Here is a 288,358-nt window from a genome sequence, read left to right on the forward strand (position 1 = left end):
TACACACTGCTGAAGTTACATGGGAACTATGTGATCCCAGATGGCTGTGATAAGTATGGTAAGGGTTTTAAGCTGGTCCTTCTTACACTGAACTGGACTGTCCCACCTAATTAGTTCACCCACATCATTCTGATATGTGCAAGTAATCTTTATGATTACTCAGAAGTAGGTTCCAATGATTTCCCATCGGTAGTACATGCCCTGGTCTCCTCTCGTTTAGACTACTGTAATGCGCTCTACGTGGGTTACCCTTGAAGACGGTTTGGAAACTGCAGCTGGTACAGAACGCGGCAGCTCGCCTGATTAAAGACAGCCGCCGGCGAGATCACATCACTCCAGTGCTGAAGGAGTTGCACTGGTTACCAGTTGTTTTCTGGGCCAAATTCAAGGTGTTGGTTTTGACCTTTAAAACCCTATACGGTTCCGGCCCAGCCTATCTTAAGGAGTGCCTCCAGCAACACCAGACAGGCCGCTTAACAAGATCAGCCTCGGATGGCCTTCTCTCTGTCCCATCAGCCAGGACAGCTAGACTGGTGGGGATGAGGGAGAGGGCCTTCCCTGTGGTGGCCCCCACTCTGTGGAACTCCCTCCCTAGGGAACTCTGTCATGCCCCCTCTTTAATGAGCTTCCGTCGTGCATTAAAAACGTGGTTGTTCAGGCAGGCATTTGGGGTGGGTTAGGGTATTTTAAAAAAAAATATGGTAAAATTTTATTGTTTTAAATTGTTTTATGGTGGGTTGTACATCGCCCAGAGTGGCTGGGTGACCAGTCAGATGGGCGATTAATAAATTTAATAAATAAATAAATAAAATTTCAATAGGACTTACTCCTAGGTAAAGCTATGCACAGTTCCTGGAAGTAAGCTCCATTGAGCTTAATAGGCACAGACATGCATAAGACATGCATAAGATTGCACTGGACATATCAGAACAATGTGAGTGAACTAAACAAGAATGAACTGAGAACTTAAAATCACTAGTTAATAAAGGAAGAATAAAAAGAGTGACATAAAGAAAAGACTCAGATGGGAAAAATAATTAGGAAGTGACTTAGTGACAACAGCATCAGAAAGCAAGAGGGACCAAAAAAAGAAAAGAATATTTAGACATGGGTAATGTAATATACTTGTAGACTTTCTGATTGAGTCACTCTTAATTGTAACCAATGACTCCTGAAACAGAGTTCAGCAAGTAATATTATATTTGGCATCTCCTTTCGGTACAGTTTATTTACTCACATATATTTGGACCTCAGCAACCACCAGATTCCATTTCACCCTTACTTGATACAATTTACTGTGTCAACAATCAATATAAAATAATGACTTCAGCAGCAGGTTGTTGCCTTTGATTTGAATTCTTTCTGCCTTGCGCCACCTTCTAATTTATAGTACTGTCTTAGGAAGAAATACTATATTATTTGCATTAATATTTCTGTCTGTTTATACAATATGCATCCAGAAACTCTTGACATCTGAACCCCAATTTATTTTGTGTACATGGAAAAGATTTGATGAGATTTGAAATGGCTGTAAAACATTTATAAAGGATTAAATTGATGTGTTTCCAACATATCATTTCATTACTGGGAGATGCCATGCCTACCGGTGTTGTATGATGTTGCTGTTGATCACAGAAAAAGCATTTTGTATTTCAGACAATAATTGAAGTAGGGGAAAAAGAAATGCATAGAAAAGTGAAACTAGACTTCATAGCAATGTAATCCTGCTAAATGTTCAGCCTGATCATGTTCAGCATGTTTACTCAGAAGTCAGTCCAACAAGATTCAATGGAGTTTATGAATGTTCAGGTAAGTGTGCATTACACTGCAACCTAAGGAACATTACTCATTAGGGAGTTTGTACTACAAGGCAGCAGGAGATGACGGTATCCCAGCTGAACTGTTTAAAATCTTGCAAGTTGATGCTGTCAAGGTGATGCCTGCCATATGCCAGCAAATTTGGAAAACACAAGAATGGCCAACAGATTGGAAAAAATCAACCTATATCCCCATACCAAAAAAGGGAAGCACCAAAGAATGTTCAAACTATCGAACAGTGGCACTTATTTCACATGCCAGTAAGGTAATGCTCAAGATCTTGCAAGGTAGGCTCCAGCAATTCATGGAACGAGAATTGCCAGATGTACAGGCTGCGTTTAGAAAAGGCAGAGGAACTAGAGACCAAATTGCCAATATCCGCTGGATAATGGAGAAAGCCAGGGAGTTTCAGAAAAACATCTATGTCTGTTTTATTGACTATTCTAAAGCCTTTGACTGTGTGGATCATCACAAATTGTGGCAAGTTCTTGGTGGGATGGGGATACCAAGTCATCTTGTCTGCCTCCTGAGGAATCTGTATAATGACCAAGTAGCAACGGTAAGAACAGACGATGGAACAATGGACTGGTTTAAGATTGGGAAAGGAGTACGGCAGGGTTGTATACTCTCACCCTACCTATTCAACCTGTACACAGAACACATCATGCAACATGCTGGGCTTGATGAAGCCAAGGCTGGAGTTAAAATCGCTGGAAGAAACATTAACAATCTCAGATATGCAGATGATACCACTTTGATGGCTGAAAGCGAGGAGGAGCTGAGGAACCTCATGATGAAGGTGAAAGAAGAAAGGGCAAAAGCTGGGTTGCAGTTAAACCTAAAAAAAAACAAGATTATGGCAAACAGCTTGATTGATAACTGGCAAATAGAGGGAGAAAACGTGGAGGCAGTGACAGACTTTGTCTTTCTAGGCGCAAAGATCACTGCAGACGCTGACTGCAGCCAGGAAATCAGAAGACGTTTACTTCTTGGGAGGACAGCAATGACAAATCTTGATAAAATAGTGAAGAGCAGAGACATCACACTGACAACAATGGTCCGCATAGTTAAAGCAATGGTATTCCCCGTAGTAACCTATGGCTGCGAGAGCTGGACCATAAGGAAGGATGAGCGAAGGAAAATAGATGCTTTTGAACTGTGGTGCTGGAGGAAAATTCTGAGAGTGCCTTGGACTGCAAGAAGATCAAACCAGTCCATACTCCAGGAAATAAAGCCAGACTGTTCACTTGAGGGAATGATATTAAAGGCAAAACTGAAGTACTTTGGCCACATAATACCCTGGAGAAGATGCTGATGCTAGGGAAAGTGGAAGGGAAAAGGAAGAGGGGCCGACCAAGGGCAAGGTGGATGGATGATATTCTGGAGGTGACGGGCTCGACCTTGGGAGAGCTGGGGGTGGCGACGGCTGACAGGAAGCTCTGGCATGGGCTGGTCCATGAAGTCACGAAGAGTTGAAAGCGACTGACCGAATAAACAACAACAACAAAACAAACACCCAAGCTCAAAATATGTATCGCATTGCTTATTAAGAGTATATTGAACGATTAAAAAAAACCTTGCTGGTTTAAGAGATACTTCATGACATGTTGACTCAAGCACCAGAAGCCAGGCAGTTTGCAGCTAGGGCTGATGCCTTAACAACTAAAATGGACAGGCATGGGCGAATTTAATTCAGGTGACCATCATATCTACTACTGTGGGCAAGAATCCCTTAGAAGAAATAGAGTAGCACTCATAGTCAACAAAAGGGTGGGAAAAGCAGTACTGGGGTACAATCTCAAAAACGATAGAATGCTCTCAGTACGAATCCAAGGCAAACCATTCAACATCACTGTAATCCAAGTCTATGCCTCAACCACTGATGCCGAAGAAGCTGAGGGTGATTGGTTCTATGAAGACCTACAACACCTTCTAGAACTAACACCAAAAAAAGATGTCCTCTTCATCATAGGGGATTGGAATGCTAAAGTAGGAAGTTAAGAAATCACTGGGATAACAGGCAGGCATGGCCTTGGTGTACAAAATGAAGCAGGGCAAAGACTAATAGAGTTTTGCTAAGAGAACACGCTGATCATAGCAAACACTCTTTTCCAACAGCACAAGAGACGACTCTACACATGGACATCACCAGATGGTCAATAGTGAAATCAGATTGATTATGTCCTTTGCAGCCAAAGATGGAGAAGCTCTATCTATCAGATGTGCCCTGTGATCAGTGATGATGTCATGCAATGACAAAAATTTTGCTTGCTTACAATTTATCCTCCAGGCACTCACACTTTCCTGGGTCTTTCAGCCCCAAATCCAGATGCAGAGCATGGAATGCCAGGGACCAGCAAAGATGCTCCACATTGTCTTGGGATGTGTTTCCACAACAACAGAAGGAGAAGCGAATGGAGGAGTACTGGATTTTTCTTTTAAAGGAATCAGCTTTGCTGCTCTTTGGTCCATAGCAATCTCCCCAAATTGCAGTAAAATGACTCCTTGGAACTCCACTTTTTCCCAGCAAAAACCATGGATGGCTGCAAAGTCGCGACTGTGTCATGAGGGACCTCGACTTGCACCCACCCCAGAGTAAAAGATGGGGCCCAAGATGACAACTCAGTGGCATGTAACCAAACAGATCTGATTACATTCAGACTGAGGGCAATGATCCTTGAATAGGTGAGCAGCTTTGGTCACTTTTGAATAGTCCCTCCAGCCGCGAATCCTTCTGGCCGGCCGGGATGCAAATGGCGGCGGCCGTAGCCACCGCCATTTGCGTCCCTGCAGTCAGCCGTGATAGGCTACGTAAATCCTTACGTAGCCTAGCACGGCTGACTTTGGGGGGGGGGAAATCACGTACGCAAATGGCAGGGCCCATGGGCGCCACCATTTGCGTTCCTTATTTGGGCACGTGTAGTCTACGTAAACATTTACGTAGACTACGGCAAAAATAAGGGCAAAGCTATTTCCGTTGCCCTTATTTTCGCCGTAGTCTACGTAAGTGTTTACATAGACTACACGTGCCCAAATAAGGAACACAAATGGCGGCGCCCATGGGCCCCGCCATTTGCGTACTCTTTTTTTTTCCCCCAAAGTCAGCCGTGATAGGCTACGTAAGATATTTACGTAGCCTATCATGGTGTTTTTTGAAAATCTAGCCGTGATAGGCTACGTAAATCTTTACGTAGCCTATCACGTTTGCTTGTGTTTGGGGGGTTTTTTACTTGGAAATGGCGACGGCAGCGGCCGGTCGGAAGACCGGCCGCTGCCGCTGCCGAACCACTGCTGGGAGCCGCCAGCACCAGGGACATTCGCCAAAGGTAAGTCCCATTCCGGGGGGTGGCGGGGGGGTGGCGGACCGTTTCTCCACCAATTTCAATTGAACCCGAAGATTCGTGGAGAAATTCTCCGACATCCCTACTTTTGAAGCAATCACTAAAATCATGCCCAAACTGGATGCCTTTGAATATTGCTGAAAATGTTATTGAAAAGCAATGACTATTTTCAACATCCCTCTCATCCTGTTGTGTAATACCAGACCATTGTTAGAGCTTCTTTTAGGGATGGACGAAAGGGACTTACCTCGTCCCGCAGCTTGCTTCGCGGTGGGGGGGAGGCGCTTCACTTTTCCCCCTGAAGTTCAGGCGAGGGGGGAGAGGCACCCCGCCTCGTCCGGCCGAAATTCAGGCCGGGGGGGAGGCGCCCCATCCCTCGCTGGTGAAATTCAGGCCGGGTAGGAGCACCCCATCTACCAGGCTGCGAAAAAAAAAGTAAAACACACACACACACACACACACCCATGATAGGCTACGTAACGATTTACGTAGCCTATCACAGCTAGATTTCCAAAGTCAGCCGTGATAGGCTATGTATATCATCATGTAGCCTATCACGGGTGACTTTGAAAAAAAAAAGCGCATACACAAATGGCGGCTCCCATGGGGACCGCCATTTGCATTCCTTATTTTGGTATGTCTAGTCTACGTAAAGATTTACGTAGACTATGGCGAAAATAAGGGCAACGCAAATAGCGTTCCCTTATTTTCGCCGTAAATCTTTACGTAGACTAGATGTGCCAAACTAAGGAACGCAAATGGCGGTGCCCCATGGGCGCCGCCATTTGCGTACGCACTTTTTTTTTTCAAAGTCACCCGTGATAGGCTACATGACAATTTACGTAGCCTATCATGGCTGACTTTGGAAATCTAGCCGTGATAGGCTACGTAAATCGTTACGTAGCCTATCACGGGTGTGTGTGGGGTTTTTTTACTTTACTTTTTTTTTTTTTGCAATGGCGGCGGCAGCAGCCGGTCGGGAGACCGGCCGCCGCCCCCACCCCCCACGAAACGCTGCCAAACCGCCGCCAGGACCCGCTGCCGAGAGGGACATTCGCCGAAGGTAAGTCCCATCCCAGGGGGGGCGGGGGGCCGGCGGAGAATTTCCTCAACACTTTTGAGGGGCCGAATGTGTCAGCATTTGGCCTCCTGAAGATTCGTGGAGAAATTCTCCGCCAACCCTAGCTTCTTTGCACATTACCAGGAAACAGTGATAGAGGCTGCAGAAGTGACTACTGCATCTTCTTCCCATGCTTCCCAGTATTGTGAGAAGGGCTAGTTCAGCCTTCTGCAATCTGGTGCCCTCCAGATGTTTTAGACTTCAACTCCCATCAGCCCCAGCCAGCATGGCCGATGGACAGGAATGCTGGGAGTTGTAGTCTAAAGCATCTGGAGGGCAGCAGGTTGGGGAAGGCTGGGGTAGTTGCTCAAGCTGTACCCCAGGAGCTGAGCTGTACCCCAGTACATGAGTCTTCCCATTGAGGAGGTAAGTTCCCCCTTTGATAAGTACAAATATTTGCACAACTTCTATAGCCACTTCCAGGAAATGTTTAAAGCGGCTATTCTGCTATATAAACTAAATCCTGGATTCCCCATTTTAAAAAGAAAAAGAAAAATCATGGACCAAAAGGACATGAAGTTGTGCTATATTTGATCTGATGACCCCCACTCCCATATTCACATTTGTTCCTTTTGGCTAAATATCCAGTTTGTAATGAATCTCCACATCCTGTGACCAAACTCCAGCGTTAATATGTTCTGCATGTGTGCACAATCCAAAGAGTCAGACATGAGGATAAAAATCCTTAGCCCGGGTGCAATGATCTGCTGAAGATGGCTCTCTAACGGTCAGGGCTGAGGAGCAGTGAACAAGATGATCGTCATCATGTAGAAAGAGTTCATAAAAGCAAGAGTGCAGTGGCATTTCAAGCCTGATTTGACAATAACTGTCTCTATTCATGAATGCTCAACTCTAATGAGACAACCTAAAATATCCATGAAATCAAAAAGTATAGAAAATCAGATGGGAATGGAGAGCAGAAATTCTGTTACAATTGATGTCAAAAAGACTGCTTATTTATGCATTTATTGATATTTTAACTTCCATTTATTTCAAAGGAAGAGTTAAGCATGTGATTACCTTCTCCGACAGAAATTAATGGGACTTCAAATAACTTTGGCTGGACTGTGTCCATAATTAAAAGATTTCTACTCCACCTTCAAAAAGAAGCACAAGACGATGCACATGTTGATAAACATTCAAATACTTCTGCTAAGAAAATATATCAGCATATAATATTAACATGCACAGAAAAGAAAATTAATGTCATAATTATCAAATAATTGTATCAAGTTTCAGGGTTGGATCCAGAATCTGCCTTCTGCAGGAGGAGAAGCTCTGCTCACAGATGGTCTGTCCAGCCCAGGGTCTCCTGACTGTTTGGGTAGCATTTTCAGTGGGCTGGAGGGACTGCCATAGGCAAAAGAGGTTGGGGAGCAGGGCAGAAAAGAAAGTTGATTTCGCAAGACCTGTCATTGTATTAAGTTTCAGTGTTGGATCCAGAATCTGCCTTTCACAAGAGGAAGGGCACTTCCACAACAGGAATGGCTCTGCTCATGTATGGTCCTTATGCCTGATTTTAGGGGATCCCCTTCCCTCCTGCCTCACAGGTCACTCTATCCATCAGGGTCTCCTGACTCTCTGGGTAGCATTTTCTCACTCTCTGATTTTTTTTTCTCATCCCTTGTCAAAAGCCAGTGCTTCCTCCATCACTTTAGTATCCCAATTATAGGTTACCCACAAAACATGCAGAGAACTGAGAGCAAGATGCAAGGGAAGATGCTTGAGGTGGGAATTAGGACCCAGCTTCATGTTAAGCATGCCATGAAGATGCTGCAAGAACGTCATCCCCATGGCAGGTTTTTCACCTTTTAGGAACACTTACTCTATAATCTGATATTGTCACATGGACAAATCATTGGCTGCCTCTCATGGGAACAAGGAAACTCACAACACGATGACATCTCATCTAGTAAGTGTTCTTTAACAGAAGGAAAAGGAGGCAGCTTGCCATGGGAATGATGTTTTTCACAGCCTTTCCATGTGAGAGAGGAGATGTGTGGTGTGGTCTGACCCTGAGAGGGAACATTTGGAACTCCGCAGCTCTTTGTAACATGAGAGGTAGATCATGCTCAATTGGTGCTGGAAGATGTCAGATGAAATACTGGAAGAGAGTGAAAGAGGTGGGTCAGATGAGAAATGGATCTTTATGCACTTCCCTCCACTGGTTCAAGAGAGAGATGTGGAAAAATGTGCAACCTTTGTTTCAAAAAGTATATGGTCATAGTAGGGATGTTGGAGAAATCCACAACACATCAAAATGACATTGGACTTCTATGAATCTGACCCACCGAATCAGTAGCAGACCATCTTTTCCGAGTCACGCAGATAGATTCCATGGACTTGTGGGCCATTTTTTAAAACTTTCTGGAATTATATGCAAATATGGTTGCACAAAATTATGAAAGTTGTTGTAAAATACACTAATGTATATGCCATTTTTAAAAATAAAAACACAATGTTTTATACATTTCTGATCTATCTTCAGCCTCTGCTGTGTAGCAATCTTTTTTGGTGTGGTTTGCTAATTGATTTTACAGTGTGCTAAGAAATATATGCAAAATGTTACATACCAGCGAAAGTTCTGTAAATCGTGATTTTTTTTTCCTTAAGGGGGGGGGGAATCTGAGTGGATGATGGAGCAGACAGCATCTGACAATCCACAAAACACACGGACTGGATTAAACACACTCTGCATATCCCTAGGTCACAGTCACACCACCTTTGCAAGATAAAATACCAGTAGCATTCAATCAGCGTTATAGTTTCATGAAGCTACTCACTGCTGTGCAACTTAACATTTATAAAGTCATCATTTTCTATATAAGTAACATTTATATTTCAAGAAAATATATGTTAAAATGCTTAGCATACAAGATGTATGGGATTAAAACGTTTATCATTATTTTAGTGAACTTTGTCACTATGACCTGAAGATAAAAAAAAGCCAGGCTGTAATCAAGACCATTAATGCAGTTTTGTTTTGCTTTAGGCCCTCACGCGTTTGCTTCTTCTGCTGTTTGAGTGACATTTATTTTGTTAGATTAAAGGACAGGGAAGAAAGTTGAGCATTGACCTGAAGAAATGTAGGGTGTCATCAGAAGCATAAGAAACATTAACCAAAAAAAAAAATTCAGTTCTGGCATGGAAGGAATCAGAATAGATAATGGATGCTGGAAGAAGAATGTGTCATAGAATCCAGTGACATGTTGAACAAAAGGAGGAAAAGAAATGAAAGACAAGAGACTGAATTTATTGTCATTGGGTGTTCACATTTTTAGTTTCTAACAAAGGAAAGGTCATTCTTCAGGGATCCAGCTATCTACTCAGATCTTTTATCTCTTCTTCTCTTTCCTATAATTGAGGGAAAAAAATAGATTCTTTCAAGTTAGAGATGTTGCAAATGACCAGAAAGTGGATGGGAAATACACAGAACATCCCTCGGCATAATTCACCAAATGGGGACAACTTTCAGCGGGTGATTAGTCCCAAAGTTCTATGACATACCAAAAAAACTCTGAGTTCAGATATATTATCACAAATGAGTACCCAATGGAGAAAAGGTGAGTAATAATGTTATGCCACTAAACATGGGAAGATATTTAGGATACAATCCTATACACACTTACCTGGGAGTAAGCCTCAAGGAACTTAATGGGATTTACTTCTGAGTAGACAAGTAGAGGATGTGGCACTGTTAGTGGAGATGATGCGATGTGTATAGGGTGATTCATTCAACTGAAATGCATTTATTTTATGATAATTATAAACACTGTAATTGGCAATCTTGTGATATGTATGTGGTACTTCTGGCCAATTCAGATATAATAGTTTCTTATTGTTCATCATAGTGCAAGACAAGGAACCGGTCATTGGACTGCACACTTTCCAGAATAAAAATAAATCTCACCTTCCTTTCACCTTTATAGTATTTAAGGAACATGTCAAGACTGATGTTAGCTGACGTTAAAGCTAACCACATTTTCCTGCTTAACCCAGTATTTGAAGCTAGTTGGCAACTCACAATTCAGGGCCAAGATGGATATTCTAAGCTAGCCTATCATGGGTTCATAAGAGCTCAAACAATATAAAGGAAGCAATGTATTCACAAATTTCATTTCATTTCATTACATTACATTTCTATATCGCCCAATATCCAAAGCTCTCTGGGTGGTATACGAAGATTAAAAACCTTAAAAAGGCAATTTTGTTCATAATATAAAAACAGTTTAGCTACAAACATATAAATAAACAGAAGATACATATCCAAACAATATCCCATGACCAGATTAAATGCTGCCAAATGACTGGGAGTAGAGGGAGGTCTTTACCTAGCACCAAAAAAGATAACAACGTTGGTGCCAGGTTGGCCTCACTGGAGAGTTCATTCCGTAATGAAGGAGGCAGCTGGAGGAGGGCCTTAGATTTATGAGTCTAGTGTATGGGTAGGTTCAAATGAAAACAGGTGCAGTAATCATAAGCAAAGCAAAACCAACTCTGTGTCCAAATCATGGAGGGCAATGGGGATGGCAACAAACAGGGTGGGGCTAACATTCTTGCCCCCACTCTTCCTCATTGTGTGAGTCATTTGAACACCTGAAGAGGACTTGTAACTAAGGATAATCAGAAATAAAGAAAGAGGAACACAGAAGCAGGAGACCCTTTGTAGCACAGAAAGTAAGGAAGATAACCAGAGTACACAAAACATTGGTATATTACCATCTGTGAACTATGGGTTAGCTGCAACAAGGAATTATTGTTGTCAATGTTGCCATGTTTCAGGAACTAAAACCCTTAAATAATCACATTTCAGGTAATACATTATCCTAATGATAATGTTCTTTCAGGTTTGAAACTCTTTCTATGTTCATGAAGCTGCATGATTAATCATACATATAAACAAGAAATAACAATTGCATTTTCTATTTCAAATGGGAACAGGGTTTTTTTTTAAGGGGCTGTCCCAGGAAATTAAGGAAAGAGATTGTGTGGTATACAGAACTGAACAGAGCTTTTCACTTGGATTGCAAAGATCTGACTTTAAATGGTCACATGGCCATCAACCACAGCAAGCTATTGTCTTCCAAGCTAACAGTTCTTGGGAAGATTAAATGAGACAATCCCATGAATGCTGCCCAGCATTCCTTGGGGAAATAATAATAAATAAGGTGTTAAATAATAAGAGATGAGGCAAGGATGTAGCATGGTAGCAGGCAATTGCTGTTTGCAGGGGTGGGGAGAGGGAAAGTAGAAAATTGCATTTTCCAGGATAGAGCTCAGTAATCTAGTTCCATTCTAACTTTTCCCAGAATTCCTTAACCTAAGCCACAACAGAAGTGGCCACGTAATATCCATTGAAATAAGAAAGGAAACAATATATTCCCAGAAAGTTTTAAGAGGTGTAGGGTTAGACTTCACCATTTTAACAGTACTGGGAATCATTATTGTTGCTGAGCATTTAAATTTCAAATGCACTATGCTACAGAATTAGGTTATAAGCCCTGCTTTTGGGTGCTTTCTCTTAACTTGGGGTGAGTTCACACATTCATGTTCTACACTCAGGGGTTCATCCACTTCCACAATAGGACTTTCTACCTCACTCCTCTCCCCTGTAGCCCCCCGCACAACCTAAAAGTCTGGTCCAGATGATTCCCCAGTTTCTCACCAGTTCTGCTGACAGGAGCAGCTCCATCGGAATTACACCATTGGATCCAACCCAATGATTGCAGCATAGTGCTGACTTGCATGTGGGAAACAGCCATCTCAGATCAGCTGCTAGAGACAGAGCTTTTGTATATTCTCACATTCTCTCAAATACAAATAATACATTTCATATTGAAAGTTCTTGTGTTTACCTACAAAATCACTGAATGATGGGCTATCAAATGATCCATGTGCATGTGTGAATCAGTCCCATGAGTGTCATGGAAATTTGCCACAGGAAAGCCAGGATACACTAACATCTTTTCAGACAAAACACTAAGGGTGTAATCCTACGGAGATAGGCAGCCACTTCTGAACTCAGAGGCGGCCACCTATCCTGATAGGATTGTGCCCTAAACTTAGGGATGGTGGAGAATTTCGCCATGGATTTCAATAAGGCCGAATGCCGAATAGCTGCCGCCATTTGCGTACGCTGGGGTTTCCCCCCCCCCCGCCATGATAGGCTACATAAATACTTACATAGCCTATCACGGCCTCTGCAGGGACACAAATGGTGTCCCTGCATTAGCCGTGATAGGCTACATAGGTATTTACATAGTCTATCATGGCTTGAAGAGGAGGAAGAGAATGGCGGCAGCAGGACGGCTGCCATTCGCAAAGCAGCGTGGGCGGGAGCAGGTAAGTGCTCCGTTTCATGCACCTTTTGTGGGGTGGGGGCGGTGGGGACTTCATCCCCCATGCCTTTCATGAACCCAACCTATTCACTGTAGCCCAACACCAGTTAGCATACTGTTCCATATGAATATCACAGAATTTTCTTCCCTGCCTAGACCTCTCACAGGGCATCCAACATTGGCATAGAAACTTGCACAATGCAGAGAGGTGAAACACGGTCATCAATGTAAAGTATTGCAATAGATGAATTGAAAGTTACCACAAAAACTGTCTAGTTGTTAAAGTAGGTTGTAGATTGGCATACCTTCCCTGAAATGTAAAAAAAAAAAAAAGAGAAACAAACAGCCCAATATTTTTCTCCTTATGTATGAGTCCTAAAACACCACAAATATCTGTGGTTTTGAGTGATTTATAGTGCAATCCTAAGCATGCTTACTCAAAAGTAATTCCCCTTGATTTCAGTGTGACTTAGGTGGCAATCCGATACACACTTCCCTGGGAGAAAGTCCCAATGAACTGAATGGGGCTTGTGTCTGAGTAGACATATATAAGATTGCACCGTTATTCCATATTAAGTAGGAACATTTGAGGAATTCATTCTATGTGAATTCCTATATGAACTGTCTTGATCCACACCCTCTGGACTAATGTGTAGATTGGAATGTAGCTATCCATCAGATTTCACACTTCTCTCTGAAGGTTGCAATGCAGCTGTCAGCTCAAAATGCTTCTAAAATATGCATTTTTGAGAGGAAAGTATGTTTAAAACTGCATAATCTGAGATAAAATAATGTTTTAAAAAATAAATGCCTATTAAAGTGAGAATTTTTATGTGGATTTTAAAAAATGGCAGATTAATACAGAAAGAAGACAGAATGGATTTATAAATGAACACATGCAAAAGTGACACAGACCCAAAATAGCTGGATTTGTCCATCCCTCCTCTGACTGCAGCCTTATGCTGCAATAGTAAGTGGTTCAAGCACTACTGAAAGCAGTAGACGATAGTAAGTCTGCCTACTCCCTCCCCAGTACTGCTCTTTTTAAATATAAAGAGATGGAAATGTGGACATAATGCCTTTCCACATTTTTCATGAAAGGCTATCTCTGCGAGATTTGTATTAGCATGGGAGACTTGCATTACTTTGCCTGGAAAATTGGACCCCCACTTCTTACATTCATGTGAGAGAACAAAAAGCTACTATATATATATACCTAAGTTGAATAATATTGAGGAATCAAGACTCCAACAGAAGTCCCTGGATTTAAATAAATCATACCACCAATATAAAATTTCCTCAGTTTGTGGGGTAAAATATGCTAAAAAAGTAGGAATATTTAAGGACAGCAGGTTCAAAGAGGCACAGTAACAGCCAATATTGCTTTTAATAAAATGAAATGTTAAGCCCACAAAATCTAACATGGCATAATACCAATAATGCGCTTTATTAAATTTGACTCTTAATTGAAGATGAGACTAAGACAGACCTGAAAATATCAACTGAGCAAGATTCCCAATCTGTTTTTTATCATCTCTTACTTTATAGGCAGACAGCAGGCTCCTGTTCTACTACCATTTCTTCCTTTAAAAAAATAAATAAAAAGGTAAAGGAGTTTTGTTTTGACTGTGTTAACCAAACTGTAATTCCATACTTCTGTCATGTGGAAAAAGGCTTGCATATAATCCCACTTCAGAAGAAAATATTATCAAGCTATCTGTACATTTTGACCATGCGGCAGGAAAGACAAGAGTACTATCAAGCAGTGACTTGAGAAGAATACATTAAGAAATGTTTATCGTCCCCTGGCCTTCTTAGTACATGGAAACAGCTTAACCTGGCACTGTTTTTTCTTAAATAAATTTTCTTACTGCCGGTTTCTTCTTAAAGCTTTGGTGTCTAGGGAACCCCACAAAGCCATTATATCATTTAGTTTGACTCTGCTGTGCTTCATTTTATGCTTCTAAAGGGTGTACATAAACACAGTTGTTGAACAACTGACAAAGGGCTTGTGAGTTTACAAATACTCATTTTAAGTCTTCCTTATCCTAAGTAACAGAATGCACTGAAATATCAGTGTCTTCCATGAAAACAGAATTTAGTGGAACAGTTCATTCATTCATTCCTTACATTTCTATACTGCCCAATAGCTGAAGCCTTCTGGGTGGTTTACAAAGGTGGATCCTTAAAAATACGTAGTATAAAAAACGTTTGGATACAAACATATAAACAGACAGCACACAGAGAGAGACATATACTGAAACAATTTTAAACAATAATAAGATTGACAATTAACACTTGGGGAGACTGACAGGGCCTTGGATATCTATTCCACATAAGCCATAGACCACAGGTAATCTTGGTAGTAATATAAGTTACAAGTACCTTCCAGGGGCCTGCCAGATAGCTGTCTGTGGAACTGACAATAACTGGCAGAAATGAATCTTCTATTTGCAGTTAACTATTGTATTAATACTATCTCTGATTTAACTATTTTAGATGCTACTGGGTTCATTAGGTGATGATTCTGACCATGTCCCCAAACTTTAGAGTGCAAATACGTCAAACTAACCAGGTCAATAAGAAGCCTTTTTCATGCACTCAGGCATTCAATAAACACAGGCAGGATCTGCTCACTGCTGTATGAATGTTTAGGAAGAACCATCTCAACATATGAAGAAGGTTTTAGCGAAGAATTTCCAAATCAATTTAAACTTCTTACGATGTTAAAGATTGCTTCTAGTGGGTAGGCAGGGTATTGCAGATGCTGGGCAGTTCCCAGTCCTGGCAATCCAGCAGCGTCCATTAAGCTGCAATGGCAGGAACAACCACCAGCATAACAGGAGGATTGTGCTTCCTAGAACAACCCCAGAAACCAACAGAAACTAGCATTTCCAGACTGAAAATTGGTGGAGGTCTCTTCTCTTCCACCGACTTGTTCCATTCTGAAAATGTAGTCTCAGCTAGTTTCTGGTCACTGTAGGAAGCACTAGCTTCCCATTGTGGTAGCAGTCATTCCCACCAGTGCAAGAACTGGCCATGGTAATCAATAGGGATGTACGAAAGTCACTTACCTTTCCGCAGATGTGATTCGCGGTGGGAGGGGAGGCGCTCCGGCCCTCCCCCCCGGAATCCTCCTTCTCCAGCTCCGCTCTGTGGCGGCTTCACAGAGCCGCCAGCCAGGGCCATGTGCAGCCGGCGTTCCGGCCGCGGACGGGGTGCTGCGGAAGCAAATGGCAGCCACTGTAGCGGCTGCCATTTGCGTCCTACGACGCTGCCGTGATAGGCTACTTAAGTATTTACGTAGCCTATCACGGCAAAGAGCAGGGACGCAAACGGCAGCCACTACACTGTTTGCACCGCTGCTCTTTCCATGACAGGCTACGTAAGTATTTATGTAGCCTATCATGGTAAAGGCAGCTACGCAAATGGCGGCCACTACGCCATTTGCGTGGCTGCCTTTACCATGATAGGCTATGTAAATACTTACGTAGCCTATCACAGCAGCCTCGCAGGATGCAAATGGCGGCCGCGGCAGCTGGTTGAAAGACCAGCCGCCTCCACCACCGCCGCCGCTGCCACCACCGCTGCAGCCCCAGGTAAGTTTCATTCCGGAGCTATTCCGCAAGGTGGCGGAGGGTGGGAGGCCATTCCGCCACGGGTTTCGGGGGGCCGAATGCCAGTGCATTCGGCCTCACTGAAATCCATGGCGGAATTCTCCACCTTCCCTAGAAATCAACTTTCTCAGCTCAAAATGTAATGTAAAATGTAATACTCAAATAGCTGACACATAGTTTTTCCCACAGCCAAATCCATGTTCAGAATTCCACAGGAGAAGCATATGTCAACCCATCTGCAATCCTATACACATTTACATAGAACTGATTCCCATTAATAAGACTTACTTCTGAGCACACATACATAGGACTGTGTGTCTCATACTACATTTTAGTGGATTTGTAGTGACATAAGGAATTTGCCTGTATAAAGTGCTAAAAACAATAATGTCTAAACTGACCCTTGGCCTCATTGATGAACCCCCTCTTAGGTGATGAGTTGTTGGCCAAATGTGTGTGGTTGTATTGTGTGTTTCATCTTCAGTATATGCACTGCCAAGAATGTGCTACACTGTAATGAAGACTTTCCCTGTAATTGGTGTATCCATGTGGAGAGCCATTTTCAAGTTTTATATCCCCACATGGAGTGCCATGGAAGCATTTTTCATCAGCCCCCATGTGGGGGCACTATAGTGTTTGAATTCGCTTTGGGCTAATGATTTCCAGTCCAATTAGCATATTGGTACAGAACATAACTTGGCATCTCATAGGGATGGGCGAACTCACCGCCATCTGGGTTCTCCAGTAGGGTTGGCGGAGAATTTCTCCCTGAAACTTCGGGGGGCCGAGCGCCAACGTGTTCGGCCCCCCGAACAAGTTTCGGGGAGAAATCCTCCGAACACCCCGCCCCCCACACCCCCCCCCCAGGACGGGACTTACCTTCACCGAATGTCCCTCCCGGTGGCGGGTCCGGCCGGCGGTTCGGCGGGTGTTCAAGCGGGGCGGGAGCGGCAGCCAGTCTTTCGACCGGCTGCCGCTGCCGCCATTGCAATCAAAGAAAAAAAAAGCGCCCCCTGATAGGCTACGTGACGATTCACGTAGCCTATCACGGCTAGATTTGCAAAGTCAGCCGTGATAGGCTACGTCAATCGTCACGTAGCCTATCATGGGTGACTTAAAAAAAAAAGCGCGTACGGATAATGGCGGCCCCCATAGGGAGCCGCCATTCCCGTTCCTTATTTGGTCACTGTAGTCTACATAAATGTTTACGTAGACTACGGCAAAAATAAGGGCAATGCTATTTGCATTGCCCTTATTTTCGCCGTAGTCTACGTAAACATTTATGTAGACTACAGCGACTAAATAAGGAACGCGAATGGCGGCTCCCTATGGGGGCCGCCATTAGCGTACGTGCTTTTTTTTTTTTTAAACTCTCGCGTGATAGGCTACGTGACGATTGACGTAGCCTATCACGGCTGACTTTGCAGATCTAGCTGTGATAGGCTACGTGAATTGTCACGTAGCCTATCAGGGGGCGTTTTTTTTTTTTTTTAACTTTCACGTTCGCGGCCGGACGAGGCGGGAAGCCTCCTCCCCGGCCTGAATTTCGGCCAGGGCGAGGCGGGAATCCTCCCCCCCGGCCTGAATTTCAGCCGGGGCGAGGCGGGAAGCCTCCCCCCCGGCCTGAACTTCGCGGGGGGAGCAGCGAAGCGCCTCCCCCCCACCGCGAACGTCCTTCGACGACAGGTAAGGGACTTTCGTCCACCCCTATTCTCCAGATGCCTGGCCAGCCCCTGCCCCTGCTCACTAGGGGTGTATGAACCCCACTCACCTGAGTCTGCTAGGGGGTCTGCGGGGGGGAGGTGCTCCATCTGCTGCCGGACTTCCATCTGCTGCCAGTCTGTGGATGCAAATGGCATCCGGTGTAGTGGACGCCATTTGCATCCCTGCTCTTTGCTGTGATAGGCTACATAAAGATTTATGTAGCCTATCACAGCAAAGAGCAGGGATGCAAATGGCATAGCAGATGCTATTTGCATCCCTGCTCTTTGCCGTGATAGGCTACATAAAGATTTACATAGCCTATCACAGCAAAGAGCAGAGATGCAAATGGCGTCCGCTACACCAGACGCCATTGGCGTCCGCAGACCAGCAGCAGATAGCAGCACGGTTAACGGACGGACCCGGATGGCGGCAGGTAGGATCTGGCTGGTGTAATCTTTAAAGGGTGGCAGAGGTGAGTGGTCCGTTCCACCAAGGACTCTGCGGGGGGGGATTCTAAGAATCCGGCCTCATTGGAGTCCGTGTAGGGATGTACGAAAGTGACTTACCTTTTTGCAGATTCTGTTCATGGTGGGGTGGAAGCGTTCCGTCCCTCACCCCGGAATCCTCGACGGGGGGGAGGCAATCTGGTCCTCCCCCCCCCCGGAATCCTCAACGGCCGGCTGTGCTGATTTCCGGCCGCGGAGGGCTCTGGGTAACAAAAAAAAAATGCATACGAAGAAAAGAAAGGGGAACGCAAATAGCATAGTGGGCGCTATTTGTGTTCCCCTTTCTTTTCTTCATCTTAGTCTACGTAAATATTGACGTAGACTAAGACGGCAAAAAATAAGGAACGCAAATGGTGGCGGCCATAGCCGCCGCCATTTGCGTATGCGTTTGTTTGTATTTTAAACCCAGATGTGATAGGCTACATAAGTCTTTACGTAGCCTATCATGTCTATGAAAAAAAAAGAAAAAAATGACACAGACTGCAAATGGCGGCGGTGTCAGCCGGTCAGAAGACCAGCCTCCACCGCCGCCATCGCCGAAACTGCTGCTGGACCCACCGCCATCCGGAACAACCGCCCCAGTAAGTCTCGTCCCAGGGGGGATCCGTGGGGGGCGGGAGGGTGGCAAGCCGTTCCGCGATGGATTTCGGGGAGCCGAATGCACTGGCATTCAGCCTCACTGAGATCCGTCGCAGAATTCTCTGACATCCCTAAGTCTGTGGCGAAATTCTCCTCCATCCCTACTGCTCGCTGTTCCCTGGACCACACTCGAGCTCCTCCCACACTCGGTGAGCAGTCTGCGCTCACCCCAGCAGCCTCGTCGAACTCCGTGGTCGCCATTTTTTTCAAAAAATAAAATGGTGATCGCAAAAATGCATGTGTTTTATATGTGCAGAAATGCACATTTTTGTGAATGTGCATATTCTCATGTGTGAAATGTGCATTTTTGTGATGGGGCATATTTGTGTGTGTGCAAAAATGTGCATTTTTACATCAGAGTGAATGAATGACAAAGAAACATCCAACCCGTTTCTTTCTACTCATATTGTACTGAGTTTGGAAACTTCCCAAATCTCCAACATTTTGAAGGCAGACATTACATAAGCATTTGGTCCAGGAAAAAAAGCCCTGAATATGGCAACTGCCCTTAATTTGGCATTTGCTTTGAATATCTGACTCAGAGCTAGTGGGAAAGATTGGATTTCAGTTACTGATATCCCAGCATTGTTCTGCTTTTTAAAGTGCTGAGGTGAAACTATTATAGGGTAAGTGCTTATGTTATCCGACCCAATATGTTTCAGTTCTTAGGGCAATTGGCACAGGGCACTCAGACTGTTATTTGTGATTCACAGCTGGAAAAGCAACGGGTTTATTTGTAATATATCCACGACTTTCACCACAGGCCTTTCTAGAAAAGCTGAAGCATCTGTGAATCAAACTGTTCCCCAGCTGTTCATTCACTACCTGCAGATCCTTCTAGCATAAAGTTCCTATTAATACTGATGGCTACAGTGGACCCCTGTTGAGCTCGTACCACATTCTTCCTGTCCCACTGTAGTTAAATGCATTAATTCAACACTAGAACAAAAGTGTTGATTCTTCCAGTCAAATGTTCTTGCCAGCTTTTGATGGTGTACTGGTGGCAGCTCTCCATATTTCAGCTGAAGTCTTTTTATTTTGTATATGTATTTTCCCTCCACAAAGTATAACCACCCTTCCAGACAGAAACACCCACGGTGATTTTCTACACAAAAGGGGAGAAAAGATTCCTGAGCTATAAAGAATTAATATAAGTGCCAGACTAATTTTTTTTAGTGCTTATCTTCAAAAGCACCATTGCTTCAGGAGCCTTTAACAAATAGCCTTATTAATAAAACCATAAAATTGTTTGTTTTTTTACCACTGGTATACATATTTTAGCTTTTAATTAAAAGCTTCTAGTGATACTAATTTGAATCATTACGTTAATATTTTTTCCAAAGCAATAAACTGCATTTATAAATTATTTGATAAAAATTATTTGAGGGTTTAGCTCGGAGTGATGAAAAGAGAGAAAAGAAATTATAGGCTTTTGAAATAGAATAATACTTGAATACAGTGTCTATATACCATGCACACCTCTGCAAACCTTCCCTACATCTCCCCAAAGCAAATCCTCCACAACTGCCTTCTCAATGCTTCACCAGTTCACAGACTGGTTCAGGGTTAACTAGAGTTTTATTTAAACCAGGATCTCAAACTGTGATGGAGTTGAATGTCCCTTTAAACATGTGAAACACCTCTCTCTGTGAGTAGTCCCTTGGAGCTGGAGGAACAGGCTGGTGGGTGTCAATCATGTTGGTCCCAACCACACCATCAACACTGCAGGGCCCAAGTTGTAGTCATTTCAATGGGGATTGACCAATTGGCTTGTGTAAAAAGCTAATTCTGGTGACATTAGGTTATGTCTAGACTTATATAGAAATCCTACAAGTGGGGATGGGAAGATCTAAAGGTGGAGTAATCCAGGGCAGAAGGGAGGGAGAGCATGTTTGTGTGTGTGGGGGGGGTTCCCCTTCCTCCCCTGTTCCCCTTTGGGGGGGGGGGTTCTTTGATGGTTCCAATGAGGGGGAAATGATGTATGCAAGCTCCTGTGGACCCAAAGTCTACCCCAATCCAGCCACGATAAGCTAGTAATCTGCCCTGTTTTGCCTCTACAGATGTCAGACAGGCAAGGGCCTCAGAGGTTTCTGAGGGGGCATCTGAGATTGGATCTCCCCCTCCAATGGCAGACCTCTCCCTCCACCCTGAGAGTGAGAAAATTGATCTATCCTATGGAGTCTGGGATGACCTCTTGGGAACCATAGGATTACAGCCTTAGTCATAATGGCTAACTTAAGTTTCATTCATTCTCTAAGTATGACTAAGTCTGAATTCAAACCATTTTTAGAGAGGGAAGGATAAATCCTAGGCATTGAGACACTGTAAGTTTGGGCCTGCCAAAAATGTGATTAGCCATTCTTGTTTTTGCTTTTTGTTTTTTGCCTCGTTATAAGATTAAAATCAATGGCCTTCTACTTTTTAATATTTCTTTTATTTCTTTTATTAACATTTATTTATTTATTATTTAACATATTCTTTGGCCGCCTTTCAGGGCAGAAGCCCCCCCTTTCCCAAGGTGGCTTACAACAATAAAATACATAAAACAATTAAAATATTAAACATGATAAAAATATAAAAACAAGAAAAACAATAATAAAAGCCAACAATAAAACCAACAACAATGTTTAAAGAAGCAACAGTGATGTTAACAGCAACAGCAACAATAGCAGTCATATCAAGAGAAGGCCAAGGTAAAGTAATATGTTTTCAAGGGCTTCTTAAAAGTCTGCAATGTAGGGATGGTGGAGAATTCCGCCACGGATTTCAGTGAGGCCGAATGCACTGGCATTTGGCCCCTCGAAATCCGTGGCAGAACGGCCTGCCCCCCCGCTCCCCCCCCCCCGCAGATTCCCCCCAGAACGAGGCTTACCTGGGGTGAATGTTCTGGATGGCACCGGGTGCGGCGGTGGCGCCAGGTCTTTCGACTGACTGCCACAGCCGCCATTGTCGTGCTGGTCTTTGCTGTGATAGGCTACATAAGTATTTATGTAGCTTATCACGGCAAGCCAATAAAAAGAAAGAAAAAACGGCGTACGCAAATGGCAGCGGCTACAGCAGCCGCCATTTGCATTCCCTATTTTTCGCCATTCTAGCCTACGTAAATATTTACGTAGGCTATTACGGTGGGGGGGAAAAGGGGAATGCAAATAGCGTAGTGGGCACTATTTGCGTTCCTTTATTTTTCGCCGTTCTAGCCTACATAAATATTTACGTAAGTAAATCGGTGAAAAATAGGGAATGCAAATGGCGGCCGCCGTAGCCGCCGCCATTTAAGTACAACTTTTTTTTTTCCCTTCGGGAAGGAAGTTGCCCAGCGGCCGGATTTCCAGCTGCGGGCGGCCCCGGCCACCGGCTCCGCGGAATCTCCACAGAGCGGAGCCGGCCAGAGAAGGATTTCGGGAGGAGGTGCGGAGCGCCTCCCCCCCACCGCAAATTGCCTTGTCGAAAAGGTAAGTGACTTTCGTACATCCCTACTGCCATGACAGAGTATGGCGGACTTCCGATAGCAGTTTGTTCCAAAGGGATGGGGCCACTGCAGAGAAGGCCCTCTCACGTATGGTCACCCACCTGACTGCCCTCATGGATGCGTATCCATTGGTACCAAGAAGCTGTAGGGAGAGGAAGAGTTTTTCCAAGGGCTCCAACAGTTATCGCTTCAGAAAGACAAAAGAAACAAAAACATAAGGAATCAACTGAAAGGAAGATTACCAGGTGAACAAAAGGGAAAGGTCAATATCTACCATTCTTGACAAAGGGGGATGCTTGACTATGTGGGTGTTTCTCAGTACTTCTTGGATGATTACACAAGAGTCAGGGCTCTCAGAAGCCAACTGATAAGTGATACAGTCTTGATTGGATTAGGAAGCAGAGAAGATTCAGCTTAGCACTTTCAAGAGTTCATAGGCCAGCATATGGGACCCACTCTTTTAACTGTCAATAGTGTTGACTGGAGCTGTGTCCTGTCCTAGATTGTAAGCCCTTGCCAGCTAACATTTTCAGACAAAATTGAGACTTTGAGCCATGGTGATAGAAGAGAGCAAGATAGGTGGAGGTGTGTGTGTGTGTGTGTGTGTGTGTGTGCTGGTGGTCTCTAGTTACATGGTCCATGAACTTTATGAAGATTGACTGATGACACCTACTCTCCCCTTTTTCTCTTAAAATATTCAAACTCTTCAGGTAATATTGTCAAATATAGCCCAATTCACATGGACTATAATTCTTGGGGGTGGCTGAGCATAGTGCTGGCAAAGACAGCATTCCTCTCAGCCTTTCTGTCTCCTCCCTTATACACTATGGCTAAGTGGAATGCAAGGGAAGTGAGTATTCCAGCTTCTGCTCAATGTAACCACTTCCTCCACATGTCATATTCTTCCTGCTGATAGACCTCAACTACCATTGCTCATTTTCAGAATTCACCAACTGTGCATGCAATGTTTCTTCCTGTTCTCAGCTATTACTAATGATTCAACTTGTAACTTCCATGATTTTGCTATATGCCTCCAGGATACCTCTCTTAGCAATGACTCACTCCTTTTCTCACCTTAAGCATATCTGTATCTGGAGTACCCACTTTGCTAACAGGGGAAGTCATGTGTATGTTTCCCAAGTGAGGGGTATTTATTTATTTATTTATTTATTTATTTATTTATTTATTTTCCTTATTGCATTTCTATACCACCCAATAGCTGAAAGTTATAATTTCAGGTCATTATATTTGGTATGTTACCCCCCACTTCCTTTTCCCCCCAATCACCTTTAAAAACATGAACACCCCAAGAATAATGTATCTTGAACAACAAAACTGTTTGAAATATTCATAATGGAGAGTGCAGTTGGTAATGCTCATAAACAAAGTTGTTTGGAGACCCCTTTATTAATTTTTAATTTATTTTTTTCAGTCAATTTCTTATTGCTTCCAAATTTCTGTAGGGGATTGCGTTAATTAGTCATGTGTAAAATATTCATTAAAATAGCTTCGTAATTTTTTTCTTTTATTGCAAATTTACATTTCTAATCTCATAACTGAAATAAATGCCACTGGGTAGAGGGACTATATTAATGTTGATCAACTCCTTGAAAAAGAAACCTGCACAATAAAGGATAAGGTAATGAAATGTTTGGGTGCTACATAGACAGTGACGGGAATACAAGTAGCACACTGTTTTATTGTCAAGAAAATGAAAAAGGATAAAGATCAATTAGTATTATGGAAAACACATTAGGAAGGCAGATCTGTGATCTTTCCTCCTACTGAGAAGCACCAGAAAAACTTATAAAACAGCAAATTAAACAACAATACATATTAAAAGGTTCTGAAAATGTGAAAGAGGTAACTAGAGATAAACTAAACTGCCAATTTAAAGCAATAGTATAACAGGTTTTTTTAAATGGATGTGTATGGGTGTGTGGGGGGGTGTATTACAAACTAGGTCTGGTCTCATGACTGATACACAGATCATATGATCCTAACATAACCCTGATTATGATTATGAGTATTATTTTATTTCACATCATTTATATCCCATCTATCCTGCCTAAGGAAATCAGGGTGGAATGTTTGAAAAACCATAAAACAATATAACATACAATAAGGAACAATAAAACTCAAGGCAGGCAAAAATCTAGAAGGCCTTAAACTCCTGATTAAAAAGAAAAGCTAAACCTGCCATCCTTGATACAAGCAATGAAGAAGCCATATGGATCTCTGGAAGGGTGTAGTTCCCACAGTACAGAGCCACCACCGAAAAGACCTTCTTGCATCTCCTTATGAATACCTGGGCCCCATCTACATTGCACCACTTTCGCCCCCCCCCCATTGCAACTGCACAGCAATGCGGCTTCGAGTAGGCAAGCCCTGCGATAACACTCACGATATACTGCGCACATCCCTAAGAGACTCACCATGCTCCCTTTTTTTTGCCATTATACTGAAATGTGCAGTTGTGCAGTCCCATGAGTGCGAAACTTCAGTGGCTGTTTTATATTTGGGGGCTCTGCTGTGTCTTTCTGACCCTGTTTTATGTAAAAATTGGGTATTTTGTGCTCCTTCATTTCTGTAGCATCACTTTGTCAGTTCTCCAGCCCGAGATTCTCTCAATGGTTCGCTCTCACAAGCGTGAGCACTACGTGTAAAGCCATCACTCCAAAATGGTGTCTGAAGCAATGTTGTTCCTCCCCCAAGACCCCTCCCCCAGCAGCCCTTCGATACTGAGTCCAAAAGCAACTGCTGCAAAGATATGACGCTGCAAAAATGTGCGAAAGTGTGATTAAATAAATGAAAATGCCTCTCTGTGCCTCTGTAACTGCATAGCTGCAAAGGGATGGGGGAGCAAATGGGTGTCACAGAGTGATGCAGGCACTATGCATGCCTACAACATGCCCACTCTAAGATGCAAAGTCAGTTCAAGGAAGGAACAGACAGCCCACAACCATGAGAGAACCCGCAGCAAACTTCAAAAGTCACCTTAAAATGACTCCTTGGAACTCTGCTTTTTCCTGGCAAAAACCAGGCTGCAAAGTCGTGGCTGTGTCATCTAACATGAGGGACCTCAACTCGTACCACACCCCGGGGTTAAAGCCCAGTGTAGATGGGAGCCCTGGAGGGATGACTAGAAGGGCTTCTGTGGATCCATTTCAGTCTGGATTCAGGCCTGGTTATGGGACAGAGACTGCTTTGGTCACCTTGGTGGAAATTGGAGGCACGAGTGATCTGGATCAGGACTGTAACAACAGGCAAAAGGTTAAAGACCCTCTACCCACCATGCAGAGGTCATGAACCAGGTCAGGTCCCCCTCACTTCTTTGACCCTTAGCTGCTGAAACAGGAAGGTTCACACGAACCCACTCATAAGCTGAAAGGGTCAGTTTCACTCCAGCTCACCCCACCCCATGCTGCTGATGTATGATCAGTTAGGATCATGCCATGTGTGGGTGAGCCATACATGTGCACCTTTGCATTTGCACAAAGCCCATGACCACAACTGCCAGGCATGTGGCTTGCAGGGTGCATGGCTGTCACACATGTCCATTGAGCAATCCCCATGACCCCCTTCACATGTCCATTGCCTGTGATACAGGCAAAGAGCTCATTAAGCCCCTTTCCAATCCCACATAAACAGCTTTGTTATGCAGTACAGCAGGTTCTACTTCATGCAGCTCAGCTGAGCCCTGCACAGAAGCCAAGACATGGGGAAATGGGAAATGACCAGCTGAAATGGGGGAAACTTTGGTAAAGCCTCTGTTGCTGTTCCCACTTGGGAGGGAGGAGTTAAAGAGTCCTTTACCATCCTGGCTTTCAGGAACATGAGTCAATAGGTGGAGCTAATGGTGCTGGATTGTCTGCAAAAATTGTCTGTTAAAATTACTTGTTGTCCAAGGTTGTACGCACACATCACTCCCTTCATTACTTGAGAACTAGTTCTTTCACTCCATTGCATCAACAATAAAATAATATACAATTAAATAAGGACATCTCCATACTCCTTGACCTTAGAGTTTATTTCCAATATGTTTAAATGATGCTAAGTCTCTGTTAGATTGTGACCCTTCTTTCAGAAGAGATCCCTAGAGTCCTGCTGACTTATAACAATGTAACCAAATGTTTCTGCAGCCTACCATGGGTAATATAGTTCTATTATTATTATTATTATTATTATTATTAACATTTCTATACTGCCCAATAGCCAAAGCTCTCTGGGTGGTTTACAAAGATTAAAAACATTAAAAATGCAGTATACACAGGTTAAAAGCATTTACGTTTTTAAGAAAAACATGAGCAGACAATATACACAAGACAACATATATTTAAAACAACTTCAAGCAAGCAACCATAACCATAAGACAAATCCAAGATCAATTAAAACTCATCATATGCTGCCGAATGCCTGGGTGCCAGGCGGGCCTCATCAGGGAGATCATTCCATAACTGGGGGACCACCACCAAGAAGGCCCTCTCCCTTGTTGCTGTCTTCTGAGCTTCCATCAGACTACACAGCCAGAGGAGGAGCTTAGATGTTGAGCGTGGTGTACTGGTGGGTTCATGTTCAGAGAGACACTCCATCAGGTATTGTTATTAATGTGCAAAGTACAGGACAGCATAAAGGGTGATGATTACATAGCATACCTAGCTGACTGCAGTGGAAATGGATGTATGGCATTGTTTTAGCAAAAGCCCCCAGTCCAGAGATGCTCTTCCACGTGAGGAAGGGATGTTAGGCATGAAGAATAGCTACTCTGCTGCATGAATCACCCCCTTCGAAAAGGTAAGTGACTTTCGCACATCCCTAGTTTCTGAATATAGTACATGTGGAAATAGCCCCAGTATGATAGCAATGCAGAAGAGCTAGCCAGCCACCAGTCTTTTGAAACTGGTTGTCTGTACCTTAATTTAGGAGTGCCTCCCTAAAAACATCTCAAATCAAAATATGAATGGATATTCACATCAAAGTACTTCATGCAGTACTAGACATGTTCAACACCTTTTTGCACATATCAAGGCCAAAGCCTTTTTTAATTGGATCTTACAGAGATAATTGTGCATTAATAAAAGGCTGAATAGGATTGTGGTTTATTTTAAACAAGGACAGGGTAGTAAGTGCTAAAATACATAATCTAGGGGTGGGAAATATCCTCCAAAAGCCATTAGCAGTTTGAGAAACTGACCAGGTTATCTGTCATATTCTCATTCTCCTGCACTCGTTCTTTTAGAAAATGGAACCCATCGTGTATTTTTCATCTTCCAGGCTCTTGGGCACAGCACCCTGGCTTCCAAAATGTGTCAAATATTATTGCTAATGGTTCTGATAGTTCATCAAGCAGTTCCTTCACCTCCCTAGGCTGTATACCTTCTGAACTTGGAGTCTTTTTTGTTAACTTCTTTTTAAAATGTACTGACATTTTCTTTACAACAAATTAGTTCTACATTTCTCCCCTTTGTTTTTTTTGAACTTTCCTCCTGTTGTGTGTCTACTCCCAATTCCTTTCAATTAAAGATATACAGGAAGTGTTTATCTGGATTTTCTGTGTTGGTATCCTTGTTATTTGTTCCACCTTTATTATGTGGTGACTGCATTTTATCCTTTGGGTTTTCTTTTTTCCTGTGTCATTTGCTATATTTGAAAACTTTCCTTTCTACACAACAACCAACATGAATTGATTACATTTTCTTTTCTTTTGCCTTTCACCGCTTGACCGCTATCATATAATTCATTTTTTCTTTGTTTCCCTTGAAAAATATTTTATGCAAATCCCCCTTGTGCTTTTTAAACTACTTATTTTTTCCCCTCAGTAGGAAACATTTAATGTTTGAGTTGAAATTATTCTGACACAGAAACTAGAGAAAGTAATATGGTATATAATGAAAGTAGCAGCTTAACTATAAATCAGAGCTGGAGATTCAGGAGAAGACTCCTTAGATCTCAAAGGGGTAAGAAAAAAGAGGAGTGAAATAACTTGAGCTATTGTAGTAGTTTTATTTAAAATGTATAGTATTGTGATGAATTACTATAAGATACGAACGCAGAGTGACTGTAGAGATGCTAGGCTGACACTGGACCAAAATGTACAGAAATATGCTTTAGTCAATGGGTGCATACATCCAAAAATGTGTATTGAGAGCCAGTGTGATGTAGTGGGAGAGCCAGTGTGGTGTAGTGGCGAGAGTGCTGGACTGGGAGTTGGGAGATCCGGGTTCCAATCCCCACTCAGCCATGGAAGCTCACTGGGTGACTCTGGGCCAGTCACAGACTCTCAGCCCAACCCACCTCACAGAGTTGTTGTGAGGATAAAATGGAGGAGGAGGAGGAGGATATATGCTGCCTTGGGTTCCTTAAGGAAGAAAAAAGGCAGGATATAAATGGAATGAATGAATGAATGAATGAATGAATGTTTTAAAATGCACACAACAATGCACACGTCAATGTGTAGTTTACCAAAAAATGCAAATGAATTCTGATACAGATTTTTTTTTTTTTGTCTTCACCATTGAGATTTCACTTTTTTGATATATGGAATGACTGCTTACAACCTCAAATAACCAGCCTCATAGAAAGTTAGGAACATAGGAGCTTACCAAATTAGTAATGTGTGGGTGGTAGGGAGACTACAGCTATCTGCCCTCTGAATAATGTTTTACCCCATCTTCTCACAGCCAAGTTCCCAGACTTTCATAAGAACCTAGGAAGCAGCCTTATACCGAGTCAGACCATGGGTTTATCTAGCCAAGTATTGCCAACACCGACTGGCAGCGGCTCTCCAGGATTTCAGGCATGAGTTTTTCCTACCCTACCTGGACATGATGGGGATCAAACCTGGGACCTTCTGCATGCAAAGCTCTACTACTGACCTACTAAAGCCCCTCATGAGTTGCTCATTAATGTTGCCAGTATGCATGTCAGGCTTGCAGAATGTGTGATCCACCAAGCCAAATATAGGTAGTCACCCATCCATTGTATTGTGACTAGGGATGTGTGAAAAATGGTTTTTTAATGGATAGACCAAGTTTGCACCTCTGTACATTTCTGAGTTTGTGATGCATTCTGCCCCCCACCCCCACTGTCTGACATTCAATATCATAGAATCATAGAATAGTAGGGTTGGAAGGGGCCTACAAGGCCATCGAGTCCAACCCCCTGCTCAATGCAGGAATCCAAGTCAGAGGATCCCTGACAGATGGCTGTCCAGCCTCGTCTTGAAGGCCTCCAGTGTGGGAGAGCCCACCACCGCCCTAGGTAATTAGTTCCATTGTCGTATTGCTCTAACAGTCAGGAAGTTTTTCCTGATGTTCAGGCTTCCTGTAACTTCAGCCAATTATTCCATGTCCTGTATTCTGGGATGATTGAGAAGAAATCCTGGCCTTCCTCTCTGTGACAACCTTTCAAGTACTTGAAGAGCGCTATCGTATCTCCCCTCAGTCTTCTCTTCTCAAGGCTAAACATGCCCAGTTCTTTCAGTCTCTCTTCATACGGCTTTGTTTCCAGTCCCCTATTGTACTGAATATGTGTATTGAATGGCATGCATTACTGAATGTCATGTATTACTGGTGTGTATTACTGAGACTTGGGTGGGTGAGCTGGGTGGGGTTGACCTGACTCAGCTCTGCCCACCTGGGTACTCAGTGCAGCATCAACATATTGGAGGGTCAGGGGACGGGAGTCACTGTGATTTATAGAACCTCCATCCCCATCACCAGGAAACCACTCCACCTTGGAGCAGGCCTTGAGCAGTCCAGAAGCGGGAGCTAGCGCAGAATGCAGCAGATTGGCTGTTGTCGGGAGCTGCCCCTTTTCAGCATGAAACTCCTTTGCTGAGGGAACTGCACTGGCTGCCTATTTGCTTTGGGGCCAGGTTTAAGGTTTTAGTGCTAGTGTACAAAGCCCTAAACAACTTGGGAGCAGGTTACCTGAGAGAGTACCTTCTCCTTACCACCTGCCCGGTCACTGAGGTCATCGGAGGGCACACTCCTGGTGGTTCCCAAGGACCTATGGCCCAACTGGAGTCCACCAGGAGAAGAGTCTTCAGTGTGGCAACCCCCTTTCTTTGGCATTCCCTGCCCCTGGAGGTCAGGCAGGCACCAACATTGTGTTGCTTTCAGCAGCTCCTGAAGACATTGTTATTTCAAAAGGCCTTCCTTGAGTGACCAACCATGGTTTATTAAGTTCAGAATATGTTCTTTTAAAATGTTTGAATTGTTTTAGTTATAGGGTTTTATTCTTTTATCTTGTTGTTCAGTGCTCCAAAATCTTTGATGTCGAACAGTATATAAACTTTGCAAATAAATAAATAAATAAGCACACATTTGAAAAATTATGAAAGAAAACTGTGTACCTTTCCAAAATCTGCACGAATGCACCTTAGGGCACAATCCTATGCATGTTTTGACAGAAAAACATCATATAACTCACAGCATGCTGGGAGTTGTGGGACTTTTTAATGTCGAAACATGAATAGGATTGTGCCCTTAGTCAATGGGTGTATCCATCTAATAATGTGTACATTTACAAATGCACACAAAAATGCATACATTAATGTGTATGTTACAAAAAATACATTTCTGTACATTTTTTTTTTTTTAAAGTTGCAAGCTCATGTGGAAACAGAATAGGTCGAGCTTGACTTCAAAAAACTGGCAGTCTCAGCAAAACCAAGACTGACAGATCTGTCCCTCCATAATTGTAGACTTCCTAGCTTATGGCAAATGCTCATTTTTATTTTTGCCCATGGTAGCATGTGCGTGTGTGTGTGTGCACACACACACGCGCACACACACACACACACACCCCTCTGTTTTCATGGCAAACAGGTTGCCCAATTCCTTTGTGATGAGCAGAATCTACAATTTTGAATACCACCAGAAACCACTTTGGCAAACCAGACCTGTGCAGTTAGGCATACTTTTCCTGATTAATATGGTCAAGCTGTTAGAGAGCTAAAAGCTCCAAAAAGGAAAAAAAAGCAGAAGAAAAAAGCAGAAAGAAAAGCACTTTGGGGAATGAGTCAGAACCCTTTGCAGGTAGCCATCATATGTAAAACAAACAAATAAAACAGCTACCAAAGGCATGAAGAAGGGGCTATAAGAATTAACTATATACTCTGGGGATTACCATGGGATGGAATGCCCATACAAATGACCAATGAACCCCCAGTGAGCTCTCACACTCCCCCAAGAAGCTTGATCAACAGTATTAACCTACCAAGTGGTAAAGAGAATATTACCACAAATCAGGGGCAGATGTGTTTTCTAATTCTACATAATTGTGCTTAAAGTTGCAGCATGTATCTAGCTCAATCCTCACTCTCAACAGCCTTTTGACAAAGGTCATGGTAATTTCTAATCTATAGATGGGCAACGGATGGTCAGATAGTATGTCTAGTGCCTCTGTTCCTTTCCTCAAGTTCCTTAATATATGTAAATGAAGGCTTAAGAATTGTTGCATCCAACTTCTCTTACCCATCCATGTCAGGATAATATAAGACCACTAAGACACAAACACCCCCCTCTCCCAAGAAAGCCAACCACCCTGATTTTATACAGAATGCACACACCACATAATGCTCAACAAAGGAGACTCAATCCCAAGACTTCCAATTAGGTTGAATACCAAAGTCAGATGGCCATAACCTTTGTTCTGCTTGATGCAATTTCAGTTGTGGTCGCCAGGATTATATATGGTTTGTACGGCATGGTGTTTAATGTCTCACACATTAGCTCTTTAAATGCTGCCTTTCATCTAGAGCATATTGATTTCAGCAAGTACAAACACACAGTTTCTGAGTTGTCTGCCTGCCTACCATTCCTGATGAAAAGAGGGTGCTGGAATTCTCAACAAGGGGAGAGCCGCCATAGCTGAAAATAATGTCTCCAGCTTACCCTGTTTCATGTTTTGTCCCACTGCATTTCAGACTAGCCTTTCCCTTTCTTTTAGTATGCAAGGAGGCTACAACTGCCAAAGGGAATTCTTATTATAGAAACCTATACTTCAAAACTGATTAAAAATAAAATCTCCATGCCCTTCTGAAACTTATTCCACAGAGGGCCTTGTTCTATCAGTGGAGGTAAGAGGATCTGGTACCCAGTGGTTAACCTCAGACTTACCTCAGCAGAGTTAAAACAAACCATATCAGGTTTTCATTATACTTCATGTATTAGCCATTCTTACACATTACATTGGGGACAAATGCAATGAGCACGGCTTTAGCGAGTTCTCTGGGTTTTAATGTTTTGCTTGTTTGCTTCCTTGTTTGTTGTCTGTTCTTTTACCTTGCTAAGTAAAACAGAAATATATTGGAACAATAACAAAGAACCATAGATATTTTAACTGCTCTGTAATGTTCAGTGTTTGGGCTCATTCATTGTCCAATGGCAAAATGCTGAGGTGCAGTACAAATTTTGCAAACTCCAGCTGTCCATATGGAAATGGATCCTGGGTTTTCTAGGAACTTGGGGAGAAAATGAAACTTGGCAGAATTTCCATGTGGAAATTTATTTCATCTGGTTTCATTTTACAGTGTCTATCATGTTGTCTTATCAGTAAATGAAAAAGAACAGTGGAATTCTGCCGTATGCATTCTATAAATGTCAATTTAACTCTCAGGTGTCACACCTGCCATAACTCTGCTATTTGCTGCATTTCAGACAACAGACATCATCATTTCTTTGGGGTCCCGATATTGCTGCTTTGCAAAACTTCATTTCTGGTAGCATTTGCAATAAAACCCACAAGCTTCTTTAAATTCAGTATGCCTAGTGCTTGAAATACCGACAGTGGCATCAGCTTCTCTATGGAAAACCTATCACATCGAGTTAATTAATTGCCAAAATGTATAGCCTCGGCACTTCAACTGACATGTTTCGAGCCTTAAAACTTGACGGCTAAGTCATTTTGTAAGAACACCCATATTACAGTATATAAAGCTACATGCACAGTAATTTTCTTTTACACTGAAAAATATCATAACCATAACTAAGAAGGCTTTCTTATATGCTGCAAGCATAACATTTCTCTTTAGTTTGCTTTTCTTTAGAATGTCTGAAGGAAATAAACAGTGGTATCTCTAGTATATTTATTAAGAAAGCAGTCCTACAGTCTGTAAGAGGGATCCCAGATGCTGAGCATCTCTACACCAGCCTAAAACCCTGCATTTAAAATGGGGCTTTCCTCTTCCGTTTTAAATGCAGGATCACAACAGGCTCCCTTTACACATGCTTCCTTTTCCCCCTCCCCTTTCCCCCTCCTTCTGCCCCTTACTTGAGTCTTCCATATGTTTCATTGATCTCGTTCCTCTTCTTGTGGCTTTTCGTTTTTCACAGAGGGAATTCAAGCAGAACACATGTGAGGTAATTTAATACCTCATTATCTCCACTCTATTTAAAAATGGAATAAAGGTCATTTAGTGCAGGAGATGCCCTGGAGGTTCACGACATCATCTAAAGGGCCCGCAAACTTCCATGAGTGAGCAATCTCAATAGCAGGATAAAAGCTCCATGTGAAGAAGCCCGCTATAGGCTATGATGGAATCCCTCTACCCTGAGGCCATAGACAGAGCTACAACTGAGGGAGAGAAAACCCTTGCTCAGATTTACTACCATCTTCACCCCTCCTAAGTGTTGTGGAAAGCTCCATGGTGGCTTCATCACCTGAGGTTCCTGTGGTGACCTTGGTAGAGGATGGGGAAGGGGGAAGGAAGAAAGGGGGTATACTGGAGAATGGGGATGGGAGGGATGAGGAGAGGCCATGGATTTGCTGGATCCACAAGCCCCTCTGTTCCTGTTCCCACCCCCAGGAAGGTAAGGCCCATCTAGCTCAAAATAGCATAATGGAGGGACAAGAGGTGAAAACACCTCTGTTGTTCCTCCCGCCCTGGCTCTTACAAGCAGGATTTAGGTCAGACGGAGGGCTCTGAGATCACAGTCCTCCATCTACTGAACAACAAGAGGATCTGAAGACCTACCCACCTGCCTCTCCAGAGACACCAGCAGCCACAGTACTAGCAGCAAATAGCAGCAGCAGAGGGCAGCAGCTTAAAGACAAGGGGAAAGGGGCAAACGTGGACTTTATCTGCTCCTTCTTAGCTGCTGTTCTCTTTTATCTCTTTTATCTTTTATATTCTTTTAAACTGTTGTGCATTTTATATTCTAACATTTTAATATGTGCCTGGGAGGACTATTGGGCAACTCAGGGGGTGGGGGAGGTGCCACCATAACTGTGGTCACGGGCAGGGGGAGGTATGGCGTTGGGGGATTAACAGGCCAGCTGAGGAGAAAAGGGGCTAGACACCTTACAGCTGTCCCCTCTTCTGGTTCTTCCCCCAACCTGATAGTTCCTGGCAGCCTTACCAGTCTGCCCTCGGGTCAGGTGGTGCTGCTGCTGAATGCCAGGTTGGCCCAAAATAAAATCTCCCTCATCCATGATTTGACTGTGGATGAGGGGGCTGACCTGGCATGTATTACTGAGACCTGGGTGGGGGAACTGGGAGGGGTCATTCTCTCCCAGCTGTGCCCTCCTGGGTACTCGGTGCAGCACCAACACCGACTTGAGGGTCGGGGAGGGGGGGTTGCCGTGGTCTATAGGAATTCAATCTCCCTCTCCAGGCTTCCTGCTCATTCGAGTGCAGATCTTGAGTGTTTGTACCTTGTGTTGGGTACCCGGGACAGATTAGGGCTTCTGTTGGTGTACCGCCCACCCCGCTGCCCATCAGACTCCCTGCCTGAGCTGACGGAGGTGGTCTCGGACTTGATGTTGAGGACCCCCAGGATGATGGTCCTGGGGGATCTCAACTTCCATGCCGAGGCCGCTGTATCCGGGGCGGCTCAGGACTTCATGGCCGCCATGACAACCATGGGGCTGTCCCAACATGTCATCGGCCCAACGCATATAAAAGGACACACGCTTGATCTGGTTTTCTCGACTGGGCAGGAGGATGGTGATCTGAAAGTGGAGGAATTAACATCTGTCCCTTTGTCATGGTCAGATTACTTCCTGCTGAGGTTTAGACTTCTGGCGGCCTTTCCCCTCTGCAAGGGTGGGGGACCTATTAAAATGGTCCACCCCCGGAGATTAATGGATTCTGATGGATTCCAGAGGGCTCTGGGGGATTTTCCTGCTGGTATGGCTGGTGCTCCTGTCGAAGCCCAGGTCGCTCTGTGGAATGCAGAGATGACTTGGGCGGTTGACATGATTGCGCCCAAGCGCCCTCTCCCTCTGAGCAGAGCCCGGCCAGCTCCTTGGTATACACATGAGCTGAGGGCAATGAAGCAAGAGGGGAGACAGCTAGAACGCAGGTGGAGGAAAACTCGTGCTGAGTCTGACCGAACACAGGTAAGAGCCCACTATCGAGCCTACTCTGTGGCGGTGAGGGTGGCAAAGAGACAGTTCTTTTCCACCAGCATTGCATCTTCTCAGAGTCGTCCAGCAGAGCTTTTCCGAGTGGTTCGCGGCCTGTTACATTCTGGGCCAGGGAGAGAGATGGTGGAACCCTCGGTAGCATGCTGTGACAAGTTTGCACGGCACTTTGAGGATAAAGTCGCTCAGATTCGTCATGAATTGGACACCACCATTAATGCAGTTCCATTGGCAGAGGCGTTCAGAGCACCGTCTGGTCCAGTTTTATTGGATGAGTTTCAGTTACTGAGGCCTGAGGATGCGGACAAGGTGCTTGGCCAAGTCCGATCGACCACTTGTGTGCTTGACCCTTGCCCTTCATGGCTTATTAAATCAAACAAGGAGGGGTTGTCCGGCTGGGTCCAGGAGGTTGTAAATTCCTCCTTGAGAGAGGGAGTGGTGCCTGCCACTTAAAAGAGGCAGTAATTAGACCACTCCTGAAAAAGCCTAGCCTGGACCCAGAGGATGTTAACAATTATAGGCCAGTGGCCAACATCCCCTTCCTGGGCAAGGTGCTTGAGCGGGTGGTTGTAGGACAGCTCCAGGCACTCTTGAATGAAATGGATTATCTAGATCCATTTAAATCGGGCTTCAGGCCTGGTTTTGGAACGGAAACTGCCTTGGTCGCCCTGTGGGATGACCTCTGCGAGGAGAGGGACAGGGGGAGTGCGACCCTGTTGATTCTCCTGGACCTCTCAGCGGCTTTCGATACCATCGACCATGGTATCCTTCTGGATAGGTTGTCTGGGTTAGGAGTTGGAGGCACTGCACTACAGTGGTTCCGCTCCTACTTGAATGGCCGATTCCAGAAGGTGGTGCTGGGGGATTATTGCTCTGTGCCATGGCAATTGTGCCATGGGGTTCCACAGGGCTCTATTTTATCCCCCATGCTGTTTAACATCTACATGAAACCGCTGGTGGAGGTTATCCGGAGCTGTGGGCTGAGGTGCCATCAATATGCAGATGACACCAAGCTGTACCTCTCTTTCTCATCAAAACCAGGTGAGGCAGTGGCTGTTCTGAATCAGTGCCTGGGCACGGTAATGGACTGGATGAGGGCTAATAAACTGAAACTCAATCCAGACAAGACGGAGGTACTATTTGTGGGTGGGTCGTCTGCCCGGCTAGGTGATATTCAACCTGTTCTGGAGGGGGTTGCACTCCCCCTAAAGGATCAGGTTCGTAGTTTGGGGGTGCTCTTGGATCCAGAACTGTCACTTGAGGCACAGGTGAACTCAGTGGCACAGAGCACTTTTTATCAGCTTAGGCTGGTATACCAACTATGCCCTTATCTGGACAGAGATAGCCTAGCTACAGTTATCCATGCTCTGATAACTTCTCATCTGGATTACTGCAATGCGTTATATGTGGGGCTGCCTTTGAAAATGGTCCGGAAACTTCAGCTGGTCCAAAATAGGGCAGCAAGATTGTTAACAGGGACTGGCCTGCAAGCTCATATTACGCCAGTACTTTTCCAGCTGCACTGGCTGCCAGTCCATTTCCGGGCCCGATTCAAAGTGCTGGTGTTAACATTCAAAGCCCTTAACGGCTTGGGGCCAGGTTACCTGAAGGATCGCCTCCTCTCATATGTGCCTGCCCAGACCTTAAGATCATCATCAGCAGCCCTTCTCAGTGAGCCCCTGCCAAAGGAAGTGAGGCGGGTGGCTACTAGGAGGAGGGCTTTTTCTGTTGTGGCACCCCGGCTCTGGAATGAGCTCCCTAGTGAGGTTCGCCTGGCGCCTACATTGTATTCCTTTCGGCGCCAGGTGAAGACCTTTATATTTTCCCATGCATTTTAGCATTTTAGCTTTCTAAATTTTTATCTTTGCTGTTTTAAAACTGTATTTTAAACTCTCTTGCACTGCTGCTAGGTTTTATTGTGGTTGTATTGTTATATTGTAGTTTTAATGTTCTATATATTTTAAATTGTTTTATTGTGTGTTGTTTGGTTTTAATTTTTGTGAACCGCCCAGAGAGCTTCGGCTATTGGGCAGTATAGAAATGAAATAAATAAATAAATAAATAAATAATCCTTTAGGATTGTGCTCTGAGGACATGGGATTCTCAGAGTCTAATAGGGAGCAATCCTATCTCGATCAATGGTCGCCTGTGAGCCCGGAGGCAACCTCCTTTCCAGTGCAGAATGGGAGGAGTGGATCTCCTCCTCACTCCCCTGCCCGGCTTCTGCGGCTAGACAGCCAATTTCAGCTGTCTAGCCACAGGACCTTGGAGCATGGGAAGCGGCAGCCAGATGGCATGTAGGATGTGTCATACCGGATTTCCAACTGCCCCCCGCCGGGAACGCCTCATTTTCATCGCTCCACGCTGCTCTTATGACCGCAGAGCATGGGGCTGATCCAAACTGCCTACAAGGCAGTGCAGGAGAGGATGGGGTCGGTTATCCAGGAACCGACCTCGGAGCACAGGCTTCAAGGTCGTTTCCTGAGAACCACCCTATTCTAAAGCCATCTAGCCACTGACTAGCGGTCATAGGATTGCACCCTAACAAACTCTTTGCCTTTTACATGAGAAATCTTCCAAACAGTATGAACTCTGCTGCTCTGTGACAGAAAGTAGTAGTAAGCACAGAACTTCATATATAATGCCGCTATTTAGATTTTTTAGACTGGATGCATTAAGTGCGATCACACAATGTTCCATCTAGTTAGGCACTAACCCAAACAATTGTTTCTGAGAAAGGTGATGGGGAAGGATTAAAAAAAAAAAAAAAACACCATAGATTTGGATCCAGAATAAATTCATCATGCCTTACTCTGGTTGAAATCAGTAGGATTTACCTTAGTCATGAGTAACTTGTCTATGACTAATTTAATCTCAATCCAACCCATAGGAAAATTTTCAGTTGTGGTCTGCCATCATGCAATAGTTCCAGTTCTTTTTATCCATTGGAGCTAAAGTGGTGAAAATCTACTGGGAACCAAGGATGAATAAGACATTTACCAATTAGTAACCATGAGTGCATGTAAAAATGATTGCTCGGAGAGAAAGTTCCCCTTCATGGATCACTGCCTTGTAGTGGTGAAGGGGCTTGCATAACTCAGTGAAGCCATAAGCCATGACGTGCAGGGCCACCCAAGACGGACAGGTCATGGCAGAGAGTTCTGACAAAATGTGGTCCACTGGAGAAGGAAATGGCAACCCACTCCAGTATTCTTGCCAAGAAAACCCCATGGAACGTATCACAAGGCTAAAAGATATGAAGCCAGAAGATGAGCCCCTCAGGTCGGAAGGTGTCCAATATACTACTGGGGAAGAGCAGAAGGAATTTCCAAGTAGCGCCAGAAAGACTGAAGCAGCTGGGCCAAAGCCGAAAGGACACTCAGCTGTGGATGTGATGTATCTGGGTCTGGTGGGGAAAAGAAAGTCCAATGCTGTAAAGAACAATATTGTTTAGGAGCCTGGAATGGAAGATCAATGAATCAAGATAAGCTGGAGGAGGTCAAACATGAGATGGCAAGATTGAACATCGACATCTTGGGAATCAGCAAACTAAAATGGACAAGCATGGGCGAATTTAATTCAGGTGACCATTATATCTACTACTGTGGGCAAGAATCCCTTAGAAGAAATGGAGTAGCACTCATAGTCAATAAAAGGGTGGGAAAAGCAGTACTGGGGTACAATCTAAAAAATGATAGAATGATCAGTACGAATCCAAGGCAAACCATTCAACATCACAGTAATCCAAGTCTATGCCCCAACCACTGAGGCTGAAGAAGCTGAGGTTGATCGGTTCTATGAAGATCTACAACACCTTCTAGAACTAACACCAAAAAAAGATGTCCTCTTCATCATAGGGGATTGGAATGCTAAAGTAGGAAGTCGAGAAATCACCAGGATAACAGGTAAGCATGGCCTTGGTGTACAAAATGAAGCAGGACAAAGGCTAATAGAGTTTTGCCAAGAGATCACGCTGATCATAGCAAACACTCTTTTCCAACAGCACAAGAGGTGACTCTACACATGGACATCACCAGATGGTCAGTATCGAAATCAGATTGCTTATGTACTTTGCAGCCAAAGATGGAGAAGCTCTATACAGTCAGTAAAAACAAGACATGGAGCTGACTGTGGCTCAGATTATGAGCTGCTTCTTGCAAAATTTCGGCTTAAATTGAAGAACATAGGGAAAACCACTAAACCATTCAGGTGTGACCTAAATCATATCCCTTATGAATATACAGTGGAGGTGAGGAATAGATTTAAGAGATTAGACCTGATACACAGAATGCCTGAGGAACTATGGACAGAGGTCCGTAACATTGTTCAGGAGGCAGTAGCTAAATCCATACCAAAGAAAAAGAAATGCAAAAAAGCAAAGTGGCTGTCTGATGAGGCTTTACAAGTAGCTGAGGGAAGAAGGGAAGCGAAAAGCAAGGGAGAAAGGGGACGATATATCCAACTGAATGCAGAGTTCCAGAGAATAGCAAGGAGAGACAAGAAGGCCTTCTTAAATGAACAATGCAAAGAAATCAAGGAAAACAACAGAATGGGAAAGACTAGAGATCTCTTCAAGAAAATCAGAGATCTCAAGGGAACGTTTTGTGCAAAGACGGGCATGATAAAGGACAAAGGAGGCAGGGACCTAACAGAAGCAGATGAGATTAAGAAGAGGTGGAAAGAATACGCAGAAGAACTATACAGGAAAGATCTGAATGTCCCTGATAGCCATGATAGTGCGGTCACTGAACTTGAGCCAGACATCCTCGAGAGTGAAGTCAAGTGGGCCTTAGGAAGCGTTAGTAACAACAAAGCTAGCGGAGATGACAGTCTTCCAGCTGAGCGATTTAAAATCCTAAAAGATGATGCTGTTAAAGTGCTGCACTCAATATGCCAACAAATTTGGAACACTCAACACTGGCCACAAGACTGGAAAAGGTCAGTTGACATTCCAGTTCCAAAGAAGGGCAATGCCAAAGAGTGTTCAAACTACCGTACAATTGCACTCATTTCACATGCCAGCAAGGTTATGCTCAAAATCCTACAAGCTAGGCTTCAGCAGCATGTGAACCGAGAACTACCGGAAGTACAAGCTGGGTTTCAAAGAGGCAGAGAAACTAGAGATCAAATCGCCAACATTCGCTGGATCATGGAGAAAGCAAGAGAATTCCAGAAAAACATATATTTCTGCTTCATTGACTATGCTAAAGCCTTTGATTGTGTGGATCACAACAAACTGTGGCAAATTCTGAAAGAGATGGGAGTACCAGACCACCTTACCTGTGTCTCCTGAGAAACCTGTACGAGGGTCAAGAAGCAACAGTAAGAACCAGACATGGAACAACCGAGTGGTTCAAAATTGGGAAAGGAGTACGACAAGGCTGCATATTGTCACCCTGCTTATTTAACTTATATGCAGAGTACATCATGAGAAACACCGGGTTGGATGAATCACAGGTCGGAATTAAGATTGCTGGGAGAATTATCAATAACCTCAGATACACAGGTGATACCACCCTAATGGCAGAAAGTGAAGAGGATCTAAAGAGCCTCTTGTTGAGGGTGAAAGTGGAGAATGCAAAAGCTGGTTTGAAACTCAACATTAAGAAAACGAAGATCATGGCATCTGGCCCCATCACTTCCTGGCATATAGAAGGGGAAGAAATGGAAGCAGTGACAGATGTTATTTTCTTGGGCTCCAAGATCACCGCAGACGGTGACTGTAGCCATGAAATTAAAAGATACTATCTCCTTGGGAGGAAAGCTATGGCAAACCTAGACAGCATAGTAAGAAGCAGAGACATCACCTTGCCAACAAAATTCCGTCTAATCAAAGCTATGGTTTTCCCAGTAGTAATGTATGGCTGTGAGAGCTGGACTATAAGGAAGGCTGAGTGCCAAAGAATTGATGCTTTCGAACTGTGGTGCTGGAGAAGACTCTTACAAGTCCCCTGGACTGCAAGGAGGTCAAATCAGTCAATCCTAAAGGAAATCAACCCTGAGTGCTCATTGGAAGGACAGATACTGAAGCTGAAGCTCAAATATTTTGGCCACCTAATGAGAAGAGAAAAGTCACTGGAAAAGACCCTGATGATGCTGGGAAAGGTTGAAGGCAAAAGGAGAAGGGGACAGCAGAGGATGAGATGGCTAGATAGCATCACCGATGCAATGAATATGAACTTGAGCACACTCCGAGAGAGAGCGGAGGACAGGAAGGCCTGGTGTGCTATGGTCCATGGGGTCACAAAGAGTCGGACACGACTTAACAACTGAACAACAACAAGGAGAGAAAGTGTGCTATGGTCCATGGGGTCACAAAGAGTCGGACACGACTTAACAACTGAACAACAACAAGGAGAGAAAGTTATACTGTACCCAGGGTCTCTAAGAATGCTTTAGACAGAAGATACTCTACTCTTTCTGTTATTTTCAGATTATGAGAACAATATGATTAATGCTGCAATCTTATAGACCTGGGAGTAAATCCCCTTGAACTCAGTGAGATTTACTTCAGAGTAGACCATATGGTTGTGCTATAATGGTATTATTTATGAAAACTTTTCCTATGATCTTCAAGAGGAAGATATTTCAGAATCTATGACTCTGACAAGTTGCTTTCTATATTGTTGTGGTAGTAACTGTTTGAATCTGCTATTGTTAGTTTTGTATTTAGATGAATAGTTATCTAAATAAATATGTTATGTTTTGTTTTAGGTGAGCCACCTTAGAAGTGTGTTGCCCTGAAAGGGGGCATAGTAATATTGTTTAGATATAGATAGATTTCAGTCATGCCGGCCACATGACCACGGAAGCGTCTTCAGACAGCGCTGGCTCTTCGGCTTAGAAACGGGGATGAGCACCGAACCCTAGAGTCAGACACGACTGGTTGGGGACACCTTTACCTTTTACCTTTTTATAGATAGATTAGACAGACAGACAGATAGACGTTGGGAGAAAATCTCATGGAAGAATATCCTCAAAATATCCCCTTTGAAGAGATGAATATCTCCTTTTTGCAGAATGTTTGTGATGCAAAATGTAAGAACCGGGTATCCATCTCTCCATGAGATGTAGCCATTATCCCTTTTCACAGAAACCATTGGAAAGACACTTGCATGTATAGTGGGAAAAGGAATGAATATCTCTAGGTTCTTGTGTGAAATAACTATGTTGTATAGCACTCAAAGTATACACAAAATGAGTGTTGTGAGAAGACTGGAGCCCTTAGCCATGTTTATTTATTTTCATTTTCATTTTATTTTACTTTACTTCCTTCTCTGGCCCCGCATTTCTTATCCCATGCACTTGGTTACCTCATGTCTGACACAGATAATACCTTTTAAGGGAAAGGTTTGTTTGCTGTAATTCTTCATGAGATAGGACAGATAAGCACATTTGTTGTGCAATATAAATGTTAAATAGTAGTAATCTGAGCCAAAACAAATGAATAAATATAGGTACACATTTAAGCTGCAGTATCCTCTGTTTTTCATAGATAAAGGGCTCAGTCTGGAAATACTCTAGTATACAAGGGCACCACAAATGACTACTACTATGTGTGGTATTTTGATATGGATGCAAATTTGCATTAAGATGCAGATTCAGACTGACCAATGAAATAAGATACACAGACAGCTTGGGAGGACAGCTGGGCTACTGTGCCCATTTTGTCTACATGTGTGGAACTTGCACATGCAGCAGAAGGCTTGCAGATCTACTCTGCCAGTTTTGAATGGGATTCCTCTAATATAGGGGTGCAGAACTTCAGGTCCTGAGGCCAAATACAGCTTTCTAAAGTTCCTCAGATGGCTATGCCCCTTCCCCTAGTCCCACCTTCCTTCCCCTCCCCTCCCCTCCCCTTCTCCCCATCACACCACACACAGGCAAGCATTTGGTGGTTTCATGACTGTGCGGTTTGTTCCCTGTTCTAAGAGGCTGAAATTAGAGCTGTGCGCAAATGGCCTCTTGAAATTCTCCACCTTCTTTGTTGACAGAGAAATTTGGGAGACAATTTCACTGACTTTCTCCAGGGGGAGGAGAAATTCTCAACAGTTTCTCGCAGGTAGGGCTCCCCAATGGCAGGGGTCATAACACAGCTTCCTTCTTGCTTTGTGAGGGTATGGGGAGGTGTTGCAACAGCATCAACTGTGTTGGCAGGCTGGCCCCCATTTTGCATCCCCCACAATGCAGGTATGAGGGCAGCAGTATTGTGTCCCGCTCCAAGGGTGAGGTGAAGTGAGTACTCTGCCAAAATCTGTCCTCCAATTTCCTGACGTTTTCTTCCCCCATTCCATTGTTCTGCCCCATTCTTAGGGTGTTTTACATTTTATGTTTGTGGTGTTTTTGAGCTTACCTATCACAGCTAGCCTCCCAGGCTGCCTGCACATCCTGATCTGAAAAAGCCCTGTAGGAGGAATTACCTCAGAGTGCCTTAAACTGGGCATTAATTGAAGTGTAGGAAGCTGAGGATGCCACAGGCAGCCAGAGAGAGATTACTGTAAAATGAAAGATGGGACATTTGTGCTCATTCCTCGGCCACTTCCTAAGTAAGCTAAGCACCAAAACCCCAAACCCAACCCATGAGAATTTCTCTGAAATTTCTTCACCATTGAATTTCTTTTTGAAAGCCATTTCTCTACAACCATATTGAATGAGAATGGTCAAAAAAACGTGGGAGAATTTTTTTGCACAGCGCTAGCTGAAACGTTTCTCCTAAGCATTACTTTCCTAGTTACTAGCAGTAAAAGCCTTACACTCCAATATGCTGGCATCTTTCTATTTTGGCCCCACCCTTCTTCCTTTGGCTACACCCTCTTTAACTTTGGCCCTACCCACCACTGGAATGTACCCCTCCCCGAGAGCAGGAATTTCAAGAGTGGAATTTGGCCCATGGGCTGTAAGAGGTTCAATACCCCTCCTCTGTCGATTTCTGCACACAAAAGCTTTACCATTGGAGCTGCTCTTGCATTTTTTTTTTCATCCAATGGGATCTTGTACAAGGCCCTACCCCTTCATGGATCACTGCCTTGTTGTGGCGAAGGGGCTTGCGTAACTCAGTGAAGCCATAAGCTATGCCGTGCAGGGCCACCCAAGACGGACAGGTCATGGCAGAGAGTTCTGACAAAATGTGGTCCACTGGAGAAGGAAATGGCAACCCACTCCAGTATTCTTGCCAAGAAAACCCCATGGAACGTATCACAAGGCTAAAAGAGATGACGCCGGAAGATGAGCCCCTCAGGTCGGAAGGTGTCCAATATGCTACTGGGGAAGAGCAGAGGGTATTTCCAAGTAGCGCCAGAAAGAGTGAAGCGGCTGGGCCAAACCCGAAAGGACACTCAGCTGTGGATGTGTCTGGTGGTGAAAAGAAAATCCGATGCTGTAAAGAACAATATTGTTTAGGAACCTGGAATGTCATATCAATGAATCAAGGTAAGCTGGAGGTGGTCAAACATGAGATGGCAAGATTGAACATCGACATCTTGGGAATCAGCGAACTAAAATGGACAGGCATGGGCGAATTTAATTCAGGTGACCATCATATCTACTATTGTGGGCAAGAATCCCTTAGAAGAAATGGAGTAGCACTCATAGTCAACAAAAGGGTGGGAAAAGCAGTACTGGGGTACAATCTTAAAAATGATAGAATGATCTCAGTACGAATCCAAGGCAAACCATTCAACATCACAGTAATTCAAGTCTATGCCCCAACCACTGAGGCCGAAGAAGCTGAGGTTGATCGGTTCTATGAAGACCTACAACACCTTCTAGAACTAACACCAAAAAAAGATGCCCTCTTCATCATAGGGGATTGGAATGCTAAAGTAGGAAGTCAAGAAATCACCGGGATAACAGGCAGGCATGGCCTTGGTGTACAAAATGAAGCAGGACAAAAGCTAATAGAGTTTTGCCAAGAGAACATGCTGATCATAGCAAACACTCTTTTCCAACAGCACAAGAGGCGACTCTACACATGGACGTCACCAGATGGTCAATATCGAAATCAGATTGATTATGTCCTTTGCAGCCAAAGATGGAGAAGCTCCATACAGTCAGTAAAAACAAGACCTGGAGCTGACTGTGGCTCAGATCATGAGCTGCTTCTTGCAAAATTTCGGCTTAAATTGAAGAACGTAGGGAAAACCACTAAACCGTTCAGGTATGACCTAAATCATATCCCTGATGAATATACAGTGGAGGTGAGGAATAGATTTCAGGGATTAGACCTGATAGACAGAGTGCCTGAGGAACTATGGACGGAGGTCCGTAACATTGTTCAGGAGGCAGCAACGAAATCCATCCCAAAGAAAAAGAAATGCAAGAAAGCCAAGTGGCTGTCTGATGAGGCTTTACAAGTAGCTGAGGAAAGAAGAGAAGCGAAAAGCAAGGGAGAAAGGGGAAGATATACCCAACTGAATGCAGAGTTCCAGAGAATAGCAAGGAGAGACAAGAAGGCCTTCTTAAATGAACAATGCAAAGAAATCGAGGAAAACAACAGAATGGGAAAGACTAGAGATCTCTTCAAGAAAATTGGAGATCTCAAGGGAACATTTTGTGCAAAGACGGGCATGATAAAGGACAAAGAAGGCAGGGACCTCACAGAAGCCGATGAGATTAAGAAGAGGTGGCAAGAATACACAGAAGAACTATACAGGAAAGATCTGAATGTCCCTGATAGCCATGATAGTGCGGTCACTGAACTTGAGCCGGACATCCTGGAGAGTGAAGTCAAGTGGGCCTTAGGAAGCATTAGTAACAACAAAGCTAGCGGAGATGACAGTATTCCAGCTGAGCTATTTAAAATCCTAAAAGATGATGCTGTTAAAGTGCTGCATTCAATATGCCAACAAATCTGGAACACTCAACAGTGGCCGCAAGACTGGAAAAGGTCAGTTTACATTCCAATTCCAAAGAAGGGCAACGCCAAAGAGTGTTCAAACTACCGCACAATTGCACTCATTTCACATGCCAGCAAGGTGATGCTCAAAATCCTACAAGCTAGGCTTCAGCAGTATGCGAACCGAGAACTACCGGAAGTACAAGCTGGGTTTAGAAGAGGCAGAGGAACTAGAGATCAAATCGCCAACATTCGCTGCATCATGGAGAAAGCAAGAGAATTCCAGAAAAACGTTTATTTCTGCTTCATTGACTACGCTAAAGCCTTTGATTGTGTGGATCACAACAAACTGCGGCAAATTCTGAAAGTGATGGGAGTACCAGACCACCTTACCTGTCTCCTGAGAAAGTTGTACGAGGGTCAAGAAGCAACAGTAAGAACCAGACATGGAACAACCGATTGGTTCAAAATTGGGAAAGGAGTACGACAAGGCTGCATATTGTCACCCTGCTTATTTAACTTATATGCAGAGTACATCATGAGAAATGCCGGGTTGGATGAATCAGAGGTCGGAATTAAGATTGCTGGGAGAATTATCAACAACCTCCGATATGCAGACGATACCACCCTAATGGCAGAAAGCGAAGAGGATCTCAAGAGCCTCTTGTTGAGGGTGAAAGAGGAGAGTGCAAAAGCTGGTTTGAAACTCAACATTAAAAAAACGAAGATCATGGCATCTGGCCCCATCACTTCCTGGCATATAGAAGGGGAAGAAATGGAAGCAGTGACAGATTTTACTTTCTTGGGCTCCAAGATCACCGCAGACGGTGACTGTAGCCATGAAATTAAAAGACGCTTGCTCCTTGGGAGGAAAGCTATGGCCAACCTAGACAGCATAGTAAGAAGCAGAGACATCACCTTGCCAACAAAGGTCCGTCTAATCAAAGCTATGGTTTTCCCAGTAGTAATGTATGGCTGTGAGAGCTGGACTATAAGGAAGGCTGAGCGCCGAAGAATTGATGCTTTCGAACTGTGGTGCTGGAGAAGACTCTTACGAGTCCCCTGGACTGCAAGGAGGTCAAATCAGTCCATCCTAAAGGAAATCAACCCTGAGTGCTCATTGGAAGGACAGATAATGAAGCTGAAGCTCCAATATTTTGGCCACCTAATGCGAAGAGAAAACTCCTTGGAAAAGACCCTGATGCTGGGAAAGACTGAAGGCAAAAGGAGAAGGGGACGACAGAGGATGAGATGGCTAGATAGCATCACGGATGCAATGAATATGAACTTGAGCACGCTCCGGGAGAGAGCGCAGGACAGGAAGGCCTGGCGTGCTATGGTCCATGGGGTCACGAAGAGTCGGACACGACTGAACGACTGAACAACAACAACAACAAGGCCCTAGCTCACCAGTCAGATTTTCCTCATACAGCACTCTTCCAGGGTGTCTATGTATTATATGCCTGACAGCTCTGTATCAAAGGATTCCATCTCTACAGATAAGTACTTTTATTTAGAGGTAAGTCAAGCCACTTGCAGGGTGTAGTTGGGAAGCTGGTTTTCCAATAGCTTGCCAATACCTGCCCGCCCATGGCTTCCACTAGCCACTGCTACATGAAGCCAAGTGGTCAATGAATGCTGCTTAGCCTCCCCTCTCCTTTGCTGCCCCTCAGCCTCTACCTGATGGATGAGGCCACTCTTTTGCTCTTTCAGACTTCTAGAATTCTGAACTTTATGTAACACTTTTCCTAAAAATCTTCTACCTCCTATTTCATGGAGCTGTATAAAGTATATGGGGCTTCCAGGCAGCCAATGTGTAGCTGTTTTTTTGTTTTCCTTCAAAAAACAAACAAAATACTTTTGCTTCCCTGGTGTCAAGCTATCACAGCCTATTTTTTATTTACTGACAAGATGGTCTTCCATTTACACATAAAATTAAATACTGCATACTGTGCCATTTATGCTGTAAGTGTCATACTTCTATTAATAAAGTTGTCATGCCATCAAGTATTTCTTAAAGTATATCAGCTACATCCTTAGAAACCAATAAGCCTGGCCCATCAAACCTCTAAGCCCCATTCAAAGGCCAGCATTTGTTCTCAAAGACTGAACATCCATTATAGAAGAGATTTCCAGTCACGCTTTCAGAGAAGCCTGATTGGGAGTGTATTCTTTTCCCTTCTGAGTTTCTCTCTTACTTCTTTAGGCTGCTTTCATGTGTCAGTGTGAGCTTCATTACTTTCTGGAGTTCAGCAGACATCTTAACAGGCTTCTTTTGAAATCTTAAGGACTTTTGACATTTGGTCATTCTTCTTAAACTTGAGCAAACCTTGTCAACATGAGAGAGAGAGAGAGAGAGAGAGAGAGAGAGAGAGAGAGAGAGATATCCGGATGTTTTCCTTTCTCTGAAACAAAACCACAGTCTATTTCTGTGGTTTGGTTTCAGAGAATGACAATTAATTTCTGATGTTCTGATGTAAATGACTAAAGTGGTGAAATCCATAAGTGCCAAATGATCTCAGGATAAGCCTTCACTTGAACCAATCAGCATTAAGACCTCTAGCTAAGGCCGGATCTACATGACACCAGTTTAATTGTTTGCTTGGTAGGAGCTGCACAGTATTAGCACTGCAAATTAACAGCTGGGGCTGTAGGTGGGAGGATTAAAATGGGCTTCCTAAGCCTGGAAGAGCAGAGAGTGCAGAACTGGGGAGGAGGGTGTGTGACTACCACATAGGACTTGCTTATGAGTAGACATTCATAACAAACCCCACATACACATTTCTGAGGCAGGCAGGCAAGCAGTCAGTCGCTGCCCCCAGAGATTATGCTGGTGCTGAGAGCAGAGAGTGTGGAGCTGGGAGCACCAGGGCAAATGGCTCACGTAGATGGGGCCTAAGCAAGAATTCATGGACATGTTTGATGTTCCCAAATTCATGCAACACTTTTATTAGGACTAAGCAGATATGCACAACATTGTGGGCAAGCCTCTAAGATCTCCATATCTCTTCATCAAGCAAGATGTTACAAAAATCAGGAGTGGGAAGAAGGGAGGGGGGACTCAACGCTGAAGTCATGACATCTGCATGGTCAGAGTCTTAAGATGAAGTGGATGAAGAGTTGCAGACTTAAATGGATCAAGCTCTACTAGGTGTCATGTTACACCCAGGATTGTTGGGTTGAACCAACACATAATGGCTAATTTCCCCATTTCTTAAAAAAAAATAAAAAATTGTCATTTGGATTTGTCTCTGACTTTAAGCAAAACTCACAGGTTCCTTGATAGGTAGAGAATTAAAGCAAAGAGAAATTAGTAAAGCTGGAAAATTTTATGTGGTACTCTAGATTAACTAAGTCAATAGAAACCAAACTGGATGGTGTGACCTAGTGGCTGGAGAGAAGGAAGTCTTCAAAAGAAAAGAAAAAATCATCTTTGGGTGGGAGATACTCACCTTCCATTATAGATTGTCACTCATAACTGGCTAAATTGGGTATTTTCCAAGTTACACATTAAAAAAGTAAGCCATGCTAGTCAATAAGAAAGCATTCAAAATCCATGGTGAGGCCATAGATTTATTAGGACCAATCAAATATGCACAAAATTGTGGTCAAGCTTTTGAGAATTCCAGATCTTTTAATCAGGCAAGATGTCATAAAAAGTACACTGGGTTGGGAAAGGAGTGGAGAAGGCTGAATGGATGTAGAAGTGTTATTTTATGTTATTACTCTTACAACCACTGTAGATTGTCTGAGTATATTTACACAGAAGTAAGTCCACTCTGTTCAATAGCACTTAATTAGAAGTGTCACTAGGACTGCAGCCTTAATCACTGATAACATTTACAACCCAACCCTAAACTAATTATCTCAAAAGCATTCTCCACTGACATCAATAGCACTTCTCAGGAAATAAAGTGTGTTTAAGATTGCCCCCAAATCTGAAGATTCTTTACAATCCTTATATCATATAATCCCACAATAGCAGTGTAAGGTAGCAGTGCCCATTTTATTAAAGATACTCTGAGGCTCCCAGGTTTCTAAGGACTTACAGATGGTATATCTACTTGTCCATAAGATGTGTTGATATTTTTGTCTTAAGAATATCAGCTTGATGTTCAGTAATAATAGTTAAGAGTGTATATTGACTGGTGAAGCACCATATCTGTGTTACAACGAATGTTGTTAGAACATAATATAATAGGAAGTTCAATATCAAAAATTTGTTAATGCAAATCTCTGAAAAACTGGTAGGAGGGAAGCATCGTCTCAGATGCTTCAAGCTGCTCCCAAGTTGGGTGTGGTTGACTGTGGATTATCCTGTTAATCTTGAAGCAGTTGTTGAGTACCAAAGATCTTAAGAAAAACTGAGTGCTTATGCAGTCAATATATTTTCTGAATTGCTAAACATATAACTAGTAATAGGCAAGAATACCAGCTTGCATTGAGGTGGGTTTTTTTTTTATCTTGATTGATAAAATTGATGTCCTCCATTAAACTCCAATTTCTGTGTCCTCACTATCAATGTGGGTTTCAGAGACAATTCCATTGTCAGGATCCTTATTCAGAAAACATGAGAAAAATTTAATAACTTAGGTAAATTCTTCATGGCTGTTTGAAAGCATTTCAATTAAGATTTTGTTTTGTCTAATGAGAGATGTCCATAGCATAATAATATATTACAAATACATATTTTGAGCTTGTTTTCCTCGTAGTTTTAGAGCAGCATGTCCAAACACACCAAAGAATTAAATTATGATGGTACAGAACTTTTCATTCCCCATCCTTTACACAAAAGCGAGTTTCAAGGGAGTAAAGAGTGGAAGCATTCACTCTGATTTTTCCTCTTTTTCTGGATTTAAGTCCAGTAATTCCCATTATTTAAAGATTATTTTCTATGTTCATGGGGGGGGGGAATAATCGCCTGTATGGACTGCAAGTTGCACACAACAAATTGCTTGGGCAGCACTTATGTAAAATTAAGCAATAATTAGCATCTGGCCTATAACCTCTTAAATTATACAACTGGCATTATGAAAGCAATTTTCTCACTAACATTTATCATCAACATCATCAAACTTTTGGGGTTTCAGCAGGACCCATTCATATGTCCACTGGTTTGTACTGCCAGTTGCTTGTTTTCACCCCATCTAGATAGTTTCCAATAAACCATCATATGGAATGGATGTGTGTTACAGGACACACACACACCCCACCTCCAGATGGGACATCCAAGGTCCTACCACATTGTGTTTATGGTTAATAACCCAGACAACTATTCTCATAATGTAATACACCCAGGTGTGAAAAAGTGGTCAGCAAAGTACAGAGTGCTTATGCAAATGTATGTAATTGGGGGGGGGGGGAATCCATCTTCCATTAGAATCAATGGGAACATTTCCACTGATATTAATAGCACTGAAGTGTACCCATTGACTATACCAGTCATTGTAGTGAGTGAATAGTCACCTTAGAATGACATTTAGAGCTGAAGTTCCTAATATGATATTCCCAACACCCACCACAGTTCTTCCTCAATTATATGAGGTAATCAGGGAAGACCATGAAATTACAATTTAAATATTCTGATAAGAATGGATTAGTTATGTGCCATTTTTAGCTCTTATTACAATTTTTGTCACAGGACTAAGGCTACAGATTGTGTATAAAGTATATTAGGCTTTAAATTAAATGATAAGTCATTGTTAGGAGAAAGAATTTTGTGATAGCACAGTCACAAGATTAATCCACTCTGATGACAGCCTTACAAGTCTATCAGAAACAGAATAAGGTGTGAGATTTATCCATCCTATTGACAAGGACAGCGAAGAGAATGTGAGATGGAACAAAATTAGTCTATTTGCATGACAACCCAAGACTGTAATCATATGGTTCCACTCAAATCCTATAGTAACAGGCCATAAAGTAGCAGCATAAACAAGACACATCATTTAAAACTATGTTGAACCTATCAACCTTTCCAGACTTTCTGCAGAAATAAAAGCAGTGAATAAAAATTAATTGCAACCTTCCCAAATGCATGGTAAACACAGATGAATGTGCCCTACTACAGCAACATTTTATCTAGACTTGGCTTTACAATTTTGAGGCTATAGTCCTATACATAATGCACACACCTACCTGGGAGCAAGTTCCACTGACCTCAATAGGACTTACTTCTGAGTAGGCACACATAGAATTGTGCTCTAAATAAAGCCATATTCTTGCACAGTTGAGGAGAACAATATAGAGTCCTGTTTTTAATGGATATAAATCTTGACTGAGACAGGTTTGCCACTCTTAACCTGGTTCTGGATTTAGTCCCCAGCATCCAATAACAACAATGTTCTCATTTCTAGAAGAGAAGCTTGAGATACAGAGAACAAAAATAAAGAATTGGATTTATCAGGAGCATGGCAGAACCTTTTAAGTATGAACCTGACTGAACAGTTCACAGAAATACAAGCCAATTCATAAAGTGAATTATAAAGCTTTCCCTGCTAGCTGGCATTCAGGATACTTTGCCAGATATAACAATTTGACACTTGGTGCTCATTGGAGTTGCATGATATCACATAAAGAGCATTTAAATAGTTGAAAGAGAGAGAGAGAGAGAGAATGAGAATGAAAGGAAGAAAACATAATAATCTACCTCAAACCAAATCCTCCCAGTAAGATAGCTTCACATATATAAGCAGCTTCTTGCAGATGTTGCTGATGTCAGTGTGCATCTGGAGGATGCACTTGTCCAACTGCTTCACAATACTTATCCAAGCCAGTTGAAATGGCTGGATGCATCTTTTGATGGGGAGGAGGAGATTTCCCCATTTACTGTTCTTTGTTCTCAATTCCATTCCTCCTGAATTCTAGTTCAAGTAGGATAATTTCTAAAATTAATTCCAAGATTAGAGCATGCGCAGTTCCAGAATGACTGGTTATTTCAACATGTTACTGTCCACTTGTTGAGATCTTTGGAAAAGCTTTCAAAATCCAATCATTATCTGATATTCAGATTGGTAGGTATGTGAGACAGGACCTTCCCAAGAGTGGTGGCCAGGCTCTGGACTCCTTACCCAAGGAGACAAGTCTGGGTCCCTCCCTTTCCTGTTTTTGATGGATGATTAAGGGAGCAATTCTATATACATTCAACTGGGAGTAAGCCCCATTGGACACAGTGGTACTTACTTCTGAGTAAACATGCACAGAATTGTAGCTGTAGACTATTCTTTTACATTGGGCTTGTTATAATTATTGTTGTTCACTTTTAGTTGCTCCCTTCTTATTAATTTTTAAACTTAATGTTTATGCTTTGATATTTTCTCTTGTTTGTCTCTTGACTTCTCTGTAATTTGATTATGTAGTTTTTAATCATGTATTTTAATTTTCTTGCACACCAGTTTGGAAGGGTTTCATTGAAAAATGCATAAAAATAAATAGTAACATAATTGAAACAAAAAGTTTGTTGCAGCATTCAGTTCCTCCAGTTCTTTTACATATTTTCCCATTATATATTTTCCCATTGATAAAACACTGTAAAGGAGTGTGTGACCACACGCATGACTACATCAAGGTTTTGTGTGTGTTTTTCTGTGTTGTGCTTTGCTGATTGTCACAAGGTGTGTCCCTTCTAGTAAGGAGAACATGCCCCTTTGTCCTATTTTCATCCCAAATGATCATAGTGACCACGTAAATTCAGCAATTATAGACTTAATTAATCCTTGTTACAGTGCAGGAGAATTCAATTCAGTAGCTGCAGGATCAGGATCCCTTCTTGGGAACTGTAGTCAGTAGTTCCAGGATAAGGCAGAGTCTCTGGAGCAATAGCAGTAAGTTGCTGCAGGGCCCTAGATAAAAGGCCACAGAGTGAGGTAAGTATCTGTAGGATCAGGATGGGTGCTCACTGGGCAATATGGGTAAGTATGTGCAGGATCAAGTTGAAAGTCTACAGTGCAGGTTAGTAACTGTGGGGTCAGAGTGAATGACCATAGAGCAATAACAGGTAACTGGCAGTAGGATGGAGTGAATGCTACCATAATGATGCTTGATGTATATGTAGTTGTAGTAGAGTCAGGATAATCTGCTACTGCGCTTACTGTGGAATTAAGCAAGTCTTTTCTTGTCCACTTGTTCCGGTGGGCTTCTGACAGCACTAGTAGGTCTCTCCTGTGTTTCTTAGCAGCCATTCCTTTTCCTCAAGGCATTGGCCTTCTAAGGAGCCAGCTGCTCTTCCCCTTTTCCTCTCCCCCTTCTTCATCTTCCATTCTTTGTTTCTTCCAGCTGCTCTTTCCAGCCACTCCTCCTGAGCCTCTTTACTCCAGCTCTTTCTTCTCTCCATGAGCTTCTAGCATTTAGGCTTTAATGCTGTGCATCTGCCCTACCTCCTTCTTCTCCCTCAGAATCCTGGATCCATCTAAAGAGCCCCTGCTCTGATTCCATTCCGTTTAACCAGCCCTAACTGTGGCTGCCTACTGCTGCTAGGCAAGAAGGAATACCTGGGGAATTGTAGAGTGACTCCGATGGCACCTCACACTGATGTGCACATGCCATCCTGCACATTGGTAAAAAGTGCTGTGTCAAAATCTGTCCCCCAATTTTCTCAAAAATGGCTTCCTATATGGAAAAGCCTTCTGTTTTCCTCCCTCACTATCAGGGTGCTTTAGAATTGTTCTACAATTTCTTTTGATGGTGTTTTGAGGTTATCACTGTGAGGCAGCCAAGGATGCTGTGTGTTTTTCTCCCTTTCTATTACGTGTTTCTCCATTGCTCTGCAGCCTCCTTAGTTGCCATGCTTTCTATTCTGAGAAAGTCCCATGGGAGAGTTACATCAGCCTTCCCAAAATGGTTCCTGCAGATGTTTAGGACAATGAATCCCATCAGCCCCAGTCAATGTGGCCAATGGCCAGGGATGATTGGGATTGTAGTTTAAAGCATCTGGGGGCCACCATGTTCAGCAAGGATGAGTTACCTCATGACATCTTCCCCTGGGTTTTAATTGAAGTTCAGGAAGCCAAGGGGGTTGCAGACTGCCAGAGAGAGTATTGTACAATGAAAGATGGAACACTCTCACATATACCTCTCAGCCACCCTGTAACTAAGGTAAGTGCAAGAACCCAGCATTCCACCTAGGGATTGATGGACTCACCTCTGTCCATGCCACCAGGTACTCACTGAGCCGCTACCAGCCGTCCATCCCTGTTTGGCTCCCTGGACGAGCCACCATGTGGTCCCTGGGTGCCCAGCAGCCACCATTTACAGAGGCCTATAATGTTACAGAGGCCCCTTTATAGCTGCCATTTACACAACATTGCATTTACAGGAAAACCCAAGCTGCCATTTGTTAAGTAGTCAACTAATGGGCACTTGTGGACCATGCAGCGGCTTGGTGAGCGAGTCAGGTAAGCATGGTGGCTTGGTGAACAGGGTCCAGGAGGCCAAGCAGAGGGGAGCCCACCAGACTCCACCCCCTCTCAGACTCCCTCAACATCCCTAATTCCACCCACGAGAATTTGACCAAAATGTTCTTCTTTGGAAAACATTTCAAAAACAATTTCTTTTCTATCAATTGAATGAGAATGGTTGAGGAAATGTGGAAGAAAGTTTCTGCTCAGCACTAGAACTGCTCCAAAACCATATTGTTGCAACTGACCATATATTTGCAGAAAATGGCTTTTTTGCAGTGTTTTTTCTGAGTGCTCATCCAGTGCATGTGTGTTGGTAAACAATGCATAAAAAGAATATTGATGCAATTCACAACAAGATTGCTTTTTTGCAATGTCTTATTATAAGGCACTAGGGATGGACAAGTGCACCCTACCCGTGCAGGTCCTCCAGGTACCCAGCCTCTGCCCCCACTGGCACACTCCTGGATCCATGCTCAAGCTCTCTGCCACTTGCCGAGCACCTGCATTCACCCGGGACCCATCCTCTAGCGCCACAATAGCCATTTTGTGAAAAAAATGCTGATGGCAAATATATGCACATCTAGTTGTACGCAAAATGGCTCCATGAATCTCCCATATATGCAAGATCACAGGCATAAATGGGCCATTTATGCCTGTAATCTTGCACATATTTTATTTATTTTATTACATTTATATCCTGCCTTAAGGAACCCAAGACAGCTTGCATAATCTTCCTCCTTCTCCATTTTATCCTCACAACTACAACCCTGTGAGGTGGGTTGGGCTGAGAGTCTGTGACTCGCCCAAAGTCACCCAGTGATCTTCCATGGCCGTGTGGGGACTAGAACCCAGATCTCCTGACTCCCAGTCCAACACTCTAGCCACTACACCACCACATATGGGCAATTCATGGCACCATTTTGTGTACAGCTATATGTGTGCATATTCACAATGGCCATTTTTCACACAATGGCAATCATGTAGCTGGAGGATGGTCCCTGATGAGTGAAGAGTGCAGGGGGGCTCAGCGAGTGCAGGGAGGTTGAGAAGGGGCAGGGGCACAGCTCGGGATCATGTGCAGGGGGGAGTATGCCAGACTCCTAGACCCAATCAGATGCCCGTGTCAACTCTACAAGGCACACATGCACATGTAGACGGAAAAGGACATGAATCAATGGAATGACCAGAGAACTGTAGCATACTGAGCATGAACAGTATGCTTTGTACAAAATTCAGAAATAAAAAATTGAATGCCCCGAATCAGGTCAAAGCCAGATAAAGAGCACTTTGATATAATCCCTATTCTGGGTGCTAAGGGAGATGCACGACTCCATCTCAGGCCAGCAGTTTTTTTATGTAACCACCAGTCTCCTGTGACTACAGTTGGATAGGGGCCAAAGATTTCAGACACTTTTTTTAAAGCAAGGAGGAACAAATACAAATATCTGGAAAAGGCATACTCCACAGAATTGGCCCACAAGTTTAAAGTCTGATGGTTTGCATACTACAGAAATGCCAAGTGTTATTTCTGTTGATGACAATAGCAATAAGAAGAATAACAATCCAAATAGCATATAATATCTCAGGGCACATAGTTATCAGGAGAAGACTCAGAAACATAAAGAAGGATATTTTTCAGGATCTTTAAAAGCAGCAGTGCAAAGTTGAATTCAATGTATTAATAATAGTGCTGTGCCAAAAATTTCTCCCACATTTTTTCAACTATTTCATTCAGTTTGATAGAAATTTCTTTCAAAAAGATATCAAAGGCAAATAAAATTTCAGAGAAATTTGCATGAGTTTGGTTTGGGTTTCTTGTGCTTATCTTACTTAGGAGGTGGCCAAGGAGTATGCACAACTAGGTAAGCTCAAAAATACCATCAAATGAAATTCAAAAGAAGTTATAGAGCACCCTGAGAATAAGGCAGAAAAACTGAAGCCTATTTCATGTGGGCAAGAAAACTTTTGGGAAATTGGAGGATAGATTTTGGCACAGCACTAGCTCCATGTCTTCGCTGGAGCTAGACGCAACACTGCACCCTAGCACCTGTATTGTGGAGGATGCAAAATGGGGCCAGCCTGCCAACCCATTTGATGCTGTTGCCATTTGCAGTGGCAGCACAAGAAAACCCCAAACCTTTACCAAAAAAAGAGATGAAGCTGTGCTACAAGCCCTGCCAGTGGTGAGCCCTGCCTGTGAGAAATGGTTGAGACTTTCTCCTCCATCTGGGGAAATTTGGTGAAATCGTCCCCCCAATTTCTCTGCCCACAAATAGGGTGGAGTATTTTGAGAGTCCATTTGTACACAGCTCTAATTAATAAATTATCTCTGAAATTACTAAAGGTTTTAGGCTGCAGTGCTATGCCTGGTAGGATTAAGTTTGACTGAATACAATGAGACTTCCTTCTAAGTAAACAAACATAGGATTGTACTGCATTTTCTAAAGGTCTGTCTCTAGAGATGATATAATATTTAATCCATACAGTTTAATAGCTCTCTTTTTTTTAATAGCATCACACTATTTATACATGTTTCTTTAGGTCTGTTTGACAGTTCCTGTGTACTTGTGTTGTTGGGAACTATAGCAACCAGTATAAAAAGACATTATTAAAATGCAACTTTGTAAAAACATGGGCTGGAGACATGGCTCCTACTGAGGCTGGCTTCAGGCTGGCTCGCAGGCAGAGGACGACGGGGTGCTGTCGTAGCAGTATGGGCTGGGGTGATTGAGTATCTTCTGGTTCAACCAGTAATAGTTGGTGCAGGGTGGGGACTTGGCCATAAGCCTCTTCCTGTGCTCCCCAACTAACCCACCCACCAGCGTCTCCAGCAGCTCTGTCTGCCAGTTTATTGATGCCTGCAGTGCTTGTTGGCTCTGGTTCCAATTCTCCTCAGCCAGTGCTCCCCTACTGCTTTCCCTTCCCTCTCGAGGAAGTTGAGCATGCGGTCACTGTCTGAGGTGGACTGCTGGAGTAGTCGGTCCATCTGGAGAGTGTGGGAACATGCTGGCTGCCAATTCCTGGCCATAGGTAGTCTTGTCACTGGGGACAGTGTTGCTCTGTGGTTGGGAATGCCTGGGTCTAGATCATGAGCAGAAACATATAGTGTCACTCCCTTCCTATCCTTCAATTCCCCCAGGGTAGGGCAGGGCAGCAGATGTCCCTTGGGTCTCAGGGGGGCTTCTCCCAGAGTAGGGCAGGGTAGCAGGTATCCCTGCATATGAACGTTCCGCTCTCTGGAACTGTGGCTCCTCATAGAAAATATTGTTGTTTCAACCGCAGAATGCACATCTAGGGATGTCAGAGAAATCCACCGCGGATTCAAATGAGGCTGGATTCTTTGGAATTCGGCCTCAGGAATCCACAGCGGATTGGGACCACTTACCTCCGCTTCAGGAGGACTGGAGGGGGAACAGCACTAGGCTGCTTCTTGTCAGCCAGAGCCATTCGCCTCCTCCTTGTCAATCGCCATGTCTTTAAAAAAAAAAAAAAAAGTGATTGGCAGGGTGTGCCCATAGACTTATATGCAAAATAGAGCCATGAATCTTGCGTGGCTATGGACACATAGACTTAGACACAAGATTCATGGCTCTATTTGCACCTAAGTCTATGGATGCATCCTGCCGCTCCCCATTTTTTTTAAAAAAAGACATGGCGATCAGCAGGGAGGAGGCGAATGGATCTGGCCAGCAGGAGGGAAGCTTAGCGGCCCCCAAGCCAGTTCCCCGCCCCCGGAATCCTTGCGGAGCAGAGTTGCTTTGGAGGATTCGGGGGGGAGGAACAGATCGCCTCCCCCCCGGCCAGATTCCCCACTGGAACGGACGGTGGGGAATCCATACACCCCTATGCACATCTGCTTACCCGGGCCTCCATGTGGTCTTGGACTTACCATCCATGTGGACTTACCATCAGTATCCTGGGTGGTCTCACCATCCACCTCTCCCTGATCAGCTGAGGAGGAATCTGATGCTTCAGCCATAGGAGGAAAACCTGTAAATGGATGTCTTGGGGGGGCACATGGCAAACCGGTGTCATGTGTCACGCTGTGTGGGCCATAGCCCCAGCCTTTGCCATAGGTGGAGGGGTGTTGGTACTGCACTTACCCTGAGGCCTTTCCGGCGAGTTCTCACCATCTGCTGCGTCTGCCATTCCTGAATGTAATGCAACAGCACAGTGAGGTGTGGCAGGCTTAGAGAGTTGGCAGGGTGGCCAGCCGTATGCAAACCTAGCAAAACAAGTACTCACCCACATCTTCTACTGAGGCACAGTACTCCTCCACATTTGCCATCTGGAGGTCGTTGCTGAAGAGCTCCTCCGATCCTTCGGCCATTGCTGACACGGAAGCACTTGGAGCAGCTGGCTTGCGGCATATGGTGATGCTCCTGCAGACCTGCTTTGGCTGAATGGTGGCTTCTCCCCTAAGGATGCTGCGCAGCTCCTTCGAGATGGGGCAGGTTGCAGCATCATTCCCAGAATGGGAGTTGTGCGAAACCACCTTTCTATATTCAAGACGCATGGCTTTGGTCTTTGCACGGAACTCCTGAGCAGTGCGTCTGTGTCCCCGGCTGGACATTTGTTGTGCGATCTGCTCAAAGTAGTCTATATTGCAGTGGCTTGCACGAAGCTGTTCCTGGACCTTCTTCTCCCCCCAAATATCCAGTAAATAGAGATCCTCCTGATGCCTCCATGACGCACCATGACCCTTGCTCAAAGACTGTGGCATGGCCATGTTGTTGTTACAGCAATCCTGGCCAAGAAAGAAGTTTCATTGGCAGACTCGAGAACCAAGCTGGTAACTGTGGGTGTTTGGCTGCAGTTGCCAAATACTGAGAAGCTAGTGCTACATGAAAAAGCCTGCTAAAGCCTTGGGCTGAAACACTCCCCTCCCCTACTTGGGTGCACCAGAGCAGGAGTTAGGAAGCATCCACTTCCATGTTTAAATTAACATCGGAAGTAGTCCCTGTAGGGGCCTGTCAGGATCCCCTTTGCCCCTACTGAGAACTCCAAAAGCCAGATCAAACACAGACAAGAGGCTTCAATTCCACAGCTTTAATCCGCTTACTCTAATGGGTTATACAGGTGCAAATTGCTAGTGACTCACAGACTACAAAGGAAAAGCCTTCACGGAGATCAAAGGGAAGAGACGAAAGTTGGCCACCATTTGGGAAAAGGCAGCAAACTATCCTAACTTAAGGGGTGGGAAGGGAAGATCTCCCTTTCTCCTGTGACACCTCTAGAGGCAGCTGTTGATGCTGAGCCAATCGGGCAGACTGCCTAAGCTCTGCCCCTGCCATCTCCCTCTTATCCCTGCATCTGCGCCTGGCATTTCAGAGTTCAGGTTCTCCTGCCCTGCCTCCCCCTGTTTGCTGTCTATCACAGGGATGTGTGAAGGGGAGCCCTCTCCATCCAGCTGTGCCTCTGAAGCCGGGGAAAGTTCCTCCTCCATGTTTTGCAGCTCTTCCTCAGAATCGGAACTGCTCTGCCACTCTATGTGCTCAGAGGCAACTCTGACAGGGCCCACCCATGAAGGTGTGCTACTTATGGCCAGCTGACCCTCAGCACAAGTGTTCAGCACATTCTCAGGTGGAAGAAACATTGCTGGGGGAGGGGGGAGGGAGGTTTGGGGGCTGCACAAAGGCACCTTCACCACCGCCATGGGGTTGCGGTGGGACAAATTACAAAGTCCCGTGCATGAACTAAGACACAGGCCAGTGCTAAGTCACTAAAGAGGAAAGAAATCTAAGATCCAGTGTGGAGAACAATCACTGGCTTGTAGAACTGTGGATGAGCATTCCCGAATGTTCTACCAGCTACATATGCAGCTATGCAGTGCATCGGTCAACCACTTCAATACCTTCCTAGATTTCCTCTCCCTCCCTTTCTGCATGCGAAGCAATATCTTCTCTTGCTTTGCCCCTTTTCCCCTGATGCAGTAGCCCAACTACCTACTCCCCGTTGCCAATTTTATTTCCCTTGCGTTTCCACGTGGGCGCTATGGCACTATCATGCATTGCTGTAGGAGCACAGTAGTACACTACCACATTTGTCCAGGTATCCCTCTTGCCCTGCTCTCCACCACCACTTATTTCGCCCATGAACTAAATTTACCCAAGGAGGAGGGCCACCTTCAATGCTCCAGATGAGCAGGCTATGGAGGGAGTATTTGCTGGCTGTGGGACACCTAATAGTTATCCCTGCTCCAAAATGGAATTTCTGGAGAACACTGAGGTGAGGGGTAGGGTCAATGAGGTCACCAGCAGGTGAGCGACACTCCCACAAAGGCCAGGCTACATGCCCCATGAGCAGGGCTAAGACAGCGAACCCAGTGCGATTGTGGAAACAGGTCAGTAATGGAGCCGCCATAACCGGGAAAAGTCAGACTATAAGCAGTCTCAGAAGAAGCTGTTTTTCAGTGATAAAATGCAACACTGGGGCTGAATGGCCACGACGTCATGGAACCACAGAGACCCCACAGCTCAGGCAGGTTGGAGTAAATTGCTGGTGGAATCACAGCCTAGGAGATTTTACAACTTGAATTATAACCCTCTGAAACCTCAAGGTTCTTCTGGAAATACTGGCAGGTATGACAATCCAAAAATGTGGTTAATTGCTGCATTGTTTGAGAAGTCAGAACTATGAAGTTAATAGGAGCAAAGGTAAATATTACTGACATGTATTCACCTAACCAGCAAGGGGGGGGGGGATGAAGTAAATGATGCTTTTAAAAAGAAAAGGCAATGTTGTTGCTGTTATTGTTGTTAAATAGAGAAACACTTGATATGGGCAAAAAGCACAAAATGCTGAGGCCTTTTGAATAGTTCACTGGAAACATCAGCTCAATATGCTGTAGAGGTCAAGGAGGCAAATGGAATGTGACAGACTATTAGGGAAGAAAAATTACAGAAGCTACAGCAGAGCTGTACAAATTTGCAGCTGTGCAAATGGCAAATTCAGCACTGAGTGAGGTTCTGGTTGTTTAAATTTCCAAAAGCACTTATTAGAAAGAAAAGGCAACAAACAGGGCAGCAAAGAGAGCTGAGAATCCTTCCCATGTGGAAAGGTACATGAATCATTCCTGTGGAGGCTAGCCACACGCTAGCCACTTCATTTGGATCCAATTTCCCAAGCATCCTCAGCTTCAGAGAACTATTGTGTGAGAAAAAGGAGTGTATCACCTTCTTGGGCTTATGAAACCAAGCCATGGTTCTTTGGATCCGGGTCACAATTTAGGGCTGTCACTAAACAGTTTACTCATGAGCTGGCCTTACTCATGAATCAGTAACCCAAGAGAGCAATGAAGGCCACAATCCTATCCCAGTGCTCATATGCCTCTGAATTCAGAGGCTTGAGTGCATCCATCGCAAAGTGGGAGGGGTGGTAGAGGCTCCTCCCACTCTCCATTTTTGCTAGATGGGCTTTTTTCACCCTTCTAGCTGGGGATGTGTGGAGGCGGAGAGAAGGAGGCCAGAGAGGCCTGGGGATACTTCGTAAGCCAGTCCTCCCAGTCACATCCCCTCCCCTCCCTGCCCACAGAAACACCCACTTTACCTCCTCTCTGAGGTCACCTTTGCGGTTCTGGCTGCACTGGCTGCAAGGGAGAGGGGGTGGGGAGCACAGATTCCTGGAACCGCAGGATCTCTGACCTCAGATCCAGGAATCAAATATATCCTATGGCCCCTCAGACACTGTCTAGGAGCCATAGGATTGGCCCCTCAGTTTCTGTGCAGACCTACAAACCCATAAAGTATAACTAATATATCTAAGATAACTAAATAGAGGCTCAACCTCACAGAAATGACAGTATGAATTGATTAGAGAGTAACACTATAATAAATTATTTTTACTCATTTACTCGTTTTTTGTTATTTACAGAATTCACACTACTATCACTGGCAATACTGTCATCCTGCCATTTGTTAAAAATGGCATTAAAATGAAAGATCACAACTCTTGCCAATAACCCTATCCTGCCCCCCACCCCCACCCTCGTCTACATTTTATATATATACACAAGCCTATAAAGTTTTCAGATTTTGACTCATCAGGGATTTTTTCCACCCTATCAGTAGCTACGGAGATTTCAGCTGGCAAAATTGCAGATTTGGAAAGCATTTTCTCACATGGTCTATGGTTCCTTCTCATGTGTCACTCCACTCTTTATCCCTATATACTGGTAGATATTATCACTAAATCCAGGTGGTTTTATCTCCCAAATGTCTCTAAAATCTTCCATTTCCTCTTCATTCTCACCACAAAAATATAAAACTTGTCAAGTCCATCATCCTCTTCATCCTTGATTACTGCAACCTCATTTTCGTCGGTCTCCAGCTGATACCCTCAACATTCAGTTTGGCCACTAATCTGTTGTGAAAATAATCCTCCATTAAGATAGCACTCTGACATTCCTAAATTGTCATCTCTGCCAGCTCTCTGTTGCCTGCTACATCTGATGTAAGCTTCTCATATTATCCTTAATGGTTTTACGAGCTGACCCCTTTCCTACTCCTCTCTGCTTTTCACCTTTCATTCCTACCTTCTCAAGTCATCGAAGCTCCTCATCAAGATCTCCTCCCCAGCACATCCTTTTCACCTATGAGCTTCTTATGTAGTTTCCTGCTTTTTGTCAGGCCACAAAAAGTATTGAAATGCTGCTGAAAATACACAGGGAACCATTCGTGTGCAGGAGTAAATCTAACCGATATGGTATATTTCCATTGCAATAGAAATTTGCCTATCATAGGGATGGGTGGATTCCCTACCTGTCGTTCCATGGAGGAATCCGCCCCCGGGGGGAGGTGATCTGTCCCTCCCCCCGGGATCCATCCAGGCCAGCTCCGTGTCGATCCTGCGGAGCCAGCCACCAGCTCCGCATCACTGGCGAATGTCAATACAGCCGGCAGCCATTGCCGTGCCATATCGCTGTAAGTAAGTGTCTGGACGCAAATAGCATAGTGGGTGCCATTTGCAGCTGTAAAGCTGGTAGATTAGTCTAAATGCAGCCATTTACAGCTGCATTTAGGTTAATCTACCTGCTTTACGGCCGCAAATGGCATCCACTATGCCATTTGCGTCCCTATTTTTTGATGTGATAGGCTATGCAAATCTTTAGAATCTTTAGAAATTCTTTAGAATCCGGCCTCATTGGAGTCCATGGCGGAATTCTCTGCCATCCCTAGCCTATCATGTAACATGAGAATATCATGGGATTCCCTAGGTTGAAGTGGGGTGGGTTCACATTTTTAAAAACAATTTTATTGATTCAACTTACCTCTTATCCCATCCTAAAGACTCAGAATGAGTAAAATGATTAAAGTTGAATGCATTATAAGTCTATTAAAATCATACATCAGAACAGTGATCTATTCTAAATGTATGTAAATGAGATTGGGAAGTCAAGCCATTACCTAGCCTTGTTATCCAAATAGGATAAATCAATCAGATGGTGCTGTCAGACCAGAAGTAGACTCTATGGAGGTTTGGTGGCTACTGCTGAAAACAGCAGCTTCATGTCTTTGTGCTTGTTGTTCACATCTCCCTGGTAATGAGGAGTAATAGAAAACAAGTGACATTATGTCACTGCACTTCACATTTTTCTGTTTCAGCGAGTTGAATGAAATGGAACAGGGGCAGCGAAACCCAGAGGAGGAGGAATTGTGGGGTTGCATTGTTTCCTGCAGCAGCCATTTATCCTTCAGTTCTGCCTTTAGTTAATGTTCACACACACACACACACACACACAGATATCAGAAAGGAGATACGTTCATATTTCTGTTATGCCTCAGCCACTAGGAATATTGCAGATTGGAACTGGAAGATATTTCAAACAATTAGCAATCACTGTTGCCATAATAACTCCCAAGTAATACCATCTTTCCTGTTCATACAAATAAACACAGTTTCCTGGCCTATTGTTTGGGGATACCTTTGTGGCTGATGGAATTGGAGGGAAGAGGTTCACAAGACGAGAGCAGAGCAGCCGAAAAAGGGTGTGGCTGGGAGCATTCCGAGGCAGGGAGGGTGTAGCTGCATGTATGACACATCCAATGTGTCATACAGCAGCCTCCTCCCCTGCTCCATACGCCTGCGGCTAGACATCCGCAATCAGCTGTCTAGCCAAAAAAGCAGGGCAGGAGAAGCGCAGAGGGAATGATCCCCTCCGTGCTTCTCCTGCCTTGCTTAGGATAGGCAGTTGCCTCTGAGTTCAGAGGCAGCCACCTATCTCGATAGGATTGCACCCTAAGTTGCAATCTTCTACCGACTTACCTGGGAGTCAGCACCATTGAACTCACAGGCACTGATATCTGAGTAGCCATGTATAGGATTGCTCTGCTCAAAAAGCTTTACAGCAAACATTCAAGCAACACACACCAAATAGACTATAGTAAGAAATAAAGTCTATCTGAGAGAGAGAGAGAGAGAGAGAGAGAGGGCATTTGCATTATTTTTCTCCAGTTTCTGTTAGATGTAGGTAAATTCTTCAATCCCCGCCCCCCAAAAAATATTCTTTGCCACTCCTTTCATCCTCTAATTATTATTACATCACCCCTTTTAGGGTTTTGCCACGTACCTCCCTGCTTAAGCTTCCCTGCCCTGGCCCTGAAATTCCTTGTTGCACATTCAGTTTCCTGCCTCCTTCCTCCCACAGCTTTATATCTTTGTTTTCCACACAAAAGCAATCTTGGTGGATTTCCTGTGCCTCCTTCTTGTGCTGCTGCTCTTAAAGTGACAGAAATTCACAGAGCAACTAGAACATCCTGGATAACTGAGAGAAGCAGTCAACACACAGCACAGAAGCAAACACACATTTCACAACTCCTTTTGGGATGCTAGAGCTCTGATGTGCTCAACCACCTGCAGACAAGGGTGATGGGATGCTGGGGCAACAGCTTTGCCTCCATTTACCCATTTTTATTCCTAGTCTGTTCTCCACATCCTGCCAAGAACGAGGTGATCTCCATCCAGTGTGCTAATCTCAAACCTTTGCTCCACTGCTCTACAGTTCTTTCTCTGTGTTCTCTTTAAATCTGATCTTGGTCTTCAACACTGTATCCACTCATATTCTGTGCTCATGTGTGTCTCTTGCTCCACCCCTGTCCTTACTGACATTCCTTCATCTTCTTTATGAGGAATTACATAATTCCTTTCTTTTCCCTCCCGACTGATTTGTTCTTCATCATTTGCATCTACCTTGTCCTTCCCTTAAAGTATTTGGAGGCGCATAGCCAAAGGCAAATGACAGCATAAGAGCAGCATTTTTTTCTGGGATTTCACTCTTCTAATGGACATGCGTGGACGTTTTGCACATGATCATACATTCTCCAAAAGCACTGGTTTGTTTGTTACAAGGGGACTTAAGATTGAACATTTCAGAGAAGCACCACCCATGAAACTTCTCCTGCTACTAGGTATGTAATGTTATTTTTAGAATGAAGGTTAAGAGTAAGGTGGAGGTGGGAAAGAAAACTGGGGCAGACAGGCCTTGGAAAAGGGAGAGGGAGAGACAGTGTGGAGGTTATTATAATTAAAGCCCTTCAGATGTCCAGTTGCTGGATTTGACAACTCCCTTTCAGCAGAGAAACTCCAGTGGCTGAAGAAACTGAGTATTCAAACCACTTCTCACTGAAGTTGATGGCAAGAATCCCACTGGTTTAAGTAAATTCTGATTGTACCTTGAAAAGATAAAAATGCTAATGTAGTAAAACTTTGCAAAGTGAATGTTATCCAATTTGTCAAAGCAAAGCCACATCCTGCAAATCAATGGCCAGATTTTTTTTTTTTTAAACTTAAGAAGTTCTCTGTGGGAAAGAAATACATTAATAATGCATAATACAACAGAGGACGCGAACAAAACTGAATTATATATTTACCAAGTTGTTTAATCTTAACCTTTAAAATATTATTTTTGGTCATTATTATTCATAGAAAGCAGCTTCTATTTTTCCTGCAGTAATTAATCTTAGACTTGTAACATTAGGACTGAAGTGATATACAGGTCTATTAGTGAGTCATTCAGCTTTACTAACCTGTACAAATTGGTCCTAGCTGATCATTTTCTGAAATTTAGGTGCAGTCCTAAAACCACTTACTAGAGAATCCCACTGAACTCATAGGGTAAACATGTTTCAGATTACTTTGGATTGAGCTGATCTTCCTTTTTCTTTGTCTTAATTAAGAAAATATATTTGCCATTCTTTAGCAAAACAAAAACAATTCTCAGAGTGACTTGCATAAAATAGTAATATAGGTTGCTACTTTAGAAAAATGAATGTTCATAGAATCATAGAATAGTAGGGTTGGAAGGGGCCTACAAGGCCATCGAATCCAACCCCCTGCTCAATGCAGGAATCCAAGTCAAAGCATCCCTGACAGATGGCTGTCCAGCCTCATCTTGAATGCCTCCAGTGTGGGAGAGTCCACTACCTCCCTAGATAATTGGTTCCATTGTCATATAACAGTCAGGAAGTTTTTCCTGATGTTCAGCTGGAATCTGGCTGCCTGTAACTTGAACCCATTATTCCGTGTCCTGCATTCTGGGATGATGGAGAAGAGATCCTGGCCTTCCTCTCTGTGACAACCTTTCAAGTACTTGAACAGCGCTATCGTATCTCCCCTTAGTCTTCTCTTCTCAAGGCGAAACATGCCCAGTTCTTTCAGTCTCTCCTCCTCAAGGGCTTTGTTTCCAGTCCCCTGTGTTGGTGACACAGATCCTGATGACAATCACGAGATCTAAGGAGAATCTAAATAAATGTTTGTGGTCCATGACCCAACCCCAGAAGAAAGGCCCAAGTGCTTGATCTATTTGCTTCTCTAGATCATGCCATAGTCTGGTAAAACTGGTAAAGTGTTTCAAAAATGATATTGCCAGTTCATGAAGGTATGCTCTTCCATGTGGTTATATCATTACAGAAAAGAAGTACTTCTAATTAGTTATAGGAAAAAAGTAGTTTCAAAATCATTGAGTACTTTTCCCCCTTTGGTGTACACCATTTTTGTGTTTGCTGAATGCACCTTAAGGTGAGTCAGATGGATCCATAGGCATAAAAACTTAATTGTCATGTCCAAATAAGCTTAAATTATATGTAAATATTTTTAGACTAGAGTTGGGTTTCTGTTTTAGAGCATGTGCCTTATTCAGTAACTAGTTTGGGGGACTTTTCTCAAGATCATGCCAATAACATCACAACCAGGTTTGCAAGAACTAGTTTTAGAACTCAGTACACATCTACAAATGCAAAACTAATGTTTGTTTTTAATTCCATTTAGTGTTCATGTCCACCCTGTGGGACAGTAGCTACTCCTCCCAGAACTGCACCAACCCATGCCATGAGCATGCAAAATGTGAAGTTCGTAATGGAGTCCAAGGCTGTTATTGTAGCCCGGGATTCACTGGACCTGGAATAAGTGGACTTGGCAAAAGTGGCTGTTATGGTAGGCAAACTGCTCTTCACTTTGCTTCTTCCAAATCATTGCTATTTTGTATCTTTTCTTGAGTAATCATTAGCTATCTCTTCATTTGACAACCTTCTCCTTCAGGCATGATGCAGGAGAGACATGGGAAAATTGCATGGTTAATTTAATTCAGCCTTCCCCCAACCTGGTGCCTTCTAGATGTTTAGAACCACAACTCCCAGCATTCCTGACCATTGGTTACACTTGCTAGGCTTGATGGGAGTTCAAGTCCCAAACAACTGGAGGGCACCAGCTTGGGGAAGACTGAATGAATTTGTTTCTGAACTTGTGCATTTTGTATGTTTTGTGGAGATCTAGGGTTGCCAACAAAATTCCCTCTGCTAGTGAACTCAGGTGGAGAGTGCTGATAGGATTAGAGCCCAAATGGGGTTACTGAAAAACAAGAGGGAGACATCAGCATGCCTGTGGGAACCCCCAAGATTTTCAGAAGTACAACTCTTTTTTTAACCCTAAGGAGGCAGAATATCCTACCAAAGAACTACCCAATGAGGACCGAGCATGCTCAGTAGCCATGGAAGGTTGAGTGTCACTTGAAAAAGAAAAATGGAGAACTGGGGGCAGGGACATAAAATGAAATAGAGGATCCTGGAAGAGTGTATGGCTGTTTGGCAGGAACCCTGAATAGAAGTCAGTTCTATGTCATCTGTGTATTCAGAATGTCTACACACAGACATCTAAAACTATAGAAAAGGAAGATGTTTCAAAAGGAGAAATGCTGACTTCATCACTCTAATCTCTGTTCCCATGGAAAGGAAGAAGAAAAATAACAAAACTCTCACTACTTACAATGATTCATTTCACAATGACTGTATTCATCATGTGATAACTATAAGTACAAACTGATAGTTTGGCTGACTAGAATGGGTTTTACAGATCAGCTATCACACATGGAGTTTTCATATCATGTGGATACTATTCCTGTCAATTAGAAGTGACTATATCAAGTGGTATCTCTCATTTCAACTGATCACATGAATTGGTTGCTACTCCACTGGCAACGTATGAAAGGAAAGAGTTCTCCTATCACACAGCTAATGGATTAACAAAAGCTAAACTTGTGTTTAATTTGTCCCATTAAAGTCATTGGGACCAATTGTGGATCGACTGTGTGTATTCATTATGCTGGATATACTCAAAAAGCTAAATGGGTTCAAAACCAAAAATGATGTCAAATCCATTTTAAAAAGCAAAAACAAGGCAGGTTCTAGATAGGTTGTTAACTTTGCAATCCTGAGATCACAGCTCATTAGAACCAATGCAGTTAAGGACAATTTCAACTGGAGAAAAGAAACACACCGTTGACACATGCACCCATATTTTTCTGAACTGGAGCCTAAAGCTAGTCAAAGATTCCTCTTCCAAATTTCTCTTCAAACAGCTTCATGTTCATAAAACAGTGACTTTTTGCCCTGTGTTCATAATCGTCCTCATTACAAAAACGTAATAGTTATATTTACTGGGAGTTTTTTAAAAGAACACAATAACAAATGATCCTAATAAATATGCTGCTGTTTTGCAATTTAACCATTAGACCTTTGAACTTTGATGCCTCTTCCCCAATAAATCTCTTTTGTCCCCCATCACTGAATTCTGACATGATATGCCTGGGTGCACACCACGAAAAGTGAACTATTTATTCTCATAGATGCTAACTTAGGAACTATCTTCAGTCTAATGATTAAGCTAAATTAAATACCAAAAAGTGTCTTCAATTAAATCTTCTGTACCAAAGCATTTTCATGTTAGGAAAATGTTATAATAGTATCACAACAGTTTAAATATCCATGTTGTACAAAATTGTTTATATTTACCATCTTCTAATCTTTACCCATACAACATGACAGGACTCTTGAGTAAGCATTTTTAGGGTTGCCCAGAACTTTTACCTCTCTGTTTTACTGGTGGATCTACTATGATTTTGCTGTCTTGTATATGTTTGATTATAGTTTATGGTCAGCACCGCTAGCAAGGTGAGCTCCCTCCTATATCAGGTGGCCCCTGGATGGAATGTAACCTTTTCCACAATGCCCCGAAGTGGTGGTATGTAGGTGGGAGGCTCCCAGACCCAGCTCCCCACTGCGGGGTGCCCAAGACCAGCGTCCATGGTGGGTGCTTGGGCCAAGCAGCTACCTGAACATGTAAGGCATGTCTATGGGGTTATTGTTTTTATTATTTTATCATTGCGAGCGGAGATGGGTTAAAGAAGACGCAGACAACAAGCTTGGGTTGAAAATTGGGCCACATTTATTGAAATAGCTGCAAAGGGGTAACTAGGACGGGCATCTAACTGTGTCAGCGGCTAGCTGGCACTTCTTGGGCGAAAACATACCCAGCCTGAGGGGTGACGGTGATCTCACCATCCCTCTGGACTGCCCCTTCTGGGGGAGGTAGACTTTCTGGTGTCACCCCCAACCCGGTGCCGCGAAACACCTGGGTGAGTGAGTAGGGTTGGTCTCCCAGGCAACCCTTATCCCCCCGCTGAGCCGCACAACCCGTTCAGGGGGCCTCAGGCGTCACCTGTCACCATAAGGTGCCTCTGCATGCACACCATCCCTACTTTCCTGTTTTGCCCATCCTAGCCGCCAACTGGAATGTGACCGATGATAAAGACCATATTCCCTTACAGGACACACTCGACCCGCAAAACAGTGTGACGTAGGCAAAAAAGATGCACAGTAATAGGCTAATCAAACTGTGAGCCAAAAAATTCCTGCATGATTCCCAAAGGGCAACCGGTAATAAACCCACACTGCTTAGGGGAGGGTGGGAGGGAGCTGCGTTGAGCCAGAGAGCTGAGTTTGAGAAGGGGGCTGAGTTTAAGGCAACTCAGCCTGCCCCTCCTTGCATGGTGGTGCCACTGGGGTAGGGGTGGACGAAAGTCACTTACCTTTCGTCGAAGCTTGTTCGTGTTGGGGGGGAGGCGCTTCGCTGCTCCCCCCGCGAAGTTCAGGCCGGGGGGGGAGGCTTCCCGCCTCGCCCCGGCCGAAATTCAGGCCGGGGGGGAGGCTTCCCGCCTCGCCCGGCCGAAATTCAGGCTGGGGAGGAGGCTTCCCGCCTCGCACAGCCGCAAACTCGAAAGGTTATTTTTAAAAAAAAAACCGCCCCCGTGATAGGCTACGTGACGATTAACGTAGCCTATCACTGCTAGATCTGCAAAGTCAGTCATGATAGGCTACGTTAATCATCACGTAGCCTATCACGGGAGACTTTTAAAAAAAAAAGCGCGTACGCTAATGGCGGCCCCCATAGGGAGCCGCCATTCGCGTTCCTTATTTGGTCGCTGTAGTCTACGTAAATCTTTACGTAGACTACAGCGACCAAATAAGGAACGGGAATGGTGGCTCCCTATGGGGGCCGCCATTATCCGTACGCGCTTTTTTTTTTTTTTTAAAGTCACCCGTGATAGGCTACGTGATGATTTACGTAGCATATCACGGCTGACTTTGCAAATCTAGCCGTGATAGGCTACGTTAATCATCACGTAGCCTATCACGGGGGCGTTTTTTTTTTTTTCTTTGATTGGAATGGCGGCGGCGGCAGCCGGTCGAAAGACCGGCTGCCGCTCCCGCCCCGCACGAACACCCACCGAACCGCCGGCCGGACCCGCCGCCGGGAGGGACATTCGGCGAAGGTAAGTCCCATCCCGGGGGGGGCGGGGGGGGCGGAGGATTTCTCCCCGAAACTTGTTTGGGGGGCCGAACACGTTGGCGCTCGGCCCCCCAAAGTTTCGGGGAGAAATTCTCCGCCATCCCTAGGGTGCACCAATCAAAGGCCCCTGAGTCATGTCACCCCACCCGCCCGCAATGCCCCCCCCCTTTTAGCCAGACAAGCTGGCGCCGGGTGAGGGCATTTCTTCTTGTTGGCTTCCTTGAACATTTTGTATTGAAATGTAGGATAGAAGTGTTTTAACTAAATAAAGCTATAGCAAGGAAATGTCATACATAAGAACCGGGTAGCATAGTAGGCCGCATTCTTAGAAAGCAAAGATGTGTTTCTTGAAGGCAGCACATTCCACAATTCTTGGTTAATATTCACTGTCTTCTTCTAAGGACATATTTACCATCTGCTTTTAATTGGATCAGATCTTAAAAGATAGTCAGGATACTAATTAGCCTGAAGCTAAAAAAATGTGGAGCTTAATGATGTGATAGAACTTGGGGGGGGGGTGTTTTCTTCCTTTCTTCATAGAAAGGGCTTCTACTGTTCTGGAGATGAATGCTTGCTACTCTTTAATTTATAATCCTTGGTTTCACTTTCATGTGCGTATATAAGATGCAGTTCCCCAAATAGCACACACAGTGCAAGCATGTTAGTTAGATAGGTGGTAACATTCACTGTTGCTGTCATTAGCATCAATTTAACAATTTTGCACCTGTTCGGTAATAGCTAGCTTTTAATGATATCCTTAATGATGTTATTTAAATGCCTCCTTTCTTCATTCTTCACTCTGGAGCTTTGTGTTGTTATAATCAAAGAGGCAACAGTAGCTGTTGCTTTCAATAATGTCATTCAACCTTCTTTATTAAAAAAAAAATCTGTATGTTTATTTGAGGGGGGGAGCGGGGATAAGGAGATGGCATTTATCAATCTAATTCTTTGTAAGTGTGTCGTGCTATAAAACCAACCCTTTGCTATTTAATGAGGCAAGTGAGTTGGATCCAGAGTAGTGATTAGTGGAGTCCCACAAGTGCTGCAGGAACGGAGTGGGAAGGCAATCTTCACAATTCCTCTTTCCACCTGCAGTTTCCCATGCTTCCTGAAAAGCTATCCTGGAGAGCCGGGAGACCCTTTGGAGCAGCATGAGAGGTGACACAGGAGGCTGAAAAGAAATTAGCAAAGATGGCCAAGCCTTCCTCTTCCTCCAGGATGGAGCCTCTGCTGGATCCTGGTGCCTTCCATGAATGGAATGGCCCTTCTAGATACAACCCAGTGACTGAGTTCAGATGACACACCATGGCTTGTTGTGGGTTATTTAATCCATGATGAGCCATGGCATAATGTGCAGATCCCAGTTTGCATATGCAACTGCTATGTGAACTAGGGGTGGACTAAAGTCCCTTACCTGTCCTCGAAGGACGTTCGCGGTGGGGGGGAGGCGCTTCGCTGCTCCCCCCGCGAAGTTCAGGCCGGGGGGAGGAGGCTTCCCGCCTTGGCCCGGCTGAAATTCAGGCTGGGGGGAGGCTTCCCACCTCGCCCCGGCCGAAATTCAGGCCGGGGAGGAGGCTTCCCGCCTCGCCCGGCCACGAACGCGAAAGTTTAAAAAAAACTTAAAAAAAAAAAAACGCCCCCTGATAGGCTACGTGACGATTCACATAGCCTATCACGGCTAGATCTGCAAAGTCAGCCGTGATAGGCTACGTCAATCGTCACGTAGCCTATCACAGGTGACTTTAAAAAAAAAAAAAAGCGCGTACGCTAAGGTTGGCCCCCATAGGGAGCCGCCATTCGCGTTCCTTATTTAGTCGCTGTAGTCTACGTAAATGTTTACGTAGACTACGGTGAAAATAAGGGCAACGCAAATAGCGTTGCCCTTATTTTCGCCGTAGTCTACGTAAAGATTTACGTAGACTACAGCGACCAAATAAGGAACGGGAATGGCGGCTTCCTATGGGGGCCACCATTATCTGTACACACTTTTTTTTTTTTTAAGTCACCCGTGACGATTGACGTAGCCTATCACGGCTGACTTTGCAAATCTAGCCGTGATAGGCTACGTGAATCGTCACGTAGCCTATCAGGGGGCGTGTTTTTTTTTTCTTTTATTGCAATGGCGGCGGCGGCAGCCAGTCGAAAGACCGGCTGCCGCTCCCGCCCCGCTCGAACACCCGCCGAACTGCCGGCCGGACCCGCCGCCGGGAGGGACATTCGGCGAAGGTAAGTCCCATCCCGGGGAGGGGGTGCGGGGGGTGGGGGGGGTTGAAGGATTTCTCCCCGGAACTTGTTCGGGGGGCCGAACATGTTGGCGCTCGGCCCCCCAAAGTTTCGGGGAGAAATTCTCCGCCAACCCTAATGTGAACCCAGTGAGCATTGGTTAAGTGAGAGGAAAGCAACCCTCACATAACCTGAAAACAGTCCGTAGATTATGTGAGGGTTGTTTAACCCTCACATAACCCACACTCATGGGGTTCGCATGACACGACAGCCAGGAAGTGGGGGCTGCATATTCAAAATGGTGGATGCACATGCCCCACATGTGACATAACCCATGGCAAGGCTGCATTACCCACGATGGGCTGTCATGTCACACAGACAGCTCCAGAGACTGCAATACTCTGTGTTTTCCAGATTGCCAAAGACAGAAAGTGGATTGAGTAACAGAAGAGAATGTCCCCCTGAAACAGGGATGGGGAAGCTCAGGCCTGGGGGGAGAAGCAAATCTGACCCTCCTGGGGACCCAATCTGGCCCTCCTGGGGACCCAATCTGACCATCTATTGTTGCCCAGAGGGCCACACCTCCTTTCCCCTACCATTAATCATTTGGTGGTTTCCCAGCTTTTTTGAATGTCTCACCCATTCTAAAAGGTTGAAATGCCTCTCTTCAGGCTTAGTTACTGGCAGGAAGGACTTTAAGCTACAATATGCTGGCATTTTTTGTATGTTTAGCCCCTTGTCTTTTGCCTCTGGCCCTGCCCCTTTGCCTTTGGTCCTGCCCATGTGTCCCCCACCATCCGCCCCCAAGAGCTTCTCTGAAATTGAATTTAGACCACAGACTGAAAGAGGTACCCCACTCCTGACCAAGAAGATGTGATCTAAAGATTCATGAGTGGAACGTCTGTCCCTGTTAAGATCCCAGCCAGAATTTGGGGGGCAGGGGGCAGAGGGAGGGAATGTCTGGTGCTGAGTCAATGTATGCAGTAGGCTGCATGACTCTTAAGAAATAATGTAGCCATAGAAAGTGTTGGGACTAGAAGTTCGTATAGTAGAAAGAGATGCACCAAAACACCCTGTCTTGGTGTACGCTGGGATGTGTAAAGTAAGAGAGGGCCATATAGTGCTGTGTTCTTGTGCATTTTTTCTGCCATGTGAATTCCAGCACATCCTGTGACTACATTATTACTTAGGGCTCTCATGTCATCTACTGAATGTATTGAATCAGCAGACATCAGCAGTCAATTCATATCTCTGGCAAGAGTGATCCATCCAACTCCTGGCAACCCAATGCAGATGGGGAGAAAGAGAGAGTGAAGGAAGTGATAGAAAGAGAGGGAGAAATGGGTGTTTCAGAACAAGAGACAGAAAAAAGGATGGCAAAAAGGGGCCAGTGTGATGTAGCGGCAAGAGTGTTGGACTGGGAGCTGGGAGATCCAGGTTCTAGTCCTTACTCAGCCATGGAAGCTCACTGGGTGACTTTGGGCCAGTCACAGACTCACAGCCCAACCTACCTCACAAGGTTGTTGTGAGGATAAAATGGAGAGGAGGAGGATTATGTACGCTGCCTTGGGTTCCTTAAGGAGGGGAAAAGGCAGGATATAAATGTAATCAATCAAAAAGAGAGAGAAAATGGGGTGGCTCTGCCCACAGCTAAGTTCAGCCCTGCCAATTGCTGAGATGCGACTTTTTTAACCATTTATTGTGTGCTCATCATTCCCACTCATGGTTGTTTATGGGTTGTTTAGACAACGGCGTGACCCTCCAGCTTCACTTCTATGTCTAACCAGCACTTTCCGAGTTTCTTTAGAGCAGGGACAATGTGGCAATTGTGAAAGAAAGCTCAATTTCCTTGTGTATTTGCACTATTCCTCTATACCACAGTGCCATCTAGAGGTCATGTAGCAGAAAAGCAGGAAAGGAAACACTCCTCATGTAGTGCTCGGATCTCAATTCTGCGACAAATCTGAAAGTAGATACAGCAGATTAACAGCCTCATGTAGAAAAGCTCCTAGACAGAAAAAAGTTCACCACCCCAAACTAAAGGAACTGAATAATCCTGCAAATGGGGGAATGGCACATGTTCCAATTCCAGAATTAATTTAGGAATTCTCCTAAGCTTTTTGTGGATTTGACCAGAGACTAAATCACAAGGGGAACGGGATCTTCTCTTCAAACCTTTCCTCCTCTCATTGCATGGATCCCCCATCCATCACAGGGCCAGCAATGACATGACTTGGCCTTGGCCCACTGTCCCGTAGGAAATTGTATCACATGAGGGGAGAATGCCTCCAAAGGGTTCTTGTTATATGGAATTCAGGAGAAATGCAAGGCAGAGTGACCCCCCACCCCCAATAAAGGAATGGAAAATGAGGTATCTAGTTTAGGATTGAACTGCTTCTTTCCATAACTATTACAGTTTTAGATTTGAATATAAATCACATTGAAATTACAGAAAAATTGAACTTCAATGCTACATATCACCCCATATCCAACAAACAATTCAAATACTGTTGAATAACAGTGGGTGACAAAGAAGCCAATTGAAAAGCAATGTTGGGGAATTCCCACCCCCAGTCGGCCAATATTTGAGATAAAAATGGGCTGACATATTTGTAGTTTTCCCAGACTGTTCTGTAGCTTTAGTGCTGACTGTCTCATCACCGCCGACTGCCAATTTGCTGTTTTGCTGGCACAAGGCAAAATATTGAAGTAAACAGTGTTTGTTTTAGCTTTCTAAAATATGTCAGGACTACGAAGCTGAGCTTTTTTCTACGCAGGCCGGCAGGCAGGAAGAGTGGAGATACAATAGCCACAAGAATCTCTTGCAAATGTCGCTTGCAATTTACACTCTGAAAGATGAATCAACTGCCACTGGAAAACAGGGGCGGCTCTTCCCAGATATCATGAGAAGGGTATAGTGCCCATCAGGCCTACTTTACTCCAGATGGAGCCAAGACTCTGAAAAGCCATCATGCCTTTCCATTCCAAATGCAAAGCAATTATATTTGCTAGGGTTTTTTGTTTTTGTTTTTTTTTAAGGAATTGGATAGCCCACGTATTTGATATTACAGCTGCCTGGCGAGAGAACTGAATAATTTCACAAGACTCAGCAAATGCATTCTTGAAAATCACAGGAAGGTTACAATGCACGAGAAGATAGAACTTGCTTTTTTTCCTGTCAGAATACCAATCCAAGTCAGTTTATTTAACTTTTCTTAATGTTAACTGAATGTTTGAACTCACTGAACACATGGTGGCCTGGGTTGGATCCTGACTTAGTACTGCACCTTCTATGGAAGCCTCCAAATTTGGATGCTTCTGAGATTCCTATGCCCTGCCAGGATCCGGCAGGGCAGGAGGAACAGTGGAGTCGATCTTTGCTTCCCTGTCCTCTGATCTCCTATATTTTTGCTAGGTGGGCTTTTCAGCCCACCTAGCAAGGGTGCTTTGGAGGGGGAAGAAAGGAGGCTGGAGGAGGCTCAGGATAAATTGTATCCAGGCCCCTCCAGTCTCCTCCCCTGCCTGCCCACTGGAATGCCCCCTTTCCCCCCTCTCCACAGTCAATTTTCTGATCTCGGAGACACAGTCTGCATGGTTGTCTCCAAGCTGGCTGTCAGGGGGCAGGGTTCGGATCTCTGACTCCCACTTCCAAGGTCAGAGCACTATCTCCAGCCTCATAAGGGGGTTTCCAAGCCATCCTATGGTCCTTGAGATGTGTGCCCAGAGACCATAGGATTGCTCTCTCTGTCATACTTAGAGTAGACCCATTGCAATCAACAGCACTTTAGTCAGTCATGAGTAACTTAAGTCCTATATGACATATCTGACTAAGTCTGGAACCAGACCGATGTTTGCAGTGATATGAAAGTTCACCCTGTGTTCTTTGAACTGGGATGGCTCATTTACACATGCAAATCACACATTTATGCCACAGTCGTCAAATGATTTCACATGCAGATCTGAAATACCACTTAGGCTCAGTGGTCCTTTATGCCTCCTTAACTTTACACATGATGGTCATTTCAGGGCTGCATAGTTTGTGGGCTAACGCATACTAGTTCCGATTTTCTGGCTCCGAAAATAGCAGTGACCACCAGATCTCTGTTTAAGGCTAAGTAGGCTAGTTCTATGGCGCAAGGGCATTTTCACACATAATACAAACAGCAGCATTTCCTTAATGTGTTTTTTAAAAAAACTTATTTAACTTATAACCCTACTTACCAACTTATGCAATCTGAGTATCCAAAAAACATATCCCTGTCACCCTATGAGCGACTGAAATGTAGTTTCCTCTTCTAGTCCTGTGTTCTCTCCTAGAAGGTGGGTGAGGGATAAGTTGGGAATGCAGAATCTGGGTATATTCTGCATGTATATGCATATGAGAAAGACCCAGGACGTTCAAATAAATATTTCACGGTTGTGTTTGGTGACACAAACATATAGAAAACTGTAACAAATTTAGGTATCAGGGCCAAGGTCCAGGCTGCAGAATTCAGCCCGAGGTCCAAATCTGGTGTCTAGGGGCCCCAATCTGGCCCACCAGGTTCCCCAGGAGGCCATGCCCCACCCCCTTTCCCCCAACTACCTATCTTTCAGTGGTTTCCCAGCTTTTATATACTTTTCTGCCATTCTAAAAGGTTGAAATGCCTCTCCTAAGGCTTAGTTACTGTTAGCAAGAGTTTTGAACTAAAACTGGCTGGTATTCCTTGTTTTTGGCCCTACCCCTTTGGCCTTTGGCCTTTGGCCTTGCTTGCCTACCAGTGGGACACAGCCCCCAAGAGCGTCTCTGAAAAGGAATTTTGCCCGCAGGCTAAAAGAGGTTCTACATAGTGCTGTGCCGAAAATTTCTCCCACATTTTGTTGACCATTCTCATTCAATTTGATAGAAAAGAAATTGCTTTCAAAAAGAAATTCAAAGAAGGAGAAATTTGGGGGAAATTCTTATGGGCTGAGTTTGGGGTTCTTGTGCTTACCTTACTTATGAGGTGGCTGAGAAGTGGTCATGAATGTCCTGTCATTGTAAAGTCATCTCTGTGGCAGCTTGTAGCCTCCTCAGCTTCCCGACTTCAGTTAAAACCATCACGAGGAAGACATCATGACTCTATTCCTCCCGTGGGGCTTTTTCAGTTCAGAAAGTGCAGGTGGCCTGGGAGGCTACAGAACAATGGAAAGATGTGTAATTGAGAGAGAAAACACGCACAGCACCCGCGGCCACCTCACAGTGATTAGGTAAGCTCAAAAATACCACCAAAATAAATTCAAAATTCTGCCTCAAAAAAGTGGAAGCCTCAACACAGTTGATGCTGTTGCCACCTACAGAAGCAGTGCAGTAAACCAAAAGCTCTTAGGAAAAAAGAAAGGACCTGGGCAACAACCCCTGCCAATAGTGAGCCCTGTCTGTGATAAACTGTTGGAGAATTTCTCCTCCCCTAGGAGGAATTCTGTGAAATTGTCCCTCCCCCCACAATTTATCTGCCCACAAAGAGGCTGGAGAATTTTGAGAGGCCATTTGTGCACAGCTCTATTTCTGTACCCCTGACCTAAGTGAATGAATAAAGAACATACATATTTTAAGAGGTTGGCTGGCTATGATAAGAGGTGCAGGATTCAAATGTCTTTGTATTTGTAGTGTAGACAAAGGTCAGTGATACAGAGATAGCATGTGTTATAACAGGAAGACCTTAAAACAGCCTTCCCGAACCTGTTGTCGTCGTCGTCCCCCCGATGTTTTGGATTACATCGCCCATCATCCCTGACTTCCCATCATCCCTGACCTCCCATCAACCCTCGGCTAGGGTTGATGGGAGTAGTAGTCCAGAACATCTGGAAGACTTCAGGTTGGGTATGGTTCCTTAAAGGTTCTAAAAAAGGTAGCAAGGTGGAAAAGAATTCTTTGTGTCTGACTTGCTGCGTTGGGCCACTACCAATCAAAGAGGACAAAACTACAGGAGATGGACCAATCCTTGAATGGTCCATCCTAGCTAATACTTTGGAAGACAAAAACAAAATTCAAAGTGATCTTGATAGACTGGAGCACTGGGCAGAAAACAAGAGAATGAAATTTAATAGGGATAAATGCCAAGTTCTGCACCTAGGAAATAGAGACCAAATGCACAATTACAAGATGGGGGATACTTGGCTCAACAATACTACAAGCAAGAAGGATCTTGGAATTGTTGTCGATTACAAGCTGAATATGAGCCAACAATGTGATGTGGCTGCAAAAAAGGCCAATGCTATTTTGGGCTGCATTAATAGAACCATAGCTTCCAAATCCTAGGAAGTACTAATTCCCCTCTATTCAGCACTGTTTAGGCCTCATCTGGTGTACTGTGTCCAGTTCTGGGCACCACACTTTAAGAAGGAATACAAGCTGGAGATGGTTCCGAGGAGGGCAACAAAGATGATCAGGGGACTGGAAACAAAGCCCTATGAAGAGAGACTGAAAGAACTGGGCATGTTTAGCCTTGAGAAGAGAAGACTGAGGGGAGATATGATAGCACTCTTCAAGGACTTGAAAGGTTGTCTCAGAGAAGAAGGCCAGCATCTCTTCTCTATTATCCCAGAGTGCAGGACACGGAATAATGGGCTCAAGTTATAGGAAGCCAGATTCCGGCTGAACAGCAGGAAAAACTTCCTGACTGTTAGAGCAATACAACAATGGAACCTCCCCACTAGGGAGGTAGTGGGCTCTCCCAAACTGGAGGCATTTAAGATGAAGCTGGACAGCCATCTGTCAGGGATGCTTTGATTTGGATTCCTGCACTGAGCAGAGGGTTGGACTTGACAGTCTTATAGGCCCCTTCCAACCCTACTATTCTATGATTCTATGACCACACTGGTCTAGCTCAGCAAAAAGCTGCTCTTAATATCTTATTCTCTATGTTATTTCTGGTCTTTCTATCATGAGAAACCTGAGAGCTGAATGTCTACCCTAGTTCACTTCATCTTAGCCTGAGGTTACAAACTGGTTCAGGCAAAGTCTGGCCTGAGGCATAGCTCCACAGCATGGAGCTGTAGAGGCGTTCAGAAGGCCGGTGATTATGGAAGGTCTTTATTCGAATCCCCTCCCCAAGCTGAGTTCTGCCTGATTCTTGTAAGTGTTCTTCCACCCCAGGAATTTCATGAGCCTCTACAAAAAGAGCTGCCATTGAGAAGAAGACCCTCACAGGCCAATTAGAACACCTGCTTCAATCAATACAATTCCACACAAAAGGACTGCCTGTCTTGGTTTTATACCAGTCTTCCAATCTGACTCAATAACTGTTCCAGATGGAGCTTAGGGGTTAAGCCAGTACCTGGCAAAGTGTTTTGCTGGATATATGAGCCAATGAGCCCTGATAACCAAGCTAGTCTAAGGCTATATATATTTAAAACATATAAACAACATGAAAGCAGCATTTCTTTTAGAAAGCTTTAACATAAAAACAAGGTCCTGCACCACTCCCATGAATTCTTCCCTACACCAAAAGTCTCTTATGACTTTTATAATACTCAACACAGGTGTCCCGAATTGCCAAAGAGGATCAGCCTTCCCCACTCATTCAAACAGTTCACCTAAACCACAGTTCTTTCTTTAAGAACAGGCAACTCTGAAGGCAGCGTTTGGGGCAAGTTACTTCATCACAAGTTCCTGTAGTTCTTATAGCTGTTGACCCATGAATCATTTTCAAGCATGGCACAGCATAAACCTTCCACATTTGTTTGGGGAATTGGAAAAATATTGCACGGAGGTGACAGTATATCTGTCAATGCCATTATATTGACCCCAAAGGTAGACAAATCCAGTTTCTCTCCTACCGTTCTTTCAAGGGGATGGTTGCAGGACATTATAGCAGAAGCTTTCATAGATAGTGAAAGCTTGTTGATGAGACTTACAAGATCCAGGTTCCTACTTAATGAGGGGCTCCTCTTTGTGCCGGTTGTGTGTGAGAGGGGCAGTGGGAGCATGGCGACCAGGGCTTATCCCCAGGGCACAACCAGCAGCCCACTGTCTGACTTGTTGTCAGGCTGTGCCAAGGTGTGCTCTGCCCTGAGACCTAGTCAGCTTCACCTTGGAGTGATGCTTGGGACAAACCAGAAAAAGACACTTCTAGTGTCTGCTCTAAGGCCATAAATAGGTAGCCTCTTTCCTGGTCCCAGGCACTCCATCTTCCCATCTGAATTTGGGCCTTAAAGACCAAGGTAAAGTGTAGGTGCATGGAAGGGAAGTTGTAAGCAAGCACAGTTTGTGACCATTACTGATCATGGAGCTCATCTGTTAAAGCATCAGCCTTCGCTTCCAGTTTCCTAGATTTGTGGATCCTGATAGCCTTAACTCCAGTCTTGTATGCTTTTTCCCACTGAAGGGCATTCTTTTACCTAGAACAACAAGTGGCAGAATACTGTAATAACTGTATTGCTGCTATATTCAAGCTTCCTGATTAAGAAGCAGTGGAAGTAAGGGATTTTTGAATGGCAATTCACATTGAGTCCACCAGATTCCCTCTGCAACACAGAATCCTCCGGCAAACATCGGAGTACTGGCAGCATTCTAGTTTCAGAATGAAGCGGAGCATGCACAACATATAACCTTGCCAGCAATCACTGCCATAGGCTTCAATGGGTCAGGAAAACCTTAATATATGTTGAACATCTGCTCAGAATTTCACCAAACCAATGAAGGTCTGCCTTCTTCAACAAGCCTGAATAAAGTACATCCATAGTTTTTGCTAAAATCTGAAAGAAAGAAATGATATATCTGTCTGAAAATGGGAGTAAAAAAGCCAAATGTGTCAATTTTCAGAACTTTTTAACTTGCTCTATCTAGGGATGGGCAGAACACTTACCTGTCATTCCTCCCCCCCGGAATCCTCTTTGGCTGGCTCTGCTCCACGGCAATTCTGCAGAGCCACCGGCCGTTTCCGAAGTGCCAGCAATACAGCTGCCATGCCGTATCGCTAGCTGAAGGGGACTACTGCCTGAGGACGCAAATGGCGTCCTGGATGCCATTTGTGTCCTCAGTCAATCCGCGCAGCCAGCGATATGACAATGACAGCCGTATCGCTGGGTCTCCGGAGCTGGCCGGCAGGGAGGATCTGGCCGGTGAGGATTCCTCCTGGAGGCACAAGTAGGAGATCCGATCCTCTGTGGACTTCAGGGGGGGCGGATTCAGTAGAATCCGGCCTCACTGGTGTCCATGGAGGATTTCTCCAACATCCCTAGCTCTACCTTGACACTTTGATTGGATCAGTTTGACATTCGGCACATACGTAGACCTCATCAAGTAGATCATGACAGACAAGTTTTAAATTATTAGCTCAACAGTGTTGTTTTTATAAGCAATATAATGTTTTTAGGCTTATACTGGTGGAAACATTTTTGTTTTTGTTTGCTCATTTCCTCAACTGAAGGGACACTTCCATGCCCCTTTAATGAAATAAAATGAAGGAAGGAGAAAATGATTGAAAATATTGGAAAGGTAAAAAATTCACTGAGGAGAAGCAAAGCTACCATGGAGGGGGGAACATAATTGATTGAGGCACTTCTTAAATGTGAGGAGGGAAAAAGAGTGATGGCAATGTGGAAAGATCAAGTTCCACACCGAGGATTCTGCCACAAAACCTGATAACAGTGACAGATTCCCCAAACAGTAGGTGATATCTTAGTACAGATAGCAATTATAAGGAATTCAGAAAGAATAAATTTATTTAGAGAAAGAGATGCATTCATACAGGCTAAAGCAATATCATTGCCAGGTCCCTAGTTGGTAAACAATATCTTAGTTGTTCACATCTGCCATAAAGCTGAATCCCATTACTTCCATATGTGATAAAAGATTATTTTGATTGAAATAGCAATTTTTTCAACAACAACAACAACAACAACAACAACAAAACTGCTACAGGAGCAGTTGTATGGAAAAGACTACTAGCAGCTTAAAATCCCATCACGTGAAATGAGTAATATAATTTATTTCAACGCAGTTGACCTGCCTAGGTTATCAGGCGAGGTTTGTGTCTGTAACGTACACTGCTGATAACAGATCCATGATTATGGGCTTCACCTTATCTTTCTGAACATTTGGTAGGACTGATAACCATCTGAAAATGTTGAGGTATTGTCCTCATGTCCTGCCTGTGCAGGTTTTCCAGAGGCATTTGGTTGGCCACTATGGAAAAAGGATCCTCCATTATGGTACCATCTATATGAATAATGGTTTCATTTTTGGCAATTGTTCAATGGGGATCGTGACTTTTAATGTTGGGATTGCATTATTTACACATTTACTTCAGGGGAAAGTATCAGCTTCACATAACAACACCCCAAAGCCACCAATACCAGAGCCAATCTCAGAATTTCATTGGATGAAGGCATCATTCTGTTGCTGCAGCTGCAAATATGAAATTATACATGATACAAGCAGGAACGTTCTGCCATATCAATGCTTCCTTGCTGGCTCCTTTTTGGGTGTCAACAGGATACTGGAAATAATGGGAAAGTTGTGCTGTACCCAAACATTCTGTTTAATCTGAGTCTTAAAAGAACAGAGTTGGCAGAGAAGCAAAGGGACATTACAATGTGTGTATGAAGTGGTGGGATCCCAACAAAGAGCCTGATTGGATCTTAACCTTTGTTTAATGTGAGACTTTCATCACACCACAATAAAAAGTGCTGTTTGGGTAAGCCTTTTGGGTGGGATACCAGGAGAAAAACTATGTAAGCAAAATTATCCAGAGCAGAATGCCTTGAAATGCTTTGCTGCGCAAGCCACGACGATTTTATATAATTTATGTTTGGAAACGGATCAAGTCAGAAGTTAAACTGTATGTTAAAGATTAACCTTTTTTACACAGTAGAATGGGGATGGGAAACCTGTAGCCCTCTAGATGTTGTTGGACTCCAACGCCAGCACTCCTGACCATTAGCCACGCTGGTGGGGGCTGATGGGAGTTTGAGTCCAACAACATCTGGAGGACCACAGCTTATCCACCCCTGCTGTGGAACAGAGATTACTGTTGCCTCACCTCTTCTGGATGGTGCAAATTTTTCCATTACAAGATGGAGGCATGGCTTCATTTGAGTCATGCTTCATCAGGGGTTAGACCCAAGAATACTGGGATGTATGATCAGTGTCGGCTGTAAATGTAGGGTAACCCTTGAGCAAGATGCCTTTAGTATCCCCCTCCCTGAGTGAACCCAATTCCTTGCCACTGCCCCAACTGGCTGTTTTATTGCCCAAGAGGGAGAGGGCAAGATGAAGCAAGGGTGCTGCTCCTTTGCCTTGCTCTTGTCACTTCTTGACCACTGCAGGTAAATCAGAACCAAGGTAAGGAAGAGGAGGATCAGGGGGCTTTGAAAGAGCCCTTGAAAAAACAAAGTTTGTTTCATCTTTTGTTTCATTTCTCACCACCCATTCATTTTGTTTTCCATTTGTTATTGTTTCTTTTATTCTGTTTCTCTTTTGTTACTTTTTCATTCATTTTTTATTTCTCATTCTGCAGTCATGACATTATAGACCAGCCTTCCCCAACCTGGTGCCCTCCAGATGTGTGTGTTGGACCGCAGCACATGGCCAATGGCCATGCTGGCTGAGAATTAAGGAGTTCCAGTCCAACACATCTGGAACACACCAGTTTGGGGAAGGCTGATATAGATCCAGCCTGTCTTTTGATGTCTAAATCACAGGGGAAGCCTACATGTGTAGAGCAGGCCCCTCTTTTATAATTCCCCCTCCCATTTGTAGACAGGGGAGGTGGGAATTATAAAGAGATGTTCTAGTGGGATGGGATGTGGCAAATGGAATTGTGTTCAGATAATGCCCACTTGTCACTTCCTTGTCAGCACTTTGAGATCCCTCCCTCCCTATAGAATTTCCCTGGTTGTATCAGTTCGCTAAGCAAAGCAATGCAATGCAATATCTCTGGACAGTTTTAGAAAACTTCCTAATAGAAATGAATGGGAGAATTTACACAAAATAATTTTCATTCAGTCAGTCTGTTCACTTCTCCATTTTCATTTGTTTCTCATTAGAAGCAAATGTAAAACAAAATGAAGGTGCTTCGTTTCGTGTTTCATTCATTTCAGGAACAAATGGGCACCCCTAGTGGACCCCCTACATAGGCATGGGCCTCAGCATATGCCCAGTGATGCTCTTGATGCTGACCACCACCACCCATGCTAGCCCTGTGATGCAAGAATAAAGCATGCTTTTATGCATGTGCCTTTCCCTCAATATCGTATAACAAAAATACTGGGTAACCAAAGCAACTTCCACAAATCAGAGCTCAAGGCAAGGGAGTTCAAGTTAGAGTGACTGATCTTCACTTTAGAAATTAAGTCCTGTAAAGGTATGAACAGTCGATAAATTTTCAGAAGTTTTTTATTCTGCATCCTTAACTCTTTGATAAAAGTTATTAATATCTTTTTGTTACGTATCAGTTTAACTGTATAATAGTAACAACAAGGATTATGTATTGACAAGGCTGTGTGACGTTGTCAGTCTGGTATGATTAGAATCATAGAATAATAGGGTTGGAAGGGGCCTACTCTTTGAGTCCAATTCTGTAGCCAACTGTGGATCCACTGGATCATTGTTTTATCTAGCCCACTTTGAGCTAGTTTGCTCATCAGGATATCATGGGGCACTTTGTCGAAAGCTTTGCTGAAGTCGAGGTATATGATGTCTACAGCATTCCCACAGTCTACAAGGGAGGTTACTTGATCAAAAAATGAGATCAGATTTGTCTGGCAGGACTTGTTTTTGACAAATCCATGTTGGCTTCGAGTAATCACGGCAATGTTGTCAAGGTGCTTCCAGATGGATTCCTTTATCATCTGCTCCAGAATTTTCCCAGGGATTGATGTCAGACTGACTGGTCTGTAGTTCCCAGGTTCCTCCTTTTTACCTTTTTTGAAGATAGGGACAACGTTAGCCCTCCTCCAGTCATCTGGCACTTCCCCCGTCCTCCATGATTTCTCAAAGAGAATAGACAGCGGTTCTGAGAGTTCTTCTGCCAGTTCCTTTATGACTCTAGGATGCAGTTCATCTGGCCCTGGAGATTTGAACTCATTCAAAGTAATTAGGTGTTCCTTGACCATATGCCTATCGATCTCAAGCTGCAATCCTGCCCCTTCAGCCTGTACTTCACCTTTGCCAGGGGGGTCATAGACCCTCTTTTGGGAGAAGACTGAGCCAAAGTAGGAATTGAGCACCTCTGCCTTGTCTTTGTCATCCGTTATTGTTTTGCCATCCTTATTTAATAGCTGAACCACCATTTCTTTCCTCTGCCTTTTACTATGCATGTAGCTGAAGAAAGCCTTTTTGTTGTTTTTAGCATCCCTCACTAACCTCAGCTCATTCTCAGCTTTAGCCTTCCTGATGCCATCCCTGCAATTCTGTGCTATCTGCCTGTACTCTTCCTTTACTTGGCCTTCTTTCCACTTCCTATATGTGTCCTTTTTTGTTTTCAGGTCATCCCTAAGCTTTTTGTGAAGCCACATTGGCTTCTTCTGTTGTCTTCCACCTTTTCTTCTTGTTGGAATTGCTTGTGATTGTGCCTTGAGAATTTCCTTTTTTAAAAGCTCCCACCCATCTTGGACTCCTTGTCTCATTAGCGTCGCTTGCCATGGGACCTTACTGATCATTGTTCTGAGTTTATTAAAATCAGCTTTCCTAAAATCCAGGGTACGCGTTTGACTACACTCGGCTTTTGCTCTCCTTAGAACCAAGAACTCAAGTACAACATGGTCGCTTTCCCCCAGAGTTTCTGTAACTGCTACTTTATCCACTAAGTCATCTCTGTTGGTTAGGATCAAGTCAAGGATAGCCGTTCCTCTAGTTCCTTCCTCTACTTTCTGTAGGAGGAAGTTATCCGCCACACAAGTCAGGAATTTCCTGGAGGGGCCATGTTTTGCAGAATTTGTCTCCCAACAAATATCGGGGAAATTGAAGTCCCCCATTACTACTACATCATGCTTCCTTAAAACATTGGCTATTTGCTTTTCAAAAGTTTCATCCTTGTCTTCTCCTTGATTGGGTGGCCAGTAGTAGACTCCGACCACCAGGTTCCTGTTATTCTTTGCTCCATTTATTTCAACCCAGATGCTCTCGATGGGGCTACCAAGCTCCTCCTCCTGTATTTCTGTGCAGAGATATGTATTTTTCACATACAGTGCAACCCCACCTCCCTTTCTGTTCCTCCTGTTCTTTTTGAACAAGTTATATCCTTCAATTGCTGTATTCCAGTCATGAGAGTCATCCCACCAAGTCTCAGTTATACCTATCAGGTCATAATTTCCCTATTGTATTAAGAGTTCAAGTTGGTTCTGTTTGTTTCCCATACTCTGGGCATTAGTATATAGACATCGAAGACCATGTGCTTCATAGTCTGGCTTTCTTCCTACATGTGTCTGAAGACTATTATAGGGTGCTATCAGAGCTGTTCTCTCCGTTGCAGTGCATGCGCCTACATCCATTGTTACCCCCAACATTACATCTCCCTTCCCCGCAGGATTCAGTTTAAAGCCCTCCTGATGAAGTTCTTCATGCTGTGGCCAAACACATTCTTCCCATCCTTTGTGAGGTGCAACCCATCCCTAGCCAACAGCCCATCTTCCAGGAAGTATAGCCCGTGGTCCCAGAATCCAAATCTCTCTCGTCGGCACCACCTTCATAGCCAGTCATTCACCCGGAGTATTTTTTATTCCCTTTCTATCCCTCTTCTAACTACTGGAAGGATGGATGAGAAAACTATCTGGGCCCCAAAGTTCTTGAGTTTCCTTCCCAAAGCTTCAAAGTCTGACGTGATCTCTTTGTAGCTCCGCTTGGCGATATCATTTGTTCCCACATGGATGAGAAGAAAGGGATTCCTGTCAGTGGGCTTTATGAGTGCAGGCAACCTTTCAGTCATATCTGTAATATGTCCTCCTGGGAGACAACATACCTGGCGAGTCCACGGGTCTTCGCGACATACTTGGGTCTCGATCCCACGCAGCAAGGAGTCTCCCACTACTACCACTCTTCTCTTCTTCTTCTTGTAGGCCTGGGTTTCATCGCCTCTGTTTGACTGACCTTCAGCCTCTTGCTCACTCTCATGCAGGTTCCCCTGTGATTCTTCCTCTGCAGGCTGTCCTCCAGTCTCATCCGCAAGTACCTGGAATCGGTTCCACAGCTCCACTGCTTCCACTGGTGCAGAGTAGCATCTAGTTCTTCTTCTCCTGACACCCTTTTCCAAGGAGTATCCTCTACTCCATTTTTCTTCACCTCAGCATTTCCCACTGCCTCATCTTGCTGTTGCTCTTCAAGCTTCTGGTCTTCCCTTTGCTGCTGTAGTTCCCCCATTCTGTCCAAGAACTCTTCGTGTTCTCTTATTTCCCGGAGGGTCGACAGTCGCCACTCCACTCCACTTACTTTTACTTCCAGCAGCGTGATCAACTTGCACTTGTTGCAGGTGTAGGCCATGTTGTTCTCAGGCAAGAAAACAAACATTGCACACACCTTGCAGGTCACCACCACTGGAGAGTCTTGTCCTTCCATAGCCTCTTTTCCCTTTTTGTATCTACCTTTGTGATTGTTCTAGACTAGCCTGTGCCTGCTCCTCTACTCAGTAGAGGTTAAAAGCAGAGTCCCACTGGTGTGAAAGTGTGTGTTACAAGACAAATAAATGGAAAAAGTTAGTTTAAAAAATATAAAAAATGTTAGGGGCCTCCCCCTTGACCTCCCCTGCCGAACTCCCCTGGCCAACTCCTGTTTGCTCCCCCTGTTCGCTCGCTCTCTGGGAGCTTGCCTGCTTCTGTAGTCCCTGGACCAGCTGGAGCAGCTTGCTCTGCTCTGCTCTGCTCTGCTCAGCTGGGAGGTGGGAAACAGACTGATACAACTCATTAAACTACAGTAGATGTTAGTGCTGCAGGTGAAACATCCTTCACTTTACAATGTCATCAAGTTGGTGAACTTTTGGCTGCATACAACGATGGACAGGACAAATGTTATGACTATGGGCAGTATCCAATGCTGCCCATGGACTAGCAGAAACTACCACTAGTGAAATGGGATGCTAGTGGTTGATAGTACAACTGGAAACAAGACCAGACTAACACTTCCAGAAGGGCAGAAGTCAGTAGAGTTTATGGAAGGGATTTATGACCTGCTAGCAGTCATGCCCACTAGCATATTGTGATTGGTGCTGGTGGACTGCCAGCACTGGATACTGCTCACTGCTTTCTCACTCAGTCTACTGAGGATAGTTGCAAAAGAAGCTTCCCTAAACTTGCCCCATTAAGGCTGAAATCCTAAATAACACACTAACTAGGAAGTTAGCCCTATTGAACACAATGGGACCTACTTCCAAGTAAACATGCACTGGAACGCACTTCTCATTATTCTGCTGGAGTACAAACATTCCTAAATATAACAAGCTGGAAGAGCCCGTTCCTGTTTCTTTGAAAAGACCCCACAATTTTCTATTCCCATTCAGCTATTCATATAGACATAGAAACAGCTCTTTAATTTAAAACGTTTTAACTAGACCTGTGCACAAATGGCCTCTTGAAATTCTCCACCTTACTTGTGGGCAGAGAAATCTGGGAGACAATTTCACTGAATTTCTCCAAGGGAAAAAGAAATTCTCCACAGTTTCTCATAGGTAGGGCTCCCCACTGGCAGGGCTTGTAGCACAGCTTCTTTCTTTTTTGGTAAGGGTTTGGGGGGGGGGTTCATGCTCCAACAGCTTCAACTGTCTTGGCAGTCTGGCCCCCAGTTGCTTCCATCGCAGTGCAACTAGGGGCAGTGTTGTGTCTGTGTAGCTCCAGGGATGAGGTGGAGTTAGTGCTCTGCCAAAGGCTGTCCTCCAATTCCATGACAGTTTTCTCAGCCCATGAAAGAGGCTTCCATTGTTCTGCCTCATTCAGAATGTTTTATAATTTATTTTTGTGGTGTTTTTGAGCTTACCTCATCACAGCTAGCCTCCCAGGCTGCCTGCACGTCCTGATCTGAAAAAGCCCCATGGCAGGAATTACCTTATGGCCCCTTAAACTGGTCTTAGTTGAAGTGAAGGAAGTTGAGAAGGCTACAGGCTCCTAGAGAGATGATTATACAATGAAAAACAGGACACTTGTGCTCACTCCTTGGCCACCTTCTAAGTAAGGTAAGCCCAAGAAACCCAAACCCAACCCATGACAATTTCTCCAAAATTTCTTCACCATTGAATTTCTTTTCGAAAGCATATTCTCGTCTATCAAACTGAGAATGGGTGGGAAAAAAATGTGGGAGAAATTTTTGGCACAGCACTAGTTTTAACCTTTGCCAGTTGTTGTCCCATTTCCTTTTAAGGGGAAGGTTGTCTGTTTTGTAGTTATCAGGTCAATCAGATTATGTTTAAAGAGTTCATTCCTTTCACTTAAGGAAAGCTTATTCCTTTCACTTAAGGAATTAAAAATGTATTAACTGAAAGTCTGGTTTATTTTGTACCTACCTGAGATATAAAATTTCAATGACAACTGGCACTGAAATAAGGAACCTGAATAACACCACCAACAACAACAGGCAGAAGGTGTGTGTATATGAATTTAAGAATGTGGGTTCTTGGGTTAATGTGCAGCAAAATGGCTTTATATTATATTTATTAAGAGTGAGTCATCGTCTGAGTGTCTATCAGCTGTGTATACGAGGGAAGTATCAACATGCTCAAGGGGACCCCAAGTACAAAAAAATATTTAGGGAAAAAAACCCTAATGTGTGGAAAATGCACACACCCAAAACAGCCCACTGAGGCATGGCTGTTAATAACACATCTTTAGATCATAGAATCTGGCTGCGTGTTTCGCAAATATATGTTTCTAAGTTATCATAGCACCACTCCTCACCCCACAATCTCAAGGCATTTAACAAACCATGATGCACCTGATTCCTATGTGTGTGTTTTTAAAAAGAAAAATTACTCCTTTGCAGGGGGAAAAATACTTTAGGGCCAAACCGGTGCCCTCATTCAATAAAGAGTTTGTCCAAACCTCCCCAAACCAATCCACCAATGGCAGTCCCTTTCCTTGATTTGGGATGGGGTTTAATTTGTGCTGCTCTCTACAGCTACAGCTCTCTCTAGCTCTGATGCCCAAGTCCCAAGATCCTGCAGCTTCTCTTATCCACCAGCCTTCAGCCCATGTCCCACTGCAGCTTCAGGATCAAAGCCTACGGTTTGAAAATACAGTATCCAGCTTTGCCAACATGGTGCTCTCCAGATGTGTTGGACTGCAGTTCCCATAATTCCCAGCCACCATAGTCATGGTCACCACGTGGGTGTGTGTTCACTAAGACAAAACTGATTTTATGGCATTGGGCTCCTTTAAGTGAAACAACTGGGCACTGCATTTATAGGAAGGCTAGAGGAAGCCATAGATGTTTGGAACTATATCTTCTTTCACCTTGAACTCTAGAGTTAATAGCAACTGCAATCACAGGGTGGGAAGGAAACTGCTGGTTTTGTTTTGCTGGAGTTATGAGGAAACAACAATCTGTCTTCATTGTCTAAAGAGTAGGATCTTATGTGATTACTTCAGGCTCTATTTTAACTTGTAGAAATGTACAATAGCATGGAGTCTTCTAGTCAATTGTGACTATAAACACAATAGCAGAACGTCAGGTATGGTAAGTCTGTAACCCACAGAACTGTATCCTCCTCCCCGCCTCATAGATTCAGTAGATATTTCCTTATATTAATATTATTCATAAATACTAACACACTTCCATCTCCATTGTACTAGTGTATAGTTGTTAATGGATTGATTCATGCAATTATAGAATTAAAAGGATCCAAAATCTACCTAGGCCTTCCACTGCCAGAGACCAGGATGATCATCTATCCTCCATCTATCCCCCAATGCCTTAGATCAGTTTCATCTTGGTTTTGCTCCCCCATCTCATAAAGATTGACTGTCATCATGACTGTTTACCTTGGTTATGCTGCTTTCACTTTGGTCACATTGTTTTCCTAATGTGTATTAGTAGCAGCAGGGAAAAAAGATGTCTTCTTCTGTCAATGAGTCGCTTTCACTTGTGTGATCCTCCTCCCAGGCTTTGAGTAGTGGCTATTTTTGCCAGAGCATTCATAATCATAGGAGTCCTGCTAGCAATTGAGTTCTACCTTATCAGTGCTCTTTGGACTCACTTTGCTTAAAAGGATAAGACTGAGTGGGATTTTCTTGGTCGTGAGTATGGTGCTCACTCATCACCAAAGGGGTCCAGCACTGGCTCATCTCTACATATTAAAAAAAAAGTTTTAATTGACTCAGGCTTTTAATTGGTCGTATGGTTTTTTAACGTATTTGCCATCTCCATTATTTGTTATTTTACCACTGTGATGATTAAACAACACTTGGTTTTTACCCCACTTTGAGTATTTTTTTTGCTAGAAAGGTGGGGTACACATCAAATAAATAAATAAATAAATAAATAAATAAATAAATAAATAAATAAATATTAGTGGGGCAGCAGTCATCTCACACACACACACACACACACACACACACACTTTCATTGGTCCTTTCTTTCCAGTGAGGTAACCTGAGGGCTTCTTTATTTTTTCTTTGTTGTCCACTTTAAAAGCACTGCTACACCTTGAATGAGTGCCTGCCAGATTCACAGTTGCTGTGTGCTTTGGAAATGGGACTGCTAAATGTCCCCTGGGAAGGTGCCCATTGGGCCAGACAACTGTTTTTCTAAACAATGTTCCTGGCAACAACACAACATCATCATGTAGAAAAAAATAAAGAAGGATAAAAATAAAAGCTCTTGGACCAATTCATAATGAATTTGCAAGTAATACCATCAGCCACCTTAACTTCCATCCCACCCAAAAGTCCATTCATTCCTCCAACAATCTGCCACCTTTCTATGTTTCGAAGAGTTCCCCAGAATGACCCTGCAAAAGCCATAAAATTCAAGGAGGGACAGAACATTTTGTCCAGCTCTGTTTCTTTTCTTTTTCTTTGATATTTCTTTTAAAGTTGTTCACTATTATTTTGATTGTGGTTGTAGAATGCCAGTTGGTAGAGGGACATATACTGGGTTGAGGGATAGGATCTGGATGGGAAATAATCATCTTGCACTACCCCTTTATCTTTAGTAAAGATGACTAATATCTGGGTACGATCAATATTTGGAAGAGGTGGGACGATGCCTGCATATTCTTCAGAATATATAGATCACATGGACAGAATCTATACACATACCACTTGTACATGGCACTAGCAATTCAAGAAGACCAGGGATGAGGCCTACTGTCATGATCTCAACCCCACCTCTATGCATTGATTGTATCTAGATTTTAGTACTCTACATAGGGCTATAGTCTTCTTGTGTCTACAGAAAGAAATATGTGGTCAATCTTTGGACAGCCTGTTCAAAACAATGGAGATGAAGAGTTTAGGTCATCTGCAAATATAATGTACAAGCTCCATCCCAGTCCAATATATGTACACAACAGTTTTCTATAAGCTAAACAGAGTGAAAACTCAATTCTTTTTGTTATGATTTAATGTTGGGCATTTGTTACCTAGACAGAAAGATCTTGTTTTTGCAAGAAGGAAAATGAAACTTGCTGAAAATTCCCCACAATAAATGGCTATTTTCTCCCAAACAGTTGAATCCAATCTTTGTTTATTTTAGAGGCAGTCATGTAATGGGTGCCGCAATTTAGAAAAATAGCTTGGGTGGATATGAAAGGGGGGCTGATGCTTTATTCATAATGAAGGCTATTCACATGGGCAGCCATCTAAACAAGTTATTTTGAGACTGGGCATAAGCTCCAGGTGACTAGCATATTTCTTGATTTAATATATGTTCCTTGCAAAGAACCTCTAGATTTCTTGGGAAAGAAAATGTGAGTTATCTAAGCTTTGCTAGAAAAAAGGAAGAGTAATGACTCTGAGAGCAAGGTCACAATGCCTCTCCCCCTCCCCACAAAAAGCAAAGAGAGGGTGACTTCTAAGATCACATCTTAGACATTTGAACGAAAGAACAGATACTTGCCTTTCTCCTAGCAATGCACCATAACACCAGTACAAAAAGGACAATCATGCTGCTATTCAGGGAGGATGCACACGCACACCCTGCCTCTGCCCCAATGGAACGACTTAAGTCACATGGAATGCTCTTCAGTGCATTGACATCTCTCTACTCTGAGAGTAAACATGTGTGCAAAGTTTTTGCCCTTCTCCTGCATTAACAGCATTCTACAAAGGTGAGGGAGTAAAAACCTCTCCTTTTCAGCTAGCTTTGACCTATCAACTTGCTAATTTTAATTGAATGTTTTCTGCTGCTTATAGATACAATTAATGATATCATTGTTTTTAGCGTTGGAGGCTGTCTTCACAAGTGATTTAGTGTGAAGTTAGAGCAGCCTGAATTTCTTAGTGACAGATTACATCATCACCAATCTGCTGCCAACCAGCTGCTTCCCTCTTGAAAAGGAACATTTTCTGAAAGTCCTTTTACTCCGACTTTTTTTTACTGAAAGTGGCTCCTTGGAGGTTTTACCACCATGTGCCATGTCCCCCCCTCCCGCATTAAATCCTGGGCATGCCTCTGTGACCTTGCAGTGATGTGGTCAAGGCGGTGGGACACCCTATTCACTCTTGTTTCCCCAATGGAAGTAGTTTTTCCTAGTGAGAAAATCCCCAGGAGCACAGCAGCAACCCCTCATGTTACCCCAGTAGTGGGGACACTCATTCACCTTAGGTAGCCTGCTTTTAATCTTTAACAGATCCCCCCCTTCTGTGCATGTTTCCTCAGAAGTAAGAAATAAATCTTGCTCCCCTGCAGTAAAAGGGTTAAAGGCTAACGTTAGTAATTTGCCCTAAAGCGCTCTTTTGCTTCTCTGTTGCACTCTTAAATCGCCATTGCAATGTTGTGCTTCTTTGATGTTCTGAAGTTTCTCTGTTGTTATGTCAAGTCCCTTCTTTGCTTTACTGCTGAACCGCAGTAACAATATTTTGGGTTTATGGGAGCTTCTGATTGCAAGCAGGGAGAAGGATAAAGGGGGTTGGAAGCAATAGGCAAAAATGCACACATGGGGAGTAATAAATCCATAGCAGATTGCTGGGATGCAGTGAAATTGGGGTGGTGGGTGGGAGCTCTCAGGAAACTAGATGCTGCACTGGAGAACTGGAGATTTTGGTTTCCTCAGGGAAATCTGCACACACGGGGAAAATTAGTTGCTCTCCATTTATAATGTAGTAGCAGCAGGGAGCCTGGACAGGGGCAGGAAACAAGGCTCTCTCATTGGTTGAGCAGCCCCTGCTGATTTGATGATGTTCAGTTCTACTCCCCCCATCCCACCTGGAAGTATGTTCCTTTCAAGTGCTGAAAAATGGATTTTAAAGGTATGCTACACTTGGCTTATTTTGCTTCGTCCCTGACAGAGTCCCTGACAGAGCAAAGGCAATTCCATGAAAATCCAGGAATTCTCCAATGTGCTTTGCATTCTGTTGTCATGAAGATCCCCCTATGTTGTTTGTTTATTTCTTTGGTGGGTGACTTTATGGTGTATTTTTCATACATTTCAGTTTTTATTTTGATGAATGGTGTTTTTTATAGCTAACCCCTTTGAGCAATATTCTGTTTAATACATAAGAAACAGAGAGGTTGTCTCCATAGTCTATAGCCTTAGGTGGATACAGATACAGTGTTTGGTGCTCACATGATTACATACGGAAGTGATCCTTTGAGTATCTATATGAAAAAATGCTATATGTGAATGCACGTAATGTTCCCATAGGTAATTCAGGACCCTATTCATGGAGAACAATCCACATATGCTACATGTAATGGGTCTTGAATTCAAGCTGCTCTTCATTTATCCTTCATGGGGATAATTTGAGGGATCAGCACATGCTATGCATAGTTACCTTTTCATTGGTATTAGAAGAATAAAGTTATCTACCTTTCTAGGGGTATCTCCTTGTCCTCTTTGTCATACACTACAGAACCTGGGGCATAAAAAGCTACAATCTTGGGATGTCCCTGGCTCTGTTTCATTATTTTTTTCATGGGTTGATTCTTGAGACTCCACGTTCTGCTCTTTCTGCCTTCTTGTATAACTTGGACAATTTCTAAAATTAATTTCAGAATTGGCACATCAGCAGGTTTCCATAGCTTTCAGTTAACATCCTTTCCCCTTCACTTATTACCAATGTGCACAAGTACATATGCGTACACTGACTGCAGTGCTGCACAGGAGGAATCTTGATGCAACTGAATGATCACATCTGCATTCCTCTATGTACAATCTGTTAAGCACTAAGCAGTGCACAAATGTGCTCATGTGCATTGGTAACAAGTAAGGGGGGACATGAACTGAAAATTGCATGCACAACAGTCTATAATTAAATAATAGTAACAGCAACAACAACAACGGCAGCTTGCAAAAGGATTGGTAAAAATTTCCAAACAAGACCATATTATTCAAAAACCCAACATCTTGGGGAGAAATTTGAGTGGGGAGAATTTCATAAGGATCCCTACTACAGTCCAGATGTACTCTTCATTACGTTTTTGCTACAGTCATGCCCAGTTTATGATAAGATCAAGCTCTCTACACCTAGCAGACCATGAACCTAATATTTTAATGATTGAAATCCAGCTATTTATCCTCTCTCTGTAAGGGCCACATGGTGCAAGCATTTAACAGAAAGTTTGGTCAGTTACATAGAATCATAGAATAGAAGGGTTGGAAGGGGGCTACAAGACCATCGAGTCCAACCCCCTGCTCAATGCAGGAATCCAAGTCAAAGCATCCCTGACCCTGACAGATGACTGTCCAGCCTTATCTTGAAGGCCTCCAGTGTGGGAGAGCCCACCACCTCCCTAGGTAATTGGTTCCATTGTCGTATTGCTCTAACAGTCAGGAAGGTTTTCCTGATGTTCAGCCGGAATCTGGCTTCCTGTAACTTGAGCCCATTATTCCATGTCCTGCATTCTGGGATGATGGAGAAGAGATCCTGGCCTTCCTCTCTGTGACAATCTTTCAAGTACCTGAACAGCGCTATCCTATCACCCTTCTGTCTTCTCTTCTCAAGGCTAAACATGCCCAGTTCTTGCAGTCTCTCTTCATAGGGCTTTGTTTCCAGTCCCCTGATCATCTTTGTTGCCCTCCTCTGAACCCTCTCCAGCTTGTCTATATCCTTCTTAAAGTGTGGTGCCCAGAACTGAACACAGTACTCCAGATGAGGCCTAACCACTGCTGAGTAGAGAGGAACTAGTACTTCCCAAGATTTGGAAGCTATGGTTCTATTAATGCAGCCCAAAAGAGCATTTGCCTTTTTTGCAGCCACATCACATTGTTGGCTCATATTCAGCTTGTGATCTACAACAATCCCAAGATCCTTCTCGCTTATAGTGTTGTTGAGCCAAGTATCCCCCATCTTGTAATTGTGCATTTGGTCTCTTTTTCCTAGGTGCAGAACTTGGCATTTATCCCTATTAAGTTTCATTTTCTTGTTTTCTGCCCAGTGCTCCAGTCTATCAAGTTCACTTTAATTTTGTTTCTGACTTCCAAGGTATTAGCTATCATGCCCAATTTTGTGTCATCTGCACATTTGATCAGCATTCCCTGCACCTCCTCCTCCAAGTCATTAATAAAAATGTTGAAGAGCACTGGGCCCAGGACTGAGCCCTGAGGTACCCCACTCATTACCTCTCCCCAGTTTGAGAAGATCCCATTGATAAGCACTCTTTGAGTCTGATTCTGTAGCCAACTGTGGATCCACCGGATCGTTGTTTCATCTAGCCCACTTTGAGCTAGTTTGCTCATCAGGATATCATGGGGCACTTTGTCAAAAGCTTTGCTGAAGTCGAGGTACATTATGTCCACAACATTCCCACAGTCCACAAGGGAGGTTACTTGATCCAAAAATGAGATCAGATTCGTCTGGGAGGATTTGCTCTTGACAAATCCATGTTGGCTTCGAGTAATCACTGCATTGTTTCCAAGGTGCTTACAGATGGCTTGCTTTATAATTTGCTCCAGAATTTTCCCAGGGATTGATGTCAGACTGACTGGTCTGTAGTTCCCAGGTTCCTCCTTTTTACCCTTTTTGAAGATAGGGACAACATTAGCCCTTCTCCAGTCATCTGGTATTTCACCCATCCTCCATGATTTCTCAAAGATAATAGATAGTGGTTCTGAGAGTTCTTCTGCCAGTTCCTTTGATGGAACATGATATTACTTCTGCAGTCTTATTGTGTAAGTGATTCACAGTACAGAAAGAATCTTATTTCCGTTAACAACCACACTGAAAAGAGGAAAACAAAATAGCTTCAAATGCACATTGACTTGAAAGTATATTCAGAGAGAAACTTCTTAGAGTTAATGTGACTTTCCATCTAGCCTAATAACGGAGATGGTCTCCAGCAGCAGTTGTTAAGTGAAAAAGAAGCCCAGTTCTATATCAGTGGATTTTTTATCAGATTTTGTGAAACAGAAAGTTTTTAATTAAGGACACAATCCTATGTATGTTTAGACAGAAAAGGCCCTACATCTTCCAGCATTTCCCATGAAGAGAGAAGCTGATTCTCCTGTTATTAAGAACTCTCCCAGGACAATCTTCTGAAGAGTTGGTGAAGTTTTGTTTGCAGGATGACTCACCCTATATCACTGAAAAGGTTGCACCTTTTTTTTGTTCTTATTTCAGTGTGAAGTAGGGAATGCTGGCTGGAGAATGCTGGGAGAAGTAGAGCTTTTCCCTGTCTAAACATGCATAGGATTGCACCCTAACGTGACTTATTATGGTGATCAGCCTTGAGGGGGAAAGTGGCCTTTTAAAAGTGAACCCAACTTAATGATGATGATGATGATGATGATGATACTGCACAATCTTTGTACCAAGAGTTAGATCTTCAGAGTATGATATGAGAGATTATTATAGGGCTACCAAAGAGCTTCAAAAGCTATACATTGAGTTGGTGTCTCTGTGCCCCCAGTATCTGAAATGGATGTGAAAGGGGTGTGTAACTGACACTATTTACACAGCTGCGTGATGTAAAGGAAGGGCTCATTAGCTGAAAACTGAGGACATCCTTTTGTGTAAACAGGTAGTTGGCTCATGCTGCCTTTTGCTTGCAGTGTCCTGAAAGAGATCCACATGGTCATCATGCTTGTGCGGAAGAGATTATATACACTTTGAAATGTACAATGACCAGTCTTTGGGGTTAAAGTGTTGTTGTTCAGTCGTTCAGTCGTGTCTGACTCTTTGTGACCCCATGGACCATAGCACGCCAGGCCTTCCTGTCCTGCGCTCTCTCCCGGAGTGTGCTCAAGTTCATATTCATTGCATCGGTGATGCTATCTAGCCATCTCATCCTCTGCCGTCCCCTTCTCCTTTTGCCTTCCGTCTTTCCCAGCATCAGGGTCTTTTCCAGAGAGTTTTCTCTTCGCATTAGGTGGCCAAAATATTGGAGCTTCAGCTTCAGTATCGGTCCTTCCAATGAGCAGTCAGGGTTGATTTCCTCTAGGATGGACTGATTTGACCTCCTTGCAGTCCAGGGGACTCGTAAGAGTCTTCTCCAGCACCACAGTTCGAAAGCATCGATTCTTCGGCGCTCAGCCTTCCTTATAGTCCAGCTCTCACAGCCATACGTTGCTCCTGGGAAATGGGGTTAAAGTGACAGAAACATAAATTAATCTATAGATCAAACCTGCATAACTTGCAACTCACCAAGCCAAATGTAGCCTGCGCTGCCAACCATGTACAGTGACCTACTTCATCCATGGCATCCTGTCCCAGGATTTAATAGCCTCAGGCAGTCAGAAAAAAGCAGAACCAAACAGTGACAAGACAAGAGCAAGGAGAAGCAGTGAGGTCTGCCTACTGACGTGTTGTGATGTATCTCTAGGGATCCCCTACAAGGCATTACAAGACCCTGGCCTCTAGAGGTCACTGCATAAGTCACTCAGCAGGTCCACTTAGTGCAGACTGCAGACTTCTCTGATATCATCCAAGTTAGCCTGATGGCACCAACTATTGATTTTCATTTATATCCTACCTTTCCTCCAAGGAGTTCAAGGTGGTGTGCATAACTTTCCTCCTCTGCATTTTATCCTCAGAACAACCCTGTGAGGTAGGTTATTCTGAGAGTCAGTGTCTAGCCCCAAGTCACCCAGTGAGCTTCATGGTCAAGTGGGGACTCAAACTCAGGTCTCCTGAGTCCCAGCCCAACACTCTAACCACTATCCCACATTGGCTTTCTTATTACTTAATGTTCTATATTATTCTCTCTCTCTATCATCATCATCATCATCTCTATGTTATTCATTAAACATGCAATCCTATGACTTTAGACATTGTCTGAGGGGCCATGGGATACTGGGGATTCCCCCCTCCAAGGTCGGAGAGAGCATTCTGACCTCAGAAAGGAGAGTCAGGGATCTGCCTCCCCTCTCTGGACCCTCGCAGGTTGGAAAAGCAACCTTGCAGAGGGGAAAGGCGGGGTGTTTCAGTGAGTGGGGAGGGGAGGAGACTGGAGAGGTCAGGATATGAGTTATCCTGAGCCTCCTCCAGCCTCCTTCCCTCCCCCTCTGAAGAGCCACCACTAAACAGGCTAAAATGCCCATCTAGTGAACTATACAGCTTGAGAGAGCAGGGAGGCAAAGATCACCCCCCTCTGCTCCTCCAACCCTTCATTGAATGATCGGAAGCCTCCGACTTCAGGGGCTTCTGATCATCGAGGGCACAATCAATAAGGTTGCACCCTAAATTATTGTTGTTGTTATGAATAAAAATGGTTCTGTGATCTCATAACCTCACCAAACATCACTCATCCCACTACCCCTTCTGTCTTCTCCCTAGCCAGCTCTATCTTAACTCTGCTCCCTGATTCCTCTCTCTCTCTCTCTCTCTCTCTCTCTCTCTCTCTGACTTTCCCAACTGAAGTAGCTCCACCCATCATTCTATTCTGGCCCTTGTTGTCAATCATTCCTCCACCCATTCTTCTGCTATGCTTACCTGTGGCTTGTCCTTCTTGACAGTGGTGTGAGTTGGACCTGGAGAGAGACTGAGAGAATCCGCAGTGGGCTACAAGGAGGGGTGGCACTCAGTGGTATACTGAGTGTCACCCAAATATGGAGCTTACCCTATATCACACATGGTGTAGTTCTGCTGTTAAATAAACAACATTGTGCCAATATTTACTATTACTTTCTGTTATCAAGTGCATATTGTTGTTGTTGTTGTTTTAAGCAAAGCACTTCAATGAAAAAGGGAAGAATTCAAATGACTAGTGGTAAAACTTCCTCTCACAGGAGATTCAATAATTAAATAAGTAGATAATATCTTCCTTATTGAGGAGATTTAGGAAATCACAAGGACATTACATTATTGCACTGTTTAGCATCAGCGGAGGGAGAAGAAAAGCATTATAGCTAGTTTTATTGGTTGTAATACCCACAGAGCTATTTTTCTTAGTTTGAGTACCACAACACTGAACAGTTTCTATATTCATCTTTGTCACTGATGTTCATTTCTTGGTGGTTAAAACATACATAAAACCTGAAATTGAAAACATGCTATTAAAATGTCAGTCTGACAACTGCACCCAAAACAACTTTCAAAATGGTAACATCCCAGTATAATTCATCTATACTGTTCTGGTGTGGTCAATTAAACACACTTAGAAATTGCCACCTTGTTACCCAGTTACCCCTTTACGTGTTTGCTATCTCTGTATTAACTTTTTAATGTTATTATTAAGAAGAAAATATATTTAACCCATAGTAGGCGATGAAGCTCTTTATTTAATCCAATATTCTATCCATCTAGCATGCTCCCCCACCCCCCACCCCCACCTAAAAGTGCTGTTCTTGCTCACAGCAGCGTGGGGCTCTTACTGCAGTGGTTTTCAGCCAGCCAGCAGCTTCTGAATGCTCAGGAGGCTGTGCAACATCATGGGGTCTCCTGGGTATTCCAGGAAACGTTGTCTGAAAGTCTCTACACTAAGAGCCCTGCAATGGGCATTTTTTAGAGTTTAAAAAACAGAAAAAAGACCCCCTCGGCTATCTCTAGAAATGCTGGAGAAATCCACCATGGACTCCAATGAGGCCAGATTCCCAAGAATCTGACCTCAGGAATCCATAGCAGAATGGCACACTGTTTCCTGGCACATCTGCCATAGGTCACGGGATGGCTCCAGCTGTCTAAAAGTGAGAAAAATGTGCACATAGACTTATATGCGAAATGGTGCCATGAATCACCCATATATGCAGGATTCGTGGCACCATTTTGCATATGTCTTATTTATTTATTTATTTATTTATTTATTTCCATACCCCCCAATAGCTGAAGCTATCTGGGCAGTTCACAAAAATTAAAACCACAAAGTGCAGCATAAAACAATATAAAACATGAAAGTTTAAAACCACAAAATAACAGTACAACCATAATAAAACCTGGCAGCAATGCAGAGATTTAAAACACCAGAGCTAAAAGTCTAGGAAGCTAAAATGCTCAAAGACTGGGAGAATAAAAATGTCTTCACCTGGTGCATAAGGAGTACAATGTAGGCACCAGGCAAACCTCTCTAGGAAGCTCATTTTAGGGATGTACGAAAGTCACTTACCTTGAACGAACTTTGATTCACGGTGGAGGGGAGGCGCTCCGTCCCTCCCCCTGAAATTCTGGCGGGGGGAGGCGCTCCGTCCCTCCCCCCTGAAATTCTGGCCAGGGGGGAGGCACTCCATCCCTCTACCCCCAAATTCTGGCTGGCTGGGCTGCAAATGGCTGCGGCCATAGCCGCTGCTGTTTGCATCCCTACAGTCAGCCATGATAGGCTATGTAAATCTTTACGTAGCCTATCACGGCTGAGTAAAAAAAAAAAAAAACCCGCGCATACGCAAATGGCGGCGCCCATGGGCACCGCCATTTGCGTATGCGCGGTTGTGTGTGTGTGTTTTTTTAGTCAGCCGTGATAGGCTACATAAACATTTACGTAGCCTATCATGGTATTTTTTTAAAATATAGCTGTGATAGGCTACGTAAATCTTTACATAGCCTATCATTTTTTTTGGTTTGTTTGTTTTTTCCACTGGAAATGGCGGCAGCGGCAGCCGGTCGGACGACCGGCCGCCGCAGCCGCCGCCAGGAGGATTCGCCCAAGGTAAGTCCCGTCCCGGGGGGGGGCAGACCGTTTCACCACCAATTTCGGGGGATGCCAGCGCATTCGGCCTCCCCAAGATTCGTGGCGAAATTCTCTGACATTCCTAACTGGGGTGCCACAGCAGAAAAGGCCCTCTTCCTGGTTTATGTGTGCAGTTTTGCAATCTCCATGTTTTTTCAAAACATGGCAATTGCAGCGGAGGAGGACTGGCCCAGGTAAGGGCGAACAGCTTGGTGAGCATGGGAGAGAGGTCAAGCAGGGTCAGGGGCTTGGTGGGAGTGGTTCAGGGGGTGCGGGCACAGGCAGTCCACCGGACTCCTGGACCAAGAGGGGTGCCTGCGCCACCCCTAAGTACTGTGTGGTGGCTGAGTCATGCTGTGTGGGGGGAGAGTTCTTTCTATTACATATCTCATCCTTGCTCTACAGTCCCTGCACTACTGGAGGAATTGCCTCATGGTGTCTTTCCTCAGACTTTAATTGAAGAACCATGAATTTTGCTCCTGGTTTTACCTTGGTTTTATGTGCTGTAGTGTTTTGAGTCTTTGCTGCTGGTTTTATCTTGGTTTTATCATGTGTTGTTTTCATTCATTGTTTGCATTTTGTTTTTATGTTAAATGTTGGAAAAGTCTCAGATAAACCAGAGAAGTTCATGTGTATTTAACTACATGGGACTCCACCCTAGGAATGCTGGAGAAATCCTCGACAGACCCGAATGACATCGGATTCCTGAGAATCCAACCTGTGGAATCCACAGTGGGACGTCTCTCCCTGCCAGCTCAGCTTACAGATTTTTGGCATAATTGTTTTCTCTATAAAAATAGCAAGATACACAATTTGCAGTCGTAATTTGCATATCTTGGACAAATTACAGCTGTAATTAGCATATTTTATGCAATTTGTGACTGTAAAGTGCTTAGTAACTTAGTTATGTGTAAATTGTGGCTGTACTTTATGCATACCTAAGCACTTTCTGGCCGTAAATTGAGTGAAATACGATAATTACAGCTGCAATTTGCTCAATATACTGCCACAATTTGCATATTATTCCATTTTTACAGAGAAAAAATTATGCCAAAATCTGCAGGCCATGCCTGGGGCTCCAGGGAAATCCATCAAGCCCCAAAAGGGCTGGATTTCCCTGCAATGGACATCCCCCAGGCTGAACATCAGCAGATCCATACATCCCTACTCCAGCCTGATCATGGTAATTCAAAAAGTTGTCTCAACTCAACAACTTTGTGACAGAAGACTGCCATGAACCCCAACTTGTGCTTTCCAGGTACAATATTTACAGAAGGTTAAGCTACTATAGTTCTACTGCTTGGATTAACATTTATCCAATTTATACCTGCTGAAGGCTCTGACACATTTTCACCATAGGAATACAAAAGAAATGTATCCTTTCATTTGTATCCCTCCCAAACCCAGCTTTCTACCTACATTCCTCCCAGAGTGATTTTTTCATCCACTTGAGCTTTAGGTTATTTACAGTCATTTTAACAGGACAACAAATGCTTTTTCCGAAGGGATGAGACAACAACATGGGGGGCATTTGGATCTGCACTGAGATGGCTGTTATTTGGATTTCATTCTCATTGCAGTAGCTGTACAGCATGACTATATTTTAACAATCTGAAAGTCCATGCTGTGGGCAAAGAGGAGCCATTAATTTGGAAGTTGGTACACAGAAAAAGCTTACAAAGAAATATTGTCAGTGCAAACACACTTGTTTAAATATTATTAATCAAATGCTAGGGAGACCCTGTTTGTTTATTTGTTTGTTCATAACGTTTAGAACTTTCCTTTCGGCAGGTGTCACCAAAGTGGCATACAATTCCAATAAAAACAAGAAAACATAAAAGCAAGAAAACCAGATTAAACAACATTAAAACTACTACTAACAAGTTAAAAGGTCTAATTAAAGAGATGTGTGTTAACTCTATTCCAAAAACCCGAGACAGCGGGGACCAATTTTGGCTCTGAAGGGAGAGCATTCGACAATTTGGGAGCAAGCCCTTTCATATGTGCCTGACAAATGGGCCTCTGTGAATGAGGTTGTCCCCAAAAGGAACTCCTGAAGTTTATACTGTGAAATCTTAAACAGTATTTGTCACTGCAACAAAGCAGTGGCAGTACAGGCACTCTTTGGGGCCACCTCTCTCACAATGCCTTGCTTGAGGAAGGACCCCATATTCCACAGAGTGACACATTGTGAGGAGAGATGGCCCTGGAAGGCCTAGAAGTTTCTATGCTGCAATTACTAATATTGCAGCAAAACGTATTTGAACCAAGGATGGCTTCTCCCTGTCTCAGGTAGCACAAAAGCTTTCACTGGCCTGATAAAAGGCCTTGCCTTGTGCTATGTGTCTCATGGACCAAAAGAAAGAAAGGAAAGGAAAGGAAACATAACTAGGGACTGATGAGAAATTAGGGATGGGGGAGAATTTCTCCCCGAAACTTCGGGGGGCCAAGTGCCAACGTATTTGGCCCCCCAAAGTAGTTTCGGGGAGAAATTCTCCGCACCCCCCCGCACCCCCCCCGGGATGGGACTTACCTTTCCCGAATGTCCCTCCCGGTGGCAGGTCCCGGCGGCGGTTCGGCAGGTCTTCGACAGGGGCAGAGGCGGCAGCCGGTCTTTCGACCAGCTGCCGCCACCGCCATTCCAATAAAAGTAAAAAAAAAAAAAAATGTCCCCGTGATAGGCTACATGACAATTAACGTAGCCTATCATGGCTAGATTTGCAAAGTCAGACGTGATAGGCTACGTTAATCGTTACGTAGCCTATCACGGGTGACTTAAAAAAAAAAAAGCGCGTACGGCTAATGGCGGCCCCCATAGGGAGCCGCCATTCTCATTCCTTATTTGGTCTCTGTAGTCTACGTAAAGATTACGTAGACTACAGCGAAAATAAGGGCAACGCTATTTGTGTTGCCCTTATTTTCGCCGTAGTCTACGTAAAGATTTACGTAGACTACAGCGACCAAATAAGGAACGCGAATGGAGGCTCCCTATGGGGGCCGCCATTTGCGTACGCGCTTTTTTTTTAAAGTCACCCGTGATAGGCTACGTGACGATTAACGTAGCCTATCATGGCTGACTTTGCAGATCTAGCCGTGATAGGCTACGTTGATCGTCACGTAGCCTATCACGGGGGTGTTTTTTTTTTTTTTACTTTTTATTTCGCGGCCGGGTGAGGCAAGGCGCTTCATCCCTGGCCTGAATTTCGGCCGGGCGAGGCGGGAAGCCTCCCCCCCGGCCTGAACTTCGGGGGGAGCAGTGAAGCGCCTCCCCCCCACCGCGAAGCAAGCTGCGAGACCAGGTAAGTGGCTTTCGTCCACCCCTATGAGAAATCTATTTCAGTTTGGTTTTGACTGGAATTTATCTAATTCACATTTCCCAGAACTGAATGCAGACCAGTCTGAAGTCTGTGCATTATCAAATTTGTGATGTGATTCATGTGACAAAAAATTGCATTTATAAAGGTGTACACTTGAACAATGTGCAATGTGTACTTTTGAAAAAGACACACAAAGACATTTTAGTCCATCAGGAGAAAATGTGTACATTTCCAAAATGTTCATAATTGAACATTTGGGAAAATGTGCATGAAAATATGCAGAGAGGCTTAATTAAAGAGATGTCTTAACTCTCTTCCAAAAAGATGAGAGAAAGGGGTCCAATTTCAGCTCACTACGCCAAATGATTACTTGCCATAACATCTAGAACTACTTAGCATGTAGATCTCTGCCGTCATGTTGTGACAAGTCTCTCATGGCTGCTGTGTTATCAAGGCCACTGAGCTGGCTGGGATCCCATAGAGTGCAGTTCTATAAGTTATGACTGCAGAAGAGGTTATTCATCATAGGGAACCATTTTCAGCAGCACTACCAGGCTAACTGCAATGTATGTGAGCATAAAGAAATTATTGCTTATTATGACAAAAATGTTACAGGGAACAAGGAGTTGCAAAAGGCAGAAAATAATGTAATCTCTGCATACTCTTGCACTTTGGATAGAATCTCTCAGCTATTTACCACAAGGTTTTTCTAACCGTATCAAGAGTAGGTCATGTGAAGTCTCCAGACAAATGTCACCACACACACCATTTCTCTACAGAATTCAAAGTGGTTTCAGAAGAGTGATAATACTTGGCTCACATTATGTGGCTGGAAGCTTTGCATGACTCATTCCCCACACAATTAAAGCTTTAAGGTGACAACCACATACTAATTTCTGATTTTTTCATGCTTGGAAGAATAGGCAAAAACTGGATTGGTGTGTAACTTCAGCTTTGCAACAACTTCTTTTTTATTCAGTGCTTGGACATCCCACAGCCTACATATTTTTCTAGGGTATATTTTCTGTAGAAGTGTGCACCGACACCAAGGTTCGACTTGGATCCTGATTCAGCGCTTCAGAAAATGGCCCGACTCTGGTTGGACTGATTCAGAGGCCACCCACTTCGACTGGGGAACTGAACCTGTCGAGATTTGGAAATCCCAAGCCTCGTGCATCCCATTAACCATCACGGGAAGCCAAACAATGGCTGTAACATTTTTGTTTGTCAGAACTGGATGGTATTTGCAACCACAGAAGTCCCTTAGGAGCAGATATACCTGCCAAATGTCAGAAAGAACAGATGCATTTGGTGCTATATAGATGTGAGAGATAGAGTGTGTGTGTGTGTAGAGAGAGAGAGAGAGAGAGGTTGGTGTAAAGCGGCACAACAGCAAAACAACAAGGAGGTTCTGGATCCACTGTGGATGCATTCAGTCTTAAGGTAAAATATGTAAGAAAGATAGAAAGACTAACAACAGGGTATTCAAAAATATATTTAAGCTAAACGTTATAGCTTCTGCCCTCATCAGTAGCTGTGCTGTTAAATGGATATCAGGAATGGCAATCTGGAATACCTGGAAATGAAAGTTCCTCAGGAGAAAAAACAGAGGTATAATGCCTACGAATTGTCCTCCAGATTACAGCCATTAGGACTAAGAGTTCTCAGTCTACAGATCCAGAAATCTTCCCTTTTGTCAAGCATGTCATTGTCTTCGTGTGTTCTTTTGGAACCAACTGTAAATCTGAGAGACTATGTGGAGGAGAGTTGAAATGTCTTGCAACAATGTTTTTTGGCAAGAATCGCAGGTTTGTGGTTACAGAATCTTTGTTCTTAGGTACGTTGTAGTTTTCCCTACATAGTGCATATGACATCCTTCTTTTTACATTCAGTTAAATAAACCACATTAGTAGAAGTGCATGTTAGCAATTGCCTAATGCAATACGTTTTGTTAGTAACTGTGATCCTGAAAGAAGTGGTTTCTTTGAGGTAGCTGCAGGTAATGCAGTGCATTGCTACACAATGGTATGATCCTGGCTTGCAAGTATCATGTTTAAGTGCAGCCTTAACTAAGGATTAACACCGATGTCCCCTCACCCCACGTCCAGCTTGCCTGGCTGCGAGGGGGGATTTGCGGGTGGGGGAGCGAAGGGCGGGATGAGGTCTAAGGCCATTGGCCCTCGCTCTCGATGTCCCGAGGGGGCAGGGGGGAGCCAGCCGATATTTAGGCCGCGCCGCCCCCTCTCCTCTTTCATTCCAGCTTTTCTGGCTGCTTTTCTGGCTCTGCGAGCTCTGCTTTGAGCGGCAGCGTCCTCAACGGCAGTGCATGGCTGAGGCACCGAGAAGGTGTGGAGGAGGAGGTGGCGGCAACGTTTGGCGGCACAGCAGTGGCATCTTCTGTGAGGAGCTTGAGTATCAGAGGCAGAGAGATGGACGCGCTCCTTCTCCCCTGGGCCTTCAGGGGGGAGAGGTGGATGAGGCAGCAGCGCCGTAAACAGTGCACTCCTTCTCCTGCGGGCCTCAGCATTCACGGGTGAGGGAGCAAGGTGGTGGCGCCGTGAATGGCGCGTCCCTTCTCCCCAGGCCTCGGCCTTCACGGGGGAGAAGCAGATGAGGTGGCGGCCCCATAAACAGTGCGCTCCTTCTCCCGCGGGCCTTGGTATTCATGGGGGGGAGCGGGCAAGGCGGCGGTGCCGTGAAAGGCACGTCCCTTCTCCCTCAGGCCCTGGCCTTTGTGGGTGAGAAGTGGATGAAGCAGCGGTGCCCTAGACGGCGCGCTCCTTCTCCCCTGGGCCTCAGCCTTCTGGGGTGGGGGAGGCAGACAAGGCGGTGGCGCTGTGAATGGCACGTTCCTTCTCCCCCGGGCCTCAGCCTAAGCAGACGAAGTGGCCATGGCCAGCCTGCCAGGATGCAGGTAGGCCGCCATCTTTGCCTGGCAGCGCGCAGGCCCTTGACGAGGGGATTCCAGCAGAGCAGTGGCAGGAACGGTGCCTTTCTTCTCCCTCAGGCCTCGGCCCTCGTGGGAGAGGAGTGGAGGAGGCCAGGGTGGCCGGCCTGCTGTTCGTGGAGCAATGAGAATCTTGACTCACGCCCTGGTAGAGCCGTTGTCAACCCCATGCGGGGAGACCGGTAGCTATGTGGGTTTGGGGTTTTGACTTGGAGATATGTGTTCTAGTCCCCTTGGCCATAAAGCTCACTGTGTAACTTTAGGCCAATCCCTGGCCCTCCGCCTAACCCGCCTCACTCGATTTATTGTAAGGGTTGTTCTTCGTTCATATTGTGGGGCAGCGGCTTTAGCATTTGCTCCAAGGGAATGGTCTGGAGGAACAGGCGGCATCTGCTTTGTACTCCACATAGTCAGTGGCAGGAGTTTTGCCAATTCAGCCAACTGGTTAAATTTATTAAGGTTACAACTGTGCAGTAACAAGGGAGGTAAGAAACACTACCCTGTTAGGGTCAACATATAGGATCATCTGATGCATAGTGCCATGCCCAAGGGCTGCCCTATGAACCCGTTTTCGAAATTCTCTTATACACAGCATTGCCTATGCAGGCTGATTCAAGGCATTATGTCCATTCTTAAATTCCTTGTGTGTGAAGGGTAGGCCTCCATTCAGGTCAGTAAAACACAGTCCTTCTGCAATCCAATCCTTACGGATCGGGTAATAGTACTGAATTTGCAGCACCCCCTGCACAACATCTGTTTTCTCATGAGGCATACAAACGGCAGGTTGAACGCCAGTGCCAACGTTTCCTCTGATACCCGGACGTCGGATATTCCAGAGACCATGCGAAGAGGCTCTCGTTGAGTGTTGTGTATTTAAGTAGTGTAAGCCATGCCACATTTCATGTCTCACATGACAAGGGCCTACTGTACCTGGGTTGATAAGGAGCCCTGGGGTGTTGCTCTCTCATTCAGCTGCAGCAGTTGTAGCCCTCCCAGTAGTTTACAGTTATGGTCTTGTTTCCATTCCTAAAGTGTGGACTCTACTGCTCGGCATCTCTTGTCTTCACAGTTATTTCTTCCTTTAGACCAATGGATTGGACGGCAACTCGTGTGCATGCGTGCTCATGTCTGGACACAGCATGGTGTTACGAGCTGGTTGTAGCGCATATAGGTCAGGCGGCAGCTCCCAGAGCAGACTGTTCCAGTGCGCACGTGTTCAGGATTGACAGGCACAGCTTGTAGCAAGAGCACCTTCTTCCCACTCCATTCCAATATGGGTTGGTTTGTGTTCCCCCGCAGGTTCCGTTGCTGCATCTAGGAAGGAACAGCCTGGGCGGGAAAGGCAAGGAGCAAGGACATTTCTCAGGTCACGCACTGATAATGATCAGCGGTCCGGCTTGCTTCCTCAACTTAACGGGAGGGAAGTGCTTTGTTAGATGGCTGGAGTGTGTGTGAACCAGTGCAGGTGCTCATCTGTGGGCGCAGCATGGTTTTCTGTGCTGGTCGGAGTGCCTCCTCAAGCCGTGGATCCCAGCTCGGGCTTAGCTGGTATGCCACCATTCAGTGGTTGGTGGATGCGGCATGCGTCTGGAGCATCTCCTAGAAGGTAATGGGCTGCTAACCCAACTTATATCTTTGCCAGCTTCGGAGGGTGATGCTAGCAGAGTTTTCCTCACCAGTTGCCAACCAGGGGCAATGGGCTGGAACAATCACAGGCCCCTCAGTCCACCTTCATGGTGGACAGGCAAGAGAAAGCTCAGACCACCAACTTAGTGTGCCAGTGTTTGAAGCCAGGGTGGCATAGGGATGGCAGAGAATTCCGCCACGGATTTCAGTGAGGCCGAATTAGGGGTGCACGAAAGTCCCTTACCTGTCCTCGAAGCTTTTTGCGGTGGGGGGGAGGTGCTTCGCTGCTCCCCCCATGAAGTTCAGGCCAGGGGGGGAGGCTTCCCGCGTCGCCCAGCCGAAATTCAGGCCGGGGGGGAGGCTTCCCGCGTCGCCCGGCCGAAATTCAGGCCGGGGAGGAGGCGCCTCGCCTCGCCCGGCCGCGAACTAAAAAGTAAAAAAAAAAAGGCCCTGTGATAGGCTACGTGGCGATTAACGTAGCCTATCATGGCTAGATCTGCAAAGTCAGCCATGATAGGCTACGTACATCGTCACGTAGCCTATCACGGGTGACTTAAAAAAAAAATCGCGTACGCAAATGGCGGCCCCCATAGGGAGCCGCCATTCCCGTTCCTTATTTGGTCGCTGTAGTCTACGTAAATCTTTACGTAGACTACAGCGAAAATAAGGGCAATGCAAATAGCGTTGCCCTTATTTTCGCCGTAGTCTACGTAAAGATTTACGTAGACTACAGCGACCAAATAAGCAACGGGAATGGCGGCTCCCTATGGGGGCCGCCATTATCCGTACGCGCTTTTTTTTTTTTTTAAAGTCACCCGTGATAGGCTACGTGACGATTTACGTAGCCTATCACGGCTGACCTTGCAAATCTAGCCATGATAGGCTATGTTAATCGTCACGTAGCCTATCACGGGGGCGGGGTTTTTTTTTCTTTTATTGGAATTGGCGGCGGCAGCCGGTCGAAAGACCGGCTGCCGCTCCCGCCCCGGACGAAGACCCACCGAACCGCCGGCCAGACCCGCCGCCGGGAGGGACATTCGGCAAAGGTAAGTCCCATCCCGGGGGGGTGTGGGGGGTGGGGGGGTGTGGAGAATTTCTCCCCGAAACTTGTTTGGGGGGCCGAACACATTGGCGCTCGGCCCCCCGAAGTTTCGGGGAGAAATTCTCTGCCAACCCTAGGCCGAATGCACTGGCTTTTGCCCCCCCACAGATCCCCCCCCCCAGGACGAGACTTACCTGGGGCGGATGTTCCGGACGGCGGTGGCTCCAGCGGCGGCTGGTCTTCCGACCAGCTGCCGCCACCGCCATTTACAGTCTGGTATTTTTTCTTTTCTTTTTTTTTACCCAGACATGATAGGCTACATAAAGACTTTCGTAGCCTATCACGTCTGGGTAAAAAAAAAACGCGTACGCAAATGGCAGCAGCTGCGGTGGGCGCCATTTGCGTTCCTTATTTTTCGCCGTATTAGTCTATGTAAATATTTACGTAGACTATTACGGTGAAAATAAAGGGGAATGCAAATAGCGTAGTGGGTGCAATTTGCGTTTCTTCTTGATTCGCTGTTTTAGCCTACGTAAATATTTACGTAGGCTAAAACGGCGAATAAAAAAGGAACGCAAATAGCGCCCACTACGCTATTTGCATTCCCCTTTATTTTTGCCATAATAGTCTATGTAAATATTTACGTAGATTAAAATGGCGAAAAATAAGGAATGCAAATGGCGGCTGCCATAGCCGTCATTTGCGTATGCTGCTTTTTTTTTTTTTTACGTTAGCCATGATAGCCTACGTAAATTCTTACATAGCCTATCACGGCCTTCTAGATGGACGCTAATGGCAGCCGCTATAGCGGCCACCATTTGCGTCCGCACCAGGCCATCCGCAGCCGGAAATCCAGCTGCGGACGGCCTTGGCCGGCTGCTCCGCGGCCTGGCCGCGGAGTGGAGCTGGCCGTCAAGGATTCCAGGGGAGAGGACTGGATCGCCTCCCCCCCTGTTGAGGATTCCGCGGGGAGGGACGGAGCAAAGGTAAGTGACTTTCATACATCCCTAGGTGGCATCACCTGGAGGGTGACAAAAGCTGAAGTCTTCCAGTTTTAACTGTACCCAACAGCTAATTCCTGTTGTTAATTTTCTCCCCTGACCTTAGATTTTGATATTTTATAAGCCTGTGTGTTAAACAGAAAATAAAAATCAACCAGCTCCTTGTTAAAACTTGGACGTTTACTGTGCTACGCTTCAGCATTAAGTAGCAGAATGGCTAACAAACATTTAGAATGCTACTCACAGGTCCAAATATTCATTCTGTGATTCATTGTGTGGCTTCTAACTTATCTTGCGTTTCTCCCTGGTGACTTTTGAATGGAGACAGTCTTTGGAAGTAGATGACAAATTGTTAAGATTTTATCTGTGACAGTTGAGGGGCGCTGTCTGGGCCTACATGTATAGCAGGAGTTTTCCTATTATTCAGCTACCTTTACTATGCCCAGCACTATGGCAGTGCAGCAGATGAGTCCAGTCCTGGCCTTTAAGTAAGATCTCATGTAGGATCCTTTGATTTTCTCTCACCCTACCCATAGGATATCATGCTAGAGTAACCATAGATTTGGCTCCAGTTTCTTCCCAAGCAAAGGCCTCAGCATCCTGTTCAGCCGGAATCAATTTAGGACTACGATCAATTGCAAAAGCCCATGAAAGGAACTATGGCTCTCTACCCGGACTATTGGGGGGCAGGCTCGCTGCACTGGCCTTCTGGACTAAGATGAAGGGTGGGGCCGACAACACTTCCAACTTCCGGGTCAGGCAGGTGCTCCAGGGTTGGTCTTTGGTGTCCCTGATGCCTCCAGACTCCATAGCCCTTCTGCCGCCAGACATATTGCTGGGTTTATGGGGTCTGTGGCCCACCTTTGTTAACTTATCACACGAGGCTTTGCAGTTTGGTGTTGTGCAATTTCCCCAGTGGGTGGTCTTTATTCGGCTGAGGAAGTACAGAACCGACCGGGTTGGGAGTGTGGTCAGCGCGTCGCTCTTCCCAGCCCTGGTGCTGGAACTTCGTCCGGTCACCGCCCTGGGGGCTTTTTCTCAAGGTCTGGGGGAGTCTTCCCGGCCCCTTCTTCGGCCTTAGTGACTCCTCTCCCCTGACCAAATGTCAATTCTGGGTAGTCACTCTGCAGCCTTTAAGGCGTTGCGTTTGCCCCGTGTCTCTGGGGCTCACATTGGACAAAGTGCAGTCCGTCGGCCGGTGGCTCTCCCAAGTGTCCCAGGCCTTCGCTAGACCACTGCTGGGCCTTTTCAAATATGAGGGCGTTGGTGTTTTCATGCGTGTCGTTTGTTCTTTCAGATGTCCGGAGTGTGAGGGAACCAGTACGGGTGCTCATCTGGGGCACAGCTTGGTTCTCTGGGCAGGTCGGGGTGCCTCCTCAAGTGGTGGAGCCTGGCTGGGGCTCAGCTGGTGTGCTACCATTCAGTGGTTGGGCAGATGTGGCATGCGTTTGGAGCGCTTGCTGCCCACGTTCTTCCAGCAAGGGCTGGTGAAGGTTCCCCTGCAGATTCTGTTTCTGCACATAGGGGGAACGATTAATGCCTGCTGAAGGGCAAGGTCCTGATTCTTAAGGCCTGAGATTTATGGCCGATTCAGTGTCGCTGACCCGGACTTGCCACCATTGGGTCCAACCTGCTGCCAGGGGGGGCATGGAATGATGGTTGGGATCCCTGAAGATGGTGGTCATCTCTGGCTTAGGCAATGTTTTCTTGTTGGTGTATCTGTGAAGGGGCATCCTGGAGTGTTTCGCTGCATAGGTGGGGGGGAGGGTGACTAAGCAGAGGCTTGTCACTCTCCTGTGGCGGTTCCGGGTGGGCACTCCACTGGGGGAGAGGACAGGTGAACATTTGTGGGCACCATTTCAGGTGACTGGTAAGGCCCAAGGCTTTCAGCTCTGGGTTTCGTGGCCCAAAGTTGGGAGATACGGCTTACTTCTGAGGCTGACCCTCCTCACCCACTTGGGTTCCGTGGCTTGAGGGGGGGTGACAGGGGAAGGTCTCCTAGCCCAGAATTGGGTGGATTGATCTGCAGGGTGGCTACGGTGGACGCCATGCCTCAGATGAGGAATGCCTCACTCAATACCTGTCATGATTACTTGTTTTTCTATGGGCCCGCTGGTGCTTCCTTCGCAGATTGTAATTGGGGATGTACGAAAGTTACTTACCTTTTCGCAGGGGTGCTTCGCGGTGGGGGGGAGGTGCTTCGCTTCTCCCCCCGAAGTTCAGGTGAGGGGGGGAGGCGCCCCGCCTCACCCGGCCGAAATTCAGGCCGGGGAGAAGCGCCGCGAAACAAAAAGTTAAAAAAAAACAACCCGTGATAGGCTACGTAACGATTAACGTAGCCTATCACAGCTAGATTTCCAAAGTCAGCCGTGATAGGCTACGTTAATCATTACGTAGCCTATCACGGCTGACTTTGGAAAAAAAAAAGCGTGTATGCAAATGGCGGCGGCCTATGGGCGTAGACTACCCATACAGCATAGTCTACGTAAATCTTTACGTAGACTACCGGGACCAAATAAGGAACACAAATAGCGGCGCCCATAGGCCGCCGCCATTTGCGTATGTGCTTTTTTTTTTTTTTTCAAAGTCACCGTGATAGGCTACGTAACGATTTACGTAGCCTATCACTGCTGACTTTGGAAATCTGGCCATGATAGGCTACGTTAATCATTACGTAGCCTATCACGGGTTGTTGTTGTTTTTTTTAACACTTTACTTTGTAATGGCGGCAGCGGCAGCCGGTCAGAAGACCGGCTGCTGCCCCCGCCCCCGACGAAAGGCTGACAAACCGCCGCCGGGACCCGCCGCCGCGAGGGACATTCACCAAAGGTAAGTCCCATCCCAGGGGGGGCGGGGGGGCGGAGAATTTCACCGCCGATTTCAGGGGGCCGAATGCATTGGCGCTCAGCCCCCCGAAGATTCAGGGAGAAATTCTCCGCCATCCCTAATTGTAATATGTCAATAAATGTGGCCCAGTTTTATCCCAACTCTATTGGTGTCGTCTCGTCATTTCTCTCCCCTATGCACCCGCAAGTCCCCTCACCCCGCATCCAGCTTGCCTGGCCACGGGGGGGGATGTTGCGGGTGGGGGGGGAAGGGCGGGATGAGGTCTAAGGCCATTGGCCCTCGCTCTCGATGTCCCGGTGGGGCGGGGGGTGAACCAGACGATATTTAGGCTGCGCCGCCCCCTCTCCTCTTTCATTCCAGCTTTTCTGGCTCCCTCCCTCCTGCCCAACATGCAGTGTGGGTTGTACTGGTTGCCCGATTGGGGGCCAAGTAGGAATTTTGCTCTTAGCCAGATTGGCCGGGCTATGGGTTTTTTGCCTACTTCATACCGCAGGTGGGATAGGGAGTAACGTAGGCTGATTGGTATCATCCAATCGCTATTCTCATCCGGTCACATAACTGTATTGGTGGTTCCGGGCGGGCACTCCACTGGGGGAGAGGACAGGTGAGCATTCGTGGGCACTGTTTCAGGTGACTGGTAAGGCCCAAGGCTTTCAGCTCCAGGTTTCATGGCCCTGAGTTGGGAGATACAGCTTACCTCTGAGGCTGACCCTCCTCACCCACTCGGGTTCCATGGCTCGAGGGGGGGTGACAGGGGAAGTTCTCCCAGCCCAGAATTGGGTGGATTGATCTGCAGGGTGGCTACGGTGGACGCCACGCCTCAGACGACGAATGCCTCACTCAATACCTGTCATGATTACTTGTTTTTCTATGCGCCCGCCGGTGTTTCCTTCACAGATTGTAATATGTCAATAAATGTGGCCCAGTTTTATCCCAACTCTATTAGTGTTGTCTCATCATTTCTCCCCCCTATGCACCTGCAGTGGGTGGTTTTCTGAACGTGATCCATGGTGGAGAAATAATGGCTTTCGTTAAATGAGCACAATAGGATATAATAGGGTAACAATCTTTAATTATCTTGTGGTAATGAGGAGGAGCAGGATGGTCATCCACAACAAATGGAATGCAATTTCCTTTCGAAGAGTTAGCCTTTTCATCACAAAGGGTATCCCTGGATATTATTGATGCTCGATTGATGTTGTAGTCAATGATGTGACTAGGGTATCCATATTGTTGATGTTCTTTATCTGTTACATCTTCTTGAGAAGTTTTCTTTGTTATTACAGATGTGTTTTATTCTAAGAGTCAAACTATATATAATGTTCTTCTTCAGATGGTTCAGATGACATGACTGGAAATTAAGATACTGGTAGGAATCTGTAGGTTTACAATATAAGTCTGTGACAATTTGATGGTTTTCAATGGTTAAGAGAACATCCAGGAAAGGTAATTTTGGGTTTTCAGTTGTGGTGTTACTGGTAAATGTTATTGTTGGGTGGATAGAGTTGATAAACTTGGTAAAAATCTCCAAGCTATCCCTTCTATAATCCCAGGATACAATAATGTAGAGATGGGGAAGGCACCCAATTCCATCCGGGAATCCAGAGGAACTCCCCTGCCCACACCCCCGAGCTCCACTCTCTGAGCCCCAGCCCCCACTCGGCTAGTGGCCTGCACTCACCCCGGTGGCCTCATTGAGCTCATCGAAAAATAAAATGGTGACCGCAAAAATGTGCATATTTTGTGAAAATGCACATTTTTGTGCATACGCAAATATGCAAATTCACAAAAATGTGCATTTTCGCACAAATGCAAATATGCACATTTTTGCAATCACCACTTTATTTTTCAAAAAAATGGCAACCACAGAGCTTGCCGACACCACCAGGGTGAGTGCAGGCTGCTCGCTGAGCACAGGAAGGGCTCAAGCGCAGTCCAAGGACTAGCGAGTGGGGGCAAGGGCTGGGTGGGTACTCGGAGAACCTGGAGAGGGGTGGGTTTGCACATCCCTAGTCATTTGTGTAACACCACCACCATTTGTAGGGAGCAATTCTGCAGATAGTTTCTTTGAGTTGTCCCATAAATTCATTGGCATATGTTGGTGTACATAGGTGTTCCCACTGCTGTACCTTGGAGTTATAAATAGTGATTACCATTGAACATGAAATTGTTACAAGGGAGTACCAACTTATCCAGGGATGTTAAGAGTCCAGAGGTTCTGCTGTTTAAGAAATATCTTAAGGTAGTGAGATCATCTTCGTGGGGTATGTTGGTGTATAAAGAAGTAACATTGAAGGTTGTGTAGATGGTATTATTGTTAAATCAATGTTCTTGATTTAGTTTATATATATTCTCTCAAGGGGAATTGCCAAATTTCTTGGCGGAACTGACAGCAGTTGCAGGAATACACTAGGTGCCCCTTCTGAGAGAATCAAGCCTGTCAAATTTCCTAAAGATAGCTGCAAGGTGGATCCTTGAAATTTTGAGGGTATCCAAAAGAGGGCAAGCTTATCTCCTTATGTTCCTTGTGGACCATTGTTTTGAAAAAGACAGACAACATAGAGGTGTTTCCAAGTAAGAAAAATGCAGAGTTTCAGAAGAATTGGTGCAGCAGTTTACATGGAACAGGAAATCCTTAAATTGGGAGGGGGTGATTATTTCCCATTCCTCCATCCTGGGTTTTAGGGTGATTTGTAAGAGGCACACATCATTGAGGTGTCCCCAGGCAAAAAATAACCTGAAAAGTTTCAGAAGGATAAGTGTCAGTGCTAGAGAGTTATGATGACTGAAACCAAAGTAAGGTTTTTTCATGGTGAAATGTGGTGGTCAGGCGGGGGGGTGCTGGTGTTGGAACAGTCCCATCTTTGGCCCACCCCATCTCATCTGTACTGGTTGGCTGTCCCACCATAACTGTCCCACTTTGTCCATGCTTCACACAGCAACACCAGCCTTGCAAGGAAGAATTAACAAGTTTCACCACTTGGTTGGTTATGTGAGCAAAGGCAAAATACTTTGACAATTGATTGTCTCATGCTGTTTTACTTGAGACAGGACTAGCTATTCAAAAGGCAACATACTTCCTGGAATACCCAGAATGCTGAGTTTGTGAGCACGGGCTGCATTGCTCACAAACTCCATCATGAAGGATGCTCTAGGTTTTGATGGGGAATAATGTGGAATCCCAATACACTTCCATCTGCACCCTGATCAACACAGGTAGGAAGACTGTAGGCTCCTTCCACCACAGCATCAAGGGCAGTTGGACAGCCGCGCGACAAACAGGACATATTGGGGCTCCCTCGGCCTCGGCACCATATGATTCAGGATGTGAGGAATTCGACATTCCTGATGCTGGAGTGCACGGCACAGCAGGAGAGAGCAGTGCATGAGCTGGCAAAGCTGGGGGATATCAGGATGCAAGCAAGGGCCACTGCTGAGACAGCCCTGGGATGTCATCTCACAGCCGGTGGTGGTCCTGAAGCCTTGTCTGGATGCCACTAAAATGCTCAGCTCCAATACTGCCTTCCTCAGTCAGGTGATCCCCAGTATCTGCCACTAAATTTGTCTTTGTCTAATTACACCACCCCTTCTCCTAACTCTGGCCTACATTTTGTGTTTATTTGTTTGTTTCAATGCCCACATGGCATGGAATTATAGTAACTGTACTGTCCCTGACAGGAGCAGAGTGGATTTGTTTCTTTGCCAATCAACTGCAGTGTTTTGTGTTTTTCTTGCATAGATATGCACAGATGGCAAAGCTGCACCTGCCATGCAGCGGTGCAACTTTTAAAAGCACAGGAGCCCTCTGAGAGACAAGATGCCAATGCTAGCAATGGCCTAGAAAGTGATGAACATTGTTTCTAGCAAGGATCAATCTTTCTCATGGGAGGGGAGACTGAAGCTGTTGAAGCTGTGTGTGCTTGGAGAGCATTAACCCCCCTCCCGCGTGCACACACGCTCACACACACAATAGGATGCAAAATTGAGTATGAACAGTAGCTGTTCAAGACCAGCTTTGACATGACAACTAATTTCTTGCACCTAAATTACTTCTTTAGTTATTTTAAAGGAAACTTTACATATATATATAAATATAAATATAAATATATATATATATATATATATATATATATATATATATATATAAATATATATATAAAATTCCCTTCCCCCTCCCAGCCCAAGCGGTGAGGGCAGACAAGCTCCATCTCTGTTGTCCTTGTCCTTCTGCCAGCGGGCAGATATTTTTATTCTGACAGGCTTTTGGCATCTCAGGTGTGATTGTTGCTGAAATAGGTTTTAATCTGGTGGGTGTTGTTATTTCTTATTTATGAGTTTTATTTGTGTGTTTTCTTGGATGTGTATTTTATTTATATGTGTTTTACTGGATGATTGTTTTAATGTTTTAATTATAACTTTTTATTTTGTTTGTATTTTATTGTTAACCACCATAAGCACTATTTTTAGCAGAAAGGCCAGATATCCATGTAATAAATAAATAAATGCTACCCTTTCTTTCTAGTTTCTATGTTTTGTTTCTAAATTACATCTATCAAAGGGGTGGCTGTGGTGATAATAGGCTGTGGGGGGGGAAACATGCTATTGAAAATACATTTGAGATGCAAGGACAAATCTGGACAGTTGGTTCACATTCCATAAATTCTACTCCATAAAGTGGAAGAAAATATTAGCAAGCCCCACACAGGAAAACCCTGTTCCTTCTGGTGATCTGTGCCATGCAGTGACGTATGTTGAAAGAGCAAAAGAAGAGCACATTTCCTTCTCTGGGAAGCAGCTAGTCAAAATTCCAATGCTGCATTTCCACCCACTGGAATCTGGCTCCTGTTTTAATTAGCAGCCAGTGTCCTCTGTCTACAACACCAAGAGATTGTTGTTGTTGTTGTTGTTGTTGTTGAGTCGTTAAGTCATGTCCAACTCTTCGTGACCCCATGGACACGAAGGCCAGGCCTTCCTGTCCTCCGCTCTCTCCCGGAGTGTGCTCAAGTTCATATTCATTGCATCGGTGATGCTATCTAGCCATCTCATCCTCTGCCGTCCCCTTCTCCTTTTGCCTTCAGTCTTTCCCAGCATCAGGGTCTTTTCCAGAGAGTTCTCTCTTCGCAGTAGGTGGCCAAAATATTTGAGCTTCAGCTTCAGTATCTGTCCTTCCAATGAGCACTCAGGGTTGATTTCCTTTAGGATGGACTGATTTGACCTCCTTGCAGTCCAGGGGACTCGTAAGAGTCTTCTCCAGCACCACACTTCGAAAGCATCAATTCTTCGGCACTCAGCCTTCCTTATAGTCCAGCTCTCACAGCCATACGTTACTATTGGGAAAACCATAGCTTTGATTAGACGGACCTTTGTCGGCAAGGTGATGTCTCTGCTATTTACTATGCAGTCTAGGTTTGACATAGCTTTCCTCCCAAGGAGCAAGCATCTTTTAATTTCATGGCTACAGTCACCGTCTGCGATGATCTTGGAGCCCAGGAAAGTAAAATCTGTCACTGCTTCCATTTCTTCCCCTTCTATATGCCAGGAAGTGATGGGTCCAGATGCCATGATCTTAGTTTTTTTAATGTTGAATTTCAGACCAGCTTTTGCACTCTCCACTTTCACCCTCAACAAGAGGCTCTTTAGATCATCTTTGCTTTCTGCCATTAGGGTGATATCATCTGCGTATCTGAGGTTGTTGATCATTCTCCTGGCAATCTTAATTCCGACCTGTGATTCATCCAACCCAGCGTTTCTCATGATGTACTCTGCATATAAGTTAAATAAGCAGGGCAACAATATGCAGACTTGTCGTACTCCTTTCCCAATTTTGAACCACTCGGTTGTTCCATGTCTGGTTCTTACTGTTGATTCTTGGCCCTCGTTCAGTTTTCTCAGGAGACAGGTAAGGTGGTCTGGTACTCCCATCACTTTAAGAATTTGCCACAGTTTGTTGTGATCCACACAATCAAAGGCTTTAGCGTAGTCAATGAAGCAGAAATAGACGTTTTTGTGGAATTCTCTTGCTTTCTCCATGATCCAGCGAATGTTGGCAATTTGATCTCTAGTTCCTCTGCCTCTTCGAAACCCAGCTTGTACTTCCAGTAGTTCTCAGTCCACATACTGCTGAAGCCTAGCTTGTAAGATTTTGAGCATAACCTTGCCAGCATGTGAAATGAGCGCAATTGTACGGTAGTTTGAACACTCTTTGGCATTGCCCTTTGCAATTGGAATGTAAACTGACCTTTTCCAGTCTTATGGCCACTGTTGAGTGTTCCAAATGTGTTGGCATATTGAGTGTAGCACTTTAACAGCAACATCTTTTAGGATTTTAAATAGCTCAGCTGGAAGACTGTCATCTCCGCTAGCTTTGTTGTTAGTAATGCTTCCTAAGGCCCCCTTGACTTCACTCTCGAGGATGTCCGGCTCAAGTTCAGTGACCACACTATCATGGCTATCAGGGACATTCAGATCTTTCCTGTATAGTTCTTCTGTGCATTCTTTCCACCTCTTCTTAATCTCATCTGCTTCTGTGAGGTCCCTGCCTTCTTTGTCCTTTATCATGCCCGTCTTTCCACAAAACGTTCCTTTGAGATCTCCGATTTTCTTGAAAAGATCTCTAGTCTTTCCCATTCTATTGTTTTCCTCGATTTCTTTGCATTGTTCATTTAAGAAGGCCTTCTTGTCTCTCCTTGCTATTCTCTGGAACTCTGCATTCAATTGGATATATCTTCCCCTTTCACCCTTGCTTTTCACTTCCCTTCTTTCCTCAGCTACTTGTAAAGCCTCATCAGACAGCCACTTTGCTTTCTTGCATTTCTTTTTCTTTGGGATGGATTGAGTTGCTGCCTCCTAAACAATGTTACGGACCTCTGTCCATAGTTCCTCAGGCACTCTGTCTATCAGGTCTAATCCCTTAAAACTATTCCTCATCTCCACTGCATATTCATAAGGGATATGATTTGGGTCATACCTGAATGGTTTAGTGGTTTTCCCTACGTTCTTCAATTTAAGCCAAAATTTTGCAAGAAGCAGCTCATGATCTGAGCCACAGTCAGCTCCAGGTCTTGTTTTGACTGACTGTATAGAGCTTCTCCATCTTTGGCTGCAAAGTACATAAGCAATCTGATTTCGATATTGACCATCTGGTGATGTCTATGTGTAGAGTCGCCTATTGTGCTGTTGGAAAAGAGTATTTGCTATGATCAGTGTGTTCTCTTGGCAAAACTCTATTAGCCTTTGTCCTGCTTCATTGTGTACATCAAGGCCATGTTTGCCTGTTATCCCAGTGATTTCTTGACTTTCTACTTTGGCATTCCAATCCCCTATGATGAAGAGGACATCTTTTTTTGGTGTTAGTTCTAGAAGGTGTTGTAGGTCTAGAACCGATCAGCCTCAGCTACTTTGGCCTCAGTGGTTGGGGCATAGACTTGAATTACTGTGATGTTGAATGGTTTGCCTTGGATTTGTACTGAGATCATTCTGTCATTTTTGAGATTGTACCCCAGTACTGCTTTTCCCACCCTTTTGTTGACTATGAGTGCTACTCCATTTCTTCTAAGGGATTCTTGCCCACAATAGTAGATACAATGGTCACCTGAATTAAATTCGCTCATGCTTGTCCATTTTAGTTCACTGATTCCTAAGATGTCAATGTTCAATCTTGCCATCTCATGTTTGACCACCTCCAGCTTACCTTGATTCATTGATCTGACATTCCAGGTTCCTAAACAATATTGTTCTTTACAGCATCGGACTTTCTTTTCACCACCAGACACATCCACAGCTGGGTGTCCTTTCAGCTTTGGCCCAGCCGCTTCACTCTTTCTGGCGCTACTTGGAAATGCCCTCTGCTCTTCCCCAGTAGTATATTGGACACCTTCCAACCTGAGGGGCTCATCTTCTGGCGTCATCTCTTTTAGCCTTGTGATATGTTCCATGGAGTTTTCTTGGCAAGAATACTGGAGTGGGTTTGCAATTTACTTCTCCAGTGGACCACATGTTGTCAGAACTCTCCACCATGACCTGTCTGTCTTGGGTGGCCCTGCACGGCATAGCTTATGGCTTCACTGAGTTATGCAAGCTCCTTCGCCACAACGAGGCAGTGATCCATGAAGGGGACCAAGAGATTACTATCAATTAATAATTGTCAACTACTCCACATACACCACTGAAAGAAAGTAGTTCTTTTGTGTTGTTCAGATTTACCTTTTCTTAGTGACATGCTCCTTTGTTTGAGCCCATGTTCCATGGGAAATGTGATTTATCACAACATGATACATTGTTTTTCTAAGTCATACTTCTCCCCCAAGTGCCACATAAATTCTGGTGTACAGCAGGACATCATGTTCTTTCCTACCTCAAGCTTTGAAAGTTGAAGTGGAAGTGTAATACAAATGTGCTCTTAAGAATGTAGCCAGACTGCACATTCAGGCATGTGGAAACTAGAGCACATAATAAAGTTCTTCTGGACTGCCCATCTTCAAAATATAGGTAAAGATTAGGGCTGGCCATACCATTAGGTAGAGTGAGGGGCGAGTACATCGGGCAATAGAAGGTGGAGTGTGGGGAGCAGAAGTGAGATGCCAGAGGACAGAGCTATGTGTGCAATGTGCCCTTCACCCCCTAATATAGCCTGCTTCTCCAGGTGCGGTGGAAGACACTGACTCATTGCCAAAGTCAAAATCAGAATGGCTAGTGGTGTTGGTTCAGGACTGATGGCAAGGCTGCTCTGACATCATCTGAACCCATGTTGGCTCATTCTGCATTCCATTAACAACAAAAGCCTGATGTGACCCATTTCTAAAATGTGGTTTCTCTATGACATTGTGGCAGAAACCCTATATTTAGGTGTTCCTAAGTCAGAGAGACCAAGTACACAAGGAGAAGGAGGGTGCCAGCCCCACTCCCTCCATTGTCAATGTCATCACTCTCTACTCATGGAGGGTGACTTTCTGAAGAGGAGAGACTCCCATATCCATGGAGGCTCTCCACATGACTCAGAATGGTGATTTTCCAGCATTCTGGATTGTGTGGAGACTGAGCCTCCACAGATACCGCATGCTCTTCTGCTGAGAAAGTTGGAGGAGGGAACAGAGCGAGTGTATTCCTTCTTCTCTCGTGCTTATTCTCCCCAGTTTAGGACCACCTGCGCAGTGCTAATAGCTTGTTTCGTGTGTGGCATCTCCCCCCCCCCGCCCCAGCATTTAGCCAGTGTTTGCAAGCATGAAATTAAAAAAACAAACAAATCATGTCCAAGGTGATATTGCAGAAAGATAAGTATAGTACTGTAAGAAAAGAAAAGAAAAGAAAAGAAAAGAAAAGAGAAAAGAGAAAAAGACTGTTCTGGAATTCAGTAAATGTCCACCATGTCAGGGGAGAATTTCAATAGAAAATTAAATGGGTTTTCATACCACACTATTATTATTACACTGGTTGTCATTTTATACACATAAATGGTTTTTTTATTAGCTTTCAGTGTTTGTACAATGTAACCAGGCATGTGGAAGTAACATGCATACTTGTAAAAGGTGAAATATTCATTGTGAGGAAGAATGAACCTAACAGTAGATTCTACCTGTGTTATACAATTATTATTGTGTTTACTATATATGAATTAATTTTCAGAGTTGTTTTTAAAAATAGTGGTCTGCATTTCACAATTAAATTTCTTCTCTGAAGAAAATTTCTTCTCTCTCTCTTTCTCTCTCCACCCCCCACCCACCCTTGGGGAAAGAACACAGACAAACAAAATGACTCTACAATTATGTCTTGACAGGAAGAAACTGAAACATAAACCATGTGCCACTTTTCTCAAATAAAAATATGATTGTTACACTAGTTGTCATTGTTTGCAAGATGTTTTCCAGGCAATGTTATTGTTAAACAACATAAACTGCTCCTGCATCCATTCCCAATTATGGGGCTGATAGTTCCAGTCCTGTAACAGAAAAGCCCCAAGCTGTAAAAGACAGAAATATTTTTTCTTATTATTTGAGAACAACAATACATCAGCTAATAAAATGGTTGTCATAGCTGGCCACTGTCTAGAAAACAGGAAAAGAAACAGAAAACTTAAGGGTGCCCTTGGAGAGTATGGCAAGTTGCAATTATCCTGCAACAGAACCCTTCTTTGCTATGATTGATGGAAGAAAGAATTTGAAAGAACCTTACTGGCTGAAAAATTTGTTGTAACATCATGATTGGGAACAAACAATATTTTACATAGAAAGGGAAGGGGGTGGGGAATCAATCAGTTTATGCTGCCTTGGATGTCCTTGTTCTGTAGCTGCTGTGTGTCACATGTAGGAGCGTAAACAACTTAATTCTAAGGTTCATACATTGACCTTTTCAGTGCTTTGATCTTAGTGTCTGAAATACAGATGAGAAACCTGGAATAGTAGCGGTACCCTTTCACAGAGGAATAGATTTAAATGTGAAAGAGCACAATGACAAAGCTTCCAGTTACAGCAGGCTCCGAGCAAAGTTCAAGAGAGAGAGAAACGGCTCTGTAAAAAAGAAGAATGATTATCTTGTGTTTCGAAAATGACCTTCAACCGCATGTAATTTTGACCTTTTCTCCTGTCCTTCTCAAGGTAGAAAACATGATTTAGCACATCACACCACAGAGCATGGGTATTTTTGATCTGCTATTCTGGGTCGAGAGATTAATTTCTGAGAAATTCCCTATGCATTTCACATCATAGCTAGAAGTCTTATACCACTGCCAGATCTGATATAATGGGGTGATAAAAGAGAAGCCAAACGTGGGTGTTTCCACCGCATTTAAAAATAATATGCTATTTATAAAAGAATATATGTAAAATAGAATAAAGATGTCTTTATCTACAATTTCCCCAGCCTGCTTAACCCTGACCATTGAATGCCACCCCCGTAAAAATGTTTGCCCGCTGCTTTAGGGATGATATTCTCAGATGTCAAGTCCCAAGACAAATTCCAGTACCAGAATTTGCATATGTATCTGTTCTGAGTGAGTCTTATTCTGCAGCTGCTGAAAAGAGGAACAAAGACCCCGAACAGGTTTGGGGGCTTATACATTCACAGGGCTTATGCAATCATTTCACGGTGGATTGAAAAGACAGTGACAACCTCTAGCACAATTCTGTGGGTAGATGTACCACGCTTCTAACAAACGGATCCAACTCTTACGTGAGCAGACGTCCACCTGCACAACAAGATTTCTAATCATGCAACAGCACTTCCCTGTGTATGACCCAAATCTGTTCTGGAGGGTCTCCCAGCAGAAGGGGGAAATCTGTTACACCAGTGCGTCCCACCTGCTGGTGGAACAACACAATTGGATCCAACTCTATGTTTGTTTCACTTCAGCCCACTCTTTCTCCAAGGAACCCGAAGCAGCTTCTTTATGGCTCTCAGGTGGTCACCCATGCAAGGCAGCATACAGAGGCACATCTGGTTAGCTTCCACAGTAGAACTGTGCAATGTATCTTGGTCCCATTATCTGGGTTCACTGTCCCAGCCTAATCTGATTGGTGAAAAACAGTAAATGGAACAACTCCAAATGTCTTGTAATTAATTAAGTAATTAAAGGTTTGGATGCTTATCCAGAAGTGGTTCTGTATTGGGGACAAGTGTGGCAGTGACCCTCTGCCTGTCCCCCACCCACTTGTGGCAGAGAGATCCCCCCACAACTAGGTACATGTGCAGCTCTGAGTGCCAGACATGATCTTTTCCTGTTGTCCTCTGGCAGTCTCAATATAATATTGAACTCCTGCCCTGTTTTCCACCCTCCCAGCCCCAGTGGGCACCAGCCACAACTGTGCTTATCCCACAATAAAACAAAGCAGGGTAAGCTCATGTTATGCATGCATGATTTGCAATATCCAGCAAGGTATAACAGCAAAAGAATTCATTCTGCATGCAGTTTAGAAATATGGCCAGAGTTCAAAGATAGTCATGTGTAACTAGGTGTTTTGTGTGGTTAGGAGCCCTAGCTTGAGGATGGGGATGTGCACTTTCCCATTCACCCAGTGAATGAGAATCCCGCTGGATGACTTGCTTCCAGATTAGTGCTGTGCCAAAAATTGTCCCACATTTTTTTTTTACCATTCTCATTCAATTTGATAAAAAATAAATTTCAAAAAGAAAGTCAAAAGATGAGAAATTTTGGAGAAATTCTCATGGGTTGGGCTTGGGGTTCTTGTGCTTACCTTACTTATGAGATGGCCATGGAGTGTACAGAGATTCATTGTACAATAATCTCTGTGGCAGCCTGTAGCCTTCTCAGCTTCCCACACTTCAGTTAAAGCCATCATGAGGAATAGGGGTGGCGGAGAATTCCGCCACGGATTTCAGTGAGGCCGAATGCACTGGCATTCGGCCCCCCGAAATCCGTGGCGGAACGACCTGCCACACACCCCCGTCCCCCTGCGGATTCCCCCTGGGATGAAGCTTACCTGGGGCTGATGTTCCGGACGGTGCCGGCTCCAGCGGCGGCTTTGGCGGCAGCGGCAGCTGGTCTTTCGACCGGCTGCCACAGCCACCATTTCCATTCTGGTCTTTGCCGTGATAGACTACATAAGTATATACGTAGCCTATCACGGAAGCCAAGAAAAAAAAAAACAGCGTACGCAAATGGTGGCGGCTATGGCGGCCACCATTTGCGTTCCCTATTTTTTGCTGTAAATATTTACATAGGCAATTACAGTGAAAAAAAGGGAACCGCAAATAGCGTAGTGGGAGCTATTTGCGTTCTTTTTTTTCCACTGTTTTATCCTACGTAAATATTTACTTAGGCTTTTACGGCAAAAAAAAAAAGAAAAGAAACGCAAATAGCGCCCACTACGCTATTGCCGGTTCCCTTTTTTTTTCGCTGTAATTGCCTACATAAATATTTATGTAGGATAAAACGGCGAAAAATAGGGAATGCAAATGGCAGCTGCCGTAGCCGCCGCCATTTGCGTACGCTGTTTTTGGGGAGGGCATGCTGTGATAGACTACGTAAATACTTACGTAGCCTATCACGGCAGCCTGGAAGGATGCAAATGGCAGCCACTACAGCAGCTGCCATTTGCATCCACAGTAGCCCATCCATGGCCAGAAGTCCGTCTACGGACGGCCCTGGCCGGCTGCTCCGTGGAGCCGCAGCGGAGCGGAGCCAGGCGGGCAGGATTCCGGGCGGGAGGACCGGATCGCCTCCCCCCCATCAAGGATTCCGGGGGGAGGGACGGAGCACCTCCCACCCCAGCGGATTCCCCAACTGGAACCAGGTAAGGGATTCATACATCCCTAATGAGGAAGACATCGTGAGGCAATTCCTCCCATGGGGCCCTTTCAATTCAGGAATGGCCTGGGCGGCTGCAGAGCCATGGAAAGTTGTGTAACAAAAAGAGAAAACACACACAGCACCCTCAGCCACCTCACAGTGATTAGGTAAACCCAAGAACCAAAAGAAATTCAAAATTCTGCCTCAGCAAATTGGAAGCTTCAACATAGTTGATGCTCTGGCCACTTGCAGGAGCAGTGCAATAAACCAAAAACCCTTAGGAAAAAAGAAAGAACCTGTGCTACAACTGCTGCCAATAGTGAGTCCTATCTGTGAGAAACTGTTGGAGAATTTATCCTCCCCTAGGAGAAATTCTGTGAAATTATCCCCCCCCCCATTTCTCTGCCCACAAAGAGGCTGGAGAATTTTTAGAAGCCATTTGTGCTCATCTCTATTCCAGATGCACACGTTGAGATATGGATATGTATCTGTGTACTGTATCTGATCTGTGTTCATAGTTTCCAGTTCATCAAGGGAATCCCTGCATGTATGGCCTATTTCAAGCTGTATTTTATTCTGCCTTGTTTTGCATAACCACACCGTAATTGCAGGGCATGTGTGCAAAGTGGATCCATGTGCTATATTTACTGACAGAATTTCTAGGTAGAAAAGTATCTCTGTATTTTCCCTATAAAATCTGAACAATATCTTTTCTAAAATATGGTTTTTTTAAAAAAAAATGTGTTCATGCTTTTCCATAGCTTTTTATTTATAATAACTAACTTATGTCAATCCTTTGGGAACCATTTCTTACTTCATCCTCTGAGGACCTCCAAGTTCACTTTATTGGTGGACGCTGGGCCAGATATTCTGTATGTATGATGTCACATTCTTAATATAAATAAGATTCCAGTGTGCCTCATATTGTAAAGTGTCCCTAAACCAGTTTTTCTAGAGAATTAACAAAGTAACTTGAAGTAGGCAAAGAATTGGGGGATGGACTTTAAGCCTGACTTTCATGTGTTCCAATTGTATATGTAGCAGTGTTTATTCAGCTAATATTCACTGACTGATAGATTGATTATTTCAGCTGCAATCCTATACCGATTTACCTGGGAGTGAGCCCTTCCGAACTCAGTGGGAATCACTTCTGAAAAGACATACAGAAGATGGCACTGATAAAAAATTTCTATGCTGCCTTTCCATTAAAAATGGCATTCAAGGTGACTTAACAACAACAACAACTTAAAGCAATCAAGCCAAAAAATATCATATCAATAAAAGAACAATCAATAGCAGATAAAACAGTATCATAATGTCAACACACTGCAGATAAAGACAGTTCAGAGCAATTTTAGCAGCCCTCAAGCCAAACAAATCCATAATTGGTTCAGACTGAACAATAAGCTATAAAATGCCACCATAACAACTGTAAAAAAAAAAAATACACACACACACCATACAATAACACAACCAATAATCATTGGAAGTTTGAGTGGATGGGAAAGCCACTTCCTTGCTGGCACCTAAAAATAATAGAGAAGGTGCCAAGCAGATATTCTTTAGGAGCTGAAAAGGGGCAGTCATAATTAAAGGGTGCTGGCAAAGTTCTCCCAACTAAGCTAAGAAAGGAAGCTCAGGAATTCATAAAAGCCTGCTTAAAATCCAAGCAGGAAAAGAGTTGATAGCTTCCCTGGCTGACAAAGGTCAAACTATATTCTACTAATTCTACTAATTGTGTTGGCGTAGTTGAACCTGCTATTTTTCTTTACTCTTGTATAAGCTTACTTTTCTTTACTCTCATGTAAGCATGGCACTGGGGGAGGGAAGGGTTTAAGCTTCCCCCACATTTTCCCCTGAAATTCCCCCATCATAGGTGAGGGGTAAAAAAGAAAAAAAAGCCTTCATTGATTCCAGTGTTGGGGGGAAATGAAAAAGGGGGTAGAGAGGAATGGAATGGAGCTTCTAAGAAAAGGTCATGTCTGGCTGGTAACATTTTGTTGCAGGCCTTATTTGCTTGATATGACATTCCTTTTGTGGAGTTTTACACAAGCTGGTCTTTTGGGATGAGAAAACCTTGTACTCCACAGTAAAGGGTATAGGGATCCCCTCCCCGTTGATCTTCATTCATCTCATGTGCTCTCTACTAAATCTATGGCATACATCTGCAGTGGACACATACTTCTTATTATCCATAGAAGTAGGGCTGAAAAAAACAAAGAATCATTAACAAAAGCAGGTTTCAAGTAATGTGAAATCTTTATCTGTGGTGTTTGAGATCTGAGAAGGCTCATTCATACACGCAAGTCATTGTTTGATGTTATAATCATGCTGTGATCATCAAGTGATGAACATGCACAAGCAAACCAGCATTTAATTTATGTAAGTCTGGTACAGTTCTTCCTATGGGTCCATAGCTGGAGATTGGATGGGATCTTATATATCATAACAATCATAACTGCTATGTGGCTTTCAGGAAGAGAGTTATAATGAATTATTTCATCTGGTTTACTGACAAAAACAAATATTCTAAGTGGGGGGATATGTATTGAACAAAGACATTTCCCTTTATGTATGAGAAGAAGAAAACAAATACATCCAGATATATTTTTTTAAAGGCCCATTTCTTTCCCATCTCATTCTTCTTCTAGCTTCTAAGCTTTATTCTTGAGCATACATCTGACTGAATGAATACTTTGCTTCCAGTCAAGATATATTAATATGTGTGTTTTCTCTTTTATACTTTACAAATGAAAGGTTACAAATTATAGAATTTATTTTGATGATAGTGACTAAGCAAGGGTGAATCATTCTATGCTACTAAACAAATCCTTTTTCTCTTCCTCAGTACCATTTATTTTAAAATTTGTATTTCTTTTATAACAACTGATACTTATGACTAAGAAATGGGGCAAGGAACGAGTTAGGGTCTCCAAACCTGAACTTTGTTATACTTTTGCAGAATCCAGTACATAACCTGGTGGCCATATAATGGTAGAATATCATCAAAAATGTATTTAGCCCACAAAAATTGTAAAAGGTTGGCTACATATTGGGCCATGTCTTTCTTTCTTTCTTTCTTTCTTTCTTTTTTTTTTATTTATTTATTTATTTATTTATTTATTTATTTATTTCTATACCGCCCAGTTAGCCGGAGTTCTCTGTCTGCCCATTCTTCGGGAAAACTTAAAAAGGGAAGTAGAATCAATGTGGAATGTGGAAAAACTCCATAAAGGTGTCTGTGCCACTTGTGGTTATGATATAAAAGAGGGCAATATGACAGAGTCAAAGAGAATATTAGGACAATCCATAGTATCATACAAAGTGCTGAGAGATTTGTGCTGTCCAGCTATCATGTTTACCATGTTTGCAAGCTCTTTGGGAGTATTACCTACACTACAGAGCAGGCTTCTCCAACCTGGTATCTTCCAGATGTTCTGGGTTACAAATCCCATCATCAATTATCATTTGTTATGCTGGCTGGGGCCTATGGGAAGTGTAGTGCTAAACATCTGGAGGGCACCAGGTTGGGGAAGGCTGCTGTATAAAGAGATTGAGTTGACATGACTGGTCTACTTGAGGTGGAATCCTTCACCACAAGAAGACGCTGCCCTTTTCAATGCTACACAAATCTTCTAAATGTGGATTTATCAACATCATACAAAACTGTGGCTTCTTCTTGTGAATGTTCTTGTAACTTATTTAGCATGACCACATACCCATCCTGGTGAGGGGGGGGGACACTCATAATAATAAACCAGCCACTATTAGCAGAGTAGTTATATGGAGTCTCCCCTTGTCAGGTGGAAAAAATGCTTTGGTACCATCTCCCCTCACCTTAAAAGTCTCCATCAAGAAGGTTAGAGAGTTTTCAAATCCTATAAGAACCAAAATCATTCCATGCTTTCATTTCATTTGAACCAAATTCAAGGTGTTGGTTTTGACCTTTAAAACCCTATATGGTTCCGGCCCAGCCTATCTTAAGGAGCGCCTCCAGAAGCACCAGACTGGCCGCTTAACAAGATCAGCCTCGGATGGCCTTCTCTCTGTCCCATCAGCCAGGACAGCTAGACTGGTGGGGACGAGGGAGAGGGCCTTTTCTGTGGTAGCCCCCACTCTGTGGAACTCCCTCTCTAGGGAACTCCGCCATGCCCCCTCTTTAATGAGCTTCCATCGTGCATTAAAAACGTGGTTGTTCAAGCAGGCATTTGGGGTGGGTTAGGGTATTTTAGGAAATGTTTTTATTGTAGAATTTTATTGTTTTAAACTGTTTTATTGTATGCTGTACATCGCCCAGAGTGGCTGGGTGACCAGCCAGATGGGCGATTAATAAATTTAATAATAAATAAATGAATAAATTGTTCAACTGTTTGGGGGCCCTTCAGTAAAAGGGCTATATGCTGCAAAAACTGGGCATTGCATCACCCAACACAAAAATTCCTGAGCAGACCTGGTGTGAAAAAAAAATAGGCGCCTGAAAGTGTTGACTGTGCTCTGATGTTTATTGTTACAGGCATGAGCCCAGGTGAGGCTTGGGCTGATGAGCTTTCCTCTTCCCTGCCCTCTCTTCCTCCAGCATGGTTCCAAGGAGGAGATAGGAAGCTTTCACTTCAGTATTCAATTAACTGCAATTTAGTGTCATGTCTGAACCCTAAACTGTGGCTAATCTTAACAATGGTTTATTGAAATAAACCAGCTTTATAAACTACATTTTGAAGTTTGATTGTTTCAGTAAACTGTAGTTATGACTAACCCCAGTTTGTCTAGGTTTGCACATAATGCTAAATTAGTTAAACATAGATGTGAAAGCTTTTGATCTCTTTCTCATGGCTGCACTTGAAGAGGAGAGGGGGAGCACAGAAACCCAAGACTTATTCCTGTAATGGCAAACCATAGTTTATCACTATGTCCAAATGCAGCAAGTGGGTTTGTATTTGGTTAAGTTCATTCTAGGGCCGCAGTGGCTTAGTGGTTAAGACGCTGAACTGCAGACTGGAAGGTCGGCAGGTCAGCAGTTCGAGACCCGGGTGCCGCGTGACGGAGTGAGCTCCCGTCTTCAGTCCCAGCTCCTGCCAACCTAGCAGTTCGAAAGCAAGAAATTGCAAGGAGATAAATAGGTACCACCTCGGCGGGAAAGGTAACAGCGTTCCGTGCACCTCGGTGTTCAGACATGCCGGCCACATGACCACGGAAGCATCTTCGGACAGCGCTGGCTCTTCGGCTTAGAAACGGGGATGAGCACCGCACCCTAGAGTCGGACACGACTGGTTGGGGACACCTTTACCTTTACCTTAAGTTCATTCTAGATTGCTCTTTCAGCTCCCTACCTGTGATGTATGAAAGCATCCTTTTCGGTCATACAGTGACTGTGTAGGCAATAACATAGTGACAAATTCCAATAAAGCCATTCCCATGGGATATTTAATCCAGTTTTCACAACTTTCAAAACTTGAGACAAAATGTTCAGGTACCCATTCATCTTTGTTGTGTGATGTGACTCCTCCCTTCTTTGATTTTATTTGTAATTGTCAATCGCACAACTAATATAGATTGAAAAGCACCTTAAAAACTTGTATCCAGGTCAGCATCTGAAAAAAAAGAAAGGTGGGGATTATTATGGGCATTGCTATTGTGAACTTGTTTTCTCTTCTGTATAACTGGAGACACAGTACAGCAGCACAAGGGGTAATATATGTCAGACTGCCCACTGTGCTGAGACCTCTACACAAGCTGAGCACAGCAGGGTGAATGTCGCTGGGATTTGTTTTACAGGAAGCCTTCATTTCCTTGCTTTGGAGGGGTTAAGTGAGCCACTTCAACCACTACTTCCCTTTGGGGGTTACGCTACAGAAAGGCAGCTCCAGTTTTCCCCAAAGGCTAGGCCAGTAGAGAGCTGCTGTCAGAGGAAAACAGCAGGATGCAATGAATCAATGTATTCCCTAGCCACCTTGGCTATGCTCACTTCTGAGCCAGGGCTGTCCAGTTTCATGCTGTGATGGCCCCTCTGTGGCCACCAGCCTGAAGCTGTCAAATTTGCCCCCGACAGGTTTTGGTCACAGGGGAGTCTGTGTCCAGGCTTATTCTAGAAGGAATCAGCCTGAATTTCATCCTTTGTGCCTTAAGAGTCTCTCTTGTGGTATTGGAGGAAAACTGAGTACAGAAACTTTGGGCAGAGTCTATCAAGAACTACTCCAGTATAAGCACCATTTAAGTGAATGTGAACTTTAAGTGAAGTGAGGGTAATGTTGATTACCAGCTAGCTAATTGCTTGGCTATTGGAGGGGGCAGCAAGTGAAAAATAGGGTCCCTCTCAAGAGAAGGCCTCTGTGGCAGCTTAACATGCAATTGAGGCAGTGTCAGGAGTAACAGAAAGCCAGCACAGGGCTAAGCTCTGGCATTTCCCTCCCCACACCTCCTCAGCAGCAAGGATGGGCCCTATATCCCCCACCCTTCCTATGATGGCTAAGGATGTACCAATCATGTAAAATCCATTCTGTCCATGTTTTGTGGATTGTCAGGTACCTTTCATTCCATCATTGGCCCATCCACAGAATCAGATTTTTTTGTCTCTGAATTTCTGCAAATTCGCATATGTGCATTTGCACAAGTTTGCACTTGCAAAAAATGCACAAATTCCTCGAAAATGCACATTTTCACATTTTAGCCTATGAGGGAAATGCACATTTGGGGGAAGGTGGGGGTTTTTTTTAGTATTTTTCCGTGATTAAATTTGCGCACAGAAAGTTAGAAAAACAGTCCGCAAGTCTGCAGAATCTGCCTAACAGGGGAAAAGCTGGTCCACTGCAGAACCTGTGGGTCAGATTCATGAAAAATCTGAACTCATTTGGTTCCATTGCGGATTTTTCCGACATCCGCAATGGTGGCAGCAACAACAATAGGCCAATACAGTTGATGGACAGTGATGCAGCTAGGGTTGGTCCTTGGAGGCAAAAGTCCAGGGCCCTGTAGCTCAGAGGGGGCCCAAATGACCACACAAAGGGTAACAGCTGCAGAAGCAAACTCCATTTTATTCCTGTAGTCATGATGTTGGCATGATTTAAGTGGGTTTAAAATGGAAAACTGCACACGCTCAAGAGTACATAAGAAAAATAAATCAGGATTCGCAAATATATATTTTTTTTTAGCATACCAGGAATGTAGAAGCAGTTCAAAAGCATGGAATGGCGGTTGGAGCGGGGAAAGAAATGTTAGTTGTGGTCCCCCCCACCATAAAAGGTCCCACCCATAAAACCACTAAGCCCGGGGTCTAAAATTACATACTACACCACCGGTGGTGTCATGGGAATACGTAATTGAAGAAGAGGAAGGTGCATTGGTGAGAATGAATAATCGAGCCATTGCTTACAATGTTGAGAATGACAATGACTACAACACTGTAGGCGATGTTGTCTTCATTGTACTTTTGCTAGCTAGGAATAATAGCAGAGAATGCCAGAGATATCGTGGTTTAAGGTGAAATGACTATGACGCCTCATCCAGAGTCCCCTGATGTTCAAGAAAATATTCCCTCTCACTTCGCCAGGGCTAGAACAAGTTTTACTATATTCAGTAGATATATATTTAAATTTACTGTGAATAAAATGCCTCTTGTGTGTAAAAAATTGATCATAAACACATCAATTTTCATTGAACATTAAGAGTAAAGTCAACAATTTGTTTTACTCACGTCCCACTCTGTTCAATAAACGTATTTCTCCATCACTGCAGATGTGCAATGCAATACTATACACGTTGTTTACTAAGATGTTAGTCCTACTCTGTTCAGTGGAGCTTGTTCCCCAGTAAGTAGGTTGATTCAATTATACTTAGAGTAGACCCACTGAAATCAGTGGGACTTAAGTTAGTCATGGCTAAATTAAATCTCATGAGAAGTAGATTCTTGGCCAATGCCACCTGTTACCTGAGCTAGAGAAAGTAGATCACTGAAAAGTTTGCCTAAGAGCCCAAGTACTTGAGTGGCTCTTGAAGACTAGTCTCAAAGGGACCTATTTGGCTCTTGTGAATCACAGTTTGGCTAGTTTTATTTTACTTTTTTTTTTTTTTGTTATTTTGTATTCCTCAACTTATGATGTTATGCTTTTCATATTTTGTCATGGAAGTACAACTGTCTTTGGTTTAGAAAGTGTGTAAATCAATAAACTAAATTACAGCCAATTTCTGCTATAATTTGATCTATGACTCCAAAAAAAGTAACCCACAGATAATTCTGTAGGAAGCCTATTAAATTTCCAGAGGGGGTAGCTAATAAAACAGGACTGGGAATTACTGAACAGGGCCATGTGAGGGATTATGTTACCATATATTCTACACAAGGCACAAAACAGACATTACTTTAACTCTGTATGTAGCAGTGGTGTCTTTTTTCTCTTCATCTTTATTCTGTGTAGTCATAATGAGCTGATCCAGGTCAGGACCCTAGTGTGGGGGGTAGGGGGCTTTTAAAATCTGGATTGGGCTCCCTGCACCTACTCTAGAATAAAAATGAAAAAGAGTCATAGCTGCTAGATATGGATTTAAAGTAACATCTGTTTAGTCTAGAGTCCCTAAAGCAGCCTTCCCTAACCTGGTGCTCTCCAGATGTTTTCAACTACAACTTCCAGCATTTCTGACCATTGGCCATGCTGGCTGGGGCTAATGGGGGCTGAAGTCCAAAACATCTGGAGGGCAGCAGGTTGGGGTAGGCTGCCCTAATTACTCTCTCTCTCTCTCTCTCTCTCTCCTCATCTTTCTTGAATATATGTATGTTACTTGTAAATGAACCAAGTATGGTGGCATCTTGAGGACTAGCCACTTTATTTTGGCATGTCACATTAAATCTGTTGATCTTTATGGTTGTATCTGACTTCATTGTTTTTGGTTCAACAGAACAGACTAACATGGCTACTGCTCTGGAATATGGTTCTATTCCCAGAGGAAATGTCATGTCCCAATAAGTCTTACTTAGCAGCAGAGAATTTTGTTACTGGTCCATCTTGGATAGGGATGTTGGAGGAATCCATCCAGGGGGATTGTTTTTATCAGCTTGCCCCCCTGGACTTCGGCTCGTTTCCTGCAGCCACAATTTATGCAAATTTCTATTTACACAAATTTAAAAAGAAGTGGAAGAAGTTCCCAGATTTCAGAAAACACCTGCAGCTCAGCTTGGAAACGCAAGCTGAGTCAGGGTGCCACAGAAATCCAGCAAGCCCAAAAAGGGGAAGATTTCCTGGTGACATATACATCCCTAATCTTGGACTGATAATCAACCATTAGGATGTCATTTACAGGAGACTCACTGGCTTCTCCCTTCCAACATGTGCTAACATTATGTGTGCTAATGTATCATAATGGCTAAGACTGAACCAATGAGCCAAGAAGTCCCTGGTTCAAATCTAACCTCTGCCATTAATTCAAGTAGCCTTATTGATTCAAACCACTATTATCAGCCTTCCCCCATCTGCAGGATCAGTTTAATATAATAATACTGAGTATTTATGGCCTTATGGCTGAGTATTGAAATGCTTTGAATATTTGAAATATACAATATAAAATGCTACATGGTCACAAGGTACACACAGGGAAAGAACTCTCACACAGAATTAGTAATGGGTTGAACAAAAGGGGATGAATCATCCTCCCTTGAACTAGTGCCAGGATATTCTCAGTCAATTTCCTGTCCATGTCACTTTACCATGTAATCTTCATAGATTCAGGCTTTTAGTCTACATAATACACCTGCCCAGTAAGTAATAGTGGATATACAGCTGTAGTTCACATGACAGGGTTCAAGTTATTTGACAGCCAGGGCTTCAAACGATGAAAAAGCCTTGTCCATGATTGTTACCAAATATACAAGCTACCCCTTAATAATTTCCAACAACCAGTAGAAAACTGTATTTGTGTTAATCCTTATGTCCTGAATGAGTCATGATTCCCTGCCATGGAGATACGTAATGGCAGCAATGAGGATGGAAACAATATAGAATTGCCATCAAAGAAAGAATATTATGTTAATACATTTGCTAAGCACTGTTATCAAGAGTCTTGAAACCCCATTGGACCCACTGAACTCAGCACAATGGAATTATTGGGCTGTCATGACTTTTGCATCCTTTTCAATAGATAGAGCCAATGAATGAGCGGGCTCACATGACACGACAACCCACCATGGGCAGCCATCCATGATGGGTTGTCATGCAGGCCAAACCCAAGCACTTTCCACAGGGTGGCTTAATTTTCAGGAACAACCCATTCCAAGAACTCATTGCTTGTTGTAGGGTATTCTTACCCATGATGGGTTGTCATGTCGTATGAACATGGGAGATCAGTTTCATCATGGGTTGTGGCAATTGGCTACAGAGCCTGTTCAGTCTGCTTCTCACAGTGACTGCCCTTCCATCAATGCCAAAATGGCACTTTGGCACTTTTTTTGCCTCAAAAAAAGTGCAATTTGCATCATAATTTTTTAAATTATTACTTCTGTCAGTCTTTTGAAGGTGCTCAAGTGCGTGCCTACAGCTGCCCAAGTCCAACACGTGTAGTTTTCCTGGTCAATTTCCTTGTCTGTTTCAGCTGTCAGAGGCGGCAGGGAAGGGGATTAGATAACATACTAGGAAATTGACAAGGCAAGGTTGCCTACTGGCTAGTTTGCACACAATTCCGAGGGTAGAAATAATACTAAGGGGAAAGAGGGACCCAGTAGTGCAATTTTGAAGCACTGAAAATGGATGGTGGAGCCAAAGGAGTTAAGTGCACCAAGGGGGGGGGGGACAATATCTCCGGCTTGCAAATGTGATCCTCTTGCTTTAAGTGTTGGACTGACACTTCTCAGTGTCCCTTTTCAACACTTCCTTGAGTCTCCAGCTAGTTTAGAAAGGGGAGATATTAACTCCCTCAACCCCTTTTCGCAGCTCCTTTTCAGCTGCGCTTACTGCTGCAGTTACTGTGGCTCCCGGACAGCATTTTTTAGAAACCCTGAGCTGCATGGGACAGAGTCAATGAGGTCTCATTGGGAGGGGGAGTACTGCTGATGCTGGCGCCCCATTTGCTCCCTCCTGTTCTGCCACTCTCTAAGGGTGTTTTTAAAAAAACCTGTCTGGAATATTTGCACATTTTGGGGGACTGGGAAGTAAATGGAAGGGAAATGTATGCAAATGGTAAGTAAATGGAGGGGAAATTTGCGCAACTGCAGTAACTGCTCTAGTACTGCAGGTGCAAAATCCCCCCCCCTTACTTCTCAGCCATTACATTTGTGGAAATTTCACCTCCATTTACTTACCAGCCATTACAGTTGCATACATTTCATTTCCATTTACTTCTCAGTCCCCCAAAATGTGCAAATATTCCAGACAGTTTAAAAAAAAAAAAACCCTAGAAGGTGGCAGAATGTGAGAGAGCAAAGGGGCTGCCAGCACCAGCAACTGCAGCAGTAAGTGCTCTGACAAGGTGCCACGAAAGCAAGGGGGGGGAGTTAATACCTCTACTTTCTGGAATAGCTGGAGACTTGGGGAAGTGTTGAAAAGGTCAGGGACCAAGTCTCAGTCCAACACTTAAAAGCAAGAGGATCACATCATCAAGGGGGAGATATTTCCCCCCTTTGGGTACACTTACTCTCCCCCCACCCATTTTTTCAGTACTTCAGTAGTTGAACTACTGGGTCCCTCCTTTCCCTTAGTATTATTCCCCCACCCTCATCCTTTGCAACTGTGCACAAATTAGCAGACAGGCAACCAAGTCTTGTCAATTTCCTTGACTGTTACCTACTTCCTTTCACCACTGTCTTTCACAGCTGAAACAGACAAGGAAATTGACCAAGCAAGACTACACATATTGGACAGGCCTAAAGGGGCACTTGCACACTTGCGAAAGGCTGACGACGACGATGATGAAAGCAACCCCAATTGTGCATTTTTGAGAGACCGAAAAATAAAAAGCCGGGGAACGAAAAGAGATAGTGATCGGAGCAGGAAGGGGAGACAAGACGGTTTTTGTTACAAAGTCCCCTGGGATATATGACAGATCTGGCTGGAGGATTTAGGGGAAAGGGAGGGGAGAATAAGCGACAGCAAGCCAGGTTGTCTGTTGGGTGTACTGTGGGTTGTTCCTGGCTTATCTGCAGGGAAGCTTCGCATGATGTGCAAAGCTGCCCAATGTGTACCTTCCTTTCCATCCATGGACTGGCGACCTCAATTGAAATTGATGGAATGTCAAGCAAAGCACTGGACCAATGAACAAGTGTATAGAACTTATCTGAGCATAGGTTTGGCAAGGGAATGTCAGCTTATCATCCTGTAGCCAGTAAAGTTTTATTTCAATTGTAAAAAAAAAAAAAAAAAAAGCTTTCTTGTTTCAATTATATCTGGACTTCTTACATTTTTCCAGTACATGTTGTTTTGCAATGCTTGAACAGTATCCTTGCCAATGGTTATTTGGTTGTGCATAATTAAGCTAGGTAGTAACAGAACCATGGAATATATGGCTGCTTGCCTTCAAATGTATCCCTTCTGACCAAGATGAGAAAACGAAGCTTGTTTACAAAGGTTACAAAATTTCCAGTCTGTAAACCCTGCAGTTGCCACTTCCCTCAAACCATACCACATTCAATAGCACAGTGAATTATGAAAGAAAAAAAAGTTGAAAAATGATTGGGTCCCAGAATTGATTTGTTTATTGTGTTTTAGGTCTTTGATTTATTAAAACATGCTGTTGTTGATTAATATGTTTTGTAAGAAATGTAGCAGAATATCTTAACCTAGGTGTTCACTGTCCTTATGAAATTTCTTCATTTTTGATAATATTTTCATTTGGAACAACCCTTCATTTTGCCTTTAAAAGATCGGTGTTAATTGCGCCATTGACTTTAATGGTTGTAATATTAAAGCTAAAACAATGTAGTTGCAAATAGTCCTTCTGATTTCAGTAGCAACGCTCACACATCTGTCGTTGGTATTTTCAACAGTACATTTCCCCCACTGGTATAGTTTTCAGCCTCATCAAATGTATCTGTGGGAGCCGTGGGAAAACCACTTGAAAATGGATTGCGTTTTCAGCACAAAGAGTGATGTTTGTGGCTCTGTCACAAAACCTGAATCCTGCACATGTCAGCCTATGCTCAGCACGTGGGTGGGTGTGTTTGTATAATGTAAGACAACAGTCGTGATGTCCATCACTGTAAAATGCAGCCCCTTAAGGGCCTGATGGATGGACTCCCCTGGCTCAGCTTGCCTTTGCAAGCTGAACCAGGGCTTTGTTCCCAAAATCTGGGAACTTGGTGGTGGCGGCAGCAGAGGGGTGGGAGGGAGAGTCTATCCTGGTGGCAGGGTGAGACAGAGTGTCCTGCTGCCCCAGTGCCACTGGGATGCAGCACAGTGGCAGAAGGGTGAGCAGGGAGTGTTCACCCCATCCTTCTGCTGCTGCACCATGCTGCCACCATGGTGCAATGCTCTCTCTCTCTCTGCCACCAGCAGGGACAGATAGAGCATTTGCCCTTTGCATGGTGGCAAAAGTGAGAGAATGCTCCCCCCCTTTCACCACCGTGCAAAGGCAGAAAATCCACCAGCTGGTCCAACTCAGTGGGGGCCGAGTCAGGCCAGTTGGCATTTATCGGACTGGAGCCCGGGGGGGGGGGCGAGCTTCACCCCCCAAACAGATTTGTCCAACACCCTTACACGACAGTGACTCCCACAGATATTCTACTGACCTGTGCCCAGAACAAAATGTTGCATGGTTCCCTATTTCATCCTGATTGATTGCCCCATCACTGCCTGAAGTCTTTTCAGTCAAACCAGTTCATCTATTGCTTGCCTATAATTTCCCTCTTTCCCCCTGCTTCTAAAAGGAGTGCAGGCCAAATAGCTAGAACAGACAATACAACTACACCTACTGAGATTTTATACTGTTGATAAGTATAATGGATTCTGATTTTATATTGAATTGTTTTATTTTTGTATCCTGAAATCTATTCATTTAGGGTGGGTTAGAAATATTTTAATAAATAAAAAAATAAAAAGGGATGTATAACAGCCTTGTAGGCCCCTTCCAACCCTATGCATCTATGATTCCATGATTCTAAGACATTTCTGAATGTATAATTCAGTTCACAGATGACAAATGAATGAATCGTAACTTACCATAGTGCCATGGAGCCATTTGTTAAGTCAATTATATCAATGTCCTACCAAGTGGAGAAAATTTTGCTATTCTCTCCCCTCCCTGAATTTCTGATGAAATAGAGGATGTGTGGTAAAATAGAGAAGTAAATGCATTTGGCTGTAGTCTTATCCCTCCATACGTACTGTCTTGGTTGTCACTTCCTATATTTGAAAATCTCTTCCCAGTTCCCACTTGTTTTAGCATGGCACAAAGAGCTGATGTAATGTAGTTCAGTTCTGAAGACACTGAGCTATGTATTGGGAAATCTCTGGTTTAAATTAGTATTGGCCTGAATTTCACTCCCACTTTCACAGGGCTGTTTGTTTCCTGACAAAGTGGGGAACAGAGAATTTTTGGAAAGGCATGTGGACCAAATCTAATATTTTCCAGTGGCTTCAGTAACTTACCACAGTAGTTTACCATGTGGGCAAATTTGAAATGTTGAAAAAGTGTCATAGGTGTCATCACAAATTGGCTATCATAGGAGAGTGCCCATTCACAAATGGCGGTCACGACCAGTTACAAAAAAAAACCACACCACCCATTGCTCAGAAAGGCAAACTGATGAGTCCAAAAGTCATTGAACTTGCCTGAGAACATAACCACAAGTCAGAGGTAGGGTTTGAGTCCCAAAACACAAACCAACACCTTTGAACTCACAGTTTCGTGCTCCAACTAGGGATGGCAGAGAAATCTGCCACAGACTCCAATGAGGCTGGATACTTTAGAATCCACCCCTCCTTGGAGTCCGAAGCAGAACGGACTGCTCTCCCCTGCCACGCCGCGAAGCCTGGTTGGGATGGACCGTACCTGGCACCGGCTGGTCCAGGTCCGTCCTCCTCGTTCCGCAGCCAGCCATTCCTGGGCTGTGGCTGCAAATGGCATCCAGCATAGCGGACGCCATTTGCGTCCCTTCCCTTTGCCGTGATTGGCTACATAAATATTTACGTAGCCATCACGGCAAAGAGCAAGGATGCAAATGTCATAGCGGACTCACCGCAGAGTGGAACCGGCTGGGCAGGATTCTGGGGGGAGGGACAGATTGCCTCCCCCCCCCCAGCAGAACCTGAAGTGGAATGGTAAGTGGGGTTCATACACACCTAGCTCCAACTGAAGCCCATTTCAGAGAAGGACCAACTGGTGGAGGCCCGGGGACCAGTAATTTTGCCAAAATCCTGAATATCTGGCAGAGGTGTGGTCTGAACCTCAAAAGGCAAATCTTTGAACCCACAATTTCTTCACATGTTTAGGAATCCCCCAAAACACTTCCTTTCTCTCAGCTTTTTATCACCCTCATAAAAACTAATGGAACCATTACTTTATAAGGGTTAGAAAAACGTATCCTGAGATGGGAATCATCTTTCTACCCCCTACCCTACTCCCTCACACACCAAGTTGACTCATAAAAGTTGTCCACATTCTTGGAGCTTTTTAGCTTGCAGGTGAAAGGAGGGGGGAAATAAAGAGATGACACATGAGTAGTTGCTATAAAATGTGGGCCACCTTTATTGAAATTGCTCAGATCTGTGAAGGGAAACCTAAGCAGTCAACTTATCTAAACCAGAGTAGCCTGGCACTGTATTGGGTGAAACATTTGATGCCCATACAGTGGCATCTTTAATTGCCACCCCTCATGACCACCCAATTTGGGGACAGGAGGCCTTCCCCTGTCACCTCTCCTTGGGCCACAAAACTCCAAATGGGTGAGGAGAGTTGGCCTCAAAGGCAATCCCTATCCAACTGGTTAATCCCTATTGAACTGGGGCTGCAAAAGTTTGAGCTGGAAGCCTCACGCCTTACCAGTCACCAGAAACAGTGCCTCCAAATGCTCACCACGCTATTCACCACCCAAGGTGCCTGCACATAACCACCTATTTAAATGTGACCAATCAGCCTAAGTGATTAAATAAAACAGAAACAACCTAAATAAACTCCCAAACCCAACTTACAGGGGGAAGTAGGCAAAAAGACGCATAGCCAAAGCTAGGGGTGTACGGATTCCCCACTGTCTGTTCCGGTGGGGAATCCGTGGGGGGGAGGCGACCCATTCCTCCCCCCTCCCCTGGAATCCTCCAGAGCGGTTCCTCTCCGCTTGGATTCCGGGGGAGGGAACTGGCTTGGGGGCACTTACCTTCCCTCCTGCCAGCCAGAGCCATACGCCTCCTCCCTGTCCCTGCCGATTGCCATGTCTTAAAAAAAAAAAAACGATTGGGAGGTTGTGCCCATAGACTTAAACGCAAATAGAGTCATGAATCTTGCATATAAGTCTATGTGTCCATAGGCTTATACGCAAGATTCACCGCTCTGTTTTGCATATAAGTATGGGCACATCCTGCTGATCGCATGTGCCCATAGACTTATACGCAAAATAGAGTGGTGAATCTTGCGTATTTGCCTATGGACACATAGACTTATATGCAAGATTCATGTAGGGATGGCAGAGAATTCCACCATGGATCACGGTGAGGCTGAATGCCAGTGCATTCAGCCCCCCGAACTCTGTGGCGGAACAGCCTGCCCCCCCTGCCCCCCCGCGGATCCCCCCCGGGACGAGACTCACCTGGGGCAGATCTTCCAGGCGGCGGCGGCGGCGGCTCCGGCGGCTGGTCTTCCGACCGGCTACCGCCACCGCCATTTCCACTCTTGTAAAAAAAAAGAAGAAGAAAAAGAAAGACGTGATAGGCTACGTAAAGATTTACGTAGCCTATCATAACTAGGTTTTTTAAAAAAAAACACGATGTGATAGGCTACGTAAATATTTACGTAGCCTATCATGGCTGGGTGGGTTAAAAAAAAACAAAAAAAACACGTACGCAAATGGCAGCGGCTATGGCCGCTGCCATTTGCGTTCCTTCTTTTTGCCCTCTTAATCTATGTAAATATCTACATAGACTATGACGGCGAAAATAAAGGGGAACGCAAATAGCGTAGCGGGCGCTATTTGCATCCCTTTTTGATTCGCCATTTTAGCCTACATAAATATTTATGTAGGCTAAAACGGGGAATCAAAAAGGGACGCAAATAGCGCCCGCTACGCTATTTGAGTTCCCCTTTATTTTCGCCGTCATAGTCTACATAAATATGTACGTAGATTAAGAGGGCAAAAATAAGGAACGCAAATGGCAGCGGCCGTAGTCGCCGCTATTTGCGTACGCGGTTGTTGTTGCTGTTTTTCCCAGAGCCCTCCGTGGCCAGAAATCCGGCTGCGGACGGCTCTGGCCTGGCTGGGCCTGGCCGGCTGCTCCGCGGAGCTGCCGCAGAGCACAGCCAGCCACAGAGGATTCCGGGGGGGAGGAACGGAGCGCCTCCCCCCCCGGCGAGGATTCCAGGGGGAGGGAAGGAACGCCTCCCCCCCCATCAACATAATCCGCGAACAGGTAAGTGACTTTCGTACATCCCTAGATTCATGACTATATTTGCATATAAGCCTATGGGTACATCCTCCCAATCACCTTTTATTTTATTTATTTTTAAAGACATGGCAATCGGCAGGGACAGGGAGGAGGCAAACGGCTCTGGCTGGCAAGAAGCAGCCAAGTGCCGTTCCGCCTCCAGTCCTCCTGGAGCAGAGGTAAGTGCTCCCGACCCTCTGCGGATTCCTGAGGCCAGATTCCAAAGAATCCGGCCTCATTTGAATCCGCAGCGGATTTCTCTGACATCCCTAGCCAAAGCCAATCAGACTATGAGCCAAAAATTCCTACTTGGCCCCGAAAAGGAAGACCAGCAGAACCCAGACAGCATACAGGGCAGGAGGGAGGGAGCCCCTCAGCCTATAACAGCTGGTAAGCTGCTCCCCTCCCTGGTAGTGCTACCCAGGAACCCCAGTGGCATTCCACTTGTCTCTGACTCCCTGCTCCCACCGGCAAAAATCCTCGCTGCAGCCAGGCAAGCCAGATGTGGGGAAAGGTACTTTTTGTAAAAACTCAAGTAATTCCTGAATTAATGCAAGGGAAGCTTTGGAAAACTCACCCATCTCTAACCAGAATGTTCAAGGGTTTGGAGACTGTCCTTATTAGGAAAGGTTAAAGTTTGTTGTCAACCATCCCATCCCACCCCACCCCAAACACACACACACACACACACACACATACACATACCCCGCCTGAAAACGCTAAGATTTTTGTCCAACCCCCAAAGATTTTTGCTATTTTCTGGGGCTGCTTTTGTCCCAGCCCCCATTACCTTGAACGTGATGAAACTCTGGACTGAATACTTTGTCCCAGCATGAGTTTGTATCTCACCTCAGCTATGAAGGGCTTAGGCAACCAAGTCCCTCCCAGCCTCAACCAGTCATGTGCAATATGGACCTAATATTCAGTTACCCTACATCTTTAATATATATGAAGCACTCTGAACACTCAAAAGCAATATACAAATGGCTAAGTGTTATTAATGGTGGGCCTTTTCAGTAGTGGCTCCCATTCTCGGGAACACCCTCCCATGTGTGGTACAAGAGGTGAATCTTAAATCTGTTTTAAATCTGTGAATCTGTTTACACAGGCTTTCCCTGGATTGCAACTGATTATGACAGTGCTCTGTTTTATTGTTCTTGCTGCAAGTTGTTAAATGTTTATGTTTACATTCATATTGTGCCAAAACCCCACCTTCCCTTTTGCAACCTCTTTGTTTCCCTGTGAAAGAGGCCATTGTGGGTGGGGGGGTTGCCTCTTTCTCAGGAGTTTTGAGAATTTTGGAGAAATTTCTCAGGGTGAAGGGCTCCAGTGCTGACTCTACTGTAAGGAAGAGACTGGTAGCGGAGATGGCAGGAGGGAGGGGCTCTTTATTTTACAACTTTTATCCCATTCTGTGCTCTGCACAAACACCCCAGCTGCTTGTGCTTCCTGGAAAGACCCCTAGAACAGTGGTCTCCAAAGTGGGGTGCACACACCCCAGAGGGTGCACAAGATGATCCATTGGGGTGCGCGAGCTGCCTGATAATTGAGCAGCCTCCCACTGCCCCAACAAGCTGCCATTGTGTGCAATGATGGCTGTGGCGGAGGCAGGAGGATGGGATGGGAGCCAAGAGGGAAGCTCATGGCATTTCTCTCTTGGCTCCCATCCTATCCTGCCTCTGCCACAGCCACTGAGCGCAACTGTGCCATTCTCTGCCAGGCGCAGCAGAGGAAGCTGCAGTTGCTTGGTCAGGCATCACACCTGAGCAGCTGCCATTCTGCCGAAGGAGAGTGGGAAGGAGATTAACCCTTCCCACTCTCCTTTGGCAGAATGAAGCCGAGAAGGAAGCGTGTGCTATGACAGACAGCTATGTCAGCTATGACAGCCATTAAAGCCAAGTATCGAAATAAGTTGAACTTAGAACCAGAGCTTTGAATCACTGTATCAGAAAGTGTCGAGCCAAGATTTTCAAAAATAACAAAGCATATTCAATCACATTGCAAAATATTATATTAATAATATTTTTAGTGAGAGCAAAAAGTGGTTTTGTGCCATTAATAAATAAAATGAGAAAACATTATTTAAAAAAATTGTTTATTTCATCTTTATCTCATTCTTTTTTAATTTCTGTTTTTTGTGTATGTTTTATAATGTACATGATATATTAGTACAGTAGTGCATGGATCCAATTTATGAATAAATAAATATACTTACATTAGGGGTGCATGCTCAAAAATGTTTACTGATAGGAGTGCATGCGATCAAAAACATTTGGAGATGACTGCCCTAGAGGACTTAACCATGACTTACTTCCTTCCTTTGGGCTTCCCAGTGCTGCTGCCCACTGAGCACCTAATGGTTAGTAAGGCACTTTTGGTTTTGTTTTATTGTTGTTAAAAGGACTTTTATAACAAATAACAACAACAAGAACAACAACAACAACTGACAAAGTGCCCCATGATATCCTGACGAGCAAAGTATAGGGATGTACGAAAGGTACTTACCTTTCGGTGATTATGCTGATGGTACGGGGAGAGGCGTTCCGTCTCTCCCTCCGGAATCCTCGCCGGGGGGGAGGCGCTCCATTCCTCCCCCACCCCCAGAATCCTGGCCGGCCGGCTGCGCTCCACAGCAATTCTGCAGAGCCGCTGGCCAGCTCCACCAGCAGCCGGACAATCGGCCACTAGCTAGCAGGCATGCAAATGGCGGCGGCCGTCACCGCCACCATTTGCGTCCCTGCAGTCAGCCATGATAGGCTACGTAAATCTTTACGTAGCCTATCACGGCTGATTAAAAACAAAAACAAAAAAAGTGCGTATGCAAATGGCGGCGCCCATGGCCGCCGCCATTTGCGTTCCTTATTTTGGCACGTCTTAGTCTACGTAAACATTTACGTAGACTAAGACGGCGAAAATAAGGGGAACGCAAATAGCGTAGCGTCTATGCTATTTGCGTTCCCCTTATTTTCGCCATCTTAGTCTACGTAAATGTTTACGTAGACTAAGATGTGCCAAAATAAGGAACACAAATGGCAGCGGCCATGGGCATCGCCATTTGCATACACGCTTTTTTTGTGTGTGTTTTTAAGTTAGCCGTGATAGGCTACGTAAAGATTTACGTAGCCTATCACGGTGTTTTTTTTTAAATCTAGCCATGATAGGCTACATAAATCTTTACGTAGCCTATCACGTTTTTTTGTTTGTTTGTTTGTTTAAACCTGGAAATGGCAGCAGCAGCAGCCGGTCGGAAGACCAGCCGCCGCAGCCGCCACCGCCAAACCGCTGCCAGAGCCGCCACCAGAGCCGCCGCCGCCAGGAAGATCCACCCCAGTTAAGTCCTGTCCTGGGGGGCTGGCGGGAGGGAGGCGGGCCGTTCTGCCACCAATTTCGGGGGGCCAAATGCGCTGGCATTTGGCCTCCCCAAGATCTGTGGCGGAACTTTCATACATCCCTAGCAAAGTAGCTCAAAGTGGGCTAGATGAAACAACGATCCTGTGGATCCACAGTTGGCTACAGAATCGGACTCAAAGAGTGCTTATCAATGGGACCTTCTCAAACTGGGGAGAGGTAATGAGTGGGGTACCGCAGGGCTCAGTCCTAGGCCCAATGCTCTTCAACATTTTTATTAATGACTTGGAGGAGGAGGTGCAGGGAATGCTGATCAAATTTGCAGATGACACAAAATTCGACGGGATAGCTAATACTTTGGAAAAGAGAAACAAAATTCAAAGTGATCTGGATAGACTGGAGCGCTGGGCACAAAACAACAGAATGACATTTAATAGGGATAAATGCCAAGTTCTGCACCTAGGAAAAATAAACCAAATGCACAGTTACAAGATGGGGGATACATAGCTCAACAATACTACAAGCAAGAAGTATCTTGGAATTGTTGTCAATCACAAGCTGAATATGAGCCAACAATGTGATGTGGCTGCAAAAAAGGCAAATGCTCTTTTGGGCTGCATTAATAGAAGCATAGCTTCCAAATCCCGGGAAGTACTAGTTCCCCTCTACTCAGCACTGTTTAGGCCTCATCTGGAGTACTGTGTCCAGTTCTGGGCACAACACTTGAAGAAGGATGCTTAAGAAGGATGCAGACAAACTGGAGAGGGTTCAGAAGAGGGCAACAAAGATGATCAGGGGACTGGAAACAAAGTCCTATGAAGAGAGACTGAAAGAACTGGGCATGTTTAGCCTTCAGAAGAGAAGAGAAGACTGAGGGGAGATATGATAGTGCTCTTCAAGTACTTGAAAGGTTGTCACAGAAAGGAAGGCCAGGATCTCTTCTCGATCATCCCAGAGTGCAGGACACAGAATAATGGGCTCAAGTTACAGGAAGCCAGATTCCGGCTGAACTTCAGGAAAAACTTCCTGACTGTTAGAGCAATACAACAATGGAACCAATTACCTAGGGAGGTGGTGGGCTCTCCCACACTGGAGGCGTTCAAGACAAGGCTGGACAGCCATCTGTCGGGGATGCTCTGACTTGGATTCCTGCATTGAGCAAGGGGTTGGACTCAATGGCCTTGTAGGCCCCTTCCAACCCTACTATTCTATGATTCTATGAACTCATCACTCAGCTTTCAGGCACTCAGCAGGGAGATGGTGTAAAAGCTGGAATGGAATAGAATGGGCCCAAAAGGCCCCTTTATTTAGGGCAAGGGGAATCATGGCAAAAACAATGACATATGTTAGAGACACTTGAGAACAATACTTTAGGATTGAACCCCTTGCAATATTATATTAATTTTAACCTCAATGCCCAGAACCCATCCGGGAAGGAACAGAATGGCCTGGAATGTCAACTTCCAAGTGAGCCAAACTCACCAAATTCACAAGTTACACATGACCAGACAAGAGTGATACGGAAAGCCACAAAATGTCCAGAGAAACCACGTACTAATTCTCATTCCAGGCAGTAGTCCATATTATGGAAAATGGTCCAGAACTCCCACTTCCAAGTGAGCCAAACCAACAAAATTCACCAGTAATATGTGACTAGATGGGAGTGCTGTAATACACCGTAAAACCTCCAGAGAAACCATGTTCCAATTCCAGAAATAGGGATGTGCGAACCCACCCCCATCTGGGTTTTCAGGGTGCCTGCCCAACCCTTGCCCCTGCTCACTGGTCTCTGGACCACACTCGAGCCCCTCCTGGGCTCAGTGAGCAGTCTGCACTCACCCTGGTGGCCTCATCGAGCTCTGTGCATGTGCAAAATTTGCACATGCGTCAATATGCCCGTTCGCAAAAATGCACATTTCTGTGCACATGCAAATATGCACATTTTGAGATTGCCATTTTGTTTTTGAAAAAATGGCAACCATGGAGCTCGATGAGGCCACCGAGGTGAGTGTGGGCCACTTGCTGAGCATGGGGAGGGGATGAGTGGGGACAGGGGCTTGGCGAGCAGGGCTTGGGGGTTCAGGCCGGGGGGGTTCCACCAGATTCCTGGAAAGAATCATGCCATCCCTACCCAGAAAGCACAAGCACCATGGCAAGCTGCAAAGCACAGAACAAGATAAAAGTGGTAAAAGAAAGAGTGCACACACACCTCAGCTAACTCTTTATAGTACAGTAAGCACTGAAGGCCTGCATACTGAGAAATGTCTCCAAGATCCTCACTCCTTCCCACAATTTTCAGATGAAATCTCTTTTCACCCCTCCCTGCAATGAATGCCCCCAAATAGTGCTAGTTTATACTGCATCATAGCTGTGATTCTATATTTGTGTGGTACAGTGTCTAATTGTGTCCATGCGGCAGATGAAAGGAACAAACCAGAGACACCAACTTAAATGGGTTATTACATTGGCCACAACTTTATAAAATTTTTAATAGGATTGGCGGAGGTATAGGGCATGAATCTGCCATCGGGCAGCCCAGCTGATGTCCAATTCTCCTTCCTGGCCTGCCTTCCAGGAGCATTGCTGGGAGGTAGAAGGGTCAGAGGGCCACCACAGCGCAGACCGCTAACATGAACCCTTTCCCTCCACCCTGGATGTGGCACGCTTGCAGCCACAACGTTGGCCTGGTCTTGTTGCCACACCCACCCAGACCCCTTAAGGGGATCCCACTGCAGGGAAGAGGGGAGCCCAATCCTGCTCTCCCTCCCAAATTGATCCTCTTCAATGCCTATCACGCTCCACAAAGTTGCGACATAAACAATACAATTCTGCCAAGAGAGCACACAAATAAATAGTTCAACTTATTTAAACATGGACTACTCCTGCAATGAGGAAGGTGAAAACCCTGCTCCCTGCTTTTCTTGCCAATTAGAAGGCAGGTAAAATTCCTTCCCTGCTCTGTTAACTGGCAACTGAGTTCCATCCATTGCAAGATCTGCTATTACCGGGTGGGGAAGCTGGCAATGGCACCAGCCAACACACAAGGCCTCGCTCTTTTATGAGCCAGGCAGACCAGAGAGGGAACTACCTGCCGCTGTTCCTATTTAGCTCGTCTCCTCACAGCCACACCCCAGCCCAGCCAATCAGCCTTTTGAATGGCTCAGTGCTATCAGGCTACAGGGAGGCACCTGTGTGCACCCACAATGATGACTCCCCAGTAAGCGAGGAACTCAATATATTGGGCTGCATCCAACCTTTGTGCAAGTCCACTCATGCAATGGGACTTCCCATCCTCTTCTCCTCCCTTCAACCCCCACACATGCCCTACATCTTCTCCAGAGGGTCCCTCAACCTTTCAGATTAGACTTGGTAGGGATGTGTGCACAGGAGGCTGCAGGGTAAAAGGGGAAATCCATTCTGCCACTGGGGGAATGACACCACTAAATACAACCCATTGTGTGTCCACTGCTTAGGGATTTTATTATGTTGAGCAGTATATAAGTATTATTTATGAATGAATGAATTGAGTAATGTTTAGGAGTTAGGTGTACCTTAAACTAAATGTAAAAGCTCAGGATAAAGCACAGCCAGGAAAGCTGTTTAGCTTTTATTAACAAAACCTTTTTCCCCACTATCCATGCAGGGCCTGAGGCTGACACTGAAATAAATCAGGTGTTATACTGCTGGTACAACTTTATTGACTCCCCAGCATTAAATAAGAAACTGGCTCTTAGAGTAGGTCCATTTAAGTGTGTCATTCCTGCAGACAGTCTTTGAATGAAACTTAATTCCATGGGAATTGAGCTAATCAGAGCAGGTGACTAAACACAAGCCAGCCTTGTAAGAGAACAATAAAAGCAGCTTGCTGCTTCCTTTAAAAAAAAAAAAATGGAGGGAAATGGCAGAACTAGTCTGAAAAGGCTTTGAGAACAGAAGAGTGTCTTTTACTATGTACAGGTCTCCATTAAAATCTTTACAAGCACCTAGTTGTGTGGCATACTGCCAACACCATGATAAAGTTAATTAGGCAAAACTGTAAAGGTTTTAATAGTGACCACTATATGAGACAATTTGTACCACTTGAGAGTGTTCCTTGCACCGCTTGAGGATTGTAATACAATCATGTTTTCAGCACTGTGGCACTTGTAGCTGAAATCCAAGAAAACAAATCTATGTTGGAACTATTTGGCTTGCATTTGAGAAAGGTCAGGGGAGGATACAAGAATAAGCAGCCATGCCTTCTTGAAGTTAAATAAGCACTCACATTCTCAATGTTCTTGCTTTTTTCAGTTAAGACTTCCAATACATTGCTTTCCCAAAACAAAATGGCAATTATAATATTTGTATCATTTACTGATAAGCTTCCCACATCAAGTACATGATTTTCCATTGAGTGCAATGTCAGGGATGATTCCTTGCTCACAATAGGTTCACAACACTGTCTGTATCATATGACAGTAAATGGGGAAAGCCTTGCAGACATGTTCCACATCCAGATCAGTGCTCCCATATGTGCAAGCAGCCAAATAAGCAAAGCAGTAGGAACATTAAGGTTTGTTTGTTTATTACGTTTCTATACCACCCCATAACCAAAGCTCTCTGGGCGGTTCACAACAATTGTTGTTGGCCAATTGTCGCTCGGACAATAACACCAATCTAATCTATTTAATGTTCTGAGCTGATTCAAGGGTATGCAAAAGACCCAAATTAATCACATTGCATCTCGAAACTCCTGTCACCACTTCTAATAATAGTGATCACAGGTGGGGGGAATGGCAACAGGACTGGAACTAAGACAGAGTCACTGAGATTCAAGAGGGAAGTGTCAGCATGCTCTGGGGAACTCTGAGGTTTGCAGAAGTGTGCAAACATTTTAGAAAAAGATGTAAGGGGGCAAAACAAAACACACCGGAACAGCTCACTGAAGACAGATCATGCTCAGTAGCCACAGAGTGATGACATGGCTGGCTGGGGATGCTGGGGAGTTGTAGTCCAACACATCTCAAGGGTGCCAAGTTGGGGAAGGCTGCTCTTTGGCTGGGATGGAAATGTTTGCACATTTCTGCAAAGCAGCAAACCTCAGAGTTCCCCAGAGCATGCTGAAACTTCCCTCTTGGAAAAGAAAGCTGGAAAACTGGAGAAGGGACATTGAATACCTGCTTGAGCTCTTTACAACTTGCAGTATCCTGGGCAAGGGCATGGCTGGTTGAGTGGATGCTTGACTGAATGAAACCCTAAACCAGAGCGCTCCTGCAAAGAGATTAGGATAGAATGCAACATTGGGTTGCAGGCCCCACTTGTCACCTCTACAGATGTATAAGGTCCATCCACTAGTGACTTCAAATATACTTGTGTTCCTCCCACAGGGTTTATACTTTCATTCATTGTCTTCTTGCTGCCTCACAGTTCAGCTCACTGGTCATGTCTGTGCTTTGCATAGTCCTATTTCTTGGGCAAATTCATTCTCTATTGCAGCTATCCTGAACCTGACATGGCTGGCTAGGGATGCTGGGGAGTTGTAGTCCAACACATCTCGAGGGTGCCAAGTTGGGGAAGGCTGCTCTTTTGCTGGGATGGGGAACATCTGGCCCTCCAGATGTTGTGGGACTGTAACTCCTATGATCCCTCACTGTTGGCTATGCTGGCTAGATAGCTGATAGCAACTGCAGTCCAACGACAACTGGAGGGCCACACGTTCCCTATTCCTGCTCTATTGCATTCTCCCAATAGAAAATATGTTCCAGATCTCAAAAGGAAAAGGAAGCTGCCATTATGAGCTCCCAGTCCCCATCGTTGGCTACGGTAAAGACAATCAGATATTCATTATTCATTATTCCATAATTTGTCACGAACACAAAAACAATTGGATATTTATTGAGGGATTCTAGTGGTCCCAGTAAATATGTATCAAATCCATTCTTTGGAAATGGAGTAAGCTAATGATAAATCCTTTTTAGCACACACATATCCGCAATCAGTTTCATACCAGTAAAAACTGACAGGTGAGAGAGTCCTTGTCCCTGGAATCATAAAAGAAAGCTTTCATTGTCTTAGGAGGAGGGGGACAAAAGTATTTTCAATAGAAAGGATGCAACTAATTTGATGTTCTATCTTTGCAGATGATGATGAATGTGCAAATGCCACACAACTTTGCGGGGAAAACGCAAACTGTACAAATACCGTGGGAAGTTACTACTGCATGTGTGCACCTGGATTCCGAGCTAGTAATGGTAACACAACCTTTGTAACCAACGATGGGACATCTTGCAAAGGTAAGATGTTAATAGATCTCAAGTAATTTTTTCTTGCCACTTTTTCTCTGGTTCAATAATAGCAGATGCTAAAGATTACACTCAAATGCAGAGCCTGAGTCTCGTTGACCATCAAGAAAATTTCTGCCCAATATCCTAGTCTGATTTCATTCAGTTTCTCAATATGAAATTACTCAATCCTGGTATCCTTACATAAATATGATTTTGTTAGCCTTGACAGAACCTTCAGTCATTCTACAAAGAACACTTGCCATTTCAAGCACAATAGAGTCAGGATTCATTTTGCTTCCTTGTCCTTCTTAGTCTACCACCCACTTGTTTGGAGAAGTAATATGAAGCCTTCTGATATAGCATCACCTGCCATGAAGTGGGGAAGGGAAAGTCTAGTTCCATTGCTTGTGATTCTGAGAAGCTGAAGTTTCATTACAATTTCTGCTGCTAGCATTAGAGCTCTAGCAACGGAAGAGGTAGTGTGGTTAAGATATCTGACTACAGCCCTTTTTAGGCATTCAGCTGAATTTGTGAGTAATAAAATGTGTAGAGGGATGGGCCTATGCACCCTGCCCCCGCCCCCAACATGCCAGACCCCACATTGAGCAGGGATGTCTGAAGAAGTGTTCTCCTTGTGTTGGCTTGAACATGCATAGAGCTGTCCACATAATCAGAGTCCCTGATAAAGTAGAGTTCCAATCACATGGGAATTTCTACTTGCATTCAACCAAACATGAGCAGAGCTCTTCAGACCTTGTTGCTCAACATGGCAAGGTCAGGAACTGACAGGATCAGGGTGTGGCATGCATGGAGACATTAGGGGTGGGGCCAGCCTACATAGTTCCATCCCTCTACAGACTTTTAACCTCAGGAATTCAGATGAAAGTTTGAATAGGGCTTCTATTGCAGGATAATGTTTCTTTCATTGTACCACTGTCACTATTCACACCTGACAGTAGGTATGGCAGCAGGGCCATCCTTGAGAGATGGACCTTTGGAAATGTTAGCCCCTGGTTCAGGTTGCTAGGGTGATGGTAGATAAAGAACTCTGCTCACCCAAGTTAACATCTTTTATCATTCCTCAGTATATACCTACTTACTCATTAACTGGAGGATGGACCAGTACACTCATGGGCAGATGGGGCTGCCATGTGTGCAAATGTTTCCTCATTTACTGCTCTGTGCTCATATCCATCGCAGGCATGGAGCTGCACCTTAAATTGCAGTGAATGGAATAGGGATGTCAGAGAATTCTGCCACAGACTGAAATGGGATCGAATTCCCTTCAGTCCGTGCCACAGAATCCTCTGTGGAACGGCACCACGAGGTCCTGCGGAGCCAGCAGTCATGCGGCTTTTTTCTCCGTCATCTGCAAAGAGTCGCGGAATTTTCATAAATAAAAATGCAGTGTAGTATGTTCCGATAATAAATATGTAAGTTTTTTTAAAAAATGAATTGTGCTCACCGCCTTGTTTGTGGGTGTTCTTTTTCAATTGAAATCCTCCGTCTCCGTTTACTTTCAGCCAAAACACGTCCTCCTCCTAGGGGCTTCCCAAAACAAGGCTGTCCTAGGTGTGCCTGAGTGATGCACTCTTTGTTTAAAGCAACGCTGTTTTAAAGAAAGAAAAAAACTTAAAATGACCATGCCAGTCCTGGAGCCCTGCACGAGGTATTTTTCTCCCTGCTAAGCTTTATCTTTCCTCATCCAGCGTTGTTGTTGACGTTGTGAGGCTAAAATGGAGAGGAGAACCAACTCTGTGCATGTCTACTCAGAAGTAAGTCTTATTGAGTTCAATGCGACTTACTCCTACACATGTCAGCACCCCACTTGCCCCCAGCTCAGCTTTGTATTTCCACATCCAGTTCATGATCAAACCTCCTGTTAGTTATCTCACTGGGTGACTTTGGGCTGGCCTCTAACCAATACACAACACTTCTGTTATGAAACTCATGAAAAAGAGACAGTATAATGGAAAGTTCTTTCTGAAGCAGTCACAGTTGTACAAATGCAGCATGAAGGGAAAGATTAGCAAGCTTCTCTTTGTTTGAATAAAAAGCACACTCTGCACATGCTCAGGGAATGGACAAAATGAGGAATAAACATACTAGGGAATATGAAGAACTGTATTCTTCCAGTATGTGTGTGTATGTGTGTGTGTGGGGGGGGGGAGATACTCTCTCAATCCAGCTGTTTCCCTGGTATGTTTACCCCTTTTTTATCTTTACAAAGATTCGAGTCTTCAAAGATCATGCCTGAATTAGAAAAAAACAATTGTGGAGAAGGCACGATTCTTCAAAGATAAAGCCTTAATTTTTTAAAAAAAAATCTGAAGGGGGTAAAACTTAGTCTCATTTGAAGGGATAGAACAACCCCCTGCTTAGTGCAGGAAGCCTGATTCCCAGGCGGTCGCCCATCCCACTACTGACCAGGGCCGACCCTGCTTAGCTTTGTGCACATCCAGCCCTTTGCTTGTTGCTGAGGAAACATTGAGTGCTGGGGAAGCTATGTGATCAGTAGCCGGAAGAAGACATGGAGCCGTCGAGAGCTGTGACTGGACAGGAGGGAAATACAAACACTGCTGTATATGGACAGGCAGGGGAGGGGACTACGACCAGATATGGTAGCGAAGGCAGAAAATCAGAGCACATTAAGGGGAAATACCAGAATAGCAGGGTATTGAAAGTAGGAGCACGGAAGCGGGAAATTCCATTTCCAATTTGAGCGGGTACTGCGTAGTGTGAAAGACGGGCGGTGAAACAAGTGAAAAAATCCGTAAGTGTAGATCAGCCCAGAAAGAACTGTGCTTATAGCCAGTACATTCATTGCCATTCCTAAGGTAGTAGAAGTCTGTTAAGCTTTCATAGTTCAGTGCCTGGAGTCTATGAGAATTTCTGTTCACAAGATTCTAAAACCCAGATGTAATTTCAGGATCAGCAGTGGGGTTTACTGCAGCTCCCAAGAGCAATTAAAAATATTTAATAATATTATTGTATACTTATATTCCAGTACTTGCCAATTAAACATGTAGAGGCTATTCACATGATATGACAACTCACCATGGGTTATTTAACCAACAAAGTTGCGGCGTGTTTGGCTGCCATTTTGAATATGCAACCCCCGCTTGGGTATTGTTGTGTCATATGAAACCCAGTGAGTGTGGGTTATGTGAGGGTTAAACAACCCTCACATAACATATGGCCTGTTTTAGTGTTCTGCAATGGTTTTTAACCCTTGCATGACTTATTCTTGCTGAGTTCACACCGCATATGCAACCTGGTGCCCACAGGCGCCACAGCTCACCATGGGTTAAATAACCCACAATGAGCTGCAGTGTGTCATCTGTACCTGATCATAAATTAATATGAACTGTTAAGAGAGTATAGTAATTCTGAGGATCTCATTTCTAACCATATATCCAAAAGAACTTTTAGTCAATTTTGTTGTTGTTGTTGTTGTTGTTCAGTCGTTCAGTCATGTCCGACTCTTTGTGACCCCATGGACCATAGCACGCCAGGCCTTCCTGTCCTGCGCTCTCTCCCGGAGCGTGCTCAAGTTCATATTCATTGCATCGGTGATGCTATCTAGCCATCTCATCCTCTGCCGTCCCCTTCTCCTTTTGCCTTCAGACTTTCCCAGCATCAGGGTCTTTTCCAGAGACTTTTCTCTTCGCATTAGGTGGCCAAAATATTTGAGCTTCAGATTCATTATCTGTCCTTCCAATGAGCACAATGTATTTATTTATAATACTTGTATACTGCTTGATACAGCAAAATATCTAAGTGGTTTACATGCCAAACATTAAAAATCAATATTAAGGATTAGTAGCAGTTTGGGATATTAAAAGGAATTCTTATCTCATTAAATGGGAAGATGATTTAGGACACAATCCTATGGAGGTAGGATATTGAAGATCTCCTTCTCTATAAGCCAAATCAGACTATGGCATGATGACCCTCATTACATCACTGGTAGCATAACAGGGTCCAAACCTTCTTCCAACCCCCTTCAATTAGATTATAACCCACCCACCCCTGCCACCTAATTACCCATCCATCTCTTTCCCAACCAGCCCTCTATCTGGCTTCCTTCCATAACAGCAGGGCTGGTGGAAGGAAGGGAGGGAGGAAAGTCTCTCCAGTCTGATACCTGACACACAGCTAGGCCTGTGGAGGACTTCTTTCCTCAGGAGCAGGTAAGAAGGTTTTATTTATTTATTTAAAAACATTTGTGTCCCACCCTATATCATTAAGATCTCAGGTAAATGGGTAGAGGTTTGCAGTTGTAGATGGCAGTATTTATTTGATTGATTTGATTTGATTTATATCCCACCTTTCCACCAAAGAAATGGTGCTCAAGACAGCACCAATAATAAGAATCAATACTGAAATAAAAAATTAACAGTCATTAAAAGTCAAAAATCAAAAAGTCAAAAATCAAAAAGTCAAAACAAATACATAAAAACACACAATGATAAAAGAATAAAAACAGCATGCAGGCCAACAGAACAGCTTACTTGCCAAAGACTTGTTTAATGTATTTGCCTGCTGGCAGAAGGACAAGAGAGGAAGCCATCCTAGCCTTGCTTGGCAGGGAGTTCCAGAACCTGGGAGCAGCTACCGAGAAGACCATCTCTTCTCATGTCCCCACCAAATGTGCCTCCAATGGCAGTGAGACTGAGAGAAGGACATCCCAGGAATATCTTCAAATCCAGGGAGGCTTGTATGAGAGCACTGAGTGGGGTGGGAGGCAGGCAGGGAGGATTTTGCTAAGGTTCCTCTCCACACAAATTTTAATCTGTTCTAGAGAAGTATTTCCAGGACCATCCTCCCCTTGTATTTGTGGTGAGCATGATGAATCTGCTGAGATTCTTATGTCCAAGCCAATTCATATTTTTGGCAACATCACTAGTGAAAATTGCATTGCTCTTTTCACAAACGGTGTTCCTATATTTGCTCAACTGAACTAATTATTCTAGTGTTCCACTTGGCTCATTCGGAAATGGGTGACCATTTAAGCACAGAGGAAGAAGACCAGCAACAACAACAACAATAACAGGATTTAAAAAGTTCATTATGATTATATATACAAAGTGATGTAAAATGTTGGTCTTCAAATACGTGAAAATTACCCTTATTTGAATTTGCCATAAGGAGATAAGGAAAAAAAGTAAATGTTATAGCACTTGGGAATTATACTAAATATTGGTATAGGAAGTAGGCTGCTTTGATTATCAGAATATTGGGAGCAGGCTGCTTTGATTATCAGAATATTGGTCATCAGAACATATGGGCCAGGGAGCCTCCCATTTCAGCCATAGGTGGATGCTCAGAAACAAGGGTGCCATCTATATGTGCCAGTGGTTTGGACACAGAGTTTCATGGCTCATGGAATCAAGTTTCCATACATGATTTGTGCAGTTTGTATAATGAATTCATGAACATGGAGACTGGCTGTTATCCCATTAACCTATTTAAAAGAAGCATGACCCATCTTGTAATTGTCACAAACTGGTCAAGAGCAAGTAATGTAAAGGCTCTCCGCTTCTTCCAAGAAGCATATTTTATTTATTTCATTTATTTATTTCATTTCATTTCTATACCGCCCAATAGCCGAAGCTCTCTGGGCGGTTCACAAAAATTAAAACCAAACAACACACAATAAAACAATTTAAAATATATAGAACATTAAAACCACAATATAACAATACAACCACAATAAAACCTAGCAGCAGTGCAGGAGTTTAAAATACAGATTTAAAACAGCAAAGGTAAAAATTTAGAAAGCTAAAATGCTAAAATGCCTGGGAAAACAAAAAGGTCTTCACCTGGCGCCGAAAGGAATACAATGTAGATGCCAGGCGAACCTCACTAGGGAGCTCATTCCAGAGCCGGGGTGCCACAGCAGAAAAAGCCCTCCTCCTAGCAGCCACCCGCCTCACTTCCTTTGGCAGGGGCTCACTGAGAAGGGCCGCTGACGATGATCTTAAGGTCCAGGCAGGCACATATGGGAGGAGGCGATCCTTCAGGTAACCTGGCCCCAAGCCGTTAAGGGCTTTGAATGTTAACACCAGCACTTTGAATCGGGCCCGGAAATTGACTGGCAGCCAGTGCAGCTGGAAGAGTACTGGCATAATATGAGCTCGCAGGCCAGTCCCTGTTAACAATCTTGCTGCCCTATTTTGGACCAGCTGAAGTTTCCGGACCGTTTTCAAAGGCAGCCCCACGTATAACGCATTGCAGTAATCCAGACAAGAAGTTATCAGAGCATGGATAACTGTAGCTAGGCTATCTCTGTCCAGATAAGGGCGTAGTTGGTATACCAGCCTAAGCTGATAAAAAGTGCTCCGTGCCACTGAGTTCACCTGTGCCTCAAGTGACAGTTCTGGATCCAAGAGCACCCCCAAACTACGAACCTGATCCTTTAGGGGGAGTGCAACCCCCTCCAGAACAGGTTGAATATCACCTAGCCGGGCAGACGACCCACCCACTAACAGTACCTCCGTCTTGTCTGGATTGAGTTTCAGTTTATTGGCCCTTATTGAAAAATTCAGTTTATTTATTGAAAATAAATTCAGTTTATTCAGTTTATTTTATTTCTTTAATATGTGTTGGACTGAATTGCATATAACTGATATGAAACTTGAGTTGGAAAACTTTGTTGTTCAGTCGTTCAGTCGTGTCCGACTCTTCGTGACCCCATGGGCCATAGCACACCAGGCCTTCCTGTCCTGCGCTCTCTCCCGGAGCATGCTCAAGTCCATATTCATTGCATCGGTGATGCTATCTAGCCATCTCATCCTCTGCCGTCCCCTTCTCTTTTTGCCTTCAGTCTTTCCCAGCATCAGGGTCTTTTCCAGAGAGTTTTCTCTTCGCATTAGGTGGCCAAAATATTTGAGCTTCAGCTTCAGTATCTGTCCTTCCAATGAGCACTCAGGGTTGATTTCCTTTAGGATTGACTGATTTGACCTCCTTGGAGTCCAGGGGACTCGGAAGAGTCTTCTCCAGCACCACAGTTCAAAAGCATCAATTCTTCGGCGCTCAGCCTTCCTTATAGTCCAGCTCTCACAGCCATATGTTACTACTGGGAAAACCATAGCTTTGATTAGACGGACCTTTGTCAGCAAGGTGAGGTCTCTGCTTCTTACTATGCTGTCTAGGTTAGCCATAGCTTTCCTCCCAAGGAGCAAGAGTCTTTTAATTTCATGGCTACAGTCACCGTCTGCAGTGATCTTGGAGCCCAAGAAAATAAAATCTGTCACTGCTTCCATTTCTTCCCCTTCCATATGCCAGGAAGCGATGGGGCCAGATGCCATGATCTTAGTTTTTTTAATGTTGAGTTTCAAACCAGCTTTTGCACTCTCCACTTTCACCCTCAACAAGAGGCTCTTTAGATCCTCTTCGCTTTCTGCCATTAGAGTGGTATCATCTGTGTATCTGAAGTTGTTGATAATTCTCCCGGCAATCTTAATTCTGACCTGTGATTCATCCAACCCAGCATTTCTCATGATGTACTCTGCATATATGTTAAATAAGCAGGGCGACAATATGCAGCCTTGTCATACTCCTTTCCCAATTTTGAACCAATCAGTTGTTCCATGTCTGGTTCTTACTGTTGCTTCTTGACCCTCATATAGGTTTCTCAGGAGACAGGTAAGGTGGTCTGATACTCCCATCACTTTAAGAATTTGCCACAGTTTGTTGTGATCCACACAATCAAAGGCTTTAGCGTAGTCAATGAAGCAGAAATAGACGTTTTTGTGGAATTCTCTTGCTTTCTCCATGATCCAGCGAATGTTGGTGATTTGATCTCTAGTTCCTCTGCCTCTTCGAAACCCAGCTTGTACTTCCAGTAGTTCTCAGTTCGCATACTGCTGAAGCCTAGCTTGTAGGATTTTGAGCATCACCTTGCTGGCATGTGAAATGAGCGCAATTGTGCGGTAGTTTGAACACTCTTTGGCATTGCCCTTCTTTGGACTTGGAATGTAAACTGACCTTTTCCAGTCTTGTGGCCACTGTAAGTGTTCCAAATGTGTTGGCATATTGAGTGCAGCACTTTAACAGCATCATCTTTTAGGATTTTAAATCGCTCAGCTGGAATACTGTCATCTCCGCTAGCTTTGTTGTTAGTAATGCTTCCTAAGGCCCACTTGACTTCACTCTCTAGGATGTCCAGCTCAAGTTCAGTGACCGCACTATCATGGCTATCAGGGACATTCAGATCTTTCCTGTATAGTTCTTCTGTGTATTCTTTCCACCTCTTCTTAATCTCATCTGCTTCTGTGAGGTCCCTGCCTTCTTTGTCCTTTATCATGCCCGTCTTCGCACAAAACGTTCCCTTGAGATCTCTGATTTTCTTGAAGAGATCTCTAGTCTTTCCCATTCTGTTGTTTTCCTCGATTTCTTTGCATTGTTCATTTAAGAAGGCTTTCTTGTCTCTCCTTGCTATTCTCTGGAACTCTGCATTCAATTGGATATATCTTCCCCTTTCTCCCTTGCTTTTCGCTTCCCTTCTTTCCTCAGCTACTTGTAAAGCCTCATCAGACAGCCACTTGGCTTTCTTGCATTTCTTTCTCTTTGGGATGGATTGAGTTGCTGCCTCCTGAACAATGTTACAGACCTCCGTCCATAGTTCCTCAGGCACTCTGTCTATCAGGTCTAATCCGTCAAATCTATTCCTCACCTGCACTGTATATTCATAAGGGATATGATTTAGGTCACACCTGAATGGTTTAGTGGTTTTCCCTATGTTCTTCAATCTCAGCCAAAATTTTGCAAGAAGCAGCTCATGATCTGAGCCACAGTCAGCTCCAGGTCTTGTTTTGACTGACTGTATAGAGCTTCTCCATCTTTGGCTGCAAAGGACATAATCAATCTGAATTCAGTATTGACCATCTGGTGATGTCCATGTGTAGAGTTGCCTCTTGTGCTGTTGGAAAAGAGTGTTTGCTATGATCAGCGTGTTGTCTTGGCAAAACTCTATTAGCCTGTGTCCTGCTTCATTTTGTACACCAAGGCCATGCTTGCCTATTATCCCAGTGATTTCTTGACTTCCTACTTTAGCATTCCAATCCCCTATGATGAAGAGGACATCTTTTTTTGGTGTTAGTTCTAGAAGGTGTTGTAGGTCTTCATAGAACCGATCAACCTCAGCTTCTTCGGCCTCCGTGGTTGGGGCATAGACTTGAATTATGGTGATGTTGAATGGTTTGCCTTGGATTCGTACTGAGATCATTCTGTCATTTTTGAGATTGTACCCCAGTACTGCTTCCCCCCCCTTTTGTTGACTATGAGTGCTACTCCATTTCTTCAAAGGGATTCTTGCCCACAGTAGTAGATATGATGGTCACCTGAATTAAATTCACCCATGCCTGTCCATTTTAGTTCGCTGATTCCCAAGATGTCGATGTTCAGTCTTGCCATCTCATGTTTGACCACCTCCAGCTTACCTTGATTCATTGATCTGACATTCCAGGTTCCTAAACAATATTGTTCTTTACAGCATCGGATTTTCTTTTCACTACTAGACACATCCACAGCTGAGTGTCCTTTTGGCTTTGGCCCAGCCGCTTCACTCTTTCTGGCGCTACTTGGAAATACCCTCTGCTCTTCCCCAGTAGTATATTGGACACCTTCCGACCTGAGGGGCTCATCTTCCGGCATCATATCTTTTAGCCTTGTGATACATTCCATGGGGTTTTCTTGGAAAGAATACTGGAGTGGTTTGCCATTTCCTTCTCCAGTGGACCACATTTTGTCAGAAAAAAAAATGTGGTCCACTGGAGAAGGAAATGGCAACCCACTCCAGTATTCTTGCCAAGAATACTGTATTGTATTGTAAATACTGGAAAACTACAAACAATCAATTTCTATGTCAGCAGTATATCTTTCTCATACCTCAAATACCCATTTTGATGCTGAGCTGAAGTTTTGTAAAAATTGTCTTGCTCTCAAAGGGTAATCTTCTTGTGGAAAGAGGGTTGTACCCTCAGATCTTCCCTACTGAGAACACAAAAGATTGCTGTGACTGACTTTTATCTCTAGTACTGGGTTGGAGAATGGGGACTCGTAGTGTTCTTTCACTCAACACTCTATACAGCTCTGACAGCAATCTATTAGGTGAGAGGGTGGAAGACTGAGCCTGATTCTTATACACATCGCCTTCTCCAAGCTTTCCATCCCCCAAAAGATTATTGGATCACCTGCTCAGTAGAGATGGGAGCCTATGCACAGCAGCAGCCTAAAATGCACTTGCATTTTAACCAGCATTGGACCAAGTACATAATCACCCCAATCTATGCCTGGGGCAGTAATACATTAGGACTGCTAATGCAACCATGTGCAGTCTGAGGTGCACACCAGCATTCCTTGTAGTTTCACAGAAAAGGCTACAGTGCAACTCTGGGATCCTGGTCAAGTGCACACAGAATCTAAGAGCTGTGCCCCCACATCTGTAACCATGCAGTTAATCCTGGGATGAAGCCTCAAGCAGCAAAATGTCTCTGGTCAGTCATGCCTTAAGTGTGCACAGAGCTATGAAGTCATTTTTCAAGCAACAACAGCAATCCGCAACTGGTATTTTCTAAGCCAACTAGATGTCATCTCATTGGCCTCAACTGGACAATCCTTGAATAAGCAGTCCTTGAATTTCACCCTGAGTTTGTCAAAATCAAAAATGTTCTGTCGGAAAATGCTTATAAATTATTTAGGTTCATAATTAACCTCTTTCTTTTGCACAGATAATTTTGAACTATGCTGAATTATGTATGACTGTCTCTGCGCAGTGTTTATCATGTTTTAGGGAAAGTGCTGTTAGTATTAATTTATGCATTAATTTTTAATACTCTATTTATAAGTGCCATTTTAAACCTGACTGATATGCAGTGTATTATTTTGTCTCACTTCAAAAAACACTGCAATCTGTTGCAAGTTCGTTTGTCCCTTGGTAGAAAGCTATTTATTTGCTCAATGTATTTAGGACTCAAGCTCCTTCTTGCAGCTGACATGAAGAGATAAACACTTCTAATCATGAGGCTGGGCTCTGGCTGATCTATACAACCATTATGAAAATGGATGTTTTGCCATTGTTTTCTTGTGCTTGACACTTGAATTTTTTGACAAGCGAATCTGTGTTGTGCCAGTGTACTGTGTATATCATGCTCATCAAACTAATCTTGTTTACATTTTCCTACGCAGAGGTTACATGGAGGCTATTCTTTTATTCTGACAAGAGAGCAAAGAGTGATGCTGCCTATGAAAAATAAAAATAGTGGTATTCCATGCAGCAGATAACTTTGCATTTTATATTGCGTCTAGTGTAATGGAATAGGTAAGCTAGGGAAAGGATAGCTGCTAAAGATCAGGCTTGTTGTATTGAATAAAGACTTGCAATGTAAAAAGTCTGGTAGCTGGAACAGCAGGAGTCAAGACTATGTCATGCAAATATCATGGTGAGGTGATTGTCAAGTTATATCAGAAAAGAAGCTAGACCAAAATGGATACTGAGCAACTTTATTATCACATCCAGTCAAGAACAGCAGCATAGCTGATTGCCTTACAAGAAGCATATTTTAGGTCTTTAGCATACATTTAACTGAACTGCATGTAACTGACATGAAACTGGAGTTGGAAAACTACAAACAATCAATTTATATGTCCATAATACATCTTTTCCATATCTCAAATATCTATTTTGGTTCTGAGCTGATTATTTGTAAAAATATGCTTCCTCTCGATCTTAAATTTATTGCAGCTACTCTAGAGTAAAAATGAAAAAGACATAGGTGCTAGACACATTTTTAAAGTATTGTCTGTTTTAGCCCTCTGATGAATATCTACATAAAGTCTATACATGAACAGTTCTTTTCATTTCTATTGATATAAATTGAGAAGTATTTTGTGGGTGGGGAAGGGTGTTGTATTCAGGCACAGTAAATCTTGATAAGCAGGGTTCCCAGTTGTGTGGACAGATCCCTATGCACATTAACTTCTTGCGGACATTCAACTTCCTTCTAGGTGCATTCACCAACCATGTATATCCCAAGAAAACAGGTCTAAGATTTAACATGAAGGAAAAGTTCCCTGTGCATATTGAAACTCTTATGCTTAAAAGGAAAAGCTGAATCAGAGATTTTATGAGTCACAAAGATAACCCCATATTTCATGACTTTTTCCCTTATTGTCATTTACTCCATAAAACAGACTATCCATTATTCCATTTTCATTCCATGCTGTTCTTTCATCTTCATTATATTTTGTTTTCCTTGTATAATCCACTTCCTGGTTCACCTTTCATCAGAAGTTACCAGGGCTCAAACTGGAGGCATCTCTACAACAGCCTAAAATCCTTCATTTAAAACAGGGGTTTCTTCTTCCATTTTAAATGCAGGATCACAATGACCCCCTTTTTCCCCTGCTTCCTCCCCACCCCTTTCCCCCTCCCCATATCTGAGTCTTCCATAATCTTTCATTGATCTCATCGTCTTCTTGCTGCTTTATTCTTTTCACAGAGGAAACTCAAGCAGAACACAATGGGGTCATTTGATAGGTCATTATCTGTGATCTATTTAAAAATGGAACAAAGGGCATTTAGTGCTGGAGACACTCTGGAGGGTCACGGCGTCATGTAAACAGCCTGCAAACTTCCATGAAGGAGCAATCTCAGTCACAGGATAAAAGCTCTGTGTGCTGGGGAAGCCTTGGCTCTGTGTCAGCTGCCCCATGTGGTGAGCCACTGAATTACATGCTCCAGCATCTGCCTGGACAGCATAGTATCGTCTAGATGGACTTCACTCACCCAGGCTGGTCATTGGATACTCCTGACAGAAAGGGCTATACATGGGCTTCCTGTTCCAGTTCATCCTTCCCTGAGCAACAAGGTCTTCCTGAGCTTCCTGTGTCCATTCATTGTTCTTCAATCCTGACTCCCGGTTTGTCCTGACATGCTCTTTGATCCTAGTTCTATGGCTTTATGGCTCCAGGTTCCTAACTCACCTCAGCTGCTGCCACAGCCCACTTGCTTTCTTGATTCTCCTGAGGCGCACTTTACTACTATAATCCATTTTATTGCTCTGTTCACAAATAATCTAGCCCCTTTCAGATAAACACCTCTACTTATGAGCCTCTATTTGTTCAATTCCTCTTCTGTTCCCAATTTAGCATCCATACTAATTTATCTCTTCTTTGATTTACATTCCTAGACTCTCAGACTCAAGTTGAAATGGTCTTGCATGCTCAAATTGTATTAGGAATTTCTCTGTTGCCTTTATTGATACCACTTCCTGTAAAGGTAAATGAGGCTGTAAGCATTGTTGAGTTACCAGAGTTCTTACTACTATCTATCACTTTTTAGATTAACACTCTCCTTTTAGTAGTTTTATCTGAGGTTTAAATGAGCCATAGAAATAGCATCAGCTAAGACCCAGTTAGAACATATTGCAGGCATGCCTCTGCATTCTTAAAAGTGATAGAGATGAGAAGAGATTAGAAATATGGGGAATAAATGCTGGAGACAAGAGCCAACCCAACATATTCGCATTGGGCCCACCTCTGTGAAACCTGCATCCCTGCTACATCACCAACCTCATCCCTGAACTATAGCCTATGTCAGCCTCCCCAAGCTGGTACCCTTCAGATGTTTGGACTACAAGTCTCAGCATTATATTGGCCATGCTGGCTGTGGCTGCTGGGAGTTGAAGTCCAAAATATCTGGAGGGCAATGAGTTGGAGAAGGATGGCCTGTATGGATATGGGCTTCAAGGGAGGCTTGGACTCCACAAAAGATCAACACAGCATTAAACAGAATCACTGCCTTGTTGTGGCGAAGGGGCTTGCGTAACTCAGTGAAGCCATAAGCTATGCCATGCAGGGCCACCCAAGACGGACAGGTCATGGCAGAGAGTTCTGACAAAATGTGGTCCACTGGAGAAGGAAATGGCAGCTCACTCCAGTATTCTTGCCAAGAAAACCCCATGGAATGTATCACAAGGCTAAAAGATATGATGCTGGAAGATGAGCCCCTCAGGTCGGAAGGTGTCCAATATACTACTGGGGAAGAGCAGAGGGTATTTCCAAGTAGCTCCAGAAAGAGTGAAGCAGCTGGGCCAAAGCCGAAAGGACACTCAGCTGTGGATGTGTCTGGTGGTGAAAAGAAAGTCCGATGCTGTAAAGAACAATATTGTTTAGGAACCTGGAATGTAAGATCAATGAATCAAGGTAAGCTGGAGGTGGTCAAACATGAGATGGCAAGATTGAACATCGACATCTTGGGAATCAGCGAACTAAAATGGACAAGCATGAGCGAATTTAATTCAGGTGACCATCATATCTACTACTGTGGACAAGAATCCCTTAGAAGAAATGGAGTAGCACTCATAGTCAACAAAAGGGGGGGGAGCAGTACTGGGGTACAATCTCAAAAACGATAGAATGAACTCAGTACGAATCCAAGGCAAACCATTCAACATCACCGTAATTCAAGTCTATGTCCCAACCACTGAGGCTGAAGAAGAGCCGGACATCCTAGAGAGTGAAGTCAAGTGGGCCTTAGGAAGCATTAGTAACAACAAAGCTAGCGGAGATGACAGTATTCCAGCCGAGCTATTTAAAATCCTAAAAGATGATGCTGTTAAAGTGCTGCATTCAATATGCCAACAAATCTGGAACACTCAACAGTGGCCACAAGACTGGAAAAGGTCAGTTTACATTCCAATTCCAAAGAAGGGCAACGCCAAAGTGTGTTCAAACTACCGCACAATTGCGCTCATTTCACATGCCAGCAAGGTGATGCTCAAAATCCTACAAGCTAGGCTTCAGCAGTATGCGAACCGAGAACTACCGGAAGTATAAGCTGGGTTTCGAAGAGGCAGAGGAACTAGAGATCAAATCGCCAACATTCGCTGCATCATGGAGAAAGCAAGAGAATTCCACGTCTATCTCTGCTTCATTGACTACGCTAAAGCCTTTGATTGTGTGGATCACAACAAACTGGCAAATTCTGAAAGAGATGGGAGTATCAGACCACCTTACCTGTCTCCTGAGAAACCTGTACGAGGGTCAAGAAGCAACAGTAAGAACCAGACGTGGAACAACCGATTGGTTCAAAATTGGGAAAGGAGTATGAGAAGGCTGCATATTGTCACCCTGCTTATTTAACTTATATGCAGAGTACATCATGAGAAATGCCGGGTTGGATGAATCACAGGTCGGAATTAAGATTGCCAGGAGAATTATCAACAACCTCCGATATGCAGACGATACCACCCTAATGGCAGAAAGCAAAGAGGATCTAAAGAGCCTCTTGTTGAGGGTGAAAGAGGAGAGTACAAAAGCTGGTTTGAAACTCAACATTAAAAAAATGAAGATCATGGCATCTGGCGCCATCACTTCCTGGCATATAGAAGGGGAAGAAATGGAAGCAGTGACAGATTTTATTTTCCTGGGCTCCAAGCTCACCGCAGATGGTGACTGTAGCCATGATGCTTGCTCCTTGGGAGGAAAGCTATGGCAAACCTAGACAGTATAGTAAGAAGCACAGACATCACCTTGCCGACAAAGGTCCGCATAATCAAAGCTATGGTTTTCCCAGTAGTAACGTATGGCTGTGAGAGCTGGACTATAAGGAAGGCTGAGCGCCGAAGAATTGATGCTTTTGAACTGTGGTGCTGGAGAAGACTCTTCCGAGTCCCCTGGACTGCAAGGAGGTCAAATCAGTCAATCCTAAAGGAAATCAACCCTGAGTGCTCATTGGAAGGACAGATACTGAAGCTGAAGCTCAAATATTTTGGCCACCTAATGCGAAGAGAAAAGTCTCTGGAAAAGACCCTGATGCTGGGAAAGACTGAAGGCAAAAGGCGAAGGGGACGGCAGAGGATGAGATGGCTAGATAGCATCACTGATGCAATGAATATAGACTTGAGCACGCTCCGGGAGAGAGCGCAGGACAGGAAGGCCTGGCGTGCTATGGTCCATGGGGTCACGAAGAGTCAGACACGACTGAATGACTGAACAACAACAAAGATGCTTTCAGTCCATTTGAATATGTAGAAATTATCTCACATAGCTCATTATAAAGTGCTTCATGTTTTGTTATTACTATAATTAATGCTTACCAGTTTCATGACATTAAGCTTCTTGGTCATTCTTCATTTAGAAAATGGAAATGTGAACTAAAGCACCCAAGCTATAGGCTCAGCTTGAGGCTTTTCTTGCTCGGATTTTAAACAAAGGCTTACTAGGGCTCTGAGCTGAGCATCTCATGTCATGTCTAGAATATGTGGATAAATAACAAAGACAAAGGGTACCCCTGGCCATATGTGTAGTCCATTTCTGCCACACAGAGAAACCAGAGCTAGGCCAAACACAACCAAGATTGGGGGCCAAGATTTCCATTTGCCAGGATCTGCTTTCCAGATATGCTTGAGCCATACACACCATCTCTATCTCCGTTTTCAAAATTAAGCACTACCTTGAACTTTATCCTGTGCAGTGATATAATTGTTATGCATGTTTCCATTACATTTGATGAATAGTTTAGCTTTTCTCTTTAAAACACACACACACACACGAAATTTTGATAAGAAATTGTCTGCAGTATGCCAGACTGCTGTCAACAAGGCAGCCAGGTGTTAGTATGTAAAACCTTTTTTAAAATTCAATTTCTCACAATATTTGCAGATATAGATGAGTGCAGTGAACCAGTAACCGCTGCCTGTGGAGATCACGCGAAATGTGAAAATGTGTATGGAGACTATAACTGCTCCTGTAAGGAAGGTTATCAACCATCCACAGGAAAATTACAGTTTAAGCCAAATGATGGCACTTCCTGCCAAGGTAAATGATATTATAGAGGTTTATGTGTTATTATAGAACCATGTCTTCTGAGAGGCCCACCAGTGTCTCTTTATCTTCAGTTAGATTAATCAGCTGGATATGAAAAAGTGGCAAGATGTGAATGCCTAGATATTTTTTTTTAGGAGAAGGCTGATATGTGTATATGCTGAAAAATAGAAGTAACCTGTTTTGTATTATAATATATAGATTTGCTTTTCTCCTATTCTACACCAACCAATATATATTAACTGTTCAGAAGCCAAATATATTGTGTAACTGAGTGTAGCCTGCTACTATCAATAAATCTTTATATCCCAGAAGTGTGTCACACACTTGGGCAAAGTCAAACTTTTACATAAATCTGATTATTTAGAACAATGAACTCTTATTGGCTTATCATTTATTCATATATTTCCCTCAATTCTGATTGCATTTTCCACCAAGTCCTTGTAGATATTCATTTATACATTTGCCTACTGCATTTATTAGGGATACATTGGACATCGCATTATACGTTTGGTTGCCACACATTAGCTCCACCTCTGTAATGTAGAAAGTATCTCATGCTGTGACATTACAAGGTTTCATGTCTCCTCCACATAATTGGCTGCTGCTAATAGGGGCAGAGCAATGCACAAAGTTGTGATGTTGCAACATGGATAAGTTCTACTACAGTACACTTATGAAGGGAGAGAGGGTGCTACATGTACAGTTGCCATTTGGGTCAGCCATACATTTAGTGTAATGTCTAGTTTGACCCATAGACACCTATCTGTAAAATGCTTGATGATATTCAACCAAATTAAAATCACACACACAATATATACAAATCTATGCTTGTCACATAATTAATAGAGATTTGCACAAATTATGTCTGTAAACTTCATAAACTGCAGTGCAATTTGTGCAAATTGCAGATGTACTTTGCGTAATTTGGACAAATTATGCAAATTTGCACAAAGTGCAGTAATTTGCAGAAATTAAAAAACAACGAAAATCCGCTAGCTGGCCTAATTTGCTGCAGGCCAAGTCAGGCCAGTTAACAGAAGATGGAACAAAGTCCCAGGCTGAGCCAATGTAAGCTTGTTGATTTTTCTGACTTTGCTATCCTAGGGCCTAGGCCATCCTATGTTTAGTCTACCATTTCAGAGCTAGGCGTGAATCTAGGTATCTGTTGCGCCATTCACAGCACCACACGTATATCCAAGCTAAATTGACAAGAAATTATGTTTAGGGTTTTTTTAAAAAGTTGTGGGACATCATCCTAAAATTAAAAATGGGGAATAGTGGGGCTTTGATCATCTACTAAACCAGGCTCCCAGCATGCTTCCACCAGCATGGCTGGCTGAGGCATGCTGGAAATTGTAGTCCCAACATATCTGGAGGGCATCAGGTTGTGGAAAGCTGCATTAAACTGTTACTAGGCTTATGCAGTGATTATGTTATAGTGCCCTAATTAGATTTGCTTTTAATTTCAACAGAAATGCCAACAGCAAAGTGTGAATTGAACTATGAATGCATAGCTGAAAATATTAACAGAACTTTAGCTAAAGTAAGTAAGACGTGTGTATAGATTATTCATGAAATATTTTCATTTTCCCCCTCTCCTGAAATGTTGTTTATAATTATTCTGGGTTAGATACATAATTCTGACTATGGAAGCTGCTTTTACATTCTGATTGTTAAAAAATGGCACAACAGAACTAGCAGAGTTTGGGTTCTGCTTTACCTGTACCCAATACATCTTCATTTTATTTTTTGTTATTATTGAGTATATATATATATATATATATATATATAGAGAGAGAGAGAGAGAGAGAGAGAATATATATATATGGACCAAAAATCCCCACCTCTGTTCTCCCTCCCCCGCCCACATTCATTTGACTTCTCCCCATCCCTTCTTTACACACACACACACACACACACACATACATATGCACAAAGATACACACAGACTCACACACTAACCCGCAAAAACAAACAAACTATGGGCAGTATCCTGCACTGCTCCTGCAGCTTTGCTAGTTCTGTTGTGCCACTGCGCCAGAGAAATGGACTGATAGCACAACATGAATTAGCTCTCCCAGAAATAACCCTAGAAATGAGTAGAATCATTCATTTCCAGGATGGGACACATCAGCCGAGATCCCTTCTGTGAGCTCCACTGACCTGCCCCCATCTGGAAATGAGTGTTGTTGCTTATTTCCAGTTGTTCCTGTTGCACTAGTGGTCCATTCCACTAGCGCATGGGCAGTTTAGAATACTGCCCCATGCAAGCATCTTTCTCCATATTCCCTTGCCTCTTATATGCTGACTGCTCTGAGGCCGCTTGAGTTAGCACTTTTTCAATCCACATCTCATGGTTTGGTAGAGACTGCCTAAGGACCACACTTTGAGCAACTAAAAATGCCCACATTAGCCATGTCTTCTGGTGTTGCAGTCAGCTGAGGTCCAACCAAATATGGGATGGATCCCCTGAAATTTGTAGGAGAAATTGAGAATCCCATTTTATTCTGCCACAAACTTCAGTCCAAAGGACAGCAACTGCTGAGTTCTGTAGAGCTCACTGCAACATAGTGACTTACCCAAGGCTACCAGTAAGCCATAGCTGGGAATGGGATTTGAACACAGGTCCTTCCCAGTCCACATCCAAGATTTTATCCACTATGCTAGGTTTGCTCTTTAAAGCTCAACAAAGGTACTGAACTCCTTGCTCGGGAATTATAGCAGAATCTTGTTGACTCCAGTTGAAGAGTGATTATAAATCTTCATTTGACTTTAAATATTACAAATGCCATGCATAATAATTTAAACTTTCTTTCAGATTAAAAAAATAAAAGAACCCCTGGCTATAATACAAGAAATCAATCAGAACACTGTAGGACAAATTTCACCAGTAGATGTGATTTCCTACATAGAAGCATTATCTGATTCTTGTCCCTTGCTAAGCACCATGAATAACACGATTTCTGACAATGAAATGCTCCATAATCTAACTCTTAATGTGAGTGACTTTAGCCTTGGAATTTAATTTTTTTACCACTTATAAACTATAGTATATAACTCTTACATAGTCTTTTTTTTAATTAATCTAACAGGAATTTGTTAATACTGTGAACAATTTTCTTCAGAAGGATAAAATTGCAGTGTGGGAAGCTATCCCAGCAGATAACAGAAGAAGGAGCCTCACTAAACTGATGCATGCTGCGGAACAAACAACAGCTCTCATGTCACAGAACTTCCAAAAGTTGATAGAAGTAGAGGTTAATGCTAGCAATTTGGGTATGCAAATGATATTGCAGACTGGTGGTGGTGGTGGTGGTGGTGGTTCTTGTTGTTTTCTTCCAGGACAGAACGTTGATATTAGAAGCAATGTTGTGTGAATCCCATGTGATGGTTTTGGCTTTTGCTTTCAACTTTATGAAATCCAGTAGATGCGGGTGACATCCTAGGCTGATGAAAACAGAATATAGGCAACACCTTGTCTTTGCACATACTCTCCCCGTATTTTCATGCACGTGTTGGAAAGGAAATGGCTGGTCATATTGCCAGTGATGGCCTGACACCCATTTTCTTCTCTGAACCGATTATCAATCACTCCCTGCATCTGATCCGACATTGACAGATGTGTCCCAGGTTTAGTATGAGCCTCTAATGTGCAAAACAAATAGGCATCTGCCATACCATTGCGAAGCAATATTAAAAAATTAGAATTGTTGTTGGAAGCAAAACCCCTAAATATAGGATGATGAAGCATATATTATAAAGGAGGCTTGTTAAGCTCTTGGTTCCCCTGGCCCAATCCTGCTGTAGTGCTTGTAAATGTGGGTGTTCAGTAATAGCTGTGAGACCCCTCCACTTTCAAATGTTTCCTTGGCACCCCCCAGTCTGCATCACTTTTGGATGTGCTTACCCATCATTCCATTCCTTTCCAGCACCACATGAATCCCCTAACTTTTTAAAAAAACAAAACTCTCAAAATACACATTTAAATGTGTATTCATATGTGTATTCTTCTCAAAATATGTATTTACATGTATATTGTCTCTCATAGAGCAGAATCTGAAGGGGCATCTCGGCCCCCACTGATTCTCTTACACGCCTCCAATTCCGTTGCACAAGTGGCTACCACCGCTTACACAATGTCAATGTGGCATTTCCAGGGCAACCCAAAATAAGTGGAAATGCTCCTTTCTGGAAGGGGGCAGGTTGGTGGACCTCACATAAAGGAGGTCTGCAGACCTGCCTCCTTCCAGAAACAAGTGCTTCCACTCATTTCAGAGCTTTCTCTAGGAAGGACTAAATCTCCCTTGCATAAGTGGTGGGTTGCTGCAACAGAATTGGCAAACCCACTGCTTGCAGAAAGGAATTGGCAGGGTAGAAGGGAATCGATGGGAGCATAAATGCCCCATTGGTTTCTGCCCATAGGGCTGTACCTGATGTTAGTCCTACTTAGAGCAGACCTACTGAAATGAATGGGGCTTAAGCTAGACTAACATTGGGTGCAATACATTGGATACAACAACAAAACATATTTAAAATACATAGTTTTAACTGTTTGAAAGGCCAACAACTTGATGCAACACTTGGAAAAATGTGAAACCCAGTAGTTAACCAAGTTCCGATCCTCACATTAGTTCATGAGGAAATTTCATATACAAGTTTGCAAAAATCAAACTCTTCAAGTATCCAGTCTCCTCACCCAAGTGCACCCTGTCTTCTGCCAGACTCTTCACACAGTCCAGGAAGATACAATAGACTGTGGAGTCTATTCTTCAATCAGGAACAGAGAATGTAGCAGTGTTCCCGATAGGAGTGTCCACACCACACCTGAGGACTGGATTAAGGCAGCTGCACACAACTTATCTGACCTGCTCTTGCTGTGCCTGGGGACATGCAGAATTCTGCACTGTGTCCTCCATATGTACCTTCTAGATCAGGGATGGAACTCCCATGATCCCTCACCATTGGCTACGCTGACTAGGGCTGATGGGAGTTACAGCTGGCAACATCAGTTCTAGGAACTTTGCCTTGTATGTCATCACATGGATCCAGTGAGATAGGCCAGTATCAACATATTTTACAGACAGGAAACTGTCTGTGATGAAATGACAGCAAATTGTCCATGGCCTCTTACTGAGTAGTATCTACAGCTAAACCCTAGGCCATTCAAGCTGCAGCACTCTGTCTTTTAGTAAACACCACCTGATGACATGCAAAAATATCTTGCCTTATTTGTTTCTGTAACTGCATTAGCCAAAGATTCTAGGCTAGAAGGAATTATTCCTTATATTCTGAAAAACATTTGCTGAGAACTGGTCCACTGAAAACCTCTGATCGTTTTTTGTATTCCAAAACACAGTCCAGCTAAGTAATTCCAGCCCATTAGTCAAATTCTTATTTTGCTTTTAACAAAATATCTGATTGACTTTTTTGTTCTCTTATGGGTAATTAAGCCCTGTACTACAATGAAAAAACTGAAGAATTCTGTGTACTGCAATGTAGTTTTTTGTCCTACATTGGGTGGACGGGGAGACATTTGGTTGGTTGGTTGGTTCCTTTGTTTTTGTTATATCATTATAGTGTAGTGCCAGAGTATTCCATGCCTTTTGTATGGTATTCACTTCACCCCCCCCCCAAATGTATTGTAAAATAAATAGTGTCCTCCTGTGCTTTTAAAGATTGCAATTGGTATTCCCTTTCAGAAATGCATTCTTAATAAAGTGGAAGCTCTTTTGAAAGTAGCTTCCATTATTCCATACAGAGCCTCATTTAATGCAAAGCAAATTAGGGGCTGCATTTTCCCAAGGAAATAATGAAAGGTACAAAAAGGGAACTAAAAGATGTATGCCTACTATGAATAACAAAGTCCTAGGATTTAGAGCATACATGTATCACATTAATGGAATGTGTGTTGCGGGGAGGGAGTCTTCCCCCTTGAAATATTTGGCAGAACTCTGCTTTTGAAATCTGCAATAATTGTGCAGACCAGTGTAACCTTTATACACTGAACTGCGAATCTGGGATGTAAGTGTGATTTCCAATGGGATTTATCTCCCCCCACCAACTTCTGTTTCTTTTGCAGCTCTCAAAGCCTTTGCCTTTGATATGCAACATGTGGACCTCATTCAACATGTGCAGATGGGAGGAGATACGATAAAGGTCTTTGCAAAGAAAAAGGAGGCATCTATTTCTAAAGGTTAGGAAGGCCACAGGGGCTAATATTAGTAGGACACAGAAGTTGAGTCCAACAGTCTTTTCTGGAAGCCTCCATCACGAAACTCAGAGTCAGGAGAGTAAATTCATCAGCAATGCCTGCAACACTGAGATTGCTAGTAAAGACGTTGCTGAAAATTCATTCTACTAACATAGAAGGCAATGTTCCGGTACTATTTTGAAGGTTTCATTCCCACTGTAATAAAGCTTCAACAGATGTACTATGAACTGTCATTCCAACCCATAGTTTATTTAGCCCCCCCCACACACACACACACACACAAAACAACAACCTCAAAACAAAATAAAACTGGGATCCCATTTTACAATACTGAGGTCCACCTCATGGATTACCCAAAGCAACATGGCTACTGCTTCCACACTATTCCCAATTAACTTCTGCAACTTTCATTCAAATTGTTAGGATGAGCCTCATTGTTATATAGAAATATTAGCTCTGGAGTTTATCACTACCAAGGTATGTAATGAGATCCACCCCAATCAAGGAGGCAGAAGATGAGATGTTACCAGGAGTAGCGTGTTAGAAATCACAGGATAGTGGCAACCATTCCCATATAAATTGAGCATGAATCTGACTGATGATTCCATAACTGGAACTGGTTCACTTCTTTTTGCTTTTAGATATAGTCACCTAATTTTTGGTGTTTGTATGGGTTTGTGTTTTGAATTGTACACCTAGAAATGTAAAATGTGATAAACACATCTTTGCAAACACATAGGTCATGCTGGATTAACTGTAGCTCCTTGTCATATATAAACTGATTGGCAAGTTTATAATCATCCATGTTCCTGTCAACTGTAAACTGAGTTTTTCAGTTGTGTACTTTTTGAAGCAATTCATGTATGCATCCAGATCCAATCATGTACACTTGAGTTCATGGGCTCTTTAAATGATAGAGTCCAGTATAGGTAAACCTCTGTATTTAGAAGTTTGTTGCTAGTGCAATCTAAAAAAAACACTGTTCCTTCCCCTACCTTCAGTTGAATTGAAGCAATACCCAGGCTTTAAAGTCTGACTCTGCCACTAAAGTGTTGGCAATTGCACATAGACTTATATGCAGAAAGCACTGTGGATCACCCATATACCCTAGTTTCACAGCGCTATTTTGCATATAAGTCTATGGACAAGCACTGCCGATAGCCATGTTTTTAAAAAACATGGTGTTCAGGACAGAGACGAACAGGCCCGGGTAAGTTGCGGGCTGCTTATTGAGCATGGAGGAGGAGCTCAACTGCAGCCCAGGGAGCCAGCAGGCAGGGGAGAGCTCAGAGGGTACAGCTCAGGGGACTCAGGCACCAGCGGTCCGACAGATTTGCGGACTGAAACAGATGCCCGCGCCATCCCTATTTAGGCCAAAACATCTGGAAGGCCATGAGTTGCCCATCCCTGGTTTAGCATTGTGGGGGCCCTCTGCTCTCCTCTTTTGGTATGGCTGTGAGGAGGGATCAGAAGCGTTCACTTCCATTTTTAACTAACCACAGTTTATCACTAACCTGCAAAAACTGTGGCTAGCCTTAATTATGGTTTGTTGAAACAAGCCAACTTCAAACCCTGCTTTATGAAGTTGGCTCATTTCCCAAAACTGTAATATTATCGAGAGTTTAGGATCTGAACATAACGATAATCAGTGGTTAGCTGAACAGAAGGAAAAGTTTCTGATCTTCTTGCAGCCATGCTGGAGAAGGAGAGGGGAAAGGAGAACGCACCAATCTGAACCTCACATAAGTATTGCTAAACCATGGTTTAGTGTTACTAAACCAGGTGTCTGTGTCTTGTGCTAACCCTGCAATAAGCATCTCCTTTGTTGCTTCTTTCTTCATTTCTTAAGTCAATGTTTAATTAATACCACTTTCTATCTCAGCAGGAGCACCCTCAACAAATGCATTTCACACTTCAGTGCTGCAAGAGACACAGAGATTTCATTGTAGAGACTTGATCCTTGGCAAGGATCAAAGGTCTACACTTAGAAATACCCAAAGTTAAATCACAAAATAAAATAGAAATTAAAAACCACTATAATTTAAGAGCAGTTGTTGTTGTTACCTTTTAAAATATATGTAATAACTACAGTCATCTTTTTGTCAGTGTGGGTTTGAAGCAAAGGCATTTGTGCCTTTGCAATGCATATCTAGTAGATAGGCCCACATTTAGAACATTATTCAGTGTGTAGAACTGGTAAGTTGCCTACAGGTATAGATATTCCAGATGAAAAAACATATGGGATCTGAAACATATGGGATTGTCTCCTCTTGCTTAAATGACATTCTTACATCTCAATTCCTTACGACGGGAGGATATATCTTCCAAAAATATATTGTATCCATCTGCTTAATTTTCCATGACAAATACTCATTTTTAATACTGACGGAAATTAAATTGCTTTCAAAGCCAACATTCTTCACTGTCTCTAAAACCTTTTTAAATATGTGTTCTGCAAATATTTTGTATACTTTATGCAAGAGCAGTAAGAATGTTCATTGTTTGTTAAGAATGTTCATTGTTTGTTGTTTTCTAAATGTCTTTAATGTTATTTTACTTCTTCCTTTTTTTGAGCAACAACCCAACCCACTAAGCACGGTCTGTTTGATTGATAGGCACTGTTGCAGTTGTGTTTCTGCACTACAGCAATATTGGCACTCTGCTTTCATCATCGCAGAACTTCTCACTGAAGGAAAATGCAGAGCATGGAGAGACAGTAGGGTCATCAGTTATAGCTGTCGCAATCAGCTCCACTCCACCTAAGCTCTATCCACCTGAGAAAATAACATTTACTTTAAAGCATGCACAGGTAAGCTTTCTTTTTAATAATCCGTTGATTAAAAGTAAGCCTGTAATTATTTTGTAACATGTAGCAACTGGGTGTTCATTTGGTGGTCCAGTTACAGCTATGTTGTTTGCCAATATGGCTATAATACAATTAGAAAGGAAATTACAACCCTTGAGTTCAGCACAGCAAGCAGAAGGAAGGGAGTGTGTTACCACTGCAAAGTGTTGATAGGAATTGACAAGAACAATAACTACATGTTGGTTCTACTACACATTTGTCAATAATTTCTTAGTGTAATCCAAGTCTCCTCCTCACCTCTCAGCATTCTCCAATAACAAAGTGCATCTGTTGTATTTGTTATGTTACCTGGACTGGCAAAAATGGATGGGCAAAATTTATTTAACAGGGCATTGAAGTGGATGGTGCTGCTATATCTTACCTCCTGTTTCTAGTCAGTAGTAGTAGCTTGTTGTTGTTCAGTCGTTCAGTCGTGTCCGACTCTTCGTGACCCCATGGACCATAGCACGCCAGGCCTTCCTGTCCTGCGCTCTCTCCCGGAGCGTGCTCAAGTTCATATTCATTGCATCCGTGATGCTATCTAGCCATCTCATCCTCTGCCGTCCCCTTCTCCTTTTGCCTTCAGTCTTTCCCAGCATCAGGGTCTTTTCCAGGGAGTTTTCTCTTCGCATTAGGTGGCCAAAATATTGGAGCTTCAGCTTCATTATCTGTCCTTCCAATGAGCACTCAGGGTTGATTTCCTTTAGGATGGACTGATTTGACCTCCTTGCAGTCCAGGGGACTCGTAAGAGTCTTCTCCAGCACCACAGTTCGAAAGCATCAATTCTTCGGCGCTCAGCCTTCCTTATAGTCCAGCTCTCACAGCCATACATTACTACTGGGAAAACCATAGCTTTGATTAGACGGACCTTTGTCGGCAAGGTGATGTCTCTGCTTCTTACTATGCTGTCTAGGTTGGCCATAGCTTTCCTCCCAAGGAGCAAGCGTCTTTTAATTTCAGGGCTACAGTCCCCGTCTGCGGTGATCTTGGAGCCCAAGAAAGTAAAATCTGTCACTGCTTCCATTTCTTCCCCTTCTATATGCCAGGAAGTGATGGGGCCAGATGCCATGATCTTCGTTTTTTTAATGTTGAGTTTCAAACCAGCTTTTGCACTCTCCTCTTTCACCCTCAACAAGAGGCTCTTTAGATCCTCTTCGCTTTCTGCCATTAGGGTGGTATCGTCTGCATATCGGAGGTTGTTGATAATTCTCCCAGCAATCTTAATTCCGACCTCTGATTCATCCAACCCGGCATTTCTCATGATGTACTCTGCATATAAGTTAAATAAGCAGGGTGACAATATGCAGCCTTGTCGTACTCCTTTCCCAATTTTGAACCAATCGGTTGTTCCATGTCTGGTTCTTACTCTTGCTTCTTGACCCTCGTACAGGTTTCTCAGGAGACAGGTAAGGTGGTCTGGTACTCCCATCACTTTAAGAATTTGCCACAGTTTGTTGTGATCCACACAATCAAAGGCTTTAGCGTAGTCAATGAAGCAGAAATAGACATTTTTCTGGAATTCTCTTGCTTTCTCCATGATGCAGCGAATGTTGGTGATTTGATCTCTAGTTCCTCTGCCTCTTCTAAACCCAGCTTATACTTCCGGTAGTTCTCGGTTCGCATACTGCTGAAGCCTAGCTTGTAGGATTTTGAGCATCACCTTGCTGGCATGTGAAATGAGCGCAATTGTGCGGTAGTTTGAACACTCTTTGGCGTTGCCCTTCTTTGGAATTGGAATGTAAACTGACCTTTTCCAGTCTTGTGGCCACTGTTGAGTGTTCCAGATTTGTTGGCATATTGAATGCAGCACTTTAACAGCATCATCTTTTAGGATTTTAAATAGCTCGGCTGGAATACTGTCATCTCCGCTAGCTTTGTTGTTACTAATGCTTCCTAAGGCCCACTTGACTTCACTCTCTAGGATGTCCGGCTCAAGTTCAGTGACCACACTATCATGGCTATCAGGGACATTCAGAAACCCACATAATTCCTATTCCTCCCTCCTGTACCATATGATGATATTACGTATATATCATCGATAGTAGCTGAACATCAATAGGAGGATGGCAGACATGGATTGGGGAGACCTGTATTCAAATCCCATTGGATGTTCTTGAGTAAATAACACTCTCTCAACCTATGCTCCCAGCCAAGATTGTGGTGGAGATGCCACCTTGATCTAGATTTGGTGTGAACAAACACTGGCCTAAACAGGGAACAGTATTTATAGGAAGAAAGGGGGCAAATAGTATGAAAGAAGAAAGACAAGACTGAAAAGACTGTCCATAAAAGGATGAGGTAGAATGAAAAGTCCAAAGCTAGTAGCTAGACTCAAGTATATATTTCAGAGCAGGCCTTAAACAACTTGGTGCCCTCCAGATGCTTTGGACTACAAGTCCCAGAATTCCTGACCACTGGCCATGCTGATTGGAGCTGTTGAAGTCCAAACCATGTGGAAGGCACCAGGTTGGGGAAGGCTACTGCAGAGAAAGAGGAATGAGCAAGTACTGGCAAAGACAAGGCCACTAGAAACGGAAATGAGACAACAAATATATTAATTGCAAGACTTTTAAAAAATATATCATGGTGATAGTTTGTTTATAAACGTCAGGGAGAATATTTGAAAAGTAAGAGAAAGCAGGTGTGCATTCTTTTACCTATCTTGTTTCATCTTTCTGTTTGATTTTCTTTGTTTTATGTATGCCTTGCTCCTTTAATCTGAATTATGAACAGTTAAGATTTTGCAGTTTGTATATTTAAAAACTTTTTATGAATTGCCTTAGCTAATATAACATATATTTCTTTGTGAGTGATTTTGTGCCATTTGCTATCCATAAAGCATTTCGTTTCTGTTCCAGATTGTAGACAAAAAACATATTAAGTGTGCATTTTGGAAGTATTCAGAAGACACAATGGAAGGAAACTGGTCTACAGAAGGATGTGAGCAGACATATTTTAATAGCACTCATACCTCATGCAGATGTAATCATCTTACTCATTTTGCTGTTTTGATGTCCTCAAATGACTCTCAAGTTGTAAGTGTGTTTTAATATATTTATTCATTTTGTTTGGTAGTTTACACACCATCATTTAAACTGTGGAATGCTTTTCCCGGTGCAGTTAAATCAGTATTTCCTTCTTTCTCACATTTTTGTCACTGAGCCAATACACAATGGAAGAATTCTTCCATATTAGAAATGTTCATGGTTAGGTTGTCCCTGAACTTTACATTCCCGGAATCTCTCATTAGAACAATGTGATGCACATTTTTTCTATTACATTCAGTGCTGACTTCTCTCGAGGCCTGGTAAGCTTTTCACCAGTAAACAAGTGTTTATTATTTATGATAAACTGTCACAGAGAGCCTTTCAATGCACCGAGTACATATTATCTGTATATAATTCATTCTTATCAATAACCTTGTGACTTAAGTGACTGCCGTTCTCATTTTACAAACAGGTAATTGGAGGGCGGTGGGTAGAGTGACAAACACAGTCACCAAACAGCTGGAGATAGATATGGGCAAATTGGTCTGTGTCCAGCCTGTGTACTTTCACATGTCCCCACCCATTACTCCTTTCTACTCTGTTTCTTCATTCTCCTGGCACTAATCAAACCCTCCCCCTTCCCCCTCCCTCTGGTAAGTAGCGTAAAGCAGATGTTGGCAGAAAGGGTCCGATCCATACAGGATACAGGCTTCCAAACTGACCACGCCACTCCCACCCCTAGAGTCATCCACAAGTAAAGGTAAAGTAATCCATGCAGCAAACTCTAATGCCTTTAGGCTCTGGCATACTTTCAAAAAACAGATGTCGAAAGTAAGCCAGTGCCTAGAGCATTAGATTAGATCCCACAAATCGCGCTCCCTGCCCCCTCCCCCAGTCCCCTGTAGACAGCACAGTACTCTCCATGCCAGCTATGTCTCCCCATGGAGATGGCAAAAAGGGGGTAGTCCCAAGGATGAGAAGGGGAGGAAACCATGGAAGCTGCATTATACAGCTTCCTATGCCCATGCAGCCTCCCCCCGCCCCTCCTACTCCAAAGCTCCCCAGCTAGACCGGTGAAATCACAGAGACAAGGGCAACCAAATCACAGAGGCAAGGATTGCATCCATGCTTCCGCCACCCTGCATTGGATAGTCATCTGAGTTCGGAGGCTGATGACTATCTCCATAAAATGGTGTCCTTAATTGCTCTTAATACTGTATGCTGAAATTAGTATGTCATTAATATCATCTGATACCAAAGCAGTTTGACTGTATGTACTAAATTTTAGAACAATGCCACCTGAAAAGACAGAGAGGAGGGCTGAAAAAACAAATATTCACTCTGACTTGTTTTCTGCTTTATTATGCCTCACTTACCTTCAGATTCTTTTTCACTAAACCCACATTAAGTATTTAGGTGACACATGTGTGAATGCCCTACACATGTGAGCATACAATCTTGTTTTGATATTTTGCGTGATGTATATTCTTTTCTTAAAAGATATATATTTATCTTTTTACACTTTTATACTTAAAAGATATACTCTTTTCTTAAAAAAGAAAGAAAGAAAACGAAGTATCTGTGCTTTTAAAGTCTGGTTTCATCTTGTTCACAAAATTCTGAGGGCATTCCCAGATGGAGCCTAGCGCTACCAGTGAAAAGACATTGTGCAGCTATTCCGTCTTTGCTTTCTGAACGGATTTTCTGTGGTAATAGAAGAGCTGGAAGAAGTGCTGAGGAAACCTGGAAGGGTTTTGAGTAGAAGACATCATAATCTGGACCACCAAACCCCCCACCCCAGTAAAATTATGTGAATGAGGCAAGATGATAGCATTATTAAGGTCTCATCTGGAAGCACTCACTGTCATCTGAACCTCCTGTAAAATTCTGTGAATGAGGTGGGACACTTGTGCAATAAAAGCCTTGTCCAGAGACACCCTGAGTGAAGTATTCTTTCTCATTTTAAAACTTTTCCCCTGCAATTCCACTGCAAATCTCTCTATGTAATTTGAATCAATGGAGTAGCTCAGGCCAGGGTAGTTGCAACACTGGGAATTTTAAGACAAAGCCAAGGAAAACATTTGTAAACCACAACCCACCCACCCCTGACCATTATATCCTAACTAGCTCATACTATCCAAACTTGAGATGAGCAAAGGGCTGGATGTGCCTGATCTCGTCTGATCTCGGAAGCTAAGCAGGGTCAGCCCTGGTTAGTACTTGGATGGGAGACCGCCTGAGAATCAGGCTTCCTGCATTGAGCAGGGGGTTGGACTCGATGGCCTTGTAGGCCCCTTCCAACACTATGATTCTATGATTCTATAAATTCTATAATCCCCCTACCATTAGGAAAATGGACACAGTTGCCTCAGGTGGTAGCAAGGTGTTGGAGGAGAGAGCTTTGTGTAATGCAGCCTACCCTGAGCCTCCTAAGTGAGCCTGGTGCCTTCAGAAGCAGCAGAGGACACTCTCCGATTGACAGTGCTGCAGAAAGATTCAACTGCCAGTCCAGGTGGCTTTGTACGTGGAGTGGGAGGGGGTGCTATTTGCCTCAGGCAGTGAAATATCTTGGGCCAGCTTTGTTCCTCATCACAGCCTGTTTCAGAGAAAGGCTGGCATTACAACTGCACAGTGATCAGACAAGGAACATCCCACACAACATGTGACCCACAAACTCAAACATCGCCCACTCGCTGTGTATTGCTACCCATTATGGACTCAATAAGTCTTCTGATGCCGCTGCCTGCCTGGGACTGGAAAACACATGGCAAGGAGTGAAAGAGAGCAAGTCAAAAGCATCTCACAGGCCACAAGATATAGCTGTTGTTTGCATCTGATTTGTTGGCTCACAAAATGTGTAGGTCTGTTCTCACTCCATCCACCTCTGTCTAGGCTGATTGATGTCAGGGAGGGAAGTAGGCCATCCTCAGACAGGTCACTGTACAGCCTGGGTCAACAGGGCCTTCCTCCTCTGATTCTGGCCATGCTCAGCCAATGTATGGGTAAGATGCAGTCAGGTTGCAGAGCAACCTCATAGCACACAACTTCCATATCAGCCTGCCCGCATTTTAAGATCAGAAAGAGAGGCCCTTGTCACTTGCCCACCTGTGAGAGCAGTCAGGTGGGTGACCACATGTGAGAGGGCCTTCTCTGCAGTGGCCCCACACCTTTGGAACAAGCTGCCATCAGAGGTCCACCATGTTCCATCATTGCAAATTTTTAAGAAGGCCTTGAAAACGTATTATTTTACCTTGGCCTTCTCTTGATATGACTGCTATTGTTGCTGTTACTGCTGTTAATGTTGTTGCTGGTTTATTGTTGGCTTTTATTGTTGTTTTTATGTTTTATCACTTTTAATATTTTAACTGTTTTTATGTATTTTATTGCTGTAAGCCACCTTGGGAGGGCTTCTGCCCTGAAAGGCAGCCAAGATCTATTTTAAATAAAATAAATAAATAAATTCCGTCACTACATTTGGCTCTTGGCTTGAATTAGGGGGGGGGGGGGTTCAGAAGTAGTGGAGCCCTTAATGAAATTCACAAAGTCTCACCTCCTTCCTGTGCCCCAAATCCCACTCTTCCTTATTAATATCCCCTTCTCCCATGTTTGTGTATGGGGGCTAACAAATAAAAAAGCCCCCATTGGTGCCAATGGAAACTTTTTTTTATTAACCTAAATAAATATAAGCATTTCTTCTATAGAAGTAGTTCTGTCCCTGTCCCAGGAGGGCTTCCTGCTCAAAGAGACAGAATCTGGGCCTCCTTCCTCATGCTTAACTTTCAGAGAGGATGCTCACACAGAACTTTAGCCTGAAGAAGACATGGAAGTTTCACTATTTTCCATATGTGATGACATTTTACAAACTGACTGGAGTTATGCTAAAAAAAATGTATGTAAAATAATAAAGTATCATTAAAACTACATGCAGCCATGTTTGTTTTCTGTGCTTCACCTCAACAAAGGATATGTGTTTTCACCCTTGATGGTGTTGATCACCATTTATGCCTGGGGTAGGCAAACTGGAGCTCTCTAGATATGTTGGATGACAACTCCCATAAGCCCCAGCCACCATGGCCAATGGTCAGGGATTGTGGGAGTTGTCATCCAAAACATCCAACAGGCACCAGGTTGCCTGCCCCTGATTTAGGCAGCAAGAAGGGGGACTCAAGAACTTCCTTCCCTGTCTCCCAACCAGTGTTGATCATATGATTCAGGTGTGATGAGTGTTTTAACTTGCATGCAAGAGTGTAGCCTGCTGGAGATCAGGACCAAGATCTCTTTCTTAACTGGTTTTTCAGAGCATCATTTTTATTTTTTGTATTTATTATGTATTTATTACATTTATAGCCCACCTTTCTTCCATCATGGTCTCCCCTCCAAGCACTGACCAGACCCAGACCTGCTTAGCTTCAACAAGGCGGCTGCCTCATGTGCCTTCAGACTATGCATTATACAGTACATGGCACAGGGGGGGAAATCTTACAGACATTATTTATACATTTGTACTGTGTTCCCACCAATAACACTGATGAACATTCTACACAAAAAAGGGGAGGGGGAGAAAGATGTGTGGGGGAAGGGGGGAAAGAACCAAAAGGAATTTTTGCGCAACTGTTAATCCATTCTCTTCAATATATAATAATTTCTATTCTCAGAAAGTCAACGATTCTATTCTTACAAGAATCACCGTGCTCGGAATAATTATCTCATTGATTTGCCTTTCCATCTGCATTTTCACATTCTGGTTCTTCAGTGAAATTCAAAGTACAAGAACGACAATTCATAAAAATCTCTGTTGCAGCCTTTTCCTGGCAGAGCTTATTTTTCTCATTGGAATTAACATGAACAGTAATAAGGTGTGTGGCCGTTCCTTATCATTGCTTCATTTTGAATATGAACGCAAATATGCACTCTCAAGTGCCACTTTCAAAGGTGCATGTAGCATTTTCCAGTCTCAATATGAATGTTGACATTTGAGTATACAGACATGACTAGCTGTGAATATAAAATTCTCATCTAAGAATTCCTGGCCATTCTGTTTTTAGAAAAATGTAAGCCCCATTAAGAGGAAGGATGGGGTCTGGCAGTGGTCTGTTTTGAAAATGGGGACCTTAATTATGCAACGTGGAAGCAGATTCTTCATTGTGTTTACACTGGTAATGTTTCAATAATATCAGGAGGAGTTATGCCCATTTATTTCAGTGGGAGTTGTCCTGTTGTTGTTCTTCCAGTGTAGAAAATGCTGCTAACATACATCCCCATGTGTGGGTGGGGTTTATACAGGGCTGTATATATTTGTTGGAAAACATAACAGATTAGTCATATGCAATTTATATAGCCTGTTGTGTCAGTTCATATATTTCATGTGATTACCTGCGTATGGGCAAAAGAAATGTGTACGTGGATTGAGGTTTCGAATGAAATGGGCTCTGTGTTTTTCCATGTACTTACAGAAAAGTAATGACAGGGCCTGGGTGTTTTTGTATTGAGACAAATTTTCAGCGGAACAGGGTTTCTCATCTGTACTGCGATAACATTTTTCACCTACATTGCAATATATGAAGCCTTTTATGTTATTCACTTACGCTTTTCTCTGTTTGCCCTTCTAGCTATTCTGTTCAATCACTGCTGGATTACTCCATTACTTCCTCTTAGCTGCCTTTGCATGGATGTGTATCGAAGGCATTCACCTGTACCTCATTGTCGTCGGAGTAATCTACAATAAGGGATTCCTACACAAGAATTTCTATATCTTTGGCTATGTGAGCCCAGCAGTGGTAGTTGCCATTTCTGCTGCGTTGGGATACAAATACTATGGAACAACAGATGTGTAGGTCACTGTTTACATGCTGACTTTAGTTATGGATAGTTCTGACAACTGGAATGTGACACCATGAACCTGCTTCTGATATGAAACTTGGGACACATAATAGCGAATTGCCTGAGCACTGCTGGCAAATCTAGCCATCCTAGAAATGTGTGGCTAGTTATCCAAGAAATGGCAGAGGCACAGGCAGCTTTGACTGCAGTGCTCTCCTTTTACAAAGGGATGGGAGGCCTGAATATGAACCTGCCGTATTCCTCCCTCTCCCAAAACAGAAAGGTGTCCTAAATTTAGTCTCCTACCCCAAACAGGTGATTGGTGCTGCTGCTAAGCTGACCTCCTTCACCATGTTTTCAGCAGTGCTGTGCACAGTGTTCCCAATGCAATGTCCAGAAACATCCATGCAGTCCTGAGTACTAGATGAAGGAAATTAGCTCCACACAGCCCATTTTGCATGCAAAGTCCCCATCCACCAGGGCACTTGGACACTTGCTTCCATGCATCTACCATCTTTGTTGGACAGGACTGGGGGGAAGGCATGTTGTGATTCCAGTGGGAAGTGTCATTCATAATCTAGACTGAAAAAGGTACATCTTGATCCAGAGATTTTTATTTTTAATTTGTTTATGGCTGTGGGAACTCAAAGGTGTGAATTTACCTGTTGCATCTGTAATGGCTCCTCCCTTCATTTCATGGGAAGAAGACAGCTCTGTGCAGGCATGGACTGGCCCTCTTCTTCTCTCTTTATACCTTCTTCCTTTTCTCTCACTCTGCCTAATTTATCTGTTCTGTTCTATTTCTCCATGTATGAAGATCAATTCTCTCTCTCTCTCTCTCTCTCTCTCTCTCTTTCTCTCCTTTTATTCAAGCTACTGCAGCAATACTTGTTTCTAACATTTTAATAATTGATAACAAAAAATTTTTACTCCCTCTACTGAAAAGACATTAATTTATTCTCTTATTCTTTCCGGATTTGATTATTATAATTCTCTTCTCTGTTGTTCGGCTCTTGCTTGGCTTTATCCTCTGTCTTATTAATGGCAAACATGGCAGGCAACACAGGAAAATTCTATAACGTGGCAATGAGAACTTTCTGGAATGTGGCCAGATTCCCTTCCTAAGTATATTCTCCATGCCAAATTTCATTTAAATCATCTTGATTTTACGATAAAATAGGATTTCAGACTTTAGAATGATATGCTAAGAAAAGCAGCTCTCTTAGGTCTACCACAGTTGTATAATTCTGCTGCCTGTTGTTTTGGATCCCATTTCGCCCTCATTATATTATTTTCAAGGTTCTCTTTAGATCCAGTTTAAGGGTGCAACTACACCCTTTGTACCAGGGGTAGCCAACCTGGTGTTGTCCAGATATTTTAGGCTACAATTTCCATAATCGCTGAGCATTGGCCACGCTGGATGGGGCTTAAAGATAATTGTGCTCCAAAACATCTGGAGGGTACCAGGTTGCCTACCCGTGTCCATGATCTCACACACACGAGAGGCTTTCTTCATCGCATAGTCAGTCATCTAGGATTCCAGAAAATGGGCCTTGCAGTTTCACTCAACAACAAGTTTCCCAGATTAAGGTGTACTACAAAACTGAAAACTTTATAGCAGACAGGATTCAGTCTTTGCATTCACCTGATTCTCGGGACAAGGGGGATTAATCTGTAAACACATTTCAAAGCATTATATGCTGTTTATTTTTCAGATGTTGGCTCAGCACAAAGAATAACTTTATATGGAGTTTTATAGGACCAGCATGTCTAATAATTCTTGTAAGTACGGTTTTTCTTCTTTATTGGGGTACATAAAATTGAGAATAAAAGGTATGTAATAATCACTAACCCATTGCCAGCCCAGCTGCATGCTAATTATGTGGCAAAATCAACTATTTTAGGTGTTTTTAAATAACCACACTAAAATATATTTATCTATTACATGTTGAAGTACTTTGCTTGGCTGAAAGACATATGTTTGATTAACTAATATTTCAGTGTAAGGGCTGTTGCTTTCAAACTGATGGCTTGAGGAAACAGAATTCTCTGTAGCAATTTTGGAGTGTAAGATGTAGCATCTTTACATGTCAGTGATATCTCTGCAGAACTCAGCAGGAGATGTACACAGACACGATGCCAGGAGACCAATAATCTGGTATTTCAAATGCTGAGTTACTTAATCTTTTATCTATGATCAGTCATCTTTGAAGATTAGGCTGTCATCTTTATGATTTCATCATTCTCATGTACCCTGCCATCATCAAGGCTATTTTAAACAAAATTGCGACATCAGAGACAAGAACCCTCCATTTCATACAGGCAGGCAAGTCAAGAATTGATACCTTCTATTTCTGCTAGGAAAGGAGACATTTTAGTTCCTATTGAAAATATTCTCAGGCTTGATCTTTTGGAAACATTTGGTGTCCTGTTATAAATAAATAAAAATTGCTAGGGTACATGAAGAGGTTTTGTGAGTGCTGCTAAGTCACACATGCAAAAACGGATTGAGATCAAGTATGAAATGTTGGGAGAACAAGACCAGATCTATACCTTGTATCATATCAGTATGATCCCATCATGGTGATGCTATATCCCTCTTGGGCATTTATACATCGTAGTGCACCCAGTGACATCTGTTGCGGTATTTTGGATAATACAGAATAAAAAGTGGGAAATAATGCTAGAAAAACAGTATACAGAATGCCTAATGTGCCCCAACAGTTATCAGTGCACCTCAATACTGACAAAAAGCACTAGTGTAGATCCAGCCCTGCTACACTGGTATGATGGAGGATATGACTTCGCAATTCAGCTGTAATTTCTAGTCATTATTTATTTGGTAATAAAATGTGAAGAAAAATACATCTCGTATTTGTGTGAAATACTCAAAGCGTGGATCTGTTATCAGTCTGGTATTCAAGTACATAAGCATGTCCTGTAGAACAATCCCTTTCAGATTATAGGAATTTTGGACAAGTGGTTCAGATGTTTTATTCTGATTCAGAAGTCCATGAGTACTACACCACATACACACACACAACCGAGAAAGTCACCATCAGTTAAGATGGGACTGGAATGTATCCCTGGAGTTATTTAAAACTAAATATGAATACAATTAAATATTGCTAGACTAGTGAAGCTAATTTATTGAAAATAGTTCACATTATAGAATATATAGATCCCAAGAGCAGAGTTCCACTCACAGGATGCTCCCACTGGAAGAGGCAATTTTCACCAATTTTCCTTTCGTCTTGCAGTCCCCTGTGCCCTCGGAAAACCTGCTCTGGAGCATCAGAGTATTCTCCCGAACAGTAGGAAGATAGTGCATTGAGAAGCAGACTGCCATGTCATAAATCAGACTTCTTCTGCATTGTCTTTCACTTTCAAGGGAGGCTTGTAATGGGGATATAATGTTCAAGAAACACAGATCCAAAGTTTGCTTGGAAGCGCAGAACTAGTCACAAAGTACTTTAGATCCAGCCCTTACATTTTATATGGGCCTTTTTGCTAATGCAAAGCAGTGTGTGCATGTGTGTAAGTTTGGAAAGTTAGATTATAATGACATAATCAGCATCAGCAGCATTATTGTTGTTGTTGTTGTTATTTATTGCATTTCTACACTGCCCCATAGCCAAAGCTCTCTGGGCGGTTTACAAAAGTTAAAACATTATTTAATACGATATAAAAAGTTTAAAAGCCATTCACAAAAAAGCACACAAAAGTACACAGACACTATACACAAACAACATATAATTAAAAACAACATTGAACTAGCAGACATAATTAAAGACACATCCAGGACCGATAAAAACTTATCATGTGCTGCCAAATGCCTGGGAAAACAGGTAGGTCTTAACCTGGCACCAAAAAGATAATAATATTGGCACCAGGCAGACCTCATCAGGGAGCTTATTCCACAGATGAGGGGCCACCACTGAGAAGGCTCTCTGTCTCGTTGCTGCCTTCTGAGTTTCTTCTGAGTTGCTGCCTTCTGAGTTTCCCTTGGAGGAGGCACTCAGAGGAGGGCCTTAGATGCTGAATGTTGTGTACAGGTAGGTTCATTTCAAGAGAGGCGTGCCATCGGGTATTGCAGTCCCAAGCCATATAGGGCTTTATAGGTTAAAACCAGCACCTTAAATTGAGCTCAGAAGCATATAGGCTTATAATAGGCTATAAGCATATATGTGCTTATATATGCTTATAGCCTATTATATATGCTTATAGCCTATATATGCTTATATATGCTTATAGCCTATATAAGCCTATATAGGCTTATATAGGCTATAAGCATATATGCTTATAGAAGCATATAGTGCAAGCAGGCCAGAGTCGGTCTTATATGTTCAAACCTTCTGGTCCCTGTTAACAATCTGGCTGCTGCATTTTGCACGAGCTGCAGCTTCTGAACCGTCTTCAAAGGCAGCCCCACATAGAATGCACTGCAGTAATCTAACTTGGAGGTTACCATAGCATAGACAACTGAAGTTACTTTATCCCTGTCCAGATAGGGGCATAGCTAGGCAACCAACCAAAGCTGGTAGAAGGCACTCCGTGCCACTGGGTCACCTGAGCCTAGGGATGTCGGAGAATTTCTCCACGAATCTCCAGGAGGCCAATTGCCAACGCATTTGGCCCCCCGAAATTGGTGGGGAAATTCTCCGGCACCCCCCGCCCCCCCCGGGATGGGACTTACCTCGTGCGAATGTCCCTCTGGGCAGCGGGTCCCGGCGGCAGGGCAGCGGCGGGGCGGCGGCGGGGCGGCGGCGGGGTGGCAGCCGGTCTTCCGACCTGCTGCCGCTGCCGCCATTTCCCAGTAAAGTAAAAAAAAAAAAAAGTGATAGGCTACGTAAAGATTTACGTAGCCTATCACGGCTGACTTTGAAAAAAAAAAAGCGCGTACGCAAATGGTGGCGCCCACGGGCGCCACCATTTGAGTTCCTTATTTGGGCATGGGTAGTCTACGTAAAGATTTACGTAGACTACGGTGAAAATAAGGGCAACGCTATTTGCGTTGCCCTTATTTTCGCCATAGTCTACGTAAATCTTTACGTAGACTACCCGTGCCCAAATAAGGAACACAAATGGCGGCACCCATGGGCGCCGCCATTTGCGTACGTGCTTTTTTTTTTTTCAAAGTCAGCTGTGATAGGCAACGTAAAGATTTACGTAGCCTATCACGGCTGACTTTGAAAATCTAGCCATGATAGGCTACGTAAATCTTTACGTAGCCTATCACTTTTTTTGTGTGTGTTTTTACATAACTTTTTTCTTTTGCGGCCGGAGAGGCGGGGTGCTCCCCCCCAGCCAGAATTTTGGCGGGGAGGGATGGGGCGCCTCCCCACCCGCCAAGAATTTCGGGGGGAGAAACAGAGCGCCACCCACCCCACCGAAAACAGCTGCAGGACCAGGTAAGGGACTTTCGTCCATCCCTACCTGAGCCTCAAGTGACAAAGATGGTTCCAGGAGGACCCCCAAGCTACAGACCTGCTCCTTCAGGGGGAGTGCAACCCCATCCAGAACAAGTTGAACACCCTCCATCTGGTCAGCAGAACCACCCACCAATAGCATCTCAGTCTTGTCTGGATTAAGTTTCAGTTTATTAGCCCCCATCCAATCCATTGTCGCAGCCAGACACCTATTTAGCACATCCACAGCCTCACCTGAAGAAGATGAAAAGGAGAAATAGAGTTGCGTGTCATCAGTATACTGATGACAACGCACTCTGAAACTCTGGATGAATGCACTCAACGGTTTCATGTAGGTGTTGAACAGCATGGGGGACAAAACTGACCCCTGTGGAACCCCATATTGGTGAATACACAGGGCCAAGCAGTGTTCCCCAAGCACCACCTTCTGGAGCCGACCCTCCAAGTAGGAGTGAAACCACTGCAATGCAGTGCCTCCCACTCGCAGCTCAGAGAGCTGTCCCAGAAGGATACTATGGTCGATGGTATTGAAAGCCGCCAAGAGATCAAGGAGAATCAACAGGGTCACACTCCCCCCATCTTTCTCCCGACATAGGTCATCATACAGGGTGACCATGGCTGTTTCTGTGCCAAAACCTGGCCTGAACCCCGATTGAAATGGATCCAGATAATCGGTCTCATCCAAGAGCGCCTGATGCTGGTTGGCAACCAGTCGCTCAAGGACCTTGCCCAGGAATGGAACATTTGCAACTGGCCTATTATAATTATTAAGGTTTCCGGGTTTAGGGAGGATTTCTTCAGGAGTGGTCTCACCACCGCCTCTTTCAGGCAGCCCGGGACCACTCCCTCTCACAAGGAGGCATTAATCACCTCCCTAGCCCAGCTGGCTGTTCCTTCCCTGCTAGGTTTTATTAGCCAAGAAGGGCAAGGATCCAGTATGGAAGTGGTTGCATGAACCTGTCCAAGCACCTTGTCCACATCCTCAAGCATTATTAAGAACAGGGGTTATAGTGTACACATTGATTAATTTAGGTTACTTTGAAATACTTTGTTTTAGGCAGATCTTTTGAGTATTACATCCCTGGATATAAAAGCTGAAGTCACTTAGGCATTTATCACCAAGCACTTGTTCTTTCCAAGTGTCTCAACAGCCCTTCTTTTCCCTAAGATATTGACTCATTAATACCAAGATGCCATTAGAATTCTGAAATGTATTCCACTGGCCTATAATTGATCCTATCAACCATTTTTATTTGTATTCTTTTGGTGAGTATACATGAAAAGGACTGAGTTAGAAATGTGCTACATTGAGCTTTGGGGGGGAAGGAGTGCTTTAAACCTTTGTAAAACAAGCTGCAAGCCAAAGATAATTTTCCCAACTTGTTTCTCCTTGCAGTCTTTAGAAGCACAGACTACACATCAGATTAGACCAAAGCACCAAAGTCAAGCAGGGTAGTATGGGGTGTGTGTGCGTGTGTGTGCATACATACATGTGGTGGCAAAGACTCACACAGAGAGAAACACATATATGTATCAGAATAACGAGTTTAGAACAAGCTGTTGCGAAATAAAGGAAATTTGCCTGCATGACTGCTTACAAAAATAATTATGACCTTTGAGTAGAAGAGATGGAAAAGCTTGGCGTAAAACTATGTTAATTTCTATTTTACCATAGTATCCACTACTTAACAGAAAAGAGGAGAAATTAAGGACATTGTTTAACACATGGCAAGAACACACACAATGCATTTGCCACAGGAGCCCTATTCATGCATTAGTCGCATCATGTCATTACTGAGAAAAGGGGCCCCATGCTGAACATGTTGACTGGCCCCACCTACAGACATCAGCACATTAGCATGGTCATCCACAAGGAAGAAACATACATGTGAGAAGTTGCTCAGGTGTAGTGTTCTATGCAATCAGAATACCTGATGACACCAGTGAGTCAAAACCTGCACATGAGCAGCTGGTCACTCACAGGCGTCTTCCCTGTAGATGGTCACACTAACGTGTAGACAATGCAAGTAATACACGAAGGAGGCTCGGGATGTCACCCCAAAACTGCCACTTTGTGGCAAATAACTGGCCATAACATTTTAAACTACTTAGCCTGTGTACAGCTTCTATCATGTTGTGCATCTTCATATCTAAAATGTTCAATGTGAGAATATATTAGTCCCTACCAGTGGCCACCAGCAATATGGAGGAGATGAAATGGAGAATAGCAACGAAATGGTGATCCACATGGTAGGTATTTTTAAAAATTACCAATGGATCATTTGTCACAAAGAGGCTGCTTTTGGTTGTAGTGGGGATTTACAGATGGGTTCTAAAATATGAATGTCCAAGAGACATAGGTAGAAAGGAGGAGACAACAGATGGAGTCCTCGCAGAGAGCAATGGTGCAATTCCACAGTTGGCTGGGTTCTTTCCCAAGCATGCACGCTTCCCAAAATATGAATGTCCCAGAGATAAAGGTAGAAAGCAGGAGACAACAGATGGAGTCCTCGCAGAGAGAAATGGTGCAATCAACAATTGGCTGGGTTCTTTCCCAAGCATGTACGGTTCCCAAAGTAGGCTTTAAATTACTCACAAAATCAAATCGAATACTTGCTGCATCAAAGAGCTGCACCCTGGAACCTCCAAATATTCTGTATTGCTCTATTTTTCTATGCTGAAGCAAACAAAAATAGCAGTAGCAGAAGTAAACGAAGTGTCTGCCCTAGTCTTGTAAGGAGCCAAAAGACCAAAACAGACATTACTCTAAATGTATGTCTACCAGCTACATCTTTTTCTTTTTTACTCTAGAGTAGGCACAGGGCTCCCAATCCAGATAAGGACCCTACTATGGGGAGTTGGGAAGCTTTTAATATGCAGATCTGGGCTCTGCACCTACCATAGAGTAAAAAAAGAAAGAAAGAAAAGCTACCAGACACACATTTAAAGTAATGTCTGTTTAGGCCCAAAATCCAGAGAAGTGGCTTCTCTTAAATCCAAAGAGGGAATGTAGGAATGTACAAAAAGTTTGTTTCAGTTTGCAAATCATCAGAACTTGCCCTGTTTGCAACCCCTGACATTTGAAAAAAAAAATGCTCACACATTCCCAAGCTTGCAATCATGTTCAGAAAATGCATATTGCTTTTTTTAAATAAAAAAAAATGTGCATTGTAAAATAATACACATTTTCATGCTTAATCAATGAGGGAAAGGGAACACTTTTAAAAAATATACATGGAAATGCACTTTTTCCCATTTAAACAAAAGTGAAAAACAGGTCACAACCAAGACAGGAGCATGGAGAACTGAGCAGTGAGCACTGAAATAGAGAATCTCCGCAAGCTCAAGCATCCCTGGTTCTCCCAGGCCTAGAAGTAAGTAGCCCCTCATCCACTAAGGGCACAATCCTATGCATGTTTAGACAGAAAAATGGGCCTATAACTTCCACCATGCCCCAGCCAGCATGTAGGACTCTTTTGTGTCTGAACATGCATAGGATTGTGCTCTAAGTCTCCTAAAATGTTGAAGCCTTTCCCAGTTTGTTCACCATCCAGACAGTTTAGAGTGGAAAATCTTGTTCCTCCCTGAGACTGGAATAGGCAGATGGATCGCATGCAGCATATCTTTAGAACAAAATCAATTATTTACTTACAATCACCAAAAAGTAAAACAGATTCACTACCTCCCTCAACGATCTGTTCTGTAGTTTTGTTCCTGTCTCAGCTCTCTCATCTAGGTGAGAATTTCATCAGTTTGGGTTTGGGGGGAAAAAAAGAACTTACCAAAATTCACAGATGTCTTCGTAAATGGAAAGGAAGAGACTTAGGATTAGAAAGAAACTGATTGCGAGCAGAGATGGGTTAAAGAAGACGTAGACAACAAGCTTGGGTTGAAAATTGGGCCACATTTATTGAAATACTTGCAAAGGGGTAACTAGGACAGGCATCTAACTGTGTCAGCGGCTAGCTGGCACTTCTTGGGCGAAAACATACCCAGCCTGAGGGGTGGTGGTGATCTCGCCATCCCTCCGGACTGCCCCTTCTGTGGGAGGTAGACCTTCCGGTGTCACCCCCAACCCGGTGCCGCACAACACCTGGGTGAGTGAGTAGGGTTGGTCTCCCAGGCAACCCTTATCCCCCCGCCGAGCCGCACAACCCGTTCGGGGGGCCTGAGACGTCACCTGTCACCATAAAGTGCCTCTGCGTGCACACCATCCCTACTCCCTTTCCTGTTTTGCCCGTCCTAGCCTCCAACTGGAATGTGACCGATGATAAAGACCATATTCCCTTACAGGACGCACTCAACCCACAAAACAGTGTGACGTAGGCAAAAAAGATGCACAGTAATAGTCCAATCGAACTGTGAGCCAAAAAATTCCTACATGGTTCCCAAAGGGCAACCGGTAAAAAACCCACACTGCTTAGGGGAGGGTGGGAGGGAGCTGCGTCAAGCCAGAGAGCTGAGATTGGGAAGGGGGCTGAGTTTAAGGCAACTCAGCCTGCCCCTCCTTGCATGGTGGTGCCACTGGGGTGCACCAATCAGAGGCCCCTACGTCTTGTCACCCCACCCGCCCACAATGCCCCCCCCCCTTTTGGCCAGACAAGCTGGCGCCGGGGTGAGGGCATTTGCGAGCGGAGATGGGTTAAAGAAGATGCAGACAACAAGCTTGGGTTGAAAACTGGGCCACATTTATTGAAATACTTGCAAAGGGGTAACTAGGATGGGCATCTAACTGTGTCAGCGGCTAGCTGGCACTTCTTGGGCGAAAACATACCCAGCCTGAGGGGTGGCGGTGATCTCGCCATCCCTCCGGACTGCCCCTTCTGGGGGAGGTAGACCTTCCGGTGTCACCCCCAACCCGGTGCCGCACAACACCTGGGTGAGTGAGTAGGGCTGGTCTCCCAGGCAACCCTTATCCCCCCGCCGAGCCGCACAACAAGTTCGGGGGGCCTCAGGCGTCACCTGTCACCATAAGGTGCCTCTGCATGCACACCATCCCTACTTTTCCTGTTTTTGCCCATCCTAGCCGCCACAGGAGTCACAAGCCTAGAGCTTGTGAAACTCCCCCCACCTGCGCAGAAGAACTTCCCACAGGCCCCTTTGCAGATCAGACAGACATATGTTATTAACTAAATGAGACAGGCGGACACTGTCCTACCTGTAACGCTCCCTCCTTGTCCACAGACTTCCCTATCGGGTGGTGTATCCTTCATCTCATTCACATGGCCATAAGCCATTTCTCTGTGCACTTTCAGACGTGCCCTGCTACTGGCAACGTCATTCCATTCCTTCCCATTGATCCATGGGAGCAGTGAGGGCTGCAATAGGCTACTTCCGGCCAGGTATGCCGGACCACCTGCATTTCAACCAAGGCCTGTTCGATCAGGTCCTTGCCTGGCTTACAGCCGAAGTCATTCCTTTCAATGTGCCGCACCTGGACCTGCAGAGGAAGACTGACAAACTTTGGTGGGACAGAGTGAGGAGGGGACTCCCTCCTCGTATGCCACGTCTATGGAGCCGCTGGATCTTAATGTGACAGGGTGACAGCAGCTGAAGTCTGAAGACGACATACACGCCCTTCATGCGGCTCCAGACATCATAACATGCCCATGTAAGAGCACCCGTACCGACGTAAGACGAGTCTGCTGGTCTAAGGAATAAGCATATTAAGGCAAGCAAAGCGAAAATTGCGTCAGAAAGAAGCGGACAATTCGCGAACGCAGGCCAAAATGCTGAGAAGCCCCATTTTCAAAATGTCGTAACATGCCTGAGAGAGAAATCTCCAGCGGCTACCATGGAGACTGCTTCCATGTAACAACAGAGGGTTCTGAACTGCAAATTACCTAGGCATAGCGGGGTAAAGCTAATGCAGAAACTGCACAATTGCCCTTAAGTCAACAGTAAACTGTTGAATTGATAAAAACGGAGGCCCCTCCTCAGACCCGTGGCATTCCATAACCTGTAAGGCGCCACCAGAGCATAATCGGTTGCCTTACGTTTTGGCCGTGGCCCACTGCCGTGCCCTCGCCATACCGATCAGTTTGATCACCAAATATGTAAATGGGGCCAGACCTGTACCTTGAAGCAAATCAAGGCCCTCTGGGATGAGTCGGCCTTGTGAGCCCAGACCAACCCTGCCTTCCGTTAAGGCTGCTATGTGGAACAGGGAAACGTCTTATTGGAAAGCTCAAATGGAGGGCCATTACCCCCGGAGCCCGAAAGGGGTATCCAGAGAGAGAGGGTGGTTAATTTACTAATGCAGGCAAACATCTGTGCCCAACACTATCTTGCACGCCGAAACCTAAATTCTGACATGGAGTCAGTGAAACCCACCTTTGTGGGCTGGAAGGCTAAATGGCCAGCTTGCGACTTATGGTCCCAAATAGTCTGTTGTTCCTTACGGAGGTGTGGAATTGTGGACAATGATCTATAGATAAGGGCCATGAATCCTATCGCTGAGGTTTTGCCTAATGCGTGGCACACACACCCTGCTCTGTCGCAGGCGGCTCCTGTATGGAGAGCCATGGAATGCTGGCTGGCATGCCTGGCTTCAGTATCCCGGTCTCCCATAGTACTGCAAGGATGGGATCTGGGAATGGAGCACCCACAGGGCTAAGGCCCGGAAGATGTTGACCTAATTGCATGACAAGGCATCGACAATTGGGTTTGCCTAACCCGGCACATGGTGGACCCAGAAGCAGATGTTGTAACACTGACTCTGGAGCGTGAACACACTGACACCTGACATGACCCTCCAATTTCAGGAGGACGGAGAATGGATAACGTGGTCATGTTGTCATACCGAAGGGGGGGGGGGTAACTGACTTGGCTATAAGGTCATCCCACAATGTGCTTGGCGGGGGCAGCAGTCTCCACTCTACAGGCCACTACCCCCAGCATGATCGGACCTGCCCTAAGAATCTGAAACCCCTTGGGGTAGCGGCGGAACCATGCGAGTCCGCAGTCCGGCTTTGAGGAGAGGCTTACGCTTCCAGAAGGAGGTGCCATTAAAGCCCTACTAAGTTGAAGCCATGCCTAATGTATAACTGCTTGGAGCTGTACCTAAAAGACCTGAAAGTTGTCCTGAGGGAAGTGAGAATAACACCTAAGGGTATCGGATTGGCTTCACCGGATGTTGCTGTGGGAGACAGGCCCTCAGCCTTTGTGAGCTAAGGGGCACTGAAGTAACAGGAAAGGGGAGCGATACTTGCATTAGGTCAGAACATTGACCACCGTCTTTGGACTCCATGTAGCACATGCCCCTCAGGGACCCGTGGCCAGGATCCCAGACCGAGACAGCTGCCTCATCGAAGAGGTGTGACGCACTGAGCAGAGATGATCAGGGATCTTGTGATTAACTGACTGGCCCTCAGGGAAGAGAGGTTACAAATCAGGATAACTCCCTAGAGGATTTCCTGGGTACCATTTCAAGAAGGGAGATCCCTAGAGTAGCTAACGGGGGGTGGAGAAAAGGTGGGGGGCTAAAACCCTTCTGCCAGTACTGCCTTGTTAACCACTTAGAACCTAGCATAAACTGAGTTCTAAGGTAAGACGCATTCCCCCAGTTGGGTCTTAAAGCCGGAGTAACGACACCGACCTAACTAGGCATGGGCCATCCAGGGCTTCCTACTGCCTTGGCTTTTACAAGGGGGACCTCGTCATCCCCGGGCATTGGGCAGGAGATGCATGAGTGCTGACTGCTACAAGGGAGCACTCACGACGGAAACTGCACGTGTCCTGGGAGTATGTGCCCTTGGGGCTTCACTCCCAGCACAGATAGCAGTGCTGAAGCAGCAGACCTGCCATAGGCCGAGGGCCAGTGCGGGAGACCACCTGGTGAATGTGGCCACTGCCAGATCTGCTGCCAACCCCAACTGGGAAGGAGTCGAAAATTGGAGCGAAAGGTCCTGGTCCAACAGGTCCTTACGCAGAGCGGGGCAATGGCGGCCCTCCTGCGAGAGGCCTCAACAAGCCATTCACACACCTCCTCGGGTGAAAGACATTACGAGAAGGAGTAGCCCTGGTGACAATACAACTCGCCAGATTAGCATAGGGATCTGGTATGCCCCTTACATGGATGCCTGAACGGGCGGGGGCAGGCGTGGGATCCTAAATTAATCCAGCAAAACCCAGTAAGATGCTGCATTAAGCGGCTGGGGTTACTGGGGTGTGACTGGCGGAGCTGCAAGCAGCCCGGGCGTCATATAGGGAGATGACATTGGGAGGGACAGCCGCCCCAGGGAGGTTAGCTAAGGCGGCAACCCCACGGCTCTGAAGGTCACCCGTCTGGACAACTGGGGTGAGGTGCAGTCATCTCACCCATATCCAGGGCAGTCGTGTCTGGGTCCCCGGGAGCAAGGGAGGCAATACCACTTGTAGTGCTCGTGATGGAGATGCCCCATGAGGGCAGACCACCTCCAGCTGTGGTGTGTCACCTGGCCTGGGCGAAACCCCAAGAAGGAGGATGTTGCTTGGATCACTGCTGACGGAGATGCCGCAGGAAGGTGGACTGCCTACAGTGGTGGAATGCTGCCATGGTGAACCTGCGAAGGCGAGATGGAGACCTCAATGGCGTCCGGGTGCACTGAACCCAGAGACGAGCTGAAATAGAAAGAAGTAGCGAGCGTTGGGTCTGCTGTCGCGGTCGTTTAGGCTGGACCAACAGGATCCCTGAAGAATGCTCAGCGGCTTCCAGACGAGCAAGAATTGCCGCCAAAACCAGGTCTGTTTCATCATCAAACTCAGAATCGAGCCTTGGCAGCGGACTGTTGGGGAGGGGAGGCGGGGCCCTACTCTTCAGGGCCCTACTCTTCAGGGCCCGACCCTTCTCGATCTTTCAACCATGGCCCTTCTTGAGGGGGCATGATGTAGAAAGTGAGGTAAGCTTGGCATGACATTGGCAAGAAGAAGCAAGGGCACGGGTGCCCGAACCCAGTCCAACACACCAACCACCACCCCTAGAAGTAAATACGGCAGGGGTCAAGGCACATAGCAGGAGGTTCCAGTGGGCTAGTCACTGGGCACCCCGGGCCACAGGCGGCAGTGCTGCTGCTACCGCCAGATGGGGGGGGGCACCCTTGGTGTCTGGCAGCAGCTAGAGAGGTGAGCTCAAAAACATAGACCCTTTCTCTGTATGTGTCTATGTGTTCACATTTAAGACACCGTGTGTCTAGCCATTAACCTTATTAGCTTATAGGGCAGGGGTGGAGAATCTGTGGCTCCCTCAATGGCTCTGTGGGGTTCGGATAGGGGTTTTCTAGCCCTACCTGGAAATGCCGGGACTGGACCTGCGACCTTCTGCATGCCCGGGAGGGGCTCCAGCCTTAACGATGCCCCTGGAAAGGAGTCTAGAACCTGGGACTGCCAAGTCCCAGTCCAACACTCTAGCCACTACAACACAGTGTCGTTGAAGGGGGCGCAGTTGCCACCTGCTGCAATCCCTGCGCCCAAGAGGCTCAGCAAGTGCTTGCGGCCACGGGAGCCGCTCCTGAGCACGGGTGCCCCCAGGTAGTTATTTTGTTTTGTTTTGTTTATTTCAAGTTTGTTTGTGTATTTTTGGGAGGGGATGCACGTACTGCCGCCGTGAGCGCCCTAAATATTTTCCAGTACTGTGTCAAACTAGAACAAATAACTAAAGCATTTAGGCAAGTGTATTCATATGGGCCCCTTCATGGATCACTGCCTTGTTGTGGCGAAGGGGCTTGCGTAACTCAGTGAAGCCATAAGCTATGCTGTGCAGGGCCACCCAAGACGGACAGGTCATGGCAGAGAGTTCTGACAAAATGTGGTCCACTGGAGAAGGAAATGGCAACCCACTCCAGTATTCTTGCCAAGAAAACCCCATGGAATGTACCACAAGGCTAAAAGATATGACGCCGGAAGATGAGCCCCTCAGGTCGGAAGGTGTCCAATATGCTACTGGGGAAGAGCAGAGGGTATTTCCAAGTAGCGCCAGAAAGAGTGAAGCGGCTGGGCCAAACCCGAAAGGACACTCAGCTGTGGATGTGTCTGGTGGTGAAAAGAAAATCCAATGCTGTAAAGAACAATATTGTTTAGGAACCTGGAATGTCAGATCAATGAATCAAGGTAAGCTGGAGGTGGTCAAACATGAGATGGCAAGATCGAACATCGACATCTTGGGAATCAGCGAACTAAAATGGACAGGCATGGGCGAATTTAATTCAGGTGACCATCATATCTACTATTGTGGGCAAGAATCCCTTAGAAGAAATGGAGTAGCACTCATAGTCAACAAAAGGGTGGGAAAAGCAGTACTGGGGTACAATCTTAAAAATGATAGAATGATCTCAGTACGAATCCAAGGCAAACCATTCAACATCACAGTAATTCAAGTCTATGCCCCAACCACGGAGGCCGAAGAAGCTGAGGTTGATCGGTTCTATGAAGACCTACAACACCTTCTAGAACTAACACCAAAAAAATATGTCCTCTTCATCATAGGGGATTGGAATGCTAAAGTAGGAAGTCAAGAAATCACCGGGATAACAGGCAGGCATGGCCTTGGTGTACAAAATGAAGCAGGACAAAAGTTAATAGAGTTTTGCCAAGAGAACATGCTGATCATAGCAAACACTCTTTTCCAACAGCACAAGAGGCGACTCTACACATGGACATCACCAGATGGTCAATATCGAAATCAGATTGATTATGTCCTTTGCAGCCAAAGATGGAGAAGCTCCATACAGTCAGTAAAAACAAGACCTGGAGCTGACTGTGGCTCAGATCATGAGCTGCTTCTTGCAAAATTTCGGCTTAAATTGAAGAACGTTGGGAAAACCACTAAACCGTTCAGGTATGACCTAAATCATATCCCTTATGAATATACAGTGGAGGTGAGGAATAGATTTCAGGGATTAGACCTGATAGACAGAGTGCCTGAGGAACTATGGACGGAGGTCCGTAACATTGTTCAGGAGGCAGCAATGAAATCCATCCCAAAGAAAAAGAAATGCAAGAAAGCAAAGTGGCTGTCTGATGAGGCTTTACAAGTAGCTCACGAAAGAAGGGAAGCGAAAAGCAAGGGAGAAAGGGGAAGATATACCCAACTGAATGCAGAGTTCCAGAGAATAGCAAGGAGAGACAAGAAGGCCTTCTTAAATGAACAATGCAAAGAAATCGAGGAAAACAACAGAATGGGAAAGACTAGAGATCTCTTCAAGAAAATTGGAGATCTCAAGGGAACGTTTTGTGCAAAGACGGGCATGATAAAGGACAAAGAAGGCAGGGACCTAACAGAAGCAGATGAGATTAAGAAGAGGTGGCAAGAATACACAGAAGAACTATACAGGAAAGATCTGAATGTCCCTGATAGCCATGATAGTGCGGTCACTGAACCTGAGCCGGACATCCTAGAGAGTGAAGTCAAGTGGGCCTTAGGAAGCATTAGTAACAACAAAGCTAGCGGAGATGACAGTATTCCAGCCGAGCTATTTAAAATCCTAAAAGATGATGCTGTTAAAGTGCTGCATTCAATATGCCAACAAATCTGGAACACTCAACAGTGGCCACAAGACTGGAAAAGGTCAGTTTACATTCCAATTCCAAAGAAGGGCAACGCCAAAGAGTGTTCAAACTACCGCACAATTGCGCTCATTTCACATGCCAGCAAGGTGATGCTCAAAATCCTACAAGCTAGGCTTCAGCAGTATGCGAACCGAGAACTACTGGAAGTACAAGCTGGGTTTAGAAGAGGCAGAGGAACTAGAGATCAAATCGCCAACATTCGCTGCATCATGGAGAAAACAAGAGAATTCCAGAAAAACGTCTATTTCTGCTTCATTGACTACGCTAAAGCCTTTGATTGTGTGGATCACAACAAACTGTGGCAAATTCTTAAAGTGATGGGAGTACCAGACCACCTTACCTGTCTCCTGAGAAACCTGTACGAGGGTCAAGAAGCAAGAGTAAGAACCAGACATGGAACAACCGATTGGTTCAAAATTGGGAAAGGAGTACGACAAGGCTGCATATTGTCACCCTGCTTATTTAACTTATATGCAGAGTACATCATGAGAAATGCCGGGTTGGATGAATCAGAGGTCGGAATTAAGATTGCTGGGAGAATTATCAACAACCTCCGATATGCAGACGATACCACCCTAATGGCAGAAAGCGAAGAGGATCTAAAGAGCCTCTTGTTGAGGGTGAAAGTGGAGAGTGCAAAAACTGGTTTGAACTCCAACATTAAAAAAACTAAGATCATGGCATCTGGCCCCATCACTTCCTGGCATATAGAAGGGGAAGAAATGGAAGCAGTGACAGATTTTACTTTCTTGGGCTCCAAGATCACCGCAGACGGGGACTGTAGCCATGAAATTAAAAGACGCTTGCTCCTTGGGAGGAAAGCTATGGCCAACCTAGACAGCATAGTAAGAAGCAGAGACATCACCTTGCCGACAAAGGTCCGTCTAATCAAAGCTATGGTTTTCCCAGTAGTAATGTATGGCTGTGAGAGCTGGACTATAAGGAAGGCTGAGCGCCGAAGAATTGATGCTCTCGAACTGTGGTGCTGGAGAAGACTCTTACGAGTTCCCTGGACTGCAAGGAGGTCAAATCAGTCCATCCTAAAGGAAATCAACCCTGAGTGCTCATTGGAAGGACAGATAATGAAGCTGAAGCTCCAATATTTTGGCCACCTAATGCGAAGAGAAAACTCCCTGGAAAAGACCCTGATGCTGGGAAAGACTGAAGGCAAAAGGAGAAGGGGACGGCAGAGGATGAGATGGCTAGATAGCATCACGGATGCAATGAATATGAACTTGAGCACGCTCCGGGAGAGAGCGCAGGACAGCAAGGCCTGGCGTGCTATGGTCCATGGGGTCACGAAGAGTCGGACACGACTGAACGACTGAACAACAACAACAACAATTCATATGGGAGATGATAATGAGAGAAATCAGACAGCAGACATACCTTTCATTGTTTGACTGCCAGCTTGTGTGCAATTTTGGGCAATTAATAATTTAATTAATTAATTTTCATTTTCCAGCTTAAACTGTTGCATAGTTATCCACTTAAGTCTCTTCTATCCTGACTAAAGCAGCACTGAAGCAACATTTTTACCCACCCGTTAGCCAGAAGGCAGAACTCTTTCTCTGTTCATGCCAGATTGCACATCAGAATTCAAGCCTGTTAATTCTAACACTGATAATAAGGGTCATTGGGGAGAATGATGCCTATACAGCTGTCCTGAACATCAGACATTTTTGAAGGAGCTGTATCTAAAATGATACGTTTTTTTAAAAAAGGAAGTATATGACTAAAAAAAGCAGCAGGGGACATCTTCTCTTACACACACACACACGCACACACACACACCATCCCCGTTTTTCTAAGATTTGACTTCAGCATATAGATGGTTTCATCAATTATTGAGCGAGAGCCTGAGAAAGCAGAAAAGGGATGATTTGGGAGCTCCCGTTTTGAAGTTTTGAATGAGAAACACTCAACAGACTCAGAAGTAGTGTGTCAAAATCTTTAGAATTAGCTCTGACTGTCCTGGGCTGGCTCTTCTTTGTAGGAACAGAGAGTCACAAGGAGTCTAGTCCCTCAGCAGCTTTGATTTCAGACAGCTTTCAGTATTTTTATATCAGAGAAGGGGGAAATCACATCCTCCTCCCCCTCCTTTTGAAAAAAAATATGCTTATATTCATAGGAGTGCTTTCTGAATCCTTCCGTTACAGTGCAATATATAAAAGGATTGTTTAGACAGTGCCTGCCCCAAGCAATTTAATCTTAGTTATTGTTATAACATTCTTCCTTTCTTTGTGGGAATTTCATTTTTTTCCCAAGCAGGTCTAATGTGCTTTGTTACACATTACAAAAAAGGAAAGAACAGAGCAAACCACAAACAGAATATCTACCAAACATTCTGAGCATCATAAATACACACATTTTCATAGCTCACCTCAGTGACAGAAGGAATTAAGACTTAATTTAACAATACACCTCAAAGTAATCCCATTGAATGAAATGGGACATTTTGTGCATGATGCACTAAGACTGCAATCCCCCTAATACCCACTTACCTGGAACTAAGTCCTATTGGACTCAGTGACACTTACTTTTAAGTAGGTATGTATATGGCTTTTCTGCAAATTAAGCAAAAGTTGGGAATCATTTAATGACATATTATGCAGTACCCTCACTAGCTTTAGCAGGTATGTCCCCAAACCAGTCAGTGAGGAATAGCTGCCTACAACTCCAGTTTGAAACATGTGGCCCAGAGTACCTTCCTGACATCACTGGGACAGCACAAAGAAAAATAGCAGGAGGCAAACAGCTTAACACCTTATAAGATCAAGCACTATGCCTCCTCACCCTAAGCAAAGCCCCCAAAGTATGATTAATTGATTAGATGGATTCCATTGGGACTATGACTCAAAGTCAACACAGAGATGTTGCATATGCATTAACAGGTTTTGTGTATTTTAAAACCCTTAGCACTCAATTAAAAATTATGGTTGATTATGCTAAATCTAGAATTATTTTACATAATATCAAGCACTAATGTATATGATCCATCAGATAACATCAGGGTATTCTTCTGCTCTTTTTAAAAACACACACACACACAAATATCTTAGGGAGCAACCCTATGGCCGCTAGTCAGCGGCTAGGCAGCCATAGGATATCTGGTTGGTCAGTTCCTCGGAAACCGACCTCCCCCCACTTCTGCTCTGCCTCTGAGGCAGCGCAGAACAGTCCCATGCTCCGCGCTCACAAGAGGAGCATGGAGCAGCCAACATGGGGTGTTCCCGGGGGACATTCCAGGGCGGGGAGGGCGGAAATGTCTGTACGACACATCCAATGTGTCGTACAGCATCCTCCTCCCCCACTCTGCCCTCCCACAGCTAGACAGCCACAATCGGCTGTCTAGCCGCAAATTCAGGGCAGAAGAAGCACGGAGGGAACGATCCCCTCCGTGCTTCTCCTGCCCTGCATTGGATAGTTGGTCGTCTCCAAGTTTGGAGGCGGCTGCCTGTCTGAATAGGATTGCGCCCTTAAATACTGTTTACCTATAATCTCAATGGCTAGCACTTCAGTTAATGAACCACAGGCAGGCTTTCTTTTTGCCAAATACACATTGACCTGGTTCACATGTCGCAGACAATTCCAGGGTTGTTTAACCCATGAGTTGATGTGGGTGGGGTGCTAGGTAGAGTGAGTGTGATGCCTCCCACCCACTCACCACTTCCACTTTCAATTTACAACGCAGGAATATTACGAAAAAGGTCAGAACAGAGAAAACAACAGATCATGGGTTAACTCTGGGTTGTTTGATCCCTAAACAACCCAAATTTCCAGGTTCACATGGCATGAAACAACCCAGGAACATTAGGTATTAGAGCAATGATGCAATTTTTATTTTTTTAGAAAAGCAGCTTCAGAAGGCGTGCTTGAGAACCAAGTGATGTGGTGTGTGTGAGGAGACATTTCATTCTTTTTCCACTACCCATTTCTATATTCTCAATCCTGCCTACCCCCTCTCCCGCCCCAGTAGCTCTTTTCCTAGAGAGATTTAAAATGTATTTTAGAAGCATTCATTTGAAATTCTATAGAGAAAAAAGTGACTTGGTGAGGCAATTTGGGAGGGGGCAAATGGCCAGCATGTAAAAAGTTACACTTCTTCCTGCTATTGTTTTTCTGCTCACCATCTCCACCACCATCCCATGCTGCTTTTCTAAAAAGAAACAAAAATCAACATCATGGTCTATTATCCAGCATTGTGCATGTTGTATACCTAGCCCCTTAGCAAAACTTGCCTCCCTGCAAAAGTTGGGGGACATGTTTAGAAACTTTCTCAGCAGGGAGCTCAAGATGTAATAATGAGGGGGGAGGACAATGTTACTTTATGACAGGAGGCAACAGAGGGTTTTCCAATTTCTTCCTTCCACTAAAAAAGCGTTGCCACCGCTTGGAGCAGCGACAAAGCTGCGATGAGCAGCCCAGCAGTGTTGAAATACCCTACAGAATGGTCCCATGGGAATGATGCTTCGTCATGACGTAGCATTGTTCAGGGAGCATTTTTTCGGGGGTGGGGAAAGGTGGCCACCCCTATCGGCCAATGGGAGAACCATCTTTTTCCCAACAGTGCTCATTAGAATGACTCTGCATCATGAGCTGTGCAAGATATTGCAATGCTGCTGGGCAAATGCTGCTGATTGCAGCTCCACTAGTGCTTGAAGAGAAGGAAAAGCTTTGGGGGTGGGCTGGGGGAGTTTAAAGGAGAGTAACTAGAAAACCCTTTGCCACCTCCTCTCATACTGGTAAGCCCCAAATTAACAGATTGCATTCTGAAAGAGAACATGCCTTTTTCCATTTCCGTTTCCCCAAAATTATCAGAAACATATCGGGCAAATACTTTGTCCCAACACTAGCTCTCAGAGCTTGAAGCATTTATCTTCTTCAGAGCTATGTGAGCATATTTTAGGTGATTACGTCGCCAAGCAGAGTTAGTGATCAGCAGCACAGTGATCAGAGTTAGCGATCAGTTAGTGACACTTTTGTATTGTAACTATACTTTAACAGAGATAGGAAGTGCCACACTTTACTCTAGTTATTATTTTGTTTCAGCTTATTTATAGTGCACCCTAAAGATGATGGGGAAGTTAAAATTAGGGATATGCAGTGTGAGGAAATCTGGCCTTTTGGGGGCTTGACAGATTTTCTCCCAAGCCCCCAGCTCGGCCTGCATTCGCAAGCTAAGCCACAGGCTCCCTGCTGGAACTTGCAGACTCCCAGCCATGGCTGATCTCTGTGCGCAAGTCTCTCCTATTCCCTCCTGGGACCCGGGGGGGGGGGGAGACTTGTGTACAGTGCAGCCAGCAATGCCAACACTGATGGTGGAAATCTGCATGCTGGCCCAACTCGCCCTGTGTCGAGTCGGACCAGCTCCCAGACAAGCAAGCCGGAGTCCAAAGAGCCCAGCTGCCAAAAGCTCAGTGGACGGGATCCCCCCTGCCTGCCCCAGATGGCTTCCTCTGCCATCCCTAGTTAAAATAAAGACCTTTTCTGCCTAGGCATTTATCATGTGCTCATTCTTTAGACGACAATGTGACCCTATAGTTTCACTTCTGTTTTTTAAGAGCACTTTCCAGGGTTGTTTTTTTTAGAGTGGGGAAATCAACAACAACAACAACAAAGTATTTTCCTACTTGTGTAATTGTGATATTCTGCTATATACAGCACCATCTACAAGTTATACAGGAAGGGAAAAGCTCTTTGTGTAGAGCTCATGTCTCAATTCTGCAATGAAACTGCAAGTAGATACAGCACATTAACAGCCTCATGCAGCTCAAAATCCTGTCACAACTATTCAGTAAACTGTATGAGAAGACAAAGGAAGGGAACAAGGGAAAACCAGGGGGAAAAAACATTATTAAATCCCCCCCCCCGAATTCCTGCCTAATCCAAAATTCCAGTTTTCCTATCACTCACCCAAGACAATATATTCTGGTTATCCTGCCACCCAATGATCATCCTTACTTTCCCTTTCCTTTTTCATTAAGGTGACCCTTTACCTCACCTTACTGACATTGGATGTAGTTTCACACACGTGCACACACCATATTCCTACCAACTCTCCCATAACTAGTAACAGATAAGAGAAATGTCTAGCCTTTGAAGCTGGGGTGAGAAGATATGTAAGGTGTTCTTTTTTAAAACAAACAAACAAGCAACATCTACAGAAAACTTGCTTCAGAAAACTGCTAGATGCTTGTGGCCTTTCTTTGGATAATTCCACAACAAAGGCTATGGCTGGACAAATCAAAATTTAATTCAGCTCTTCTTCCTGTATGCCAACATAAGGCAAAAAACACATTCAAAGCCAGCTGTTTAAGCAAACTGCCAACAGAAGATGAAATAACTTGTATTCCTCAGATGTGTGCTCAATATGGAGCTGTCTGGATGTCTTACAACTCAGTCATGGATCCTAATGCAAAATCTAACACACTAGGATATCATATGGTTTTGTGATTTTCTCTGGAGGAACTTAGAATTACAATGATTCATACTTGCTGTTCTTTCCATCTGTAAACAGGCACAACAGCGTTAGTACATTGGTAGATTTCTTTGTATACTGTAGCGTTCAATAGCTTTTCATTTAAAAGATACTTTACTTTTTGTTGTTTACACAGAAAGCTGCAGAATCAAATAACCCAAAGAATATAAGAAAGCTGTGGACAGCTTTGCCTTGGCAAATACCTTTGGGATCAAGCAGTTTGAAAAGGTTTAATAAACAAATACCAATTCAAACCCCATAGCACGCCTAGTTGTAAGCTGGGGACTACAAGAATGATAACTAGAAAGAATCCCGACTTCATAACTGAAAAGAATTTGGATTCACCTTCTCATAACTTGAGAATCTAGAGTCAGTCAGGTCACTGTTGCTGTAATGCCATCTGTCCACCTCTCTCTAGCAAGACTTCCTAATTATATGCATTTCCCTGAGAGCCCAGAAGCTTTTCTTTTTGGAACTCCACTCACATTGAGGGTAGGTTTGTCTGCTGTTCGAGACTAGCCCTCTCTCAAGAACTCTCATTGGCTCTCATGGATGTCTGGTTAAGCTTAATTTTCCTGGCTTCTCACCCCAAAGGGATAATGCTATTGTAACTTTTACCTACTCAGCTACTAACCAATACTCTGCTATTCCTGCCCTCCCTTATTCTTTCTCAAAAAAAAAATCTCCTATCACCTGTTTTACCATATGAAGGATTCACATTACCCTTTCCCCCAGAAATAGGTGCAGTGGAGAGTTTTGCTGTTGATGTTGAGATCCAAGGCACCTAAACATATAACAATACATTTCAGTCTAATGTATATTGTAGCCAATGTAGATTTTACATTCACATTACAGATAAGCAAAAAGCAAAAAGTACTTCAGGAGAGCAATCCTATGGCCCCTACATGGCATCTGAGGGGCCCCAGAATGCAGGGCATCTCCCCCCCCAGCCATAGACAAAGCTATGACCTCAGAGGGGGAAATCCAAGGGAAGATTTACCCCACCCCACCCTTCCCAGCTGCTGCAGAAAGTTCCTCTCCCAATGTCTGAGCTCCAACCTTGGGAAGAGGATGGAGAGGGAGGGGGGGTGCTAGTGGGCAGGGCAGGGAGAGCAGAGACCATGAATCCACCAGATTCACAGGCCTCTCAGGTCCTGCCCCGCCCCCAGCAAGGTAAGAGAGTTAGACAGCTCATCTAAGTTCAAATGCATTTCAGGAGAAATGGCAGGCAGAAAGGCATCTGTCATTCCTCCCATCCTGCCTGACCTTTTGACAGAGTTTAGGATGAATCCCTTCATCTAGTGAGAATCAATCTAATAGGATTGTGCCCTTAGTGTTGTATCCAATGTAAGTAAACTCATTGAAATGAATGGGAGTTAGATTATCGCTGGATACAAACCACTGGATTCAGCCCTTAGTGTTGATGTAAGGATCTAAAGCCTCTGGATTAGTAGTGTCATTTCTTTGCCCTATATAGTGGATTTCTTTATATTAGCCCTGTTTAGGGATTTAGTAGCTACAGATTTTGCATATGAGTAGATTGGAGCAACAGTATCCATCCCCAACCTTCATGTATTTGTTCGAATGCCTGAATGGAGCCCCTGCACGTACGATGTGGTGTTCAGTTGTTCAAATTAATGGATGTACATCAGAGATGGAGCTAAACACCTGACCAGCGCTAGAGAGCCACTATACATAGAAGTGGCACTGGGGCACAACTGACGCTGCTTTTGTATGGCTTCCATTCATAAGTGACTGTGTTCTTTAGGAATTTCCATTTGTTTCAGTGGGGCTTAGGCAGGAGACTTTGCCAATGGATTGTGCCCCTGCCCCATGGGTCAGATCACTGAATGTCCCATTCTAGCATCATTAACGGCATCCAGAAGTCAGCACCTGATACAGTCACACCACCATGCCTCGTGAAACAATAATTTAGCAGTAGGCATTACAGTAAACAATCATAATGATCAACACCACCCAGAATGAATCCAATAGCAGATTATGCAAGTAGTTCTTATGCAAATAGAAAATCACACCATTGGGACCATAATTACATGGGTGGCTTTGGGGTAAAAGCTACATTATTTTGTATAAGAGAAACATGAATATGCCATGTATATGTGATTGTACAGAAAAATTGAAGACTTTTCCTTCATCAAACAATAGGAATTAGTTGGCTCTTGTCCAACAGCATCTTGTTTTTATGAGTGCTCTTAGTGTATGTGAAATGCAGAGAATTATAGTTTCCAACTTTATTTCTCCCTTTCGTATACTGCAACTTCTCACCCACTTACAGCAGATGGTCTAAGACCACAAACGAAAAACAGGTGGGGTGACCCTCCTCTCTAAAAATATACAATGGTTATTGAAAGCTGTTAGTTAAAGACTTAAGAACTTCTAAAAGACATCTGTACATTCCAACCAGCCATGAAAATCTACATTTTTTTCATATATTGATAAATGGTGTATCATATATCAGGTATGTCATAGTTAAGACCACATAGAGGCATAAAAAATCATCTTTCCGATAGATAATTTCATATTGATAGCTAAACCCTATTTGTTCAGTCGTTCAGTTGTGTCTGACTCTTCGTGACCCCATGGACCATAGCACGCCAGCCCTTCCTGTCCTGCGCTGTCTCCCGGAGTGTGCTCAAGTTCATATTCATTGCATCAGTGATGCTATCTAGCCATCTCATCCTCTGCCGTCCCCTTCTCCTTTTGCCTTCAGTCTTTCCCAGCATCAGGGTCTTTTCCAGAGAGTTTTCTCTTCGCATTAGGTGGCCAAAATATTTCAGCTTCAGTATCTGTCCTTCCAATGAGCAGTCAGGGTTGATTTCCTTTAGGATTGACTGATTTGACCTCCTTGCAGTCCAGGGGACTCGTAAGAGCCTTCTCCAGCACCACAGTTCGAAAGCATCAATTCTTCGAAATTGTTAAATCCTTGATCAAGGTGATTTCCTTTGTAGCAGGCACTTCTATAATTTAGGGTTCTTCAAGTTAAGTACAGACATTGACTCTGGAGGTACCATGGCAATACTCCCTATGGGGTTTTAAACCCTACTTGAACATAGGTTCTGTCTGAAAAAGAGCACACTTCTGGACTTTTCTAAAGAGCACAGAGTTTACTTTATATTTGGCCTTTATTTTCAAGAAATTTCTCCTTCTCTGAGGGGTGGAGGCAGTTTCAGATTTCATCAGAAATCTTGTGCCTTAGGTAGAGTAGTAGATAGATTACTTCTAACTTCTCTGCACATTTTCTCACATCTCCCTGGTAACCAGCCACACTCACTCCCATTCTAGATCCCCTCCCTCCTAGCCAATATGAACTGGGCACATGTAAAACAAACCCTATGAGTTTCCATAGGATAAAATGTGCCCCCAGAATATCACATTTTAAAGAAAAACTACAAGCATGTTATGCTACTACTAGGGCTAAGCACAAACTACACCACCCCTGATCTGACACAACAACTCATTTCCCCAAAGACACAGTTGTTCAGTCTTTAAGTCATGTCTGACTCTTTGTGACCCCATGGACCATAGCACACCAGGCCTTCCTGTCCTGCGCTCTCTCCCGGAGTGTGCTCAAGTTGCGGTGATGCTATCTAGCCATCTCATCCTCTGCCGTCCCCTTCTCCTTTAGCCTTCAATCTTTCCCAGCATCAGGGTCTTTTCCAGTGACTTTTCTCTTCGCATTAGGTGGCCAAAATATTTGAGCTTCAGCTTCAGTATCTGTGGGCCTCGTGTGGCGCAGAGTGGTAGGCGGCAGTATTGCAACCGAAACTCTCCCCACAACCTGAGTTCGATCCCAGCAGAAGCTGGGTCCAAGGTAGCTGGCTCAGGTCGACTCAGCCTTCCATCCTTCCGAGGTCGGTAAAATGAGTACCCAGCTTGCTGGGGGAAAGGTAGTCACGACTGGGGAAGGCAATGGCAAACCACCCCGCTACAGTCTGCCATGAAAATGCCAGCATAAGCGGCGTCCCTCTAGGGGTCAGTAATGACCCGGTGCTTGCACAGGAGGAACCTTTCCTTTTTTTTCCCTTCAGGATCTGTCCTTCCAATCAGCAGTCAGGGTTGATTTCCTTTAGGATGAACTGATTTGACCTCCTTGCAGTCCAGGGGACTCGTAAGAGTCTTCTCCAGCACCACAGTTCGAAAGCATCAATTCTTCTGCGCTCAGCCTTCCTTATAGTCCAGCTCTCACAGCCATACATTACTACTGGGAAAACCATAGCTTTGATTAGACGGACCTTTGTCGGCAAGGTGATGTCTCTGCTTCTTACTATGCTGTCTAGGTTTGCCATAGCTTTCCTCCCAAGGAGCAAGCGTCTTTTAATTTCATGGCTACAGTCACTGTCTGCAGTGATCTTGGAGCCCAAGAAAATAAAATCTGTCACTGCTTCCATTTCTTCCCCTTCTATATGCCAGGAAGTGATGGGGCCAGATGCCATGATCTTAGTTTTTTTAATGTTGAGTTTCAAACCAGCTTTTGCACTCTCCTCTTTCACCCTCAACAAGAGGCTCTTTAGATCCTCTTCGCTTTCTGCCATTAGGGTGATATCGTCTGCGTATCTGAGGTTGTCGATAATTCTCCCGGCAATCTTAATTCCGACCTGTGATTCATCCAACCTGGTGTTTCTCATGATGTACCCTGCATATAAGTTAAATAAGCAGGGCGACAATATGCAGCCTTGTTGTACTCCATTCCCAATTTTGAACGAATCGTTTGTTCCATGTCCGGTTCTTACTGTTGCTTCTTGACCCTCATACAGGTTTCTCAGGAGACAGGGAAGGTGGTCTGGTACTCCCATCTCTTTAAGAATTTGCCACAGTTTGTTGTGATCCACACAATCAAAGGCTTTAGCGTAGTCAATGAAGCAGAAATAGACATTTTTCTGGAATTCTCTTGCTTTCTCCATGATCCAGCAAATGTTGGCGATTTGATCTCTAGTTCCTCTGCCTCTTCGAAACCCAGCTTATACTTCCGGTAGTTCTCGGTTCGCATGATGCTGCTGAAGCCTAGTTTGTAGGATTTTGAGCATAACCTTGCTGCCGTGTGAAATGAGCGCAATTGTACGGTAGTTTGAACACTCTTTGACATTGCCCTTCTTTGGAATTGGAATGTAAACTGACCTTTTCCAGTCTTGTGGCCACTGTAAGTGTTCCCAATGTGTTGGCATATTGAGTGCAGCACTTTAACAGCATCATCTTTTAGGATTTTAAATCGCTCAGCTGGAATACTGTCATCTCCGCTAGCTTTGTTGTTAGTAATGCTTCCTAAGGCCCACTTGACTTCACTCTCCAGGATGTCCAGCTCAAGTTCAGTGACTGCACTATCATGGCTATCAGGGACATTCAGATCTTTCCTGTATAGTTCTTCTGTGTATTCTTTCCACCTCTTCTTAATCTTATCTGCTTCTGTTAGGTCCCTGCCTTCTTTGTCCTTTATCATGCCCGTCTTTGCACAGAACGTTCCCTTGAGATCTCCGATTTTCTTGAAGAGATCTCTAGTCTTTCCCATTCTGTTGTTTTCCTCGATTTCTTTGCATTGTTCATTTAAGAAGGCCTTCTTGTCTCTCCTTGCTATTCTCTGGAACTCTGCATTCAGTTGGATATATCTTCCCCTTTCTCCCTTGCTTTTCGCTTCCCTTCTTTCCCCAGCTACTTGTAAAGCCTCATCAGACAGCCACTTTGCTTTCTTGCATTTCTTTTTCTTTGGGTGGATTTCATTGCTGCCTCCTGAACAATGTTACAGACCTCCGTCCATAGTTCCTCAGGCACTCTGTCTATCAGGTCTAATCCGTTAAATCTATTCCTCACCTCCACTGTATATTCATAAGGGATATGATTTAGGTCATACCTGAATCGTTTAGTGGTTTTCCCTACGTTCTTCAATTTAAGCCAAAATTTTGCAACAAGAAGCTCATGATCTGAGCCACAGCCAGCTCCAGGTCTTGTTTTTACTGACTGTATAGAGCTTCTCCATCTTTGGCTGCAAAGGACATAATCAATCTGATTTCGATATTGACCATCTGGTGATGTCCATGTGTAGAGTCGCCTCTTGTGCTGTTGGAAAAGAGTGTTTGCTATGATCAGCATGTTCTCTTGGCAAAACTCTATTAGCCTTTGTCCTACTTCATTTTGTACACCAAGGCCATGCTTGCCTGTTATCCCGGGATTTCTTGACTTCCTACTTTAGCATTCCAACCCCCTATTATGAAAAGGACATCTTTTTTTGGTGTTAACTCTAGAAGATGTTGTAGGTCTTCATAGAACTGATCAACTTCAGCTTCTTCGGCCTCAGTGGTTGGGGCATAGACTTGAATTACTGTGATGTTGAATGGTTTGCCTTGGATTCGTACTGAGATCATTCTATCATTTTTGAGATTGTACCCCAGTACTGCTTTTCCCACCCTTTTATTGACTATGAGTGCTACTCCATTTCTTCTAAGGGATTCTTGCCCACAGTAGTAGATATAATGGTCACCTGAATTAAATTCACCCATGCTTATCCATTTTAGTTCACTGATTCCCACAGTACAAATGAAGAAACCCAGCAAAGTTGATAGGGGAAAAAACTCCCTGACAACAGCTGTGTCGACCTGCTGGAGATCACTTCTTAAATTGAAACTCCTATAAATAAGCCATTTCTTACCCTTTCTACCTCAAAATTGGCACAGACCTATCCTATAGTGCCAAGTTTCAGATCAATCCTGAAGAAAGCCATTTTCTGATTATTAGCCATAAAACCTGCTGCCCCCTAATTTCTGGTTATAATGGTAGAATGTGATTTAATTGACTCACCCTTAACCAGTGGTGCAGTTAGGGCTGGATCTCGGGGCCAACATCTAGCAGCCTGCAGCCGGGGGTGGGGGGATGAGCACCCACAGAGAAGCAGGTGCAGAAGCAAACTCCATTTTATTCTTTTAGTCATGATGGTGCTATGATTTAAGTGAGTTTTAAAATGCCAAGCTGCACACGTGCAGAGTGTTTTTGTTTTTAATCAGGGTTGACAAACAGTTTTGTGGTTGTTCTAATGTATCAAGAATGTAGAAACACTTTTGAAGTATGGAATGGCAGTTGGAACAATGGGAGAGGGAGAAATGTTAGTTGAGTGCTTCACAACTGAAGTAATCCAGATGCCATCTAAAGACCAGAATCTAAAATTACCTAGCTGCACAACTGTCTTTATCAAAAGGGCACACCTGTGGCCCTATAATAATGGTTCTAAAAACCATCTCTGCTTTAGATAATATCTGTCTACTCACTTAACTAATTCTGTCTTCTCACTTAACTCTCAGCTTAACTAACTCTGGCTCCTAATTACTTTCATTGTCTCTCTCCATCCTAACTCAATTAACTGCTCCTGAACTCTCACTGTCTCTGCTCCATTTCTACCTAACTTTCTCCACCCTTCATTCCATTCTGGCCTCTGCTGTCAGTTACTCTTTCACTCTGCTAAGGCGGAGAATCCATGAAAACCACTTCCCTCTTGCATGAGTGGGAAGTGAGAGCACCTGTGCCATGACTCACCGATCTCTGGATCCAACAGACTGATAGCACAAAAGGACCAGTAAAGAAGCTGAAATTTAATTCCTAGTTAGTTCCTTCGATGTCAAGCACTATCTGTGGCCTTAGAACAGGTTGATAAGATAGAACTACACCAGATGATCTGATGGATGCTACATAATTAAGATGTCTAAGGTGCAATCCTATGCATGTTTAGACAGAAAAAAGTCCTACAACTAAACATGCATAGAGTTGAACCCCTAGACTCCTGAAAAGGTGTACATTTCTGCTTTAAAGCTATCCTGGGTATTCCCTCTGTGTTCCTGCTGAAATCCCACCCCTTAATGCAGGGGTAAGGAACTTATGGCCCTCCACATGTTTTGCCCTACAACTCCCATCAACCCCAGCCACCATAACCAATGGTGAGGAGAGTTGTAAGCCAACACATTTGGAGGGCCACAAGCTCCCCACCCCTGCTTCAATGAGAGCATTGAGGCCGAACATAATCCCAGCTGAAAAATAAAGTGAATTCTTTGATCAATGATGATGATTAACATTTCTATACCACCCCATAGCCGATGCCTTCTGAGTGGTTTACAGAAATTCAAACATTAAAATACAATATACAAAGTTAAAAAGCCATTTACATATAACACAGAGACAGTATGCACAAAGACAACATGTAACTAATAACAACTTTGAACAGTCAGTCATCACCAAAGACAGATCCGGGACCGATTAAAAACTCATCCTGTGCTGTCAAATGCCTGAAAGAAGAGGAAGGTCTTAACCTGATGCCAAAAAAGATAACAAGGTTGGCACCAAGCAGTCTTCATCAGGGAGATTGTTCCACAGGTGGGGCAAGGGGCCACCCACTGAGAAGGCCCTTTCCCTCATTGCCACCTTCCGAGCTTCCTTTGGAGGAGGCACCAGGGGAGGACCATAGATGTTGAATGTAGAGTATGGGTAGCTTCATTTCGGGGGAGGCGCTCTATCAGGTATTGCGGTCCCAAACCGTGTAGGGCTCTATAGGTTAAAAACAGCACCTTGAATTGAGCTGAATCACCAGAATATATGTCATACAAAGCAAACCTACATATAATTATCATAAATGTCAACTTGATCATATAATTAACTATGAAAACTGCTTGTTTCAGAGGTATCCTAGGTCAGAATGTTAAATGTAAGTAGCTTCAGAAAATCTCTCATGCAAAGTAGTGGAGAATTAATTCTGAAAGCAACTAAGCCATATTCTGGCATTTGCCTGAACTCATGAGGGCTAAAAGTGTGTAGAGGGATGGTACTGCACACTCTGACCTAGGGATGTCACAAGCATCTGGTTTGGGGCTTGAGGTCAGTGGGTTCCCACCAACTCAGCCTCCAGGACACCAGTCTGTGACCACCACACTCGCCCAACTCGGCGCACACCAAGTCAGGCAAGCGCAATGGTCCCTGATGCTCCACCAAGCTGCAATTTTGTGCAAATCAGTTGCTCAGCCTTTGTTATAAATCATGATTCTGCACAAATGGCAGCCATAAAGAGGCCATTATATGCAAAATTACAGATGCAACCATTTATGCCTGTAATATTACATAAATGGGCCTCTTTACGGCCACCATTTGCGCAGAATCATGACTTATGGAAAAGGCTGAGCAACTGTTTTTCACAAAATGGTTGCTTGGTGAAGGAGCATGAGGCTGTGCGCCACTTGCCAGGTGCCCGCAGACCACCCAGCTTTTTGGCGCATGCCATGAACAGGGTCAGCTAGAAAGCAGGGGCCCAGTGAGCAGCACGGGATGGGGTGTGTTCGCCCATCCCTACTCTGGCCCTGCAGGTCAAGGCTCTGAAGAAGAAAGATGGTCAAACACAAAACTTTGAAGCCATGGGGAGATCACTGGTACAAAGCATCTTTTGCTTCCCAGCCTCCAATGGACACCTTATATCTGTCCGGGCCCTCTGCTGGTGGTATGGGCAACATATATTTGACCACCTGTGTGGAATACTGGCTGCTGCTCATGGCAGGACTCCACACCAGGTGATTTCACCACTCCTTTCCCTGCTCACATTGAACTTAAAGCTGAAAGTTCTCAAGTGAAAATATTCTGCTTAGCCTTAGATGGTATCTGGTGAATTTATTTATCTGTAGAAGCAGTTTCATCCTTACCAAGGGAGTGAGATCAGGGCCGCTTGAAGGTGAAGGTATGAAAAGGTCTATGCATGTACAAATGCCCTTGATTAGGCTTTGTGCAATCATGAACATTTGAATAAGCAGTCGAGCAAACAACGTCTATTTCTTTCTTTTTATTTATTTGTAAAATGTATATCCTATCACAATACACAATATATCATTATAAAACCAATAAAAATGCACAGCAACTAGCCAGTATCACCACTGGGTTGCCACCACTGAGGAGGCCCTATTATGAGTTCTGGAAGTCCAGACTTTGTTAGGTGATGATATAACCACAAGTGCCTCCCTGTCAGAGCTCAATTCATAGGCAGCAAGATACAGGGAAAGGCAGTTTGTATTGTCAAGGCTCTTTTACACCTTCATCTGAACACAAGGCAGGTCAGCGTCCATAAGAAGACATGATCTTGTTACCCCCTGTATGTACATTCAGTTGAATATAGAGATCTGTGAATTTAAAAAATGTGAGCTTACCAAGGTTCTAGGAATTCCAGCCTTGAAGACAGTTCTGACTCCTATCAAACTGCAAGCTTTAACTATTTCTTGTTGCATGAAAAATTGTTCTTATTTTTAAAATGTATGAATTTATTGTGCATTTTAGTCCTATTGACTAAAGCATATTTCTGCATATTTTTCAAAGGTATGAGTTTTAATGCAATTTTTCTAGTGCACACACTTTTGAACACTTTTTTGTTGTTGTTCTGCAAATCACATCACAAGCTCACAAAGGTATGGACTTATACCGCAGATTGCATTTGAGTCCACAATCAGTAACAGGAGTTGTGAACAGGGTAAATTCTGGTCCTGTTCTGGTAAATTTACAGGGTAAATTCTGGTCCTAAACAAATTTCTCATACTTTGCTGGTGGAATATGTGAAAAGGACCAAAGTGGACCTGGGTGAAGGAAACTCAGGCAGTGTTTCTTCATCTTGAGAATGTTATACATACACGAGTAGTGTCCCAACTTTCATCAGTGAAGCATTGGAGAGTATGAAGGTGTTGAGGTGCTCTTTTGTGTATTAGCATAACTTTTATAAAACACCAAAGCCCACTTCAGAAGCAGCCTTCTGGCAAACGTTGTCCAAGGAGAATGCTGTTATTATTGGTGGAGGTGCAGGCAAACTCTAGAATATAAAGGTTTTGTTTTTTTAAAAAAAAAATCTATATTGGTATACTGTTGCTTGTGGATATTATTTCGTGAAGAATTGGTGCTTGTGAATATCTGATCAGACACCTTTATTTACTTCAAACACTCGCATCACTTTATTGAGCAAATGTCACAGACACCTAGCCTAGCTAGGAACACCCTGCTTCTTTCTTCTCAAGTCTTCATGACTTGAGTGCGGGAGCTACTTCATCTTAAGGTGAGACGCACCTATTCTATATCTCAGTGTAGGGTATTATATTTATATCCACCAAAATAGTTTTTTTAAAAAAATTACATAATATATGCTCAACAGTAGAAATGTCACAGAGACTGTAGTTTCCGGGCTCAGGTACAAATCTGGTGGTTTGTGATGTTGACCTCAAAGAGGATGTGAGCATTACAAGCCCTGAATTCTCTTCTGGCTCAGATGAAAATCTGAACCAAATAAGAATTGCTGGTGTAAACCCCTTCCCACCCTCTCCCCAACCTGCTTGTCCCCTCCTTTTAAACTCTACTTACTGGACAGGCCAATGGCAATAACAGGGGCAGCAGCAATGTGTTCTGGCTACAGGGAGAGGAAAGGATGCAGTTTCTCTCTTTATTCTCTCCAGCACCTGGAGTATTACTTTGCAGTGCACCAGTGCAAAGGACCCTGGTGGCTTTTGGGAAATTCAGCTTTCCCAAGAGCCCCCAAGGCCTTTGATTTGGTATGTGTTTCTGCATAGTGCACTAGGCATCAGAGAGGGGAGGAAGTTAAAGACCTCCTTCCTTCCTTGGCCCTGCAGCTGGAATGCAGTTATTATACTACAGCTACCACCACCATCTCAGCTAGTAAGAAATAGGTTCAGAGGGCTGGGTGATTAGAAGGAAGGGGAGCTGCAGCCTCGAGGGGGCTCTGTCTCAGAAATCAGCCAAGTTTATGTGAAAAAGCCAATTCTAGCTACTGAGCAGTGATTTGACTCATGTCATGCTGGCTTTGTGTAACTATAGCTGGCTATTTTACTTAAACTGCATTTGGCATATATTCTCACAAATGAATGCCTCTCTCTCTTACAGGCGGTTGCATACTTTCTGGACCATTGCTTGTTCTTAGTTAGTGAAACAAATGAAAAGTTTAATACCCAGTCCACAGTACATTACCCTTTTACAACTGTTACTTTTGAGACATGTCATGAAGTCCTTCCAGATATTTATCTTGTAACTTTTACCCAAAAATTTCAGTGTAGTTAGTTTAGCTTATTAAGTTTATGTATCACTTCACACAACCGAAAGGAGTCTTGAAGCAATTTACAAAAGAGTAATAAAAAAAATACAATATCCAGCAACATATTCACTAACCCCATGCAAATTTATGAAGTATCTATCTAAAAGATTCGGAACTAATGTTATTTTTCAGGTAATAGCATGTATGTGATAGAAATATCTTTGAATGAGGTATCTGTATAATTTTTATTTAGGTGAAATATACCATTCATACACATACTTCGGGGGGGGGGGGGAACTACAGAGATTTACCAATAAATTCAGTAAACATTTGCAGACTGCTGGTATTTATACACTTGAATGAATATAGAGTTACAATCCTCTTTGGCCTATGTATTCTTTGTTGTTTAATATAAATGGATCAGAGTGGCTTTTTCATCTCGACACTGCAAAAACTGTTTAATTGTTTGCTTTAAACAGGAAAATAGTGCTATACTTCCAGCAACTATCATGCTAAACTAAAAAAACTATTTTTTCCAGGTTAATTTGATGGCTTTTGGTGTCATTATCTATAAGGTTTTTCAACAAACAGCCATGCTAAAGCCAGAAGTTAGCTGCTATGAAAACATAAGGTAAATTTTAACATTGACAATTTTTTAAAAAGTGTAAGTTGATTTTAATGTTGTTACACCAAATGTAAAAGGAGAAGGGGATGGCAGAGGATGAGATGGCTAGATAGTATCACTGATGCAATGAATATGAACTTGAGCACACTCCGGGAGAGAGCGCAGGACAGCAAGGCCTGGCGTGCTATGGTCCATGGGGTCACGAAGAGTCGGACACGACTGAACAACAACAACACCAAATGTAATCCTTTAAATTGAAGCAATTGTTTGCTGTTTAATAAGAAGGAAACTATATCTTCTATTGTATTAAGGAATTTGTCTTGCTAACAAATGTATAAGGGCGCAATCCTATACATCACTACTCAGACATAGGCCCCATTGAATGCAGTAGGATTTACTGTCAGCCTAGCAGTGCAATCTTGGACATGTCTATTTGGAAATAAGTGCCAGACAGTTCAATGGGATTTACTCCAAGGTAAATGTGTTTAGGGTAGGGATGGACAAATCTGCCAATTTCAGTTTCTCATTTTTCCAATCTTAAGTTGGATTTGTCTTGAACTTTAAGAATTTTCCCAGTCTTGAGTTTGGCTTGTCCAGAACATTGAAATGTTTTGTGTGTGTTTTTTTTTAAACAGTTTGCATGAAAATTCATAAGTATTTTTGTGCACATTTCTCCTAGGACATGCTTTTTTGCATGCTTTTTTGCCTAATACACACATTTTTGCAAGCAAATTTGATGATACAATGCATTTTAAGATTATTTTCCCTAATATACACATTTTTGTACACATGTTTTGACTGGAAAACTCCACTGCAAAATTCAGAGGAGGAGGATAATTTCACTGAAGCAAAAATATCTCTATAAAGTTTAAAGTGCCAGGAAACTTGAGTAAAAATTACTAAGGCTTTGCACGGACCATCTGCTTTGCTTTGGATGCCACTTCAGACTCTGCAAATCAGCCCCGCTTCAACTCGGACCAGATCAGACCCATTCCGCTTCAACTCTTTCCCCTCTACTTGAAATGCAAGTTCCCCTCTACTCAGCACTGGTTAGGCCTCATCTGGAGTACTGTGTCCAATTCTGGGCACCACATTTAAAGAAGAATGCAGACAAACTGGAGAGGGTTCAATGGAGGGCAATAAAGATGACGAGGGGACTGGGAACAAAGCCCTATGAGGAGAGACTGAAAGAACTGGGCATGCTTAGCTTTGAAAGGAGAAGACTGAGGGGAGATGTGATAGCACTCTTCAAGTACTTGAAAGGCTGTCACAGAGAGGAAGGCCAGGATCTCTTCTCGATCATCCCAGAGTGCAGGACACAGAGTAATGGGCTCAAGTTACAGGAAGCCAGATTCTGGCTGAACATCAGGACATCAGGAAAAACGTCCTGACTATTAGAGCAATACCACAATAGAACCAATTACCTAGGGAGGTAGTGGGCTCTCCCACACTGGAGGCATTCAAGACGAGGCTGGACAGCCATCTGTCAGGGATGCTTTGACTTGGAGCAGAAGGTTGGACTCGATGGTCTTATAGGCCCCTTCCAGCCCTACTATTCTGTGCTTCTGTGACTCACTTCCGGATCCAAAGTGAGATTTGGATATCCGGATCACTTTGGGCATTTTCCCATTGAATTGCATGGGAAAACACAAATGGTCATAACTTTTTCAGTTTTCATGATAAATACATGAAACGTGGGAACCTCTCTGCTGACATGGAGGGAATCCCACCCACCAAATTTCAGACAGTTTGGTGCAGTACCTTTTGTGCTAGGTGCAGCAGAAATATTATTTTTTCCACAAAACTCTCAAAGCAAAGAGCTATACCTCTCAGCCCCACGCTCCACCTCCTCCTGCCTGCTCGGCTGTCAAGAACTGCTAACTGTCTCCTGCTCATGAGGAGGAGACAGCTAGCGAGCAGCAGGGACATGCGCTGCGCCTCCTCCTCCTCCTGCCTGGGTGATTGTGTCTATGTGGACACAAACTTATATGCAAATAGTGCTGTGAATAGCCCATATACTCAAGATCCATGGCACTTTTTGCATCTAAGTCTATGTGCACATAGACTTCCAATTGCCATGTTTTTTAAAACATGGCAATCGTGGCAGAGGCAGAGGGACTGGTGAGCAGAGCAGGGGCTGGGGGGGAGGCATCTGGAGAACCCAGATGGGGGTGGATTCACACATCCCTAAGTAACACCACCAGAATGATCTCTGTCTCTGAAACACAGGTGTTTTTCTGCAGTTATTCAACCTTCCCCCCACCATCCTTCACCACTGTCACTGATTGGAGATTGCTGGGTTATGTTCAGCCCTGATTTGGCAACTAGAGCTTCCATTCGCTAAAGCTCCCTCCTCCTCCTCCTCCCTCCTTCCCCCCTCCCTCCTCCTCAACCCCTCACTGAACTTTCTCAAGTTCATACCAGGCTTTCTGGGTTGCTGAGAACAAATCACCGTGTCAGATGCGGCGCTTCCTATACAAGCCGCTTCACTTTGGGGCAACTCTATTCTGTTCTGCCTCGTATCATGTGGAGGCACCTCTCGAAGCAGCCCACTTCAACATAGTATTTGGGCTTCAGACCAAAGCGGTGCACAGCCCTAAAAATTACACAGTCTGTCCCTTTAGAGGTTTTTTTAAAAATGTTATTAAAATTCTGGAGTGAAAATATTGATGGATCGCTAAGATTATTATTTTTTTTTAGGACTATAATTTTGCAAAGCTTGTCTGGGGAAAGTGTCTTAAAAGCTGTGCTTCAAAGAGAATTACCATCTGTGTTCTTGATAAAGAATGCGTCATTATGGGCAGGTCCGCAAGATTGCAGAAGAAAAAAAAGCCACAGTGGCTTATTTTTCTTCCTCATGTGTGCCATATATGCACCATCTAATTTCCATAATTACCCTTGCCGGTCGCAGGTTGTCATGTCCTCCAAACCCAGCAAGAGTGTGTGCAAGGGTGGCTTATGTATTCTGGGGTTGTTTATAAGCCACCACCACCACCCACCCTCACCAGGTTCAGACAACATTGACAAGCTGCTCACGGCAAGGCCAATTATGGAAATTAGGCAGTGTGCGACTGGCACCACCACTGGGGCTTATTTTTCCTCCCGGATCATGTGAACAGTCATTGTGAAGCAATCAAATTTGAGGCACAATCCAACTATCTTGTGCAATCTTATGCATGTTTACTTAGAAGTAAGTCATACTGAATTCAGTGAGACTTACTCCCAGGTAAGACTGCAGCCTAAGCCCCATTTATTTCAGTAAAGGAGAGCTAAGTGTGCACATGCTTAATTCTCAATCAATAGGGCTTAAAAATGCTTATCTTTGGCTTTTACTTTCTGGATGATTCACCCTTTTTTTCTTGGGGGAACATAGAAATGGGGAGGGGGTGTTAGTCATTTGTTCTTTATCCAGATTTTTATTTTGCTTTATTTCATGTGTGCCATGATTTTTCCATCAACTCATTCTCTTTAAAACTGATTTATAGAGACCTTGAAAACCGTTTGTGCTGGAAAAGCTGGAGTGTGCTACAGGGACCATTGAAAACAACTTACTGTTTTTGTTGCTTAGGAACACTCCTGCAGTTTCAGCTCACTGCACTAGATTTATAGTTAGGATTTAGCAATTCTTTGATTGATCACTTTTCTCCTGTTCCTCACCCTATCAGCTCACACAGTGCGCTGCTTCTAATGAAGTCAAGAATTTATTCATGTCTGAGGGAACAACACCAAAAAGAGAGTAGGGGAGGGAGCTTTCTTGCACAAAGGAAGTCCAGAAACTGCTGGACTGAAAATGAAAGAATAAACTAATCAGTGAGCCCATTTGCAAGACAACATGGTGTAATTTGTCAGAGTCCACGAGCAAAGCTGGGCATACTTATATTGCAGGGTAACAAAGAGTGAGTGTGTGTGTGTGTGTGTGTGTGAGAGAGAGAGAGAGAGAGAGAGAGAGAGAGAGAGAGAGAGATCAGGCAATTGATTTGTATGCTGTTTGGGCATCAGTATTCTAACCCTGCAACAATTTAAAGTTCTTTTGCATTGTAAAAGCAAAATCCTTTTTAATATAAAGAGAAAGTCTGGTTTTACAGCCAGCACTATCTCCGAGGCTGAAACTGAGAAACAGCCAAAAGATCTCTTTGATGTCATGCACATATGCTGACCTAAGAGCATACTATACATTTTTTCCAAGGTTTCTTAGGGGGTATACTTCAGAACAGACATATGTTTTACCTTGGGGAATTACACTAACAGTAGATTTAAAATCAAATCATATGGCTCTGCAGTACACCAGAGAAAACAGATTTGAAGATTAAGACAGCCAGTGTTTTAAAAGCTGTCCAGGTTTACTCCTTCTTCAGTGATTCTGCTATAAAAGGAAGAGGGGGGATCGTTCTGGTAACAGCACTGCAGCACACCCTAAAGTAGAAACCATGTAACTGCCGTGCAGTTCTTGGGGATATTTCTCAACTGAAAAAAATAATAATACTTGCTTTGTTAAGTGTAGCAATTAGATAGGAAAAAAGGGGGGAAATGTTAACTCTTCTGCTTCTGTCTAGATCTTGTGCGCGGGGGGCGCTTTCTCTCCTCTTCCTCCTTGGTGCTACCTGGATCTTTGGTGTGCTCCACGTCATCCAGGGATCAGTGGTCACAGCGTACCTCTTTACAGTCTTCAATGCATTTCAAGGACTGTTCATCTTCATATTTCTGTGTGTATTGTCACGAAAAGTAAGTCCTCCTTTTTACTTAGAAATACTTTGTTGTGCACACACACATGCTCAAACCCAAACCACACTTACAATTTGAAGGCCAAAAAGGAACTCCTTTTTTGTTCTGGTCTGGCTCCTTTTTTGGAGGGGTGGGGAGGTTATTTGGCATCCTGAAGTTTTCTTTCCACTCATTTGGACAAACCAACCCAAGACATACAAGGCTGGAGATGCTCACCAGCCTCATGACAAGGGAGCAGTGTACTCCTTAAGGCAGGAGTGGGGAACGTGTGGACCTCCTGATATTGTTGGACTGCAACTCCCATCAGCCCCAGCCAGCACAGCCAATGGTAAGGGATAATGGGAGTTGCATTCCCCATCCCTCCCCTAAGCCAATCAAAAACCCAACTGCATTTCCCAACCAACCGAGTCAGTCTCCCTTTAAATACTCTAGCTCTAACTCATGTGACTGTGGGCAGAATTGCAATGGTCCCTCCTGCCAGAGAGGGGAAGCACGGTGCTGAATGAGCAAAAATTCATGTACGTGTTCAAGAGTTTAAGGGCTTTCATATAGGCTCTCGTAGCCAAACCTAAGAGAATTCAGGCTCAGTGCAACACTAACAGGCAACACATTAACAGTTCCCTTTGCACAGCAAGTCTCAAGCAAAAACATGAGGAGCAGAGTGTGTTAGAGCAGTGGTGGACAGAAGGTCGATCTCCAGATGTTTTGAACTTCAACTCCAACAAGCCCTTGCCAGCATGGCCAGTGGCAAGGAATGCTGAAAATTGAAGACCAAAACATCTGGAGATCTACCTTCTGCTCACCCATGTGCTAGAATATAGTTTTTTCTGCTCTCATACTCTCCCAGGCAAGAATAAGTAATAGTTCTAGTTGTGAATTTCTTCTCCTCTTCCCAGTTGCAGCATCTACATGAGCAGCATGTGTGAGAGAAGGTTTCCTTCTAAGGGCCAAACTAGACTTCACTGCAAATAATGTGCAATTATCATGCATATTTTTTTTTTATGTAAATAACAGCTGCAGGGAAGTCTGAGCAGCCTTGAGCCACAAGGAGTGAAGAGGGGAAGCTTAATCTTTCTCTCCCTGCCATAGCCCTAAGAAAACTCTCTTCTCTGAAGCTATTTTCATTTCAAGGAGCTCCCATTGGCACCAAAATTGAAAAAAATTAATACATCCAAAACCTTCCTACAGCCTTTTACGTGACACTGTCCCACAATCAATAGGAAAAGGGCAAATTTGAGTATAGATTAAATGCGTGTTAGCAGATAATGGAAACAGGGATGTATGAGAATCTCATTTCTGTTCACAATCACTACAATATGTCCCATTTGCAATCCCAAACATGAAAAGAAGTGCTTTTTTTGAGCAATGTTCACAAATTCCCAAATTTGCAATCACATTCAAAGAATTCATATCTATTTTTTTTAAAAAGTGCGCTTCAAAATGTACGTTTCCCCCAAAATACACATATTCAAGCTTTAGTCAATTGGGGGGGGGGGGTGAAAAATATGCTGAGAATTGTGCAGTTCCCCATTCAAAATGTGTGCTTTTCGCATTCAAATGTGCTGAAAAACAGGTTGAAAACAAAAATGGGAGTGAACCGGTGAGCTTCAAAGTGATTTTCAGAGAATTTAGGTGAGCTTCAGAATCACTGGTTCTCCCATCTCTAGATGAAAGTGTAGTTTTAAACACCAATTACAGGGTAATTTTTGTCAGGACCAAAACAGAAGAGTGGAGTTTAACGTCCCCTCCTGATCCAGATCCCCCCTTCACCCCATGGCAGCAAAGGGTGTTTAAAACTACAGGTATGTTAAATGCTAAAATGTCTGTCTCAGGAGTGGGCAACCTGAAGCCTTCCAAATGCTGTTGGCTTCCAACCCCCATCATCCCACGTCAGCATGGCCAATGGTCAAGGATGATGGGACATGGACTCCAACAACATCTAGAGGGTGGCAGTTTGCCCACCTGTGGTCTATCTGGGGCAGGCAATGCAGTGGCAATGCAGCATTTGGTGTATTTATTTTTAACAAAAGAGCAGGTAGAGAGAACAGATCAAAGAAGGAAGGCAGCATACATTTCCTTAAACTATGTTAGGCATGACGGACAGCTTATATGCCTGGGGTCACTAGTGCATGAGCGAGAGATAAGAAAATACAGGTTGAAGCTAAAGTTATCTCTCTCCCTCTCACTCAACCATGGTACAGACAGTTTTGAGCAAAACCCAAGAATTTAGGGGTTACACCGGTGGAGAGTTTCCATCTCCCTCCACCAGGAGCCACCAGGAATGTGGAACGGATATCGAGAAATTCACAGCATGTTGGTGGTAAATTGTATAGAGATTTTTTCCAGACATTACTGTCTGCACAGGAATCAGCCAGAAAAGCTGTTTCAGCAGGGGCATCGTGCTAGTCATAAACTTGTGATCTAGGTCCCAGAATGGGAGACAATCTAATCAGGGATAGAGAAGCTGAGAGATCTACACTACCATCATAGACGTATTAACTTGGAAGTTCCATTTATTTCAATGGGCCATTCATAGAAGTAACTGCATTAAGGAGCGCAGCCGTACATGAATAAAGTAATTCATGCACATACATAATTCTCAATCATGCCCTAAGACTCTGAAATCTGATTTATGTCTTACACATCTGGGGTTTAAGAAGCAAGGCATTTCAGATTGTATAGCAGTAATCCTATGAAATAATTAGAGAGGTTTACTAACTATAGTCATCTGATTCTGGACTGAAGCCTTTATTCTGAAAGCCCCCTCAGCATCTTTCCTAATCCCCTCCAAGGCAAAATTATGTAAAACCTTTTTAAAGGAATAAGCCACACTCTCTGGAAGATGCTTAAAATACATATATTTACCTGTTAATAAGCCAATGTGTTCATCCCATCTTTTCATTTCAGATCCAGGATGAATACTCCAGGTTGTTCAGAAATGTCCCTTGCTGCTTTGGATGCTTAAGGTAAATTGATGGAAAGCTAAGATGAGCAGCACCGTGGAAGAAAGGAGAAAACGAGAGGCTTTAGAAAAATTGCTATATTGTGAAAGTATGAAATGAGCTACTGAGCTGTCATCTCTCTTAAATCAATTACTTTCTCTCCAGTATAGGTATTGTACTTAAATGTGCACTCAGGCACACTATATTGTGTACAAACTGCATATCTGTACAAGACAGACTGGTTTATTGTGTAACAAATAAGGCTTCTAAAGGAGCCCAGGACTCTTCAGGGCTAATGGCTGTAGCTCAGAAGGGAGTGAACCCAATGTGCAAAGCCATTTTTGTGAGTAGCTTTGCTATTAATGTCATACCCGCTGACTTGGAAATGAAAATAATTTTGCTTATTGCTGTGTAAAGAAAGTAAATTCCATTAGAGTGTTAATAAAAAGATTTTACTTTTATCAAAACTCAGTGTCCCCTGTTGAAAACAGCTGGATTAAAAATTAGATTGTGTGCAGTTCTTTTGTTCTCATCACATTTGGGGGTTCACATAAACCTCGCATTCATTGAAAGCATGGGGGATGGGGGTTGCAGGGTCTGCCCTCCCACCCCCTCCCCAGTGATGGCATGCACTAGCCACACATTCCACAGCAATGTGAAGGGATTCTGTGTACGTGCCTAGGGGTCCTCCACTCATGGAACAATCAGCCATTTTTCTTTGCATGGAAGTGTCCTATGCACATATGTCAGTAAGCACATCTGGTCCATTCACACAGCCACTGAACATGCACCTGCCAGAGAGGTATGGTTAGCATACACATCAATAGCAAGTGCAAGGACTAACTAGCATAACCATAACCCCTCCACAGATGCTTTCAATATGTGAAGGGGTTAATGTGGTCCCTCCTTTTGTAGAGCTGCTTGTTCTGCAACAGGATGAAAATGCAAGCACATATGCAAAGTAAACCCTGAGATTTTATTTGGCAATGTATATGTGGCCTGGGGTAACTGATGACACACCCAGCAGGTATCCAATCCATGTATCCAGATGCAAGGACCTTCAATTCATATCCAGCAGCTCCTTACAAACATTCAGAGTGTAGATAACAACAACAGCACAGTAACAGGATCTGCCCCAACCTTCATGCATTTATTTAAACATCTGAAGACAGCCTACACACAACTCCAAGGGTAAACGACAGATTATTGTATAGCATGCAGCTAAAGCTTAAAAAAAAAGGCTCTAGAGTAAATATATGCAGCCCCAATCCAACCTGGGACCACCATACATCCGGAGGTGAGGATTAAACCTGATGCCAAGTGAGCTGTCTTCGTGGGTTTAAACAAAAAAAAACCCCACATGGTATGTGTGCCAGGAAGCAAACAGTGGGAAGAAGGTTTAACCATCTCTTCCTGGTTAGGTATGTATGAGAAATTCATTTCAGTTCATTTTTATCAGGATTTATTCAGCTCACACCTCCCAGATCAAACATGGACTTGAACGCAATCTGTAGTCGAAGTCCGCACATTTCCGATTTTGCATGCATACATTTGAAAAGTGTGCATGAAACAAATGCATACAGTTGAAAAATGCGCACAAACATGTTTTAATCAATGAGAGAAGAATCCATACATTTCGAACATGTACACAATTGATGCGTACATTTGAAAAACACACACAAAAATAAGCACAGATTTAAATGCAAAAAGAACAAAAAACAAAGCTTGTAACCTGATATGAACTCGAGTCAGAACAAACTTTGAAACAGAATTCGGAGAACTTTGGTGAGCTTGCGTTCTGCTGATATGCACATCCTTATTCCTGGTGCAAAGTAAATTGGGGCCATGCATACTTACTGTACAGGAAAGAAAAGAAAGAAAGAAAGAAAGAAAGAAAGAACAGACAGACCGACAGACTGACCTCAGCTACATGCTACACTTAACCCTCAAATGGGTTATCTGAGTTTGACCCTCAGATAACTCATTTTCTGTGGCCTTCTGCTAGGATAGAACTAAACATCATAAGGCAAATACAGCATTCCCAATCTGTGTTTACTTTGAATTATTGTTGCAGGAGTGGAGAAGGCATTTGCAAAGGAGAATCATCAAGAAGTAGGATTTAGCCCTTTGTACTTGCACCCATTATATCTCTCCCCAACTCCAGCAGAGGCCTGCGCAGGCCATTTTTAAACTTCCCCCTCTCCCAGCCAAAACTGGAAATAAACCCAGGTGGGGGGAAATATACCAAGGGGAGAATTTGTGGGAACCATTACACATAACATCCTCTACAAATATTCTTTTTCTCATGTAACCATTTAGTTCTACTCTTGTCATGAAAAAAAAGCATGAATTGCTTCCTTGATCAGACAGCTGAGAGACTGGGATGTACTGTTGCTTCGCTGATACTTGAAAGAGATTTGGTTTACACTTTTGTCACTAAATAGATTTGGGGGCCAAGGAGTGGCCTTATGCACCCCGTTGAAGTGTGAAAGCAAACAATGCAACATAGGAAATTAAGCCCATGTGTCAGAACTTTTGCAGAAATTTACTGTAAATGTGACAGGGATTGTTCTTCCACATGACCCTGTGTCTACCCACCTTTCGCAAAGTGCTCTGGGATTTTAAAAAATGGAATCCTGTTTGATGCATCCGGTGAGAAAGGAAAAGGGACAAAGGTATTGGTAGAAAAATAATTCAGGCAATGCAGCCCTTGTATCCTCCTGCTGACTTGAAAACTTGGAAAGGTCGGGCAAGATCTCTGGGTTATGATATGGCAACCCTAATGAGTATAGTGGAGAAGCACTGAGCCTCTAAAAGTAGAGAGGAATAAAAACAAAACTTAAAAGATATTTGTGGGGGGTTAATGGTAAAGCCCTGGGATGGAAGGAGGGGTGTTGTTCGTCATTGATTATGTCACAGCTGCTTTCCAGTAGGGGACCATGACACTCATGTACCTACACATCCAGCACACTATTCATGGTCTTCACAGCAGAAATGTTAATGCCATTGGGGGAATGGGAGACAGTCACCAAGGGCCTAAAGAAGCATCTAAGAATTTGAAAGAAAATGCCATATCTTATCAGCGGAGGTTAGTCAAAAAGCACTCCTGGCTACCACTGCAACTCACTGAGGACAGCACGATATGCAGGAAACCTCCTACACTGCAATACTGAGCAACCAGAAGACGCTGTACTCCTTCAATAGTCCCTAACTTCCCAAGACATGGGATGAGACCTTTGGATCATTCATTACCTTGGGGGCAAAACAAGTGATCACGATCCACCCTGGTGGTGCCAGTAGTTGTAATTACTGGCAACGACTGGGGTCCACATATCAGCAAAGGAACAGCTGCTTCCTGAAATTGCTTCTGGATGATGGCAGTGATGGGGTTACTTCTCTTCCTCTGTGCTATCATTGCCATTGCAAGCTGCCCCCTGACTTTCCCCTCTCTGCTTACTTTCTTTTGGGCCCCAGTCTGGGACCAGCCAAAAGGCTTCCGCTCCTGTTATTTGCTCATCCACATGTTCGCCCACTCTCTGAGTCCAACCTGACGGTGGTGTTTGCTGCTACAATTATCCACACTCCTTCTGGCTTTTGCTACTACCCACTCCTGCCCTCTTGTGCCCACAGGGAGACCACAGGTCAAGGAACAAGGGAAAGCGGAAATGGGAGCACAGGCCGCTCTGCTGATCCTTTTGCTCCTTACTGCCTCCAAATTGGACCCAAAGAGGAAGTGAACAAAATGGGCAGTGGTGAGAAGTATGAGGAACGGCAGCAGCCAGCTCCATTACTGGTACAAGCACCAAGGGACAGAGTGAGCCCCAGAGTGTGCTCATCTGTCAGCCCAGCTTTAGCTGGTGTGTGTGCGTGCACGCGCGCGTGCGTGCACATGCGCATGTCTATGAGGGATGGGGGAACCAAGGATGCCTACTGTAGGTCTTTTGCCCAGGAGCTGGTTTTTACACACGATGAGCCTATTCCTGGACCATACCTTCCAGATCGCAAGTGAGGGATCATGATGTTCCTCCTCCCTCAGATATTTTTCCTGCACATTTAGAAGTAGCATGCCAAGGAGAAAGTTCTAGTCTACAGCCTTCTTCCTGTTGTGGTAGTTTTGGACTGTAGCTCAGTCGCAGAGCTCATCTTTTGCATCCATAAGGTCCCAGGTTCAATCCCTGGCATCTCCACATAGGGTTGAGAATGAACCCTTTCTGAAACTCTGGAGTGCCACTGCTAGTCAGTGTAGACAACACTGAGCTAGATAGACCAATGGTCTGAGGGCCAAAGTCCCATAGGCTGCCCTTGGGTAGAGTATTTTAAAGAAATAAACATGGTTAAAATTATCACTAATGGAAGCTTGTCCTCCCATTGTGGATAGCAGGCATAAGAGAGGGATGACTTTGATTGGGACCATAGGATTAAAGGATTAAAGTTTCCCTCCCTTCATGCTACAGTCCTGATCTGGCTTAACCCCCCTTCACACTAGATATTTATTTTTTAAAAATATCACCTATGTTCAAGCAAACTCTGTGACCAATGTAAGATCTCATTTGGCCCTGACTTCCTCTAAAGCAGCTTCCTATGAATGTGCAAGCCAACTTGTATAAAACAATCACATTTCTTTCCAGCAAGAACTCTCCATGTACAAATTAATCACGGGTAGACTGATTTCAAGGAGTCAAAACTCATTTGAAATCTACAAATAATAAAGAGTTTTTCAGAACTGCACGGTCTCTCCAGGAGGGTTCGGTAGGAAACAAAATTTAGAGGACCATAAAAATGACAGGTGAACAAAAATGCTTAGATTTAGGTAGAAAACTTTTTGCTTACAGAATGAAACAAATCCTTTCTATTAAACACATCAAAGACAGCTTTGCTTTTTCAAATACCAGAGCATCTGAATTGCAGGAGTAATAAAAAAAAATCTGTGTTTACAAAAGCTTGATTGTTCTCCAAGTAATTCCTCCCCCCGCCCCCTTTCACCATTCTATTCTGTATGTTGAACTGTTTCAAAGACTCTACAGCAAGTAGGGGACTAAGAGTTAATTATCCTCACCATGAACAAAATGTTAGAAAGTGCAGAACAGACCCCCTGTAATCATTGCCTGATGTGAAGGAACAAGTGTAGGCTTCTACCACCAAATATATGTCAAAACTACGTTAAGGCCTACTTCTTCCTGAGGTGGTAAATTTGTGTCTGGGATGTACCAACTGGACAGTGGGGGCTCACATAATTGAATGCCCCTCCATGCAGACAAACAAAAAGCCTTCCTCATGTGGAAAAGTAGCATATTAGTGAGTGAGCTTGGGCTGAGATTTCTGTATCAGGAATAGGCAGACTTCAGGCTTGCAGAATCTATTTTGAATTTTATCTGTGGAACTTCCTCCCTAAGGAACTCCACCATGCCCCCTCTTTAATGAGCTTCCGCCACACATTAAAAACGTGGTTGTTCAGGCAGGCATTTGGGGTGGGTTAGGGTATTTTTAGAAATATGATGTTTTAAAGTAACATTTTATTGTTTTAAAACTGTTTGTATTGATGTACATCGCCCAGAGTCGCCGGGTGACCAGCCAGATGGGCGATTAAGAAAATGAATGAATGAATGAATGAAAAGAATAGAATAGAATAGAATAGAATAGAATAGAATAGAATAGAATAGAATAGAACAGAACCCCAAGATCCACCAACCAGAGCCAGGTGTGAAAGACATCCACATTGAATTAAAGAAGTGTGACCCCAGGAATTTTTTTGACTACAGAACTGAGCTCACAGCCCTTCCACACACAAATCCACTTCTGGTCATTGCAACCACCCAGCTTTTTTCATTTCAGCACATTTTTATGTGTGTGTGACAGATCTTCTCCATGTATGGTGACAGATGGATACACAAGAGAAGGAATTTTTAATATTTGTGTATTATTTCCTTCTTTTCTTTTGGAATGGAGTAGCATTCAGTTACGTAAGCCCACGCTGCCAGACTGAAGTGGTATAGCCCAATCATAGGTCTACTACCTCAGTGAGTACTAAGCCTAAAAGTCTCAACATTTCTTTTCCTAACTCTTCAGTTTTCTACCAAATTCCTAGTGTGGCCCAGTTATTCTAACATTCAAGCCACTTGGCAGGCAAAGGATTATAATATTAATGTCAAGTGATTATTATTTACCCTAAAAAACAAAAACTCTCTCCAGACACAGTGTTGCAAAGGCTTATTTTCAATAATCAGCTCACCCACATTCCAGCTCAGAGGGTCATATTCTGTTTTAATCACACAGTTATTCACATATATACTGTATATTCCTTACTATTCATCACTGAGCCACCCCACCTACCCCAGAAAGGCTTTAAGCAGCTCAACAAGGCGTCCACAGGATTCTCTGCAATATAACTGACAAACTCCTGTTTGCAGCCACTCTTCTCATTCATGGCAATTAGATCTTTGTGTGCAGTGATAGATCTGTTCCATGTGTGTGGTGATAGATGGATACACAAGAGAGGGAATTTTTAGTAGTGACACTCAGGCTGTGAAATTAAAATGCTCTGCTCCAGGAGACTTAGTTGATCCCATCCCTTTTGCCTTTAGGAGACAGGTCAGACATTACTGTTCAGCTGTGTGTTTGACCTGGATAATTCTTGAACGCTGTATATACAGCTCATCTTCCTAGCTGTCACTCCCAAAGAGCACTAAGAGGAAATTTGAGAAGGTGGACTAGACTCCATTTGCCTCATATTCTCCCTGTGGACAGCTGACTGGACTGAGCATACAGGAAGTAGGCAAGCGAATGGAGAGGGATGACACAAATTGGAGCTGGCATGATACAGAAGGTTGCCTCCTTACTGTGTTGTTAATGAATACAAATAGTGATATATAGGCTCGGTGAACTTATCCTACCTGATGCACACATTACACAGGCTCCAGAATATAGCATACAAGAAAAATTAAGATCTGCAAACACACATACACAAAGCACACATACACACACCTGGGAATGGGAAGATAAAATGTTAACCAGCTTGTCAACCGGACTTTTCAATTAGATCAATGTAAGTCAAGACATAGCTGCAGCTTGCCTGACTGGAAAAGCTATTTATAAAAAAAATGAATAGAAGAGACAATATAACATGCTCAGTACACTGACACTCCATTTATCCTTGGCTAAAGTGTCAAATGCCAGCATAATAAAGTTGTCCACAACATTCCAGTTTCTTCACGTTGTGTTGCTGAAAGGATATAAGCCATGCTGATCTTATTTAGGCACTTACTTTAGCAGACTTCCCCTAATCCACCTTGTACAAAACAATTTAGCCATGGCAGAGTTACACATGTAATTTTCTTGTGAAATACAATCCTATCTCTTTCAAGAGGGTGTTTCTCTTCTGCTTCTAATCCAGTGATAATTCTTAGGAGCAGGAAATGTTTTGTGTACATAAGAACATAAGAAAAGCCCTGCTGGATCAGACCAAAGGCCATTCTAGTCCAGCATTCGGTTCACAAAATGGCCAACCAGATGCCCATGGGAAGCACACAAGCAGGACGTGAGTGCAACAGCACCCTCATGCTCATGGTCCCAGAAACTGACATACAGAGGCACACTGTCCAGTTACTGTAGTTAATATATAGCCATCATGACTAGTAGCCATTGATAAACTTATCCTCCACGAATCTGCCAGATCCCCTTTTAAAGCCATCCAAGCTGGTGATTATCCCTGCATCTTGTGGTACCAAATTCCATAGTTTAATAATGTGTGGTATAGATAATTATTTCCTTTTATCTGTCCTGAATCTCCCACCACTCAGCTTCATCAGACCCTGGGCTCTAGTATTATTAGAAGAGAGGAAGAAAAACGTCTCCCTATCTACTTCCTCCACATGATGCCTATTTTATACACCTCTATCATGTCTCTCCCACAACTTTTTTTAAAACTAAACAGCCCAAAACATTATAATCTTTCCTCATAGGGGAGTTGCTCCAGCCCCTTGATTATTTTAGTTGGTGTAACCTGAGTACGAAGAGAATTCACAAGAAAGAACATCAGGTGCTCCAAACCAGCAATAGCTGTTGAGATTAGGTCATGTCATCATAACTCCAGGCTCAGAAATATGAACCTGGGGGCCTCTTGCCCAACTACTCAAGACTGCTTAAAGCAAATCAGTTACTCCTTAACACCCTTCAACCACTAAGAGCCAATCTATACATTAAGCTAACTGTGTAGCATGTAGCTCAGGGTTACTTTTTATTTACTCTAGTGTGAGTATGTGAAGCCCCAATCTGGATCAGGCCACCCTGCTCCAGGACAGGAGGTATAAATCTTCCCCAGATTTCTTTCCTGAAATGTCCCGTCCCCCCAGCCCAACCGACCATGGCAGGGGTTAACAGAAGAAGAAAAGCTTCAATTGATACCAATGGATACTTTTTTCTTTTGTCAACCCTCCTCCCATGGGGGAGTGGGATTTGGGGAAGCAAATGGAGGAGGGAGGTATAATACTCCTCTCCTAAAGTGTGGTGGTCCTGATGATGATTCAAATTGGATTTGATTCAAATTGGATTCAAATTGGAGCCATACACACTTACATTAGAGTAAATTAAAAAAATAACCCTGACTTACACTCTATGTGATTAGTGTAACATGTCATTTGCCACCACATGGTACTCAAAATCAGGAAGGGTAAAAGGAAGGATGACGATAGCCATCCATTCAATGCATGCTGGTGACTAAAATGGGGATTCCAGTGAGAGCTGTGCCTAATATTTCAATTCTGTCATTTTCGGCAATTCGTGGGCGGTGATGACAAAATGAAGAGGCTGAGGAAGTGGGGATTTTTGAAGAATTTCCTCAGCGGGAAGGAAGATGGGGGTTCTGTTTACCTTTTAAATGTAGGATGTGGCTAAGGGTTCTCCTTTCTATTTTTCTTTTTCACTAAAAGCCCCCTGTGCTCTGATGCAGCATCACAGGGCTCTTATTTTATGTATGTATGTATGTATATCCCACCATTTTTCCCCCTTAAGGAATCCAAGGAATCCCTCCTCCATTTTATCCTCACAACAGCAACCCTGTGAGGTAGGTTGGGCTGAGAGTCTGTGACGGGCCCAAAGTCACCCAGTGAGCTTCCATGGACGAGTGGGGACTAGAACCTGGATCTCCCGACTCCCGGTCCAACACTCTAGCCACTACACCACACTGGCTCTCTACAGCACTTCGTGGAATGTCCAGGAGAGCATGTGATGTCATGTGGTCTTCTAAGCATTCAGGAACTGCTGCTGAGCTTAAAGCCTCTATTCTAAGAGCCTCATGCTGCTGCAAGGAAGAAAGGGGCTTTTAGAGCTTTAGCAAAGCTCTCTTTTTTAAGCAAATGTTTTTTTCTAAAAGCCCCACAATGCTGTGATAGAGGAAAGAGCACTTTTAGCATAAAACATAGAAAGGCCACCCTGTGGCCACCTCCTACATTTAAAAGGTAAATGGAATCCCTGTCCCTTCCCCACTGAGAAAATTCTTCACAATTCTCTCCCTCTCTGCAAAAAAGGCGGGGGGGAAACACAATATCTCTTTCACGGGGAGGGGAAGGATTTCATGAAAGTAGGGCTTAGGGTTCATCCCAGCAAAGCTTTAGTGGTTGCAAAAAGGTGGTGGCAGTTAATTAATGCAAATAGAAGCTCACAAGGGTACGATGTGCATGCGACATTAAACATGGATGTTTCCAAAATAGTCCAGTGGCTTGAATTGACCTAAAATACCTGGGATTCTATTCAAAGTTAGTCTTATTTAAGTCCTATTCATTTCAAGGTGTATACTCTACGTAGGACTAACATTGGATACAACTAATCAAATAGCAGTTTGCTGGAGGGTCTTGTCAAATCACTAAACTCAGCATAACTTATTAACAGAAAATTAGTCTTGTAGTAAATTCTTGGGTTTTGCCAATCAGTACTGAGGTTAACCGTCGCCAAAGGTAGCTTAGGTAGAGAATAGTTGGTTGGTTTTACCTGTTACTCTCTTAAACCAATTAGGAAGGATCTCAAGTATTTGGCTATGCAGTTAAATGATACCATGAGAGGTTTAAACTTAGCTGAATGCAATCTATTGGTAGTTGAAGGCATTTTGCACTCTGCACCTGAAAAATGGCACACGGAGCAGTGAAATATGGACGTGCCCTACACAGAACCATTTTGATGCACACAAAAGATTAAATGATATGCCTTGTAATGCTGCCTTGATATTCCTTGTAATGCTGCCTTGTGTTCTCTCACTTATCTTTTCAATGAAAGTCTTGTTGACTCCATGGATAGCTTGCAATGATAAGAAGTACATGAAAGCTACATTCACAACACTCATTTAAGAGGATCATGAAAGGATGGGGCATACACCACATTGTTCTTGACTGTTTCCAAGACAAATGGGACAATGCTACAAATACTTCTTTTATATTATATCCTATTTTCACACATATTGAGTAAGAAACTGAAGAGCTTCTTCAAGGATATTTCTGTTGACAGCTTTGTATGTCAGTTATTATCCATCTTGATAATCTCACAGATCTGATATTTCAAAAGAAAGGCAGTGCTACCGAGGGCTTCCTCCCTTCCATCCCACTGTCCAAGGTTTCCCCCTGCCCCCTAAAGATCTAGGTATACCTACCATACCTTGTGATGGCAAAAGTGTAAAGGAGGCCATAACTCAGTGACAGAGTGTGTAATGCTCATGTAGAAGAGCCAAGGGACAGTTTCTGGCATCTGCAGTTAAAGGGATAATTGATAGCAGGCATGGTAAAGACTTCTGCTCAAGATCCGAGAAACCCAGGCCAATCACGATATTGGCCTAGTTCAGCATTCCCCAACCTGATGCCCTCCAGATGTCTTGGACAGCAATTCCCACCATCCCCAGCCAATGGTCATGCTGGTTGGGAATTATGGGAGTTGCAGCCCAACACATCTGGAGGGCCCCAGGTTGTGGTAGGTAAGCCTATATGGACTCTAGATAGTATATGGCAGATCTGTGTGTCCTAGTACATACTCTTGAGTTTTAAGAAAACTGTTTAGTTGCAGTTAAGCTACAAAATGTGATCCTAACACAGATTCTGGTTGCTATCCCTCATGGAAAACTGATAATTTGATTGTCCCCCCACCCTTGCCCTGCAAAGAGCAGCTTCTAGCTTCCATGTAAACAGACTCTGCCAAATGCTTGTACAGTAAAAAAAAAAATCAGTTAGTATCAGACCATACTCAGCATGGATCCCAGTGCCTTTCTATGCCCTAAATTCTTTATTCAGTCACATGTTCTCACATGCTCAGTCAGACATGTGTACATATGCACCTGACCAACAGTTAAATTTTTAGGATCTTGAGTCAGGGTGCGTCACAGGGAGGTCACACTGGACACTTATACCTATGGGAAATTAGCAATAGGATGTAGAGCAAGTCTTGGAGCAAGGGATACATATACCATTAAAAATATAAAGTGTTGAACTAATATGCAGCTTTAGTACAAAAGAGAAACATTGGTTAGATATATGCAGCATTCAAGTTGGACCAGCAGCTTATATGTTGGATGATCTGGAAACTAAAGGAAAGACTAGAGGAATGCCAGTTGAGGCAGGAAAGTATACACATGTGGGTGGGTGCTAAGGAAGTTTAGGGATACCCTGGAAGCCTAACCACAATGGGGCGACTTCAGGTGACAAGGGGCTAGGGATGGTGCAGAGAGAAAAAGTGGCAAGCTGGAGAGGACAGAAAGGGAGAGAAATGGAAAGATAAGGAATCCAAATGCAAATGTCACCTCTCAAGAGGAGAGAGTGGTTCTCCTTTTTCTGGGGTAATCAGTGGGCAGAACACCAGAGACAGCCTAGGCTATTGTTTTTGGGATGTGTGGGGACAATCAGAGCCCTGCAGAGCCCTGAAGCCTTATATTGCAGAGAGCTTTCTGTGAAAATGGTCTGAAAGTGGGAGTGCAAAGCAATGCATTCCCTGACAACCCTAACTGAACTGAGTTCAAAACAACAAAAATAGAGAATAGATAGGAGGAGCACAAAGTATAAGGAAGGATGGAACAGTCAGCTTCACCCTCAGAGTTACACCTAAACTGCCCTTCAGGTTCACCAGACTGAACACAGAGATCAAGGGGAGAGAGTGGTTATTTTCTTCCTGGAGGCATCAGTAAATGACAGGGTTGATCTAGGATTAATGCGTGCAGGTCAGGAAGACAGCCAAGGGATACAATCCCACTCCATACACTGGTTGGATGCAGACTGGGGATGGCTGTTGCAGAGAAATCCTCTTCACTTTTGGCTTGACAGATCCCTCTGGCATCCCTGACTCAGCACACATTTGCGAGCCAAGAGGCAGGTCAGTTCCTGAGACATAGGAACTTTTCTGCTTTTTTTTTAAACATGCACGAGCTGCAATTTGCACAAAATCACAGCTGTAAATCACACAATTTGTGCAAAGTGAAGGTGTAAATTGGTCTAATTAGACAATTTATGCTCGTAATTTTGCACAAATTCTGCTATCTGTGAGTGCAATTTTGCTCAAATCATGGCCTGCACATATTTTTAAAAAGTGGGAAACCGTGAGCTTGCCCAACTCATCACGCAGTGAATCAAGCAAGCTCAGGGATGCGTGAGCCAGAGTCTAGGGGGCTGAGCTGGCAAAAACCCACCAAGCTCTAGAGATTCCTCTGACATCCCTAATCCAGACTTAGCCATACTTAGAGTGGACTAAATTACTACATGAAGTCCCATTGATTTCAAGGGGTCTACTTTACATATGGCTAATCCTGGAACCAACCCATTGATGCTATATATATGTATCTCTCTCTTACACGTAGGGTTGCTCAGGGACTCATTTAGTCACATTCTAACTAGCTTTAATTCCTGTCCCAAAACTAGAATTGAGTGGGGCCAGAAATTATGTCCCAAATCAAGGACAGCAGAACTATCTTGTTTAGAAACACTTGGTCCTTGCTTGTACATGGCAACAGAGAAGGAAAAACCTTTAATAAGGGAGGGGAAGAGAGGAGAATTGATTTATGAATTATTGGGGAAATGAGAGATGCATCAAATGATTGCAGTTTGAAGGGATATCTCCCCTGAAGCTAAGCAAAATTGAAAAGGCATCTACCGAATCTTAAAAGAAATTCCAGTGATATCACATAGTCTACCTTTTTAATAGATGATTTGTATGCAACACTTCCAAGAGAGATGAGGGTATTACAAGCTACTGATTCGGACACAATTGCCTTGTAGACACAGCACAAAAAAGTTTTGCAATAATAGGAGAAGTGTATGAACCTAGATTCCAGCAAGCTTTCTATGAAGTCACCCATCCTTGCAAGGTTTCTGACATTTGGTGGAGCTTCAACACATGTTGTAGTCTAGATCCTCAGCACTATTACCTTTGCCATTGTCAAACAGACTAATTCGTGGATATCTTCAGCAAAGTGTGGGTCTGAGATAATGACATTTATGATATGGATAGCACACTGATCAACTGACCGCACGTTGATAACTACTGACTTCATCATAGTAGTTAAACTAGCAGACCTGATTATATTACTGGTTGTGCCAATGGTTATGGAATACTTAGGAAGCAGTTGTCATGAAGATCTCCATGTTGGGATAACACCCTGATGCGATCGTTGCAAGCCAACTGCTATGCAGGGATTTGGAATGGAAAGATATTCTGTTGGCATTATACAATGATAGTTGTAAGGGTAGAGTGGGTTGCCAGTACCACTGGGAGGATGACAATGCCTGAGAAAAAAAAAGTGGTCTCAGAAGTCACAGCCTTGACTACTGCTGGCCAGGCATCCAAACCTTATACATTTCTTATATTGATACTGGGCCTGATAGAAAATATAGCAGAAGGAGAGTGCAATCCTATACATGCCAACTCAGAGGTAACATTGAATTCTGTGGGGTTTTCCCCAGATAATTGGGTATAAGGTTGCAGCCACATTGAATATGCTCCATTTTGCTTCTTACAGGTCCAAGCAGAAAAAAAGTTATCAAAGCTATAACTATCTTATGGATGGGGTATTACATATACTTCATATGCTCCAACAGTACCTATTTACCAGTAACGTTTAACTGTTCTCTGGTATCAGTTCCATTTCCTGATAAACCACTGTCCATAGTTGGTCATGGTAACTGTGCTCAAAAGCACATCAAAATTAGGGCTGTGCACTGCCTCGGTCCAAAGCCTGAATAACAAGTCAAAGCAGGCTGATTCAGAGGTGCTTCATCTTGCTACAAAGCAGATCAGAACAGCACCGAGGCACCCCAAACTGAAGCAGATCACATACGAGGTGCCTTGGTTCACCTCGTATATTCGGAGCTCATCTTATGCTGTCTGAGCAGCCCAGACAGGCTGTCTCCAAAATGCATCAACATGTGAAAGATCACATGGAGAAGGAGGAGGAGGAAGAGGAGGGAGGGTGGAAAGGGGAGAGGTGGCGGAGGAGGAGGGAGTGAGCTTTGCTGTGAGTCAGCCTCCCTTTGCTCATTGTGAGAGAGGTGGTGTTACTGGAGATGAGAGGATTCTGTCTGAATGTTATTTGGCTAGAGCAGTGGTCTCCAAAGTGGGGTACATGCACCCCAGGGGGTACACGAGACAATCCATTGGGGTGTGTGAGCCGCCTGATAATTGAGCAGCCTCCTGCTGCCCTGAAGAGCTGCCATTGTGTGCAATGACGGTGGCAGGGGTGGCAACAGGATGGGATGGGAGTCAAGAGGGAAGCTCCATGGCATTTCTCTCTTGGCTTCAGTCCTATCCTGCCTCTTCTGCAGCCACCGAGAGCAACTGCGCCAGTCTCTGCCAGGCATGGTAGAGGAAGCCGTGGCACCGAAGCAGCTGCCATCCTGTCGAAGGAGAGAGGGAAGGAGATTAACCCTTCCCACTCACCTTTGGCAGAACAAAGCTGAGAAGAATGTGCATGCTATGACAGCTATGTTAGTGTCTCCTCACTCCACCCTTCTGTAATAAGTTTACCATTTGTTTGTTCATTTAAAAATCCAGAAAATTTCTCTGCAGCTGCTTATCTTCTCCCCCACACACACCTTTTCAACTCTCTCTCAACCATTAGTTTGCCCTTACTTTGATTCTGACTAGGTGTGTGTGTATATAGTACTTTACTTTACTTGTTCTCGGATCCCCTCCACCCCCCTTCTTAACTCCTGTATTCTTCCCTTCCCATTTTTTTTATCTCTTTTCCCTAAAAAGAAGAAAAGAAAAACTCCTCTCTCTTCTGTTAGGATAGTCCCCCACCCCCTTTGCTTGTAGTTTAGTGTTTGCTTTTCTTCTCTCTGTGTGTGTGTGTGTACGCGTGCGTGCGCACGTGCCCTTGTGCTGTGTAGACAAGCAAACAGTGTGTGTCAAATGACTTCACACAGTCCACATTTCCAAAAACAGTGGGCAAAGCACTGCAGCTATTATTTAAATAATATAATACTACACTGTGTGTGGCAAAGCAAGCAAGCCCAATATGAGGCATTCAGGAACTTGGCAGGGGCAGAGGTGGGCGAGGTGCTGCTGTGCCCTCCTGGCAGGGTTGCTGTGTTGCTTCCTCCCTCTGTCAGTCCAGTGGACAACTGTCACTGCTCTTCGTTCAAGTCAATGTGCCCACCTGGCAGGGTTGCTGTCTTTGTTTGCTTTCTGTCCACCAGCCAGTGTTTTCCTAGACAATTCAGCCAAATAAACCCTGAAGTTATTGACTGTGAATAGGAAAGTAGTATTAGTTATAGCTCTTTGCTTTGAGATATTTCCTTGAAAAAATCAAATTTCACCTGCGCCTTGAACAAAAACTAGTGGCCCAAACTGTCTGATATTTGGCAGGTGGGATGCCCTCCAGGGGAAGCTGAGAGTTCTCCAGAATTTCATGTATGTATCATGAAATTGAAAACGTTAGGGCCATTTGTGTTTTCCCATGCAAGTCAATAGGAAAATGCCAAAAACATGTGATTTGGATGTCCAAATCTCGCTTTGGATTCGAGTCGAAGCAGGTGGGGTCTGAATCAGTCCAAAGTGAAGAGGAGGGTCCGTGCACAGCCCTCATCTAAATGTTTTCCCCCCATTGGGAGACAATAATTTTTTCTTCCATCCATGGATAGAAGAAAAATACAGAAAGCCCAACTTCCCATTTAATTTCCATCCTGCCAGCAAGAACTGATGAGGCAGAGCAGAGCTAGTATGCTGATGAATAGCTGTACTTTTTTTTCAGAAAGGCAAATTTCTATGTACAGACTGAAGCCCTTTAAAATACAACATAGCCTTATTTATTTTTAAAAAAATATATATTCTTCGCTTTCTGGTTATTAAAGTTCATAGCTATAAAACTTACACTGCAATCCTAGGCATATCCACTCTGAAGTAAGTTGCATTGAGTTTAATAGGACATACCTCCAGAGAAGTGTTCATAGAACTGCAGTCTAAGCAGTGAAATAATGTTGGGATAATTGTTTTCTTTTCATTTGGCAAAATCTGTTTTAAGATATTTTTTCTATGTTCCAAATAATCTTTTAAACAGTCTGAAGCAGGTTTAAAAGGAAATGCAGTCATAGAAAATGAAAATTTTGTTTCCTTCATTCTGTTGAGGTTCCTTGCTTCAGCATAAAAAGAAATGTCTTTCTGATTCGTTACTACTGTCTCATGATAACTAGCAATTTAGTTTACTGAGATTTCACCATGACTAACGTTATTAGACCTAAAAACCAAATTATAGTTCCCACATCTGTCATTGATCACAGCAGCAAAACATCTGAGAATTCTGAAGGCCATCTGGAACCACAGTAGGAATCGACTCTGGGGACAAGTGTCCTATTAGTGCTGATGATAAAAGCTAACTAGGAGGGAGCCTGTGCAACAGAAAGTTTGTAAATGAAGGATGGTGTTTCATGTAACATATCTTTTCCTTCACCATGCTTTTAAAATTATGACCTACTAAAACAACCTATCCCAACCTGGTGCCCTCCAGATGGGTTGGACCACACATCTGGAAGGCCCCAGGTTGAGAAAAGGTGTACTAAAAGATGATATGCAGGGATGAATCCTCAACTTATGCCCATTGGGTGGAAAAGGAACATGTACAAACCTTCCTGCTCCAGTGGAGTACAACGTTATGCAAGCCTAAGCAATTACTGCCATAGCTATACCCTTGCACTGGCCAAAGGCTACCACTGGCATAGCAGAAGAAGAGTGGGTGTTAGTTGGAATCTTATGTTTATTTACCCTCACCAATAGCATAGCTTTATACCAGCAAAAGAGTTGGCATGTTAAAATACTCCCAATAAAGAACCCACTTCCTCCCTCTCTGCCCCACAGGCACAACAGAGAATGTGATTCTGACTAACTCTGCAGCTACTCATGGCACAACACAAAGAGTATATAAGTCTTAGCCCGGGGACACAGCATGGCATGGGCCTACATCACTCAGACCCTCAGATCACAATTTAGTCCTACTTAGCATAGACCCATTGAAATCAACGGGACTTATGTTAATCATGACTAAGTCAAGTCCCATTATTTCAATGGGTCTGCTCTAAGTATGACTTAGTCCGGATCCATGTCTAGATAATTAGCAGCACACAAGTGGGCACATCGAGGATAGGAACCTTGGTGATGGAGCACTCTGCATAAAGTGACCACTTCGCACAAACAACAAACACCCAATAGTAAAGAAGACAAAAGAGAATAAAGGGCAGTTAAACAATGCTTGCATTTTCAGAATCCTGAGGTATTCTGTCTCAGCTTGCATACACTGGCATACCAGGACCTTCAGCTCTACTACACTAACTGGGGATGCAACAAAGACAAGGGACCTATACGGGTTCACTAAGGGAGAAGTCAACACAGGGAGGGGGAGACCACGTCTTAAATTATGATAACTTCTCATTTTTATTCCTTTAAGAACTATTAATAGGCACATCTGCTGCTGCTGCTCTCCATTAATTACCTTGACCACCATGATTTGCCACTGGTAACCAGGCAGACAGTTAACATGCATAGAAGCAATGTATGTTTGCCATGCTATGCAGACCACATGTGAGGACTACGGCAGCATCAGTAGCTAGTGAGAATCCAGCTCTGTCTCTGCGGGATTGCCGCCTCTGTCCCAAATGAAAGGATCCCAGAAGTATCAATGGGTCAGACAGTTACCGGAGTGAGACTGTTAGTTCATTTGCCATTGTGCAGTCCCTGATGATCCACTTTGTCAAAATGAAGTTGCAAGGGTATCTGGGAGATGTGTTTCCTTGCAAGCATATAGTTGTGAATGGAGCCTAGAACTTGTTTAGTAAGTGTGAGCCTACTGCTCCACATACGGCACCTTTACTATTGGACTGTATGGTTGGGTACCCCCCACCCATGCATGGAATGGGGAACTTGAGAATAAGGGTATGAGCTTGGTCACCTGGGAGAATTTGAAGGGCACATTATAGGTCAACAATTCTGTCTGCTCCTGTGGCTATGTGGTTAGTGTTGCACTATGTAGAGGGAGGTCTGAGTTCTTCACATCCACATATCCTGGTATGCCAAACCCCATCTCTTGTTTCCCCTCAATTGCACTGTACTGTGTTGAGCCAATAGGCAACACATGGTGATGCCTACCATGAATTTCCTGTTATAGCTTCTGTTTTATCTGGTGCATTTGTTCCTCACCCTTCTCGCCTACATAATGCTGGTTCTCCTCAGAAAGAAAGTGGTGCAACTCTGTCGTGTGCAGTGTAACTCTTGTAGAACTGTTGAAAGTGTGGAAGCATGGAGTCGTTGTTCCCACCACAGGACTCAAACCCATTCCTTCTCCTAGGTTCTCCCTGCAAGCCTCCTGCTTATCATGCCATGACACTGCAGTCTTTCTTCCCAGTTATGCCTTGTGTACCAGACTGGGTAATAACTTGGGGTCCTTCAGCTTTCAGCATGCATTGATTAGTGCCTTCTAGATATAGCTGATAGGCAGGCATGTTTGGTGCACAATATCATGATTGGTGGATGTAGTAGTGTTGTTTTCAGGAATACTCTGGGAATGTCCATCACTGTTGCCACTTTGGCTTTTGTTCGTACAGCTAATATTGATTCTGCTGCTGATGGAGCATAGGATTGAGACTATGGTATGCCAGGGTTAGCAGCTATCCAGCATACAGGAAACATGGGATCACCTTCTCTAATGTGCACAACTGGAGCAAGCAAACAAAATTGGACATGGATTTTTAACCAGTGTCATTCAAAGCATGATGTCTGCCTATTGCCTTGGGAAAGGCAGGGGCGTTTCTCTTTAAACATTAACTCCCACAGCAGAAGGGCGTTGGATGCTTCTCTTTAGTTATTACATCCTACATGTTTTGGCTTGGCACTAGCAAAAATTATTCTTACGGGAAAGATATGTCTCTGTTACATATTTGTTTAAATGAGCTCAAATGCTCTTTGCTTCCTGATGACTTCCTCCCCCGCTTTTGTCTCATATCAGTTGGTGGTAATTTTCTAGCATCAGGCTTAGTATCTTCTGATCAAATTTACCCTGTCTGGTTTCCCAGTGCATTTATTATTGATTCACAGTCAGCTGTGAGGAAAGTGACATGAAATGGAAATGGTGAAGTGTAGGGCTGTGCATCGCTTTAGTGCCAAATCTGAACCCCAAAATGAATTGGGGTGCTTCAGGGATGCCTCGGTGCAATCCAAAACAAATCAGACCAGCACCAAGGTGCTCCGAAGTGAAACAGGTCACCAACAAAGCTCCTCAGTCTTCCTTGGAGATTTGGAGCTATTCTGAAGCCCAGACAGCCTGTCTCCAAAATGTATCAACTTGAGAAAGAACAGGGAGGGGGACAGTAGGGAGGGACCTTTGGTGAATGGCAAATCTAGTTGCCAAATTAGGGCTGAACGTAAACCAGCAGTCTCCAATCAGTGACAGTGGTGGAGAAGCGGGGGGGGGGGAATACCAGATGTACTGGAGAAAAAAGTCTGCATTTGTTCATTGTGAGAAAGAGCCCTAGTGTGGTGTTACTGGAGACAGCTCTAAAGTTATTTGGCTAGATCTGTGGTGTGTGGGTGTGTTAGACTCTTTCCCACTCTTTCTTCATAGTTTTCCAGCTAGATCCTTTTAAAAAAACACAACCAAATATATATTAAAAAGTACTTTCCTTGCCTTGTTCTTGGCTGGCTGTCCCCACCCCACCCTGCCCCTCTCAATTCCTGTATCCTTTCCCTTTGCCTTTTTGAACTCTGTATCTTTTCCCTAAAAAAATAAAATATAAACCCTTTTTTTTGCTTGTAGGTAGTTCTGTATTTGCTTTTCTTTTGCTCTTGTGTGTCTCTCTGTGTGTGCTTGTGTTGTGGTCTAACAAAGCAGTACACATGTCCACATTTCAAAATACAGTAGGCAAAGCACGACATCTATTATTTAAATAATATTCCACTGTGTGGCAAAGCAAGCAAGCCCAATATCAGGCATCTTCAGGGTCTTGAATCCATTGCAGATTTCCCCAACATCCCTAGATGTATGAAACACTTACCTGGTTTCGTCCAGGGACATCTGCGGTGGGGGGGAGGCGCTCCGTCCCTCCCCCCGAAATCCTCAACAGGGGGGAAGGCGATCCGTTCCTCCCCCCAGAATCCTGCCTGGCCGGCTCTGCTCTGTGGCCAGGCCGCAGAGCCGCTGGCCGGGCCAACCTGCAGCGGGGCCTCCAGCCACTACCGGGCTCCTGCAGACGCAAATGGCATCCTGAGTAGGGGACGCCATTTGCGTCCCTATGGTAGCCCGTGATAGGCTACGTAAATATTTATGTAGCCTATCACGGGCTACCATAGGGATGCAAATGGCATCCCCTACTCAACAACAACAACAACAACATTTATACCCCACCTTTTTCCCAGTACTGGAACACAAGGCGGCTTACAAAAATTAAAACATAGAAAATTAAATTTCAGGATACTGTATGCTGTACCCTGCTCTGCTTCCTTCATAGCCAGAATTTGATTTTTCAACAAAAACTCTCAAAGCAAAGAGCTATAACTTTTCACTGTTTCCACAGAAGTGCATGAAATTTGGGGATATCTCAGGCCTCATGAAGGGGATTCCATCTGCTGAATTTCAGACAGTTTGGCCAAGAAGTTTTTGTGCTAGGCACAGATAAAATGTGCTGTTCTCAGAAACTCAAACCAAAGGTCTTTAAGGGATTATCAGAGAAGTTAGGTGTTTAAGCAGTGATTATGAGGAGGTATTATCCCTAATCTCTGCTGTAGGTTTCTCTGAAGTGCAAATAACTCCCCTCCCCTAGTACTACTAAATTTGGTAACCTGGGGCCAGATAAAATAAAATTAGCATCCAGGTGTGGACTGTCAATTTGCTATCATGGACTTAAGAGATGGTTGATTCAACTGCCCTGTGGTAAAAATTTGTTGGATTTCTTATGTCTGGTCAACGTAATGTGCCTCGCTCAATCTTTTCTAAATCTATATAACTTCCTTCTCACTCTCTCTCAAGTATTTTATTTGATTGAGACATATCTCCAATGATCAAGATTCCTCTGAATAAACTGATTAATGAGATCTCTCTGGATTTAGATAGATGGCATCTTTAAAGCTGAGTTTTGGGAGCAAGGTAAATACACTCAAGATGACTACTATTCCTCAGATTGTTTATGTTATATGTGGGAAAGCGCTATCTATACCTGGCAAATATTTTTTAAAAAAAGTAATGCTGTGTTTTGTAAAGTGGAGGGGAGGTACTCTCCATCACAATTATCTTTGAAAAGGGTGCAAATTCCTATTAAAGAGGGTGGCTTTTGTTTTCAGGATCTTGGTTTATATCATTGGGCATATTTGTTGACTTGTACTAAATTTTGGTCTTTTCTGTTTAGATCAGATTTTCCACCTTAGTCAGTTTCGGAATTTTCTTGTCTGGACCCTCTCTCTAAATTGATGGCATTAGGTTCTAGGCATACTGGAATGGACAGGGTTACTTCGACAGTTAGATGTGTGGTGCATAATATCATATCAGTTGCATTTTGATCCATTTTCTCATGCTAAATTGACAGTATGGGGAAATCCAGATTTTAAAATTGGTAAGAAAATGTTTTTGTAGTGTACACAGACATGTAAGGTTACTTTGGATTAACTGGTGGGTGTGATTGATGAGTTTTTGTCATTCTCTATTTTGAGGCCTAACTATGATTTGCCCACTACAGCCAAATGGCAATACTTGCAACTGCAACTTGTTTTTATTATCTAGGGGGTGCCTTCATGAGCAACTTACTCTGAGTTGGCTGCATTTGGACAACATGATGTCATGGCCATCTCACAGCCACTCTGGAGTTTTGCGCTGAAAAAAATGGTTCTTCTGAGACTACTTTTAGTCAGATTGTTTGCCTTAACTTGGCTTGTCTGCACTTCTGTTGTGGTGTGCACCACCCTCCGCATTTAGTCCAGCATGATAGCCCTGCTCAAGGGTGTGTCTTTCACCTCACTGACCCCAGTCAAGGGGTGTTTCCCCACTGTTTCCACCATTTCAGGGCTGGCTGTCAGAGTCTGGTGGTACCTCATGGCATTTACTTCACCTTGCCTACCACTAAACTCTGGTAGCCATCCCTGCGAAGAATAAGTGTGCTTTGGGCAGCCTCTAACTTCTTTTTAAAAATTAAAGTGTTGAACAGAAATAATGCTTTTGTAGGCAGCACCTACATCTCCCCCCATCTCACTATCTCAGTATGTCACTATCTTGCATTTGTCCAGCAATACCTATATCGCCTATCTTACTACCTCACTATGCCACTATTCGGGGTCATAGCTATTGCTGGGCAAATGCATGATAGTGACCTAGTGACATCCTTTGTAGGTGTGATTTTTTAAAAACCTTCCTTTCTAGATGGGTGATTTCTTTCATGTCTCAGTGCCTCTATCACACATTTGCTCTATCATGCAAGTGCTCTATCCTGCTATCATGCAGTTGCACTATTGCATAATTGCGCTATCGCATAATAAGAGTTTGTCTAAGTCAGCTAGTTGTTAGAGGTATAACACAGCTAATGCTTCTTTTAAGCATATGTTTTGCCAATGCTCAATAGTTGCCCCTTGGGTTGCAGGGGAGAGAGATCATTATGCGGATAAATTTTGTATTGGAACACGCCTTAATATTTACTGATGTACATGCTCTTTTCAATTATCTACTTGAATCCTGGATGTTAATGCATGGCCAGTGCACATGAATTTTCTGTGCCCTTTTGACAGCTAAAAGATTGCTATCACAACATTGGAAGGATAAACACAACCTCCTATAATGCAATGGATTGAAGACCTTACAATGCTTTCAACATTTGAATGGCTGGTCTGTAGATGCCACCTGCAAATGGATACTTATTTGGATATTTGGTCTGCTTTTGTTCATTGCCACATGTAGTTCTTAGAAACCAGTATTTCTGCATATATGTTTGTATGTGTGTGTGTGTGTGTGTGCGCGCGCGCATTGAAATTGATATATTCAAATCTATGTAGCCACTTTTTTTTCTTTTTTCTTTCTTTTCCTTTGTCGAAATTTTATACTAAAAGATAAATTTTGTTTTGTTTTTCCAGGGATATGAGGCTAGCATTGCAGCAAGTCCATTCCAGCACTGCAGGCAGATAAACTAATCAAATGTTTAGGGTCTAGGTTCTAGGAGATAATTAGAATGCGAATCAGAGTATGCAATGGTTTTCCTAATTAGATAACATTGCCATAGTAAATTCTTACTTGCACCTTTCCTTCTTTCCTTTTTAAACCCTTGTATTTTACACATTTCTGGGATTAAAAAGGAAAAAAACTTTGAGCAGGCATGAACAGAATAAGATTAAAGTACAAGGAAATATTAGCGCAAATCTACAGTTGAAAGGCACAAGGCATCCGTCTTGTTGCCAAAAGCATGTGAAACAACAGCCTTCCAATCAGCATATATTTGTATGTTATTAAATCAACTTTTCAGCTTCAGCCAACCACTGTGAACGGCTGCTTTGATCCCGATGAAACAAATTATTACAAAGAACACCGCAACGCTGCAACAGCTTTTCACTGTGCTCTAATAAGAAATAAAATTAATTCAAAGTTTCAGCAGGACTTGTGAAAAGGAGTTTGTGGAATTTCAGTTCCTATTCCAAAGTAGAAAAAGTGGGTTGTTGGTTTTGTGTTTTTAGTGCTGAAGGATTTGCTGTATTATGCGAAGCTCTATGATGCAAATCAGTACCAAGGGGCATAGCAAATTTTAACATGAAAGATGATGCCATCTTGGTTAACTATTTCATTTCCCAACTGTAAGGAGCCAGGTGATGTCTGCTACTGCTTGTGATTTGAACTCCCAAAGATTCTTGCTCCTCTTAGGTTTGACCAATTAACTTTCAGGACCTGTAAATAGGGCTTGTCCAGGGATTAGATTTGTAACAGCTACCAAGGGTTAATAAGAATAGTAAAATGAGGAAAAATAGCAGTTTTTATGGAAGAGCTCCCTCTGGCTTCTCATCAGAGAAATGAATGTAAGAAGAAAGGGAGAAGGGAGGGGGGCTTTGGCTCACATGACTTGTCGTTTTATTTCCCTCCAAAAGAAAGTTGTCAGCCACTTGGATGTTTGTACAGCTTAGTCTTATTTTTGTGTTTCGCTTTTCTGTAAAAACTTCTCTGGCAGTTAACAAAGTAGATTCCCCTTTCCTCATTGCAAATGATCAAGAATCAGCGACAGAGATCCTTCTTAGACAGCCTGCCTCGCTCAAACCATCCCGCATGTGGCAGCCGTTTCATGCAAAGCATGAGGCTGGCTTGCACCTGATTTCTTTGCGTGGAACTGTGCTGGGTATAAGATGTTGTTTAGCCTGTGCAGCAGAAGTTCTCTCATGAGGTCTACACTGTCATCATCATTATTACAGAAGACCTGTACAGGTGCTGAACTCGATATGATGAACGCATGAAGCAGTGGGGAAGGGAGTGGCACTGAAGCATCAGAATTTGCCCCTGATCTAGTAGATGCTTAACATGTGCAAAGACCCCTCGTGTATACAGCTATATGTCCAGAGGACTCTACCAGCATGGAAAGGAATCCTGTTTTTTCCAGGGTTCCTGATCACGCAGAGAAAATCTTCAGCGCCTACTGTGGGTTGTATCCAGACTTGCTGTCTCACAAATGGAAGGGTTGCTTCTGTTTGCCAAACAGGCTCCGATCCAGCAGTAGCTCCCGCTGGAAGAAGGGGAAGGGCAATTTTTGCAGATTCCCCCTTCCCCTGGAATCCCCCCAACTGTTCCAGGGGGTCTCCCAAATCCTCTGAAGCAGCTTGTCAGAACTCTGCTCAGAGGACATCTGGATCCAACTCATCATAAAGGGCACATGTAGTTCAGGGGCAGAGATGGTTACAACAATGCCATACACACACTACTACCCACATTCACTTTGCCCTTGCAAGGCATGAGGAAGACTAAGGCTGCAATTCTATAAACACTTACCTGGGAGTAAGCCCTATTGAACTCAATGGGGCTTACTTCTCTGAGTAGACATGCATAGGGTTGCACTGTTAGCAACACCTCATATATGAGGCTGTGCCAGTCTTGCATCAGTGCCTAAACTCAGTAATGGGCTGGATGAGGGCCAATAAACTGAAGCTGAATCCTGACAAGACAGAAGCCCTGTGGGTGAACAAAAATAATAATTTTAATATGGTTTTATTTCTTTTATCTTTTTATCATTTATCTTTTATTGTTTACTGCTCTGGAATCTGTTTAGATGTGTGTGTAGCAGTATATAAATGCTGTAAGTAACTAAATAAATATTTCCACTGTCACTGTTTCATGATATCAGTCCCTATGTTTGTCCCTATTTGAGTTTAGGGAGAGTTTGGGTGTGCCCTTGGGTGCACATATGGACCCTCATAATAAATAAATATAAATAAAATATATGGTAGAGAGTAAACATTCTACTAAACTAGGGGTGGGGAACTTGTGACCCTCAAGATGTTGCTAGACTCCAGCTGCTATTAGTCCCAACAACAATGGCCAGTGGTCACAGATGATGGGAGTTGTAGACTAACAACATCCAGAGGGCTACAAGTTCCTTACCCCTATATTAACATTATAAGGTGTAGAGATGTTTAATGGACAATGCTACAGTTCCAAAGCTTGGTGTTACCAATACATACTTGAATTATGCTGCTTAAGAAGTCAGTTGAGGGACTATTTTATTGCAGGGAAAATACACATAGCACATAGTATGAAAATAAGAACCTTCAAGGATGTTTGGCAGGCATAGGAAGGATGTTCAGGCAGCAATAGGTTATGTGAGTAAAGGGTGCTATATAGTGCTGTACTGAAAATTTCCCCCACATTTTTTTCAAACATTCTCATTCAATTCAATAGAAGAGAAATTTTCGAATTTCGAAAAGAAATTCAATGATGAAGACATTTCGGAGGAATTATCATGGGTTGGGTTTGTTGTTAGCAATGCTTTGTTGTTAGTAATGCTTCCTAAGGCCCACTTGACTTCACTCTCGAGGATGTCCAGCTCAAGTTCAGTGACCACACTATGGCTATCAGGGACAATAAGATCTTTCCTGTATAGTTCTTCTGCGTATTCTTGCCACCTCTTCTTAATCTTATCTGCTTCTGTTAGGTCCCTGCCTTCTTTGTCCTTTATCATGCCCATCTTTGCACAAAGCGTTCCCTTGAGATCTGTGATTTTCTTGAAAAGATCTCTAGTCTTTCCCATTCTGTTGTTTTCCTGGATTTCTTTGCATTGTTCATTTAAGAAGGCCTTTTTGTCTCTCCTTGCTATTCTCGGGAACTCTGCATTCAGTTGGATATATCTTCCCCGTTCTGCCTTGCTTTTCACTTCCCTTCTTTCCTCAGCTACTTGTAAAGCCTCCTCAGACAGCCACTTTGCTTTCTTGCATTTCTTTTTCTTTGGGATGGATTGAGTTGCTGCCTCCTGAACAATGTTATGGACCTCCATCCATAGTTCCTCAGGCACTCTGTCTATCAGGTCTAATCCCTGAAATCTATTCCTCACCTCCACTGTATATTCATAAGGGATATGATTTAGGTCACACCTGAATGGTTTAGTGGTTTTCCCTACGTTCTTCAATTTAAGCCGAAATTTTGCAATAAGAATCTCATGATCTGAGCAACAGTCAGCTCCAGGTCTTGTTTTTACTGACTGTATAGAGCTTCTCCATCTTTGGCTGCAAAGTACATAATCAATCTGATTTCGATATTGACCATCTGGTGATGTCCATGTGTAGAATCGCCTCTTGTGCTGTTGGAAAAGAGTGTTTGCTATGATCAGCATGTTCTCTTGGCAAAACTCTACTAGCCTTTGTCCTGCTTCATTTTGTACACCAAGGCCATGCTTGCCTGTTATCCTGCTGATTTCTTGACGTTCTACTTTAGCATTCCAATCCCCTATGATGAAAAGGACATCCTTTTTTTGGTGTTAGTTCTAGAAGGTGTTGCAGGTCTTCATAGAACTGATCAACCTCAGGTTCTTCGGCCTCCGTGGTTGGGGCATAGATTTGAATTACTGTGATGTTGAATGGTTTGCCTTAGACTTGTACTGAGATCATTCTATAATTTTTGAGATTGTACCCCAGTACTGCTTTTCCCACCCTTTTGTTGACCATGAGTGCTACTCCATTTCTTCTACGGGATTCTTGCCCACAGTAGTAGATATAATGGTCACCTGAATTAAAGTTGCCCGTGCTTGTCCATATTAACTCGCTGATTCCCAAGATGTCGATGTTCAATCTTGCCATCTCATGTTTGACCACCTCCAGCTTACCTTGATTCATTGATCTTACATTCCAGGTTCCTAATCAATATTTTTCTTTACAGCATCAGACTTTCTTTTCACCACCAGACACATCCACAGCTGAGTGTCCTTTCGGCTTTGGCCCAGCCGCTTCACTCTTTCTGGAGCTACTTGGAAATGCCCTCTGCTCTTCCCCAGTAGTATATTGGACACTTTCCGACCTGAGGGGCTCATCTTCCAGCGTCATCTCTTTTAGCCTTGTGATACGTTCCATGGGGTTTTCTTGGCAAGAATACTGGAGTGGGTTGCCATTTCTTTCTCCAGTGGACCACATTTTGTCAGAACTCTCCGCCATGACCTGTCCATCTTGGGTGGCCCTGCACGGCATAGCTTATGGCTTCACTGAGTTACGCAAGCCCCTTCGCCACAACAAGGCAGTGATCCATGAAGGGGTACCTGTGATTAGGTAATCTCAAATACACCCCAAAAATAAATGATAAAACATCCTGAATGAGGCAGAACAATGGAAGCCTCTTTCATCGAGGAGAAAACTTTCAGGAAACTGGAGGACAGAATTTGGCAGAGCACTAACTCCACCTCATCCCTAGAGCTAGACTCAACACTTCCCCCACTTGCATTGCAGTGGATGCACATTGGGGGCCAGTCTGCCAAGAGAGTTGATGGTAATGCAGCACGAAACCAGCCAAAACCCTTAGGAAGAAACAAAGAAGCTGTGCAACTAGGCCTGTCAATGGGGATCCAGACCTGGGAGAAATGGTTGAGAATTTCTCCTCCCCTGGAGAAATTTGATGAAATTTTCTCTCAGATTTCTCTGCCCACAAGTAAGGTGGAGAATTTCAAGAGGCCATTTGCACACAGCTCAAGAGCTATACAAGTACAGAAGACTGTCCTCACTTTTGCCTGGAGCATATTGGAACAAATCATATCTCTGTCTCCAGTCTTTGGGTTTAGAATGTCTCTCGTGAGGCCCTTCCCTGACTATTTTTGACTAGATACATCTGAAATCTGCGAGTTTTAACTAGCCACCCATTGTCATACTACTGTACATCAGTTATCACATCTAACCAAATCACTGCCGATATATGCAAACTTTAGCTGTGTTTCATGTAATGTAAGTATAAAGTCATAACAGCTATAGCATTATGAGTTTTCCAACAGCTTGTTTTATTTCAAATCCATATTTTGGTATGATCCAGGGGTATTGTCATCCTTATGATCTAGGACTAGGGGATTTGCACACATAATTTCCATTAACACTGATAGGCATTGGGTATATGTATAAACCATCTACCCTATTACAGGAAGAGATACACGCCTGTTCTGAGGAAAGTAATAAATGCATTTTTATTTCTGGTTTCATGAAGTTTCTTTATATTACATATACCCAGACATAACAAAAGACTCTTTTCAGAAAGTACACGTGTCTTCACCCCACTACATAGACACACTTTCCCCCCCTTCTCAGCTACATTATTTCCTTTTTCTCTCTTTTCAGATAGCAGGGTAAGCTCAAGATAGTTATGGAAAGATCTTTTGAAGGAGTCTTTGTTTGCAAATGCACTTTTTCCCCATCTAAAACCCATATGACATTTCACATTTGAGATATCATGTCATGTTATCTTGGTGCCATCTGCTGGATAATACTTGTAAAACAATATAACCAACAAAAATGTCACTAGGAGAGCATTCCAACCTAAAGGAATGTGTGTGCGCGTGCATACACACACACACACACACACACTTCTCTTGCATGCACACACATTCATGTCCCATGAAAAGTGGGGGACATATTCTGTGAATATCAGGAGGCATGTAAATTCCACGAATTGAGGGGGGGTCTTATCTTTAAATGTGAGGTAGCTGAGAGTCTTTTTCTTTTCTTTACAACAACAGCAATGCCTTGAAGTGGTGGCTAGATTGCCCTCAGCAGCCTTACCGTATTCTTGAGAGAGAGAGAGAGAGAAAGAGAGAGAGAGAGAGAGAGGGAGAGAGAGAGATTGACAAACGGCTACATTCGGAGACCTTGAAGCTGCAGCTGTTGCAAGTCTTACTGAGCCACAAAAAACTAGGGCTGTGCAGGGACCCCGGATCCAACTCAGGCAGATTCGGGGGGGCCCTGACCCACCTCAGTCCCAAACCCAAAGCAGGGTTCAGATGGCGAACCCCACTTCAGCCCCCCCAACACCCCTGCGCAACACCCCAACTCCTTACCTGGGCCACCTCCTCCTCTGCTGCCATCACAGCCTTTGCCTTCTCCATCACGCCGCCGCCGCCTTCGCTGCCGCTGCCATCTCCTGAGGCCTGGACGCATGGCGATTCTTCTTGCAAGGAGTCGCCATTTTAAAAATGGCAATTCCCTGGAAGAAGATGAGTCACCGCGTGTCCAGGCCTCAGGAGATTGCAGTGGCGGTGGCAGTGGCCAGTGGCAAAGACAGTGGCAGAGGCGAAGGCCGTGACAGAGAAGGCGGTGGCGGCAGAGAAAGCAGTGGCGTGGCAGCGGAGAGGGTTGCTCAGGTAAGGACCTGGAGGCACCGGGGGGGGCTGGGCTGGGGGCCAAAGCTCCGAAGCACACTGAGTGCTTTGGTGAACCCCTGACCCACTCCAGGTCACTTCATGCCCCCTCCGCTTTGCCTCGGAAGGGGCTCAAAGTGACTTGAAGTGGCCCACTTTGGCTCGGAGTTTGGGCCTCGGGCTAAAGCGGTGCACAGCCCTACAAAAAACCTTGCAAGGGATGCAGGCCTCCCTCTGGAAGGGGCCTGGGGCATTTGCAGGGGAGAATCATTTGGCAGGCAGACGTTCTTAACCAATCCCATGCCCAGTAATTCCCCCTGCAAATCTTTCTCTAAGTCCACTTTTCCTCCAGCTGGACATCCAGTTTCTCACACACCCAAGTCAAGGGAAAACAGTAAGAACTACAAGAAAAGCATTTGCAAGGCACAATCTTCAGGTGACAGAGGGTTAACTACCCACTGCCATCTGCTGATTCTCCCCATGAATTTATTTTATTTATCGTATGGCACATTTACATCGCATTACAATAAAAACGTAGAGCATAATAAATATGAAATGTAAAATATAAAATATAGACAGGAATATTACAAACGAATGTCTAGGTTACACATATAGTTTTTTACTTCAGTTGTCACAGCCAGGAAATCAGCAAAGTCTCCATTATAGGCTCTGTTTTGACACTCTGTCACTATATGTTGGATAGTTTGTTTTTCAGCCCCACAATCACATTTTGATGATTTTGTTTTCCCCCTTTTATAAAGGGCATCTACCATGACCTGTGCGAATTCCGTTCAAGGTTGTCCATATTGCACGGGGCTGGTCAAATCCAGGTGGTTTTTCCAAGGTGCAGGGCAAGCTTCGGCATTGTGGAGGGCAGTTACCTAGCCAATGTTGTTTCCACGTGTTGTGGATATTGAAATCATCTTCTAGAAGAGCTTTAGTGGTAGAAATGGCTGGATGTCTTGATCTTAACCTGTTTCACTCCAAGTAGGTTACATCATTTAATATTGGTAGCTGGAGATTGTCAATAATCTTCCGGTATTCTTGAAGAAGGGCTCTCTTTCATCTTGCATCCAGAGGTGGTATATGGCTCAAAACAGGCAGCCAGTATGTGGGAGTTGATCGTATCATCCCACTAACAATACGCATTGACTCATGCAGTTGTGTATCGATCTTTCTCATGTGCGGACTAAGCCACACTATTAAGCCACACTGGGGCACAGTACTCTGCTGCTGTGTAAACCAGACTGAATGTGGTCGTTCTCAGCGTATCCCCATGAATGTCAGCTAGGGATATGCAAGAATTTTGTTTGCACTCAAAACAATTGAGAATGCCCCATTTGCAACGTCAAGTGTGAGCACAAGCAGGAGAATGTATTCACCAGAAATGTTTGCAAATTGCGGGACGTGCGCTCACATTCAAAAATTGCACACATTTCAAAGACAATTGAATTCATTGTTTTAATGTGCAATTTCATGCTTTAGTCTATAGGGAAAAGTTGTGCAACTTTGAAAAATACAATTTTCCTGTTCAATTGCGTTCAATCTGTGTAATTTTCCCTTTTGCGCAAATCAAACCACGTTTGCAAACACTTGCGGAAATTGAACAAGAGATGAGCATCAAGTTGATGCTTGGAGAATCTGGACAAACACAAACATTGTTTGTTCACCAATCCCTAATGCCAGCAATATGCTCCCAAATCAGAGATCTGAGACAAACACAGGGTTGGGAAGCCAGGGTTGGTTGCAGAATATGCTGTTTTACCCTCTTGACTGTTTTAATGTGTTTTAGGATTGTAGTGGTAAAATGAAAGAGGATTGTCATAAACACTTACATACCAACCCAATGAGCCAGCAGAGCCAGTATTAAAAGAAAAGACGGCCAAGCAAAAAGGAGGAGGAGGAGGGGAGGAAGAGGAGGAGCTGTTTCAGTCAAACAATAAACAAATGAACTTCCATAAAGATTCATTGAAAAAGTATTCTTTGAGTTTAATAAGTAAAGCTTAGTGTTTATGCTAATTACCTTCCATCAATTAATATTTAAACAAAAGCATTATTTTAAATGGGCCCTTTTGGGGAAATGAAGACCTGAAATCCATCACCATGGAAAAATTTAAAAAACAGCCGTCAGTTCACGCATAATGACTGGGTTCATACAACACGATTACCCACACTCAAGGTTGAGTGTGGATTAGGGTTGGCGGAGAATTTCTCCCCGAAACTTCGGGGGGCCGAGTGCCAACGTGTTCGGCCCCCCGAACAAGTTTCGGGGAGAAATCCTCCGCACCCCCCCGCACCCCCCCGGGACGGGACTTACCTTCGCCGAATGTCCCTCCCGGCGGCGGGTCCGGCTGGCGGTTCGGCAGGTGTTCGAGCGGGGCGGGAGCGGCAGCTGGTCTTTCAACCGGCTGCCGCCGCCGCCATTGCAATAAAAGAAGAAAAAAAATACCCCCTGATAGGCTACGTAACGATTAACGTAGCCTATCACGGCTAGATTTGCAAAGTCAGCCATGATAGGCTACGTCAATCGTCACGTAGCCTATCACGGGTGACTTTAAAAAAAAAAAGTGTGTACGGATAATGGCGGCCCCCATAGGGAGGCGCCATTCCCGTTCCTTATTTGGTCGCTGTAGTCTACGTAAAGATTTACGTAGACTATGGCGAAAATAAGGGCAACGCTATTTGCGTTGCCCTTATTTTCGCCGTAGTCTACATAAACATTTACGTAGACTACAGCGACTAAATAAGGAACGCGAATGGCGGCTCCCTATGGGGGCCGCCATTAGCGTATGTGCTTTTTTTTTTTTAAGTCACCCGTGATAGGCTACGTGACGATTGACGTAGCCTATCACGGCTGACTTTGCAGATCTAGCCGTGATAGGCTATGTGAATTGTCACGTAGCCTATCAGGGGGCGTTTTTTGTTTTTTAAAAAAACTTTTGCGTTCGCGGCCGGGCGAGGCGGGAAGCCTCCTCCCCGGCCTGAATTTCGGCCGGGCCAAGGCGGGAAGCCTCCCCCCCAGCCTGAATTTCGGCCGGGCCGAGGCGGGAAGCCTCCCCCCCAGCCTGAATTTCGGCCGGGCCAAGGCGGGAAGCCTCCCCCCCTGGCCAGAACTTCGCGGGGGGAGCAGCGAAGCGCCTCCCCCCCACTGCGAACGTCCTTCGAGGACAGGTAAGCGACTTTCGTCCACCCCTAGTGTGAATTATCATTGAGCTGTGGGTTGATTTTGAAATGGATTATCATGTTGTCTGAACCCAGCCGTACTAACAAACCATGGTTTGTTAACCACAAACAACCCACAGTTTACATCCCAACAAAAAAACCATCGGTTATCTTCATACATTGTTCATGGTTAATAAACCATTGTCAGACAACACAACAACCCACATTTTAACCCATACTCAACCTTGAGTATGGGTTATCATGTTGTGTGAACCCAGTCAATATTTCTAATCCTCCAAGTCATAGGTTGGAAGATCAGGAACAAGCTTTGCACTCACATCTTCCCAACTTCAACCCATGGTTTTGAATCCAATATGGAAGGCAAGTGCAAACTATAGCCTACTGGTTGAGATGAATATCAAACTGTGATTTGCCTGAACCAAGAAATATTTCATTGATTCCGTGCATGTGAAGGGAGAAAGTAGGTGAAGCACATGAGCTTGCCCCTGATATCCAGGTTGGAAATATTACATGTGAACAGCGACAGAATGTCAGAATGCTTTCTGTTGTTATTATGGAAACACACACACACACACACACACACAAGTCTAGCATGAACAACTAAACCCTCAGTTCAGTCCTTAGGGAAGAATAGTTTACTCTTTTCTATTTAGTTATGCAAAAGTAGGGATGTTGCAGGAGTCTGCGAGGGGGATGGAGTCTGGTGGACTGCCCCCCACTCAGCCTTGGGCTTCTTGGAAGAAAAGGTGGGATATAACTGTAACAAAGAAAAAGAGATTGAAAAATATATACCATCTAAGGTCAAAGAGAAAGCAAATGAAATTGTGTCTTTGGCATGTATAACCAGTATGCAGACATTGTCATTTATAGACACAGTCATAGTCATTTATTTAAGATGTTTATCCTGCCATATGGCTCTGCGGAGCACTTTGACCAGCATATATTACGATACAATACTAAAAACGTATATTTGAAATCCACCCCATATTCCATTTTAGGGAATGTGTTACAGTAATATGTTACAACATGTGATACCCAACTATGAAAGAAGGTTGATCTTATCAAAAAATCTCTTTTAGCTTTCTTAGGAATTTCTCCAAATATTATGTTTTACCGAGACTCTCCCCTGATTGGCCACACATTTCATGTGAAGCAATATTTCCTGGGAAGCCTTCTTCCCACTGCCAGCACAATGGGCTTGACTTCCTTTTGCATTGCACTTGCAGCCACTCCCCCCCCCTTCCTTACCCATCCCTGGATGTAGAGGCAGCCCGAGAGTTACCACAACTCTGCACAGGCCATTTGGGACTCTAAAGATCTCAGGAAGTCAAAACGGAATTCCACTGCCTTTTTGGTAGAGATGGGCAAGTCTTCCAGAGCTCCACTTGGACTGGGTCAGAGCCGATCCAAGCTGATCCAGGTTTTGGAGCCAATCCAAGTTTGGGAAAATCTGCAAAACGACTACACACACACACACACACACACACACCAAAATCAGGTGGAGCAGGTTCCACACACATTCCTATTTCTACCTTTCCATCGTTGCAGGCAAGTTGAAGGCTCATGTATCTTAAAAGCTCATAGCTGTCAAGGGGCCCAGTCCTCTTGTGCAGGCAGTGGTGGCCAAAGCAGCCTCGAATATCCTGCCCCAGAGCTTCCTGAGGGTGGCTTATTCTTGGCTATTTATGGCTGCTGTGGAGGACTGGCAGAGATGGGGTGTGTCACATTTTCTGGGGCACTTGGCTTGGCTCAAAAAATGATCCAGTGTCTCACCCTACCCCTAATCTTTTTGAGGAAAACAAAACAAAACTTGGATTGGTGCACTGGTGATATTAGGGGGGAACTAGAAATCTACATGCTGGCCCAACTCATACAGATCACGTCAGGCCAGATTGCAGGTTAGCAAGCTGGAATCCAGGGGGCCAAGCTGCTGAAAGCTCTGTAAACTTCACACACACACACACACACACACACACACACAGATTCCACTGACATCCCTCATCAAAAAGTGGGGGAACATGGTCAGAAAGGAAAGGATCCTGTGAGTAAAGAAAGTCAGTGAGTCCATCCAATGGCTAAAAGTTGATCCTTCCTCTAAACTAAGGAGGAAAAGGAAAATGTTTGTGCTGACCTTTCTTAGTCAGTCAGCCAGGTATCCAGAAGCTGCAGCCTTGATTTCAACAGAGATACTTCCATAAACTCTGTTGAACATCTATTTCAGGTTGGGAACAATGATATGGTTCCTGAACAAATGGATATCCTATGCGTGGGAGAAAGGTTGGTGAGGTGTCCTGTTTTGATGGGGTTACAGCCATATTCAATAAAGTTGCAACAATGGTTTTGGTGGTTATCAGAACTCAAGTTCAAAATTGAATGTGTACTAAACTACAAAGGTGGTCATGGTTTTTACAGGAATTCAGTTTTAAGGCTGAACACATCCCTGGTAAACAGAATATAACTGTGGATCCAGGCAAGATTTCCTAAACCCCTGAGTTATTGTTGCGCTCCACACCATGTGGACGATCAAGCCTAGGTGGGACCCTCTACTATAGGCAATCCCACCACTATCATCAAAATGTGGGGAAACACCCCTTCTCACTGGGGCAATCCCCCTACTATAGCCACCAATTGTGGAGGATCACCTTTCACAACTGGGCAATCCTACCATTCACTTCCACTGCCTTCATAAATCTACACTCCATTATTTGATATACCTTTTTTCTCTAAGGTAGCTGGTTGTTAGGCATGAGACAAACAGATCAGAGCTACAAAGATAAAGAATATTTTATTTAAAAGGAAGGGTCATTATTTATGATTGCTGTTACTTTAAGTGTCTTCAGACCACCGCCACCAGCTGACACTCAGGCTTCAGCGCTTTCCTTCCAAGGCTGCTCCAGGAGTTTTCCCCTCCTTGCTTGCAGACCTCTTTCAGTTTCTGCCTCACATGCTTTCAGCTCTCAGACTGGCTTCCTGTTCTTGCAGCTGCTCTTCTTCCCAGCTGCCATCTTGTGAGAGGCTCCCAGCCTCCCACAAAGACACCTCCTGATGAATTCTCCCTGACAATAGGGATGGACAAACCACCCCACGGCTACCCCACACACAGCTTGCCAAACCACCACCGCTTACCCGCCTTTGTTCAGCTCTCTGGGAGAGGTGCTGGGCGGTCCATGGGCCATTCACGCCTGTTATCTTGCATACATGGCCACTTTATAGCTGCCATTTGCATAAGTTGTCTTTTACGGAAAAAAAACAAACCACCATTTCTATGCAAAACAGTCACTCGCTGAGGAGCTGGGCACCCAGGCCCGCTCATCGTGCACCCATGGACCATGCAGCAGCTTTCCCAGGGAACTGACCAGGGCTGGTAAGTGGTGGCAGTCCAAGGACAGGGGTCTGACTGAGAAGCAAGGTGGGGGGGGGAGTCTGTCAGACCTCACCCCCTCCTCAGACTCCCGCAACATCCCTAATGGAGAGTGGGGGACCACATGGACTGGGATCCCCACCCTCTGAATTTGCCCCAACAGCTTTTTTCTAACTTTCCCCACATAATATACTGCCACTGTTTTGCTCCATTAAGTCCAATGGGAAAGGGTTGGATAAGAGATTGTCAGAAGGGACAGGTTCTGAGGGAGGGGCTGGGGACTCCAGCCCTAGGTTGTGGGGTGCTCTCCCCCAAAGTGTTCTGCATGGCTACTACCTTATTTGCTAGCTTTTGAACACATGGCCAAAACCTTGTTTTTTTGTTGCTTTTATTGAATATATGCTTTTTGTTGCTGTTGTAAACAGCTTTGTGCATGTTATAGAATGAGGAGATATAAATATTTTAATAAATGAATAGATAAATGGGAGCTCGGGGGAATTAAAATGGCAATTCAAGGGAATGTAAATGGTGTCTTTTGCAGAGCCAGCAGGCGTTGTCATTAATACCGTGCTTTGCATGCTGCCACAGTGGCTACACTTTGTGCCACAAACAGAATTCTGTCCACCTGCTCTAAATGCAGGAAGGTACTTTTTCAGCAAAGTGACACCTGTACAGGAGAAACCAGAAATTATGTCTGTGAATGAAGTCAGTGATTACTTTAGCTTTGTATCGATAAATGCTGTTGGGTCACCCTGAAATTTTAGAAAAATACTGTATGTCGGCAGACTCTGCTTTTAAGCAAGCTTTCATCAGACCACTTTGACCTGTTCTCCGTCTACCTGTCAGAATTGCTTGTTCTTTCATGGTGCTCACAACAATTGCAGGGCAACGGTTTGTTTACTCTTTTGCATCCCATTTAAATCATTTACTTTTATCGCTGTGCAAAGCTGTTCAAGGGGAATATGAGATGAAGATATAAATAATAGTGACCAAAAATAACAGCTGCACATTTAAAGCAACCAGCAACAGAATTTTAACCATTTTACTGCCACTAAATGAAAAGCCAGCCACAATATCTACTAGAATGTAAAGTAAACTTAGTCAAAAAATTAGTTCACATTAATAACGCAACTAAGTGCAAGCAGGGAAAGGCTAATATAGTTGTCTACATAATTTTTCAGCACATTATTATACTTACAGAAGGCTTCTTATCAAAGCCATTACTGGAAAGTCATGTATATAACTGTCTAATTATTATACATCTGTTGTAATTTCCATTTATTGCTCTTAAAGTTATGCGAGGTTAAAATTTGATCCCAGGTAGTTTTTCCAGTGCTAGATCTTCTTGAAAATGGAATCAAGGAAGAAGAAGGATTGTGCCAGATACTCTGGCTCTCCAGCCTTGACCCCACTGCTGTCACGATTCCCTTGGGTCCCTCTTTCCGTAAGCACTCACACACACACACACACACACAAAAGGAGAGGCTTCAGTCTCATGCCTTTAATTCATTATCCACTGGTTCATTACAGATGCAAATCCTCGAAGACTCTCTGGCTACAAAGGAATTCCTCCAGGGGATTCAAATGGGATCACCGAAAGTTGCCCGCAGTTTGAAAGGGAGGCTTTCTGGCTAGGCTAACTTAGGGAGGGAGGTCCTGCTCCTCGCATGCTGCTTGCGTAGCCTCTCACACATCACTAACCGAGTCAACGGTCTGAGCTCCACCCCTGACATTTCCCTCTTAGCTCTGTGTCTCTGTCTCCACCTTGCATTTCTTAGGTCACAGTCCTCAAGCCCCTCCTCCTCCTGTTCGCTGCTTCTCACAGAGGGGGGCAAGGAGGAAGTTTCATGCCCAGCCACCTGGAAGTTGGTAACCTGAGAAGCATGCCTGCCCATATCTGAACTGGCTTGTGAAAAAGCCTCCCCCAGTTCTGGCAGCCCCTCTTCTGAATCTAAGCTGCTAACTATCTTTTGCCCAGAATCAATCCTGACAACCTCTGGCTCAGAGTAAGACTCAGTGGGGGTGGGGGCTTCATCCGGAGCCTGCTACTCCTTCCAGGCCAGAGGACATGGCTTTTCTAGACTCGTTGAACTCAGAGGTCACCCTTCTGATGCAATCCTCACGAACCCCATGCCAAAGGAGCCAGCAGCTGCAAAATCAGCCAATGGCCCTTTAAGAAGCAGACAGCTCCTCAAAGGGGTCAGGATTAACAGTAGGTCCCAACCTGCCAACCTTCATAAGACCTGTTCTTCTTGAGTGAGTTCCAGCCAATACCCAGGGTGATCTGTCCAGGCCTTGCCTTGCCGTCAGATGAGATCTTGTCTCATTGGGCATGTTCTTACTTTACCAGAGTTGCTCTGGCTTTTCAGTACCACCACTGCAACCCAGTCTCCCCTGGGAGCCATAAGCCAAGCTAGGACAGGACACTGGCTCAGTTTGCTGTAAGATCAGCTCAGAGCTTGTAGAGGCAACCGGGGAAGTACTATGGTCTGCTGCAGCAGTAAGTCCATGTTCCTACCACATGGAAGGTATTTTGAAAACCACAACCAAATAAGTTGTCTTTCTCACTGAGACATCTCATGCCTCTGACAGAGTTGGTAACTGGAGGAGGGCATCAGCCAATTATGTTAATATGCAGGGCAGTTGGTATGGGAAGTAATGCTCTCTCTGGTACTTGGGTCCCAAGTTGTGTAGGACTTGAAAGGTAAGCCAGTGTAGTGTAGTGGTGAGAGTGACGGACTGGGAGCTGGGAGATCCGGGTTCTAGTCCCCACTTGGCCATGGAAGCTCACTGGGTGACTTTGGGCCAGTCACAGACTCTCAGCCCAACCTACCTCACAGGGTTGTTGTTGTGAGGATACAACGGTGAGGAGGAGGATAATGTAAGCCGCCTTGAGTTCCTTGCGAGAGGGAGAAAGGTGGGGTATAAATGCAATAAATAAATAAATAAATAAATAAGCACCAACACATTGAACTGGGCCCAGGAGCAAGTAGGTAACCAGTAAAGTTCTCTCAGATTTGGCAAAATGTGATCCAAGTGAGCATTACCAATCAAAACTCTGTCCACATATTTGCACCAGCTTCAGCAGCCCCACGTATAACACATTGCAGTAATCTAAATGAGAAGTTACCAGAGCACAGATAACAGTGGCCAGACTATCGGTTTAGAGGAGAGGATGCAGCTGGCACCAGAGGCTGGTAAAAGTCACTCCATGCAACACAGGTGACTTGGGCCTCTAAAGAAAAACCTGGACCCTCCAGGACCACCACCACCACCCCAAGCTGCAAAGCTGTTTCTTCAGAGGAAGTGCAATTCCATCTAAAAATGGTTGACTACCATCTCCTGAACTAGAGAACCATCTATCTATGGAGCCTCCATAATGTCAGGATTAAGTTTTAGTTTATTGACCCTCATCTAGTCCATTTTTGAACCCAGGCACTCGTTTTGCACTTTTGTGGCCAGACTCTGACACCAAGGAAAAATAGAGTTGGGTGACATCAGCATGCTGGTGGCCCTTGACACCAAATCCCCAGATGACCTCTCCCAGTGGTTTTGTGTTCATATAGATGTGGAAAAAGCTTGGGGGACTTTCCAACTTTTTATTATCTGTTAATCTGCCCAACAGCTCACCTCCTGGCCTGACCTTAGTGTTTCAGGCCTCACATACACATTGTTCCCTTAATTTGGGACAGCTCATAGGACAAAACTTTCTAGTTTGGCTGTAGCATCTTGCTAACCACATGTGCTTTTGACTGTTAGGTTGGGAAAACATTTTACCTTTTCTTTTCTTTTTTAGCAAAATTGTAGCTTTAAGCTTTTATACAGTACAGCAAAACAGGAAATGTTATGAGTTTAGTAATTTTCATAGTCTCCACTGCCTGAAGTCAAATAAGAAATGGAGAACAAAAGGCAGACTTTATATGCCTTTGCTCCCCTCCAGTGAAATAATTGATTGATGGAGTGTGAGCTGCCCTCCAGGACACACAGGGAGTTATTGGTTGCACAGGGAGTGGAAGATCCTGTTATGGATATGGATTCACCATGCGTGCAATCTTAATGAAGGTGAATTTAATAATAATAATAATAATAATAATAATAATAATAATAATAATAATAATAATACTCCATCAAGGGAATCACCTGTTTACACAGAGCATCATTAAAAACTGCTCAGAAAGAATGTAATAAGGCAAGAGATAAACACCACAGCAGATTTTCACCCTGAGCATTTGGAACATACCGTGCATTAGGAAAATAATCATGTATTCTTAATAACTAATGAAAAGAATTAACTCTGTTGTATAAAAGCAGTGGGTTGGATCCAGAGTAATGCTTAGTGGAGTTCCACTTGCACTGTAGGAAGACAGTGGGAAGGCTCTGGCAGGCTGTGGCACCCCTCATGATGCTCTGGAGGGTTCTCTGGTTCTCTGACGCAGCATGAGAGGCCATGCAGGGGGCTGCAGGAAGAAGAGAGAATCTATGAAGTTTCCTCTGGCAAAGAACCTCTGATGGATCCTGGTGCCTTCCATGATCAGAATGAGCCTTTCTACTTTTGGAATGCCCAACCTGGATCCAACCTGCTGGGTTATAACCGTTGAACTTTAAAAATACAAGGATTTAAATGCAATGTTTGCTTCCCTTGGCACAATTCCTTCCACAGAAATTTTAGGAAGATATCAACAAAGAGATATAGTCAAAATTGTGGGGCATTTGTGGGACTGAATGTCACAATGTGGGATGAAGTTTTGTGATCCACCACAATCACAGCCTTAACCATGTCCCTGTTGCACTTTCCATGTGTACCTGACCTTTCACAGGCCTGGGCGGGGCTGGTTTCTCATTAACCCAAATCATCCCATGTCTAGCTCACCCATTTCCTATGCTCCGTGTAAACCTGAGCATGGCTGACCCGCTGACCTCCCTCACCCATACACACACACAAAGAGAGAGGCAGGGAGAAGGAGAACAGCACAATTAAATTAAGGTAGCAGAGTCATTTTGACTGTAGCATCTTTTAATTGGCTGGCAGACCTAGCTGTGTTTATGATTACTGACAAACAGATGTTTTGGAACATTTGGTTCTGTGTTTAGTGCACATAAACAGATGCAGAAAGGTATGTTAACTAGGTCTTATGAAAGCTTGCAATGTGAATGTTAAAATGATATTGGGATACATCACTGAATATCAAATTTATTCTCATTGATACTGGGGTGGGGGAGGGGTTCAAAAGCATACCATTCCAGCAGTTATCAAGGGAAAGAGAAGTACTTTCCCTCAGTAGTGCACTTTCCCCCCCAGTACTATGTGAAATTTAGCACTTAACACATCTCACTTTCACTTCCACCTTCCCATCTTGCCTTATTTTTTGTCATTTGCCAACAGTTTGACTTGCCTTAGATCAAAAGTGCATGCAGAACCTTGGAGGCTGTCATCTGGACTGATAGAAAGGGACATTGCTAGATACTAAATAACATGAGCTAAAGTAGGTCACCCAAAATTTACAGAATTTAGTATATAGAATCAAACTAAAGAGAATAGGGAAGACCCACAGATCAGGTAGATATGAGCTCAGTAATATTCCTCATGAATATGCAGTGGAGGTGAAGAATAGATTTAAGGGACTAGATTTAGTAGATAGGGTCCCGGAAGAACTATGGACAGAAGTTCGCAACATTGTTCAGGAGGCGGCAACAAAAAATGTCCCAAAGAAAAAGAAAACCAAGAAGGCGAGATGGCTGTCTGCTGAGACACTGGAAGCAGCCCAAGAAAGAAGGAAAGCAAAAGGCAACAGTGATAGGGGGCGATATGCCCAATTAAATGCCAAATTCCAGAGGTTAGCCAGAAGAGATAAGGAATTATTTTTAAACAAGCAATGCACGGAAGCGGAAGAAGATAATACAATAAGAAGGACAAGAGACCTCTTCCAGAAAATTAGAAACATCGGAGGTAAAGTCCCAGCAAAAATGGGTATGATCAAAAACAAAGATGGCAAGGACCTAACAGAAGCAGAAGAGATCAAGAAAGGGTGGCAAGAATATATAGAAGATCTGTATAGGAAGGATAATAATATCGGGGATAGATTTGACGGTGTGGACAGTGAGCTAGAGCCAGACATCCTGAAGAGTGAGGTTGAATGGGCCTTAAGAAGCATTGCTAATAACAAGGCAGCAGGAGATGACAGTATCCCAGCTGAACTGTTTAAAATCTTGCAAGATGATGCTGTCAAGGTGATGCATGCCATATGCCAGCAAATTTGGAAAACACAAGAATGGCCAACAGATTGGAAAAAATCAACCTATATCCCCATACCAAAAAAAGGAAGAACCAAAGAATGTTCAAACTATCGAACAGTGGCACTTATTTCACATGCCAGTAAGGTAATGCTCAAGTTCTTGCAAGGTAGACTCCAGCAATTCATGGAACGAGAATTGCCAGATGTACAAGCTGGGTTTAGAAAAGGCAGAGGAACTAGAGACCAAATTGCCAACATCTGCTGGATAATGGAAAAAGCCAGGGAGTTTCAGAAAAACATCTATGTCTGTTTTATTGACTATTCTAAAGCCTTTGACTGTGTGGATCATCACAAATTGTGGCAAGTTCTTGGTGGTATGGGGATACCAAGTCATCTTGTCTGCCTCCTGAGGAATCTGCATAACGACCAAGTAGCAACGGTAAGAACAGACCATGGAACAACGGACTGGTTTAAGATTGGGAAAGGAGTATGGCAGGGTTGTATACTCTCACCCTACCTATTCAACCTGTACACAGAACACATCATGCGACGTGTTGGGCTTGATGAAGCCAAGGCTGGAGTTAAAATCGCTGGAAGAAACATTAACAATCTCAGATATGCAGATGATACCACTTTGATGCAATGACAAATCTTGATAAAATAGTGAAGAGCAGAGACATCACACTGACAACAAAGGTCCGCATAGTTAAAGCAATGGTATTCCCCATAGTAACCTATGGCTGTGAGAGCTGGACTATAAAGAAGGCTGAGTGAAGGAAGGTAGATGCTTTTGAACTGTGGTGCTGGAGGAAAATTCTGAGAGTGCCTTGGACTGCAAGAAGATCAAACCAGTCCATCCTCCAGGAAATAAAGCCAGACTGCTCACTTGAGGGAATGATATTAAAGGCAAAACTGAAGTACTTTGGCCACATAATGAGAAGACAGGATACCCTGGAGAAGATGCTGATGCTAGGGAAAGTTGAAGGCAAAAGGAAGAGGGGCCGACCAAGGGCAAGGTGGATGGATGATATTCTGGAGGTGACGGGCTCGACCTTGGGGGACTTGGGGGTGGCGACGGCTTACAGGAAGCTCTGGCGTGGGCTGGTCCATGAAGTCACGAAGAGTCGGAAGCGACTGACCAAATCAACAACAACAAGTTTGCCTGAATTACCTATAGAAACTGACACAGTCTAGGTTGTGCATTTTCTGTCAAGAACCTGAGACCACATTTGTAGGGAAATGGTGGGAAATTGAAATACATTTCTCTCTCTCAGTAGTGCCCAGCATTTCTCTGTTTCAGCATGAATACAGCACATATGTAGTGTATTACTTTAACATGGATTAAGAAATAAATATAAAAGATTTATTAAAAGAAAAAGGAAACACTGCTGGCCTCAGAAATAGCTATGAAGGTTTTTTTAATGTCACTTATTGCTGAAAGTTTATATACATACCCAATGCCACCTCTGCATTAAATTAAATTCAATCACTGAGAGTGTGATGTTCATTTGTTATCATACAAGAAGACACTAAGAAGAGTTCATTCAAATGATTTATCTTATATTGAAAATGTATTTTTATTTATTTATTTACAATATTTCTATACTGCTCCACATCAAAGACTTTGGAGCGGTGAACAGCAAGATAAATGAATAAAACCCCATAATTAAAACAATTAAAACATTTTAAAATAATAGATTAGGAACATAATAAACTGCAGCTGGTCACTCAGGGAAAGCAATAACGATGCCTTCAGGAATAACAATTCCTCTTGAAATAACAATGTCTTCAGGAAGATCCAAAAGCAACACAACGTTGGCGCCTGCTTGACCTCCAAAGGCAGGGAATTCCAAAGGAAGGGGGCCACTACACTGAAGGATCTCTTCCTGGTAGATTCCAACTGGGCCATAGGTCCATGTGGAACCACCAGGAGCAAGCCCTTTGATGACCAGGCAGGTTGGTAAAGAAGAAGGCGCTCTCTCAGGTATCCTGGTCCCAAGTTTAGGGCTTTGTACACTAGTGTCAGGAGCTCCCTAGCTGCCTCTTTAAGTCCCCTCCAATTGCCAACTCATGACACAGATGAAAGGGATTCTTTCCAAGGCTTTATTCCTTTACAACTTAATGACTCTTTCAGATGCTAATCACCAGCGACTAAGCAAGGAAATGCACTGGGGTAGTTAGCAGAGTAGCCTAAGCTCCAGGTAAGGCAGTTGGTCCCTGTTTGAGGGGGAAGAGCAGGAAAACTCTGAACTTATGGGCTATGGAGAGGTCCTCCCTCTTACCTGGGGATCCTCGGGACGCGACCGTTTTTTTAGCACCAAACGGGCAGAGCACTGCCTCTCGGCGCCCTCCATCAGGCGCTGCTCCCTCCGTCTCAGCCGAGCGTCCAGCAAGATCCCATCCCCCGCTCTGTCACTGCTAGGGTCACTATCTCCCTCAGGAATGCAGGCAGGAGGAATCTCTCCCTGCCGCTGTGCCTGTGAGAGATGAGCAAGCTCCTCTCCCACGGGTGGTTGGTCCTCCTCAGAATCAGAACTATTCTGGGGCTCAGTATCCACCCTAACAACTAGTACTAATATCTTAAACCTGGCCCGGTAGCAAATAGGCAGCCAGTGCAGTTCCCTCAGCAAAGGAGTTACATGCTGAAAAGGGGCAGCTCCCGACAACAGCCAAGCCAGCCTCAAGGGCAGCCTCAAGGACCAGCCTCAAGGGCAGTCCCACATAGAGCACATTGCAGTAATCACTAGTCTTGAGGTTACTAGTGCCTGTACCACAGTGGCCAAGCTACCCCTGTCCAGGAGATGCCATAGCTGACAAACCAGCCAAAGCTGGTAAAAGGTACTCTGAGCCACAGTGGCCACTTGGGCCTCCAGCAACAATGATGGATCTAGGCGTACCCCCAGACTGAACCTGATCTTTCAGCGGGAGTGCAGCCCTATCCAGAACAGGCAATGAGCCTATCTCCTGGAGTAAGGAACCACTCACCCACCTGGCTTCCATCTTGCCAGGATTCAGCTTCAATTTATTGGCCCTCATCCAGCCCATTACTGAGTTTAGACACTGATCCAGGACTTGCACAGCCTTTCCTGATGCAGATGTCATAGGGAAATAGATCTCCGTGTCATTAGCATACTAATGGGATTTAGCTCCAAATCCCCTAATGACCACTCCCCCAACAGCTTTATATACATGTTAAACAACACTGGGGACAAGATGGTGTGCTGCGGCACCCCATAGCTCAATTGCCAAGGGGCCAAGGAATAGTCACCCAGCGCTACTCGGCCCTGTAGATACAACCAGAACCACTGTAACACAGTGCTTCCTATACCCATCCCACGGAGTCAATCCAGGAGGATACTATGGTCGATGGTATCAATGTTAATTGATAATGTTTATTTATTTATTGCCTTATTTATTATGTATTAGATTTGTATACCACCCAACAGGCAAATGCCCTCAGGGCAGTTTACAATTATAAAACCAAAAATCAACAGCAGCAACATCATCTTCATCATCATAACAGAATAATACAACATTAAACAATAAGAAATATTCAAAACATTGAGGAACCAGTGGTAAAATTAATCAAGCATCAGATTAAAGATTAAATGCCCGCTTAAAGAGGAAGGTTTTAACCTGGTGTCTAAATGTATGCAGTGAAGATGCCAGGAGGATCTCCCTGGGAAAGGCATTCCGCAGAAGGGAGCCACTATAGAGAAAGCTTTTTCCCTGGTAGCCACCCATTGCGCTATTGTGGGCAGTGATACCAGAGAAGAGCCTCCCAAGATGTTCTTAGCAATCAGGCAGGAACATATGGGACAAGGTGCTCCTTCAGGTAGACTGTTCCTAAACCATTTAGTCCTTCAAAGGCCAGCACTAATTGTTTGAATCAGGCCCAGAAACTGACCTGCAGCCCATGCAGTTGATGCAGCACTGGAGTAATATGTTCAAAATGGCCTGTCCCAGCAAGCAGTCTCGCTGCTCTGTTCTGCACTAACTGAAATGTCCAGACCATCTTCAGAGGTAACTCCACATATAATGCACTGAAATAATCTAGGCAGGAGGTTACCTGTGGGTGGATAACTGTAGCCAGGCTATCTCTATCCAGGCAGGGTTGTGGTTGGTATATCTGCTAATGCTGATAAAAAGCACTTCATGCCACAGGGGCCACTTGGGTGTCAAGTGACAGAGCACTTGCAGACTATGAACTTGCTCATTCTGGAGAAGGCAATCCCATTTAGACCAAGTTGAATGCCACTCAACTGGACAGATGAACCACCTACTAACGGAACCTCCATCTTGGCTGGATTTAGTCTCCGTTCATTGTCCCTAATCCACCCTATTAGCAAATCCAAGAACTGGTTCCTGCCTTACATGCATTTGATGTAAAGGAGTGGTAGGGCTGGGTGTCATCCACTTATTAACAACACTTCACTCCATCCTTCCAAACAACCTCTCACAGTGAGTACGTGTAGATGTTAAAAAGCATTGGAGACCCCTGAGGGATGCGACAATGGAATCCCCATGAGGCAGAATTATAGTCCCTCAGCACCACTTTCTGGAACCAGCCATCCAAGTAGGAGCAAAACCACAGTAAAACAGTGTCTCCATCACTACCACTGAGTAGGCCTGATAACAGGCTCTAACTTGTGCTAGAGTCAGATCCGGGACACATATTCTCCATCTGCGTTCAAGTTGTCTTCCCCTTCACTTCATAGCTCTTAGCTCCATAGTATACCATGGTGCCAAACAGGCTTGGCTAGAGGCAAGAAAGTACTGAGAAGTGATCATGTCAACTCCAAATCCCAGCAGGAAATTCAACAGGATCACCAACCATATCAGCAGGAAAATTCTCCAGAGCCCTCAAGAATCCATCGATTTCCATCATTCTCCTAAAGCTCTGTCTTTATCTTGTCCCCTTAGCCCAGGGGTGAGATACTTGTGGCCCTCCCAGGCTTTTGGGACTACAGCTCTGATCATGCATGACTATTGGCCATGCTAGCTGGGGCTGATGGGAGTTGGAGTCCAACAGCTGGGTGGCCACAGGATCCCCACCCCTGTCCTTGCCACAGAGATTGTTGGGGTGACACAACACTCTTTACGAAGAAGAGAACCTGAGTTAAGTTCAAGGGGACAGAGAGATGATTCTGAAAGAGGAAGGGAGACTGGGAGGATGGCAATAAGGAAGGTGGTCCACGTAGAAGGACCACCTTCTATGTGGTGGCCCCTTGATTGTCTTTTTGGTGGCAGTTTAAGACATTCCTCTACTCCCGGGCATTTGGAAGTATGTGTTAAGGTTTTAATGGGTCCTGGGATTTACTGTTGATTGTTTAAAATTATTATGTTTTTGTCAGTTGATTTTGTTTGTATTTTATTATATTGTATTTTTAGGGGTTTAATCTTTGTAAACTGCCCAGATAACTTTTGCTATTGGGCAATATAGAAATGTAATAAACCAAATTAAATGAAAGCAAAATATTGTGAAGAAAATTTGCTTCTTGCTCTAAATGTTATGTACCACACTTCTGTCCCTATGTTCCTGAGGGAAATTCAAACCAGTTTATACAGGCCTTCCAGGGTGTATCCCACCCAGGTCCTGACCAAGCTGAGATCTGTTTAGCTTATAACAATATCCACGATACCATGTGTCTTCGTTCGTGTTTCAGTGACTCTTTAAGAGAATGGCTGCAAAGGCCTTTGTAAAAGCTAGCAGAAATACTTTTTGAAGGGAAGTGCACGCAAGGGCCCTGAATAGTGAAAAATGTCACAGGTTACACACGTCAGGTACCAGTCACATGTTGAAATAGGAGCAGGGCCATTCTGCTGGGCTTGCCCCTGAGATTATATTCCTGGGTTAGCCCAAGCCTGTGATGTCTCCACATCGCAGCTGCTCATGTATACATGTTTCTTTTCAGGGCTCCACATTCAACGTGCAGATGTCAGGGGAAAGGCTACCCAGGCACACAACGTCAGGAGTGGAGCCAGTAGCAGGGCTTCACTCCTATGTTAACAGGGAACATTACAATAGGACTTGAGGTGATATCCAAGCAAGCGAAGACTCTTTCCTTGCAGTAGTATGTGATGCACTGGTCCACAGTGGTGCAGCCAGGGCTTGCCCTTGAGGCCAAAGTCCAGGGCTGAATCTACACATAGCATTTATACTATTATCATACCATTATCATAACTATTGGGACACGTGACACCAATGGTCACCAATAGTTATGAAAACAGTATTATAACAGTATAACTGCTATGTGTAGATTCAGGCCTCCACAAAGCCCCCTCCAAATGGCCATCCAGAGAGCAGCAGGACAGCAGAAGCAGACTCCATTTTATTCCTGTAGCCATGATAGTGCTCTGATTTAAGTGAGTTTAAAATCAGTGGCGGCTGGTGGCCCTGGTTTTGGTGGGGCTGTGATATTCCAGGTTTCCATCAGAACCAGCCAGAACTGTAAAGGAGCTATCCAAGGTACTGAACCCTATCCCCCCCAGATAAGTTCAGAACCTTGGATAGCTCCTTTAAAGCCACCAGCTTCCACTGTTTAAATTGTAAAACCACACATGCTCCAGAAAAAAGAAGAAAAAACAGGGTTGTGAAATAGTGTTGCTGTCAAGGAAAAGGCCTTATGGGGCCAAAGTTGTGGTGGGAAAGAGTTAATTTTACCTTGCATAGTTTTAGAGGGTGTTTTAGTATGTGAGGGTAGGCAAGAGAATGGGATCCTGCAAGACGATTTACAAGCCAGGCCACCTGGAGGGAGGAAGAGATGTGGGCATGCCAGGGTCAAAGTTGCCAGGACGAAGGCCTTATCAGGGGCCCAAGGGCGTAAAACAGCTTGGCCTGCCAAGAGGCCAGCACAGCTGGGGAGGTGTGAGAAAGCCCAGCTTATCCTCCCTGAGGGAAGGGAGGGGGATGAAAGAGTGAGGGACTGGGTTTGGAATGGGTTTGGAATGGCTGTGGGTCTCTGAAAAAGAGACCTGCAGACATTCTTCTTGGTCCTTTGGTTTCCATCTGGCCCGAAAGGTGTTGGAGCACTGACATTAACTAAGAATCTTTCTCAGAGGTGTGAGTAGACTAGGGCTATGTAGTCCTTTATTGTTTTAGTCTGTGTTGGGTTTCCAAATGGGGAGTTGATATTTGGGGAAACCTAAATTGTACTTTGTCTTGCCTCTCTTCTCATTCCCTTACCCCTTATTAGCAAATAAATATCTACCTCAAAATCATTGCTGCTATTTCTTTTCTGGATCAGTGCTAAATTCAGTGGCTACCATCTCCTCCTCTGGGAAGGGAGGGGTTTGGGGTGTGCTTACAGGCCAAGCTTAGCTGGTTTTGAGAGATGGGAGGGCTATGGATCAAGAGGGGCTGACTGAGCCCAGAGATCTGGTCTTCCTTTACAGTTGCTGTTGTTGTTCTAACGTATCAGGAATGTATCAGCAATTGTAAAGCACAGAATGGCGGTTGCAGGGAGTGGGGGGGAGAAATTTTAGTTCTGTGATTCACAACAAAAGTAATGCAAATGGCTGTCTAAAGTTCCCCCAAGTAAGACTGTAAAGACCAGGGTCTAAAGTTACTTGGCTGCACCACTGGGTTGACATCAACTCTCTGTTAGTGCGCAGGCTAGCTGCAGATGCCACTAGGTGAAATCTAGGGCTTCTTCTAACATGTGCAGACCAAAATGGAGCCAGTGTGGTGTAGTGGTGAGAGTGTTGGACTGGGAATCAGGAGATCCAGGTTCTAGTCCCCACTTGGCCATGGAAGCTCACTGGGTGACTTTGGGCCAGTCACAGACTCACAGCCCAACCCACCTCACAGGGTTGTTGTTGTGAGGATAAAATGGACAGGAGGCAGATCATGTAAGCTGCCTTGGGTTTCTTAAGGAGGAAAGAAAGGCGGGATATAAATGTAATAAATAAATAAATAAATTACTAGGATTTATTTCAGCATGAATGCATTTCTGTTTGAGGGTGTCCGCTTATCAAAGTGAAGATTATTTTGGCTTTAGCTACTAGTCAAGCATTA

The 288,358-nt window shown here is 43.9% G+C and overlaps 1 protein-coding gene across 1 annotated transcript; it reads left to right on the plus strand.

Annotated features, from left to right (window-relative positions):
- Positions 1 to 66,868: 66,868 nt before the first annotated feature.
- Positions 66,869 to 237,817, plus strand: ADGRL4 (adhesion G protein-coupled receptor L4). Its single transcript, XM_084852118.1, has 16 exons — positions 66,869 to 67,560; positions 69,419 to 69,583; positions 158,666 to 158,818; positions 175,481 to 175,636; positions 177,118 to 177,188; positions 178,464 to 178,643; positions 178,738 to 178,921; positions 181,725 to 181,838; positions 184,472 to 184,665; positions 187,561 to 187,737; positions 192,345 to 192,545; positions 193,299 to 193,519; positions 195,225 to 195,291; positions 229,555 to 229,646; positions 234,194 to 234,362; positions 237,270 to 237,817. The coding sequence occupies exons 1-16, from the start codon at positions 67,434 to 67,436 to the stop codon at positions 237,330 to 237,332; spliced, it is 2,334 nt and encodes a 777-aa protein (XP_084708244.1). The 5' UTR covers positions 66,869 to 67,433; the 3' UTR covers positions 237,333 to 237,817.
- The last annotated feature ends 50,541 nt before the right edge of the window (positions 237,818 to 288,358 follow it).

This window comes from Heloderma suspectum, chromosome 4 (assembly GCF_057233095.1).
Source record: "Heloderma suspectum isolate Gila_16-S chromosome 4, 16-S_ref, whole genome shotgun sequence".
In the NCBI taxonomy this organism is placed as follows: Eukaryota; Metazoa; Chordata; class Lepidosauria; order Squamata; family Helodermatidae; genus Heloderma; species Heloderma suspectum.

Excerpts from the sequence above, each read along its gene's own strand:
- ADGRL4 (XM_084852118.1), top strand. The coding sequence starts at position 67,434 with ATGGACATGCGTGGACGTTTTGCACATGATCATACATTCTCCAAAAGC. Across the intron at positions 177,189-178,463 it reads TTAACAGAACTTTAGCTAAA|ATTAAAAAAATAAAAGAACC; the intron begins GTAAGTAAGACG and ends ACTTTCTTTCAG. Across the intron at positions 192,546-193,298 it reads TTAACATGAACAGTAATAAG|CTATTCTGTTCAATCACTGC; the intron begins GTGTGTGGCCGT and ends TTGCCCTTCTAG.